The 288,358-nt window shown below is 38.4% G+C and overlaps 7 protein-coding genes across 10 annotated transcripts; 3 read left to right on the top strand and 4 right to left on the bottom strand.

Moving 5' to 3' along the window:
• Positions 1-11,920: 11,920 nt before the first annotated feature.
• On the bottom strand, positions 11,921-29,716 carry RTCA (RNA 3'-terminal phosphate cyclase). Its single transcript, XM_070939352.1, has 11 exons — positions 29,509-29,716; positions 28,515-28,615; positions 25,055-25,198; positions 23,815-23,938; positions 22,273-22,331; positions 21,490-21,631; positions 19,126-19,250; positions 18,923-18,981; positions 17,248-17,342; positions 13,544-13,648; positions 11,921-12,135 (listed from the first exon to the last, which is right to left on the bottom strand). The coding sequence occupies exons 1-11, from the start codon at positions 29,554-29,556 to the stop codon at positions 12,040-12,042; spliced, it is 1,098 nt and encodes a 365-aa protein (XP_070795453.1). The 5' UTR covers positions 29,557-29,716; the 3' UTR covers positions 11,921-12,039.
• Positions 29,717-30,790: 1,074 nt separating this feature from the next.
• Positions 30,791-54,235, top strand: DBT (dihydrolipoamide branched chain transacylase E2). Its single transcript, XM_070939353.1, has 11 exons — positions 30,791-30,841; positions 37,659-37,782; positions 40,689-40,764; positions 41,810-41,991; positions 43,213-43,340; positions 45,094-45,334; positions 47,125-47,291; positions 48,753-48,830; positions 50,290-50,481; positions 50,902-50,973; positions 53,039-54,235. The coding sequence occupies exons 1-11, from the start codon at positions 30,791-30,793 to the stop codon at positions 53,204-53,206; spliced, it is 1,479 nt and encodes a 492-aa protein (XP_070795454.1). The 3' UTR covers positions 53,207-54,235.
• A 1,441-nt stretch (positions 54,236-55,676) lies between these two features.
• Positions 55,677-66,288, top strand: LRRC39 (leucine rich repeat containing 39). Of its 3 annotated transcripts, XM_070941166.1 has the most exons (10): positions 55,677-55,824; positions 56,070-56,337; positions 56,780-56,885; positions 59,395-59,551; positions 61,453-61,589; positions 62,153-62,298; positions 63,174-63,326; positions 64,362-64,501; positions 65,329-65,404; positions 65,490-66,288. In XM_070941166.1, exons 2-9 carry the CDS (start codon positions 56,213-56,215, stop codon positions 65,373-65,375), a joined length of 1,011 nt encoding a protein of 336 aa, XP_070797267.1. In that variant the 5' UTR covers positions 55,677-55,824; positions 56,070-56,212; the 3' UTR covers positions 65,376-65,404; positions 65,490-66,288. The 3 variants fall into 3 exon arrangements, with proteins under 3 accessions (XP_070797267.1, XP_070797265.1, XP_070797266.1); XM_070941164.1 differs by having other exon boundaries at positions 65,329-66,288; XM_070941165.1 differs by having other exon boundaries at positions 56,165-56,337; positions 65,329-66,288.
• On the bottom strand, positions 59,872-75,108 carry TRMT13 (tRNA methyltransferase 13 homolog). Its single transcript, XM_070941163.1, has 13 exons — positions 74,968-75,108; positions 73,344-73,390; positions 73,188-73,254; positions 72,287-72,349; positions 69,431-69,503; positions 69,044-69,150; positions 68,338-68,505; positions 68,081-68,147; positions 67,127-67,201; positions 66,359-66,758; positions 65,580-65,787; positions 62,395-62,446; positions 59,872-60,302 (listed from the first exon to the last, which is right to left on the bottom strand). The coding sequence occupies exons 1-11, from the start codon at positions 75,106-75,108 to the stop codon at positions 65,592-65,594; spliced, it is 1,404 nt and encodes a 467-aa protein (XP_070797264.1). The 3' UTR covers positions 59,872-60,302; positions 62,395-62,446; positions 65,580-65,591.
• Positions 75,109-75,314: 206 nt separating this feature from the next.
• On the top strand, positions 75,315-93,819 carry SASS6 (SAS-6 centriolar assembly protein). The gene is made up of 17 exons (XM_070939355.1): positions 75,315-75,382; positions 79,925-79,985; positions 83,456-83,535; positions 84,249-84,353; positions 85,789-85,960; positions 86,631-86,708; positions 87,168-87,287; positions 87,376-87,567; positions 87,784-87,978; positions 88,779-88,868; positions 88,954-89,133; positions 89,712-89,793; positions 90,730-90,848; positions 91,312-91,437; positions 92,236-92,333; positions 93,483-93,577; positions 93,731-93,819. The coding sequence occupies exons 1-17, from the start codon at positions 75,315-75,317 to the stop codon at positions 93,817-93,819; spliced, it is 1,950 nt and encodes a 649-aa protein (XP_070795456.1).
• A 4,614-nt stretch (positions 93,820-98,433) lies between these two features.
• On the bottom strand, positions 98,434-123,774 carry MFSD14A (major facilitator superfamily domain containing 14A). The gene is made up of 12 exons (XM_070941162.1): positions 123,502-123,774; positions 114,547-114,642; positions 112,202-112,264; positions 110,843-110,970; positions 108,730-108,844; positions 107,610-107,828; positions 105,662-105,775; positions 105,212-105,283; positions 104,733-104,845; positions 103,982-104,079; positions 103,503-103,660; positions 98,434-99,891 (listed from the first exon to the last, which is right to left on the bottom strand). Exons 1-12 carry the CDS (start codon positions 123,586-123,588, stop codon positions 99,685-99,687), a joined length of 1,470 nt encoding a protein of 489 aa, XP_070797263.1. The 5' UTR covers positions 123,589-123,774; the 3' UTR covers positions 98,434-99,684.
• A 7,385-nt stretch (positions 123,775-131,159) lies between these two features.
• Positions 131,160-153,959, bottom strand: SLC35A3 (solute carrier family 35 member A3). 2 transcript variants are annotated; one of them, XM_070939357.1, is made up of 7 exons: positions 141,957-142,155; positions 140,903-141,057; positions 140,694-140,816; positions 139,336-139,507; positions 136,049-136,167; positions 133,815-133,948; positions 131,160-132,311 (listed from the first exon to the last, which is right to left on the bottom strand). In XM_070939357.1, exons 1-7 carry the CDS (start codon positions 142,141-142,143, stop codon positions 132,221-132,223), a joined length of 981 nt encoding a protein of 326 aa, XP_070795458.1. In that variant the 5' UTR covers positions 142,144-142,155; the 3' UTR covers positions 131,160-132,220. The 2 variants fall into 2 exon arrangements, with proteins under 2 accessions (XP_070795458.1, XP_070795457.1); XM_070939356.1 differs by lacking the exon at positions 133,815-133,948 and adding an exon at positions 153,753-153,959 and having other exon boundaries at positions 132,193-132,311; positions 141,957-142,161.
• Positions 153,960-288,358: the final 134,399 nt, after the last annotated feature.

The raw sequence follows: 288,358 nt of genomic DNA on the forward strand, positions 1-288,358 counted from the left end.
TTGAGTAGTTCAGAGAACCAGCAAATACCACCTCTGGCTGGCCCCAGAGTGGGGTGGGAATGGAGATTTTGCAGTATCCTTCCCCTGTCATGCCCACCAAACCATGCCCACCAAGCCACACCACATCCACCAAGCCACGCCCACTGAATCGGTAGTAAAAAAAAAATTGGATTTCACCATCGGATGAAACTCTCCTCAGATAATCAAGCAAGAATCTACCTCAGTCAATTCCATAGGACCTACCTAGCCAGAATCCAATTCTGAGTGAATCCAAGCATCATCCGGCACATGTTGAAAATAGTCCTCACAATGATCTTGTAGAGACTTTTCCAGAGACACTGAGTAACTTGAAATGGGGCTTCAGTCTACAGGTGCAATAAAAGTGAATAAGTGCATTTTATCATCACGGTAATCCCTAATAATATACTAAGAATCTCTAAAAATCTGTTAATAATCCCCAAGAATCTGTTAATAATCCCTTAGGATCTCTTAATAATCCCTAAGAACTACAAATAATCCCTAAGAATCTACTGGATATGTATGCAGTGACCTACCCCAAGGCTTAGGCTCAGTGCTCTTCAATATCTTCATCAATGATTTAGATGAGGGGCTAGATAGGGGAACTCATCAAATTTGCAGACGACACCAAGCTGACAGGAATAGCCAACATTCCAGAAGATAGGCTCAAGATTCAGAAGGATCTTGACAACTTGAACATTGGACCCTATTTAACAAGCCTCCATGGCTTGGGACCATGCTTAGCTTTCAAAACAGAAGATCCATCTTATTTGAAGATGGAACAGAAAGGTGGTCATGCAGAAGATGACCAAAAGTTTTTCTTTTTTCATTTCAGAGTGCAGGTCATGAAATAATGGATTTAAGTAATAGGAAGGCAGCTTCTGATGGAATATTAGGAAAAACCTATTAAGTGTAAGAGCAGATTGATAGTGAAATCAGAGACTAAGAAAAATTGTGGGTTCCCCTTAACTTTTCTTCAGGCCCTAAAACTCAGAGGCCTCTTGAGTGTTTCTCGAACTTCTGGGTGTTGAAGTCTCCCTGTTGGCTGGAGAATTCTGAGAGTTGAAATCCATACATCTTAAAATTAGCAAGGTTGAGAAACATGATGCTAGACAGATAAGAGACAGAGGGAAAGCCTTAACTGCTTTCATTCATGAGACAACAGCACCATGAAGTGGCCAGTTTGGCTTCTGCAACAGAGGTCGCAAAGCCCTCTGCTTTGGGTCAAGCCTTCTTGAGCATCTCCACTGGTGAATGCATTCTTCCATTCTTATGATCCCCTTCCACAACCTGACCACTAACCCCAGATCTATTGGGAAAGCAATTCCCAGAATCCTCTAGCCAGCCTGCTCCAGGAAAACCACATTCCACAATGGTTTAAGTGATAGTCCAAGACTATGGGCTATCAATATTCATGCTCCACCCTCATTATTTTAGAGACAGACACAACATAAAAGGTTCAGCCCCTAGGCTACGAATAGACCAGCACCATTCTTGGCAAACACATGGAGTCCTTCTTCTCAAAGGAAGCTAGCTTTATTTATTACTAACAATTTATAATGAACAACCATTAATTAATATCTGAAAGTCAACAGATGCGGCAAGCTCTTCTAATTCCTTAACAACTTTAACAATTAATAATTACTTGATAGCACTGAATTAACATTAACATCTGAGAGGCACAATAATACAAGACGAGGGATCTCCATGGACCTGGAGAGTTTTGCAGACTGATTAGGGCAGGGGTCCCCAACCTCTGGTCCATGAACCAGCACCGGTCCATGGCATTCAAGCAACCGATCTGTGCAAACAAACAAAACCTCATCCGCGGGATGCAGGCAGCATACAAAACCACGCCTCCTCTGGTCTGCAGAAAAATCTTTCTTCACAGAACCAGTCCCTGGTGCCCAAAAGATCCGGGGCCACTGGATTAGGGGATTGGGGTCTTTTTAAAGGGGCCTCCTCCAGGGGTGGGTTCTAAATTATTTTACTACCGGTTCTGTGGGCGTGGCTTATTTTGTGGGCGTGGCTTGGTGGGGGGGTAATGTGACTGGGTGGGCGTAGCCAACTTTTTTCTTTTTTCTACTTTTAAAAGCATTTTTTCTACAACCTTAAGAGGTTGCAGAAAAAAATGCTTTTAAAAGCCTCTGACGATCAGGCAACTCAGCTGGGATTGCCAGAGGCTTTTAAAGATGTTTTTTTTTCTACAACCTCTTTGGCTGGGGGAAAAAAAAGCCTCTGATGAGGTGGGTGGGGTAAGTGAGCAGTGACCAGGCCAGGGACCGGTTTAGGGGCGTGGCCAGCCAATGTTATTACCGGTTCTCCAAACTACTACAAATTTTTACTACCGGTACTTGCGAACCGGTACAAACCGGGAGCAACCCACCACTGGCCTCCTCCAAGCTGTGGAGGCCACAAGGCTGAACTCTTACAACTAACAGTTATTTCTCATTCCTGCCCTGAACCAAAGGAAATCTTCTCCCTCTCCATAGTCAGACTGCTGAAATGAGGTACCCTAAAACAACCAGGAACAGGCTTTTTGATTTTGGCTTTTATGAAACAGCTGCCTAGGATTATCATTTACAATATAGCAAAATTTAAATTATATTAATTAATAAATTAAAAATGTTTGGGGCACCCAAACAGTAACTACTGTATGCGGATATGAGAGCTCTTTTCTTCAGGCGAATTCTGCCCAGTTGGTTACACAGCAGCAAATGGGGGTTGATAGCAATAGCAACAGCACTTAGACTTATATACCGCTTCATAGTGTTTTTACAGCCCTCTCTAAGCGGTTTAGAGTCAGCATATTGCCCCCAACAATCTGGGTCCTCATTTTACTGACCTCGGAAGGATGGAAGGCTGAGTCAACCTTAAGCTGGTGAAATTCGATCTGCTGAACTGCAGCTAGCAGTCAGCTGAAGTATCCTGCAGTACTGCACTCTAACTACTGCTCTTGATGGCATGTCGGGAGATTTTTTGAATAAAAAAATGTTTTATTGACAACAGCAAAAGTAGTGACTTGATAGAACATGTGAAGATACAAATCCTCAAGACCAGACTGCAAGAACTGGGTTCCCACAGTGTACAAGGGCCCGATCAAAACACATTCAAGACAAAGATATTGTGTGAACTCATCCACTGGCATCCATAAACAGGATGTCTGACAGACAATGTGGACAGAAAGGTTTATTCTAGGTGGATCTGAGCAGACTGAATCAGGTTACACTTTACATTTGAAAGCCACAATCAATGTGAGTTAGTGGGGGTGGGAGTGTCAAACACTTATCTTTAAATCACCGTGGTTCAGTTCAGGCACCTAAACAAAACCAGACAAACCCAAGTATGTCTTAGTCCTCTCTGTGTGGCCATATTTGTACATCCTGCTTATCCTGGTTACTGAGTTAGCCCATATTCTGGAGTCCCATAATAATAGCCAAAGGGCCAAGAAGAAATAACCAGGTTCTACCTACCAAAATTAGCCTTTTGTGGGAAGGGAGAAACTTGACGGTCTGTAGACACTGGAAGGAACTTAACCAGAGTGAGCATCAATGGAGCAACATTTGTGTCTGGAACAGAAACGTTTATTTTTAGGGCGTACACGAGGTGGACGTGAAAGTCAAGTCCCAGGGTGACTTACAGGGTAACTGTCCAAGCCAGTCCTTCCTGTCTTGGTTCCCTCAGGATGCAAACAGTTGCAAAGGGCAAGAGAGGGATCATCAGAGCTTTCCCCTCCCCTCTTTCTCCTGACAACCCAGTCAATCGGGGTCAGTACTGAGCTGAACCTGGAGCACCTGTGAAAGTGAGGTGTCTGCTCTGATGCCAGACCAGTAGCCATGCACTGTCCCTCTGGCAGCCATGATGGTCCTGCTTTCCAGCAGGATGGTAGCATCTGCCCAACGGCTGTCCTATGATTGGGGCTTCTTGCAGCAAGGAGGTGTTCCCCTCTGACCCTCAGTTAACCTCCCTAAAGGGACATGGACCAAGATCATGGGCAGGAGCAGATGTTCAGTGCAAGGCACCTTGTCACAAAAGGACTGAGGAGTGAGAAAGAGACCGAGAGAAGGAGGGGACTTCTTACCTAGTGTGCCAGGCAAATCAGGCAAACACAACCCTTACCAGGAAAATCCCACCAGTGGTGAGACTGAACGTTGAGGAGGAAGCCTTATGTCCCTAGAGTCTCAAGGCCTCAGAGCTCTGAGAAATTGCAGAAAGAAGCTGAAGAGGTGATAAGCCACTTCCTTGCTGGAGCTTGCAAACTCCAACAAGGCTGACCTTGGCTAGGTTACTGGATGTGAAGGCAGCCAGGTGCTTTCAAAAAACCAGATGACCTCCCCTTGCTCGTATTTGGTTGCAAAGTCAGACTGGCCAATCTTTCTTTGCTCACTAGAGGTTGCAGACTCACAATGGTGAGACCTGGTCAAGGAAGGTTGCAAACTTAGGCTGGTCTCATCTCTCTCTGGTTCCTGGAGGTTGCAAACTCAAGCAGAGTTTATCTCTCTTTGCATGTTAGAGATTGCAAACTCTGGCCAGGTTCATCTCTCTCTGCTCTCTCTGCGATTGTAAACTCAGGCCAGTCTTACATCGCTCTCGCCAATGGAAATTGGAAACATAGGCTGGCTTCATCTCTCTTTGGTTGCTAAAGGTTGCAAATGCTGGCCAGCCTCCTCTCTCTTTGCTTGCTGGAGGTTGCAAACTGAGGCTGGTTTGATTCCCCTTGGTTGATAGAGGTTGCAAACTCAGGCCAGGTTCATATCTCTTTTCTCTCTAGAGGATGCAAACTCTGGCAGGATGTATCTCTCTCTCTACATCCTGGGTGGTTGCAAATTCAGGCCAGGCTTACCTCCCCTTTGTCAATAGAGATTGCAAACTCAGACTGGCCAATCTTTCTTTGCTCACTAGAGTTGCAAACTCAGAATGGTGAGACCTGGTCAAGGAAGGTTACAAACTTAGGCTGGCCTCATCTCTCTTTGGTTCCTGGAGGTTGCAAACTCAAGCAGGGTTTATCTCTCTTTGCGTGCTAGAGATTGCAAACTCTGGCCAGATCCATCTCTCTCTGCTCATTGCACGGTTGTAAACTCAGGCCAGTCTTACATCGCTCTCACCAATGGAAATTGGGAACTCAGGCTGGCTTCATCTCTCTTTGGTTGCTAAAGGTTGCAAATGTGGGCCAGCCTCCTCTCTCTTTACTCGCTGGAGGTTGCAAACTGAGGCCAGGTTCATATCTCTTTTCTCTCTAGAGGATGCAAACTCTGGCAGTACGTATCTCTCTCTCTCTACATCCTGGGTGATTACAAACTCAGGCCAGGTTCATCCCTCTTTTCTCTCTAGAGGATGCAAACTCTGGCAGTACGTATCTCTCTCTCTCTACATCCTGGGTGATTACAAACTCAGGCCAGGTTCATCCCTCTTTTCTCTCTAGAGGATGCAAACTCTGGCAGTACGTATCTCTCTCTCTCTCTACATCCTGGGTGATTACAAACTCAGGCCAGTCTTAAATCGCCCTCACTAATGGAAATTGGGAACTCAGGCTGGCTTCATCTCTCTTTGGTTGCTAAAGGTTGCAAATGCGGGCCAGCCTCCTCTCTCTTTGCTTGCTGGAGGTTGCAAATTGAGGCTGGTTTCAATACCCCAAGGTTGATAGAGGTTTCAAACTCAGGCCAGATTCATCCCTCTTTTCTCTCTAGAGGATGCAAACTCTGGCAGGACATATCTCTCTCTCTACTTCCTGGGCGGTTGCAAACTCAGGCCAGGCTTACCTCCCCTTTGTCAATAGAGATTGCAAACTCAGACTGGCCAATCTTTCTGGCCACATTCACATCCAATTAAGTCTTTCAAGAGGGCATTTACAGTCACAGACCTTATTTAACTTGGAGACCAACCAGGCCGATATCTTCAAAACTTGCCAAGGATTCTCTGAGAGTCACGAACCAATTAAACGAACTAATTGTCTCCTGCAAACTCCCCTCCCTATTCGCTCCTCTTTTATTACCTATGGGAGGGGCCATTCATCGTCCACCTGTGGTCTTACTCCCAAGTCAACTCTTATTCCTCAGCTGTTCCCTTCGTCTGGAAACTCTGTGCATGCACACACTGGGAATAGGCTCCAGCTGTTTGTCTGCTCACTGATGTCTGACTCCAAAGGCAACTGATAACTGTCAGACTGCCCTGGCCCAATCTCTGCCTCCGACGCAGAGTCTTCCCCAGACCGCAGGACTGACCCATGTTCCTCCCCAACCTCCTCACTGTCCGAATCTGCTGCCAGCTCTGCAGCTGCACGGTTGTAAACTCAGGCCAGTCTTACATCGCCCTCGCCAATGGAAATTGGAAACTCAGGCTGGCTTCATCTCTTTTTGGTTGCTAAAGGTTGCAAATGCGGGCCAGCCTCCTCTCTCTTTGCTCGCTGGAGATTGCAAACTGAGGCTGGTTTCAATACCCCATGGTTGATAGAGGTTGCAAACTCAGGCCAGGTTCATCCCTCTTTTCTCTCTAGAGGATGCAAACTCTGGCAGGACATACCTCTCTCTCTACTTCCTGGGCGGTTGGAAACTCAGGCCAGTCTTATCTCCCCTTTGTCATTAGAGATTGAAAACCAGACTGGCCAATCTTTCTTTGCTCACTGGAATTTGCAGACTCAGAATGGTGAGACTTGGTCAAGGAAGGTTGCAAACTCTGACCAGTCTAACCACTCCTAGGGAGGTTACAAACTTAGGCTGGCCTCATCTCTCTTTGGTTCTTGGAGGTTGCAAACTCAAGCAGGGTTTATCTCTCTTTGCATGCTAGAGATTGCAAACGCTGGCCAGGTTCATCTCTCTCTGCTCACTGCGTGGTTATAAACTCAGGCCAGTGTTAAATCACCCTTGCCAATGGAAATTGGAAACATAGGCTGGCTTCATCTCTCTTTGGTTTCTAAAGGTTGCAAACGCTGGCCAGCCTTCTCTCTCTTTACTCGCTGGAGGTTGCAAACTGAGGCTGGTTTGATTCCCCATGATTGATAGAGGTTGCAAACTCAGGCCAGGCTCATCCCTCTTTTCTCTCTAGTGGATGCAAACTCTGGCAGGACGTATCTCTCTCTCTCTCCACTTTCTAGGCAGTTGCAAATTCAGGCCAGTCTTACCTCCACTTTGTCAATAAGAGATTGCAAACTCAGACTGGCCAATCTTTCTTTGCTCACTGGAGATTGCGGACTCAGCCTGGTTACATCTCTTGGTCACTGGAGGTTAGAAAGTCAGGCTGGCCAGATCTTCCTTTCGTCGTTGGAAGTTGCAGACCATGGCTGCAATGATTGCTTGTTCTTCGTTGGAGGTTGTAAAGTGAGACCGGCGTCACCTCTCTTTGCTCACTGGAGGTTGAAATCTGAGGCCAGTCTCATTTTTCTGTCATCAATGGAGGCTGCAAACTCAGGCCGGTCTGATCTCCCCTTCTTCAATAAAAGTTGCAGATTCAGACCGGCCTGATCTCCACTTGGTTGCTGGTGATTATAATCTCAGGTCGGCTACTTCTCCTGGTCACTGGCAGTTGGGAAGTCAGGCCAGCCTGATCATCTCTTTTCATTTCAGGATGGAAAATCAGGGTGGCCTGAGGCCCTTTTCGTTGATGGAAATTGTGGACTCTGGCTGGCATGATCTCTCATTCTTCATTGAAGGTTGTAAAATGAGACCGGCCTCACCTCTTTTTGCTCATTGGAGGTTGGAATCTGAGGCCAGCCTCATTTTTCTTTCATCGGTGGAGGTTGCAAACTCAAGCCTGTCTGGTCTCCTTTTCTCCTGATCTCTCATTGGTCACTGCAGATTGGCAAATCAGACTGCCCTAATCTTCCTTTAGTAGGTGAAGGTAGCAGACTCAGGCCAACTTGATCTCCCATTCTTTGCTGGAGGTTGTAAAATGAGGCCAGCCTCACCTCTCTTTGCCCACTGGGGATTAAAATCTGAGGCTGGCCTCATTTCTCTTTCATGAGTGGAGATTGCAAACTCAGGCCAGTCTGGTCTCCTTTTATTCAGTAAGCATTGCAGACTCATGGCCTGATCTCCACTAGGTTGTTGAAAACTCAAGCCAGCCTGATCTCTCCTTGGTCGTTGGAAGTTGCAGACTCTGGCTGCAGTGATGTCTCATTCTTCCTTGGAGGTTGTAAAATGAGACCGGCCTCACCTCTTTTTGCTCAATGGAGGTTGGAATCTGAGGCCAACCTCATTTCTCTTTTTTTGGTGGAAGTAGCAGCCTCAGGCTGGCCTGATGTCCTATTCCTTGTTGGATGTTGTAAAATGAAGCTGGCCCCGTCTCTCTTTGCTCAGTGGAGGTTGGAATCTGAGGCCAGCCTCACCTCCCTTTCGTTGGTGGAGATTGTAAACTCTGGCTAGCCTGAGCTCCTGTTTTCACTGGAGGTTGCAGATTATAACTGGCCTGAACTCCATTTGGTCGCTGGAGGTCACAACTCTAGGGTAGACTGATCTCCCTCAGTCGGTGGAGATAGCAACTCAAGCTGGCCTGATCTCCCTTTTTTTTGGGGGGGGGGAGGCTGGCCTTGTCTCTCTTTGCATGCTGGAGGTTGCAATCTGAGGCCAGTCTCACCTCCTTTCAATGGTCAGGATTGAAACCTGATTTCCCGTTCTTCACAGGAGATTGAAGATTCCCAACAGGCTGATCTCCACTTGGTTGATGGTGGTTACATACTCAGGCTGGCCTGATCTCGTTGGTCACTCTAGGCTGGAAAGTCAGGCCCGCCTGATCTGCTCTTCTTCACTTCAGGTTGCAAAATCAGGCCAGCCTGATCTCCCTTTGTTTGATGGATGTTGCAGACTCAGGTCAGAGGGATGTCCCACTCATTGTTGGAGATTGTAAAATGAGGCTGGCCTCACCTCACTTTGCTCATTGGAGGTTGAAATCTGAGGCCGGCCTCATTTTTCTTTCTTGATGGAGGTTGCAAACTCAGGCCGGTCTGGTCTCCTTTTCTTCAGTAAACATTGCAGACAAGACAGGCCTGATTTCCATTTGTTTGCTGGTGGTTATAATCTCAGGTTCTTCACTGGAGGTTGTAAAATGAGGCTGGCCTCACCTCTCTTTGCTCATTGGAGGTTGAAATCTGAGGCCGGCCTCATTTTTCTTTCATCGGTGGAGGTTGCAAACTCAGGCCGGTCTGATCTCCCCTTCTTCAATAAAATGTTGCAGATTCAGACCGGCCTGATCTCCACTTGGTTGCTGGTGATTATAATCTCAGGTCGGCTACTTCTCCTGGTCACTGGCGGTTGGGAAGTTAGGCTGGCCTGATCATCTCTTTTCATTTCAGGATGGAAAATCAGGCCGGCCTGAGGCCCCTTTTGTCAATGGAAGTTGCGGAGTCCAGCTGGAGTGATCTCTCGTACTTCATTGGAGGTTGTAAAATGAGACCAGCCTCACCTCTCTTTGCTCATTGGAGGTTGAAATATGAGGCTGGCCTCATTGTTCTTTTGTCAGTGGAGGTTGCAAACTCAGGCCAGCCTAGTCTCCCTTTCTTAACTTGAGGCTGGAAACTCAGTGTGGGCTGGTCTCCTTTTCTTCAGTAAACATTGCAGACTCAAACCAGGCTGATCTCCATTTGGTTGCTAGTGGTTGCAAATTCAGGCTAGCCAGATCTTTCCACTTGAGGTTAGATAGTCATGCTGGCCACATCAACTATTTTCATTTCATGATAGAAAATTAAGCCGTTTTGGTGTTCAAAGCTTTGGTCAATGTAAGTTGCAGTCTCCGGCTGTGATGCAGAGGTCCGGCCAGATGTTGAACCCGAACGGCTTAGACCAGTATTTTTCAATCTTGACCAGTTTAAGGCACTTGTGGACTTCAACTCCCAGAATTCAGCGTGCTGGCTGAGGAAATCTGGGAATTGAAGTCCACACATGTCTTAAAGTGGTCAGGTTTGAGAAACACTGACATAATCCATCAATACTGATCTCTCTTCAAATTGTACTGATTTCCCATTTTATTCTGAATCCAGTTCAAGGCTTGTTAGCTATAAAATCCCTCCAAACTTTTTGGAGGTATGTATTAATTTTTCCATCTCCGGCATTTCTATAGAACTCCGGATAACAATAAAAAGTGCTTATCCAAAGTCATGACCAGCCCCTCAAAATATACTGACAGCCTGGTTCAGAAGTTCCGAAAATAAAGAGGAAGAAGGAATCTTAGGCATATTCACTGCCTTGAGTTATTTCTAAAAACAATAAAGGAAAGATTTAAAAAACTAATAAAAAGCTACTAAAATATTTCAGTCAATAGGCCAAGTGTTTTTGGGAAATAGCCACTGACTGATAGGACAGTAGAATTTCTAGGTTTGATCTATCTATGGCAGTCACTTTTGACAAAAATTGCCATCAAAATGAGCTGTCAGCAGCTTAAAAGCAGGACTTGACATGATTGGATAATAGTTTCAACAAACAGGCAATGGCATTGGAAGTGTAACTGGCCAATGGAGTCACTTTTTAGGTTAAATTCCACAAATCATTAAGCCGGGTTAATTTTCATCTTTGTCATCACAAAAGAGACATCCCAAAGCCCACATTTTGGCTCCTGAATCAAACAGAGTTGTTCTCCAGTTATTTTGAACACAATTTCCTAGCACTGCAGTCTAGAATAATGAGCTGTCGGAAGTGTTGACAATTGCCATGGCAACCATCAACCAATGAGTTTAGGAGCCAGCAATGTCAACAACAATGTAATGGCTTTGATGTGGCCCGGACCTGAGATTTGAAAAATAATAATAAATTGGTTGCTTTTAAATGAAGACCTGGTCTGTTAATTGATTAGCAATCTATTAAGGGACTTTTGCAAGTGAGCCATGAATTAGCTTCAACTCGAGCTGGTCCATCTAAATCACTTGGTCTATGCTTTTTCTTGATAGAGGCATTATTAAGATTAGCAATTCGTTAACATGACTTTGATACTTGTTGGAAGATGCTAAAGAGGCTGGCCATTGAAAAGTTGATGCCATTCGCTAAAGTTGGAAAACCAGCTCCTTTGGGTTTCTCATTTCCAAAGTCATAGAAGAACTGCAAAAAACTTTATGCTTTTAACTTGTTTCTAATATTGTCCTTCAGATCAGTGGAGTGTTGGGACTTTGAAATCAATAGCCTGTCTTCTTCTTTCTCCTTTCCTTTCTTTCTTTGTTTGCCACCTTTGTTTCTACAAATAACTCAAGACAGCAAACATATCCAACACAACTTCCTCCTTCTCTTTTCCTCACAATAATTACCCTGAATTGATAAATAGGCTGAGAGAGTTGGGCTGGCCCAAGATCATCCAGCTGGCTTTCATGGCTAAGGTGGGACTAGAACTTATAGTCTTCTACTTTTTAGCCTGGTGATTAACCACTAGACAAAATGGAGTGGAAAATAATAGAAATTTCCTTCCTTCCTTTTCTCCCCTCACAAAGCTAAGTTATATTGAATTTAATTTAAAGCAAAGAACGTTGCAATTAAGGTGTCAGAATTGTTTTCTGCCCTAATAATAAGATGGGAAATTGTTAAAACTGAGGGATCTGACATTTTGAAACCCAGATCTAATTAGCCTTATTTTTTCAGTTTAAACTACAATTTCATTTAGGGCCATGTGGTGAAAAAGGGATTTCCCTTAAATTCTAACTGACCTTATTTATATAGTTGAAGGGCCATTTTATCAAAGAGGATACAAATGGTGAAAAACCATCAGTGTCCTTGTGATGCAAATACTATCAGTTATCTGGACAGCTTCGGAAACAACATATTTTGTCCATTGTTGGGAGGGGAAGGGATGAAGTCCAAATTAAAATGTTGAGTTTTAGATGCCATTGTTTCAATCAACCCATTCCTATCACATAAGCCACTAATAGTCCTTGGGCTGAGGCAAGATATAAGCCCAATAAATAAGTAAATTTATTATTAATTCAATAATAAAGGGAATTTAAGGAAGCACTTTATTCAAACATTCCAGTGAACGAAGTGCAATACATTTATGCAGATATTTCAAGAAAAACAAACCAAAATAAACATAACACCATCCCACCCAGAGCAATAACTAGAGATTTGTATTTAGCAATCCGATTCCTTGGCACTCAATAATATGGGCATCCTTGGAAGAGTCGTCTTCTGATTTTGTCACTGTAAACTTAGCCTGCAAATAGTAAACAAAAAAAGCATGCTTTCTTAAAATTGTTGTTCGCATAAACTGGATTCTAGGCAAAGTACAACACACACAAAAATTCAAAAATTACAAATACAGGTAAGTCCTCAGTGCAATTAAGACCGGCAATGTCATTAAGCAAAAAGTCATGTGACTGCACCGGACTTCAGTTTTGCTACAGTCATTGAGCAAATCACCATCGGTCATTAAGGGCAATATCATGCAACCAAAACTTATGACTTCCTGCCAGCTTCCCCATTGATTCCTCTTGTGAGAAGCCAGCTTTGGAGGTCAGAAATGCTGATCATGCATCTATGGATGCGGTCATAAATGCACACTGGTTGTGAAGTGCCAAATCATAATCATATGATTGCAAGAACGCTGTGATGGCCATAGGTTCAAGGACTGATCTAAAAACTTTTCAGTATTACCATAAATTTAAACAGTTGCTGAATGAGGCAGTAAGGGAGGGTTACCTATAACTGTGATGGCTCCACCGCGCATACGCGCACACCTCCCACCGGCCAGCTGATTTTCGGGTCTCTCTCGCACATGTGAGAGACCTGCACGCATGCCCATACTGCCCCGCCCCGCCCAGGAGTCTCCATACGGCCTGTTTTGGATGCCAGGTAAGTACAGGGCTCACGCGGCAGCTCTGGGAGGACGAAAAATGGGCCTACCAGAAGTCCGGAAACAGGCCGTTTCTGGCCTGCAGAGGCTTCAGGGAGGCCTGCTAGGCCCAAAATGGGGTGCAGGGGGGTTGCACGTGCATGCTCAGGGGGCAGGGCGTGCCTGAGGGGCATTGCATTATGGGTGTGGGCACGCACGCATGCGCTATCACAAGCTTTTGGCACCTAAGGAAAAAAAGGTTAGCCATCACTGACTTATAAGGTCATATTTATAATTACTGAAATGTCAGCATCAGTTGAATTCCCCAAAGAGAACATTCTAAAGTCAAGTGCCATCCCCAAAAAGACTTTATATATCTGATATGTGCTACTCATTATGATAGTCAGGGAAATTTCAAGTTGGTGGCCTGCTGGCATGCACCCACTGATAAAATGTGGATGGTTAAAAGTATCTTCAGGCAGATTACTCCATAATCCAGTCAGTAGACAAGGCAAGGCAGCTACCTCACGAAGTAGGTGCTGGATAGCAGTAAGGATTTGGAGGATAAAAGCTACAATTGTTGTGCATCTTATCTTAGGCTCAATATATCAAAAGTAATTGCCATTGTTTCCTGTAGAGATTGAATTGTGGAGGGCAACACTATATCCTTTGCTTCCCAGTAAACCATCCTCTGCCAGCCCTTTTTTCACTAGAGATCATATGATACTAATGCTGGCCAGATTGACAGCTTTGGAAAATCAGCTGATCTGTAAAGAAAACTGGTACTTACTTTTGTCAGCAGTTCAGCAAAATGTATAGCCGTTTCTGTGTGCAGTGTAATTGGTCCAGTTTTTATTCTCGATTTCCCATTTGCTAAAGCCATGAAAACGATCAGCTGGAGGGAATCAAAAACAAACCAGCATTATGAATGCCTAAAAGGATGCAATACACCCTGTTATAAAAGAAGAAAGAAGACACATTATTTCACTATCTGACCAGAGCATCCTTTTATGGGATGCCTTTCTTTCTAGATGTTTTTGCTTGCACCATTCTGAATGATCTAAGTTGATTACAACTAGTCAATTCACTGAAAAATGTACAGATGCAATCCTGAACGCATAATTAGGGAGTAAGTGCCACTATACTTAAAGATATTTATAAAATAATCTTACTTTTTATTATTACTTAATAAAATGTATTCATCAGAAAAGGTTCTACCACAGTGGTTCCCAACCTATGTGGCTTGGCAGCCTGGCTGGGGGTCGATGGGATGGGGGAGAAGGGAACCAGGCCATGTAAGTGGCAGGTTGGCATGCATGCGGTCGCAGAGCGTGGCCCGGTTCCAAATAGGCCACAGCCCCAGTAGTGGCCTGGGGACTCCTTTTGATTTTTTTTTAACATGACTGTCCTCCTACAACGTATTTTTACCATCCCTGTTGTAAAATACACTAAATCTACCACCTTTTCCAGTTTCACACAAGGTTCCAGGGTGGATAAAAATCAATGATTTTTTTTAAAAAATTAAAAAAATCAGATTTTTTTTATTTAAATAGGATTTTTTTTTATTTTTATCGAATTTATTTTAATAAAAAACTTTTGGGGTAAAAATCTATCGTAAGATAGTTTTCTATTTAAGATACATAAATAATTTAGTTTATTCAGCATGAAATGGAGCTTAGTTATGTAGCATGAGGCTGTATATTCTGCAACACTGGGACTATCGGTGAGTCAACAGTGGGTCAAAGGAGTAGCAGAGATGACAGTTGCTCTTTAAAAATTATGATTTAAATTGAGTTGATTTAAATCAAGCCTTTTTACTAGTGATTTAAATCATGATTTAAATTGTGATTTAAATCAACTCGATTTAAATCAAATCCACCCTGCAAGGTTCTATTGCTCTGGCAAGATTCTGGATCTCCAGGCTATTTTTTTAGCTTGCTGATTTATTATTGTTGCTAGTTAAACAGAATTCATTCGAAGGCCAGTTTGGTGTTATGGCTCGAAGATGGGTATCACTTTATTAAATTTTTATCTCAAGCTATTTTGTAATAATGAAAGTATTTAGTGTCATGAAAACATCACTTTCTTTTCTTTTCTTTTTTCAAAAGGCAGGGTTACAGAAAAATAAGGCTATAGAAAAGTAAGCCCAATTTTTTGTAAATATCTGTCAAAATTTGCAAAGTTATAGAGGTGGCTTTTGAGAACTGCAGGTGGAATTGAAAGAGAACCTTTCATAGTGAATGATCTGTAAATGATCTGCTGAATTAAATGGTTTTCTTTTGTCAGATCTGCCTTTCCATTTTCACTAACAGCCACATTGACTGGGATTTCCAATGCCAGAAAATCCCAACTCCGGAGAGTTGGGGTTCCTCTTTTCCAATTGATGTATGCAAGAAGAGAAGAAACAAAGGAATCCATGTGGCTCAAAATTCTCCCCAGGACAACAGTCATATCATAATACAGTAACAGTGTTGGAAAGGACCTTGGAGGTCATGTAGTCCAACCCCCTGCTCACACAGGAGACCTGTACAAGAGATTTGAACCGCCAAACTGCCGACCTTTCTGATCGACAAGCTCAGCATCTTAGCCACTGAGCCACCTAGTCAGGCTCCCTAATATAGTAGAAAGTTAAACCTCTGAAGAGTTTAGCTAAGGTTTTTCTCCTTCATGGCATACAACGGAAATGGTGTTAAAAACAAAGAAAAAAGAGAGATAACGTTTCTATTTGTTTTCCAGTGAGGTGAGGTTGGTCTGAAATGCTGGAAATGTCAGACTATTTCCTTATTAGTATGCTCCTAATAAAGCTCAGGAGTTACCGTATTTTCCGGCATATAAGACGACTGGGCGTATAAGATGACCCCCGGCTTTTCCTGTTAAAATATAGGGTTTGGGCTATACTCGCCGTATAAGACTCCCTCTTCCAACGCACACCAAATAAAAATTAAAAAACATCAACAGGCTCACCCACAATGTAAAAGCAGCTGTGCTAGACCCAAAATGGCCCCTGCAACAAGCAGGAACCTCACAGCCACAAAAAGCCCAAAAAAACAACTTTCACACTTTACACACACACAACACAACTGGCTCACCCACAATGTAAAAGCAGCTGTGCTAGACCCAAAATGGCCCCTACAACAAGCAGGAACCTCACACAGCCACAAAAAGCCCAAAAAAACAACTTTCACACTTTACACACACAAAATTCCACATACAGCTTTGTGAGATTTTGTGTGTTTGTGTAGTTAAGAGTGAAACACTACAGAAACACACTAAATCTCACAAAGCTGCACAAATATTATTTTATTTTATTTTTATTTTTATATGAAAACTAAATTTAAAACTTCCTAAACTTTAAATGGCTAGGTCTAAAAAAATAAAACTAAAAAAAACCCCAATTAACTATTTTTTTAAAAGCTCCCAAAGGGGAAAAAAACTTACCCAATAGAACAGGGGTCTCCAACCTTGGCAACTTTAAGACTTGTAGACTTCAACTCCCAGAATTCCTCAGCCAGCTTTGTTTTGCTGGCTGAGGAATTCTGGGAGTTGAAATCCACAACTCCCTGGCTGCTTGATTGCAGGCAGGGAGTGGCTTGCTGATGGAATGGATTCAGGCAAGCGAAGCAAGGCAAGCATTGTGACTAGCAGCTAAGGTAAGCAAGCTGGAGGGAGAAAACTTTTTTCCTTTTACATGGCTCTGGCGATCCCAGCTGCGTTGCCTGATTAGCAGGCAACGCAGCTGGGTCGTCAGAGTTTGGATCGCCAGAGCCATGTAAAAGGAAAAAAGTTTTTTCCTTTTACATGGCTCTGGCGATCCCAGCTGCGTTGCCTGATTAGCAGGCAAAGCTGGGATCGTCAGAGCTTGGATCGCCAGAGCCTTTCGGGCTGGTCTGCCTGGTTACAGGAGAACGACACCCGGCATATAAGACGACCCCCGACTTTTGAGAAGATTTTCATGTGTTAAAAAGTCATCTTATACGCCGGAAAATACGGTATTAAAAACAACTTTCTTTCCACTTCACTTTCCAGCTGTGTTGGTTTACAACTCAAACCCACCAGCACAGTGGTGAAATGTAAATTTTGTTACTACTGGTTCTGTGGGCGTGGCTTGGGGGGGAGGTAATATTCGGCTGAAGAGGTTGTTAAAAAAATGCTTTAAAATCTGACGATCCCAGCTAACTTGCCTGATCGGCAGAGGCTTTTTCTTTTTTTTAAGCCTCTGACGATCCTAGTTGACTTGCCTGATCGGCAGAGGCTTTGTTTTTACTTTTAAAAGCATTTTTTCTATAACCTCTTTGGGAGCATCTCACCCCTGCACCAGCAATTGAAGATGATAGCACTTCACAGGCCACGGTAGCTTGTGGGTGACAGATTGAGAAAACCTGGATACTGAATCAGTTAACTTCTTGGAACCCTAATCCACATGTATGAGAAGGTGTAATTATGACATCTCAGTTTGTACTTTTTTGTGAGAGACTTCCCACATGCAGATCTTACTTGGTCCTGCAGATAATCATCCACAGCACCTCCATGCCGAAGGTTTCCCAGCAACATCTCTGCTGCTTCGATTCCAACTTTGTCTGCATTTTTACCTGCAAGAAAAATTAAATAGGGATGTGATGTAAATAAAATGCTTATCTAACAGGATTGCCTCTTCAAAAAAAATGAAAATATGTTCAGAATAGATTTCTATCTTTGGATGGTTTAATTATAAAAGGCATTCATTCACCTTCACGAGGTAGTCAGGGAGAGTTACAAAATTTTGCTCTGTGATGAAATTTGATGTCAGATATTCATAAAGTTATATTTGATTTAGAATAAATTGAAGTTATATTTGATTTAGTATGTCTATTATGGTTTCTCCCAAATATGTGCTATGGTAAGAGCTCAATTTAGTGAACCTTGATACAATGAATTTTGCATGCAATGGACCCAAAGCCACAGGCATTGAAACATGTTGACATAATGATGCAAATGAAGTATATGGATGCAAATGATGTCCCTGGTGTTATGAACGAATCACTAACTCAATGCAGATTTGGCTTTCACAGCTAAGGTAGTATACTGTTTCATTATGCCGCTAAGGTGTCTCTTATCTTCGGTTTTCCCTTTGCTTTTCCTTCCCTCTCCTTTTTTGTTAATCATCTCTCTCTCCTCCACTCATGTAAATTAGGGAGTGACCCTAACGGTTTCAAATCATGTATTTTCATAACAGGGATGTTATTATTCACGATTAATGTCAATATTATTTTTAATTTATTGTATGTCTATTGCTGGTCGATGACCATAATAAAGTATTTATTTAATCATCTCTCTCTCCTCTCTTTTTTCACTCCAAGTTCTCTTAGCCTTCTGCCCCAACTATCTTATAAGGAAGTTTCCAAATAATCCTTTACTTTATGTTAAACAACAATGCTCCCTGTCATCACAGTCTCTTTTTCCAGATGATTTAGAAGAAAGATATGGATTCAAAGGGCAGAGAAAGCAGATTCTATCTCATTCTCCTCTCATACATGTTACCCTGTGGTAAGATGGAAGGCCAATAAATTTATGTATATGAACATCAGAGGTGGGTTTCAGCAGGTTCTGACCAGTTCTGGAGAACCGGTAGTGGAAATTTTGAGTAGTTCGGAGAACTGGTAATAAAAATTCTGGCTGGCCCCGCCCCCATCTATTCCCTGCCTCCCAAGTCCCAGCTAATTGGGAGGAAATGGGGATTTTGCAGTAACCTTACCCTGGATTGAGGAGGGAATGGAGATTTTACAATATCCTTCCCATGCCATGCCCATCAGCCACACCCACCAAGCCACATCCACAGAACCAGTAGTAAAAATTTTTTGAAACCCACCACTGAAGTATATGTGGGTACACACATACATACTCTTTCTCTTCAGAACTGGCCTTACAGATTCAGCCAGGGCAAGCTCTCTATTTGTAATAAGAGATCTTTTGGACTTGAAGACCCATGTTACCTTATTGGAGGTATTATTTATTTATTAAATTTATATGCCACTCAGAGCTGTCATCAAATAAGAACATAGATTGGATTTAATCCTGAAAAGGGAGCTGGAGATATGATGCTAGGGAAAACACTGCCATGTTTTTGGTTTGAGCCTTTTACAAAATGGCTACCGAGAAGGCTAAGTCACATGAAGCAATGTAAAGCTCTCACCTCTTTTACCAAGGGATGATCCTGCCAACAAGCAGCCAGTGGATGTCTCTGCAACTATTCTAAATAAAGTAAAAACTTATAGAATTATATGAAACCATTGAAGCTCACCCCTCCTTTTCCCTCCCCAAAAACAGCTCACAAGAAGCCATTTGGCTTCCTATGGCAATAAACTGGACTCTCAAATGACAACCAAACTCACTCACATAATTCCAGATCCTGTTCCAAAGGCCTCATTATCCGACTCTCTAACAGTCTGAATATTGACATAAAGATCCCGGATCTCTTTCCTGATGCATTTCACTGCAGCAGAAGCCATCTCTTTGGCCACCTAAAGTAGCAAAATGAAAGGAATATATGGAATTCCCAATGCAAGAGCTTTCCTTCGTATATGTATTTTACATGGAAAGAGGGAGGGAAAGACTGCAATTTTGCAGAAATTTGCAAATGATGTCTCCTGAAAAGTTGATCTAGAGACTGTTTGCTTAAAGCCGTGATGGTGAACCTATGGCACGCGTGCCACCTGGACCCCTCTCTGCGGGCACGCGAGCCATTGCCCAGCTCAGCTGTACCCCTCATGCGTGTGTGCCTCCCGCCGGCCACCTGATTTTCGGGTCTCTGCTACGCATGCGTGGGGGGTGGCGGGGTGCATGTGGGAGACACGTACGCATACCTGGGGGATCGCATACGCATGCCTGGGGGCGGGGGGGAGCAGGGGGGTGCAGCCCATTTTTGGTCCCAGGAGGCTGCAGGGCGGCCTACTAGGCCCAAAACGGAGCAGGGAGATCGCATGCACATGCGCGGGGGGGGGGAGCGGGGGGGGACAGTTTCGGTATGCAACAACAAAAACGTTAGCCATCACTATCTTAGAGTATCTTGCCTGATGATCCCTGCCATTTGTATAGTACAACCTGAACCCATTTCAGGTTGAAGATTCTACTTGGTGTTTGAATGGCAAGTCAGGGGCTGAACTCAAGTATGTTGGAAAAAGAAATAAACATGAAAGTCTTTAAATTGAATCAAACCCAGGAATAGGTCTACTGCCCTCGGGTTTATTGAGGTTTTTTTGGTGATAAAAAAAACTACAAGATTATTAACTACACAAAAAAACCCTATAAAACAACTTCTGGAGAGGTTCTGGAGACCATGTCAGACTCTGAATGGTGTCAAGAAGTCTTAGGATCTCAGGTTAGATAACCCTGCTACAGAAAGGAGGTCTCATTGGAAAACCTTCTCTCAGAACAAATTTCAGCCATGATTTTATCTAAATCAGAGCAGCTTTATAAGGTGACCCGACTTATTTGACTCATTCAGCAGATGGGAGACTGATGTAAAAACAAAAAAGGGATTTTTCAAAGGCTATCAAATAACCTTCCGGACAAGGATAGAGTAGAACTCTCAGAAGTTATATTATACACCAGCTTTTTCACATAACATATTTGGCAAAGAGACTCAGGGGCAGAGGTGGTATTCAGGTGGTTCAGACCAGTTCGGCCGAATCAGTAGAAGAAATCGCAGGTGGGCTTGCCCACCTGCCCAGGCTCTATGCCATCCTATTTAGGCACATTTTTGAGGCCGGGCACATGCGCGGAAGGCACACACACAATCAAAACACATGCACAGAAGGCCGGGTGCATGCAGGGACGGGGCACATGCGAGCGGGCTCGTGCGCGCTCTCACATTTGCGAACCGGTAGGGAAAGTAAGTGAATACCACCCTTGCTCAGGGGGATTACTAATTAATCTTTTGTAATGGCCTATTCAGTGGTGCTTTTATAATCAAGTCCTGGGCACATTTAGGGAACATTCGTAATCACCATCTTTCAAAAATGAAGAAACTACATTGTAACAGGTTGGCTATTTGTTCATCTTGTTCACTATTGTCATCTCTGACCCAAACCAGCTTTGCCACATCTTAGAGACAAATGTCCTTCTTATTGGCTTTGGTATCCTGTTGTAACTGAAGATGTCAATTAAAGCAGTGGCCCCAACCTTTTGGACTCCAGGGACCAGTTCTGTGAAGAGAGGTTTTTCCATGAACCAGAGGGGACGTGGTTTCGTGTGCTGCCTGCATCCTGCGGATGGGGCTTCGCTTGGTTGCACGGCCTAATTTCTGGCATGCTGCGCACCAGTGCTGGTCCATGAACTTGGGGTTGGGGACCTCTGAATTAAAGGACTGGATCTGGGATCTTCTTCAGGAAAAGAATGTACTTTACAATGGCGCTATTTATTTTTAGCCCTATGATTGCATAACAATTTTCTTAATATGGCAACAAATGGAGGAATATAAAATGAACACTCTACTATGCTGTTATCATAACTAAATTGCCCATATTATTTTTCAAGGTAACATGGCATCTTTCTAAGAGCCATAGTTAGCGTAACAATTGCTTGCCAATAACCAGAGGACTGGTGCATTCCATCTAGGAAATCATAAACTACTATTTACAAATTCTAACATGTTAACTAAACCAAACTATAACTTAAAGCAGTGTGAATTCAATCCAACTTTGGATCCAAATCTTACAGGATAAGCTCTTTTCCTCACCTAAATCTATCAGACATACTTACTTTGATTGGCAAAGCTCCAGCTACAAAGGCTCTTCCATGTATCTTGGTCACTGTACCACGGTCAATTAAATTGATTGGGTTTAGCTGCTTAACCGGGGACATTCGGACAACCACTTCACCACCCCCTTTAGGATAGTAGCCCCTGTTAAAAAATAATGACACACAAGCAGAGATCAAAATAATGAGTTGGCATGTTTTTTTCTGCCATTAAAAATAAACCTTCTTAAACATAAATAGTAATCTTGCAAAAGACTCATTTAATCTAGTGTTCTATTTCCTACACCATCCCATTAGAGCATCTTTGATAAGCCCACAAACAGGTTATGAATATCAGGGGCCCAGCAAATAAGTGTTCATAGAGGAGGCAGCTCAAGAGCAGAAGGAGCTATCACCACACCCTTTAATCCCAAAGCATATCTAGTCCTCTTGGTCTAAAATCATCTGGCTTTGAGTGATGTGCAAGTTCCAAAAAGAAGATGGAACCAGGACAAAGAAACAAAGGAGAAAATCAAAAGATAATTGTCATAATTTAACAAATACAGTGTATATGTTCCATATTATTTAACAACTTGGACAAGTTATGAAAGAGTTCAAAGGAAGCTATATTCTAATTTTCAGAAACTGCACTTACTTTTAATGGACTCTGCTTTAGAAGGCCAATAAAGCTGGTCATTAGCTAAAGGAAGGGAATATCTTTTGTTGGCAAAATGCAAGAAAGTTATTGGAGATGGAAATTTGTAATCATAGAGACAAGACACAACTCAACATACATCTGGAACTCACCTCCTTTTTATGTCACAGTCTACAATCAAACCAAACTTCTCAGCTATTGGCTTGAAGATCTGGAGAGTAAATACATTTATGAAAAACGCAGGTACACCCTTTTAATGAACAAAGAACCCTTTAGTCATGTTGCCAGGTTGATGCAAAAATAGCAAATCTATCTGCCTGAAGGCCTCACTCCTATTTTATCTGAATATGGAAAACTGCAATTTCTATTGACAATTGTTTGCTGTCAAAAGCTGCAATTTCTTCATGTTTTAAGGACAAACTATGATTTGTGCAAATCACTTCTATGTGCCTGGGACATATTCTAATCTGCCACAAATTAGAAGTAGAATCTCATAGATAATTCTTTGGGCATAAAACAAAAGGAACAGAGCCAAGTGTTTTCAAGGCCCATGATGACTATCATTTTATGTGACATGAGGCAATGTAGGAGATATCCTAGAGCAGGGCTGTCAAACTCCCAGCCCGTGGGCCAGATGCATCACACGCTGGCCACACCGATGCCCGGTTTAACCAAGGGCGAAAAAGTCCCGACGTGAGTTTGACACCCCTGTCCTAGAGAAAGAATTAGAAGGAGGGATAATATGCCTTTTCCTTTCTTTTCAGGCAGACAAAATCATTCTCATTCTCTGTGTTTCCAATAGAAAAGAATATTTGTAGCTCAGGATTGAACTGTGTAATCCTTGAGGTTCTCTGGTTTTGGTTTGTTTGGTTGTTTTCCTGCAGACATTTCATCACCAAACTAGGTAGTATCATCAGTGCTGGTTACCAAGTTTGATAATAATGATGAGGTTATCTAGTTTGTTATTGAAATGTTTGCAAAAAAAACCCCACCAAATTCCGTGAGAACTAATTACCCCACAGTCTCTATTTTTCACTTGACACACAGCTTTGACTAAGAAATACCTAATCAATAAAAATAAAACAATGATTATATTATAATCACCCTCTTTGCAATGTGGGCAGATGTGCCATGTTATCCACAGAATCCCATTATTTTCAGTAATAAAAATATTTAGCATCCAACTGAGTAAATTACAAGCAGCAAACAAAGTTAGGAAACAACCATTCATTTGATTGTGACAAGTACAAATGAATAGATATGAAGGCACTTATTATAATCTGAATAAATTGATTAAAGCAGTTTTAACTTGTTTTAACATTGTTCTAAAAAGCTTGATCACTGGCTTCACCAGAGATGTTACACAAGCTTTAAAAACTTAACAAGGCAGCACATCAGAACACATAAAAAGGGGGCGAGTCTTGGCTCATGAGTATTTTGAACCTCCTGTGCTTGATTTAATTTAATTTATGACATCAGCTTTTAAAAGCTGATTTTTCTTTTCTTTTCTGCCATACTTTCAGGCAGACGCATGATTAAAAATGCTTGAGGACCAGCAAATATGGTGAACATATTCTCAGTATCTGCACTGATAAAACTAATTGGACAAGTCCACTATGAAACAACCCCAAATGAAGGCTAACTTGATCTGCAAGATCCAAGGGCCAACCTTAAGCACATGAACTTCTACTTACCATCAACGTATAGTCAATCTGAGGAGCCATCTCTGCATTGGTGCCACCTTTCAAACGAAGTTCAGAAGGAGAGGCCGCAAAAAGGACACAGGGCATGGCCACTTGCATTAGCAAGCAAACACTCCTATGATTAAAAAAAAAATGCACAGACAAAATAGGTTTATGCTCTCATTATGTTCCCAGCAAGGAGTGGGACTCAAGTGCTTAAATAGTCCATTCAACTCTATGATTTTTTAGCTGATTTTACACCCTCCCTTCTTGAGCTGTCTAGGGGAAATACATCTATGGTTTTCTTTCCTACCCACCTTCCATTTTACTCTCAGTAAGCTTTAGAGCGGTAGTTCTTAAACTTTTTTTTTTCAGGACCATTTTCACTTTTAAAAGTTATGGAGGAGCCCAAAGAACTTTTGTTTTTAAAGATTACATTTACCAATATTCAGTGCATTAAAAATTAAAATTGCTGCATTTGCTGCCACTACTGCTTCTCATTAACTGATGAGATTTTAATATTGTATTTCAACAAAGGCTGGCAAATAATTTTGATTTCATGGACTCCTGAGAGAGACTTGCAGGACTCCCAGAAGTCCTAAGTCCACACTTTAAGAAACACTAATTTAGAGAGAAAGCAATTGCCTCCAAGTCACTCAGTCAGCTTCATAGCTAAACAAGGATTGGAACTAAGCCGAAATTTCCACTATTAATTCAACAACTGGTCAATCTAAACATTGAAATTCTGAGCCACTCTGCACTTGTAATTTGCTGTTAGAATTTTGCAATTGCAGAAACTGGACTTCAATCAAAGGCTCCCGGATTCACAAAAGGGAAAAATCCATAGAAAAAAATGCTCTTTACAAAAGATTTTTTCTTAGAAAACAGCAGAAAAATCTACCCCAAAAAATCAGGACATAATAAAAAAATATCAGTGTATATGTATGTATATGTATATGTATTTATACCTTTTCTTTCATTTTGCAGCAATATCTTTCTTAGTCTGGTGTCTTTTAGGTGCATTGGACTATAATTCCTATATCATACTTAGGTGCATTGTTGACTAGGTGCATTGGACTACAATTTTAGGTGCATTGGACTACAATTCCCATATCATACTGAGCCATCCCTTTACTGACTGGGGATGGTAGAATTGTATGAAATACATTTGGAAAGACACAATTCTATAGCTTTAATGTATAGGTTATCTTCAAAACTGAGTGCTAGTTAATACAAATGCAGAAAATAATACCCTGCTGTTTTAGTGTCCGCTATGTGAGTTCCACCCTTGATCTTCCCAGGTGTGAAAGTGATCTCTGTTGACCCGATGTCTCCACCTTCCATCTGTCCATCACATAGAGCTCGAACCATTTCCAATCCAGACAGGTGCTGAGGCCTTCAAATCAAGTACACTGGATTAGAACATAAAGAGAGCCTGGGCATGCATACAGGATACAAAGGATTCTCACCTTAAGGCAGTGGTGAGTTGCTCCCAGTTTTGTCTGGTTCTTGAGAACTGGTAGTAAAAGCGGCGGGAGGCTCCGCCCACCCAACCTGATGTCATATTTGGCGACTGCGCATGCACAGAAGCACAAGTGTGTGTGCAAGCAAAGCGCACACGCTCCTGTTGCAAACCAGTAGTAAAGGTAAGTAGAACCCTCCCCTGCCTTAAGGTGATGTCTTCCTCCATCACAGGTTAACTAGTCACTTCTCTCTTACTTGTCCAGGAAAAATAGCAATAACCCTTGGACAAGCAAATGGCCATTATTCTCAATTACTGCTTCCCTTGTTTAGAAAGAACATTTCTTCAAGACTGGGAAATGGGTGCATTTTACCTAATTTTACATAGCCTTTGATTACAAAATCCTTCTCTAGGCAATCAATTCAGACTTCTGACAAATGTGATATGTATGTATGTATGTATGTATGTATGTATGTATGTATGTATGTATATTCATTTGATAGCAATAAGTTACACAGAAGGATGTCAAAATGAGAAAGGGAGGGGGATGATAGACAGATACATGGTTCTACTTATTTTTGGTTCTGGCTCCACCCACCATTTGTTTTAATCCCACCCACCACATGGGATGTACCTCCCAGTCAGTGTAGGAAATATGGTGCTATGTGAACTAAAATTAGTATGATTCATTATAGTATAGCTACTTATGTCCCTATAGCAACTTCCAGGAAAAAAATATTCCAGGAATTCTGTCTCCCAGGTCTTTGAGCTTGAAAGAGAAAGGGAGGCCGATGGCAGGCCCAAATTATTCCAAATTATACCAACAAGGATAGAACCATCAATTGCAGAGACATTTGTTTAAGTCATTTGATATATGTTATATAACAATACTGATATGATAGATTTATATTTTTGTTAGACATTATATTGTTTATTCATTATATATATATAATTTTCAGCCTGAATGTTTGTTAACAGTCCAGTTTTCTCTGGCTCCCTATTACCAACTGTCAACTGCAAAGAGGTAAGAATTCTAGTAGGCATCACAGCACCACTGGTTGCCTGTTGAGATCTTAGCATATCTTCTGGTTTGGTTCTCTCTCTCTCCCTATTGCTAGCTATTAACTGCAAAGAGGAAAGGTTCTTGTATGCATTACAACACCACTGGTTGTCTGTTGGGATCTCTGCCTATCCTCTGATGTTAAAATTCGAGTTTCCCTCAGTGCAGGTTTCCAAATACTTGATAACCTAGAGGCGTCATCTCGTCTATTCATATTGTGTGGCCTCTTTTCAATTTCGATAGCCTCCCTAATTATTCTCTTATTAAGATGTTCCTCTTTTACCACTGTTCTAGCCTTGTTGAAATCTATATTATGTCCTGTGGCCTTCATGTGTTGTACCAAAGAAGAAGTTTGCTCTTCCTTTTTCACTGCATTTTTATGTTCTTCTAAACGCACACTTATTCGCCTATTCGTCTGTCCAATATAAGATGACTGACAGGAGGTACATGCATCCGAAGATACAGTTCACAATGGAAATGGAGATTGAAAATCAACTCCCATTCTTAGATGTATTAATATATAAAAGAACTGATGGCACCCTAGGACATAGTGTCTACCAAAAGAAGAATATTGAATGAATATATATATATATATATTTGTAGATTTTCACGGGTACAGGTATGCAAGTCTTGGTGTATTCGGGTCTTCTCCCATCTAAGATTGAGAGCACTTTGGCAACGTTTCGACAGAATCTCATACACACACACACACACACACACACACATATATATATATATGTTTTCTGAGGTTTTCGCAGGTGTTTGTATGTAGGTCTTTGGTTATTCGGGTTTTCTCCCGCGTAAAATTGGAAGTGTCTTGGCAACGTTTCGACGAAGTCTCATTCGTCATCTTCAGGCTGGTGTTTTCGGCTTCGTGCTTCTAGGAGCAATGTGTGATCGCAGCTGTTTCTTCCTTTTAACTGCCAGTGGGGGTATCAACTGATTGGGTGGGAGCTGGATGTCACCACCACACGTCCACGCAAGGAGCAGACCCAGGCTCACACCGATAATGAGGCATGACCACAGACCAGAAGCCAGACCACAGCTGCATCATTAGCCACTTTAAACCCCTCCAATCCATACATGAAGCAAGCTGACACCCACCATGAAGATGTGGCACGGCCACGAACGCGAAGCCAAACGGCAGCAACGCAGCTCACCAGCTCAAATCCCCCTGCAACTCAGACTAACCCAAGCACAACCAAGCCCCCAAACAGAACACACCGCCATCCAATCAGAGCACAGCCAACCCCCCATCCAATCAGAGCACAGCCAAGCCCCCAACCAATCAGAACACACCTCCACCCAATCAGAACACAGCCAAGCTCCCACCCAATCAGTTCACACCCCCACTGGCAGTTAAAAGGAAGAAACAGCTGTGATCACACATTGCTCCTAGAAGCACGAAGCCGAAAACACCAGCCTGAAGATGACGAATGAGACCTTGTCGAAATGTCGCCAAGACACTTCCAATTTTACGTGGGAGAAAACCCGAATAACCAAAGACCTACATATATATATATATATATATATATGTATATATACATATACATATACATATACATATACATATATATATATATATATATATATATATATATATATATATATATATATATATATATATATATATATCATCCAATATGATGCTATTGGATTGCTACTTGGAGTCAGTTTTATGATGGAAACAGCATATAAACCTGAGAAATAAAAAATAATTTATGGTTGAAATGGCTTATAAGTTACTTTGATGGGATCTGTGACTTAAAAGGCAAGATACAAATAATAGTAAAAATAAAACATAAGAACAATATAATATACCATGCTGTAATTAAATGCCACATTGCCATCATAATAGGACGTAAGCAAGCTGCTACACTTTTATTTATCCACAGGTATATCTGTAAATAAATAAAGGGAATTCCAGGGCAGGATGCTAGACAAGAATGTCAAAGGCAATGCATAACCATCCACTTCCCTGATTTAAGGGAGTCTTTATCCTTGATAACAATTAGCAAATGGGTACATCTTTGTAGCCATCATTCAAATTAAAAGATTTTGCAGACTAGTAAATTTTCTGAAGTTCTCCACATACCTGGCATAAACATTAATCACAATGATCTGATAGCTTTTCCCCCCTAAGATTAGCAGGAGAGAAATTAGCTTTCCCAACAGTTCACCAGGATTTACCTTAGACCAGGCTGACTCCTGCCAGCTCGGATATTTTTCACCTGCAAAGGTTTATTGAGCAAGCAACTCAGAGCTGTAGAAACCCTCAAGATCTGGCCACCCTGCAAGGAAAGCAGATCGTCAAACTTCATAAAACCGGAGCTGTTGTGAAAGATTGGATAGCCTACCTACCCAAGGACTAGGCCAAGTTCACAGGTCTGTAAAGCCCATTTTCAAAAAAAGGACAGGGGTTGCGGGGCGGGGGGGAGGAGTGTTAAGGATGGTAAGCACAGATGTCCTAATACATTTAGACAGGCGAGCTACTAAGATTGGAATTCTAATGAACTCAATGGGAGGCGTGCATAAGCTATTTCTGTGGATACCCGCTGGGAAAGGAGGAATCCAAAGATTATTTATTATTGATTGATTGATTGATTAGATTTTATATGCCGCCTTTCTCCGGAGACTCAGGGCGGCTTACAGTGTGTTAAGCAATAGCCTTCATACTTTTGTATATACCTGCTTAGTAAGGCTTTGGGGGGGGGCCCTAAGCTGTGTTCTTTTTTATACAAAATCATCTTATTGCCCCCCAACAATCCGGGTCCTCATTTTACCAACCTCGAAAGGATGGAAGGCTGAGTCAACCTTGAGCCTGGTGAGATTTGAACTTGCAGTAATTGCAGGCAGCTGGTGCTATTTAACAGCACTTTAGTCTGCTGCGCCACCAAGGCTCAATATTGTATTCCTTTTTTTCAAATATAAAAAGATCCACGTTAGAATCGATCTTCGAAGGGGGGAGGGTTTAACCCCATTTCTGGTTCGGGGAAGAAAACGGGGTTCACTTCTTCCTGCCAGAAATTATGAGAATTGCAACCTTCTTGCTTTCTCTCCGACACCAATCGAACTGTTCGTTCGTTCATTCATTCTTCGCGAACGTTGGGTTGCACTTGCGCCCCCGTCCCGAGCCAGAGCCACGGGATCTGGCTATCCACGATTCTCTTTCCCGCTAACTCACCCCTTCCATAACGCTGCCATCTATCTCCACCCGGCCTTCGTCGCCCATGGTGGGCCGCCGCTGAGAAGCCGCGTCCCGCGCCCTGTCAGTGAAGAGGCCCTTCCGAGAGACCAACCCCCTCGCTCGCAGGAGCAGAAAAGCTGAGGGACCGGAACCCGACCCAAGACAAGCACGGAAAGCGAGCAATCCAGCCACTGCCGCAGCCACCTCCTCCGGCTTTCGGCCTCTACTGAGAAAGCGGGAGGGGAGCAGGCGCAGAACAGACCGGACTCTGCTACTGCTTCTGCATCACTCGGGAACTCGTTTACTCTAGCGACTTTAAAAAAATAGAGAGAACTCCGGCTGCGAAGTTATTTCCATATACAACTTTTGGAAACACTGTTATTTTTTTTTCCTTCCTTCCTTCCTAAATGCATTTAAGTTTCTCTTCAACCGCAGCTCGACTGAATCATTACGCACAGCGTTTGCTTGTCAATCCCTAATGAGGTCTGCTGGAATGACTGCACAAATCAGGAAAAGACATTGGGCGTGACAACACTGTAGCAGACCCCGATAGACAGACAGACATTGATAGACATTGATTGATAGACAGGTAGACAGATATACAGAGAGAGGGGGAGAGATGATAGGTAAGTAGATAAAGATAGGTAGGTAGAGAGAGAGATACTGCCTCTAAGGATATGGACTAAGAAACCTGTATAGCCTGAAGGCTTGGGTCCGTTTTATTACATTATGTATATATATATATAATATATACATACATACATACACACACATATATATACATATATATACATATATATATACATATATACATACATACATATATATATACACACACACACACACACACATAACACATGCGGAGAGAAAGACGGCGTATGTATGTACATACATAGAAATAGACATGAGGGTGATGTCCAGCCCTGTGAAACATTATCTCCCATCAGGTGAAGTTGAACCCATCCCTGTTAGTTTCTCTTAAGTCCCTCAAGACTTGGTTATATCATCAGGCTTGGGAGAATCAAGAGAATGATGAGATAATGAGATGACTCCGTTGACTGTAAACCCTGATGTTCCATGGTTGTATTATTTTTTTTAACAATATCTCGTTTTTGAGGGTTGATTTGTTTTATAAAGCAAAGCGCCACAGTCATTCATTTCACCGAAGAAAGCAGCTTTTCGCGTTCTAATTGGCCAGCGGGAGGAAAAGGCACGATTCGATTGGCCGATAAAGGGGAGGAGTGGGAAAGGCGTGGGGAAAGTATCTTTCCGGAATAAGATGGCGGCAACGATTGCATTGAGGAGCAGCTGCAGAACAGCCGGGCGTTTGGTAAGGAGCAGTGAGCGGTGGGAGAGCTGAAAAACGTGAGAAGGGGGTGCAGTAGATGCTTCGTAGGTCCTGCTTGTTTCCATTTTTCTCTAGAGAAAACAAAATAAAGTACAGTGTGTATTTGATCCTCTGCCTGTTTAGCAAGTGCATGAATCGTTAGCCCTGCTCTTTTCAATTTGAGATTAATTTATGGGTATTTATTAAGAATTAGCGACTCAGTCAGCACAATGAAAGGGCTGCAAACCATCCACGGTTTGTGGCCTCTCTACCGTATTCCAGAAATAAGCTTCGATGAATTGCATAAATATAAGCATCTTTGTGATTTGATATTCTATCTTGCTAATTTCTATGGTTTTAGTGCTACCAAACCTGTAAAAACATTTCTATATTCTATCTTATTCATGCAGTTTTGAAAGTTATACAGTTTTAATTCATGGCTGAAATGTTTCCCAACAGCTGTTTGCCTGGAATAATACAGACTTTCCTCCCATGTCACAGATTGTTAATTTAAGACACTTTCTCAGAGCTTTTGAAGCAGTTCAGAAGCAGTCCTGGGTCTGTGCATTTCCCATGTTAGCATTTTTGAGAGCAAAGAGTTCTTTTTTGATCTTTGAAACTAAAGCAAATCTGGTTTTCTTTTTGCAACATGCAGTTGTGCTGAGTTTTAAGAAAACTTGTTCTTGCGCAGGTGAAAAGCTCACTTTGGCCCCATTTTCTGATCATCGCAGGTTGTTAATGCACAGGTCTTTCAGGGATGAAACTGGCTTTGCAACTCCTTTATAAGCAATTGTTCAGGGTTTTTATTTGTGTTTTGAGCAATCAGCCTCACATCAGGAGAGAGTAACTTGGGAGAAGGCTGACATCTCCAGACTGACATCTATATGTATATTCTCAGCATGTTTAGATTCGTGGAAGAACAGACCACATAGATCATTTTTTACCTACTTTTGATGGGCTAAACCGGGGGTCTCCAACCTTGGCAAGTTTAAGACTTGTGAACTTCAACTCCCAGAATTTCAACTCCCAGCTTTGCTGGCTGAGGAATTCTGGAAGTTGAAGTCCACAAGTCTTAAATATGCCAAGGTTGGAGACCAGGGGTAAAATTCAAAATTTTTCCCTACCAGTTCTGGGGGCATGGCAGGGGAAGGATATTGCAAAATCTCCATTCCCACCCCACTCGACCAGCCAGAGGTGGTATTTGCCGGTTCTCCAAACTACTCAAAATTTCCGCTACCGGTTCTCCAGAACCTGTTAGAACCTGGATTTCACCTCTGTTGGAGACCCCTGGGCTAAACAGTAGAAAAAGAATGTTGGAAAGCTCTCCAGTTCCCCAAATTTCCAACCAACATAGTTGTGTTGTTCTAGATCAGGGGTTTCAGACCTTTTCAGGCTGCATAACCAATGTTGCCTATAAGCTTCCAGGTTTCTTTTTGCTGAAAGTGTATTCTGCTAGATGGTTTTCTGTGTTATCTAAAAAATGAGTGTTTCTTCTTCAAATGTAAGCATATAGAATTGCCTATTGTAGCTGTAGTTATGGCTCAGTTTCTCTGATTTCCAGTATCAGTTGAATACTTCTACCTTTCAGAAGTCTACTTATAAATAAAATTAGACAACCTGCTAGGTCATTCTTTCAGAGATATTTCCTTACCAAAAGAGAAAAACAGAATGATCATCGTTGGGCAAAAATAATGGGAGTGGGAGTGACTTCCAACTTCCTGCTGGCTTCCCCATTGATGTTGCTTGCGGAAAACTGGTAGGGAATGTTGGAAATCCCTTCTCAGATGAACTGCTTGCTATTTTGTAGACGGGAGGGAAAATAAAGGTAACAATGGATCATGAGCAAAACTTATGATCATCTAGTCCAACCCCCCTGCCATTTTCTGACAAATGACTTCTAGTAATGTAGTTCCCACAACTTCTGAAGGCAAGCTGTTTCATTGGTTGATTGTTCTCACTGTCAGAAAAATGCTGCTTATTTCTAGGTTGAATCTCTCCTTTATCAATTTCCATCCATTATTCCTTGTCTGGCCTTCAGGTGCTTTAGAAATTGTTGCTTATATCTTCCAATTTTGTCTAAATTATAGTTACAAACAGACACAAGAGTTTTAGTAGTATATAGATGAGGTTTAAGCATTATAATGGTGCTTTTACAGATCTGAAAAGGATCCAAGCTCTGGTAGTCCTTTCGTGTTAATGAACAGAAGTTATGGAGTTGTGAGTACTTGCTGTATTATGTCTTGAATTGCCAGATGCACAATCTTGAATTATTAGTTCTCTGCCTTTGATAAAACATTCTTGATATCAACTTCTATCCTTGAGTGACATCTTTACAAGGCTTCTTTTTATATATAATTGTGAGTTTCTTTATACCGATTTTGACTTTTATATTTGCTTTTCACTAGATGTAGATTGCCTGCCCAAGTGACATTGAAATTCTTCTAGTCACCTTGGCTGACTACAGTAATCTTTTTAGGTAGAAGGTAACCTTAAACTTCATATCAGAACATTAGTTGCATATCAGAATATTCAATAAACAGTTCAAAGAGACTTACAAAGCAGACATTAGAGGTCATATCTAACCAGAATCCTCATATAATTCTCCTCCTGATACTTTATCATCTGATTTGAGAAGATATCTCTATTTATTTTGAGCACTATATTTATCTGAAACTCTTATTTCATTAAGCATATATAACATGTTAGCACTTTAAATTTTGTTCTATTTTAAATCAAGCAGCAAGCAAATTTCTTTCTCCCTTCCTTGCTTACTTTTTCACAGATTCTGTGAAAATATGAACTCTCGTTAAGAATTAGTCAATTCGCAATTACTTATTCTGTGGCATTATCCATAAATTCAGGTTGCATATGGAACTTGGATCAATCCTATATTCAGCAAGCCATGTTCAAGGACAAAAACACCCCAATCTCCTCTTTTTTGCATGAATCAAAATGATGCTTAAAATATGTGAAATTGTGGCAGTATACATTTGATACTCTAAACATCTGCAGGAGTTTACATAAGTTTCAGAGCAGGGGTGGGTTCTAAAATTTTTTACTACAGGTTCTGTGGGCGTGGCTTGATGTTCATGTGAAAATTCTTTAGGATTTAGCAGAGGTACTGGTCTACCAGGCTTTTAACTGCTTGCAGAGCTGTACCGGTCTACCCATTTGTTTTTGGAGGCACCGGTTTACTCATTTGTTTTTGGAGGCACTGGTCTACCACCACACTGCCTTTTAACACTGATCAGCTGTAGGGTGGCCCTTTGAAGCCCCGGGGTAAGAGTTTAAACAGTTTTTTCCCCTCTAGCCGATCATCTGGGACTCAGGAGGCAGCAATAGATTGGGGGTGGGGCCAAATAAAAGGTAAGAATAACCGGGGGGGAGGGGCGGTGGGGCAGAACTGGTTCGGTGACGTGATATCGTCACCGCTATCGGCTAGGCGGAACCGGGAGGAACCCACCACTGTTTCAGAGCAACATCCTAGCTAAGCAATGTTCAGTACCAGGTTTTGAATCAAAGCTGCTCCTATACTAGGACCCTCCTGCTCTGCAGAATGGAAGATTGGAAAGAGGGATGAAAGCTGCCCAACACTGGTTCCACCAGCTCTCAAAAAGGTGATGATCCATCTTTTCCTTACCTCTTTGAGACCTGGTGGAACCATCTCCTCTGTCATTCATTCTTTCATCCAGCCATAATCATCTGGATCCAATTACATGTCTCCTGGAAGATCTAAACTGACAAGGAAGAACATGACTCTAATATATAGCTGGTCCAACTCAAGAACTCTATCTACTTCCTTGGGGCTAATAGGCTCAAATTCTTCTCAGATAAAAGGAATACTTCAGCATTTAAACCACTATTTTTTGGGTCCTTAAAAGGTCCTTAAAAGGACCGTGGGATTGTGTGTGAAGCCAGGAGAGCCTCGCGGATGTCTGGCTACCAGTCCATCTGTTACTCATTTAGCACCACCCAGGAGGCACGTGTGGCTTAAGGGTTGCCACGGACGCGAGTAACTTTGCCTCCCATTTAAACCGCTAAATGCACTAAACTGTCTGCAGTTACAAACTGCTTTTTCTTTTACTGATTCATATTTTTTTTAAAAAAAATAAAGACACAAAAGGTTTTCTCAGTTCCCAAGAACTTTGTGTAGTTCTTCTGGCAACCGTAAGGAAGTAACTTTCCATCCTTTTTGTAGGCTTTCTTTTCAAATCTCCCTATGAAATTTAATACCTTTTAAGTTTTCTTATGGTTTTTTAAGTAGTGACATTTTTCAAGTTTACCTAGCTATTCTACCTGTGTTTGATATTTTCTACATACATAAATGAAGTTTATTTGAAATATGGCTGACAACCAATGAATTTGGGAAGTCACTTTATAAACATCTGTAATAAATCCACTGAATTCCACTATGAAATAGGACTTATATAAAATGCTAGAGCAGCTAACCTCAACAAAAGGATTAGCAGTAAACATAATCTTGCTGTATAAATCCACATGTGTACAAAAATGCAGTATATATTTTGATTCAAAATATGTGAAGAACTTAAATCTTCACATGCTATAGTTTGGCCATGGATTGCATAAAATATTTATTGAGAAGTTATCTTCCCACAGATATAAATGTTATCCATAGTGCCCTGTTGTTATTTTTAAAATGGAAATACGTATATGGAATAGTGAGAAAAAATAAAAAGTTTCTTTTAAAATGGCGCATTTGTTTAATAAAACATTTTATGTTTAAAAATTGTCTTTTTCTATTCATACAGTTTTGTCTTATATTTTTGGCTGTGATATTGTGAGTAACCTAGAGTAATTCTGGAGTCAGGCAGCACCTAAATAAAATACATTGAATGAAATTAATCCCAAGACGTTTGCGTTATTCAAGAATACTTATTATTTTGAGAACATTTTGGGGAGAGTCCATCAAAGCTGATTGAATCTACTTACTTATAAAATGGCACATAGAACTAGTAGAGAACTGCATTCAGGAGAAGGTGTTCTCTAGTGAAGTTGTATCTTTGCCAGTCTGCCTAGCCCCCAGGGTGGATAAAAATCAATGATTTTTTTAAAAAAATAAAAAAATTGGATTTTTTTGATTTAAATTGGATTTTTTTATTTAAATTGGATTTTTTTGATTTTTATCGAATTTATTTTAATAAAAAACTTGGGGTAAAAATCTATCGTAATATAGTTTTCTATTTAAGATACAGAAATGATTTAGTTTATTCAGCATGAAATGGAGCTTAGTTATGTAGCATGAGGCTGTATATTCTGCAACACTGGGACTATTGGTGAGTCAACACTGGGTCAAAGGAGTAGCAGAGATGACAGTTGCTCTTTAAAAATTATGATTTAAATCGAGTTGATTTAAATCAAGCCTTTTTACTAGTGATTTAAATCATGATTTAAATTGTGATTTAAATCAACTCGATTTAAATCAAATCCACCCTGCTAGCCCCCCATCTCCCAAATGCTATTGTTATCCAAACTTAAGTCTACCTTTATCTGGAGAGTGATCATATTTCCAAACCAACTAATGGATTGCAACCCCTCCTTCCTTTTTTAATGAATAAGAATAATTGTGTGGTCTAGATCAGTGGTTCTCAACCTGTAATCCACAGAACCCTGGGGGGTAGGGGGCGTGATGTCATCATAGCCCCCTCCCCCGAAGGCTGGAAGAAATGTTATGATTTAAATCTTAAATCTTGATGGTCTGTGGCCATAGTCCGTGGCCACAAAAGATATTTAAATCTGTGATGAAGAAAAGTTGAGAACCACTGGTCTGGACATATTCAATAAAATAAAAATAAAATAGCTGTTGAAAGCTTTTGCTTTGTAGCTTGCAACTTTCCTTTTTTTAAAAAAAATAATAATTAAGAATTAAAGTTGGTTGGGGCAAGGAGCTTTTCAGGTGTCAAAAGAAGCATTTACTGCCATAAAGATACCTGCAGGTGTTGCATCGCCAATACACTAGATATGTATCCCCTTAAACACGTTAATTAAAGGTTCATAAAGATTAGCTGCCATGTTAAGTACATTGGGATTTCTTTAATAGAAAGAATGAAACAAAGGTTTTAAGTTGACCCTGGTGTCTGCAAATCTTGCTGTGTGAGATGTGGGTGACATTAATACTGTATCTCTGATGAACTTTGATTATAAGGTTGCTGTCCTTTCAGCACTGGAGCAGGGGTGGGTTCTACTTACCTTTACTACTGGTTCGCAGTGGGTACGCGTGCATGCGCTCTTCTGCGCATGCGCAGAAGCGTTTTGATGACATCGGGGTCGGTGGGCGGAGCCTCCCGCCGGTTTTACTATCCCAGTTCTATAGAACCGGTGCGAACCGGGGACAACCCACCACTGCACTGGAGCCTTATATATGAATACATCCTAAGGTGTACCAATTTTGAAGAACAGGAATTTACTTTTCTGTTTCTACAAGATGCTGGACTTTGTGTTAGAGCAGTGGAATAGGATAGTAGGCGCATAATTCTTGTGAAACAAATGTATGCCATTTGAAAACTTAAAAATAGTATACTTGTGGCTGCACTTTTTTCTTTTGATAATAAAATACAAAAAAAAATAAATAAGAAAAATAATTTCTTTTATAACTTCTCACAAGCCCTTGATACGGCAGTAACTCCCTTTCTCTCAAAGTGAATGGTCATTAATGGTGAGAGAGATAAAAAAAAAACATACTAATTTCGGTCTCAATTAAAAAAAAGCTTTTGTACTTCTTGCAAATTAAAAGGAGTATGTGGAGAATTAAAAAAATACTTCATGCTCTTACATTTTTATTTTTATTTTCCCCCTTGGCCAGCTCTGTGTTCATCAGATAAGACTACATAGTAACTTTTGTTTGCTAAAGCAAAAATACATTTCTAAGTTTGAGAAGACTTTATGGAGGTATCAACATCAGCATCGATTTTTTAGAACAACCGCTGGTAAGATTCCTGCATGTTCAAATTATTATTCTTTCTTACATGTCATTTGTTCTATCAATTCCACAGAAAGGCAGGGAAAGAATGAAAGATTCAGGCTTTTGAAATCTGCATTTTTTCCAAGTTCTCAAATACAGACAGTCCTCAATTTACGACAGTTCATTTAATGACCATTAAAAGTTATAACGGCAATGAAAAAAGTGACATGACCATTTTAGACAATTATGACCATTGTATCATCCCCATGGCCACATTATCAACATTCAGATGCTTGGCAAATGGTTCTTATTTATGACAGTTGCAGTGTCCCAGGGTCATGTGATCCGCTTTTGTGACCTTCTGACAAGTAAGGTCAATGGGGAATCCAAGATCACTTAACTACTGTTCTGCCCCAGCTACGGATCCCAAAGAACGCAGCACACACAAACTATACAAAGCTTATTTTACTCAAATAATTTAGTCTTTATCAACCAAAGGCTATTAATAAACTGTCTTAACAGCCTACCAGAATTCTAAGATAAGGTAATCATAGTCTTACTAGAGTTGGCAGAAAGCCCAGAAGCAATTTTGCAGAGGAGATTGAACTAAGTTGTTCTCTACAATTTGCTATAAGTGGTGTTCCTCCTTAAATAGGCTAAGAGAGTGGCCAATTAGCCGGAACCCTTACTCTCGAGGAGACCTCCTTCTGAGGAGCCACTCCTGCCTTTTGGCAGCTCTGCGCGCCCGTGCATTGAGAAAAGGCTCCTCCTCTTCGTCCTCTTCACTTAAAGGAGCTTTTGGAGGTTCTGAAGGCCCTGGCTAAATCCCTGCCTCTGGCACCACATCTTCTCCAGCCTCCTCACTGTCCGACTCGAGCGCCAGCTGCACAGGCTGCTGGCGCAGCACCACACCAGCCTCCTCATTGTCGGAATCAGCTACAATCTGCACAGGCCGCTGACGGGCCACAATAGCTACCATGCTATTAACCCAACAAATGCAATGATTCGTTTAACAACTGTGGCAAGAAGAGTCATAAAATGGGGCAAAACTCACTTAACAAATGTTTCACTTAGCAACATAAATTTTGCGCTCAATTGTGGTCGTAACTCGAAGACTACCTGTACAGCTGTACTATCTACTGATATAAGACCCTGTGAATGCATTCAGACAATTGTTTAAAAATTATCCTTTTAATCGATCATGCAGTTCATCATGTGCATGACATCCAAGCCATTGATAATAGTTTTCTATTCCCAAACTGTGTAGAAATTTGAGAGTTCAGAACTCATGAGCTATTATTCCCTGATTTGGAGTAAAATTAGAAACTACTGAATTGAGGACTCTGGCTTCTTTCATGTAAAAGGATATAAAAATCGCCCAAGCCCATGTTCATAAGCCCAGTTTATAAAGCTAATACTGTGTTTCCCCAAAAATAAGACCTGGTTTTATATTAATTTTTGCTCCAAAAGATGCATTAGGGCTTATTTTCTGGTTAGGTCTTATTTTGGGGAAAATATGGTACTAAATGCATCCATCTGGCTGACAATCTTAACGGGCTTATTTTGAGGGTAGGGCTTATATTACAAGCATCCTGAAAAATCATGCTAGGACTTATTTTCCAGTTGGGTCTTATTTTCGGGAAAACAGGGTATATGAATGAATATAGCCCTGCCTTCGTTGGGGTAAAGTCTTAGATAATTTGTCAAAGGAATGTCACATTTAACAAGAGAGAATTTAAACTTTATAGGTTTTGCTTTTTAGGTGCAGGGAAAGTAGTCTAGTATTTATTTATTTTATTTATTTATTTATTGGTTCGATTTATACGCCACCCTTGCATTTGCAGAGTTAGCTTCACTTATCATCTACACAATTCTTGCTTAAAATGCCAATTAATTGATTGATAATATACATCAAAGTGCATTCAACTCTTAGTGACCATATAGATAGATTTTCTTCATGTTATCTGTCCCTAACCTGGTCTCTTCCAATGGTGCGCCTATCACTACTATAACTGAGTTCATTCGTCTTGCTGCTGGTTATTCTCATCTTCTTTTTTCCTTCCACCCTTCCCAGCATTGGAGCCTTCTCCAGAGAGCTGGATCTTCCCATAATGTGTCAGAAGAAAGATTGCAAAGTCTATTTTTATGACTGCTGGGTCAACAAATCAAGATCATTTACCCATAAAACATGTTGCTTTTACCAATCCTTTGTCTACAGACAGCCTAAATATTAACATTTCCTGATTTTTGAAGTTGAGCCTGCATTATATTCACATCTGCTGACTAATTACCGTATTTTTTGGACTATAAGACAAGCCAAGATTTTGAAGAGGAAAACAAGGGGCAAGTTTTTAGCCTCCACACATCCAGTTTTTGCCCTCCTGGACCCCAGGAGCATTCTGCAGGCCTCCCAAACCCTCTGTGCATCCCGTTTTTGTGAAAAACGGGCCCATTTCTGGCCTCCTGAACTCCCACATGTCCTGTTTTTGCCCTCCCCAGCCCCCAGGAGCACTCTGCAGGCCTCCCAAACCCTCTGTGCATCCTGTTTTTGTGGAAAATGGGCCCATTTTTGGCGAAAACGGGACACGCAGGGTGGGGTTTTAGGAGGCCAAAAATGGCCGCATTCGGTCTATAAGATGCACAGACATTTGCACCCTCTTTTGGGAGGGGGGTGCATCTTATACTCTGAAAAGTACGGTAGCTTCAGCTGCAGGACTTCAAAGTCAAAAATTCATGCAGGCATTGAACTTCTGCATCTGTTGGCACATTGAAATTTTCCCAAGGCTCTTTTCCTCTGCCTTTTAGTTTTTAAGGATTTTGATTTGTCTGCCGATAGCTTGAACTACTTCATCTCTTCCAAATATTATTTAGTATTCCTTTTTTTTTTAGATATTTTCCTTTGTTTTAACATTTTCCTCCTTTCTCTTCAAGCTCCACGTGGCCAGATTGTTCAGTTCAAGCTCTCTGATATTGGAGAAGGGATCACAGAAGTAACAGTGAAAGAGTGGTGAGTTTAAACTGTGTCTCTCTTCGGACCAGTTTCCTAACTAAAATAAAAAGTTTGTTTTTTAAAAACAAACTTTTTATAAATGGCTCAATCAAGGCATTGAGAACTGGGCCTCATTTTTCTGACTTAAGGGCTGATGTGTGAAGAAACGTACTCTTATTTCTCAAAGAGTTTATTTCCATGCTTTAACATCTCTGTTGCAATTATTCAATTTATAAATTGCTTACTCTCTTGTTTATCATTAAAAGTAACCCTAAAATAGGATTGCTTAAGATTCTGGGCAACTGAATAAGAACACTTTCTCATACATTTGGGCTTAATATGTCTGAAATGCTTTAATTAACCCAATATCTGTGGAAGAAAGTGTTGATAGTTGATCACAGTTTGCTCAAACTATCCTAGAAGGATAGTGGATAGACACAACTTCCCCCTTGTTCAAAGCCTTTAATCACTCTAGGTTGTTAAAAAGTCCAACTTTCAAGAACCATTTTGCAGGTCTACAACCTGCAGGTAACAGCATTTTCCATGTTTCTCCTTGTTTTTGCACACACCACTCTTATTGAAGCTGCCCTCAAGTTGAGCTTGACTTCTGGATACTATGTTAATAGCAATAACACTTAGACTTATATACCGCTCCATACAGCACTCCCCAAACATTTTACAGTATTGGCATATTGCCCCCAACAATCAGGGTCCTCATTTTACCGACCTCAGAAGGATGGATGAAAGGCTGAGTCAACCTTGAGCCTGTCAGGATCGAACTCCAGACTGTGGGCAAAACTAGCCTGCAATGCTGCATTCTAACCACTGCACCACTAGGGTTCATGCAGTTTTCTTAACAGCCATAAGGAAATAAGGAAATTGACTTCTTAGATGCTACTCTAGGCTAGAGCCAGGCAGTTGCTTGTGGTCTCCCATTTAAGTACCAGATGAACCTGGTTACCTTCCAGAACATGTTGACTACCTGCTGAGATCTTATGGAAGCTATTTTTGGAGATCAGCTTTATCCTTGTGTATATTGTGCAACTTCTTTCCTTTTTTTCAGGTATGTAAAAGAAGGTGATGTTGTGTCACAGTTTGATAGCATCTGTGAAGTACAAAGTGATAAAGCCTCGGTCACAATCACCAGCCGTTATGATGGCATCATTAGAAAACTCCATTATGGGTTGGATGAAATTGCCCGTGTGGGGAAACCGCTGGTGGATATAGAAACCGCTCCTTTAAAAGGTAATATTTGTTTCTTTTCCTTGCTGAGTCAGGATCTCCCCATATAATCAACAGCGTTGAATATTGATTTGTAATTATTTGGTTCCTATATTTGCAATGTACTTTAAGCCAGGGGTCTTCAACCTTGGCAACTTTAAGACTTGTGGACTTCAACTCCCAGAATTCCTCAGCCAGCTTTGGTTGAATTCCTCAGCCAGCTTTGGCTGAATTCCTCAGCCAACCTTGGCAACTAAAAGTTGCCAAGGTTGGAGACCCCTGCTTTAAGCCATCTGTTTATGTGAAGATGGGAATGCATATGTATAAAAAATACGAGACCTTCAAGAAGGCTCTGGAGAGTTTCTTCTAGAAGATTTTAATTCATGTGACTTTTGGAAAAATAACAAAATGAAGCCTGTCACAACAACAGAGGGCTCTGAAGACATGAAATGGTTATCAGGTCAGAAGGCGGTTCTTTGTGAAGTAGATGAGTTGCTGCTACTCAAGTGGAAGAGTACTAGAAGGCATCAAAAGAGTTCCAAGCAGGGAGTAGCTTGTCAGAAATGTTGACAATCAATGGAACAATCAATGTAGTACTTTAGAGCCATCATATAGAATAAGAATAGCAAATCTTATACTACTATTTCGATCAAATGTAATAGGGGCTTCCTTTTTCTTCATACAGCCGAGTCCTTACTTTCTTTCCTTTCTTCTTTTTGGGAAGTGTGCCAAAGGCTAGAAGTTCCTGCTTTCTTATATTATTATAACAATTTAATGTCACCTGTTGAAACTACACGGTTGTTAAAGTTAGTAAGTGAATCTGGCGTCCCTATTGATTTTACTTGTCAGAACGTCGCAAAAGGTGATCACATGACCCCAGGACACTGCAACTGTCATAAATATGAACCAGTTGCCAAGCATTTTGATCATATGACCAAGGATGTTACAGCAGTCATAAGTGTGAAAGTCACTTTTTTCGGTGCTGTTGTAACTTCGAACGGCAACTAAATGAATAGTTATAAATTGAGGATTATTTGTACTTAATATTATTTACTCTTCCTATTTTCTCTAGAACAATCCTGTGAGGTGAGTTGGGCTGAGAGGGAGTGACTGGCCCAAAGTTATCCAACTAGCTTTCATGTCTAAGGTGGGACTAGAACTCCTGGCACCTGGCACCTTTATCACTATACAAAACTGGTTCCACTTCACTTAATCCACATTGTTTATTTTGGGTCCAATCTGTAGCTGTAACTCCTGAAGAAGATGTGGTTGAAACACCAGCCGTGTTCAGTGAAGAACAGATCCACCAGCAAATCAAAGGCCATAAGACTTTAGTAACTCCTGCTGTTCGCCGCCTTGCTATGGAAAACAATGTACGTTTTTTTTTAATTATTGAAGCAAGGGTTCTTACAGTTGATGTACCATTTGTATTGTAAATATGTAGCATGTATACATATGCCTACATGCCAAAATCATCACTGATCAGAGAAACTAATTATAAATTTTAAGATTTGGTAACTACTTTATAAATGAAAGAGAGATGTTATGCTCCATAAGTGATCCAATAATATGCTTGCCTCTTTAAAAGCCCTGGTCTACTGTATGTAAATAATATGTATTCCATCCCCTGATCTAGGGATAGAGTAGGAACTATTCACTACGCTGAATATGGTATCAAATATTGAGGAGAGGTTTTATTTATTTATTTTATTTATTTATTAGTCCAATTTATATGCCGCCCTTCTCCGTAGACACAGGGCGGCTTACAATGCATTATAGCAACAGCCTGCATACTTTTTTGTATATACTTGCTTATTAGGGTTTTCGTGCCCCCCCCAAGTGGTGTTGTTCTATACAAAGTTGGCTTATTGCCCCCACAATCCGGGTCCTCAATTTACCTACCTCGAAAGGATGGAAGGCTGAGTCAACCTTGAGCCTGGTGAGATTCGAACTCAGCAGGTTGCTGAGCATTAATGTGAATGCATAATTTCCAAGAAATCTACTCCCCAAAGGAAGTTTGGAATGAGCTCTTGGTAACTCTCTCCCTCTTTACCTGGCTTAAAGAGAGTTGAAAACTCTCTGAACTTCCTGTGAGAATATTTCAGCTTCAATGAAGTATTGACAGTATAGGATAATTTAAACATTGGAGTTAGGCTATGAATGGCTACGTGTTAAATATTTTGCGTTTATTTAAGAGCCTTGTTTGTCCAGGGAATAGAGCAAAAGTTTTCTGTCAAATAAAGGAAACGAAATGCATCCTTGCAGAAAACTTTGTGCATTTCCGCAGATGCACAAAGCATAATGGTGAAAGCAAAGAGAACAGAATAGTTAGTGAGATGGAAAGAGAATCTCTTTCATATACTAGGTGAGCTGTGTCTGAAGAAAGAAGAACTTGGAAAGCAACTTCCCTCCATTGTGGCATCTGCACTCGCCCTAGCAATGCCAGTTGCATCAAACAGTCTCTTGCAGATATAAAGAGCATTTCTAGGCAGCAGTTTCATAATGTAGTGTCCCCTTCATCTCTGGAATCTAAAAGGTCCTCATACTGTGATCTTCCACTTGAAAATTCTTCCTATATTTCCTTATTCATTTTCAGTCATATTACAGAAAATCTGCTAAGGAGGGAAAGGTGGACCAGCCTATCAAAAACTTCTCTTAGAAAGCATAGGAGCTCTTTTATCTGCTTGGTTTGTCAGCAAATCAGCTTCAAAATCTAACAAGAATTATACATGTGGGTTCTTTTATGTGGGCTTGAACAAATGATTAGGAACAAGTGATACAGGATTTTAATAACTTATTTAATTGCATATATATCTGAGAAAGGGCAGATGCATCTCACTGTTTTTTCAAGTGTCAAATGCTTCCAAAACTTGACCCACCATGGAAAAGTTAACTGAAATCAAACACATGGATTCTTCAGCTGAGTTACAGATCTGCCATTTGCTTTCCATTCTTCCTTCGTTTGCAAGAAGTATGTGTTTTCATGTTGTGCTCAATTTCTGGAATTCATATATAGGTTTTCATGGATCTGAGGAAACACATTGTAATCTGCAAATGTGTTGGTAACATTGCTTATTTAGTTCAACTGGGATGGCTGCATCACTATGGTTGTCCTGTGTCTTTCAGATAAAGCTGAGTGAAGTTGTTGGAACAGGGAAAGACAACCGTATTCTCAAAGAGGACATTCTTAACTACTTAGCCAAGCAGACTGGAGCAATTTTACCTCTGTCACCAAAGCCTGAGATCATTGCACCTTCCTCAAAACCAGATCTTGCTGAAGACAGGTCCAAAGAGAAAGCTGCAAGAATTGTAACACCACTTTCTAAACCTGTAATTTCAGCGAAAGATCAAACAATGGCCTTATCTGGTAAAGAGAAAAAAAAAAAGTGATTTTAATAGTGGGTGTGAAACACTTATAAATAACAACTACAAAATGCTGTTACTGCATTTGTGATCTTAGAAGAGTACTGTGGGACATTCCACACCTGTCTTTTTATATGTTGAGATGTTATTGTCATTTATATATTGTTATTATATATATAATATTTATATATTTATATTGTTATTGTGGTAGAACCACTAAAATAGATGTTTGTATCCTCTCTAGCTGTTGGTATTGATTGGGTGAGTTTTCCTGATAATCAGTATTATTTTCAGAAATGTAGTGAAACTTCACTGATATACACCAACAATTAGAGGGAATCCAAACAATGTTTATTAGTTCCAAAATTAGTAGATTACAATGAGCCATTGGTCTCTTGCACCCAAATGAGCCAAAAACAAGAAGTATAATCTTACATAGGTCTTATACAGAACGTTGATTGAAGGCAGTTTGAACATATGTTAATAAGCCACCTCAATTGAAAGTACTTCTTTACAACCAATAAGCAAACAAGGTAACTACCAAGGTAAACCTGGGCATTCTTCACTGTGCAGCAATATTACAGACACAAGACTTTGGAAGGTATCATAGTAGCTGTGATATATGGCTTGTTCCAAGATACTAATTATCATTCTAACTATAGAATCCATTGTACACTTATAGGCACAAAGTGGCACAGTAAAGTTTCCATTCTTAAAAAGTATTATATGAGAAATATAGAAATAGACATATAGATATCTATAGATACATAGTATCTATACTACAGTGCTAAAAGTAAGCATGTAATTATATAATTACATCAACATTAAGTTCATGTTCTCCCCACAATAAATATGGAAATGCTGATTTGGGAAGGAAGTTTTTACACATGCAGCCAATGCAGATTTAGATTAAAGAGCTCATCAAGGCTCCTATGAAAAGAAATTGATAGTTTTTGATGCATGTGAGTTTATGTATTTACTAGGTGCATGTGGTAGTTCAACCTAATAAATTGAATCTGGGTCCTGATTAATTTACAGATAGCAAAGCAGATCATTGTTTTAGGAAAATGAATGTAACCTGAAGATTGGTAGCTAGCCCCATGTTTTTTATCTCTTAGATTGTTTTTCTGAATTATTTATTTATCAAATTAGAAGCCTACATTTTTCTACCTAATTTTACAGAATTAGTTGGATTAATTTCCCGATTCTTAGAAAATTAATATGAGTAACTTCTGGGGAGTCCTGGATTGCAGTAATAATGTCTTAGTGTTCTACATTCTAATTTTGCTAGAGAACAACCTTCTGTTGCAACAAGACTGGGTGTTATATTATTCATTTTAACTGCTCCTCCTGCATAACTCACTGGTGGTTTTGTGGACTCTGAAGGACCCAACTATAATTTCAGGCCGTGAAAGCTATCATACAGTCATGAGAAGTATAAAATGCAGTGACACACAGAGCTCCTAAAAATATCCCATCCAAATCTTGATTACTTTCCATAGCTATTGACTGTCTCCGTTGAATGCAGTGGATAAAACCATCTTTAGCAAAGATGATTCTACAGCATTCCTTTTAGATAACTGACTTTTCCTTAATTATACAGTTTTTCCCCAGAGTTTCTCATACATCTGACTGGATAATTATAATATTGCACAACTTATTTTCTGTAATCAATGGTTTTGCTATTGAAAGGAAACTTTTGAAAAAATAAAATTAACTTATTTTTTTCCCCAAAAAGTTTCAATAGCAAAACAACAAGAGCATCACTAATGGTTTCCATTCTTTGTTTTTTAGGATTTCAGAAGGCAATGGTGAAAACTATGAATGCTGCTTTGAAAATTCCTCACTTTGGTTATTGTGATGAGGTTGACCTCACTCGGCTCATCCAGCTGAGGGAAGACTTGAAACCTTTAGCAAAAGAGCGAGGAATTAAACTCACTTTTATGCCCTTCTTTTTAAAGGTGAGTTAGAGGTTGCTTCTACTAGCCATATTTTGTGGCACAGGATTATCAAATTTGTCAGGAAACATTCTAGTCCCTTGATTTTTCATGAGGTTGACTAACATGAGTTGGATGAACATCTCAAGGTACAAAGGTTGTCTTAACTGTTTTACGGTGGAAACAGCCTTGGAAGAAAATTGCCAAATCCGCTTATATTCTGCGTCACTGGTTTGATGTCTGTTCTTCATAGGCATTTCAAACATATTCTTTCAAAATACTTTGCAGGATGGTACTAAAATATAATTGTAATGACCATATTCACACAATCCAATTAGCATTGATTGTAAGTACCATGATAAGATACTTTTCAAACCAACTCTATTATTCTAGACAGATTTTCATAGAAAGATCACTTGATTTCAGTGGAGCCTACTCCAGAAAACTAGAATGATCTAGATCAGTGGTCCCCAACCTTTCTGGCACCAGGGACCAGTTTTGTGGAAGATAATTTTTCCACAGACTGGGGGTGGGGGTGGGATGGCGTAGGTTGGGGGTAGAATGGTTTCACATGTAACTTAGATCCTGTGCATGCACAGATGAAGCTTCACTTGCTTGCCTGCCACTTGTGTGGCCCGGTTTCTAACAGGCCATGCACCAGTACCGGTCCGTGGCCCTGGGATTGGGGACCTTGATCTAGATAATACAACTTTTTGCAGATATCTGGAATTTTACTATGGAAGGACAGGAGTCTTGGAAGGTAAAAAGGGATGAATCACCCAAACTTCTTTGAAATGTTTGTTTTATGGGATGGGGCAGTAGATAGGGCACATAATGAAATCCATCAATCTTCATGAGCTTTCAGTTTTATAGACTAATTAGGAATCCCAGCCCAGAAAAATTAGAAGGTTATGGCCTTTGTGGCTGTTGGCTTCATGTGAACTAGTCTAATAACCACAACATTAAACATAAAACTAATCAAAATTTCTGAGAGCCAGTTTGGTATGGTGATTAAAAGTATTGGATTAGAAAATGGGTGATTGTGAGTTCTAGTTCTGCATTAGGCCTAAAGCTAGCTGAGAGTTCTGTGGTAGTCATTCTCTGTCAGCCTTAGGAAGGAGGCAATGTTATATCATTTCTAAAAAGATTGCCAAGAAAACTGCATGGACTTGTGTGTGTAATTACCAAGAGTCAAGAGTGATTCAAAGACACAATATCTCCTAAATTACTAACCCAGAAGGACAAAAGAAATCTTGTTTGCTGTAAACTAGAACATATGTTTAAGAGAACTTGTACCATCTGCAACATTTCCATGGACGGGTATTTCCTGGAAAATACCCTTCTCATACTAAAAGTTAGCAATCAAGGAGCTAATGTTGTATCTTTGCTTTTCTCTTATTTCTTTTTTTCCCCTCTCTCATATACATACGGACTTCAAAATTGTGTAAATTATAGTGTAATGTGTTCTTTTTATATGTTTAACAGGCTGCTTCTCTAGGCTTATTACATTATCCTGTTCTTAATGCTTCCGTGGATGAAACCTGCCAAAACATCACATACAAGGTTTGTATATGATTTAAAAAGTAGTTTCTTAATACATCCTCAATTGGTCCAGCTTTGCTTAATTTTCAGTAAAGGTACATTTAGATGTATCCTGCAGGTAGAAAATAAAACACTGAAAGATGTTAGGTCTTTTTCCTGCAGCCTAATTGCTAGCAGTATGTCTCTATTTTTTTTTTTTTTTTCATTTGATTTATATGCCGCCCTTCTCTGGAGACTCAGGGCGGCTTACAATGCGTTAAGCAATAGCCTTCATACTTTTGTATATTTTTACAAAGTCAGCTTATTGCCCCCACAAACTGGGTCCTCAATTTACCTACCTTAGAAAGGATGGAAGGCTGAGTCAACCTTGAGCCTGGCAAGATTCGAACTTACTAATTGCAGACAGCTGGAGTTAAATTACAATGCATTAGTCTGTTGAGCTATCCAGGCTCCTTAATTTTAATACTCACCGAAAGCTTATCCTACTTGTAGGATTCTCAGAAAGAGATGTGGCACTGCGTGGAACAGTTCTTTGCAGGAGTCTGCCACTTAATTGTTTTGGCCTTATTTCCTTTTAGGAATGTAGCCCCCCCGGGGAGGGGGGCATTTGAAAGCCCCATGGAGCCTCTTGTTCAGGAGGACATGGGGAAAAATTTGACTAAAATAATTCCTCTTACAAGGAATTACTCATAATGGAAATGTGACCTTTGTATTGTGCATGTTATATCTAGTAATAAGCTTCGGTGTAATTAGCAGGATGGTTGAGGGCTGAAGGGAAAAAGCTGATTTGGGAGCCCATGTGGGCATGTGTGTAATCCCTGGTGGCCCCTTTTTAAAATCAAACATATTTTTCCTTGGGGTCACATTGCAGATGTAGAAGGCAGCAGGTTAATCTTGAGGGAAAAAAATCACAGCTTCTTGATCGAGTTGCTGACAGGTGCTCTGTGAGCACTCCAATATTTTCCAAATCACTATTTTTCATTAAAATCTGGATTGTCTCACAGATAGTCCTTGATTTATGAAGGGTCACTTAGCAATCATTCAAAGTTATGTTGGATCTATCTTCGGGCTGCTTATGACCTGGATTCAAAGTTTGGATGGTTGCCCATCCCCCACCTCCATGGTCACATGCCAATTCCAGGCAGTCGTAATATAGTCGCATTTACAGTTGTTTGCAGGTTCCTATAATCTCGAGAGTGCATTTTACAACTACAGTTGCTATAATTTGGCATTTTCAGCAATACCACACCCATAACAAACAATTGGTTCATTTAACAACTGCAGCATTCGCTTAATGACCACTGCAAAAAAGGTTTTTTTCTGATGGCCTGTTTTACGACCATCACGACATATGTTAGGTACAGGTTTTATAACTTACAAAAGAATAATGGAAGAGTGATTAAATGAGAAATACTTTATTTTGCCAAGAAGAGAGCTCCTTTTATACAAACCAATGCAATACATTCCCATGCATTTCTAGGCTTCTCACAATATTGGAATTGCCATGGACACAGTGCAAGGCTTGCTTGTCCCTAATGTGAAAAATGTCCAGGCTTGTAGTGTGTTTGAAGTTGCTTCAGAATTAAATCGCCTTCAAAAATTGGGTTCAGCTAACCAGCTGGGAACAAATGACCTCACAGGAGGAACATTCACACTTTCCAACATTGGCACAGTAAGTTAAACAGCATGTAACATTAAACTGATAAACTGTTTGGAATATCATGGGGGCTTAAACTGTATCAAAGGGGGAATTGAAGTAATTTAGGAGAGTCAAAGGATAAAGTTATTGCTTCTAGGAGAAGGTATCTACCGGGCTTCCTTTAATGGTTGGGTGTCTATAGAATGGATTCAAGGACAAGAAGTGGGGTCAATTGTATCCCAAGTGTCTTGTCACTTATTTCCCCAATTATATTTAAACAAAATGCATTTCCACCTAGAATAAACATTAGCTATATTGGCTAGAACTTCTGGGAATTATAATTTGTCTGGAATGTTCCAGATTGAAAAAAGCTGCTTTAAAACCTGCCTAAGAGAGACATCACTAAAAGTGTACTGATTTTCAAAGGTGTTAACCTTCCTTTTTGCTTCCTAGATTGGTGGCACTTATGCAAAACCCGTGATCCTTCCCCCTGAAGTAGCTATTGGTGCTCTGGGAAAAATACAGGTATTTTCACTGTGAATTATGAAAGATCAGTTTGAAATACTCCCTAATAAATGTTTGTGTTGGTTTTCTAACTTTATCGTACTCTTATACAGTGTATATCTTAAATCATGTTTATTAATACTTCACATGTAGTTTAAAGTTCTTTGCTGTAGATAACCTAACAAGTGATTATTAACAACAATAGCCTTTTCTTTTGATGTCTTATATTTGAGTATTGTTCTAAGAAAAGGTCTAAATGTCTTCACAGAATACAGATTTGAGACTTAGGGACCTAATCAAATTAGATTTATAGCCTAATTTGAATATTGAATTTTTTTTAATGTGTATTCTTAATTTGTGGGGATGTCAAATCCCAGAAATATTGCTCATATTAATATAAAATCTATTTTTAATGCAATAGGGCCGTGATGGCGAATCTATGGCATGTGTGCCACAGGTGGCACGCGGAGCTATATCTGTGGGCACACGAGCATTGTCCTAGCTCAGTTCCAGCGTGCATGCCCATGCCGGCCAGCTGATTTTCGGGCCTTCTGGGCCCACTGGAAGTCAGGAAATGGGCCTCTGGAGCCTGGGGAGGGCGAATAACGGGCCTACCTGGCCCACCGTGCCATTGCATACCAAAAGCAGGGGGAGTGCAGGGGGGGGTCATGTGCGCATGCGCAATGGGTGGGGCACATAGAATTATGGGTATGGACACACGCACGTGACCACCACCCCCGCGCTCCCCGTTTTTGGCACTCAATGGCAAAAAGGTTAGCCATCACTGCAATAGGGGGTGATATCTTGGATCGTTATACTTTAAGAACCCACCATTACTAATTACTTTCAGTTGACCAAGGGCTGGACTCCTAAATTATTTTCACATATATTGTGTTGTAAGATCCATTATGCCTATTATGCTGTCAAAAGGACCTGTAAATGATGCCCTTGAAGTGATGTCCCGGTGCCTGGAGGCCGTGCGGATCTGGATGGGGAGAAACAGACTCAGGCTCAACCCATCCAAGACCGAGTGGCTGTGGTTTCCGACATTCCGATATAGTCAGTTGGTGCCATCACTGACTATTGGGGGCGAGTCATTGGCCCCCACGGAGAGGGTTCGCAACTTGGGTGTCCTCCTGGACTCACGGCTGTCTTTAAAAGAGCACATGACGGCCGTGGCCAGGGGGACTTTTTATCAGGTCCGCCTGATTCGCCAGTTGCGTCCCTTTCTGGATCGGACTCATTAAATATGGTCACTCATGCTCTCGTTACTTCCCGTCTGGACTACTGCAATGCTGTCTACATGGGACTCCCCTTGAGGAGCACCCGGAGGCTCTAGCTGGTCTAGAATGCGGCTGCGCGGGTGGTTATGGGAGCGACGTGGCGCTCCCATGTGACCCCCCTCCTGCGCGAGCTGCACTGGCTCCCAGTGGTCTTCCGGGTGTGCTTCAAGGTTTTGGTTACCACCTTTAGAGCGCTCCATGGCATCGGACCGGGGTATTTATGAGACCGCCTTCTGCTACCAATAGCCTCTCACCGACCAGTACGCTCCCATAGAGAGGGACTCCTCAGGGTGCCGTCGGCCAAACAGTGTCGACTGGCGGCCCCCAGGGGGAGAGCCTTCTCTGTGGGGGCACCTACCATCTGGAACGAGCTCCCCCCAGAGATACGGAGGATCCCGGACCTGCGCACGTTTCGTCGTGCTCTCAAAACTTTTTTGTTTCAGCAGGCTGGCCTGGCCTAACTCTCCTTTTTTAAATTTTTAATTTGTGATTTTATAAATTGGGTGTTTTGATCTGTGTTTCGGCCAAAATATTTAATAATTTTAAGGGATTTTTTAATATTTGTATTATTTGTATTTTATCTTGGCTGTTCACCGCCCTGAGTCCTTCGGGAGTAGGGCGGTATAGAAATTTGATTAATAAATAAATAAATAAACTGCTATTAATGCTTGTTCATATAGTTTGAAATCTTGAGTAAATATCTTGTAATTATCTTATCAGTAAGGTTGCTCGGTGTGGGAAATTCTCATGAATTAATCCACTGCTTTTCTTACAGCATTTTGTTTTGTTTTTTTAATTTCTAGGCCCTTCCTCGATTTAACAGTAAAGGTGAGGTATTTAAAGTACAAATAATGAATGTGAGCTGGTCAGCGGATCACAGAATCATTGATGGTGCAACCATGTCTCGTTTTTCTAACTTGTGGAAATCTTACTTGGAGAATCCTGCTTTCATGCTGATGGATCTTAAGTAAAGAAGACAAACATCTGGATGGCTTACTTTAATTCCAAAAGTGCAATCAGGCTACTTAAGCTAGCAAGTGCCATTAAAACTGACTTCATACTTCAGAACTGCATAGCATTTGCTAGATCTTTCAGATCCTGGCTCTGTGTCTTGATTATCTGTTACATTTTTGTCTAGTTGAATTGCTTAGTGGTAAATTATTTGCCTAGAAGTTGTGATAGGTCATGGTATGACTCCTTCACAAGGTGGCGGAAACCTATGGTGACAAAATAATGCTATATTCCACTTTTACGGTATTATCAGATGGAGGCCGTTAATAATACTTATGGGACTCTAAAACGTTGTGCGCCATGTACAACCTGCGACCTGATTAGAAATGAAAGTCCCTGGATGAAAACATTAACCGAATGTTAGCTATTTCTTATGCAATTAATTCACTACAGATGATATTCAAATAAAATGTTTTTAATGATTATTTTATTAAAGATGCAAAGGTTCCATTTTTTGTCATATAGTGACAATATATAACTGTTTTCTTTTTAAAATATTCTTTTCAAATATCCAAGTTTTGTAGCAGACATTCTTCATTACTGAAATGAATATGTACACTAGAAGAATGGCAAACCCTGGACCATGGATATTTCCCCCCCCCACCCCCCCCAATTTGGAGCTGGCTTTTACAGCATAGAAATAACACCAGGCACACATAAGATCCAAGGCTGCATTAAGCATTTCTGTAATGTATGAAGCTGCTAACAGTTAATGTGGAGATCTTTGAAATGTCTAATAGTAGTTTGTAAACTATTGTTTTTCAAACTTGGCAACTATAAGATGTGTGGATTTCAGTTCTTGAAGTTCACACATCTTAAAGTTGCCAAATTTGAATAACACTGTTGTAAACCCACCATTTTCATAGACAAAGTCTTGCTATGGAGCCATAGATGAATAGCTTGTTCAGGTGTAAAACATGCTGTAAAAACTGAAATAGGATTAAAATCTATATACTCCAAAAGTGGATATGATTATTAGGGGGCCTTTAAAAATGACCACATGCTTTTAGCAGAATATTAAAAATTTCAGAATGAAAGTTTGTGGTTAATGTCAATTTAAGGAAACTTATTGTAAATGTGTAAATATATACATATATATGTTTATTTAAGGATCCTTGTAATATATAATCTGTGAAAGGGGAACATATCTAGATCTGGGTGTTTCTCTATATTCATTATTTTGAGGAACAAGCAGAAGAAATGTAAAACTGATAAATCAGTAGATCTCTAAGGAATTTTATATAACACATAAACACATATACATTGAACATTTCTTTGTTGTTTTTGTTTAATAAAGCATATTTTAATAAATCCCACTTTTTACAATCTTTGTAGCTTTATCTGGGGTGCTATTATGTGACTCTGCATCCTCTAAACCGGGGTTTTCCAAAATGGTCAATATTTACCCCAAGAATCAATGGGATTATCCAAGGAGTTGATGTTATTATTCTAAAAGTATTATTTATTAAATTATTTTTATATAAATGTTTATATGAACTTCTTGATGGGGTCATTGAGCTGAAGAATTTGTGGACCCCTGTTCTAAGTGCGCACATCCATGTAAGAGCTACAGTTTCCCTCATTGTCCTCGTGAGAAAGCATCATTGGCAAAACTTCCTTAGCCCTCACGTTTCAATCTTCCTTTGTACTTCAGGCTCCTATTAAAAACTGAAGTCTTTGGAAGTTATTAAAAAAAATCATTCCTCCTTGAATCGGAGCTTAACTAAAATCTCAGGAAGGGATTCTTGGTATTTACTGTTTTACAGGGCTGTGGCCTGGATTATGATCATTTTAGTCATTGTTATCAACTGTAATTTTAAAATTTCCCCCAGCACAAATATTTGTGGTGGTAGTTGAAGCATTTCCAGCTGGTTGCTGGACCAATGCATCATTTTGCCAGGATTGTCAGTAACTGTTTCTTTGATTTGTAAGTCACGCTTATGCAATCAGTAATGGTACCTTGTGTTCTTGTGATTCCTTCACATGTCTTCTATCACTATCAGAGCCTTTTCCAGTGATTTATCCCTTCACACACGTCCAAAATATCTAAACTGTAGTTTCACAATGCTACCAATGACTAGCGTGCTTCACTTCATCTAGTTTTCAGTTATTTGTTCTTGTGGACCAAAACCAGCAGTTTTCTCCAGCATCTGAAAAAAACTGAGAATTCCATGATCTCCAAGAAAGCTTTAATTTTGCTTCATTCAGCCTTCCTGATGGTCCAGGGTTTACAAATCTCTGTTACAACAGAGGGACACCGTGGTCTTGTCTTTAATAATCTCTGTCATTAGTATAATGTATCTATTCTAGTTTGTCTAGAATCAAGATCTATTGTATTTTTTCCCTCAGGCAGAACTTTATTTTATGGCTGCGGTCACTGTCTTTGTGAAGGTTGTTACTACTTGAACTTGTTCCTGCCAATGTCATGGGTTAAAATTAGAATCTCACTGCCGTGACATTTTGCTCTGTCATAACTGACAGAAAGGGTTTAATGGCTTTAACAAAGCGATCAAGATTCATGACGGAATTCTTACTGTACAGAAATCTCTGGGTCATGGAAAACCATCTGTGGTTTCAAGTAAGTGGTTGATAAAATCCTTTAATTCACTCCTGGAGGGGGTAGTGAATTGGCAAGTTGTTGCTTCGCAGCTAAAATTGGGAGCGTGCTTTTCAAATGGCTGATAGTTCCCAATTGCCAATCTTTTGCACAGTTGTCAGACAGGCTTTGTCCCAAAGCTTCTGACAGACAACAGGGTCTGCATGTAAGACTCTAAGAATAGGCTCTGTTGTTAATGGTGAATTAATGGTTTGTCCTTCCTATAGATGTTTCTCCTGGATGTCAATTAAAAATCCAGAAATTGAAGGCATTTGTCAATCTAACGTGGGTTTCCTCTTTTGCTCACAACACTTCTGGATAGCATGCCAAAAAGTGAAAAGTGGGTGCTGAGTTTGAATGCGGAAGAGCTATGACTGAAAACACTGTGTGTGTTGGCTCATTTGTGGCTATTAAAGACCTGTGGGAAGTCAGAATCCAGAAAATTACCGAAGAGCTTCGGAAGCAAAAAGAATTCAGTCAGAAGGCTGCGGGGAGGTAGGTACTCAGAATTGGGGATCCTTTGGATGAGAAGTATGATCACATTTCAATTGGGATCTCCCTATGATTTTTTGGGAGTTCTCCAATAGTGTGAAAAACAGCGAATAGAGGTGGTAAAAAAATTTAAATGTTCCAAAATACTGCCACTCTGTTCTGCAAGTAGCAATAGTAGTATATTCCAGTATTCTGCTATTAAAGTCTCTTTATGTCAAGGCCAGCCAGTCCCAAGATGATAACTCAGTAGTAAATGCAGTGCAGTATGATGATTTCGGAGCTTTTGGTTTCTGAGAAACTGATGCTAACTTGCATCACTGTTTGGATAGCACAATTGTTGATTTTGCTGCCTGATCAGTTCCAGACTCCAAATGTTTTAAAGCCTGATGGAAGTTGCAGCAATAAGGAAAACACATCTTTAAAGCTTTACAATTTTTATTTCTAGACTGACAATTATTTGGGAAGAGAGGGCCAGTTTGGCCAAGCTGAAAGGCAAAGTAATCAACGAAGATGGAAGGGCTGTTTTAAGGATTGAGCAGGAAGAATGGCAGGTATTTGTTCAAAAACTACTAAGAGATGATTTTTCATTCTTTACTGCTTCAGTATTTTGATTCATCGGTTTAATGTTCAGCAGCTCCCCATTTCCCGGAGAACTACAAGAGCCATTTGTTTTGGATGAGAGCTCTTGAAAACGTGAAAAGAACATAATTTTTACTAAGTATAGTAAGGATGCGATTTATGCGAATTCAAACAATGCAATATTTGATTTAGTGTGAATTGTAAATTGATATCAGGTTGGGTTTAATGACACCCAAAAGTCAGTTCAGGAGAGACTAGATCCATGATGGCGAACCATGCCAGAGTTGGCACGCAGAGCCCTCTCTGTGAGCACACACAGTGACCAGCTGCTCTTTCAGGTTCCAGTGTGTGCATGCACACCTGCCAGCTGCTGTCTTCTGGGTTCTGGTGCGTGCAGGCCATGCGTGCACCGGAACCCAGAAGAGAACAGCTGTCCAGCGCGCATGCGCACAACAGAACTGGGAAGAGAAGCTGGCCGGGTTCCGGCGCACATGCACACGTGTGCTCTAGTTTTGGCACTTGGTGCCAAAAAGGTTAACAATCACCGGACTAGATTGTGAGCAGTTAAGGCTAGTACATGCAGAAATGTTCATCTTTGTATGTGTAAAATGGAAAAAAAGAATTATTCAGCCAGAGGAAAAAAGAACAAGTTCAAAAAAAAGAAGAGGCTTTTTAAAGCAAAAATTTGATGTCGTTGAATTACACAAATGTCATAGCAACACCAAAATAGGACAAGATATTGGAATGCCTAAATCTACAGTGTACATTATAATAAAACAGGCATGGGAAATTTTAAAAAGGGCCAAGTGGCATTACCTTTTTGTTGTTTGTAAACATCTACTAGGAGGTTGAGAGATAATGTTTTAATCACTATAAGATTACCTTTAGGAATAATAATCAAATTTTTTTGTTTTTAGATAGTTTCTAAAGCCACTATAACTTTGTTAATAAATTTAAATTGTAGCTATACGATAGTCATATATATATATATATATATATATATATATATATATATATATATATATATATATATTGTTCTTTTAATTTGTAGGTTCATATGTATAATACTTTTCTAGTCAGGGTTTTTTCCTACGTAGCTCAAGAGCCTTGGTAGTACAGGGGTTTAAGGCACCCTGTTATTAAGCTGGTTATTAAGACCAGCTGCCTGCAATTACTGCAGGGTTCGAATCTCACCAGGCTCAAGGTTGACTCAGCCTTCCATCCTTTCTAAGGTAGGTGAAATGAGGACCCAGTTTGTGGGGGCAATAAGCTGACTTTGTATAAATATACAAAAGGATGAAGGCTATTGCTGAGCACATTGTAAGCCGCCCTGAGTCTTCGGAGAAGGGCGGCATATAAATCAAATTTAAAAAAAAAAGAAAAAGATGTTTGTATAGCCATAGTGGGGTGATATCTCAAATCACCACTTTCAGGCTTTGTCAGACATTTTGTGTTGTCTGTTGTGAGACTTAAGGGAGACTGGGATAGTACTATTTCTGTCTTATGAGACTTATGAGAAAGTGGTGATTATATATATATAGTGTTTACCGAGACACCTGATCTACCCCAACATGTGGGAGGGGGCATTCTGCTCCCTTTTGCCTTTCCCTTAATATATATATATATATATATATATATATATATATATATATATATATATATATATATATATATATATATATATATATATATTTGAAATTATTCATTGCCTATTTCTGTCAAGCTAGAACCAATTGCCATATTTTCCATAGAAACACCAGTTCAATAGTGCAAATTCAAATAATGTGCCATTTCACTGTGCATAAATAGTGCAAATTCACTGTGCATAAATAGTGCAATATTCAAATAATGTGGGATTCATTGTGCATAAATCAAGATCTAGCTGTTTTGATTAAGGATTTGATCTAACTTGCACTTCCCTCATGTGAGCAATGGATGCTCATGCACGCACATGCATATGCCCCTCCCCTTCTTTTTTTTTTTTAATTTGATTTATATGCCGCCCTTCTCCGGAGACTCAGGGCGGCTTACAATGCGTTAAGCAATAGCCTTCATACTTTTGTATATTTATACAAAGTCAGCTTATTGCCCACACAAACTGGGTCCTCAATTTACCTACCTTAGAAAGGATAGAAGGCTGAGTCAACCTTGAGCCTGGCGGGATTCGATCTTACTTTAATTGCAGACAGCTGGTGTTAAATTACAGAGCTCTGTCTGTTGAGCTATCCAGGCTCCTCCTTTCCACCTCCCCCTTCCGAACTCTGGCCCAACAACCATATGCTTCACTTAACTGCTGTGATTCACTTAACAACCATGGCAAAATGGTTGTAAAATTGGTACAACTCATTTAATAATCACCTCACTTAGCAACAGGAATTCTGGTCCCCAATTGTGGTTATAAGTTGAGGACTGCCGGTAATATTATTGATTTGGGGTACTTAGAGACTCTACCACTTTTTGTTTTTTCTCATTCAAATTTAGACTCTACCTTCTTGCTTATTGAAACTGAATTACCTGCAGGAATGGCAACTTCACAGAACTAATTTGATCAAAATCCCTCACTACATTGGTCGCTTTCAAAACCTCATTGTCCTAGATCTATCTCGAAATTCCATTGCGGAAATTCCTAGGGAGATTGGTGAGTGTCATGTCAACATTCCTCCTTCAGAGGCAATTGCCTCTTCAGGTTGGGTTCTGAATTAGAGAGTTCCTTAAAATTATGGAAGTACTTAATTTTAAAAAATCATATTTTGGAAACAATTTGAAAAATTCCTTCGCTATTTTGTTGTTTAATTTTGCTTTTTGGGTTCCTTCAAAATGTATATTGTGCTTTATAGCATTAAGAGATGTTTTCACTCTATTCCAGAAGGTTCCCATGATTATCTTATAAAATTAATGCAACAGTAAAACAGTGAGTCTTGAAACATTATAAATATTATAAATTTATTTTGGCGTGCTTTTTGTAACAGTCCACTTTCATCAGATATTGACAAGATTATTTATTAGCAATAGCTGCATTATTTATTAGCAATTAGCAACCATTATTCTCTTGGTGGTACATATCAATGAGTCAAAAAAGGAGAACAAAAGACTACTCTGAATAAATGACACATAAAAGTATATAATAATATCATATACATGACTGCAACTATCATTAAACCTCAAAAGGAGGTTAAAACAGAATTGTCTGAGTCTTTTGCAACGTTAAGAAAATCAGAGTGAAAGTACCTCCATAGGAGCATGTTCTGGAGCATGAGGATTGCTAGCATAGGAGCTATTTTCTGGTCCATCTTTTATTGAGCAGAATTTCCTGTTTTGTTTTTTTTAACTTCCCTTGTCCTCAATTGACTTTCAGTTTTATCTTTCAAGAAGTGTGTTGTGTTCAGATGCTTTAAAGAAGAGACATTGGGGTGAATTGATGGGTTTGTTCAACATAGGATAAAGATTTCTGGCATTTGGCAATCTCAAAGAAGCAGTTGCTTCTGTAACAAAGGAGTATTTTTTCCCCTAAATTTTTATATTGTTCTAGACTCCTGATTTCTTCATAGTGTCCTAAATCAGGGCTCCCAACCCCTGGGCTGCGGCCCTCTACTGAACCATGGCCTATTCGTAACCAGGCTGTGTGAGCAGCAGGCTGGCACATGCGTGCATGCACAGCTCAACCTGTGCAAGCAGCAGGCCAGCATGCATGGACATGCAACTCAAGGTGCGTAAGACGAACTGTGTGGCATGTGCTTACACTCAAGCAAGTTGAGCTGTGCACATATACATGCACCAGCTTGCCATTTGCACGGCCCAGTTCCCTTTGTTCCCCCCTCCCCTCAGCCAGGCTGCCAAGCTTGGGGACCACTGTCCTAAGTAACCTTCCTTATGTGTAATGAGACTACAGCTTGCAGAATTTCTTATCTCATGGCCTGAGTTTGGAAATTCTGTGCTGTAACTCTGATGCATCTGAAGGACACCAATTGAGGACAGCTGAGTTACTTATTGTATGAAATTTATAGACCCACCCAACTTCATCAACTTAAGAGTGGCTTAGAGTAAAACCAATTTTTTTTTTAAAAAAGGATAAAAATAATGGAAACCAAAAGAACAAAACCTAATTATGCAAAACATCCAGTGAAGACAAGCCCCATCCAAGAATGGAGGAAGAACAGGTCTTTAAGACTTATTTAAGGGACACCAGAGTTGAGAAAATGAAAACTTCTGATGGGATGGGTATCTGAAGAAAATGTTGAGCTCCCAGTAAATTATACAGATTATTGAATATTTGTCGTGGGCTGGATCAATAATTATGTAACTAAGAAGTGAAATTGGTTTCTAATAGTGGTTCTTTGGCAATCTGACATTTCTATGAGTTGTAATGTTAGACTGCTAAGATGAGTCTTAAAAAAATCTGTAGCAGCTTTCTCTTAACACTAATATTCTTGATGTTTTTCCTTTCCCTCCAATTTTAACAGCTTGCTTTTTGTTTAAAGGGAAGCTTTTTGCAAGTGAATATTAAACCAAGGCTTTCTTTAATCTGTCTTACTCCTATAGGTCAATTGTCAAATCTTCAGGAGCTGATCCTCAGTTATAATAAAATTAAGTTGGTTCCTAAAGAATTAGGCAACTGCGCTGGCTTAGAAAGATTGGAACTGGCAGTAAATAGAGACATCTGTGATCTTCCCCATCAGGTTAGGAAATACCATAGTCTTCCTCTATGTTCATAATAACAAGATGTTGTTTAAATGTTTAAAATGACTTGTAATAAATTAATAAATGACCAGCTAATGAACATTCATGTTTTTGTTCCCCTATATGAACATACTAGTTTGCCTCATCAGTTGTGCAAAATATGCCACTGACATGGAGGCATCAAATGGTGATTTTTCTTCCCTGTAATTTATAGCAGCTGCATGTATAGCCACACAATGGGAGATGTCAGTGCTGATAAATGACATCACCTGTGTACTCAAATCAAGAGTCTCGCTGAAGTTTCATACAATAAATTAAATTTAATGGCTCCCACCCTGCTGGTGTTTTGAATCTTTTCATCCAGACCTTGGTTGAGCGTGATTAAAAGGCCTTTGTTATTTTTTTTCCTTGTTCGCTTCCCTCAATCCCTGAGCAAAGCATGATAGACATTTTGCCAGAAGACAGAACACAGAATTTCCCACTGTTCCAATATACCTATAATTTGATAAAATGTGGTTTATCAAAATGAATAATCGCTAAGATTCTTTATGTCTTTTTTTAGCTGAGCAACTTGAAGAAGCTTTCTCACCTAGACCTGAGCATGAATCGGTTCACTACTTTGCCACTAGTTATCCTAGATATGCCTAACTTGGAGTGGCTAGATATGGCGAGCAACCGGCTGAAAGAAATCCCTGGCAATATTGACAAGTAAATGCAATGATTCATGTCATTGTGATTTAATTATCAAAGATCTTGTAGTTTTAATTTCATAGACAAAAGCAAAAGGTTAGGGTTGTTACTTACCTAATGAAACAAATACAATAGAATTCAGGCAAGCAGTTGAATTATATGTATCCTGTAACAGTCATAAGATAAAAAGGCTTTTAAAAACATGATCTAAAAATCTAAGTAGATAAACTGAAATGTAGACCATTTGGATCCCATTGTTTTAACTGATTTCAAACATATACAAAAATTATCATGGAAATTGACTGATTTGAATAATTTCCATAGCATTTTAATTTATGTCATAGTTTTGAGCATTTTTTGTCAAAAAAAAAAATCAGGTAAATAGTTATTTGTTTTGCAGATAGGGAAAGTTAGATTGAAAAATATAATGGTTACCAAAATTTAGACAGTGCTCAATTTAAAATCAGCCATTCTAAGTTCAGATCTTTATTTGATAGTATTTACAATTTTAATAATATATGATTCATTGCTGTTGAAATTACAGAAAATGCATTTGGAGAAGGATAAACAGATAAACAATAATTGCTGAAGACTGCTGTTCATATTTTTTCCCATGGAAATCTGCAGTATATCAGATATATTAATATTTTTTATTGAGTTGGAATGGTTATGAAGTATTGTCAACTCCACCCAACATAAATAGCAAGCAGAAAAGTATGATTCTCTAGCAGGGAGTAGGACTTTTAAGACTCCAAATTGCTTAAGGTTATCACATTTTACTTTTTCACTCCAGGTTTACTGCCAAAATGAGAAATTTCCACAGTAAGACAAACTAATGTATATAATCTTCAGTTGTTTTTCTGACTAATTAATAGACCTGTTTGACTTTACAGAGCAGAAAACTTACATACTTTGTGGCTCCAAAGGAATGAAATAACCTGTTTGCCTGAATCCATTTCTAATCTTAAGAATATGACTACCCTTGTTCTCACGAGCAACAAACTGCAAGATATTCCTGTTTGTCTGAAGGACATGCTAAATCTAAGGTAAGGGGGAAAAAACCCCTCTTAGCTGCAGTTGGAAAATTAAGTGCTCTAGATAAATGTAACCAGCTTTATTGCCCATGGCTGATATTTTTAGTTGTCTTTTATTGTCCCCCATAATGGTAACTGCGCCATGCTGAATGCATCATTAATCTCAGCTCTATTCTCTCCACAATATCTGAGAACTGACATACTGTCCTGTCCTAGGGAGCAATAACAATATACAGATTCCTCAGCATCTATTAGAGAATAGCTGAGATGAAAGAAATAGCATATGACATTTTAAATTATCTTGTGCTTTTCTTGGCAAGGTTTTTCTGAAGTGATTTGCTACTGCCTCCTTTTCCTAGGGCTGAGAGAAAGTGACTGGCTCAAGGTTAACAAGTTGGCTTTGTGCTTAAGACAGGATAGGAACTCATGGTCTCCCAGTTTCTAGCCTGCTGCCTTAACCCCTATATCAAACTGGTATTTTGGCTAAAGATATAATTATTCGAATTTCATATGGTACGGAATTTTAGTTAACGTGAAAATAATGATCATGACTGAACCACATTTTCTCCTCATAGGTATAACCATGAGATCAGATGGTTTTGTTTATAGTGTATTCAGAGTTTACAATCTCACCTGAATTTGATATATTGTGGTCATCTTTGTTAAAACAAGCTGTGACAATCTGGAGTCTACACCTCTACCATACAATTTTTATCTAAATTTTAATTTAAAACGAATGCTTATTTAAAAAAATCCAATGAGGTTTAAAAGTCAACATGGCTAACATAAATCAGATTCTCATTTCTCTGTGGAGTGAGAAGGGGGGGATTAGTTGAATGCAGATCTAAATACTAAACCATTATTCAGTATTCCATGTGAAATGAGACTTAGATTCCAAAGAACACGACATATTAACACTGCCTTCACTGAGGATTCATAACGGTTGTATTACCAATATTTTTACCTAAAAATCAAATTATTAAGTTTGAAAGTGTTTCCAGTTTATGGAATACCAGGTCATTAACTCCATTATATCATATATAATAGATTTGTCAACTTCAGAGATAATCCATTAAAGCTGCAAGTTACACTTCCTCCTTGCCAGAATCCCGAAGAAGAGGAGGAACAAGAACTCTATGGAATTCAATTTATGCATTTATATATTCAGAAGTTGCTCTATGGTGAAGGTACCATTTGTTTATGATTAAAAATAAATATACTCAGTGAGGAGAGTGTCCTATTTTTCAAGAGCTGAGTTTGCACATAACATTAAACTAGTTTTAATGATGGTTTGTTAGACAAGCAATAGTGGCCTTGAGGATAGAAAGCATGAAGCCAAAATAGCTTCATAGTAAACAATAACAACGAACATTATCTCTTTTAAAAGGATTGAATCAGACAAATATGGCCTACAATGTATTTAAGCATCGTTAAAGGAAAAATTTGTGATACTAGAATTTCCTTGACATATTGTGGCATTTTATAGTGTTTAAAAGTTGAGATCCAAAATATTAAATGTACCCAATCCTACCTTGAACATTAAATAATTCTGATACATGAAGCAGAGCCCTAATACTGCTTGCTTTAGCACTAAAATGCATGATTTTAATGTTATATGAACCACGCTGCAATGGTCCAATGAACAGATCTTTGAAACATCCTGGTTTATATGAGATCACAGAACTCTCGAGGGATTAATCCTTTCCTGTTGTGCTATGGAACTAGAGAAAAACCTCTCTTCAAGAGAACTGCAGGGGCAGAGTGGACACTGCAAAAAGAGCACAGGAAATTCCACTTGCTGGTGCATAACCATTAAAGTACTGTGAAAAACAACATGCTGGCCCACAGTGGGTTCATAGGACAGTTTAGATAGATACCTTAATCTGTTGTAAAAATATAGATTAAAATACTTTTGAAAACCTCATATAGATATACTGGGGAAAAACACTTTTAAAAAATTGGTATATTTCTGAAAAATGTACATTTCTTGGCAAACATTACATTTTTCTTTCAGAAAATATGGAAAGTGATATTCCAGGTGCTGCTGACACCACTGACTGAAGACGAAAAATAACACTTAAGATGATATGGTATTATAATTTTTTGGAGCAACAGATCTGTTGTAACAAATATTTTGAGCTGTCTACTTATTAGTATTTTTTTTCTGATCTAAAGGATGCTGTAAACTATCCCTAGTTTGTTAAACACAATCTTGGATGTTACAAACTTGCAAAAATCACGGAAGCAGTGAAACTCCTGAAAGACCTCTTGAAACTTTTAAGTAGTTGTGGAAGATAATGAAGACTGAGATGGAACAGCTGTCAGAAGAACATTTTCTAATGACACACTTGAGTCTGTATAGCGCTGCAACACAGCTTCATATCCTCTCTGCTGTAAATACTCGATCCGACCATGATCAATCAACAGTTTGCAAAGATGCCCTATCTGTTTTCGTTCATCAGCGGTCAGCAGCCTAGAACAAAAAAAAAAAAGTGGGGGAGAAACCTTTAGAAACTAAAGTGACTAACTTTTGGATGCTCCATTTCAAGCAATTCATTGCAAATTTGTTTTTTCCCCCTCCAATTTAAATCAAGGACTCATTGATTAGTATCCTACTAATCTGTTGTGACATAAATGTTAACTGAATAGACACTACTTCAATTTTAGACTTTCTAGCTGCAGAAATGACAAAATACATTTTGGCAGTGAAAATATTTAAAACAACGTATTTTTTCTGAAAACTATTGTTGTTAGAGTATAAGGACGATCACCTTGCTGGAAGTATGCAAGAACAGTCACTTGGGCAAAAGAAGCAAAAACATTTTTATGTCCAGAACAATGAGATAATATCTGATAGTGACTCAGGCAGATGCTACCCTAATTCACTGGAATATCGGAAGGAGGAGGTATAGTACAATCAGCCTTGAAATATTGTATTATTACAGTAAATCTCAATAAAAATAGTTTTAGTCTTCCTGTGGAGTTAATTTCCTAGTCTGGTTTATGCAGTGGGGCTGATAATTGTACTCAAAGTGACCACATACCCTTGAAGACTATCCAAACGGCAGTCAGTATTGATATTATCCTGATCATGTTCATCTACGTTTCTTTGTCCTTTATTTTGTATGCCACTTCTGCTGGTCTCTGTTCTTCTTTCTCTCATGCCACAGGTAGCCCAGCTGGTCATTCTTTTGAAAAAATTAAATTCTATGGGGCCAAGTCCTACTCTTGTAAAGAAATCTTGGCCAACATAATGCCTCCACTCACATCTGTGATGACAACAAAGTGCAATAACAATTCCAGCTACAGGGCTCCAGTTTTCAGCTGCACACTTGCTATGTATTTGGCCAGGACAATCAGTCTTGAGGCGTTTAGTGACTGGGCCTTCCTTTTCTTCAGCACGTGAATTCACATAGGTGTCAACTAAGCACCTCAGAGCAAGATCTGTGAATAGATTATTTTTATATTTAATTGCTACATGCAGCATCAGCATACACGTACACACATTAATGTAACTGTGAAAATTCTATATAACTTATACTTGGACCATATTATCAAGCAGTTTAAATCACTTTTTTTACTTTTGCCACAAATGTATTATGAAGCATTCATTTTAAGCTAGCTCTTTAGTATTACTGTTTAAATAAGCATGTTTATTGACTTCAATAAGCCTTGAACAAGAGTCAACGGTAATCAATGTATGTTAGCAAGCATGTGTACATGAATAAAAGTTATTGACAAGCTTTCTTCAATATCTTTTAAATGACTCTATTACACTATTTTCAATACATGAGCAAGCTATACAATTTTACCTGTTGCAGCACCACACAGATGTTTTCCAATTCCTATTAGAGATAGGTTCTCTTCCACAAGAAGAGGAACTTTACCTGTCAAAAAAAAAATCCAAACAATTATGACATTCTACTATCATGTTTGTGAACAATACACTTCATCCTTCCTCAACTTAATTCTTGGCCAATAACGCTCATGATCCCTGAACATTATCTCTGTTAGTGCTGATGGGACATGTAAGTCAAAACATTTGGGGGATTTAAAGTAAGGCATGCTGCTACATTAATATGTAATAAACTAACAAAGGAAAACACAGATTTAATTTAAAGGTTAATTACAGGATATTAATACTAATGTGGATTTGTTTTGATCGACTTGTAATAACAGTCACAGAAGGGAAGCAGTATTAAATGTAATGTATATTAGTCTAATCTCATCTCATCTCATCTCATCTCTCTCTGTGTGTGTGTGTGTGTGTGTGTGTGTGTGTGTATCAGCATGGTGTTTCCACAAGTGCTTTTCTAGCAGAATACGGAAAGCCCATACAATAACAATAATACAGTTATCCTAAGTAGAAGGGGTTTAGAGAGGGGTAAATAGCAGAAAAAAACAAAACAGCAGTCACTAAGAAGAGGGCTGTTTTAAAAAAAACAGCCATTAGGAGATTGGAGGAGCTGGGGGCCATTCTAGGACATCACTAGTGACAGCTAGGAACAGAGGGAAGAAAAATGCAGGAAAAATTGGAGAGGGGGCGGGGCTATTGAGATACCATAATGCTTTTATTTTTAACGTAATCCAACAGACCTTATATTTGAGCAAGAATCTTGGCATCCAAAACCAACTCTGCAGCAACTGCATTTCTACCATAACTACAGTGAACACTACCTGCAGTATTATTTTTTTTAAAAAAACCCAACCATGATCATTTGCACTGTTTTTCAGAAAGTTCATAGAGAGACCTTTAAGCAACTTACTTAAACATAAATGCTGGATATCAACTTGAAGCCTCTCAAAGTAACGTTTTCTGTGTTTGCCATCCACCTGCAGGGTCAAAACTGCTAATTATTATGACATGTTGGGTGTATATACACTGGTTGTATTTTACAATCCAGACAAAAATGTTTAGCACTGGTAAGATTCCAAATCCAATAATTTTAAACCTTTGTTTAAACATTTTTTTTGGACATACATTATAAAATGTTAATATTAATTATAGCAATAATTGCCTTACCTTGAACCTAGTAGATGCCCTTTCAACAAGAAGAAAATGAACATCTTGGGCGTCCTGTAAAGCTATATCCAACCAGTGGGACAGTTTTCCCCGTCCGGCTCCAAATTCCACAAAACAGTTCCCTTGTCCAAGCAAATGCAATCTTTTCATGTTACCTAATATAGAAGCCTATAGACATCAAGTTTATTTATGAACCAGCAAAGATATTCATTGTACTATTTGAATTAAGGATTAATTAATCCTAAAATCGGCAACAGGTATTTGTAAGTCTATTGTATTATTAATTGTAATTCTTTCAATATGCATGGGCTTTGTGATTTAGTCCTATACTATCTTCCTTAAAGTTTGAATGACTTATTACTCTAAATCCAAATTATATTATTTTCAGTAGATTTAGAAAACTAATTATTTCATGCTGACATTTATTTTTAATATTTACTACAAAAATCAATTTCTTTATGCAAAGCCTAGAACAACAACAAAAACCTTGAATGACTTTACAGTGTACATAAAAAAATCAGATTCATCAATATTCTTATGAAATTTTAGGGAAATCTAAAGGGTTGTGGATTAAACCGAGATTAAAGATCATGTATAAAATTATCAATGTTTTAAAGGGAACAATAAGTTGTTCACCGACTAGGAAGCAATTTATTTAGTACAAGAACTTGTATTAAATATATTATGTTTTTTGCAAGACAGGTACCTGTTGCTTCAAATGTTTAAAAGCTGCATCTCCATTTTGAGGATCATTTAGGGCTTCTTGTAAGACTTGATGAGAAAGAATTTGGTCCTTAACTTCATAATTTATAGCTGAGAATAGAATGTAAAATTTTGTGTTTGAGTTTGAATTGAATTGACAATATAAATTTTCTCTCAAATGTCTAGTTGCTATTGTATGAGAAAACTAACATCCAACTCTGCAAAAAAATTAAATATAAACAACTTTACAATGTAATGTTTACAATATTTACATTGTAAAAAAACTTTACAATGTAATTCTCATACACATCAAAAACCGTAAAATTGCAAGTTATTTCAAATTATTTCATCATTTATATTGTGATTACCCACATAAAAATAAAACACTTACTGTTACTTGCTTTTTTAAGCTTCTTAATTAAATTCTCTAGTTCTTGTTTAGAAAGTGCAGAAATTGGTGCCTGCTGGAATGGACAAGAATATTTCTTACTTTGTTTATAGAAAACCATCAATACAAAGCAAAAATAAGGCCAAAAAAATGTACTTCATCTGTTCTGATCTAAACAATATCCAATTCACCTTGACTAGAAAATATATTTAGATGAAGGGCCAGAATAGTAATAAATAAATACTGTGTTTCCCCGAAAATAAGACCGCCTTATATTTTTTTGAACCCTGAAATAAGCGCTTGGCCTTATTGCCATGTGCTCAAAAGCCCGATTGGGCTTATTATCAGGGGATGTCTTATTTTGGAGAAAACACAGAATAGTACAATTTACAGGAATAGAAAAGCTTCTCTTTTTGTTTTGTTTTCAATCACTTGGTGCCAATAAGGGTAACCATATCAAATCTTCAGGTTATTGGGGGATGGATGTTTGTATCCTATATACTGCTCTCATTTTTTAGAACTCTTGATACCATTTTCGAATTTTGAGTATTTTAGCATGCTACACAACATTTGTATTCAAGAACTATTCAGTTTCAACTCTGTCATTGCAAAGTCGGCAGTTTGGATTGTCAGTGGATTTTTGTATCTTTGCTTTCATGGCATTAGTTTGTAGTGCTTGTTCTTGAGCAGCAATTATTATACCTTCCATTTCATGCCCATGTCAAGTTGTTATAACACTTTCCTTCAATGTTTTTCAAGTGCTGTCCATGTAGAGCTTTGGTTTTCCATTTATTCTGTCATTCAACTGTTTTTCCTTATATTCTGCCTTTGTTTCTGTTGTTTTTATAATGTTCTCCGTTTTCACAGCCTGCAGCAATCTTTCTGTGCTTTGGTTCACATAATCATTCAAACTTCGTTTTTCTTCTTCGTTTTTCAATAGTCCTGTGCCCCCTATTCTTCTTGGCAGGTACAACCTGTCGGTGTTACTTCATGGATGTAAAGCATGGTACATATTCGAAAGTTTACTCATTTTCCGGTCCAGGTTTTCCAGTTCAGCCACAGTCCAGTTGATGATTCCAGCTGGGTAGTGTATCCCTGGAACTGCCCATGTATTAATGGCTTTAATTATGTTTCCAGCATTCAGTTCTGATTTTATATTTTGTGGACCCTCCTGATTCCTTGTGTTGACTCTTTGACTTTTCTATTCAAGATGACTTTTCTATTCAAGAGCCTGGTGGCGCAGCACACTAATAGCCTGTTATTATCATTCAGCTGCCTGCAATTACTGCTAGTTCGAATCTCCCCAGGCTCAAGGTTGACTCAGCCTTCCATCCTTTCTAAGGTAGGTAAATTGAGGACCCAGTTTGTGGGGGCAATAAGCTGACTTTGTATAAATATACAAAAGTATGAAGGCTATTGCTTAACGCATTGTAAGCCGCCCTGAGTCTCCGGAGAAGAGCGGCATATAAATCAAATTTTTAAAAAAATGTTATCTGCTTCCAATATGCCCAGGTATTTGTAACCATCCTCTTTTGCTAATGCTTTCACGATGCTTCCATTTTCCAGTTCTATTCCTTCTATTTTTTCCATTTTTCCTTGCTGCATGGATAATATAGCACATTTTTCAAGTCCAAAGTTCATTCTGATGTCGCTGCTGAACAGTTGAACTACATTGAGTATTGATTCAAGTTCAGTGGGGCTTTTCGCATAGTTTTAAGTCATCCATGTATAGTAGATGGTTTATCTTGCCATGTTGGCTTGAGATTTGGTAGCCCAGTTTTGTGTTTTGTAGGAATATTGTCAGTAGAATTAATGCAATGTTGAACAGTAGTGGCAAAAGTGAGTCCCCTTGGAAAATTCCTCATTCGCCAATGTTCTCCCCATTTGCTGTTAGAACTGTTTTCCATTTTTGCATATTTGCTTTAAAAAAATGTTCAAATATTTTTGCTGATTCCAGCTGTGGGGTAATGTATTAGTATATAATAACAATAGTAACAATAAAATAACAATAATAATAATATATTTTAATTCCATCTGTCTCTCTGTCTACACATCTTTCTGGTCAGCAAATGTCTATGGAGATTCTCAGTCATCCAGGTCATGGTTGTCCCAAAGGTGCTTTTTCAAGAGGCAACTGAACAGATGTATTGGAACAGGTCACAGAATTTATAAAGAAGGCACAACTAACACAACACAACAAGAGCAAAGAACGGCAAAATTTTCTACCCTACAGCGTAGACAGGAAAAAAAACACATAAAACAGAAAAACCAACACAGATGGACAGTGACATGTCTCAGAAAACCGACCGATGGGATGGTGAGAAATCTGTCTGACAGAGAGCTTACTTAATCAGAAAATAATGTTTTGGCCAAAGGACTGAATTTTGCAGTAACACCAGAACAGCTACCAGTTGTAAATCTCCTCACAGCCACAGAGTCAGCCATCAGGAACAATAAAGTGGCAGAACCAGAAGCAGAACAATTAAGGATGAAAGTATCTGCAGCCCTCGCCAGTGTCAAAACACCCCCTTCCAACCTCAAAAGTCCAGTTGACTCTTGAGAAAGCACCTTTGGGCCAATGAAGCAAACATACCTAATATTCCTGCTTCAAATTTTCACACCATTCTGTGAGGTGGGTTGGGCTAAAAGAGAGTGGCCCAGCCAGTTTTCATGCCTAAGAGAGGACTAGAACTCACAGTCTCCCGGTTTCTAGGCCAACGCCTTAATCACAATATCAAGCAGGCTATAGAGATAGCATATAAATTTAATAAACAAATAAACATAATAAATATTTTGATTTCTAAAAAGCAGAGTTTCCCCCTTGTAGCAGTTCAAAATATATTTAAGACATTTATTCACCTGTTCTTCAGGCAGTTCTGTTTCATTTTTCAGCCCTGCATTAATATCTTTAGCAAAGTAGACCTTAAATGAAATATGAAAAAATGTTAAACTAATTATAGCTCTTTTCCAGTATTTACACATTTACATTAATATTTAAACAGTTTAAGAAAAAAACAAAATCACTCTGGAGTTTGATTGTATCTATAACACAAAACAATCAAAGTTATAATTTAGTAATATTTAGACAAGTGTAACAGATAGGTGAACCAAGGGCTATTTTTTTCTATTGGCACAGTAAGACATGTAATAAACCTATGAATGATATTTTTATTTTATATACGTTTTGAGTAAATAAAACAAAATTTTAGTCAAAAATATTTTCTACTTTATTTCTTGTTTCATTCTTCTTCAACCACATCCTTGTAAAATCTTAACAAATTACTTTTACTGCTACCTACTGAAAGGAATTGCCTTTTGAGATTCTTGGCTTTAAAGCAAGCCTCTGTAAACAATTTTTGTTCTGCTATAATATCCAAGACCCATTTACGTTGCACACAGATTCTGGGTGCTTCCAGATCATGTTTCCATTATGCAATTGTCTGGCTAAATCCACTGAATTCTATAAAGGAAGGATTCAGATAAACTGCCTTCTATTTGCAACCTTCTCATGTTTCTTCACAAACTTTCCAGTCTTTCTTATCTCTGAAAATCAGTTAAGTATGAGAAAGTGAATACTGATACAATAAAGCACAAACACTACAATATATTTATTGGTGGTTCTGTGATGCTTCCATTGGAAATATCCTTACTTTCATCAGGATATTAATGAAAAGAAGCATCACTGCACGAGGCAGTTCTGCTAGTATACCCCTAGAAAGTCCCCCTTAATTTTACTTCAAGCAGTTTCAGTGACACTTACAGGCTTTGGCTTCTCTCTTGAATTACACTTTTTCAAATGTTTTTGTAGCTGGTCTTCATACACAGTGCTAAAATTAAAAATGAACAAACTAGCAATGCTATTCATTGTTCTTTTTTAAGAAACACCACACACACACACTACTCTTGCTTTGCTTACTGTTTTGGATCCAAAGGACAAGGGATTCTTTTCCTTTTATGTTCTTCCTAGTTAAAAAAAATAAACAATTAAAACTTAAAATCATACTCCTTTTCAGCTCCACACAAAAATAAAAGTGAGTCCCAAATAACATAGATAATGGAATAGAACATAATGGAATAGGAAAAAACCCAAAATATAATGGAATTGATTTACATTGGAATTAACAATACATTGCCTCAAAGGTGCCTTATATCCAAGGGTGGTGTGAAAGAGAAACCTTCCTTGAAAAAATTATGAGGCGCTTGTTTTTTAAAAACTGTTTGTATTCTGCCACTGCCCATTTCCACTTGTATTTGTTTCCTAGGTTGATCACAACATTTTCCCTACGCACGATATGCTCTAGGGCAGAGATAGGGAAACTATGGCCCTTTTATGACATATGGACTACAACTCCCAGAATTCCTCAGCCAGCATAGCTGGTTTCAGGAATTCTGGGAGTTGAAGTCCATATGTCATGAAAGGGCCATAGTTTCCCATCCCTGCTCTAGGGAAATTAAGCCAGCCTCCCCCAACCCAACATAACTTGCCCTGATATGTACAGGTAGTCTTCGACTTATAACAGTTCATTTAGTGATTAAGTGACTGAAGTTACAAGGGCACTGAAAAAAGTGACTTATGACCATTTTTCACACTTATGTGCATTGCAGCATCCCCGTGGTCACATGATTTACATTCGGATGCTCGACAACTGGTTCATATTTTTATGACAGTCGCAGTGTCCAAGGGTCACCTGATCACCTTTTGCGACCTTCTGACCAGCAAAGCCAATGGGGAAGCCCGACTCACTTAACAACCCGTGTTACTAATTTAACGACTGCAGTGATTCACTCAACAGATGCAGCAAGAAAAGTTGTAAAATGGGGCAAGAGTCACTTAACGAATTTTCTCACTCGGCAACCTAAATTTGTGGGCTCAATTGTGGTCGTAAGTGGAGGACTACCTGTAATGACATTCACAATCCTGACAACTTTTACACCCGGATGGGAAGTATGAGATGAAACGGGATGAACCAGAAAATCTAATGAAGAGCCTTGGTGGCGCAGCAGACTAAAGCATTGTTAAGTAACACCAGCTGCCTGCAATTACTGCAAGTTCAAATCTCACCAGGCTCAAGGTTGACTCAGCCTTCCATCCTTCGAGGTAGGTAAAATGAGGACCCGGATTGTGGGGGCAATAAGCTGACTTTGTATAAAATAGAACACCGCTTAGGGGGGCCGAAAGCCCTACTAAGCAGGTATATACAAAAGTATGAAGGCTGTTGCTTAACACATTGTAAGCCACCCTGAGTCTCCGGAAAAGGGTGGCATATAAATCGAACCAATAAATAAATAATAAATAAATAATGACATCTTCTCCCGAAGTGTGTGCTTGTGCGTGTGCCCGCGTTTGTTTGTGTGTGCGTACACTCTACATATATGAAATGCCAACGACCTTATCAAGGTGCGCTTCCTTCCTCCCTCCCTCCGCCTGTGTCATAAAATATAAAACTGGAGGCTCCTTGAAACAAAACCCAGCGGAGCCTTATTTTACAAACGAAACGGCTCGTTCGGTCCAGCGGGCTTGCCTAGCTCTCCCCTACTACCTCTTCAGCGCTGTGCTCGCCACAGAAGCGCCTGCCTTGGGCCGGGACCATCTTGCAAAAGCGCTTCTTCCGCTCCACGAAATAGGCGCATCGCCCTGGCTGAGGAAGAGATGCCACCTCAGCGGCGGCAGCCCCCGCCATCTTGCCTACAGGTGTCGTGGCTCCTCCCCCTTTCTCCTCCGGTTCCTCCTCCTCCTCCCTCCCTCCCTTGCCCTGCCCCGCCCCGCCCCGCCCCGTCTCTCCCGGGCGGCGCGTGGCTCGTTCCCCGCCCATCTTGCCTCGCTCTATCCTGGCTCCCCCCCACCCCACCCCCCCGCGGGAGCAGGGCGCCAAACTCAAAGCGCAAGATGGCGTCGGAGAGCCTCTTCAGTCAGTTGGTGCCCGTGCAGGTGAAATGCCAGGGCTGCGAGGAGAGGTGAGGCGCCGGCGCGGCTTTTCTTCCCTCGGGTGAACTGGGGTCTGCGGTCTTCGTAGTCGGCTAAAGACTGAGGGGGGATGGCGAGGGGTGGGGGAAGAGTCCTTTCTCTTTTTTTCCTGCCTTGGAGTGCCCCCCCCCCCAACCCTCGTCCTTACTTCAGGACGGAACTCGGACCGTTGGCTTTTCCCCGACCAGCCCGGCGAAAGAAAGCGGGGCGGAACTTCAACATCGGGAGTGTTCTCCGTTTCTTTCATTTCACACCCCACACCCGGGCCCCACTTTTTTTTTTTTTTTTAATTTTTGCCCCAAATCTTTCAAAACAAAAGCGACAGAAAGCTGTAGGATTTTGGAACCAGGAGCGTTTGTATAAACCCCTCACAATTTTGAAAAGAAAGAAAGGGGAAAAAAAACAACAGCCAACAACAACGTTCATGAATGAAAAAAAAGCCTCGCAGATTTTTTTCCTCTCAGGCTGCGGCCGCTGGGAGGGATCGATGACCCTAGTCAGGCTTTTTAAACAACTGTTGCAAGCTTGAGGAGGGTGTGTATAGCGTGGTTTTTGCCGGATTCAATAGGCTTTGAGGAGGCGATTCTTGAAGTGTACACAATTGTTCTCTTCAACTGTGTTACGTTGATGGATACCGTGGCTGCTGCTTTTCTAACACAGGCTCCACTTGCCTAGGATTAATGCTAATGTTTTATAATGCACGGTATTATAGATGATAAACGGCTACCTATGTGTCTGTCTCTATGCAGCAGCAGCAGCTAGATAAGTTCAGGTATTTTAAACGTATCTTAGACTCCCCCCCCCCATTTTTCTTCCAAGCTTTTAACAGTTGAATGTGACAGCCAGATATTGAGCAGAGGGACTCTTAGAGTCAATTGTCATCGGTCAATATCTGTCCCTTGGTTGGTTGTTAAGCTTTTGGAAGGATGTCAGGAAGAAAAAAAAGGGGGGGGGAAGGAAACACTCTTTTAACATCTGCTCCGGATTTCGTAGTGTGGATTGTTTACCACTAGATCTGAATTGCAAAAATCCGGACAACCAGTAGTTTATATTGCTGTCATCTGCGGTTGTATGGTTATTTGCAGCCCAGATCTGGTAGCTTTAATTTAGCAAGTTTTCTTTATAATGTTTAAAGAATAATAAGTGGTACTTTCCCACATTTTAATGCGGTTATGAGAATAACTTTTGGAATCAGAGATATTAGCAATTAATAATAATTTATTAAACCTATATGCTGTCTAAGCCTAAAAGTGTGCAACTCTCAAAAATCAAAGAAAGAAATTATAGCAGTGGTGAAATCTAATTTTTTTTACTACCAGTTCTGTGGGCGTGGCTTGGTGGGCATGGCAGGGGAAGGATACTGCAAAATCTCCATTCCCACCCCACTCTGGGGCCAGCCAGAGGTGGCATTTGCCAGTTCTCTGAACTACTCAAAATTTCTGTTGCCGGTTCTCTGAACTGCTCAAAATTTCTGCTACCAGTTGTCTAGAACCTGTCAGAACCAGCTGGATTTCAACCCTGAATTATAGTAAAACATACAAAATTTTAAAAAGATAGCAGGCACAATGAAAAGAAGGGTCTCAATGTCTTTTGCTGAAAACTTGGATGAAGAACCAGAACCATCTGACTGTTGGGGAGGACAACAATCCTGCATGGTTGGTACACTCTGGGTTTCTTTGAACAATCTCATCTCTCAGGACCCCGTAAGTGATCCTGAGATATGACATTGTTCAATTAAAGTTACCTACTGAGCTCCGAACGGCTCCTGATCTCCGCTCCTTCCATCGGGACTTGAAGACTTGGCTTTTCAAACAAATAGGCTAAGACTGATTCCGGGCTTTATTATTTACTACTAATTAATTATTTGGATTAAATTATGATTTTATTGTACTTGTTTCTTAACTTGTGTTCGCCGCCCTGAGTCCTTTGGGAGAATGGCGGCATATAAATACATTTAATTAATAAATAAATAAATAAATAAATAAATAATAAATAAATAAATAAATAAATAAATAAATAAATAAATAAATAAATAAATAAATAAAACCAGAGAGTGCCAACCCTGAAGGATTGAGTTAGCTGGGCAAATGTTATGGGAGACAGGTGATCCCTGAGGTAATTAGGCATTATACTATGTAGGACTTTATAGGTAACAAGGGTAGCCCCTTGAATCACACCTAGAAGCAAACTGGCAACTAGTGCAGCTTGTCAAACAGGTTTTACATAGGCATACTGATATATTTTGGACTAGTTGAAGATTCTGGGTGGTCTTCAAGGGTAGCCCCATGTAGAGTATTTAGTAGTCAAGCTGCGAGGTAACTAAGGTATGAGTGACTGTCGGAAGTGTAGGCCCCGATATAGGAAAGAGTTTAACGGGTACCAGCTGGATGTAGCAGACACCTGCTCTTGAAGCAGGAGCTGCAAGTCCAGCAAAACCCCAGATTATTTATCACCCTTGAAGTGGGAAGGCTACCTTTTCAAGGTCAAGGGTGGAATATCCCTAGATCTGGACAAACAAATATCCACAACTACTCAATCTTCATATGATTAAGTCAGAAGCAGTTCCTCTCCATCCAGACCTATATTGCCTTCAGGCATTGGGACAGAACCTTGACAGTCTTACTAGGTTGCCCTGGAGTCAAAATATTATAATTGAGTATTATCAGCATACTGAGGATGCTGTATCCCAAACTGGCAGATGACCTCACTCAGTGGTTAAAAAGGAAAGAAGAGAGAGTAGAATCCTGCAACCATCTTAAAATGTCCAAAAATAGTTTGGAAAGTGTATTTCTCACCTGATGCTATGTGCTATATACTCATCTTTGAAGGGCTCTGATTATTTATCATGAATAAATTTTTCCTACCTTTTCATAAAATTAATGGCAATTAAAAATGGCAAATCCAGGCATCCCCATCTTGAATTTGGGAGGGATTTATTATTATAAATTGTAAACTCAGATTGTGTAGGACTGTGCAGTCTTCTTATATATTCTATTCAGAACTAACTACAACCCCACGGAAACCATGGTAAAAAGTACAAGATTGTTGCTTGGAATATTCTGACCCCAATTCTCCATTCTCAACTCTCTTTAGGCTTTTGATTTTTTTCTCTGAGGAAAAATTATTTCCCTACTTCTTGCAAACCTGTTGGTTCTTTGTCTTCTTGTACATGAATGGTACTATTTTCATGTCATAATATTTGTCTGAATATTGTTATTCATGCAAAGTAATATCTAGTTATTAAGCTGCATTAATAAAAATGACTGGTATGAGTGGTGATTAATATAGTGATATTTAGAATCATAACTGATTATTTAGTGAATTATGTAATTATCCATCTTATTGAACGTGATTCTAGGTGAATCTTTTTCCTATCTAGTAAAAATATACAAAATATGTTGAACCAACAGCAATTGAAATAATATAACAATAAAACTATGATAGAATAATAATAATTAAAAAAAATAGAAATAAACATAGAAAAGAAAACTTCAGGTGATTACAATCATCTAAACCAGGGGCCCCAACCTTTCGGACCTCAGGAACCACTAAATTCATAATTTTAAATCCCGTGGACCACTAATATGATCTGCCTAATGACCGGCTAGGTGAGCATGGCTAGGTGGTCATATGACTGGATGGGCGTGGCCAACTCGATGTTACTCACGTCGAGAAGCACCTCACCAGCCTCTACTCACCCCTCCCATCCCAGCAACTCCTTGCTTCTCTGCCTGGGCTCCTTAGGGCCCCAACAGGAAGCAGTTGTTGGAGCTAAGCAGCCACCATGAGAAAGAGTTGGCAAAACAGCTCAGTTCAAATTGGATCTGACCGAGAAGGAGGCTCGGTAGAAGTACCTCACTGAGGACCACAAGCATAGGCTTTCCAAGCAGAGGGAAGACCTGTGGGAGTGCAAAGCCATGTCCTGGTGCATGGAGGCTCAGCAGGCTGAGATGGTCAGCCAGTTCCAGGCCATGATGCAGTCCCACTGGAACAAGGTCCTCCGGCTCTTCAACACCAGCCGCACTTCCCTCCAGCCTTCGCCCAAAGCCCTGCACCAGAAGGCCGAAGCAGACCCCAAGTTGAAATTTCTGTCCCCCTCCAACCCACACAAAAAGACCCCGAAGGGGGAGACTCTGCAGCAACACAAACGTTCATTGCATGTATCTGTCCCAAGGGCTGCAGTTTGAGGACCCCTGATTTAGTGCAACACAACAAATGCAAATAATTTTTTTGCGGACCACCAAAATTTTCTCACAAACCACCAATGGTCCACGGACCACCAGTTGGTGACAACTGATCTAAACAATGCAGGCATCTTGTAGAGCCACATTTTAAGGGCTTTCCGGAAAGCTAGCAGGAAAGATTGACTTTATGACAATTATGGTATATTGACTTTTATGATAGATATAATTCTGTGCAGACTCTCTTAATGGATCACCTTTACTTGAATTAAAATACAACATTTATCAATTGAAGAATAAATTGCTGTTACTTACATCAATATATTGAATGCACTTTCATATATTTTGCAGACGAATAAAGGTCCGAGTGAGTGTTGAAATGCAATCAACAACAAATCCCATTCATAGAAAGGTTGTATTTCCTTCATTGTGCTTTTTGTTTTCAGTTGTTACAATAAATTATCCTGCTTAAAATTTTATTTGCTAACTGTAGCCAAGCATATGCCTTCGTGAACAATAGACTTTACTGATTATTTATCAGAATATTGTGAAGAATAATAATATTTCATCACTACAGAACAGAGCAAGGAACTTATAAACCTAGAAGTAATATTCCATGATAACTGTATATTGGCAAAGTTGAGACCAAAGTGAGGACAATCTAATCAAATAATATATTTTCAAATATCATTGTATTCATTCAGTCTCTTTTCTACCCTTCATTCAATACTCTTGTACAGATTTCCATGTTACTTTATCCTCCCATCCTTTCACTTAGCCTGTACATCATTATGACTAATTTTCATATATCTTCCCTTCCCATTTATTTAGTAGTTTTGTACTTTGTAATTGTCTGCTGAGAAAACTACCATGTTTCCCCGAAAATAAAACCCTGTCTCATATTTTTTTGAACCCTGAAATAAGCACTTGGCCTTATTGCTATGCGCTCAAAAGTTCGATTGGGCTTATTATCAGGGGATATCTTATTTTGGGGGAAATGTTATATTTCTTTTCTTATCTAATAAAAATATACAAAATATGTTGAACTGTGAACAGAACACTCCAGAAAACTCTGGAATATTATAACAGAATAATGGAGCTGGAAGGGAACTTGGAGGTCTTTTAGTCTAACTCCCTGATCAAACAGGAAACTGTATACCATTTCAAACAAATTGTTGAATCTCTTCTTAAAAACCTCCAGTATTGAAGTACCTACAACTTTTGAAGGCAAGTCATTCCACTGATTAATTGTTCTAACTGTTAGGAAATTTCTCCTCAGTTCTAGGTTAGTTCTCTCCTTGGTTAGTTTTCATTCATTGCTTCTTGTCCTGTCTTCAGGTGCTTTGGACAATAGGTTGACCCTTTTTCTTTGTGGCTGCCTACAGAGATATTAGAACACTGCTATCGTCATATCTAATCCTTCTTTTCATTAAACTAGACATACCCAATTCCTGCAACCACTCTTCGTATGTTTTAGCCTCCAGTCCCTATTATTGCTGAAATCTTCTGGATCATGCTATTCTAAGAAACAATTCAAGATGTTCAAGTTACGGTACCCTGGATGAACAAAGCCTGTTTTGGGGGTTACACCCTCCCCTTTGGAACACCTCAGATTGCTTTCGTGTAATTTGTTTCACAGACTGATAAAGTTTCAGTCTTTAAGCAGCCAGCTGCAGTTTCTCTATTATTAGGAAAAAAAAATAAATCTCACTGGCTCACAGAAAGATCATCAGAAAGAAACAGAGAAAGTCTCCACTATAAAGTAATGATGGAGTGAAGTGGTTCTAAAAGGAAAATAGTTCAATTGCTGAAATTCTTTAAACTCATTTTAATAACCCTTGTTAAAGGGGAAACTTGCTTGAAATAAATACTTTGAGGCAATTGCCAAAACCCTGACATTCTAATTTGTAGGATTTACTTTCAGAAATTGCTGAGCCTCCATGAGAATAACAGTCTGGAAAGAAGTCCCCTTGGTCCTGAGGGAAGCAATGTTCCAGACTTTTCCAGAATGTTCTGTTTCCAGTGACAGTTTTTACACTTCATTGTGATTTTTTGTGGATACATAACAAGCTGATAGCTAGCAGAATTTAGTAGCTAAGGCTTGGGCTTTTGTGAGAGATATAGGTTTAAGTTTCCACTCCACCAAGGATTTACTGGTTAATATAGGCCAGTTATTCAAATATAGGCCATTTATTCATCCATGAACTCTTAGAAAATAGGCGAGGCATAAATGGGGTAAATGTACAATAGAAAAAGTGATAAGCAGCATAATAAGAGAGGACTTCAAAGAATTTATGTTAACTACCACGTAAGTTTCCTCTATGGGTTCTTTAGCTAATTGGAATAAGTATTTATTGATAGCAGTCCCACAACCCTAGGTTGTTTTGAGGAATGGTGCAGATCACAAAGTAGAGGTGAATTTTATTTTCCTTTATTACAGAGGAGGATTTAGTACACAAAAATATTTGCTACTGGGGGTGTGTGTTGTACTTATTTTTATTGTTATGCTTAGATTTCTAGATACCTTATTCCTATGTTTCTGTATCTATGCTTTATTTCTTATAATTACATCTGTGTTTTATTTCTGTTTGAACACCTTATTTGTTCTGCTATATATCTCTTGTTTCCTGCAAACTACTTCTGAAATCTTGCCAAGAAAATTGCAGGGAGTTGTCTAGGCAGTTGCCAGGAGTGAACATTGATTCAAAGGCACACATAAAATATTGTCTTTCTCTGCCAACTCTCCCTCCTCCTTTTCAAACAGCAAATGTTTTAACCTAGACTCTGTGATGTCCTTAGAGCACTACTGTTTTTGACCCTTGCTGGATCTTGCACTGGAAAACTAGCTACACTGAACTTGGTTGTTTTCTTGCAGACGTTTCATTACCCAAACTAGGTAATATCATCAGATGCAACAAAACAATCAAGCTCAGAGAACACCAAGGATCCCTCATTTCAACCCTGAGCTACAAATATTCTTCTTTATTGAAACTAGCTACAGCTATGCTGCGGGAACTTCCAGTCTCAATAAGGTGAATATAGTTGTTGGACTGATGTTGCAGCTAGGCTTCTCCAGGCCCCCACTACTGGTGTGGCTCTCAAGGCTACTAACACCATTTAACCATCTCCCTCTAATGCTATTCCTCTTCAAGGATGCTGATGGCAAATTGTTTCTTGGCATTTATAGTTTCTTTACTGCTCTTTGCCAGGATCTTGTGGAGCCCTTCTCCTTCAAATAGCACCCTGAAGTTCATCAATGTTGTTGGTTGCCCTTCAGTCCTAGGCCATACCACTTTTCACTTGACTTTCACAATAACACACTAGTGTAGCTTCCATTCCCAAAGCATGATATCTCAAAAATGGCTTTTTTAAATACCGTAGTTGGTAAAAGAGTGGAATCTGGATCAAAAACTCCGAAACCTCATTCTACACCAGTATCCTACCATAAACTTTATTAAAACAATTCAATTAAAAGATCCATAAAATTGGAACTTGTAAACATAGCATGTTATTTGCTGACTAAGAATCAAAGTTATAGTATTGATAAGCCTGTTTTCAGTTGTAGAACGGAAAAGGCCAAGAAAAATGGGCTGGGCCTTGGGAAAAAAGTTGATGGATCAGGCTTCCATCACTTTACCTTCACTTTAAAGACAGATTTGGATAAATCCTGCAGTCAGACTTCTCTTTTGAAATATTTAGGAGTGACGATTTGCTCTTAGACTTCATACTTCTGCTATTGTTTTGTGATGCTCAAGATTTGTATGTTGAATAGAAGCTTTCAGCATTTTATGAATCATATGATTTAGTACAATTTGGTACAATTGAAATAATTATTCTAGAGAAATTCATTTAATTTTTGAAATTCACACTCTCTTCCTTCAGGATTTAGTTGTTCGGCTAACTGAGGATTCAGATCCCTTTTTCCTGTATAATCTTGTTATTTCTGAGGAAGATTTTCAGAGGTAGGTTTTCATGAATGTTCTGATTTTTATAGATTTACTTGTAAGTACACTATCCAGCATTAATAATAAAAGATATTGGTGTAATAGTCTTGCTACAAAAATAACCAAATTAATCTCTATATTGTTAGTATTATGTAAAGTATATAACTCAGTACTTATATGGAAACATTATCACTGATGTTTGATATATTTAGTTTTCTTCTTTTTTTTGCATGAATTCTGAATGCTAATCTTAGACCATGGGTCTATTTGGGCCAATATTTTTCAAACTCAGTAACTTTAAAATGTGTGGATTTCAATTCCCAGAATTTTCCCATCATAGTGACTGGGGAATTCTGGGAATTGAAGTCTATGCATTTTAAATATTGCCAAGTTTCACTGACAAACACTGATTTAGACTTTCAACATTTTGAGGAGAGAGGCACCCTTATTTCAGGATCATGTTCTACTAGTTACATGAAAACTACTGGGCTAAAAAATAAATATTTTTTTTAGAAAGGGAAATGAGGATTACTGCAGTAATAAGTGATTAATTGAAGTGACAGGTAAATTGTGGTAGCATTCCAAAAGGTTGTAAGAAAATTGTTTTGTATTTTTTTTTGAGGCGAACACTTTATAATTCTTAGCTTTTGAAAGAAATGTCTTGAAAATTATCTGCCCTTAGCACACATTACATTGATAAGTGTAATTTTTTTTTTTTTATTTATTTGTAGTTTAAAACTTCAGCAAAGTCTTCTGGTAGATTTTTCTGCTTTTCCTCAGAGATTTATAGATCTTCTTCAGCACTGTATCCAAGAACAAGATAAAGAAATCCCAAGGTTAGAAATACATAAACTGTACTTTATATCATTTTCAAATCAAAGAATATAAATAGCATTTGTAAATCAATCTATTATTTATTTAGAATATCAATTCAAGAAAATAAGACTAAAATTTAAAAAGGAGAGATAATAGGATCATTTTCATTTGTTTGCTTCTAAAACCTTTTGATGGCTCAGAGCTGCCCTTATTTGTTATTTCTTTAGGGGCTGGGTATTAGCGCTATGGGGTAGTTCAGGCAGAAAACACAAACAGAAGTAATATCTCTATTTTACAGGTAGTCCTCACTTAACAGTTTGTTCAGCAACTGTTCAAAGTTATGATGGCATATCATATCATACTTATGCCTGGTCCTCAAAGTTACAACTATTTGTAGCCTCCTGTAATCACATGGTCTGAATTCAGGCACTTGGCATTTACTATTACAGGGTGTGTTTCAACTTACCCCCACCTGCCTATCTCCCCCCACTCTGCCCTTTGGCTGTCCTGTGCTTTACTGCCCTGCACTCTTCCTGACGCTCCACTGCCCCGTCATCCACAGCTGACTTTCGACATCTTCCTCCCACTGTGGATAAGTTGCACCTGGCCTGGTTCTTCACAAGGCAGCTGCTGGCTGCATGTGGACTTCTTCCTGAAGCTGCATGCCTCCTTTCTGAGGTCTTGCGAGGCATCCCCAAGGCTGCAGCTGCCTCATAAAGGGCCAGGCTGGCACACCTTGTTGATAGGAAGAAGGCAGTGAAGGTCAGCTGGGTACAGCAGAGCACAGGGCAGAGGAGGTGGTTATCACTGGGGCTTCACACTGCAGAGCTGGGGCGGCTGTAGCTAGGTAGATGGAACTTTGTGGCAGTGGCTGAGGCTTTGCACCACAGTGTTGGGTTGGCTGGCCATAGTATGGAGATTGAGGCAGTATTCCTTGGTGGCAGGTGGCAGGAGCTTTGCCAATTGCTCTAGGACTGAAGTAGGGCAGCAGAGGCAGGGCAAGTCTGCTGAAGGTCCCAAGCCTCTACCTCAGCCCAGGTGTCACTGCTATTGACTCTGAGGAATGCCACTATTCAGGGCAGCCAAAAATGACAGCTGAGGGTTTGTGCCAAAGGGCAGCTTCAGCTTGTGATGTTGGGGCAACAGCAGCTGGGGGTTTGTGGTATGATGCTGGGACAGATGGTCATGGCATGGGGCTTGAGGTGACATTCATTGGTAATGGTGGAGCTGGTTGAAGTAGAGGCCTGGGGATAGCTGTTGTATTCTAAAAATCACAAAAAACCAGTGTTGAGTTTTAGCAGTGCACTGAAAGGGATTTTAGGCTACTAAAATGTTCATCAGCAAAGATTTCCCATTGTTACTTAGGGATTATAAGTAGCTTTGCCTTTTTTGAGAAGGCAGGGTTTTGAGAGGGTAACTTGTATTTTGTTATATGTGATATTTTCTTCTTTTTAGGTTTTTGCTACAGCTGGTTTCTTCAGGATCTAGTTTAGATCACACACCTTCATTTCTAAATGTGGTTGAGACAAATCCATTTAAACATCTTACCCATTTATCACTAAAATTCTTACCAGGAAATGATGCTGAAATCAAGAAATTTTTGGCATCCTGCCTCAAATCTACTAAGGTAAAATGATAGTTTCAGTTACATACATACATATGTACGTACATACATATTGTGTTTCCCCGAAAATAAGACCCTGTCTTATATTTTTTTGAACCCTGAAATAAGTGCTTGGCCTTATTGCCATGCACTCAAAAGCCCAATTGGGCTTATTATCAGGGGATGTCTTATTTTGGGGGAAACAGGGTACATACAGTTAAGTGTTGCCTTTTTTGGCAATTATTTTTGGTCATTAAGAGAAGTAAAAGATGAAGTTAAATGGTACATGGTATTAAATTTAAGACTCACTAATATCCTAGCTTTAACATTCTTTATATTTTTAGAATTGATTGATAGCAATACAATGAAATCTTAGTTTAATAGATCATTTGAGAGGCAAATGATCCATTGAATCCAAGGTCCTTTGTTACTGAAGTCTAAATTGAGATTTCACCCTTATCTAGTTTAGAATGAATATTCTAAAAATATTTAGAAAAACAGTCTGTGTAACTCCTGTAGTATAAATATGCTTGTAAATGATGTGCTAAATAAGGCAGTCTTATAGTATAAGCCTATGTACATTGACTGATGAAAAAGTCCTCCAATGTCCAGGAGAGTATATCTACTACTAATTGCAACTAATCATTTTGTAGACTGAAAATATATTGACTGAGAAACTTTCAATTGTTTATAGGAAGAAAAGTTATTTCTGGAACAAAAACTTAGCAGAACAGAGGAGGACCTTACAAGACGACTGAATTATACACAGCAGGTAAGAGAAAGCTTCAGTATGCCCCAATTTACAGAAAACCAAAATAAATATATGTAGCTATTTTAACTATGTTTTATCAAGAATATCTAACTATAAAGCTAATGGAACATGTATTACTGAAATATATAGAAATAAAGAAAATTTTATCAGAATAGCACATTTGTAGCAAAGTTAGCAAAGTGTTACTATACCTTGAAGAATAACAAATTAGCTGTATCATAAGCCTAAGTAGGTGAAAGCCTAATTCATTAGAGGAAACATATGTCTTAATGTGCTACAACCCTTTTTAAAAAAGAAAACAATTTAGATTAATATAGAATTGTGAAGGCATACCGAACAATGTTTATATTGCTATATTTTTAAAATAGACAAATTGAGACATTATGAGTGTCATCCTTTAATAAAACACTTAATTCTAGCATTATATGAAAGCCTAGTGATTATGCTTTTTTCTCTTAGACCTTGTCTGAAAAAAGCAGAGAACTAGATAATTTAAGAAGCGAATGGGCCTCCAAGATAGCATCACTGAATAGTAAACATACTCAGGAATTGTCAAACGAGAAAGAAAAAACTCTGCAGGTATGTAAATAATACAGTGTATAAAACAAATGATTCCTTTTAAAAATTTAAAATTAGGAAATATTAAAACATTTTCTATTTTTCATAGGCACAAGCACATTATCAGCAACAGAATGATCAACAGAAAAGAGAATTGGAAAACCTGCATCAGAAAACTGTCCAGCAACTACAGAACAGGCTGAAGGAGCTGGAACTTGCTAACAAAGACTTAATGGAAAGGAGATACAAAGGCGATTCAACAGTCAGGGAACTTAAAGCAAAATTATCAAGTGCAGAAGATGTATGTAACATTTGCCAGTTTGTGTCTATTTAAAGATCTGATTTTCATGACTTACAATTTCTAATTGTATAGTTTAGAAGCAACTGAAAATACAGCAAATATTCCACATTATAATAGGTGTGTGATCTAAACAATTGTTGCAGTGTATACCTACTTTTTAAATCAAGTTCAAATCTTTAAAATACTTTAGAATGCTTTATTTTTCCATTTGATAAGGAATGCCAAAGAATAAAGCAAGAAGTTCTATCCTTACGTCGGGAGAATACTACCTTAGATGCTGAATGCCATGAAAAGGAGAAGCAAGTTAATCAACTGCAAATGAGAGTTGCTGTTTTGGAACAAGAGATCAAAGATAAGGACCAGCTTGTTGCCAGAACAAAAGAAGTATTAGAAGCCACACAAGAGCAAAAGGTTCCTAGAATTTTTTCTATTGTACTATTATAACAAATGTAGTCATTAAAGTTCATTATGATCTAAAATGATACATTATGTGTTTGGCTAAGTGCATGTGACTAGGCATGTGCTGTCTGATCTGACAATAAAATGCTCCATTGGTGGAGACATGAACACGTAAATTATACCTGTCAGTACCTGTTTTAAAAAGCTAGATAGCTTCATGATTCCAGGAGGAGGAAACTGAGTAGTCATAGCCATTTTAAAGCAGTTTATCATACTCTGCCTCCTCAACTCAAACTTATTTTCCTGAGGTTGTATGGCTACCTTGCAAGCCAAGGGAAAAACATAGCTTTAAGGAGGCATCTTTTTGATTTCAGCTTTGGAATATAGAGCATGTCTGTGTATTACCTATAAGGTTTACATTATATGAAAAGTAGAACCTTTGTGGCATCGTAGTTTGTTATTTATTTATTTTTTTAATTGAAAGTAGCTTATTTTAGTGTTAACATAGAACATAATTTTTGACAATCTGAAACTGCTTTGCCAACCTAGTAATATTCTTCACTAGAACTTGGCAGTGTTTAGAAGTTCAAACACATTGCATACACCATCTTCCTCCCCCACCCCCAAATTATAGATTGTAGAACATATTGCTGTTTAATAACACATTAAACTTTCAAAGTGCTGCTGGTTTTACAGACCACAGTATAGGATTTGCAGAACTACCTTCCTTGTATATTTGGAAACCAATCCATGCAGATTTTCACTTTTTTATTTGTTACATAATCTTCCTAACATTATATATTCTTTAAAAGGCAAACCTGGAAGAAAATGCAGAAAAGAAACAACTTCAGATAGGAAAACTGGAAACCTCACTGAAAGCTCTGTCAACTGAGTTCCTTAAGGTTTGCTTAAGCATAGTATTCTTGTTTATGTTTATGGTTTGATTTCAACTGATCATCATTTAGTATATTGTAATATTGTTTCCAGGCCAATGAGATAATAAAGAAACTGCAAGGAGATGTAAAAACGTTAATGAATAAGTTGAAATTGAAAAACACAGTAACAGTTCAGCAAGAAAAGCTCTTGGCTGAAAAGGAAGAAAAACTACAGAAAGAACAAAAGGAATTACAGGAAGTGGAAAGTTCTCTTCGAGAGAAAGAACAAGAGGTAACTGAAGAGTCTTGCTTCTATATAATAAATGCTTAAACAAGGTTTCCTTTCATCAGAACTGTTTTCTTTTTTCCTATAAATCCACTCTTCTCTGGAATGAAGTAAATATTTCCTCAGTTTTAACTCATTTCTTGGTCACATTATGTCCTTGTAAGTTTCTTTGAGAAAAATGATTCTTAGCAAAATGATTTACTATTATTAAGGAATTCTTTTTTCCTATTTTCCAACCTTATTTACTGTCCTGGATTTTTCTAGTGATATCCCATCCAAGAATAAACAAGACTTGAACCTTGTTTTCCTTTTTTAAGGATCAGATAATGTTAATTAGATGCTTCTAGCTGCTTTGAAATACTCTGAGGTATTTTTGTTTTATGGCCTTTAAAACAAACATGCCTATATATTTACCTATTTATTTATTTATTTATTTATTTATTTATTTATTTAAATTTCAAGAACGACTTATACAATGATGTTTATTATTTAGGAAAAGTTTCTTCTGACATTAATTTTGAAATATTGTTTTGTTGATATCGATAAAAATATTGCAGATAACTAATAATATGAAAACATTTCAGATATGCAAATTGCAGGAACAATTAGAAGCTACAGTACAAAAGCTGGAAGAAAGCAAACATCTTCTCAAAACAAATGAAAATGGTATGTGATTTTCTTGCATTAACTACTATCTAATTCTTTCAACAGTGTATATTTTAATATATTTTAATATATAGAATTTATTAGGAGATATTATCTTAGGTTTGGGCTAGGCCAGTGATGGCTAACCTTTTCGCCATCACGTGCCAAAAGCGGGTGAGTGTGGGATGGTCACGTGCTTGCATGCCCATACCGATAATTCTATGCCCGCGACCCCCCATGCTCCCCCCGCTTTTGGCATGTGATGGCATGGTGGACCCAGCAGGCCTGTTTTTCGCCCTCCCCGGCTCCAGAGGTTTCTAGGAGCTTGGGGAGGGTAAAAACAGACTTCCCCACCCCCTGGAGGCCCGAAACAGCCCATTTGCTGACTTCCGGTGGGCCCAGAAGGCCTGAAAATGAGCTGGCCAGCGCATGCATGTGTGCTGGAGCTGAGCTAGGGCAACGCTCGCATGCCCACCAATATGGCTCCGCGTGCCATAGGTTCACCATCACGGGGCTAGGCAATAATTGTGAATGTTGGATTTAAAGGTGATTTAAAGGTGACATTCTTTTTTAAATATTTGGAGGGTTTTTGAGGGTAGTGATGAATGATTCTGAGGAATGCCATTTTATTTTCCCTCCTGGCACTTAATATTCATTTTCTTTTTCTGTATTAATGCAACCCATGCATTTATTTTGTTTTCCTTGCAATGAATAACTTACAATGATACATAGAAGTTCCATCTGGTCACATAGGATTTATCTGTTCCTAATCATATTAAAACTAAGACTGCAATTCTGTAAATCTTTGCTTGGAAGAGAACTCCTTTAACTCTATTCTGAATATAAATTTAACTTTGAAATCGTAGTTTATCCAGACACATTCATAATTTAATTATGATTTTGTTTTAAAATTAAAAATAATTGGAATGAAAAGTGAAATGTGTTGTTTCTTTGTAGTCATCACATGGCTGAATAAACAATTAAATGAAATTCAGCTGACAAGGAAGCAAGAAATGCTAGGAACATCTACTTCTAGCAACACTGTTTCAAGAACTGGCAGCTCTCCTCATAGTATGGTAATAGTAAAAATCTTGTGTATTCATCTTTGATACCACATTGCTATCTTTCATAGTTTAATTTTTAAAAAGACAAAATTTAGTGGGAGTGCATACTTCGCATAAATTCTTCAAAAATGGATGGCTCATGGGGCCTAGTTGGAATTGAGCAATTTCCCTTCCTCCTGATAAAAATATGAGACTTGAGATTAGCATATTTCCCTCCATTTGCTTCTTTTGCTATCCTATCAATGGTAGGATGGTAAACTTCTATGTAGCGTCAGAGAGGAGAGCAAATGTTTCAGCCTGGGATTCAAACCAAGTCTTGGCAGAAGCAGAGATCTTAGCTTCAAGCAAATTAAGTTTAGACCTAGGCAAAATACGAAGTGGGATATAAATAGTAGTATGTATGAACTTTGACTATGTTTGCTTTAAACAAAGACAAGTATGAATCAATTTGTTTTTGTTTTTTGTTTTTTAACAGGCTGATAATAGGATTATGTCCTTAAACTCAGGACTGAACTATCCCATCTCCCCCTTGCTAGCTTTCCAAAGCTTCCCAGAAGCAACTGCTGTAAAAAATACCAACCAACAAATATCAGGAACAAAGGCAAGGAATTTAAGATGTATATTTTTAATAAAGTTCTATTACGTTGTATCAAGTCATGTCATTTCCATTTTATTGATATATGCCCAAAACAAAATCCTTCTCTTCTGGTACTCTGGGTGACTACCATCTGTGGGGAAAAGCATAAAGGATGAGAGATGAAAAGAAATCCTAAATACTCCATATGTTTGTCATCCAGTTCCTTATGTATAGACCTGAATGGCCAGAATAATCCCCCAGTCGATATGCATATAGCCAACCTCTCAAAATAATTCAGGCCAGCATACAGAAAAAAGGAACCTACAAAAGTCAACAATAAAATAGATAAAACAAATTCTACCAAGTGCCTGAAGAAAAAGCCAAGAGTTTAAAACTTTAGAAAAAGTAGGAAGAATGGGGCCATCTGTATTTAATGTAGAATATTATTCCAACTCCTTAAAACATTATTGACAAAGTGATTGTGCAAGTACATAGATGCTAAAACAAAGCCATCCATTTTTGTAACAGCTAATATTGTCATGCAAAAGACAGGCAAGTTCCATGAGTGAACCATACGGATAGTATTATGGCTGTGATTTATTGTAAATTAGATGTCAGTGATAATGGCAGACAATTTATTACTACTCTTTGAGAAAGCTAATTTAATTCTGCTTTAAATAAATATATTGACAATCTATACTGTTCAATCATTAAACATTTCTGTAACAACATGTATAATTTTTCTTACATGCAATATTGTATGACTAAGGCTTTGATACATAAAATGACAAAAATATAATACTGAAAAAATTATTTTTCCAGCAGGTTCACTTCAATGTGCAGCTCTCAGAAACGAACAGATGTTTAGATGCCCAGCCAGAGATTCCTGGGCTGATAGGTCATTCAGCAAATAAAGAAAAGTAAGTGGTTGAGCAGGAGACGAGTGGATCTGAGGAGAAAATGGGGAACATTGGACTTGAATAGGAAGGCAAACTTGGGAATTGGGAGGAAGCAGAACCATCTAGGGTAGAGGCCAAAGGGTTGAAGGAATGTGCAAAGTGAAAGCAACCCGTGTCACTTCTAGAAGTAATCAGTATTCTAAATGCAAGAAAACGGTTACTTCCTCCTATAACTTGTGCAAAAATAGGTTTTCTCATTACCTTTTGGAAGGAGCATTGCTTTAACATATGTTCTTTCCACCATCCCCCTGCAGACATAATTTTTAAGTATTTAGTTACTCCTCTAATAAGGAGTGAACTATGAAGTTATATCCTGTATATCTGAAAGAAAATTAACTTTAAATTAAGAAGATATTCCCCCCTCCCATAGTATAGAAAAAAAAAACTAGTCTTTTTTTTTTCTTTTATAGCTGGGGTGGGGTGGGGTGGCTATTAGGATGCCTTCAGGCAAACAGAATATATCTTGGTGAATTTTAACAGTGATTCAGGTTATATAGTACCCACAGTAATAAATTTTAGAGGAAAATAGATCAATGGAGAAGCATCTAAAAGCAAAAAACTGAATTTTTCCAGGGACTAGATCCGTTTTCATTTCCCCAGAGTCTAAGCAGAATGTCATCACTTCAAGGAACATAGCTCCTAATAACAAAAATGCCATAGGAACAATTATAAGGTATACCTAAGACTTTTCATCTACCTGACTGGCTCTCTTAAATTTTGTCAGTGCACTGTATATCAGTGCTGTGATCAATCTGACAAGTCATGTCCCACTCTCTATCTACTTTGTATGATGCTTGAAAAAGATATTGCTTAGGTATGATATAGGCTTTACGAAGGTGAGATAGTCTGTTAGCAGAAAAAGCAGGTTTCCAGAGACAAACACTTTTGAGGAATTAATATAACCATTTTAAACTTAAAGAATTAAGCCTTGAATGTAGGAATTTCTGTCCTCAGGATATGATTTTGAGATCAGCATTCATGGGCTTGCTGTCTTTTAAACACAGTAATTCATAGGAGATCTGGAATTGTATTTGAAATTCTTACAGATTTTCCTTAGGAAACTCCTAAATAGATGAGTGCTTACAGCAGTTCTATTTTCTTTTGACTTAGTGGTGAAAACTTGGGATTGGAAACAAAGTATTTAAAGAAAAGGGATGATAGCATACCTTTAAGAGGACTCAATCAAAACACAACTCAAAACACAGGTAAACATGTATATATATATATATATATATATATATATATATATATATATATATATATATATATATATATATACATATATTTAATTAAAATAAAAATTTGTTCGTAATCTCTGAAAATGTAAGATATTTCAAGATCGATTTTTATCATTGCAGGATATATGAAGGCCTCTGCACCAAAAAAAGTGCAGATTCCATGCAAGCCTGCAGCACCTTCTAAAACCTCTGCCTACTTTCCTGGATAGCATGTTGTAATGAAAGGTTTACAACAATTTTGATTTTTTAAATGATTTATCAGTTACATGCATTTGTTTCCTTTTTGAAGTATCAACATTACATTTTTACTAAATAGATTTCTGGGTACTAAAGTGAACCAGTTCTAGGATGCTTAAACTTATGTTTTTCTACAAAATAAAATGGGTATTTCTTTATCTAATGGATAGATGTCTAGATTATATTTGGTTGTTCCCTAATAGTTCATTTGTATTTTTGCATATACGAGGTATTTGCTTTGTTTCAGGTATCAAAAATGCACTACCTGATAAGAATGACTTGTTGTTTCTATGCCAGAAGTTTATGGAACGTGGGGCTCAAAAATGAAGAAATTGTGGAAGGCTTAAGGAGGAATTTACCTGACACAAATAGAATTGTCTGCAGAATTTTGGAGCTTAATTTTTCAGTCTATGATTCTGCAGGGAGTTCTGCTTAAATTCAATGTAATGCAAATAAATCTTCCTTATTGTTCTAACTATATAATACTGCAATCTCAGGGAGGGTTATGGCAGATGGGATAAGGTGCGAGACTCCTGAATCTACTATGTATGTCAGCCTGAATAAGCATAAACTTTCATGCTAACTTTCATTTAGCAGTTTTTGATTATTATATCAAAAAGAATGTACAGATTTGTTAAAATTGTGTCTAAGTGGAATTTTTTCCAATTATTTATAGATGTAAAGATTATGTAATGATGCTTCTACATGGCCAAACTACACATTTCCAGCTTGAATAGCAAATCATTGGGGTGTCTTGGCCATAAATAAAAATTATTATATGACCATGTCTGAAGTAATGAAACCATTTTTAAACACAATATTTTCTGGTTTCTAACCATGCTGGTAGAAAAATATAAACTGGCTCAGTCAAGTTCTTTATATTACCTTTGGAATGCATTTGAACCCAGCTTTGCAAATTGATTTTAGTAATTTTAATGGATCTACCAGTATTAACAATGTAAATTAGGAACGCAGTACTAGTGCCCACAAATCTATAATAAACATTTGGTTTTGGGTTTACAGAATTTTCGAATTCCTGTGCTGTTAGTTAACAATATTGGCACATTTTCTCCAGGGTTTAGAAAACAGTACTTAAAACCATTGCTGAATGTTGGTATATTTTTGGCAATTTTTCCCTCCACTGTAACATACTTTTGTCACTGAGTGTAGTTTGCTGTCTGAACATAATGCCTTTTTAAAAGCATTTGATTTTGCAACGTATATTTAAATTGAAATGTTATGTCTGGAACTGGTCTGTTGCATCATATTCACATACTGGCACCTAATACATTAAGCTGTGATCTAATATCAGAAAAATTAACAGGATGTTATTTTTGCTGCTGTTCAATAGAAACGTGCAAACCATTTTGCTTTAAAACAGTTACTTGAGAACTGTTTTGAATGTAAAATGTTTTGAACTTATTCTATTCAAATGTTTTCAATTCTAGATGGTCTGCTCACAATTGTAAAATATTTGGTTTTCCATTTGCCTGGAAATTATGTTTCAATGTTACATAATATCAGTCTATTGAATGTGGGGAACAATGTCTGTACAGTGTCTTATATATAGACCTCTGCTGCCCAGTTTTATTTACTGTAAAGAGTGATAAGTTTCACATCTTCTTGCTATTTTTGACCATAGGGGTCCCCGTGAAAAAGATGTAATATACTAGTGCTGCATGGAAAGATAAAAATCACAAATCTTTCTAGCCAGAGGAGCCATTTCATTTCACAATAGGACAACAGGGCCTCTAACTGAATCAAATCAGCAAAAATTGTCATAGTCCAGCCAATTTTAAGTTTTATGAAATGCAGGGGAAAAGTTTTAGCATTCTTTAAGAACCTCATCATAATTGTAGCTGGAAAATATCTAAAGATAGTCCCATATAATCTCCTTTAATGGGATTTTATTACATACTTTTTTTCAAACAGAACTGCTCTGCGTATCTTGTAATTTTTGTCAAATATACATTTAGATAAATCTAACACGTAAACTTGGTAACTTAAAGTGTGAACTGAAATCCCTTCTATTGCTTGGGTTTAAAAGATTCAAGATATTTTAAGGATTGTGGTTTGGATTTAGTGGCTTTTTGGTATATACATATATTTGTAATTCTGTATATTGAGTGAAAAATAAATCATTTAAATGTGTTATTGCACAATCGTTCTCTGCAGTGTAAAATGTGTATATTTGTCTATAATCAATGTAGCGTTCATATATATGTATATCTGTTCATTTTAATAAAACTTTTACACAAAGGTTTAGTTTCTGTCCAGAGTATAAACATCTGTTATGGTACAATTAAGGTTTTAGAAAGTGAAGACGAGGACAGTCTTTATTTCACTCCCTTAAGTTCTTTTGTTTCATGTAAAAGTTTGAGAGGAATCACCATGATAGCTATTAGAACTAATTTCTAGATTAAAGCTCTTACTTTTTTTGTTGTTTATTACAGAAAAATGGACAGGTCTTGCATGCTTACGACTTTCATATTAGGAAGTAATGTTCCTTTCTTGGTTCCCATTTGTGTTGGAGGCACCACTTAAAGCACTTGTTTTTGGATGTGAAATAGCATATAAAAGGGGATATATAAATATTCATGTAGTTAGAATTGAAGGACCTGTTTTTCTAAAAAGTGCCTCCAGTGACAGTCATATGCAGGCAAATTAGAATTTTTATGTTCATCAATCAGAATTATAGAATCATTTTCCTTCCCCTATCATAAAGTGATGTTCCAAAAACCTAGTAACAACAAAGTATACTTATTTATAGTACTTTGTTGTTACTAGGTTTTTGGAACATCACTTTACCAGGTAGCTTGCTGGGTCATTTACATTTAAGTGGTACTAAAGCTTATCCACCATCCAGATACCTATTTTTGTTCTTTATAATAGGTATCTGGCTGGTGGATAAGCTTTAGTACCACTTACAATGTAAATGACCCAGCAAGCTACCTTTGGCATTTTTGAGAGCTATTTAACATGTTTTCCTCAAATTGCCAGTAATGATGGCAAGCACAAAATAATTCAAAATTTTAGTTCAGGTGTCGTGTTAGAATAGTGTTTCAAACATCTAGTACCAAGCCACATAGGGCTAATTTATAACCAGCACTTTATTGGCATAGGCAAAAATTAAGTCAGTGGATTGGTTTAAACAAGTACTGCACCTGATTCATATCAGTAATTTTCTATAGACAATATTTTTCAATTTAAGAACGTCAGTTTCATAAAAAGCACACCACCACCAGTTAAGTGGAATGTGACTAAGCAATATATAATTGTTACCAGATCCAACTTAAGCAGAAATAGGCTTGTAATTTGTGGTAGACGTCATGATTTAATAAACCTAAATACCCAGCTGCTCAAATTATAGATCTGACCTTAAAATGTCGTTTCCTACTACTGTCTTGTTTCCAGAGGCTATCAAGCATTTAAAGCATGACCAAGAGAATAGTCTAGCATCAAATGAGTTGTGTTCAACACATACCAAGTTTTTTTATTCATTTCTGATTGACCAGAAAAATCCCGTTGTGTGCACCCACACACGCAGAGAAAACTGTCCTCAATAAATGGTGAGGTTAACTTTGCCCACATAAAATCCTAATTTAAAAGCCTTGTCCAAACACTTCTAGAAGACTGGGTACTCACTAAATGAATGAATGCTCCAATTTAATGATTAGTTTTCTATCAAAGAACACTCTTAAAATTTAATAGATCCAAGTAGGGTACATGTTAACGTTTTTGTTGGTAAAGAAATAGTAGTGCTTTTCTACAAAGCTGCAAACTGGCAAGATATTTTAACCAGATTTCTCAAGTGTAAGTGAAGATTAAAATAAAAGTCCAGAGCAGACCATATAATAAGTACTACCTTACCCAGTATTACCTGAATTATAGTGACTAAGAATTAACATCAAGACCTTAATATGCTAATACTAGCTCATGCAAATCTTTTTCCACCTATGCCCCATATTTCTATTAACAATAATTCAGTTTATACATTTGCTATGAGTTCATTTGTCATATATATCAATCCAGCCTTTTTTAAAGCTCTCAGGAGAGTAGAAAGAAAACAAAATTAAGACAATCCACCGTCCCCTTATGTTTCTACATCAATACAAAAATGAAGTTTAATAAATTTGGATCTAATATAAGCAGCCATAGTATCTTTGTTAATGCAATAAAATCACAGTGAAATGGGATTAATGAGAATCATCTAAAGAATCAGTTATTTAACACTGGAGAAAGATGCCTCCCTACAGAGTAAACTACAGTACTTTGTTTTCTTATTACTCAAAAGTGAGATATCTTTGCTGTAACGTTACCCAGAGAAACTATGCTAGCACTATGCAATTGGAATAAATATATGTATTGTCTAAAAAAAAATCCTTCAGTAATCACACAATTACTACTTTCCACCTTTCATCTGGCACTTTTTGCTCCTTTACAAGTGCTAAATTTCAGAAACATTTTTCTAGGTACATAAATTCTTATGATAGAAAATATATGTATATCTAGAACAGATATAAAATATGTGATATGAAAGATGTACAATCAACTATATTGACAGTATATTATACCAAGTATATCAATTTTTAAAAAATCACTAAAATATTCAACTTTTATTAACAGTATTTACAATTTTTCAGCTTCTATTCAACCGTGGTGAAAGTTTTAAAAAAACTTAAGCAATAACCACAGCACAAGATGAAAACATTTTGAACTATACAATACTTTATACACATTTTATACAAAGGAACACTTAAATAATACAACTGGACACAAAAATATACACTTTTAGAGAAATTCACATCAGTAATTGTATAAAGCTCTCTCCTTGTACTGTGGTCCTGAAAATGCAGGACTAACCCCTTGGCTCTGAAGTGTTATTTGTGACAATCCTAAAAGGCCACTATAGAGCAAGAATTGCCACTTGAATTACTAGACAAGAGCATTCACTAGCCTGCCATGCCCCCTACATATGTAATTTACAAATAAAATAGTAGGAAAAGCTGATTAACTCATCTGTCCTTGGTTCGAAACTGAACAGCTATTCATCCTGTCAAGTAATAGAAGTGACAATCATGTATAGAGCACATTGACATCATCAAGGCTATCAGCTTAAGAGTTGAGTTTGTACGTTCAAGTGTTGAGGTCCTTATGCAAAACATCCAAAGCATAGTGGTATCAAATTGTATTTATGAAGGTAGAGTGTTGGAGCCAATAGTAAAATCTAGGCTCACACTACACAGAATTAGAATAATGCACTTAAAGTGTACTGTTCAGGATGTGTATTCAACACATGATTTGTGTTAGTAAAAAAAGGGGAAAAAAACCTGTCAGACACTGATTTGAAAGTCCAATATCAACCAAATTCACCTTCCTGGCCAAGTGCATCTATGTTAAGGCTTTGAATCCATCTGACCAACGATTTTACAGAGAAAAGATACCCAAATCCTGCTTGTATGTCTCACTGAGACCAGCATGAAGAGAACGAAGCTTAACACCTTCAAGAAACTGATGCAGGAACACATGCTGATACCTTGTGTATATATATATATATACACAAGGTATATATATAATTTTTGTTCAAAATTAAAGAGATTTAATATATTTAGGACTTTGATAAAAATCCTAACTTCTTTTTAAAAACCAAAGTAATTTAAGTTGTAACTTCTTTGGATGATTTTCCACTTCCTGTTTGTGGTTCTTAACAGTTTTCATGCAAGAGATCCATTTCTTAAGAACACCTTAAGAAATGACAATTTCAATGGAAATGGAATGTGTATCCAGAACTGCAGGTGAAAAAATAAAACTTGCTCTATAGTCCTTGGGTTTTGTCATCATACATTTGTGTCCTGTAATAAAGGTTCTTTGGCCTCTCCAGGGGCCTGTGGACTGTGTGGATGTCCATGTCCACCACAGTGTTTTTTCCAGCTGCTAGAGCGAACATTTAAATTGGTATGTTCAGGAATAAACAAGGCAACAAGTAGAGCCAGCAGCACTGAACATGCACCAAATAAGAACGGGGGCCCAGGAATGATGGAATTCTGAAAGAAAAACAAAACAGAGCAAGAGTTAAAAGTCAGCACTTTAGTTTATTTAGTGAAATTATGATTAGATTATCATACGCAAGAGTGGAGTTTGAACAATCTGATTTTGCGCCTCAGTATCATGAACTAGCTGTTTCTCTCTCACTGCTCCCCTCATTACTTCAGAGATTTCAAAGCACTGAATTGTGATCTGGTAAAATTAGATAATAATCCTGCTCAACTCTCCTTTGGCTGTATGGCTTAAGTTTTTTACATCTCCTAAACACTTTATGTTTAGAGAGCACCATCTAAATCCAAAGCTGCATATATTTTGCAAAGATGAGTTGTATCGCTGTTCATTTCATGCATAGAGTTTGTACAATTATATAATGATCCTCTATTATTTCTTTTCTATAGGTAAGCCGCTTGTCTTCAGGTTGCATGGTTAATTTGGTATGCCACCTAAATTCCATTAGATGGCACTATTTCAAGGAAGTGTTTTCACCCAATGTCTAGAATACAGGAATACCATTAGGGAAAGGCAGGCCCTCAAATAACCTGTATTTTTTATACATGTTAAAATACCAACAATTAAACAATTATAAGAATTTGTAAGCCACCTAGAATTTTTGAAGTGTCCGAAGCCTCAAATTTGAATAAATAAATACCCTAGTCCCAGGATGGCGAACCTATGGTACGCGTGCCACAGGTGGCACATGGAGCCATATCTGTGGGCGCACAAGCATTTCCCTAGCTCAGCTTGGCCTTCCGGCCCCACCAGAAGTCAGGAAACGGGTCGTTTCCTGCCTCCGAAGGGCCTTGGCGGGGAGGGGAGGCTCTTTTCGCCCTTCTCAGGCTCCTAGAAAACCTCTGGAGCCTGGGGAGGGCAGAAAACTGGCTTTCCGCTCCCACAGGAAATGGGCTGTTTCTGGCCTCCGGAAGGCCTCCAGGGGGGTGGGGAAAGCCGTTTTTACCCTCCCCAGGCTCCAAGAATGCCTCTGGAGCCTGGGGAGGGTGAAAAACATGCCTATCGGGCCCACCGGGCCATTGTGTGCCAAAAGCAGGGGTCGTGGGGGGGGGGTGTCACGCATGCATGCGTGCAGGGGGGCACGTTGAATTATGGGTGTGGGCACATGCATTCATGACCCCCCCGCACTCCCCCGGCCTTTGGCACGCGACGGCAAAAAGGTTACCCATCTCTGCCCTAGTCCTATGCACACTGGGCTTTAGGCAATAAACAACATGTTGAATTGAAAACCAAAGCTGTTACTCTATTCTGGCCTGAATTTAGGTTGAATTAGGTATATCTAATTTAATGAAAATAGGACTGGGATGACATGATAGCAGTGTTCCAATATCTAAGGGGGTTGTCACAAAGAAGAGGGGGACAACATATTCTCCAAAGTACCTGAAGGCAGGACAAGAAGCAATGGATGGAAACTAATCAAGGAGAGAAGCAACCTAGAATTAAGGAGAAATTTCTTGACAGAACAATTAATCAGTGGAATGACTTGCCTCCAGAAGTTGTGCATGCTCCAACACCGGAAGTTTTTAAGAAGAGATTGGATAACCATTTGTCTGAAATGGTATAGGGCTTCCTGCCTGAGCAGGAGGTTGGACTAGAAGACCTCCAAGGTCCCTTCTAACTCTTGTTTTTCTTTTGTTTTATTGTGTCATGTGCATAAAGTCAGGAACCAAGATAAAATTCAAAAGTACAAGTTTCTTTCACATTATCTATACACAAGAATCTGAACTACCAATAATCAAGATTTAGGCACCAGATAAAGAGTCAACAGACTTCAAGGGGGATGGACTTAGTATTTGACCCCACCCTGGGCTCAGCCTGGTTATCTCCTACACATAAATTACAACAAAAGGGCAGCTGTACTCCCAACTTTACATGGCAGGCAAGCTGTAAAAGATTCCTACAGGAATTCAGTTGCTTTTATTTGTTTGCTCAATAACTCTTAGCTTATAAAATCTGTACCCACAATTGTATCTAGATAGAGAAATAGACCCCATTTCCAGATACTACCTTTTGTGAACCAGGCCAATACATGTATCAACCAGCCTAGCGCATGAATGAGAGTAATTTAAGGCTAAGCAAAATAAAATGTTCTTGTGTCAACAAAGAATGTTTCCTATTCCAAAAGAGTGATATTCAGAAGCAATCTGTTGCTTTAAAAAAAAATAATAATCCAAATAATAATTATATGTTAGTCACTTTTTTTCTTTTTGCAAGCAACAAATCTCTGTGATTTGATCAGGAACAAATTACCACTCTGGGAGTGAGGGAAGATTAATCATTCTCCCAATCCCTTTTTTGTTCTGATAAAGTAAACTACTGGTAGCTCTTGACTTAAAATTGGTTGCTTAACAACCACTTGAAGTTACAACAAACTCTCCAAAAGCTACTTACAACCCATTTCCAAAGTTACAATCACCGCACACAGTCACATGATCACATTTTGTGCGCTTGGCAGCTAGGTCACCTCTACTGCTATTTATAGCATTTCACGGTTACAGGACCACAATTTACTACTTTTTTTTTTTTTTTGGCTGATTTTTGACATTTATTTACGATTTCTGGCAAAAAATACCCATTGGGGAGAATTGATTTGCTTAACAGGCCATTTGCTTAACCACAGTGGAATTTGTTTAATGCCCATCACAAAAAAGTAAGAAAAAAATGGGTCCAGTGATCACTTGAGTTAAAACAACCTATGACCATAATTCCAGGCTCAATTCCGGTGATAAGTTGAGGACTACAAGTGAAGGGAAGTAAAAAGTAAAATACCAAAAATAACCCTGTCAAACTCCCCAATGGGAGTGGAAAAGAAAAGAGCAAAGCTGCTGCACGTTGTAGCTTCACTTCACAACTGCTCCTGCTTTTTTAACTATGAATAATCATTAATCAAAGACTAGACAATCACTGAACAGTGATTAAAGCAAGTTGAACTACACGGCAATGTTACCAATTGTAGTTTGGATCTCTTTAGACTTGGACCTCAACCAGTCAGTTCCAGCTGAGGTACCTCGGGCAGGGCCTTGTGTGGTTTATCTGGAGCAGGTTGGAGTCTGTGATTTCTGAGCATTCTCCAGTATGCTACTTTGGTTAGCTGTCTGTTAAATCCAAGTTGCTCTTAGACAGTGAAAGGTGGGTGACAGTTGGGTCCAAGCTGTGGTGCCAGGTCTTTGAGTGAAAAGGCTGTGGTGCACCCTCTCCTCAAGAAGACATCACTGGATCCAACAGTCTTAGATAATTACTGTCCCAGAAGATAGTAATGGAGAAAGGTATAGTGAGGCTTCAGGTCCATAGGACCCTGGAGGAAGCAGATGCATTTCAGTCAGGCCTCAGGCCAGGGTTTAGTAGAGGGATGGCAGTGAATTGTGCCCCTTGAACTCTCGGTGGCTTTTGATATTGTCATCCACAGTATCTAGTGGAATTAGTTTCAGGAATTGGGGGATAGGAAGCTCTGTTTTACAGTGGTTCCCCTCTTTTCTTTGGGGCTGGTGGCTGATGAAGATATTGGAGTTACAGTGATACATTTAAAACTATGATTCCTTTTTTTCTTATCACAACTTATACATTAAAAAAAAAATACTTGCTGTGCCTTAAACATACTCACTTGCTGTGAATGGTGTTGGGGGGCCACATTGACTTCATTTTCAGTCATTGGATTTTCATTCAATTCTACATGGAAGATGTAGAATATAAAACCATAAAGTGCTGGTCCCAAACCATTACAGAGTCCTCTAATTCCTGTAATCATTCCTTGGACAACTCCTATAAAATAATGCATATTCAAATAAACATCTATAAGCAATTGATAAAAATATATTAATTACTATTAGTTATTATTAGATAAAAATATGCATGTTCAACAATATTTATATGCTTTGCACAGAAATACAATTTGCAGTATCAGCAAATGTTCTGATTGTTTTTTACAAGTAGTTAGGATATGTGCACAATACCATTTGTGACTATTAATCAAAATAATATGGTGGCATTGTTTGAAAAGGAGGATTTGTCCGTTTTCAGTAAGGCAATATTTCCATTATTAAGGAGTTTCTATCTCATGTGTTAATCTTAAGAAGCACTTACCCTGTTGATCAGCATCGGCAGTTCGTGAAACAAGGGCACTCACTGCTGGAAATGTGATGCTTGACATGGCTGCAACAGCCCCTGCTGCCCACATCATCCTAGAAAGAGGGTATAGAGACTGATAAATGAATCAGGCTTCACAATGATTTCAACAAATTTTAAAATCAATCAAATTTTAAAGTCAGATACTAAGAAAAACATACAACTCCAAAACAAAGTTAATGCAGGTAGTCCTTGACTTACAACCACAATTGAGCCCAAACTTTCTGTTGCTAAGGGAGAAAAGTTTAAAGTGAATTTTGCCCCATTTTATAACCTTTCTTGCCACATTTGTCAAGTGAATCACTGCAGTTGTTAAATTAGTAACCCGGTTGTTAACTGAATCTGGCTTCCCCATTGACGTTGCTTGTGAGAAGGATGCAAAAGGGGATCACGTGACCCCAGGACACTGCAATCGTCATAAATGTGAACCAGCTGTCAAGCATCCAAATGTAAATCACGTGACCATGGGGGTGTTGCAATGGTCATAAGTGTGAAAAATGGTCATAAGGCACTTTTTTCTGTGCCATTGTAACTTTCAACGGTCACTAAATGAACTGTTGTAAGTCAAGAACTACCTGTAGCTTGCATTAAAACATTAATGAGAGGCCTACTATCGATAGATGTTTTTAAAAACCTCTGCTAAATTAACAAAAGACTGTACCATAGGTGTAGCAATAATAAAACAGCAACATAATGAAAAATTGCTTACCAAGGTTCGGAGCCAAAACCATACCATGCAAGCTGCAATATTTGAAATCCAAGACCAAGTAAGATGGTGTTTTTGTTGCCAATCGATCTCATAAGTAAACTCAGAACTATCGTCTGATGAAAGAAAAAGGCCACAAAGAAAAAATTCAAGACTTTTCAGAGATTTGATCACTACATCAATGCAAAGCTTGACCTTCACGTCCCTCGGTTCCTTCAGGTGGAACCGGCTGGTCTTGCATGCTTGTCCACATCAGGGAAGCTAAGGGCTGCCCATGTATGTGAGGTTGGGGCAGAGGCATTTGGTGACAATGTTTCTTTATTTCCCCCTTCCATGTTTCCAAGACCTGGCAATCTCCTAGGTGCCGTATCATTCCAGAAAGTTATCAGAATGAATCCATTCCACAAGCCTGGGCTATCAACCGATTTGAACAAACAGTACTGGCAGAAACTCAGCAAGTGTATTTTTTCAGTTATAATTACCTGTGCCACAATGGAGAGAATCCCAAGGACGGCGATAAATGCTGCGACACTTTCTGATGAAAATCTCATTATCTAATTTTTTAAAAAAGAGAAATTCCATGGTAGAGGATTATGAATTATGAATAACTCACACGCAAATGCAGATTAAAAAAAATTGTTTCATAAAATGTTTAAGAAATCAAGATAACCCATTCCCCTATTTAAGAACAACAATGTTACAGTATAGAGCTTATTCTATAGAAATAAGAGGCTGAACAGTAGTCCCTTTCTAATGAAAGAAATCTGCTCTTAAGGATAGCAATTCCAAATTGCATTAAAATGGAAACATTTTATTCTATTGAAACACATACCAAAAATTAAGACTTAAATCTATTAGTAAGCCATGGCTATATTCACTTTCATTTTTGCAAATCAAATGTGTGCAATTAAAAGAATTAGGCAAATGCTTACCTGTCTGAGGTACAAGAAGAAGCTGGAATACTGGCCTGCCTCAGGGAGATAGGAGAGAAAGACCGTGATGCAGATTAGCAGCACTATAGAATCCTGACCAACTTTCTTCAATGACTAGAAATGAAGAGAAACGTAAACCAATTAACTTTATTAGTAAGACTGTCAAGGATCTGGGTTTCCTAATTTTTTTTTATTAATCATGGGTAGAGAACAGCTGGAGAAAGAAACAAAGAAAGCTGCCAATTGGTGAATTCTCCACAGATAGAAAATAAATCAATACATTGTAAAAACAAAAATAGTCCAAAGATACATTAACTACTATCTGATTTCCAGAATCTATGGAATACATGTAAGTTCCATTGAATATGGTTTAGAAATAGTCATGGAAAGAGAGCTGGCCTGCTGGAACTCTTTACAGCCTATGAGATGCAATTACTTTTTCTCAACTGGGACACGGTAAGCTTTTGGAAATCAGTCGAACTACAGACAGTACTTTTTTAAGAAAAATGGGGTGAGATAATGATAGCATCTTCCCAGCACACTGTAAGGCCCCAATGACCAATTTTCTCCCAAACCTAGGGCAATCAGCACTATAAGACTTTTACATACAATACTGCGAGGCCCTTAGTGCTCTCTGACCTTGGTTGTTTTCTTGTAGACATTTCATTACCCAACTAGTAATCATCAACTAGTCATCAGTAATAGCAAGAAAACAACCAAGCTCAGAGAGCACCAAGGACCCCACAGGGTATTCTCTTCTACTGGTACATACACTGCTGGACTACTCTAGCCAGATATGGAAACTACCCATCTAATCCTAGAGCTCAACTCAGCAGTCACACATTTACTTTGGAAGAGGGGAAACACATGGATAACGGAAATATTTTTTTACTTTTAATACTGTAGAAAACCAAAGTACAGTAGAACCTCTGGTCACGAATGCTTCTGACCATGACCAAATTAGGTTCCGACCAAAAAATTCACAATTTTTTTTGCGGCCGATTTCCCTTTTTTTTTGTAAGCGCCAAATTTCCAAAATTAGGTTTGGGTCACGACCAAATCAGGTTGCGACCAACGTTATGGAATGAATTGTGGTCGTCACCAGAGGTCCTACTGTGTGAATAAAATTATACATACAAAACTACCTTAACATGTTTATAGGAGCTTGCTATTTTATTCTATTTTACTTAATTCAATGTTAAAAAAGAAACATTTCAAACCTTATATAGCTCAAATTTAGCCTTTTTTAATATAACCCTTATTTCCTACTTTTTTTTGAAGGAGGAAAACTAAGACTATGTCCTTTGATGCCTATTTAAAAATGAACTAAAAATCAACTGCTAAGCTCTTTTCCTTTCAGATCATTATATCTGTGAAAATTAAAATTAAATACAAAAAACAGACTAATAATCCAATACTACTAACTCTCCAAGAAATATCAACAGAAACTGAAATGGGCAATATAGTAATGATAATAGCAGACTGATTCTTTTCTTAAGTAAACTCCCCTTGACTAGTCCTCTCTCCAACAGCCTGTTTATCACAATATAAAATGCTAACTATCACAAGGGTCATCTTGCTCTAGGTTGGAATTTATTGTCGTGTGAGCACTTGAATGACAGAATAGAATGTAAGTGATTTAACCTCCATTTTGGAATTTAAGAATAAAGAAACCCAGAACTAGACATTCTATCCTTATTCCACAGGCCTTCCCAGTCTATATAGGCAAAATCTAGATGCCTATCTTCTTTTGCCTTGGATTCCCCTCAACTCTCTCTTGTAGATTTCTCTGCAGATTTGAAACCCAACCAGATGTATGTAAGAGATCTCCCATACATACCCACAGGATGGATATATGTTCAATTTTTTAAAAAAAAATCTGAATAATGCAAATGCCATTTTAAGCGACCCCTTAGTATCCCCCATCTGAAAGGGTTAAATATATTACCGCAAAAGGGTCAGCTTGTTCCCAAGAAATAGGTGCTCCCCATGATGCAGGTCTCATTTTTTCGGGAAGTGATTCAGGGACAGCAACAAGAATAAAACAAATGTCCAACAATGCAATCGCTGTAGCTAAGACGACCACCAGACTATCCCCGTACACTCGACCAAGATAGGCACCAATGGCAGGACTGGTAACTAAACTGGCAGCAAATGTTGCTGAAACCTGTGAATGATAATAATTAGTGAGATGGAGTTTAGTAGGTAACCACACCACTTACTGAGAATCCTAAATATTTTCATTCTTAATTTCTTGACAAGAAGAGGCATGCATCAAAAATACATTTACATTATCTTTCAGCTTTCAACACATCTCAGGGGATAAGACATGTAAGATAACCATAATAGTGGTAATAATAGCTGGCTACAGAGTTCCTAAAAATATATGTGGCAATTCAGCAAAGGTAAAAATGGATTTGTTCTAACAAATGGAAAAGTTGTATTTCAAAATGCTAGTGGAAGAGAACTAAAATAAGCTGCATATCCTCTGACGATTACTTTAATCATATTACCATTATTTATAGCAAGATGAGATTTCTCTCTCTTCTCCCCTTCCCCCATACCTGTGAATTGAGGGGGTTATAAATGGCATTTGTGGATAAAATTAGATGCTGATGAAAACAAACGAACAGAAAGTACAAATTACAGCAGAATTTCATGATGACTGCTTGAAGATTAGCTTGTTCCTAGCTGTATGTATGCATGTTTGCACAATTTAATTCTTTTACCTAAGTAGACCTTCTTTCCTCTTCCTTTTGTTCCCTTGGCTGCTGATTGGTCACCCTTCCAGTTTATCCAGTTATTCTCCCTTTCCCTTTCCCTTCCCATCCCAGAGAAGCAACTATAGACAGTAAGTATATGGACAGAATTCTAAGATCAGTAGCAAATCTAGGTTGTGTGAATAGGGAAGCAGGGTGAAGCACAGGTGCTTTGTCTGCTTTTATAACTGTTTTTTCTCTTATTCCTTCTTGGTGGGGTGGGGATGGTCTTCCAATTGCATAAATATGGAAAAGAGATCTGAGGATCAACATGCACAATATCTGAATATATAGAAATACTGCATATACCAAGCCATAGGCCATGCTTCTTTCGTGTTCTTGGGTTATATCAGCTACGTAAGCAAATACCACTGAAAAAGTCACTGCAAAGACTCCAGAGACAGAAATAACTGCAAAGTACCACCTAAAATAAAGGATACCATAAGATTAGAAATAAGAAGAAACTGTTAAAAACATCTTAATAAATAACTCTGTAAGTCTGCTTGTCCAACAGGCATGCACAATATTGTCACTATTATTATAATACATTAACATAGATTTCTAAATATGGTAGATAGCATCCACAGAAGTTGAATAGGAAACGCTTTCCCTTTAAATAAATAAGAACTTTATAATTGTTATTCAAATCTAAGATTCTGAGCAGCTACCACAAATCTAACCACTGGTAATACATTTATCTTCGATAATGTTCACAAAGTTTCAGCATGCTTTACTCCTTAGAATTTTTAAAAGAAAATTTCTTTTAGCAAAGAAACAAATAAATAACACCAAGCTAGCTATCTGAAAGGGAAAATGACAGAAGGCGTAGTTACTTCCTATCCAAAGCTGCCTTTGATAAACCTATATTGAGATCAATCTTGTCCCCCCCCCAAAAAAAGGCAGAAATTATCTTCAAGACTAGCGATTATAAGAATGTCTGAAGGATGCCAAAAATAGCCATGTCATTCTGTGACCATTTACTATTGTCCAAGAGCAAAAGAAATAGAAAAACCAAATTTTTGCACCATAGAAAATGCATTCATTGGTAAGTGATCTGGCACTCTGCCAAAAGATTCAATCAAGAGTCGCACAAAGAAATCTCAAATTAGTTTGAATGAGGTTAAATATGGGTAATCCTTGTTTAACAACCACTAATTCAGTGACTGTTCAAATTATGGCAGTGCTAAATGAATGGTAGGTTAGGACCAGTTCTCGAAGTTCCAGCCCTTGTAGTGCCCCCATGATCAAATGATCAAAATTTGGGTGCTGAGCAGCTGACCCATACCTGACCTTAGGGGCACTTTAGCTATCCCCTATTCATCTATCTTCTCCCATTTCTTCTCTTTTGGCCATCTGCACTCCACTGCAAAGCCCTGCTTTCCCTTTTCCACCCCCACTTCCAGCTGACCTTCGCTGTCTTCTTCTTCCTGCTGTTGGCCTGGGATCCAGGCACTGGATGAGAGTGCAGCCCTGGGATGCATATGGTGAATGTGGCAGGGCTGCAGTGTCTCATCTGCTAAAGGGTGCTTGCCAGGCCTAGCTAGGGAGGAGAAAGCGGGTGGCAAGGTGTGGTGCTCTCTGTTGCTAAGGAGGTAGGAGAGGCAGGGGTTGGTTGCCCAGGGGAAGGTGGAGACTGTGCTGGAGGGCACCTGTTCAAAGTGGCAGCAAAGGCTGAGGGACAAGGGCTTCCTGGAGGTGCAGCATGTGCTCTGTAACTCACTGTGGAAGCACTACAGGAGACCAGGCTTGCAGGCTTCAGCAAGACCTGGAGGCAAGCCCAGTGTTGACAGAGCCTACCCGCATGTCCTCTGTTTGCCTAGCTTTCCTCCTACAAATTCAACAGACTAGTTCTCCAGGGCCACACTTTGCAGGGAGGAAGGCTTGATCAAGATCAAGCAGAAGGGAGAGGAGAGGAAGCTGGGGAGGGGAGGAGATGAAGTGGAAGTGAGTATGACAGGGTAGAAGCATGAGGACCTAATCTAATGACAAAACACTCTTAGAAACTGCAACTATTGGAGCTGCCATTGCTAAATGATGTGGTCATGTGATGTTTTGCTTAATGACCGCTTTGCTTAGTGATGGAAATTTCAGTCTCAATTAGGATTATTAAATGCGGAGTGTCTGTACTAATCTCTCCATTTAATACACTAATGGGAGAAATGGTGCCCACTAAAACAGAATATCTGTTAAATACAAATGAAATTTTGTGTACGTATTTAATGTATGCACAAAATGAAGAATGGGATTTTGCTTGTGCAAAAACAGTCAAAATATTGACAAGATTTTTGTCCACTAAATTCAAAGTCTGCTAGACTGTTGTATATATGTATACAGGATTTACTGTATATTAAAAGACAAATGATGAAGCTCATTCTACGGGATTTACTTGACCAACGTATAAAAGAAAACTTTAGACACTAACCATGGACTGATCTTCATTAATGGAATCGGAGCACAGGTAAAAAATACTGTTAGCAGCAGGAATGATTTTCGGCCCCAAACATCAGACAGAGCTCCAATCAGAGGAGCACTCAGAAAAGACAATAAACCCTGTGAATTAAACACAAATTTGTCACACACAAAGAAATGGCACAAGAGGAGTGAAATGGACATTGAGTTTCCCATTAAAAAAACAAATTCTACCAAACTGCTTCCAGCTTTTCAGTCCAGTGTTGTGACAGCCTTCCCCAGTACTATAAAGCAGGCTAATAAGCAGTTCTTTCACTAAGATATATATGCATTATCATAAGCATGAATACCCACCAAATGACCAGGAAAGAAATTTTATTTTAGTCTAGAGTACAAATTGTATATAATACATGGGCTAATGGCTTTATGGAGCTCTACAGTGCACTTTCCTTTATCTACTGCATAGTACATTTCAATATATTTAGGCAGAACAAGGGGAAAGTGAGACCTATTTCCAGTTTAATGTAGTGGCTATCGCTTGAAACCAGGAGACTGTGAGCTCTGGTCTTTCCTTAAGCACAGTCTCTCCCTTTCAAACCAACCCACCTCATAAGGTTGCTGCTGTGGAGAAAAGAGGACGCAGGAGCATTAGGAATGTAAGATGCCTTGAGTTGGCCAAAAAAAAAAATGCAGGAAAAAAAATCAATCGATCAATTTATTGGGAGTTAGAAGTGGAAGGTGGTATATTGCCAAACACTCCAGGGCTGCCATATGTAATCTACAGTGTATATATGAGATTCCTTTGAAATCCTGAAAGGTACTTGTAATTGAACCACATGGTCATTACTTTACAAGGTTATTGCAGTAAGAACATAAACATTAATTCAATTTAATGTATGTGCACGCCTTCATATTATTTCCTTTAAATATACCACACAGCATCAAAGACATGTTTTTGGAGCAGAAAGTAGAATGTGACTGCTGGGGGTGGGGGGGGGACTTTTCCACAAAAAAGGATTATGAAAGAAGAATTATCAAGCAGACAAATCTGGCAAGAAAGCTTTTTTGGCTTGTACCAGACATTAGGAGCATAAACAATGATAGATGAAAAGCATTCTTACTAGGGTGGGAAAGCTTAGGTGTGGCTGAAGATAGCTTGTTCCTGGATATGTATGGAAGAGTAGCACAGCAGGAATGGGAAAAGACAGGTATTTTTAGGCACCAATCACTAGTCCTACCACATGATCTTCTTGAACATGCTTTTATTTTTTTTATGAGCTAAGTTTAGAGACTTGATTGTCTTAAAGCATCTTTAAAATGTATGATTCTAACCATACCAACATGAGGTATTCAGTAGTCAATCAGATCTTACCTTTACTCCTTGGATCAAGCCATTCATTAAAAACGTATGCTTTGGGAAGGTTTCATGCAAAACCTGTAAAATAATTATGCACATGACAAGAATGAAGAGACTGATGCAAGGACATTGTTAAAATGTCCAAATAAAGATCAAAGGAAATAAATCTCCCTTATGCATAAACTTTGCCTAATTACATGAAACTTCAGATTATTTATTATAAAAGTTGTGATTGTGTGGTCGTTAAGATTTCAAGAAATAAATGCAAAGGACTGACTCTTCCTCCTCCTCAGGGGAGAGTTGAATAAGAAAAGAAAATGTAAGCATAAATGTCTTTTTTATCTTGTGTTCTGAGGCAGGGTGGATAAAAATCAATGATTTTTTAAAAAAAATCAAAAAAATCAGATTTTTTAAATTTAAATCGGATTTTTTTATTTTTATCGAATTTATTTTAATAAAAAACTTTTGGGGTAAAAATCTATTGTAAGATAGTTTTCTATTTAAGATACATAAATAATTTAGTTTATTCAGCATGAAATGGAGCTTAGTTATGTAGCATGAGGCTGTATATTCTGCAACACTGGGACTATCAGTGAGTCAACAGTGGGTCAAAGGAGTAGCAGAGATGACAGTTGCTCTTTAAAAATTATGATTTAAATCGAGTTGATTTAAATCTAGCCTTTTTACTAGTGATTTAAATCATGATTTAAATTGTGATTTAAATCAACTCGATTTAAATCAAATCCACCCTGTTCTGAGGGATTAGAAATCACTTTGGACTCTTTTGTGTATTTACGATACTGAAATACCAAAACATTAGCATGTTTCTATACATTTTATTGCCTGAGATTTACATCTCAATGCATAAATGCTTGAGATTTACACAATTCTTTTATATTGATTTGAAAGCTATTTTAAAAATCAAGTTAACTCTCTTTGACCTGAGGTTAACTGCTAAAGATCTAATGGGTAGATCCATATACTTTTTAAAATAACAATACAGAAGTGGTTTGCCATGCCTTCTTCAGTAATGTATTTATTTTCTTCTGATTTCCCAGGCTAATAGACAGTTCTGATATTTTCTAGTGGTCTCCCATCCTAGCATTACCAGGACCAACCTTGCTTAATATTTTCCAAGATGCTGCCATCCACTTGGGCTCTACTCAAAAGTGATAAACATTATTCAATTGTGAAACAGGCATGCAGGAAAAACAGCAGGCAGAGCTGTTATTTTATCTACAATAACTGTATTCAAATGTAATTGTATTTATTATACATTCTGCAACTCCTTCAGCAGCAATTCACCCAATTAATAAAAACTAGTTTCTAATGGATTTTTTTTGAAATGTCTCCCATCCTCTATAAACAATTCAACTATAATCAGGAAAGTATTGTTCCCTCACTCATTATCAATACCAGTCAAACCAGCTTTCGATATTAATTTTTAATTTGGAACAGAATGTTTATTTGAGAACAAATAATCTATAACTCTTTGCAAATACTTCAGCCCACTTTAATCTGTTACACACTGGCTTTAATAAAACATTTTGCTATTTACAGGGAGTGCACTACACCACAAGAATTCGAAAAACAAATGAATAGATGTTCATATATTGTTCTTTTTATTCTGTACAATTTTATGTAAAAAAAAATCACAACTCTTTCAGTTGCACTCCTCTCCTAAATCATGTCTAGATTTAACTGAATAAATAATTTCAACAAAATTTGTTGCCCAAAGCAGTGTTTCTTAAAGTGTGATCATAGGAACTCTGGGATCCCCCCAAAGCCACCGCAGAGGCCCACAAAATCAAAATTATGTGCTACCATATGTTGAAAAATAATACAATATTACGTGAGATGATGTAATGGCAGAAAAAGCATCCATTTCAATACAGTAAATACAGTAAATATCAATAAATATAACCTATACAAAGAAAAGCATTTTGGGGTCTCCATAATTTTTAAAAGTGAAAAAGAGTCCTGAAGGAACAAAGTTTAAGAAACATTGCTTTAAAACAAAAAGGAATTGGTAAATGAAGCATCCTTTCAAATTATTTTACAGCAAAACTGCAAAAACTCTAATTTGGACATGTAACTGTAGCATAGTAACTAGGAATATGGAAATCCAATTTCATCTTTCTTGAACAGAATTTACATTCTGATTTAACTGTATTTTGCTGCCAAAATAGCAAATTATACTTGACATTTATCAACCTAAATCTTAAAATTAAAATTAAGAAGAAAAATTATTTTCAAAAGATAGAAACAGTAGATCTGAACAACTCTAATTCAACTTTTAATTAAATCAGAAAACCATATCTAAACTTGAATACTGGATTTTAAAAAATGTTATCACTTACCACTAATGTAGGTGCTGTTAGAAGTCCCCAAGCAAAAAATTCCAAAAATATAACAATGACAGCATGGTAGACACTAGGAGAACCTATCCCTTGAGGCTAAGAGGAAAAAAATAGGATTGTTACTTGACTTATAATAATAAAAACAGTAGCTATGGAAAAAATATCAGAAAATGAATGACACAGCCAAAGGTACATGTAAAACTATAATTTAATGTTTATGTCTATATGAGCAAAAAATAGATTCCATTTGTTCTTTCTTCCCCTTGAGACATTCCAACAATGCATTGTTTTTCTCTGCAGATAAATGTGACGAATTATTTCTTGGGTACCTATACTTGTTATCTTGTACATGTTTGACAAACAAATAATTTTTCAGCCACTGAAAATGCTATAATTTAAATAAGGTGTGGAGGACAAAAGCCAAAAGGGGATGGTTGTCTCTCCAACAGGGTGGATAAAAAACAATGGTTTAAAAAAAAAAAAAGGATTTTTAAAATTTAGATCAGATTTTTTTTTTATTTTTATCAAATTTATTTTAATAAAATGCTTTTGGAGTAAAAATATTCAGCATGTAGTTCTACTATAAAAATTAACTGCAATGGGACTCCAATTTCTTATACAATAGAAAAAGAATTATGAACACATAACTTTATTACATATTTCATACAATCTTTTATATTTTGTGTGCCCTAGCAAAAGAAATATTTTGGTGGAACACATCTCCCTCCCCATGGGAAATCAGATTAAATAATCAAGGCCATAGTTTGAACTGTACTAATAAGTAACTAACAACCGTGTTTTCCCGAAAATAAGACCCTGTCTTATATTTTTTTGAACCCTGAAATAAGCGCTTGGCCTTATTGCCATGCGCTCAAAAGCCCAATTGGGCTTATTATCAGGGGATGTCTGATTTTGGGGGAAACAGGGAAGTACTGGAGCACATAATACCAGGCATGTCACTGGAAGGTAAAATCACAAAAGTACGTCTCACTTATTTTGGCCATGTCATGCGGGAGAATTCAATGGAGAAAGCAATTATGTTTGGAAGAGTTAGCGGTAAAAGGAAACCAGGCCACCAAAGAATGCGGTGGCTGGATGCCATCAAAGCTGACATCAGCCAGAGCATAGAACAACTCAAAGAAGTTGTGCAAGGTTGGAAGATGTGGAGAGACTTCCCATAGAATCACCAAGTCGTAAACAATTGAATGGATATCATCATCATCATCATCATCAGTCTCAACTGTATTCTGCATCAGGGTTCCAAAAAGCAGTAAAGAACAGCTCCTTCACTGTTCCATAAACTCTTTTTTCCCATAGTGGGAAATATAAAGATCCAGCTGTCAGCATTGAAAAGTTTTGCTGAAGGAATCTTAGCACTACTTTTATCTGTAATTGCAAAACGATTTTTGTCTGACAATAAATACCAACAGTGTTTAACAATAGTGTGGTGGTGGGAGACCTAGTTTTTAAAATGAATGGAGTCTTTGCCTTCCCTACAACATTGGAACAACAGAGGAAAGGGAATAATCTTGCCCAATCCCTTGTTTTGGTTCGTAACAAACAACTAGAGCTTCAACCGTCCAATAGATGGTCCAATAGCTCAGATTCTTTTGCTGCCTTTTGCTAGGCAGAAAGGAATAGTGAGAGACTTGCATTTATTCCCGAGATCCTGATTTAAATTTTAAAGCTGCAGCATAAGATTAGAGACAACAACCTGCCTCATGGGAGGCCTTAGAAAATGTATTTATGGGCTTGTTACTATGGCCACTGAGAATTTGTTGAAACCTATGTACTGTACGCATATTAGATCTGGCAAAGAAAGCACGCTGCAGGTAACCATCAACTAGAGATCTACATTTGGTGGCTCTCAGGAGACGTGCCTCCTTTGCTGTGGTATCCACCTGGCGGAACATTTTTCTCACCAGAATTAAATTAGCTACATCCCTTTTGACATTCCAAAAGGCCCTCAAGACCTGGTTATGTTATTAGGCCTGGGACTCCCAGGGAAATAGAGATATGTTTAGATGGCACCATTGTTGAGGTGGTTATTTCTAATCTTTCTTCACCTATTTGTTAATGTAGACTTTATTTTTTTATATATATCTCTGGTTTTTATCTGATTGTTGTGTGTTGCCCAGAGTTGCTTTTGGTGAGATGGGTGGCTGTACAAAACTCCCCATAATTTGTTTGAGTATACATAACATCTAATCAAAATATTTTATGTGCAGTTTGATAGATTAATAAATAAGTATGCAACAATGACTGTTTCATCCCACTTCCTCTTTTCTCATATATAAATAAAGCAGCTCCTGTACACAACACCAGTATATGATTAGTACTGTAGCCTTGTGTACCAATACCCTTCTTTTGCTAAGCAAATACAGTGAATCACTACAGTTGCTGCTTCCCTCAGTACTTACTTCCTTCTCTTACAATGCTGAAAAGAGTGGGGGAGGGGGAAAGAGAATTAGTAGCTAATTCAAGGCAGTTGTAAGGGATTCTATACAAGGACACTAGTAGTAAACACTATGCAAACACTAAAACAGAAACAATTTTGTCTAATGGTTTTCTTCCACTACTCTGACTTCTAGAGCACTAGAATACAATCTAAAGCCACATTGCATCCTGTCACACCAAATAGCATAGTTCCTTAAATAACATTGCGAACGAAGAACTTAGGGATTCATGCAATATGTTGAACACTATAAATCCGTGATGACGAACCTATGGCATGTGTGCCGGAAGTAGCACGCAGAGCCATCTCTCCAGGCATGCGAGCCGTCATCTGTTGCTCTTCCGGGTTCTGGCGCGCCAGCCAGCTGGTCTTTGCACACGTATGCGTGCCAGAAGCCAGAAGAGCAGCTGCCTGGTGCGTGCATGTGCACCAGGCAGCTGCTCTTCTGGTTTCTGGTGCACACGCACGCGCATGCAGTCCCATTGCAGCACTCAGTGCCAAAAAGGCTCATGAGCACCGGCGGCTGCTCTTCCGGTTTCTGGTGTGCATGCATGCGCAAAGACCAGCTGGCTGGTGCGCATGCATGTGCTGGAAACCAAAAGAGCAGCTGCCCAGTGTGCATGCACATTTTGGCACCAAGTGCTGAAATGGGAGTGCATGCGTGCACCAGAAACCAGAAGAGCAGCCGCCCAGGGCGCACATGTGCTCCGGGCATCTGCTCTTCCGGTTTCCGGCACGCACGCACGCACGCACGCTCTCATTTCAGCACTTGGTAATGAAAAGGTTCGCCAACACTGCTATAAATGATAAATGGCCATTTCCTCTTTCTTTAGCAGGATTCTTTCAGAATGCTAACATATAACCTTTAGTTAAAGAAATGAAACCAATCTTTCATGGTTTCAAAGAAATGAGATCAAAATAAAGATGGCATACTGCAACACAAAATGCCAATCTCAACCTTATTTCTCAAAATGCCCATGGATTTCATACTGACTCCAAAGGCATTATTAGAAAAGAAAATGTAAGTGGTTGAGGCTCCATACTATTTAATAAATATGTCCATGTCGTACAGTACAATAAAAGCACATGTATAAAAAGATTAAAATTAACAAGAATTAGACAAAACTAGGACCCAAGTACAGGTAGTCCTTGACTTACAATAGCTCATTTAGCAATGTGAAAAAGGTGACATGACCATTTTTTATACTTACAACCTTTGCACCATCCCCATGGTCACGTGACTTACAAAGAAATGCTTGACAACTGGTTCATATTTATGACGGTTGCCAGTGTCCCAGGGTCATGTGATCAGCTTTTGTGACCTTCTGACAAGCAAAGTCAACAGGAAAGCGAGATTTGCTTAACAACCCTGATACTAATTTAACAACTGCAGTGATTCACTTAACAAATGTGAAAAGAAAAGTCGTAAAATGGGGCAAAAGTCACTTAATGAATTTCTCACTTAGCAACAAATTCTGACTCAACTGTGGTTGTAAGTTGAGGGCTACCTGTACATTAGCGGAATGAAAATGAGATCTTCTCTCTTATTCCACCAACTACCTCTAGCATCAAGTGCCCCCATCAGGACCTTAACCAATCAGCAGAGCCAGGTTTTGGGGTTGCCCCAAGAAAGTGGGGGAGGATCTCACTCCCGCAGCAAGATGTTTCAAAGAGCGGGGCTATAGCAGAAAAGGTTCTTCTCCTAGGCCCCATCACCTGAAATTCCTTGACTGGGTCTGTAGCAGTAGTGGGTTTCAAATTCCGTCGCTACTGGTTTGCTCGTGGATGCGCACGCGCTCACGCGCATGACACTTCTGTGCATGCACAGCTTTTGCGTATGCGCAGAGATGTCCAGCTGGGCGGAGCCTCCCACCGCCGCCGGTTCGCCCGATCTGGAGCAAACCGGTAGCAACCCACCACTGGTTTGTAGCATACCCCTTATGTTGGAGAAAAATAGCTGCTTGGCCACATGAGACCATCTTTCCCAGCTCTCACAAGGAAATCACCATGGGCGACCTTGGGAAGAAAGTGTTATGCAACCAATAGTTGCTTTGCATATGGGCTGGCCAGATATGTTTGGTCAGCAGTGGGGGCAAGAAAATAAGAATAAGCTAGAATGGCTTTGGCAGCAGAGTCCAGGGGCCCAACGGGCATAGATGAAGTGAGAATGGCAGGCAGGAAAGCTGAAACACTCCTGCAATCATAAAGGCAATCTGTCACACTCTGAAATTTTGATCATGTGACTATGGGTTGCTACATAGCCATAACTTAGAGACCAGTGCTAAGTCCCTTTGTTCAGCATAGGTATAACTTCGAACAGTTGCTGAATGAATGGTTAAGTCAAGGACCAACTGTATCACTGAATCATTGCATGAGCAGCTATAATAGCCTTGTCTTGTACAGTACCATACAGTTAAGAAGCATAAGAGATTATGAAATGTAAGAGGGAGTACTGCAACTCTCTATTTTCTTCAAGGATGGGAGAGGTAGCTTAATTATCAACAATATATTCATTCTCCATTTATCCAGCTGCACAACAGTACTAGGCCACAATTGACACTGGCAGTAATAGAATAAAAGTTCAAAGATATTTTTAAAGCAGCGCCTACAAGTCATCAAGAATCAGGATATGTGACCGTTAAAATTTCAAAAATTCAATAATTAATTATTGAAAAAAAATCAAGGAATTCTAGTAGTTTTGATGTTCTACATTTGACGTCTCGCTTAATTCCTACAAATAAGACTTTGGATCCCAAAAGTTGAATGTGATGTCTCTAAAATCTAAAATATGACTTTTCAGAAGCTACAATATGAATGAATAACACTGAAAATGGAATAAGAGTTTCTTTAAAAAAATAAGATCACTTTCACCAATTCAAAAAAGAATAAATGGGAAGTATGGAAATACAAAAGATGACCTTAAAATTGATTCTTAAATCTACAGTATATTCGTTCTCTACACTATTTTATACAATAACAAGATGTGAAATGTTTTTGAAAATGCAGGACCCTTCAAAGTGCCAGTTTTATTGTTCTGAATTCATGTACTTGAATTTATCAAGTCAGCTTCGTTCTTTAGCAAATAATAGGTGGCAGGAGAACAGAATATTTCCGTACAGTATGAATATTAAGTATAAAATGCTTGTCTGTAGCTCTTTTCTCGATATTATATTCATCAGAAATGAAAAGAGCATTTTGTACTACTTTAAAGAACAGCATACAGTTCTGAAGAATCTGTGCATTAGAAGTATCATTAAGTACTGTTTCACATGAACTAAAAAAGAGGCACCTTAAAAGATGAAGCATACTCTAAAACATAGCAAAAATAAGCTTTCAAAGTATTACTAGTATTGGGTAATAAATAGGAGTGCTCATAAAATGGAAAATGTATTGTTCATGTATGAAACAAACACACTGTTTCTCAGGAATCTAGTCAAACTGTTCTGGGAAGGTTGCGATTTGTCTTAAACTAACACACAGAGCCTCCTAGTTGTTTTAGGTAATGACCAAAATAAAATTCAGAGGGGTGTTACAGGGCAACCCTACATTGTCTGTATGTCAGTTCACATGCCAATCTTCCCAGAGCCTTCCTTCCAGGAGTTTCTCTCAAGAGACTAATTGTTCCATGCACCAAATTTTTTGTGTAACATTTCACATATCCCTAGATGGTAGCATACAACCCAACTTAACAGAAGTAACCGAACATCGTTTCAAATACCACAAGGTTGTTTCTTTAATACCAAAATAATATACTTTGGAGAGGATTCTTTTAACAGAAATATATTCAAGAGTTTACAAGTTAATGGGATCACAACAACGATCCTACATGTTTCAAAGCTGCTTTTTCCAAGAGGCAGCTGGACTTTCTGGTACCAGAAAGTCCAGCTGCCTCTTGAAAAAGCACTTTTGGAACAACCATGACCTGGATGACTGAGAATCTCCATAGACAAAGGTCCTACATATTTTAAAGAACTATTATCAACAAAGCTTTCCCCAATTAACAGTATTAAAATTACCATTATAACACAGCAAACTTTACAGCTCATTCAAAGTCATGGCATTATACAGATTTGTCACATTTTCTCAGCAAGCTTATGTTTTGTGTGGCTATTATTTCCCTTTTAAAGAATAATAATATAGTAGAGGCCTTATTAATGTTACATCATTTGTTACTGCATAGAGAAACATTCACATCCTTAAATAACAAGGATCATACTGCATGGCATAATTTGGTATCACCTGGCTTTGACTGTTAAACTTAAAAATTCAGAACTTTGATATGTTACTAATTTGCACACAGGATTTTCAAGGGCATAATTATTATTATTTTTTGCTGAAATGGAGATACACCTGCAAAAGGCAACAGCAGAATCAGCTGAGGATCAGACTGCAAACATAATAGCTGCTCAGAGTTCAGATAGCAAAGTGTAAATAGGTGATCCGTCCCTAAAGACTCAGGGACACACACCTTAGGGCACTTTAATTGACTGCAGTTGCCTGTTTACAGTACCCCTAAGCATACAGTTGATATATATTGTTCATGTCTGGCATGTTAACCATGAACTGGTACCATCACAGCATACGTTAAAAATGTAAAGCACTTTTTATACAACCATGTCTCAAATTAAACCCAATAGATCTTATGTCACAGACATCAACTTTATTCAAATATTTAAACACATAACAATCAGGTACAACTGGTTTCAGATCACTACAAAAGCAGAACTACTTTTACCATTCAACAGAATAAAGCAGTGCTATATGGCAACTAAGCCAAACTTCCCTTACTGCTCTTCTGATAGTTGCCCAGAGCATTCACTTCAATGTCTCTTAGGCATGTGGCTCTCTAGATTAGCTTGCCACTACAGCAACTTTCCTATGCATACTCTACTAAAGGTGTCTTTAGGATGATCTGTAAGATAGGTTCGCTATCTGTGCTACTACCATGACCGAAAAATACTCGCCAGGAAAAAACCCACATCTTCTTCCTATTTCAAAAGGGGAAACTATAGTATATGGTCTGGTTTGAAACACAAAAGTATGAAGTTCCTAGCACTACATTGGCGAGACACACCTTACAATACATAGGAATACCTACAGATTTGATAATTAGTGTTTCTACACATCACTAAAAATCACATCAAATGTTTTATTCTTCAGTTCAATTATGTCTACATGTGACCACAACATGATTATTACAAAACAGATAAAACAAAGAAATAATGGGCAAGTTCCCCAACTAAAGACCTTTTCCATAAGATATCCTCAGGTAAAGTATACATAACTGAAACTTGTATACAGGTAGTCCTCAATTTACAAGAGTTCATTTAGTAACTGTAACCGTAAAGTAACAATGGCACTGAAAAAACTGACTTATGATGTTTTTCACAGTTACATCCTTTGCAGCATCTCCATAATTATATGATCAAAATTCAGATGCTTGGCAACTGGTTCATACTTATGACCATTATAGATCCCCTTTTCCGACCTTCTGATAAGCAAAATCAATAGAGGAAGCCAGATTCATTTAACAACCAGGTTACTAACTTATCAATTGTGGCAAGAAATGTCGTAAAATGGGACAAAACTCACTTAACAAATTCTCACTCAACAACATAAATTTTGGGCTCAATTGTGGTCATAAGTCGAGGACTACCTACCTGTACTTCACATTATTTTGTAACAAATGATCCCATCTGAACAGTTTACTTCAACAAAATTACCCAATGAAGTGCTTAAGAAAAAACAGTTAGAGGTTAAACATTTTGATGCTGCTATTCCAATCAGTTTTTAAAAGCAGGAGACCAAGTGACTGACCATTTATAAAAATATCAAATTAATGAAAACCAGCGATTCTCAACCACTGAAGGATTCCATAGATTAACATACTGCTCAAAAGTTAGGACCCAGTATGTGTGTGTGTGTATGTATATATATGTATATATATGTGTACACACACATATACAGAGTAAAAGCTGAGAGAGAGGAAGAGGGCAAAGAGAAAGCATGCCCTATTCTCATTTTCGTAGTTTCGAAACCTCTGAATCTCCCCTCAATAAAGCCAAATAAGAATATCGATAAAACGGGGATAGAAAACAAAGTCCAAAAAAACAAAAAAAAGAAAGTTGGACGATTCGCCTTTTTAAAGGACACATGTTCCTCATGCCCGAGTTTAAAGCGCTCTCAATCTCACCAAGTATATTGGGGTGGGGGAGACTCTCTCTCTTCCCTCCTCCCTCTGGCGTGAACCCGTTACCATCAGGATATACGATACGAGTGGTCGACGCGGGGGAAACCGAGGCGGCACCGGGATGGTCCACGGAGACAGGTCCGCTGCCACTCACCCGCCCGCCCGCCCCGTAACGCAGGCCTCACAAAGCAAGCCCGGCGGCCCCGTCCGCTCGGCCCGCCAGCAGCCTCCCTTTCTCCACACGGGCTTCGAGCTCGCCAACCTCTCTTCCCCCTCCCCCCCACCACCGCCACACGAGCCGTTTCCTCACCGTGCCGCCGTCCTTAATGATGATCTTTTTAGCCAGCAAGATGCTGCGGTTGGCGGCCCTTTTCTTTTTCTTCCCCACTTGTGTCATTTTACCATCCTCCTAGAGGGCCGAAGGGGAAGAGGGCGAAGCGGCAAGAGAGAGGGGAGGGGGAAAAAAAACAAACAACCGAGGCGGGAACGTCGTCTTTTTCTTTCCCGGCGGCAGCCAGAATTGTCTTTTCCAGCTTTCGGCCAACAGCTCCCCTCAGTCGCCCGCCGGTGCCGCCATCTTGGGGAGAAGAGGGAGGGAGGGAGGGAGGAAGGAAGGGAGGGGGGTGGGAAAGAACAACAACCCCGCTTGCTCTGGCGGCGGCGCCAGCAGCGGCGGCGGCGGCCGGGGTTCGTATCACGCGATCGGCCGATTGGTTCAGGAGTGTTGCACGTGACACGAGAGGCCCCGCCCACGTGTGGCTCTCAGGGAGAACCAATCGCTTTCGTCGACGGTTTTGCCTCCATAGGGCATTTGGGAGGGGCGCGTGAGGGAAGTAGACGTTGGAGCGGCTCCGGCGGCCGACTCTTGAGTAGTGGGCCTTGACAGGAAGGCGGGAAAGCGCGTGTGAGGCGTGGGTATTTTGTTACCTCTGTGTGGTTCTTAAAGGAGCAACGAACGGACTGCGCGGCAAAAGCCGTACTGCGATAGGTTTCTTTTAGAAGAGAGGATAAGGCGATCTAGTGTGTCGAGGGTGATATTTACAGGTAGTTTTCGACTTGCAACAGTTAGCTTAGTGGCCGTTCAAAGTTAACAGCACTGAGAATTAAGTGATCTACGACCGTTTTTCACGCTTAACGACTTTTGCATCATTGCCCATGGTCATGTGATCAAATTCAGAGGCTTAGCAACTGACTCATATTTATGACCGTTGCTGTGTCCTGGGATTATGTCAGCCCTGCAATGGCTTGGAAGCCAGATTGACTTAACAAGGATGGTTGCTAATTTAACAACCGCAGTGATTCACTTAACAACTGGCAAGAAAGTTCGTAAAATGGGACAAAACTCATTTAACAACTTTCGCTTAGCAACAGAAAGTTTGGACTCTTTGTTGTAAGTTGAAGACTGCTTGTATAAATATGGTAATTAAGCTAAATTTGTTACGTGTCGTTATAGGTCACTTTAGATGTCTCTATTTAAAAAACATGGGCACTTATGAGTCGCTCATGCCTTGACAATTGTAATGCCACAAATATGTAAATCTCTATTCTGTTAATTGTCAAGGCATGAGCGACTCATAGGTGCCCATGTTTTTTAAATAGAGACATCTAAGATGACCTATAACGACACGTAACAAATTTCAATTTAGTTTTTATTCCTGGCTATAAAGTGTGTTTTCCTAATCCCTTATGCCTAAAATAAATAGAAAATAGCTATTGTTCCACAAAACTTTGATTCTGTGGTCAAGATGATAATATTTTGAAATTTATCTGTTTTCAAGGACATCCTTTATTAACATTCAATGCTGAGCAGACTTCCAGAATATTCTGGAACTCTGAGAACTCTCCGGAAGTTTCTAGAATTGGTCAGAATTTTCTGGAATCTTAGAACTTTCTAGCACTTTCTGGACTCCAATAATATCCATAGAAGTATAAAAGTACAAGTGCCTTAAACCAGGGGTCCGCAATCCCCAGTCCATGGACCAGCCCCGGCCGCAGAATGCCAGAAACGGCCACACAAAGAACTGAAGCCCCATCCGTGGGATGCAGGTAGGAGATGAAACCACACCCCCTCTGGTTCACAGAAAAGTGTCTTTCCATTGAACATGTCCCTGGGGCCCAAAAGGTTGGAGGCCACTGCCTTAAGCCAACATTTTAGTTTGTCTAATTGCTGAGTAAGAGAATAATGAATAGCAATATTTGATTGAGATGGCATCAGGAAGTTGCTTGCATCCAGCAGGTGTATTTTGCTATGTGTGTCGACAATTATCAAGACAAAGAACGAAAAGTACTCTGAAAGCATCAATTAAGATGTCTAAAAAACATACTTTGGCATGCCTGTCAGTGATCAAGACAAGCCCTGGGCACTTCATTTCACATTCGAACACTGCAAGAAAACTCTTGAAGGTAAGGTGAACAATTGCTGCTCTCTAGATGAAATTTTAGTGATTTATTACAATTTAAAAGAATTGCAATTAAGAAAATTTTCACTATTTTCAAAGTTTTGGACAGCATGGCCCACCCCCTGCACATGTGTGCACAATCCCCCCGCGCTGCCATGCCCCCCTGCGCAGATGCATGTGACCCCCCATGCTCCCCTACCACCACACATGCGCACACGACCCCCACCCCACCCACCCACCCGTGCCCCGTTTTGGGCCTAGTAGACCTCCCTGAAGCCTCCGGAGTCCAGAAACGGCCTGTTTCCGGATGCCCTCCACAGACTCCGGAGGTTTTTCTGGAGTCTCCAGGAGGCAAAAATGGCCTCCCCAGGCCCTCCGGAGTCTGGAAACAGCCCATTTCCGGACTTCCAGTAGGCCCGTTTTTTGCCGTCCCAGAGCGTTCCATGCGAGCCCTCTACTTACCTGGCATCCAAAACAGGCCGCGTGGAGACTCCTGGGAGGGGAGGGGTGGCATGGGCATGCGCATGCGTCTCCCGCATGCACGGCAGAGACCCGAAAATCAGCTGGCCGGTGGGAGGCGCGCACATGCACAGTGGAGCTAACCTAGGGCAACGGCTTGCATGCCCACAGAAATAGCTCCACGTGCCACCTGTGGCACACATGCCATAGGTTCGCCATCACAGTTCTAGGAAAATACAGACTACAATATATATTTTATGCCCTGTGATAATATCTTGCATAATATTAGGTAATGTATGAAATGTCATTTTTTTAAAAAATTACATAATTCTGCTATGTTTACAGAGTGGTACAGGGGAGAAAAAAGCCATGAAGCTTGCTATCCCAAGAATTTGTTGGATGGAAGTGTGCAAGTCACAGATCAGAGAAAGCATATAATTTAATAATGGATCACACAAGGATCATGTGTATGTTGTTCATTCTTTTCTTGTTATCACATCCATAGCATGACATCAATCTTCTAAGATTTTTACAGTGCTCCTCTTAAGATAAAATCTAATACAGCAGTAGGCAACCTTATGCCAGCCCTCCAGGTGCTTAGAGTTCGGTTTCCATTTCCTCCAACCAGTCATTTCTCTGATTAATGAAATAACCAATGCATCACAAAAATGTAAATTGAACTATGATTCCAAATGTTCACATGCACCACCAATTCCTTTCCTTTTTTTGTTTGACAAAAGATGACCAAAATTAATTAAAGATAAATTAATAATTTGGATAATGAAGTACAGTAGGACCCATTAGCAAATAAGAATAAAGAGATTATTTTTTCAAAAAAGTTTAAAATATCTCTAAAATATACAGCTACTTTCCACATTACTTGAACTATTAAATTATCAAATACTGGAATATTTAATTTTTAATTAAATGGAAGTGTAATAAATATATTACATAAATGAATAAATATAATACAAATATCAATTATTGTAACTTAATCTTGTTAGATGACAGCTGTTTTCAAATTCTCTCCTGAAATTCTGTAGATAAAACAAAACTACTCTTGACAAATAGCACTGGTGATTGAACAGAATTTGGCCACTTCCTCAAAGTCATTACTGAAGTGTCTCAAAGATGGATAGTGGAAGATAAGATTGGCAGCTGCTCTGCTATGATTGGTTATTAAGTTTTTATGCAAATTTGAATAAAGGGAGCAATTAAGAAAGTTGTGTGTTCTTTCCTGCAAAGGATATGGAGTTACTGTAGGTGATGTGCCATTGAATTTTCCTCATCAAAGAATTGAAAGTAAGATCCTGAATCTCACTGTAAAGATTCATTTGTGTGCTGGTTGTAAAACAATAAGGCATTTAATCACAGAAAACAGTCTCCCTAGTATGTCTGAGTTACAGGATATTTTTAATAAAGCCTACATCCTTTTGCAAGTCTGGATCAAAAATTGTTTTTTTTTAATCTGAATTTTTTTCATAGCCAACTGAAACCAGATATTTCATGAAAAGTCTGCAGTTTTAAATTAAACTTAGCCAAGGGGAAACCAAGTTACTTTGCTGGGTCATAGCAGCAGCAAGACATTCATAGCAGCAACAAATGAATTTGAACCATTATTTCAGACAACATAGTTATAATTGCACCCTAATAAGGTTTGGCTTAATTCAACCCTTCATAAAACTGTGGGCACCAAAGTATAGGCCATCGAAAGTTGACTGAATCCACACTGAGATAATTGCTGGTGTATGCATCATAGAGCAAATAGCTTAAGTCAGAAGATTTTGGTAGTGGCCATTATTGCAGATAGAAAATCAAAGTAAGGCATTTTTCACAAATTGACTTGCATGGGTGCAGCTTTAATGTGTTTGGCCAAGGATGTTGAGACTTGAACGGGCAGTGTTTGATTCAATCTTGAGAGAAATTGGGACAACTGGCTGTCTCATCTATTGATTGTTATTCCAATCTCTGGCCTTCTTAATACAAATGAGTAAGGAAGACGGTTACAGTATTTTCATACAACTGGCAGTATAAAAGTATGCTGAAGGAAAAATTTGAAAAGTTCCCCATGAACTATTCGCAAGTATAGTTGGAGAACCTGCTCCTTATTTGTTGAGTGAAGTCCATAAGCATATTTTGGTTTCTTTATGGGAACCAAACTATGTTTATGGCACTTTGCAGAATCTTGTGGTCACATGATTGTGTTTTACAACAGTTTTGCTGAAAACTGACATTTACTTCCAGTTTTCAGCAAAACCAGTCCATAGCAAACCTTTGGTTGATTTAGCAACTGCAACATTTTCTTAATGACAGCTGCAAAAAAGATAAGATCAGGTTGGTCATGTGGGTAACCAATTTAGTGTAGTGGATGCTAGCCTTGCTTGCAACTTGTGGAATTTTGAATTTGTAGTCGGCTGTGCCCCCATTATGATAACAAGGCATTATAATGACTGATACCTTCAAAAATGAATCCAACAACTTGTTCAGTAACAATAATTAAATTGTTTAATTATTTAATTAAATTTATTTAATTATTAGCCTAAAACTATACATCTCAAGATTTGATATTGATACACATGACAGAATAATGAAATAATTGGCTATAATTTAGTCTTGTTCTCCATTCATATTGACATAATGGCCTCATGTTAATTAGAAACCATGCCTATATTCATATTGTTATAAAACTGAACTGCGCTTTTGATTAATCAGTTGTATGTTACATTTCCAAGACTGATTTCAGATACAATAATGAATTTTATAAATTATGAGTTTTATAAATTTATAGCACATAATTATGTGAACCCAGGCAAGGCAATGTCATTTGTTACTAGCAGCTTGTTTTGATCATTTTTTTAAATAGTGGCTTGACTATGTTGTAGATTTATTGTAGAATTTATAGGATAGTTTGAGATTGATCTAATAAGGCTGTGATTGTATACTGAGGACATCTGGAATTGGCTGCTATGGGACAGCATCAGACTTTTACATATGAAGGGCATGTACTTAATTATCGGTTATACTCCATACTACCAATATGATGAGTCTGATATGTCTTGGTACCAGGTATCTATACACAAACAAGGTGGTGATCATACCCAATACTCCTCCCTCTTCCTCCCATTTTCCCCACAACAATCACCCCCCAAGAAGAGTTGGACTGAAAGTGACTGGCCCAAAGTCACCCAGGCTTTCATGCCTATGGTGGGAGCAGAACTCACGGTCTCCAGATTTCTAGTCTGGTTTCTTAGCCAGTTATAATTATTGTGGAAACAGAACACAAACAATTTAAACAGCTTACTTATACAAAGTCTGCATTATTCTTTAAGGCCATTGTCCTCTCACAGCTCATTAAGCATTAATATTTGGAATTTGTACTTAACTAAGGTATTCTTTCTTGCAGTTTGGGAAACTTATTTTTTCAGTTTTCAGATAACATTAAAAAAAAACCCACTAACCATAGATTTGGTTAATCCATAAAACTGATTTACACATCCCTCAAAATTGCATAGCATTTTTCTAGTTTATTATATATAATTGGAATTTTATCTGCCATTGGAATACATTTTACAATTCTTTGCCATTCTAAATATTTTATTTCTTTTTTAACAGCACTGTTTGAATAATAAATTACTTCTACCACTAACCATTACTAGTGGAGCTATTATAACAGTATCTCGTTTGTAAATTTGTTCATCATTTGCTTTAGATAGTAATTGTGCTGCACTTTTCCTTTTCTACATTGAATAAAAAAACCTTAAATATACTAGCAGAATGGTACTTTTTACTCTCACTCTTTTAGTTGACCTCTGACTTTTGTCTGACCTCAAAATCCACTTTGGAACTTAGAACTTTTTAAGTTCCAAAGGCTTTTAAAAATGCAGCTGGACTTATGGATAAGGAAAGTGAATCCACCTTCTTCCATTCCATTAGCAGAAATTGCTTCTATTGACAGAAGTATAGTGTAGAGTTGTTGTCTACCCATACACACACACACACTCACTCTTATCAATTAAACTCTCAGGGACCGCATGTAGTTCTTTTGAGTATCTATACATATACAAACATGTATCTTACTACATACCAGGATCCTTGCCTCTTTTATTTTTTTTAATTTAAAATACTAGAATCATTTCGTGAAGGAGTAAGCCTCTCTCCCATGATAGTCTTTCTTCCATTATTGTTACATAAAACAATAATGACATGTTATGAATGGATAATCCCAATGTAACTAATGCAAAAGGGTTATGAACCTCTAGTTTAATTCATTGTCATTCTTAAACTAGTGTAACTAAGTTCCAGGAAAAATGTAAAATTCCTAGTCTTATATCACACAACTATGTTTTCTATGAGTTTCAGAGGAACTATAAATTTCAGAAGAACCATAATTATTAAAAGATGCATATGGGTCAGAGGGAGATGCAGGGTAGACGTTATTTTATTGTGATATATTTTATAAACATTTAGGACAGACTGGCCTACAATGTGTTAAAAATAAAGAGTTCCACCTACAATGCAGCTCAGCTGTTCCAGACGTCTACATGGAGGATCACAAAGTGCCAGTATGACTTCCACGATTACAATCATAATTTCTCAGCAGCAATTTCTATGAGGATTTCAATGATGTACTACCATTAATCAAGCAAATGTACACAAACTGCTTTCACTGAGCCTATCGCTGTATTATGTTCTCTGAACATATTTAAATATTTCAACGTTCCAAAATAGTCTGGGTATGATCTCTACTGGTGTGACTACAGCCCTTTGAGTTCATAAAGATTTGCTACACTGCCAACGAAGCTCTTCTGCATCAAAAGCAATTACCTGGACCCAAGTTTGGAAGTAATTTCAAGTTTTATATTCAATGAAGAGCAGAGAGGGTTCCATTGGGCTTTATGGCCATTTCCGCTTACACACCTGAACAATTCATGCCTAATATTTATTGCACAGTAACATTCTTCATTTCTTGGTTAATACAATTAGCATGTATTCTAACTGGAATTTCAAGACTGGACAGAGCCACTTTAGTTAAATAAGTTTTCCAGATTTTTTTAAAGCTCTATATTATAGTACATTATATACACATGAATATACTACTGTGGCTCCAAAAGGAACTATAATACTTTATAGAGTTATATGGCTACTTTTAAAAATACATTTTAAAAATATTTTCAAATTAAGATAGTAAGCAATGAAATGTACTGTCCATAAATTGTAAGAATGTTCTTATCAAGTAAAGAAATTGTTCTCTGAACAAATACACATATTATCAGTTATGGCAATGTACAATGACATTCATCTAATGTAGCACAAGTACCAGATACTGTAGTTATGCTGCTTCTAATTGGTGCTCTCATTTTAAAAACTGAGAATGGTGCAGCAATATAGTTTGTGGCATTCATACACACAAAGCTTCCAAATGAAAATATTAAATTCTTCCTCTTGGAGAATTCACCATGAATTATAAGACATTTACATCAGTACATTTTACAACATCAATTTCAGTGAATTATTTTCTATATAAAATATTATAAATCTACAAACAATGATTCAGTGATACTTCATTGGTTTTGAACAAGAATACTTATCAGAAACGTCACCATCAAACCTTCTTCCCAAAACAAAACATATCTTCCCACCAGATATTATACTTTGATTCCATAACTTTCCAGCCAGCCTGGTGAATTTATTGTTTGGTAGGTTATAGAATCCAAACCCCAACACACCCAGAGGACATCAGTATGGAAAAGACTACTCTAGGACAAAATTTTATATCTCTGACTTGAAACGTGTGTGTGTGTGTGTGTATATACAGATCTGCATTCATATAAAATTAGAAAAGATGAAATAACTTTCAAAAACAGGTATGCCATGTGCTGTTGCAAGAAGAATGCATAGGACATTTCTGCAGCTGTTGAAAACAGTAAATCATTCTGATTTAACCATAGAGTTCAAGTTGGAAGCACTTCTAGTTCCAGGTTCTAGAAGCAACCCATTCAAGTTTTGCTCTGGGCTTCCCTTCTTTTACAGAAGTTGTTTTGCAAATTTAACTATTTAAACGTCATTCTTCTGACACAGTATAAACTCTTTCAGTGCCTGATAATCCTCCAGCAGTATTTAGAAGTCCCTTTTCCACAATATTGGCAAAATATTGTGACATGGAAAAGTTTGTTATGCTTTAATAGGATTTCCTGTTGGCTTTGGATCATAACTATATAAGAAAGTAGCAACTATTACCAGAACAGCTCCAAGAAAAAACACACTAAAGATAAAAGAAAAAGAATAAACATTTAGAATACATGTTTTGTACATTCATAAAATGGGTATTTTATATAATGACACTTACACAATGACTGGATGACACACAATAAAAATGCATAAACAGATAAAATCAATTAAAAATACAACTGGAATGAATTAAAAAGATAACAATACTCAACCATCATGTACCCATCTAGCACACTTGGCTCGGAATGGGACATTTAGGCACCGAACCTTGGCCGTGCCTCCTTCGCCCCCAGCCACCTGCCTCAGCCCATTTATAGCCAGCTTTCCTCCCCTGCTGACACTCCCACAGCCATCTCCACAGCCAATGGATGCCTGGCCCTCTGCCCCAACCCTTTGTCCCTGCCCATTCACCCAGCCAGAGTTTGACCTTGGCCTCTGGCTGCACAGGGCAAATAGCTCCCAGCCAATCTGGTGGCAGATAGAAGCAATGGTGCTGCGGGGCAGCATACAATTGGCAATGGGCAGAGGTTATGGAGTGGGGGCAGTGTGCAATGCAAGATTTAAAAAAGAAACAGGCAAGAGTGTGTTGGGACTAGGAAGGGTGGGAGGGTGTCTCTATGGGGCTTCACAAAGATGGCTTGTCTCAGAACTCAGCTTCAACAAAAGGGGGGAGGGCAAGGTCGACACAGCTTCTGGCATTGTGGGGGTCATGGGGGGGTGTGCGGCAGGCAAATGGAGATGGCATGCAGCTTCTGGCGTAGGGTGTGTGTGTAGGGGGTGCAGCACGCAAATGCAAGTGCCACATGGTAGAGGGGAAACAGAACTGCCTGCTAGGCGTCACACCGGAGTGGCAAAGGTGGGGTATGCAGTAACTTTGAACAGTCATTAAGTGATTAGTCATAAGTTGAAAACTATAGTCTTATAGCTATAATTGGAGGAAAACATTTTATTTTTCCGTTTGAATGCAAATGCACCTAGATCATTTATTTATTCATTCATTCCATTCATTCATTCATTGTTTTCAGGCAATGAAAGAAATATATTAATCATAACACTAATAGAATTGAAATATCCAAATTAATTTATATTCAACCACACTTACTTAAAAAAGCGGCCTTATTCTGAAACAACTGATGTAGGCCAATAATTTGTAGACAAAAATGGGCAACCCATACACTGCATTTTTCTTTCAAGACATTTTGCAGATAACCATCTTACCCCCATGTTATACCATCAAAATCTAGCCGCAGAATGTAGCTACTAAAATTTATGGATGAAAGTAGAAAGAAAAACATGCGTATTAAACCTCCTTTCTTATATACCGTTATTTGAGTAAATCCACCCCATGGAGCTGAACTGATTTATGTTTGAGTTGACATGTGCAATATTACTCCACAAAAGATAGTTCCTCTATTATAGTGCAAAATATTTAGTTTGCATACTCACCAAAGCATTTAAATTCAGTTTAAATTATACTTTATTTATACTTGTAAAAGGCATTTGTGTTTTTAAAGACAAAGTTAAAAATACAACTTACCTTGTAGGGACAAAATCTTGAAGCCAGAAATATGAAATTAATGTTGACAATATAATAGATAATGACGTTGCAAATCCTTTTAAAATATTGTCTGCATATTTTATAACAGCTGCTATAACAAGGCCACCAAGTGCCTGACAAAACATTGAAAATATAGTCACTTTATCAATCTTAATGGTTAATCGGATAAAGCTTGCTATACATATTTAGCAAAGAAATCCTGAAGGAAAAGTTATTACTTTATTTTTGTTACATTATTCTATGAATAATGTATTATTCAACTGTCTGCCTTAACCATGGCAGACCATGGTTTTTATAAGTACTTTATTGCAGCTAGTCCTCACTTAATGACGCTAATTGAGATTGGGATCTCCATCACTCAGTAAAGCAGTTACTAATTAGGGAAATTATGTCACTGCAACTGTGTTCTCCAGTTGGGACAAGATTAGCTTTTGTTTGACTGGTAACACTGCCTCATCCTTTGTGAATGCCTTATTACTGTCTTGTACACACTGACATTAATACAACCATGGCGTATGTTGGAACTGGGAGCCATGGGTATGCTATGCAAACAACTTGAAATCCTTTTATCTCCAATCTCTCTCCTCTGAGGGTGGGGGAAGGCAAAGGACAGATTGCCTACAGAAATTGCTTGCTTTTTTTTTTTGTCTTCCACACCCCCAGAGCAGAGAGATTTCAAAAGAGTAAACTGTGTGCTCTTTTACACATCAGAAGCAATGCAATTGTGCTGGCAGTCTGAAAATACAGTCTTAAATGAGTCTTAAATACAATCATAAATGGGCCACAAGTTTTTTTAGCACCGTCATAACTTTGAATGGTTGCTGAAGAAATAGTAAGTGCAGGCTACCTAAAATGTTTAATCTGAAAAAGAATTTTCCAATTTATTTATTTATTTATTTATTTATTTATTTATTTATTTATTTATTTATTTATTTATTTATTTATTTATTTATTTATTTATTTATTTATTTATTTATTTATTTATTTATTCAATCATATTTGTATATCGCCCTACTCCCGGAGGACTCAGGGCGATGAATAATTTCAGTATTTTAAGTATTTAATTTATTCAGTATTTTAAGTTAATTTAAATATATAATTGGTTCTGGATGATTTATGCTAAGAACATTTTACTAAAATAATATATAATATTAAAATGTATAATATTGTATCATAAAATAAAATTCAATTTTGCAAGTTTTAAAGTCTCATCAGATCCAGTTCTTATACTCTCTTTTGCTTTTTGTTCAAAGTTGTTTCCATACTGTGCATTTTATTATTTTTTAATTAACATCAAAAGTGTTAAACTGTTCTTATTCTTAAATCCTACTGTCTAATTAAATGAGGCAAAGTTAACTATTTCCTATCAATTCTACTTCAGTTTATCAAGAAACAGAAGTTCATTTTTCAAATAACTGGTATTCATAATTAGTGGTGAGGGACAGGAGACTTATCTTGGAAGCATTTATAATAAAACAATTCAATAAAATTCAATGTGCCTGATTAACAGGGACATTTTTTTAAATTCTTTCCACGCCAGTGGAATATTGGAACTCTGTCCTTTAAGATAAACTTCCAAAAACTGAACAGAACAAGTTCAATTTTGGTATGGTGGGAGAAACTAGCAAAAAAAAAGACAAGAAAAAAAAAAAAAGACTGGGTTTGAAAATGGAGGAAAACATTTCAGGAAAAAAAATGTCTCAGGTATTTTAGGAGAGGCAGTTGACAATTACTCAGAATGCTGTTGACAGCTCTATTCTAAGCCCTGCCTCTGGTCACATGACTTAGAATGGAACATATCGTGCAGCCTGCTTTATGCTTTCCAATGTATATATACATACATATTAACACATGGAGACAATCACGAGGGTAAGACAATACAGAGTCACACAACAGATTTCTTCATTATACTAAGTAGACAGACAGATCCTATGACCAGTGCTGGTGAAGGGGCTGTAGAGTATTTCAGAAGCTAGACTCTGCATGCTCCCTTATTTAAGACTTACTGTACCTCATCATGTGACCTAGGAATTATGGTTAAAGGGTTGAAAAAAATCCCAAAGCCATGTCAGCATGCTCTCCCTTGCCTTGTTAAATAGAATGATTTTTTTTAAAGTATTAATTGAACAAATCAATGCATAACTCAACAAAGGTAATTTCAATATTGGCATAACACAAGCTCAATTGATAAAATGTAATATTGGATGTATTACCTGCAGAACTACAACTATCCAAGTAAGCTTGTTATAACCTTGAAAAAATCCATTCTTTGATACAAGTTCTCCATCATAAATGTATACGCCCATCAATCCAAATACACTACCAAAAAATCCTGAAAGTCAAGACAAATATTGAGCCATGGTAAATTGGACAGAAAAGAAATTCCAATTGCTCTTTTATGCTACCCAGTAACAATTTGGATTATGTACTTTAATAATTCAGATGCAAGTAGAAACCTCTCCTAGTATCTCTAAATATTAATTATCACCATATTTTGTGCTGTATATAAGAAAATATCAAAGAATGGTGATGACACCCTAATTTTTGATCCTAAAAGCTGATTTCAGTGCAGCACCTCATAAATGCTATTTGATTTCTACAGTGAGTCCTTTGAAGGTCTCTGTTACACACGTAAAGGACCTAAACAGCTTCTATCAAGCATGTGTGAGAAAGAGATATACTTAGGTTTTGAATACTTACTTATTCAGACATGCCAATGATTATCTGCTGGATTTAGAACCTGTTTCTTTAAAAAGTGTTACAGTTTTAAAACTACGTTTTTTATCTTACTGCAATAGTTTACATTTTTAAATGGTTATCTTAATTACTTTGGAAGCAGTTTTACCTACAGCTTATCACAGCAAAATGTGTATAAACCACTATTAATTGCAGTTGCATCTGTTTACCACTGTAGGGCAGAAAAGGGCTGCTTATAATTTTTAAATAAATTCTGTAGAGTAGTAATATTAATCTCGTCATTTGTAAAGTCTACTGGAGAACTCTTTGATTTCGCATCTACATGAAATGAAATTTTATAGAAACCAAGTTAACCCATCCCAACTGCATTAGGCTTTCTTTCTGGAAGTTCTATCAGCCCATCTTATTATTACAGGTAGTCCTCAGTTAATGACCACTTGTCCTGCAACCACTGAAGTTATAATCAGTCCTTGAAAACCAGCTGATCCAGGACCGCTGCAGTCATGTGATCACAATATAGGCACTTGGCAACTGACTTGCACTTCCCCTGGTTGCAGTGTCCTGCAGTCACTTTGATTGTGATTTGCAACCTTCCCTGCCACACCTCCTCAAGCAAAATCAAGCAAAACCCAGCGAGGAAGGTCAGATTGTTCAGGTAATCTCTCCCACCCTTGCACCTTCCTCCAGCCCCTTTAACAATTGTGCTTTACCTTTTCTACCACTCACACACCTTTATGCACTCTCCCAAAACCTTGCTGAACTTGCATTAGACTTCCCTGTCACTAGTGCACCTTGCACACTCTCCTTCAAATGGCAGCAGCCGAGCCACTTCAAGCTGAGCTGCACTTGAGCCATGACTTCCTCACCATCACGCACCCTTCCTCAGCCTTGCTGTGCTGGCACTACACCTCCACCACCACCCATGGAGCATCCCTGAGCCTAAATGAATTCATGCCATGCCTCATTAGTGCATCCTCTTGTTCCCTTTTCTATCCAGCAGTAGCAGCCTGTTTGTGAACCACCTGAAACTTGCAACTTCCTGTCGATTTCCCCATTGACTTTGGTTGCTGGAAGCCAACAGGAAGTTGTGAGACGGGGCTTACTTAATGACAAGTAAGGATCAAAAGGATTGCATCACTAAGCAATGTGGTCACATTTTAGGACCGCATCGCTTAGCAATGTGAATCCTGATCCCAACTGCTGTAGTAACTTATGGACTACCTGTATAATATATCAAAAACAGGAGGACTGCCTATGTATTACAAAGAGGTAGCCCTCAACTTATGACCGTTTAATGATAGTTTAAAGCTACAATGGCTTCAGAAAAAGTGACATATGATTGAGGATACATTTGGGAAATTGGCAACTGGCTCACATTTATAATGGTTGCAGTACCTTGTAAGTCACTTCTGAGCAGGCTTCTGACAAGCAAAGTTAATTGGGGAACCTGGATTTGCTTAATAAATGTGTGTGTGATTCACCTAATGATCACATGATTCATTTAACTATCACAGTAAAATTGGTAGTATAATTAGGTTTGGTCACGTGATGACTTACTTAATGACATCACTTAGCAACCAAAATTCTGGTCCCAATTGTGTTCGTCAGTCAAGGACTACCTGTATTACTTTTCTGTATTTTTTAAATTGCATCTGTTACTACATTTTATTGTTGCTGTTTGTAGTGTGATCCATATTAGAACTTTGAATTTGAACTTTGAACTACATTGTATATTTTAAAAGACAGGCAATTAGCAAATTTAATAAAAATGAATAGAGTTAATTTAAGACTTTCAACCATAATTTAAAGACATTCAACTGCAATTTTAAATTCACTTTACAACTTATGAGGAGCTATGAGAGGTACTTTTTTTAATAGGCAATTTTTGGATCATAGTACTTTTTATATAAGCATACAGTATGTAAAATACAGGTGCAGTAATAGTACTTATTTATGCTTTTTCTTTTTAAAAAACAGCAGTCTATATTCCTAAATCCAACTATTGGGAGAAAATATTCATTTGTTTTCATCTTTAGTTAAAAACTGCTGTGTTGTTTTTTTTTCATCCTAGACTTCTATTCAAACAGAAAAATGTCTTTAAATTAAAGCACTCTTAAATAAACATTTGTAGATACACATATTTCAATTTTTTGGGTTCTTAAAAAGAAGGGTGCCACTGGGGTGGGCAGGTGACAAAACATGCATCATGACACAAAAACTTACATACTTGCATCAGATGACAGGACACAAGTACGTAAGGGTGGATTATGCATCATGACATCACCACATGCATGTCATTTTGATGTGATCTTGGTTTGTTCAGATGCCTGTGATAATGGCTATAGAAAGATGGCAACGTTTAGTTTAATTTAATTGGTTCTCATATAACACATAAGCTACAACTGTTTGAAGTGAGACATACAATACTTTTTCTCTGATAGCAAAACCCCCACCATACCAAAATCATAAAAATATAATAGAAGTTTTAAAAGGGAGTTGTCATATAGCAAGAATGAGACAACTTTTTAAAAAACAAATTACATTCTTTGTATCACGGTAATAATTGCACTATAATTTGAATGCTAGTCATTGCCTTTATCATCCATTAAATATTAGCAGAAATCAAACAGAAGCTGACTCCTATATTTCGTAACAGGATATAAGTAAGAGTTCCTTTTAGAAAAGTTAATATCAAACAGAGCATAGCCTTTATAACCATTTCTCTAAACTTAACAGAATGAAGTACTCTTAATTATAGTCGGATGCATATCTGAATCTCTTTTAGATTTTTTTTAAGACTTACCAAGCTGAATATTTCTAATCCATACTGATTGTTTTGTTTCTTTCAAAATTTTTTCAAAATATACTCCAGCAAATCCACTAGAAAAGCAGGCTATAAGTACTGCTACCAAGCCAACAAGCTGTGATCCTGCTGAAAGTTCTTTAGTTGTTGTTGTCTGCAAATCTGATGGCCACTAAAAGAAATAAAGTAATATATTAAAATATATTTAAATTACAGAATAAAATTAACAAGAAAGAAGTGGGGAAAAATGCAATAGCACACCAGTAACATTTCATATAATGGTCTCCTTTACAACCAGTTCACATACAAATTTCACAGATTCAATCAAGTCAGATCCATCAGTTGATGGCTATTCATTCAAGCATGTGATTAATCTATGCAACCAACTGGTCACCACATACTGAAAGAAACTGTACTGACAAAACAAATCCATTGAAGTAATTACTCTTCTTAGGTCAATTCTAAATAATATGCAATAGAATTTTAAGAACTACCAATCTTAGCTAGTCTTTCTAATCTTAGCTAGTGGTTACAATAAAACTATTCAGGGGTTTACTAACATAAGATTGAGTCTAGATCATTGAAAATAACTATCTCATTCTACATTTACAATACTATGTTCAGTTCTGTACATAGCAGGCTAAAAAGAACAATGACAAACTAGAGTGACTTCAGAAGAAGGCTACCCTATACAGATAGCCGACTTATGACCACAATTGAGCTCACAATTTATGTAGCTAAGTGAGACATTCATTAAGTGAATTTCACCCCATTTTACGACCTTTCTTGCCACATTTCTTAAGTGAATCACTGCAGCTGTTAAGTTTGTAGCATGGTTGTTAAATGAATCTGTCTACCCCACTGACTTTGCTTATCAGAAGGTTGCAAAAGGGGTTCCCATGACTCCGGGACACTGCATATATGAGTCAGTTGTCGAGTGTCAGAATTTTGACCATATGACCATGTGGATGCTACAATGGTTGTAAGTATGAAAAATGATCATGAGTCACTTTTTTCAGTGCCATTGTAACTGCAAATGGTCACTAAGCAAATTGTTGTAAGTTGAGGACTACCTGTAATCCAGAGATCAGAAACCTACTATCTGTAAGTTAGGCCTGCACAAGAAATACAGCTGAAAGAAGATGGGATAGTAGTCTTCAGATAAACTAACTTTGTGAAAGTACCTCTTTTTCATTATATATTATTATTATATTATATTATATTATTATGCTAGAGGGGAGCCAAATCCTATTTAAACGCAGTATAAGAGTTATGAGGCATCAACCAAGTTTCTATTACCAAAATAAATTAAGATTTTCCCTGCCAGCATTAAGACATATATTCATAGCAGTATTTACCTGTACAAATGCAACACCAGCCATCAGAATCACTAATGAAAGCCATTGATATACGCCTAATTTCTTACTGAGCATTGACACGGAAAATAATGCAGTTGTGAGGATTTTCAGTTGATATGTGACCTAAAAAGGTAAAAGAAAAAATAAAATAAAATAGCCCTGATTTGATTTCTGAGTTTTAACAATAAGACACTATCAAAATAAAGTACCTGGTAAGTGGCTGCATCTAGATTTGATAAAGCAACATAGAGCAGGTTATTTTGTAGAGTGTAAATCCCGGAAGGAATAGCAAGTTTAAGTGTCTCCATTGGTTTATTAAGAATTTCATCATGTAACACTCTGTTTAGAGTTCGCAAGCTGCACTCTATGCAAAGAGAAAATGCAATACATATTGTTGGTTAGAAGGAAGCCTATCCGTTGTAATCACTTTGTAGCTAAACATTTTAATGTTTTTGTGTGGAACATGCGATTTCTAAGGGACTAGCATATTTTAAACTTGTGAAGGACCTAGCTTCCCCTCCTTCTTCTCACTATTTTTATTTCCTTAAATAATGAACATGGGTAGACACAGCTAGACCAAAATCTAGTAAGTGGACTTGTCTGCCTATGCTAAGTTGTACCTTCATAGTATAACTTACAGAGTATACAGGTAGTCCTCAACTTACGACTACAACTGGAACCGGAATTTTGGTCATAACTCATTACGGTCCTAAGTCAAGTCACTACGTCACCGGATCTGATTTTACAACCATTTTTACTGCAGTCATATGTTGAGTCATTGTAATTATGAGTTGAGTGATGCATTTTAAGTGCAAATCCACTTTCCACAATGGAGGGTTTTTTTACCAGAAACCGTCAGAAATTGTGATTATGTGACTGCGGGGCTATTGTTAATGCACACTTTTCAAAGCTGTTATTAATTCAAACTGTCATTAAGCAAATGGTTGTAAATCAGGGACTATCTGTAGTATGAATTCCCAGAAAACAGCTCATTATTATATATCATTCAAGGCACTGATGAATCAAATTTGAATTTTCCTTCCTGGCAATTGCTCTCCATAACCCCATGTACCCCTTCTGTAAATATTTTCAAGTTTAGGTAACTTAAGTTTATGTTAGCTATCTACTGTAAACCTTATTTCCAAGTCTTCTTTGTATGCTTCTTTAATAAATATACTTATTTGGCCAATGCATTTGATTTACTCCTGGGAAGGTGTCTCATTAACTCCTTATATAATCTAAAGATAATACTGAAATACTTACTGCTGTCTTTGTAAACCAACAAAATGCAAGCTGTAATTTTCAAAAGTTCAGCAATGACCACGGCAGTTGAAGACAAATAGCGAGGTCCTTCTTCTTTCAGTGTCCGAGAATATCGCATAGTCAACACCAAACTAGTTGTCTGAAAGACTAATATGCTCAAAGAAAGATATTTTAAGTTGGTAGACATAGCTTGACAATCACCTTCCTGAAAAAGAAAGACAGAAGAGGGAAAGAATTAGTTGTAGAGATTACTTTATCACATGATATATTCCTTGTTGAGAGCAGGGCCAGCATATAAAATGGGAAGGGCCACATTAGGAAGGACAATAAGGCAATGTGGCATTCTTACTATTTTATTAATTAATTAATTTGATTTACATTAATTTATTTGAATTACATTATTCTTTATATTTAATAAGAATCAGGTCTTGAATGCTTAGTAGGTTTTCTTTAATATCAGCCAGTTGGAGATTTCTTGGTAGATCTATAGAATCAAGTGCTTTAAGAAACCAACTTCTAAAGGGAAGTTCCTTGTCTAACAAGACTGATAGCCAATCTAGACTTATTTATTTATTTATTTATTTATTTATTTATTTATTTATTTATTTATTGAATTTCTATACCGCCCTTCTCCCGAAGGACTCAGGGCGGTGAACAGATTAAGATTTTATATACATATAATAATATTTTTATTTATTTTTTTATAAACAGTAAATAATAAATTGAGTCAACTTGGTGTATCTGCTAAGACTTTGGCATAGAATTTAGATGTTTATGCTAGCCCTACTTGTTGAAACAGAAAGGTCTTCAGGGCACGTTCGAAAGTTAAGTTAAAATTAATGCTCTGCTCTTGGATATAATACATATAATTCTCAATATAACTTTTAGCTGAACCCACTATTTGTATCATTTCTCAAAGGTAAAAAGAAGCTTTGCCTTTTTTGAGAATTTAGTCAAAATATGAATATTGCTCTCTCCTATGTTGCTCATAAAAAAAAAATACTGTGTCAATAGAGTAGACCGACATTTTGTACAAGAAAGAAAAACCTTGAGAACAAAATCTGTCACAAGTTGAGACCCCATGGCTACATCAAATATCAGACTGCTTTTCCTCGTTTGCAGTCCCAGTTTTATAGTATGCATTCACTATCTTGTTAAAAAATTCCAGAGCATTCAAAGTCTTCACGTTTTTGTGATGTTTCTGTTGGCCGTAATAAAAGAATTACCTGTCTGTGGGTTTTTGCATGACTTGGGATTAAGTCACAGAAGAGTACTGAAACATGTCCCATGTTGAAGTTAGGACTGAATTATATTAAATATAATTAAATTTATTTATTTGCTTATTGGTGAGGATAACTTACTAAAACATGACCAATTGCTGCAGTGGGAAAAGGCCTCTGTTACTAATTTCCTTGTGGAATTACTCTTTCTGCAATTTAGCCCTAAAAACATTGACAATACAGCCAACTTTACAGTATTACAAACTTTAATGGTTGTTGTTGTTGTTGTAATGAAATGATCAAAATACCATTCTGCTCCTAAGACCATCTCACAAATTAGGAGAGCCACACAGTAAAATGGTTTTCTAAAAATTGCTATTAAAATACTTCATTCGGAACAATTGACAGACACTTAAATAAATAACAAGTCCTAAATTCTTAACTGTTTTCCATCATTCTGTCAAAACTTCCTCCTCAGAAACCTTTTCGCCTCACAATATTTGGATTCATGTGCCATGCTAAATGGTTTAACTATGGTGTATGGAACCCTAACCTAAACCAAATAAGTACCCTTTTACTAAATATGCTGAACATTTGTTTTCTGAGTATTAATTATTGGTTATCTTTCTGGATAGATCTATGCAATGCCTGAACAAATGCGTATTGCTGATTTATGATCTTTAAAGAAAAGTGAAGGGGATAATTCACACCTTTGGGGAGATTATCCATAAACTAATCTCCTCTATTCATAAAGATTCTTCTATACAGTGTAGAAGGCAGCTCTTGCATATAGTTTTAAGAATTATAAGCTTATTGCGGCTTTTTCCAACATGTGCTTCATTTCTAATATAATTAAAGAGGTGTTGCTTATGTCACAGGGGTAGAAATAGTAGCAACTGTTTGAAGAGAATGCCAACTCTACCCATATTGTTTGCTCCTAAACTTCAAGGCTTTAAATATACTACCATATATTTAGCAAAGTCCTTCCACTCCTAAAGGAAAATGAAAACAGCTTGCTCTGAAGGAGTTAGGGTATTACTAGTCCTCTCAGTACTATTTGCTCAGGAAAAGAAATTAAAACCTATAATGTTTACCTAAGATATCTCTCCCTCTGACCTGTTAAGGTGGAAAAACAAGCAAGAAAAAAAGTCTGGTAACAATGTGTAGGTTTAAAAAAAAAACAGGAAAAAGAAAAAAATCACCCTTTGAAGAAATTATCAGCAAAATCATCTGCATTCTCTGGACATTTGTTTACTCTTGCGAAATAGCACAAAATCTAAACTAACCAGTTTCACTTCAGGAAAGGAGGAACAAATTTTTGAAGGTGGCTCTGGTGCTGAGGGAAACAATTGAATGTTAAGATTTTATTTATTTATGCATGTATTAAACAAATTTGTATAACCACCCATCTGTCAAGAGGATATATATGTTTGTTTCGTCCATCCCTTGTAGCCACCAGAATAAGTATTTCAGTTTCCAGTTCAGATCAGGATCCAAGAACTAAAATCCAAATGGAAACTCCATATATATAAAGCCAAAGGCAGTTAGTCACACAGGCTCAGAAAAATATACATTTGAATAAATAGGAGCAAAAACATGGTAAAATCAAGTCACATCCTTTCCTGTATGCCTCCCTTATTCAAACAGACATTTTGCTGAGCCACTGTGTGAGCCCTGTAAAAGCTGTGGCTTCTTTGAATATCAGCCAACAGAGAGATGCCAATGCAGATCTTAAAACACGATGCCCATGTTAGTTCTATATACTGCATATCTCCGATGCTGGTAGATTACTTTTCAAGTCTAAGCCAGTGACATCCCACACCCTTTCATCTTGTCCCAAATTGCTGAACGACACTGGAAGAAATCTTGAGTCTATTGCATTTCAATGTAAGCAGATTCAGCAGGACTGCTGTCTATATTCAATAATAACTAAACCAAAAGTGTTGTGATCAGTCCGAAGATCTGGGTGTTATGGATGGGGACTACATTTCCCCTGAAAGAGAAAGTTCACAGTGCTTCTTGATCTCTATCTCTTTATGGATTTCCAGGTTAGTGACAGAGGCAAGGAGGGCACTTGCTCCATCATGTTATGCGTCCATTGCAACTCTTCTCGAATCAGCAACAGTTGCATGGTTACAGGGCAACAGCTACAATGAGCTCCATAAAAGGCAAATTTTAAAATTCTGTATTCAGGCTGCTAATGGATGCATGCTATTAGGACCAAACTGTGCCCATATTGGTAGACCTGAAGGCAGCCAAGCTTTCTGAAGCACAATTTAAGGTGGTGGTGTTCTAATTTTTAAAATCCAAAATCGTGGGGCCTAAAAAAAAAAAAACCACCCAAAAAGGGCAGCAGGAGACATTCTCTTAAAGATATAAGCACTTTCCAAACACCATTTATTAGACATACCAGAAAAGGCCCTTCCTTTTGCTCGCCCCAAGTTATGCAATAATTTCCTTAGGAATTTTAATAAGGTTTTTTTCTTTTTCTGTTTTCAGAAAAAGAAAACAAAACTTTCTTCTTTAGCGAAGGTGTTTCAGTCTCAGAGGGACTAAAGACATTAAGAGTGATTCTGTTTTTATCAGATGTTAATTGTTTGTTCTATTTTTATTGTTGCTTTAAACTATTTTACTGGGGCAGAAAGGTAATAAATAAGCCTAAACAAAAGCCAAGTTCTTTTAAAACAATTCACAAAGGATAGTTTGACTCCATAAAAGACACTTACTTGTCTTGAATCAAGAGTCAAACAATTCAATTTTAAATGTGTTTGGCAAAGGAAACATTGAAGAGATAGATATCTCCATGTCATTTCAAAAAATAGGTCTCATTGTAGTTATAACATTCTGAAAATCAGAATTTGGATTGGGCAGATGGAGAGCTATATTATAAATTATTATCACTTGAGGGAAGGAAACAACTATATAGCTTTCCATTGTATTTGGGACTAAAGTGATATAATTTTTGTACCCAGGAATAATTAGAATCTACTATCATCTTACACTTTGAGGGAAGAATAAATGAGAGGATTTCCATTTCTTTATTTTCTTTACTATTTTTTTAGAGGACAATTTCAGACTGTGTGAAAACTTGCATAGACTCAGCATGTCATCTGAAAAAATATGGGTTGGTAGAATTATGAGGTAAGGTGTTCATCTGAATAAAACTAAACAAAAGGAATGGGCACCATTCTACTGGATATTTGTTTGGATGTGCATATTTTAAATTAACAAAGTACTAAAAAGAATACCAAGCTTATTTTTAGGATTAAGAACATTGTAAAACACAGGAATTATAAAAATTATCTTCTAAGGCATTGTAAATTTGGGGCATAAGGCAAGCCAAACATGTTTTGGCAACTTTGCCATTATCTTCATTGAGGGTACCCCCCCCCCATGTGTATTCAGGTAAAGTATAAATACATACACGCTACTATATATCTATATTGTTAGAATCCTTCTGTATAATGTTCATATGTCCAGAACATTTTAGTTTAATTCGGAGAGTAGTAAAAATACTAACATATAAGCCAGTAAGAATTAAATATTTAAGTTAATTATTCAAGTGTTATGTAGTATTGACTTTAACGTAGTCAACCGATTTATTTTAACAAGATGAATAGTTATTTACCCTGGACACAAGTTTTACCACTTGTGTCCAGAGATATCAAATAACTATTTTCTGTTCATTAAAATAAACTTTAAGAAGTTTAGCCACAATTTCTAAACCAAACACTTTTACATAGGTTTAAGTTCTGAATCAGAATCTATCTACTAGTAATTACTGTATATTCAAAGCAACACAACTGATCCTACAGAAAGTAGACATACAATGAACAAATTCAATATAATGGCAATTTACAACAATCAAAATATTCAGTTTCATGCTGTTTTTTGAACATGTGCTTCATTTCTAATATAATTAAAGAGGTGTTGCTTATGTCACAGGGCACAAGACACAATTTGTAAAATTTACTGAATATCCAGTGCTAAGATTTCTAACACATCTACTTCCTCTTCAAATGCAGTTTTTAAAACTGATATTTCTAAAAGTAACATATAGCACCGCACTGAGATCTACTAATCAACGAAAAAGGCAAGAAAATGCCTGACAAATTTGAAACTCTTTTGGCATACTAAACAGCACATCTCTGGATCCTAACCATTTTACATTTTACCAATATTCAGTGTAACTCAAAATTTTCTTAATATTATTTTCCTAATAAATAATTCAGACTACTAGAAAATGTTATTAAAATGCATATAGATATACCAACTTCAAGAACAAACTTCTCTTTCTGAGTTTCCATGATTCCCAAGCAGAAATGAGAACAGTATTCATTCAGTCTTCTGGTTATTCATTCAGTATATCTGGTTGATATACATAAAGTATATCAACCGGTATCTGCTGCTGTACAAGTTCAAAACCTCAAAATTTGGGTCTTCCCAACTTGCCAAATCCATTTTTTCATGCTCATATTCTTCAGTAAACATCAAACTTGAAGTTTAGGGGAAAAGTTCATTTTTCAGTAGTAGTAGTTCCATAGCTAAATAACTCCAAATCCAGTTTTCACACAGCTCGTCTGGACAGAAAGTAATGTACAAAGAAAAAATTCTTTCAGTGCAGTGTAGACTCTAGCACTGTACTAAAGCCAAATGACCTGTCAGCACTTACGCAACAATAATCTACATTTTCTACAGGAGCAATAAATCACCCAGTATGCTACTGTTTCCTCTAGCTTAGCAACCTAGGGTTGATGATCTTCAGCATAAGATCTCATTTCACAAAGCACTTAATATTAAATATTAAATACAGAACCAGTGTCATTTCAGTAGCCTCCAGTAGTTATTAGAGTCTTGGTTTCTAGCATAAATGACTGTTGCTCTAGCTCTCCTCTCCTTCCCTGTGCTTTAATGTCTCTAAGGACTTTCAAATATAAATACTTTGCAACAAATATAATATTTGACATTGTTTCAGAAACATATTAAACATATTTTGCTCCGAATTCCCTATGTGTCAGGCTCCAAAAAACATGCAGAGAAACTGCTAAGCAGTTTTATTATTTCTCACCTACAGACAGAATCTTGCCAGACTAAAGCAGACTACTTACATCATTAAAGATATATATTGAGAACTTCTAGGGAGGAGATCTCTTGACCCTTTTTGTCCCAACTAAACTATCTAAACTGTGCTCTCTCTTGCTCCATTAGAATGCAGCCCCTCTGTCCTGGGAATCGAAATTATATTCCACTAAACTTTGGGAGGAAGAGCAGTATAGGAATAAAAACAATCCTGTTGTGAAAAAATTAAAGTTAACCTTAATTACAAATGTATGCGATTGTGCTATAAATATTTTGAAGGATTCACCAGCAGAGTTAATATAAATTATAAATAATCCCCCAAATTTCACTTTGTTGGGATGATGATTATATGCTGCTGCTTCCTTGATTATTGTGCTTGTCCCAAAGATGCCACATCAGTTATAGCATAGTACCTCTATGAGCATGAGAAGATAAATTGTCATAGCACATACAGGTAGTCTTCAACTTATAACAGTTCATTTAGTGACCATTCAAAGTTATAATGGCACTGAAAAAAGTGACTTATAAGGATTTTTCACAGTTACAACCTTTCCAGCCTCCCCATGAACATGTGGTCATAATTCAGATGCTTGGCAACTGGTTCATACTTATGACTGTTCCTATGTCCCAAGATCATGTGATCCCCTTTTGCGACCTTTTGACAAGCAAAGTCAATGGGGAAGCCAGATTCACTTAACAACCGAGTTACTAATTTATCAACTGCAGTGATTCACTTAACAACTGGGGCAAGAAAGATTGTAAAATGGGGCAAAACTCACTTAACAAATGTCTCACTTAACAACAAAAGTATTGGGCTTAATTATGGTCATAGGTCAAGGACTACCTGTAAAGCCCAGAATCATAATTTATTTCATAGAGATAGTCACATCCCAAAATGGTATACAGTGTCACAGTGGGATTGTGTTTCAATGTTCCTTTAGTTCTATTTATTCAAATTCCTCTGTTGCAATACTTTGAATGATATTTTCTACTTCAAGGACTTCCTACCTAGAGAAATATATTGCAAACATTACTAAAATGTAGGAAATCAGGCTATGAAATATAAATATAATTACTGGATTCTTCTAGCTCTTTCGCAGATTGACAGATTATAACTGACAAATTAAATTTGAGGTTCTTCTTAAAATACTCCCATAAGAGGTTCAATTTGCTTGCCACAATTTACCTGTAGATTTTATTAAAGCAGTATTTGGTAAACAGGAATAATCCTACTGTCCTTTGAGGCCAGTGGAGATTTCCTTCTTTCTATTTGGCAAGAACAAAAAAACCTCTATAACAATCATGTTAAAAAATTGTTGCTCTGGGAATTCTCCTTTGGTATATTTCTTTGCTACTTCCTGATCTTGAATAAGTTCAGAAGCAAAACAGAATTAGATCTAGTGAATACTATCAGGGATTACCAGACCTACACACCAGAGAAGGTCCTCAACCTACTACCACAATTGGGACCAGAATTTTTCATTGCTAAGCAATGCGGTTGTAAAATGTGACATAATGTGACTGCACTGTTTAGCATCAGCCATCCAGCATTCCCTAGTGCCATTGTTAATTGAATTCCACTGGTTGTTAGCTGAGGACTCACCCCAATCCAAGCTATTCTGGGTTTGGTCCCCCTTAACTCTGAGTTTCAGTAAGATAAGTCATTGCCTCCAACTACCCCCGTTGACTATTTCCCACCATTTCTGCCTTTTTGGTCAGCTTGCACCCTCTCTTGCGAAGCAGCAAGTAAATGGACAGCTCTGGGGCTACTTGCTATACAGATAGTCCTCAATTTATGACCACAATTGAGCCCAAAATTTATGTGGCTGAGAAATTTGTTAAGTGAGTTTTGCCCCATTTTACGACCTTTCTCACCACATTTGTTAAATGAATCAGAGATTCTTAAGTTAGTCACACGGTTGTTAAGTGAATTTGGTTCCCCATTGGCTTTGCTTGTCAGAAGGTGTTCTGACTCAGCTCCCCAAACACGACACACCCTCTGTAGTTGAAGCAATGATTCTTTTATTAGGAGTGCCAGCAGCCCCGGCAAAAAGTTTCTTACAGACAGACAAGTCTGTTCTTTGGGCATGAAGATGAATAGTTGTCTACCACATCTATTCATCTCCGCCCCCTGCCTTTTATCCGCAGAACTAGGATGGGGCTTCGCTAGCAGCGGTGGCTCTTCTGTCCCAAGGATCAGCCCACAGATTTCCACTGCTCTCCTCTCCTCTGCCTTCTGCGCATCCGCGCATCAGGCACTGGACCCAGCTATTCCTCCTCTTCCTCATCAGCCACCTCTGGACCTGGGGGCTGTTGACTCTCCATCTGAGGGCTGACAGACGCCCAGGCTCCGCCTCTGTCTCTCTCTCTGACCACTCCCTCTTCCCCCTCAGAGTTCTCAGGTTGCCTTGATGTTGACCCTGACTCCCACGCCTCCTCCTCATCTGATTGGGCTGCTGGAGGGGCCGGCGGCCAACAGGCCACAACAGAAGGTCAAAAAAGGGGATCACATGACCCCAGGACACTGCAATCTTCATAAATATGAGTCAGTTGCCAAGCATCTCAATTTTGATTATATGGCCATGGGGATGCCACAATAGTCATGTGAAAAATGGCCACAAGTCACTTTTTTCAGTGCCGTTATAACTTCGAATGGTCACTAAATGAACTGTTGTAAGTCGAGAACTACCTGTACTGTGTCTCAGGGGCTTCTTGGTGAACCACAGCTCTGGGGCTTCAAGAAACCTTCATGCCTCATCACAACATGAAGCCATAACCACCACAGTCGCCACAGCCCAGTCTATCAGGGTGGATCACTGTGACTTCTTGGCACCCTGGGGCTCTGGGGCTCCCAAGAACCCGGGTTGCTGCATAGTGCAAGGCCCAGGCCAGCTGGGCCCAGCCCAAACCCACAGCTGCCCAGGGAAATCCCGGCCACCCCAGTTTGATGAAGCATGTCCAGCCTGGCATGAGGCCATCTTCCCTAGGTTTCACAAGGAAACCTCCATTTGCAACCTGGGGGAGAATTCCTCATACAGCATGCAGCTGCCTCGGAAGCGCCAACTGGGGACACAACTCACTTAACTGTCTTCCTTAGCAAGATAAATGTCGGGTTCAGTTGTGATCATAAGTTGAGGACTACCTGTATTGTCAGTTGCCTTGGGCAATTTACAAACACAGATGAATGAAGAAATAAGCTCACCTTTCCTGTACTGCTTGTTTCCAATGCACTTTAGCTTACTCCATTACATTTATATTATCTAAACTTGCCTTTTCCACTTGATTTTTCTAAGATGCCACGCTTAATAGTCTGAGATTAGTAATGTCTAAAGAAACTATTTGAATAGGAACATATAGAAATCTACAATGCAGAGCTAGAACATAATTCCAGAGAAATAGAATCTAGCTTTTCAGAAGCTCTTGTGCAGTTCTTTTGTCCTTATATCCTTCAACTACCTTTTGTGGTAAAGAAGATAGAAAAGTGGCAAAATATTAGATATTTGCAAATGGAAGATGACAGCCTCTGGAACTTACTTATCTAAATCAGATGTGGTGCAACTTGATTCATACTTGTTATTTTAAAGATACAGGAAAAGTACATATGGTTTTCAAATACAGAAAACAGCAGACATTGTCACTTCTATGCAGTTCCTAGTTTAACTTTTGATAAAGCATCTAAATTCCAGGATATTAACCTACTGAATCACCTTCTGTTTATTCTGTCTATCTGCTAACATTGCCCTTTGTTATTCTTTTACTTTTTTTAAAAAATATTCTTTGCATTAAAAAAATAAGCTAAGAACAAGTTCTACTATTGAAAGACTTTCTTTCAATGGTTCAACAAAGAACAGTAATATCTGAGTAGTGTTTTATCTTTTAAAATATTTGTACAAAAGACTGAAGCATTCCAATGAGGGCAACTTTGCCAGTTAATCCGGTTCACCATAAAGAGTACTAATATTGTTCAAAGATTTCCCAGCTGAGGCATGTAGATTGTGATTAAGTTACTTTCATAGTCTTGCCTTATTGAAAGGATAGTGAAAAGGACAATATTAATATTTTGTACTGCTGATTCCAGATGCTTTAAATACAGTATATAAAATATGCAGTTTTCTATTAGTTTCCTATAAAAGTGAGTTCCTATTTTACTTGTGTAATTATGCCACGACAAGTTTCTTATTTGACAAATTCACACTTTTCTGTCATATTTTTTTTAGTCAGAGGTAGGGAAAATTCCAATTTAAAAATGTAGTTTTCCTGAATAATTTTTTAACAATGAATGAACCGTAAAATCTTTTAAATGAAAAAATAATAATGTTGTAAGGCTAGTATGTCAAAATTATAGTAAAAGTAATATCAGAATACTTTTTAAAATAGTTGTCTATTTACTAGCACTATTAATCAAAGAGAACTATTCCATCTTTTTCACTGAAATGGTTGTTTTTCTAATAAGAGAAAAATGCAGATGATGTGGAGACAAGTGACAGAATTACAAATGCAATGCTATGTCGTATAAACTCCAAAGCTTTTAGAAGAACAATTATACAATGAATGACATGTCTATTAGCGTCCATCATAAGATGACTACCATAACAGGATGACATATAATGGAAGGATAAAGGGATGAGAATCCAGAAATGATGGAAATTCTGGGATGCACAGAGTTTTGTATTACTAATTCTTAGATGGTTAATAGTTATCAAGTATACACAGGATGTAGCATTTGATTTAGACCTTACTTGTTCTCTATTACAACGATATAAAAACTGTTAGTGATATTTAAACAAACACAGCTGGGTATGTAGCACTTATTAATACATCAATATTGCACGTATGCTATTCTCCCTGTCAGCAGAAAGTTTCCTAGCAGGTTACTGAGATAGGTGGCATATGAATTTAAAAAACAAATAATCAAATAAAAATAAACCTATAAACTTGGTTCAAAATAGGAATTAATTCAAAGTACATACAGGATCTGTCAGCAGCCATATATTTTAAAATATAAATATGTCTCTATACAATATATTTGAATAAAAATAGTGTAACTTTTAAAGAATGTTTGCCCTTTGTGTATATGTTTGATGCAATTTTCTGTACTAGTAGAACAATCTTTCTTTGCATTATTCTATGCCTCTTGCTTCAAACTGATTATTAATAACCTCTTACTTCGTGCTTTGAATGTGCCATAATGAATGATCAACATTCATTTATACAGGAAAATCACAGGACTTTTTATTTAATAACAAGGTTAACCTACCTTTTCATTTTTCTGTTCCTTTGCCCATACATTGAAAATCTTACCACTGTATTCCCATTTTATTCCAAAATCCATACTATAAAAACTTGCTTACATGCAAATGACTTAATCTGTATAGCGGGAGTGGACACATGCATACATTTGGTCAGATAGTCCTTGTTTCGGGTATCATTGATCTATACTGCCTCATATACATTTATCTACATTGATTTTTACCATGCCCACTGCACTGTAACTCACCTTTCGGAATAGTCGTGCATCCTGCTTCTTGTCCCCAAAACTATTGTTCCTTAATCCCTTCGCTCCTGCCTAAGGCACTTCCTGCCATTAATATATGTTGCTCCTCTAGTTCTGCAAGCTTTCGCGTTTAATTTCTATAGTTAGAGTTAGGATTACTATTTTTTTAAAAAAAATTCCTCATCTCCAAGCATTGTGAAGCTTCACGCCTCAAGGATTACGCACCACCCGCTCCTTTTAGCAAACCGAGGTAATAAGCACTCTGTGCATGCTCCGGGAACAGACGCTTTCATTCATTCATTCATTCCTCGACAGCAACCCTTGGCTACCAAAAGCGAGTTCGAGAGGGAGCAGAGCTCTCCTCGAATCAGCGAACCCCATCCCAGTCCCAAAGGGAAAGGCGATCCAGCTGCCTTAACTTTGAAGGAATGGCACTCCGCATATCCTCAGGGACGCGTTCTCCAAAGAAGGTTTCCGCTGCAGAGGTTATCAGCCTCGATATGAAGCAGCAGCTTTAAGGCTTGCTGAGGAGGCGAGGGCGAGCGCTAGTGCAATCCTACCCTGCCATCTCTCCACTTTTGCCCGCCATGGGGAAGGTTACCCTGCATCCCATCCCTCGCTATCCGCCTTCAGGCTCTGCCTTGCTTCAACCTAAGCGGCATCTATCCCACCAGATCCTCCCAGTCCGCTCGCGCCTAGTAGTTCCCAGCTTGCGGACCTGCCCTCCCTGTTTAGCAATCCCCCCGTTTCCGCTTTAGCCCTCCCGGGTCTCTTCTCCCGACTCTCACCTGCCGCGCTGGGAGCCTGGCACGCTTCCCTTCCGGGTGCTTCTTTTTCCCCGGTGCCGCCCCGTCACTACTCCGGCTGCAGCCGCGGCTCCGCGCGCTCGGTTCCCAGGCCCGCGGCTTTTTCCCCCCCGCGTTGCCAGCCTCCTAAGAGGCGCTGGGAAAGACGCTCCGTAGCGGGAGAGGCAGCAGAGGGAGCGTCCTGGAAGAGTAGAGGCCGACGGGGCTGGCAGAAAAGGGAACGGCAACATCCGAAAAGATTGCCTCTACGTTTGATGCAATTTCTCTCTCTCCCCCCTTCTCTTCTCTCTCTCTCTCTGTCTCCATTTGCCAATTGTTAAAATACATTCCTGTCTGTGGGAGCCTGTAGTGTATTTCAGACAGACAGACAGATAGACACACACACACACACACACACACACACACACACACACACACACACACACACACACCACCTCTTAAGATGCCCACTAACTGTTTCTTAAACCTGTTCCTGCAGGGCCATTGTCAACTTCATATGTGCATTTTGCAGCTTTTCACAGAAGGGCAAATGAATTCATATAAAGAAGTCTTTTGTTTTTGCTGCCTTAGAGAAAACTTGGGAGAGCCGGCAGATTTAGAGTGAGAATTTGTGAATGGTAAATCTCTTTTATCTAAAACTATCTGTTCTCACTTAGAAACATTAGTAGGTTGTCAGCTTAACATGTTGCTTTTTCTTACTGAACATGTTCAGTTGGATGGCACATGTGGCACAATCCTTTTTTTTTTAAATCAAGTTTTATTGGGTTTTTTTCCCTCCCACATTCACCCACATCTTTTTTGAACAGAGTATTGGCCATATCTTACCTTATACAATTTATCAAATTCAAATACATTTTACTCAATTACAATTTTTGCCACAATTTTCTTTTTTCCCTTTTTTAAATCATATCTCAATATTTCTTTGCTTATTTATATAAAGAACATCTTCATTCGCCCTCAAATTCTAATTTTCCTGCTTATTCATATTTATTCTCTTTTATTTTTTAACCATTCATTCTTTATCTTAGTATATTTATATATGTTCGGGATTGCCTTTCTTCCATTTCATCTTTTTTGTTGTACAATCTTTCTTCTCAGTCCTGCCATCTCCCTCTCTTCTTTCCTTCTTACTTTTGTAGGAAGAAATATCCTTTCTCGGTTCAGCTTTAAGTGGGGAAAAAGACACTGGAAACATAGAGACTGCTTGGAAAGATGGTTTAATGGTGGACAGGATCACATGGTTTGAATTCCTGAACAGAAAAAAAGGGGCGAGATGCAGCGAGTCCCCAGGTTTTATGCCCCCTCTGGCTTTGAACTTCCTGGGGCCCAGAAAGAGTATCCTGATTGGTTGTCAGACTCCCAGGGGGTGGGGGTCTTCGCTAGCCTTGCTGGTTGATGTAATCTTCCCAGGTGTCATGTGGTGAGTTTCTGTTGCTAGATGGGTCCTATTTTCTTGCAGATGATGGTCCATTGACAAAGATTGAGTTTCTGCCTTTGGCCCATTGACAAAGGGTGGGGGCAGGAAGATGGGAGCTGCTTCGTCTTTAAAACATGCTTCTCCATTTCTCATCCAGGGAAACATAATATTTCATATTTGAAATATTTCATTCCTCTAGGAAAGGGGTGGGTGCTAACTTCTTACACTTTCTTTTTCTCTCCTCTCCTGCTCCTCTCTACTTCCTCTTCCTTTCTCCTTCTCCTTCTTTCTTCCTCCCTGTCTAACCCTCTCTCCTACTCTGATTTCCCCTCTCTTCCTTCCTCCCCTCTCTTCCATCCCTCTCTCTTCTCCCCTTCTCTTCCATCTCTCTACTCTCTACTCCTCTTTCATCTCTCTCTATTGCTGTATTCATTTTCAATTTAATATTTTCCACTATGTTGTCCAGGCAACCCCGATCTTTCTCATTTATTAAAAATATTACTCAAAATTCCCCTCTTTTTAATTATTAACAAATATTTCAATTTATTGCATTTTTTTCCTTGAAACCTTTGTTAAAATAATCTTCCAACCCTTGCTTTTTTCCCCTTAACAATGTATTTCTTCCGTTTTACTTCTTACAAGTCTGTCATTTACATCATTTACTAACATTTCATTTTCATTCAATTTTACATTTCAATTTCAATTCCCATCTTAATTTCAATTAATTCTTTTGTTGCTTTTATTTCTCTCCACTTAGTGCTTCCTCAACATCAAAAACAGTTCATTTTTTTTCACATTTCATCTACTGATCTATTTTACATTAAACAATATTTTCACATATAATTTCTACAACTAACATCCTTCTCTTTATTAACATATTAATATTTTCACTGACTCTTAACCATTTTCTTTTAAACTCTCCACAATCCCATTTCTTGATGTTTTCCTTCCTTTCTCCCATTCCCTTACCTTCTTCCAGTTCCTTTTCTTATATCTCCCTTTCTGCCTCTTTTCTTTAATTTTCACTCTGTTAATTTTCCCTCTCAATATTTCCCCATTTATTTCTCTTCTTTTCAGTTTTGAAATGTATTCTCTCTTATCCATTTTTATTCTATCACTGTTAATCCCAGTGTAACCATCCTTATCTTTATTTTCATTTATTTCCTTTTCAATATTTTCTCCTTGTTTCTCTTGCTTCTCATTCATCTTTTCTTTCTTTTTTCTTGCATTCTAACCAATCCTCTGCTTCCTTATTTCCCTTAAATGCTTCTCTTATTTTTTCAGACATCTTCCTTAATATCTCTCATTCATCCTCCCAATTCTCCATATTGTCACTTTAGAAGGCTAGAATGTTCCAATTTATTATTTTCATTTACTTATACTTCTAGTTTCAAAGTCCATGTGATATCTCCTTTTTCTTTCCAGATAGTGTCCAGTTCAAATGCTCACTTGAGCCATCACAATCTCAGTCCTCATCCTCTCTGCTTCTCTTAATCTTTTCAGCTGTATACTCCTACAGCTCTTTCCCACAATCTCTCCTCCAGCAGATGTCTCTCTTCAATTCGCAACTCTTTCGGCAACAAAATACATTTTATAACTCCATGGGAACGCCCATTTCCTCTCTTCCGAATTAAATCTTTTTATTGTTTAAAAAATGTTCCTTTGTCTCCTTTTCCCTTGTCTTGTTTTTATTTCTTTCAAAATCCAATTTTAAATCCAGGTGGAAGATTCCTTTTAGGGCTTTTGTTTTAACTTTAAAGTTCATCTTTTTTTTTTCTTCCTCTGCTTAAATTCCCAAGTGCAAATTAGCTGCTAATTGCTCGTTGGGACTTCTTTCAAGCTTTTAAAAGTTTTTTCTTCTTACCTGTGAGTTGGCCAATCACTCATCTGGTAACAATACTCTGCTCAATCATCACTCCTGCACTTCCTTTTTCTGATTGTGGCCGCTCTGGCTTTTGACAGCTCCATGGCTGCCTTTCTTCGCCGATGGGTCGAAGACTAATGCTGGCACTTCAGGGAACTTGCTTTTTCCCTATCCATGCCAGCCTGCGTCTTCTTTCTTCATTGTCCCTACAAGACAGCTATGATCCCTAGGGATCCCCAAAATCAGCTGGGATATCGGTTTTTGGGGGTTTTTTATGTTTTTATTAAATTTATATACCGCCCTACTCCCGAAGGACTCAGGGTGGTGAACAGGCACAAAATAAAATACATAGATACAAAAGTTAGAAACATAATTAAAACCAGATTAAACAATTTAGCCCGAGACAATTAAAAATCCCAATAATTTAAAACAGATTAAAATTTCAATTTAAAAGAATTTTAAAACAGGGGAGAAAATTAGGCCAGGCCGGCTTGCTGGAGTAGGAGGGTCTTAAGAGTACGGCGGAAAGTGCGCAGATCCGGGATCCTCTATATCTGTGGGGGGAGCTCGTTCCAGATAGTGGGTGCCTCCACAGAGAAGGCCCTCCCTCTGGGGGCCGCCAGTCGACATTGTTTGGCTGACGGCACCCGGAGGAGCCCCTCTCTATGAGAGCGTACCGGCCAGTGGGAGGCTGTTTGCGGTAGTAGGCGGTCCCGTAAATAACCAGGTCCTAAGCCATGGAGCGCTCTAAAGGTGGTGACCAAAACCTTGAAGCGCACCCGGAAGACCACCAGGAGCCAGTGCAGCTCGCGCAGGAGAGGTGTCACACGGGGGCACCATGTTGCTCCCTTAACCACCTGCACGGCCGCACTCTGCGCCAGTTGGAGCCTCCGGGTGCTCCTCAAGGGGAGCCCCATGTAGAGAGCGTTACAGTAGTCCAGGCGGGAAGTGACGAGGGCATGAGTGACTGTGTGTAGGGAGTCCCAATCCAGAAAGGGACGCAACTGGCGAATCAGGCGAACCTGATGAAAAATCCTCCCGGTCACGGCTGTCAAGTGCTCTTCTAAAGACAGCCGTGAATCCAGGAGGACACCCAAGTTGCGAGCCCTCTCCGTGGGGGCCAGCGATTCACCCCCAATAGTCAGCGATGGCGTCAACTGACTATATCGGACGTCGGAAACCACAGCCACTCGGTCTTGGATGTGTTGAGCCTGAGCCTGTTCCTCCCCATTCAGATCTGCATGGCCTCCAGACACCGGGACATCACTTCAAGGGCATCATTGGGGTGGTCCGGGGTGGAGATGTACATCTGGGTGTCATCAGCATACTGGTGGTACTTCACCCCGAAACCACGGATCTCACCCAGCGGCTTTACATAAATGTTGAACAAATATCCAAACTCTATCAATTCCTCTTAATGGACTGGATTGGAGAGGAGGTCATCAAGGACTCAATGATTGCCTGGGGGAGAAATTTGGGATACTCGATTGAACTTGAAAAATGGGAAGAAATCTGGGGGAAAACCTTAAAATTAACAATGTCAATTTCCTATAAGGAAAATATATACAAAATGCTATATAGATGGCACCTGCCCCCGGCTAGATTATCGAAGATGTTCCCGGGGACCTCTCCGGTTTGCTGGAAATGCAACGCCGCTATGGGAACTTACTTTCATAGTTGGTGGACCTGTCCCCGAGCAAAAGAATATTGGGCTAGAATTCAAAAATGGATTTTAGAAATCATAGGATGTAGAATAGATTTGAACCTGGAAACGTTTTTACTAGGCATGAAACCAGAGAACTTAAACAAATCTAATTGGTATCTCACTCTCCACATCATCATTGCAGCCAGGATCTCGTTCGCGCAAGAATGGAAATCCAAAAATATCCCATCGGAGGCTACGTTAATTGCAAAGATCATGGACTGTGCAGAAGCAGACAAGCTTACTGGACTTTTGCGAGATAGACAAGAATCGGGGTTATATAGGAGCTGGGACAGATGGTATGCTTGGCTGCAAAAAAAGAAATCTTAAGAAGAACGAAAATATTAACCTTAATGTGAACGTGGGTAAATACTTCCAGGAGTACTGCATGACGATTGAGAATTTTTTTTCTGGTTAAACCTTCCTTTCTTTTGATGAGTTAGCTTAATGGAAGTTTGTACTTTCTCCAGGCGAAAATTGATACTTTAAAACTCTATATGTATTATATTACTCTCTGCAATTCTATCCATATTATTATATTTTTTTCTGTATTTTTTAATAATTTTCAATAAAAAAATTAAAAAAAAAAAGAGGCGAGAGGACCGACCCTTGTGGCACCCCACATATGAGGGGCCTCGGGGTTGACCTCTGCCCCCCTGCCAACACAGACTGCAACCGGTTGGAGAGAAAGTAGAACCACCGTAATACAGTGCCCCCCACCCCTAACTCTTCCAACCGGTGCAGCATGATACCATGGTCGATGGTATCAAAAGCCACTGAGAGGTCTAATAGGACCAAGACAGAGGAGCAACCCCTGTCCCGAGCCCTCCAGAGATCAGCAACCAACGTGACCAGTGCCATTTCTGTGCTGTATTCAGGCCTGAAGCCCGACTGGAATGGATCCAGATACGTTGTTTCATCCAGGTACTGGGGGAGCTGTCGCACAACCACACTCTTAACAACCTTCACAACAAAATGAAGGTTGGAGACCAGACGATAATTAGCCAACACTGCCGGGTCCAGGGAAGGCTTCTTGAGGAGAGGCCTCACCACCGCCTCTTTCAAGGCGGCGGGGAAGTCACCCTCACCCAACGAAGCATTTATAATCCCCTGGAGCCAGCCTCGCGTCACCTCCCAGGAAGTCAGCACTAACCAGGACTGGCACGGGTCCAATAAACATGTCGCGTTCAGTCCACCCAGAATCCTGTCCACGTCAGGGGTCACAGGATCAAACTCATCCCAGGTAACATTCTCAAGACCTGCCTCAGTCATCCCCCCTGGAACTACCCAGTTGGAGTCCAGATCTTCCCGAATCTGAGTGATTTTGTCATGCAGATATTGAACAAAATCCTCGGCTCTACCCTCCAAGGGATCCTCCCGCGCTTCCTGGTGGAGCAGGGAGCGGGTCACCCTAAGCAGAGCGGCCAGGCGATTATCTGATGATGCAATAAGAGCAGCAAAATATGTACATTTTGCTGCTTTTATTGCCACTAGGTAATTCTTAATATGAGATCTTACCAGTGTCCGGTCGGATTCAGAAAGACTGACCCTCCAACTACTCTCTAGGCGTCTTTTCCGGCGCTTCATCTCCCTCAGCTCTTCAGTGAACCAAGGAGCTAGGTGAGATCGGCGCCGGGTCAGAGGCCACAAAGGCACGACCTGATCCAGAGCTCCAGCGGCCGCCCTATCCCAGGCGGCCACTAGGTCCCTAGTCGAGGCGTGTGCCAGAGCCTCGGGAAATGGCCCAAGCTCCATCTGGAACCTATCAGGTTCCATCAGGTGCCTGGGGCGGAATCATCTTACTGGCTCCGCCTCCCTGTGATGGGGTATAGTGGTTCGAAGGTCAAGGCGAAGGAGAGAGTGATCCAACCATGACAAGGGCTCAGTGACTATGTCTTCTATCTCAAGATCACTCAACCACTGTCCAGAGACAAAAACCAGTCCAGCATGTTTCCCCCTGTGTGGGTAGGGCCATGAATTAACTGGGTCAGGTCCATAGCTGTCATGGAAGCCATGAACTCCCGAGCCACCTCTGACATCTCACCCACAGATGGCAGGTTGAAATCCCCCATGACTGTAAGTCTGGGGGTATCAACCGCCACCGCGGCGATAACGTCGAGGAGCTCGGGCAGGGCTACTGCCACGTGGCAGGGAGCCAGGTACATGATCAGCAAACCCATCTGAACCCCATAACCCCACTTCACAAGGAGGGACTCACAGCCGGCCATCTGAGGAACAGTGGCCTCCGTCGGTCTCAGACATTCTTTAATAATAACCGCTACTCCCCCGCCCCTGCCTGTGACCTCAACCGATGGAATGCAAGGAAACCTGGCGGGCACATTTCAACAAGGGGAACCCCCCCCTCCTGACCCAACCAGGTCTCCATAATACCTGCCAGGTCTGCTCCCCCCTCACCAATAAGATCACAGATGAGGGGGGCTTTATTTACTACGGACCTGGCATTGCACAGCATCAGCCAGAGGGCCGGGCCTTGAGGGTCTGTGCAACCTGGGGAACAGGTGGAGCCTTGGGGGCCGGAGCGCGCCACCAGTCGTAAACAGTGGGTGTGCACTCCCCTAATTCGATATGGCCCCCTGCTCCCACCATATCTACCCCTCCCACTCACAGTAGTGATGTTCAAAGCACTATCCGGACAAACTCTGACTCCCCCCTCGACCCCGGGATCCCCACCTCCCACGCCGTGCTTCCTTGCCAGGCCCGCCAGGCCCCTTAGTGGGCTATCCCCCATGCCCACAGCCTGCATTCCAATCAAATCCTCCCCCTCCCTAGAACTCCTTAAAAATTTAACTTAAAATTTGAATAAAAAATCCCTCAACCCCCTAGTTTTCACATGCCACCTCTCCGAGTCCCAAAACCCGTCATTGAGGTAGGCCCTCGATAGGGAGGAGGGCCACATCTGCGAGAGGGGGGAATCTCGCAGCGCAAGAAGGTCCAATGTCATATACATCTCCAAGTGTAACGATGGAGGCACGGAGCATAAACAGGGGTCTCACAAAAGATGTAACATACAGGTATTGTTCAATGAGGCGCACTGGTACTTCCACTGTCTTCTCATGACAGCGGGAAGGGTCCTGACAGATACAATCCAATGGGAGTGACATCCAACTCGCCCTCACACTACGAGCGGCCGTGTAAATGACCACTCGTCATGATCATTACAAAATGATTTGTAAATGACCTTAGATCGAAATGGAGTATTCCTCCCAGTGGTACAGTGCTCTTCTGGAGCTCCAGAATCCACACCGTATCACCCGATGCCGGCCACGCCCTCCCCCTAGTGACACAATCCTATAGGGATTAATCCGGAAATAATTTTCTAAAGCTGCAATTGTTGGTAACCTGAATTAGTCATTGGTGTCATCTTTCAGGTCATTCAACCTTTCCTTGACCTAGAAAGGAAGCTTTGCCTGTCTTTTCTTACTCCACTTCATATTGCCAGTTTTTCAGTTTTCTGTAAGGAAAAGTTCCATCAAATAGTATATCTGCTGTAAATCATACTGAGATACATTGAGGTGCAGGGTTTTTGCTGTTGCTGTTGCTGAGGATGCTGTAAGCATGCCCTTCGTTTAGCCCTGTCCTCTGATAATCAGGGCTATTTGCTTTTTAACAGTAGAAGTGTCAAGTCTCTGCGATTGTGCCAAATGCCATTTCTCTTGTCATCCCCTGGATGGCAGGAGAAGTAGGAAGAGAAAAGGTGTTTTTTTCTTGCCAGTTCTTATGGCATCAAAGAGATCTATTTCTTATCACAGAGTGGTTGATGACTTCATTCTCTTTTCAATTCCCAGAGAGGGGGGAGGGAATAGTTATCTGGTTTATGGATGACACAAAATTGGGGAAATAGCTAATGTCCTAGAAAACAAATGCATTTCAAAACAATCTTGATAGGTTGTAGAACATGGTGCTGAAAGTAATGGAATGAGATTTATTTAACAGAGAAGTACAAAGTTCTACACATCAGATCTAAAGTTTTTGGAATGTGGGATACTTGAAGTGCCCATGAAATGTGAAAAATATATTGGAATAAGAGACATCATTTGATCTGACTGTAGAAAATGGAATGCCGTTTAAACTGCATCAACAAAAGTATAATTTCCAAGTCATGGCAATTGATCTTTCTACCAAACAACAATCACTTCCCATGCTCCCAACCCCAAGGAATGAATCAATTTCTGCGTACCACATCTTTAAAAGGATTTCAAGAAATATGTTTCATAATTCCTTCTTTCTCTAAGAAATTCAATTTCTTAGTTTCATAGATTTAAGACCTATAAAAAAATATTGAAGGAGCTGGGTATATTTAGCTTTGAGAGTAGATGGATGAGGGGAATATGACCTCTTCAAATACCGGAAAGAAGATCATGTAAAGAAGATCAACTCCTGTTCTCATTCTGAAGAAATATTAACAGAAGTTACAGGAAGACAAATGGTACTTCAAAGTTAGGGAAAAAGCCAGGGGTGAAATCCAGCAGGTTCTGACAAGTTCTGGAGAATCAGTAGCGGAAATTTTTAGATCGGAGAACCGGCAGCAGAAATTTTGAGTAGTTCAGAGAACCGGCAAATAACACCTCTGACTGGCCCCAGAGTGGGGTGGGAATGGAGATTTTGCAATATCCTTCCCCTGCCATGCCCACCAAGCCACGCCCACCAAGCCAAACCACGCTCACCAAGCCACGCCCACAGAACCGGTAGTAAAAAAAAATTGAATTTCACCACTGGAAAAAGCCCTTCTGACAAGTGTTTGCCAGGGAAATCAATTACCCAGACACACAATGAATTCTCTGCTGGATTGGGCTAAATAGCCATTTGTCTGGGATGCTTTCATTTGCACTGATTCAGAAGCTGGATTCAGTAGTCTGAATGGTCCTTTCCAATTCTAAGACTTATGTGATTTCCTGGGCATTATATTTTACATGAGTATCATGTTACTCATGTCATGTTACTCTGATACTTGTGAAGGTATGGGACTATACTGCACAATAAATAATTAACCCCAAAACACATTTTGAAACATTTACATCTAATTAGCTAAGGGAAATTTCAGAACTGCTATTGATATGAAATTTTGTATGATGTGTAAATTCTGTGGTTTTATTGTGGGTCTCCCTTGGTAGCATATCAGTTTAAGTGTTTTCTACAAGAAAATAGTTTAAGATGCCACCTTCGTTGCAGAAAGAGAAAATAGATTGCATTTAAAAACACTGCAATCCAGGAAAAAGAGAAAAATGACCCACCCTTTGTCTCATGCAATTATTTGAAGTGGTGAACAAGAAAAACTAGTTTGACATTATGAGACTGTTGAGCAAACCTCTTTTCAAACTTCTTGTTTTTTAAGTAAAACATTAGACAATAATCCACACAAGTACTATTGATATTATGCTTTATTATTTCAAATGCCCAGAATATATTCACAAGCATACAATGACAGTTTTTATATATGTAAACTTGCTTTGCACAACCTTTGACCCTTTGATGTACATATATAAAAAGGAGGCAGAAGCATTAGCATGTTATAAAGGTGGGATGAAGAAGAGGAGGAGGAGGAGGAGAACATTCCTGCATGCCAATTGTTTCTAAATACAGTTAGGATTTGAATGCTAAACATCCACTGAGCTTTCATGTCATTTTGTAGACTGAACCTTCGAAATTATACTTTTAAAATGCCCTGACAATTCCTGTTTATACATTAAGAATTTTAGGAGTCGTTTAGCAATTTACTGTTTCAACTCAGGGTCTTTGTGGTGTGAGTAACAATGACACTATAAAATACTCTGTTATGGTTCTATAGTCTAACAGTCAATGCTTAAAGTGGGGGGGGGAGTTTTAAGATGGTTAGCTGAAGTTTAATTATGGCTATCTGAACAGAAATAGCATGACAAATCTGCTTGAAAACAAGAGGGATTGCAGCCCATCCCATCCCTTCTCATCTAACCACACTTAGATCATTCACAAATTATCATCCTTATAAAATATGTTTCATGGTTCATCCCTATAAAATAGCCTTATGCAAATACAAGCATACTGAGCTATTGCAGAAAACTATATTATTGGGTTTATGTAAAAGGCAACACAAGTTATTTGATTTAGATTATCATCATTGCATTTGGCATCTGTACATTATTTCTCTTTGGAAATATACTCTTACAAAGCCTATGCAAGTAGGCTCTATATTGTTCTTAAACTGCTGTTAATATGTATTGTTATTCTTACGTCTTCCAGCTCAATAATTCTGATAACAAAAAGTACAGGATAGTGGAAAGAATGGTATTACTGTTCTAAAAAATATTTTTTAAAAAAGAATTGCGTTTTTTAGAATTGACTTCCCGTTTCCTTCTTTGAAGGCCTCTTAAAGAATGTATCTTGGGTTCATTTATTTATTTATTAAACTCTATATGGTAGTCAACAAGATCTCTTGGCAGCGTACAAAAGAATGCAAACATCAAAGGCTGAGATATTTAAAATGATTAAAAATAATTAATTTTACCTAAAAATCATGCTTGTAGGGCCTTTGAAAATGCCAGCAAAAACCGTAGACCTGCCAGTTTAGCAGGGAGGGGATCCCACGGAACTGGAGTTACCTACAAAGAAGTTTGACTCTGAGCCATCAGAAGGTGAGCCCATGGCAAATTTAGCAAATGTTCTCAGATGACCCCAAGGAGCATGTGAGCGGGGGAATAATAGATTAAAAGCATTTTTTTTTCAAATTATCTGAACCCAAGATCTTTAGAATATGAGATCCCAAACAGCCTCTTGAAGTAGGGTGAATATTACATGAAGAACTCACTTTTACATTACTCAAAGAGTTCTATGATGTTGCAACAAAACAGATGTGACTTTATTAGTTTTGTTTGCTTTCAAAGGGTTGATTGGGCAAGAAATATCCAAATAAACAGTGAGGGGGGGGACCAAGATGATGGCTATGACTCACAAAATTGAAACCATAATCCATTTTAACAACCATCACAATTGTATGGTTGCACCAGTCATCTTGATTATTTTTGACACACCTCTCTGTGGACCATATTCTAACTAATCAGCCTGTGACCCATTGAGTTATCGTTTCAGAGATATTTCTTCACCAAATTCCTCATTGCCTTCAATAATGGCATTACTTCTAATGTACTGCCTTCACTAGAAAAGTTTTTTAAAAATTCAGGGAGCTATTCAGAGTTGTATCTGCATAGCACAGTCAACCATCAGGAGCTCACCACGGGAAATATGACAATTTGTATTGTATCATAAAATGTATGATAATTTTATGTCATAAAATGTTTTATAACTTTTGCCAAATTTCATTTCCACAGGAGTCGTGGGTTCTAGATTTTGGATGCATTTGGCAAGTTAGTCTATTTGGAGTACTAGTTGAGGTTCAAAATGTTTTGCCCTAAAATGGTGCAGCATTTTGTCCAGTTAAAGGTTACAAACCTGAGAGTTTTAATAGTATATAGATGTTATTGTTGCCTTGAATTTATATTGATTAACATGATTAAGCAAAGAAAACAGTTGCAGAAGATTCCTGCTATCTAGGTTCACATATTTATTAAGAGTAGAAAATAGTTGATTTTTATAGTATTCCTTCAAATTTTTTTATATATTTTCTATTTATTTTTAAAAATTAATAATGAAAGTTAAAAGAAAAGATGAATGAAAAATGATAGAAATGACTGTACATGTAAATGTGTTTATGAAAAATAAAAATTCAAAAAATTTAAAAATTTTTTTATAGATTTTCCCATAATTCTTTCCTTTTATGATGAAGAAACTTTTAGATAATGCTGCAAGAGTGTACCTTTCAAAATCTTAGAATTCAGCTGTAATCTAGTTATTCATGAATGTACTCAGAATAATTATTTCTGATACCTTAATCAATGATACAATAATTAAAATGTACAGTATTGCCAAAATTTGGGTCAGTACTATATTATGCAATGGTAGGGACTAATGAACTGTCTCAATCTATATAATTTTCAGTGTAGTTATTTCCAAATATATCAACAGTCTTAAGTAAACTGCAGCCGTTGATCAAAGTCAATTGATCCATTAATTAATTTCATAACCAAAATGTCATTTTTGCAATGAAATACAACATAGTACCTTTAAAAAAAACAAAGATGAAAAGCATAATATACAGGTAATCCTCGTTTAGCAACTGCCTCATTTAGCAACCATTCACAGTTATGGCAGTTTTGTAAAGCAAAGGAAAGGAAGTAAGTTCATAGGAGAATTGTGGTTTCACTTAGGAACTGCTTCGTTTAATGACTAAGTTGCCAGTCCTAATTATGGTCACTAAATGAGGAGTGCCTATCTATATAAAAAGGAGATAAAGCAGTAATTTGCAGTGAGGCATATTGTTAACAGTACTTGTGTATGTAGAGGTCAGGGACTACAGGAATATACTGTATGACTTATCCATCTAAAAAAACCTGACCCCAATGTGTTACCTCCTTGATAAAATTTCAAAAGTTCATATAATCCATTTAGATGCACTTGAAGAAAGGACAGCAAAGGCACTCAGAATGCTGAAAAGCACCAGACCCAAGACGGGCTGCTTTCCAACAGCACTCTATAGAAGGGGAAAAAAAGTGAAATCACATTCTAGGACTGAAACAAAGTACAACACTTTGCTATTTTTTATAAAACTTGTTATTTCTTATATTCCTCTCCATAGCCTGAACCCAGTGCTCAAAGAAAAATCTCTACACTAGACACTTTTCTTTTGGGACTAACAGATAAATCTCTGGGGGGGAAAGTCATGGAACTTTGTTTTTGTCTATGACAATTGCAGCAAATTGGAATGATTTGGCATTACCCACAATAGAGGAAAACTTGGTGAAGATGATGGAACTTGCACAGCTAGCTAAATTGACATGTTTGATTAGCAAAAAGACAACATCTATATTTATTGCTTGTAGATTTTTCGCATAAAACAGAAAATGAACTTTTGAATTATGAATTTGAGGATTAGAAAATATTAGACAATAGAAAAAGAGAGCTTTTTTTGTAACCGTAGAGTAAGACATAATTGCGTAATCATACTTGTATTTGCCGCAAAGGAAATTAGAAGCTTCTTTTTTCTATTTCTTTTTATCTTTTATCTTTTCTTTTTACACCTTTGCCCACAGCCTAAACCCAGTCATCATCATTTTGTGGAGCAAATCCACAAAAGGATTTGCTCTATCCATAAATACAGAATTTGGAATAATTCATAGATATTGGCATACAGAGAATATTACAGCTGTCCCTATTTCAAAAATTATATAGATATATCTTGTAAAATGTGGAAGCCAAGTAGAACACCCCTTTCCATACATACATCTTATTTCAGGCTTCTGTGTGAACCTGAAAAACTGATATGGCTGCTTTAGAAACTGCCTAAAAAATGTGGCTACTTTAATGAGTTGACTGCAATATAGGAATGTAGCAATGGAGAAACAATGGTGAGGGATTGAGGAGACTGGACAACCCTTGTCTTTAATTACACTTCCTCCATTCTGATATTATACATGAAGGCTCACTGGATTCATCACAAAAAAAATATTCATTCACTGACTTCATCTTCAAGCACATTAATTCAAAGTGCAGTTAGATATGGGAGAATGCCTTTACACCAAATACATGTACATTCTAATCTGCATGACCACGCTACAGATAGTCATTGACTTAAAACCACTTTTGAGACAGGAATTTCCATTGTTAGAAGTGAGTCACCCAATTTTATGACTTTTTTTGGTAGTCATAATTATGAATCAAATCTGCTTTCTGCCATTGATTTTGCATGTTGGAAGTGCCTTAAGAAGGTTGCAAATGGTGATTATGTAACCCTGGGATGCTGTGGCTGTTGTCAATAAATACCATTTGCCCAACACCTGAAGTTTGATCCTGTGACTATGGGATTCTGCCACAATCCTAAATGCAAAGACCAGTTTTTTTCAGGGCCATCGTAACTTTGAATGGCTGTTAAATGAATGGTCATAAGTCAAGGTTTACCTGTAATCCAAACTCAGGTACAACATTTTAATAGAATTTAAAGTGTGACATAGAGAAATAGTTTTAGTCATTCAGGCCTCATTCATATAAACTCCATACTCTGTCTCTGAAATGGCTCACAAATGATGAAGACATGTATCCACAATACGGCTTCCATCTCAGCACCATTCCTGATCCTAAAGTTGGATCAAGCTGATCCACATAGGATAGTGGTGCTTTCTTTGGAAAAACAGAAGAAAGCCTCTTAGGCAAGCATTCTGTGTCAAATGAGGAGGAAGCTTGAGAAGGGAAGCAACCTGCTGGGTTCCACTTTGCCCACTGCAACATTCCCCTTTTATTCCAGTCACAGGGCTCTGTGCCTCCATGGCTATTCCTTCTTTGGCTCCTGAAGGGAGCCAAAAACTTATCTGGCAATTATTGATGGGGATTGATTGATGCCATCAGGGATTATTGGCCTCCCAGAAGACTTTACATGAGATCAAAACAAAAACTTATCTTACAATTATTGATGGGGATTGATTGATGCCATCAGGGATTATTGACCTCCCAGAAGACTTTATATGATTTTACATGAGATCAATATCCCCACTAGAGAGCTGCTGAGAGCAGATGGAAGCAGAGTCTACAAGAGGCCAATGAAAGAGAGTTGATTTAGCGACTCATTCCCTGCTGTAATTGGAAGCAATATCTAATTAGTGTTCAATTAGAAAGGTCACACGGGCTGTGGCAAAGCAGGGAAAGGAAGCAGCAGCAGCAGCAGCAGCAGTAGTAGTAGTGATTCAGGTTTTAAGGGTATGAACTCTTCAGGACTCCCATGTCTGGTCTCTGTGCCTCCCCCCAGTGCCTTCCTCCCTCCTTTTGAAGAGCACTGCTGGTGTTCTTCAATGCAGCAGCAGCTGTGGCAGATCATTCCTTCACTGAAGACATGAAGAAAGGATATTAACAGGGCTACATGGACAGGCCCTTAGTAAATGAAAGTAGGAAACATTTTCGGAGTACAATACTTACAGAGTTATGAGATTGATGGCTCTGAAAACCCTGTGGATAAAACAGATACTAATTGATTACGTCAGCAGCTCAGTGTTGGTGCACTCATGGCAAGGCCTTATATAACTTTGAAGACCTTGCTGTAGGGAGACCTTGCATTAGCAAATAAAGACCAGAATTCCTGGTGTTCAGTATTGCTATATTTTTTCTCAGAATTCTAAAATGTGACTTAGTTTCTTTGGAGAAAGAATGTGCCAACATTTCTATATTAATGACAGGACATCTAGTTAGGTTATACCAAACTGTAACAGTGTCATTTATTTAATGTTGTTGAAGTAAGACATAAGGAATGAAGATTTGTACTGCTATCTATTGGGCAGTAGACCCCCCAGTCCAATAAAACCAGCTTCTATAATCAGCAATCCTAAGTATACTTAACTGGGAAAGAAATCCTACTGAATTCAGTAGAACTTGTAATTGGTAAACCTAAGATTATACACTGGCTGTGCAACAAATAATTCAATGCAAGAGCTCTATGGTTGGTAATAATACATACCAATATTTAGAAGTTAAGATACTTTCAGTTTGAATTGGGTCTGGTGGCTCATATACATTTTTATATACTCTTTTTATATTATTAACGTCTAAGCCAATACAAAAATTAAACATTGAGAAAGCTGAGTTATCATTTGCCTTCTGAATAAAAGAAACCCTATAGAAATAAGCAATCCAATCTTTATATTCCAAAACACTTGGGGGAAAGATACTGCATAGTCATTTTGAATGTATGTAATCAAAACACATTATTACAGTACAAAACTATATTGGATTTCTCAAAAGTTCAATTGAACTTAATAAAACCAGGATTGTAAGTTTGAATATACTCAAGATCAGTGTCCACATTGTCCCTAAGGTATAACAAATACATTAATATCAGAACAACCTATTTTCTTTCTTAACTGTAAGGACATTACAGGCTATACTGATTTCTAAATAGAAGAAATAATCAATTAACTAGTGCAGCCCAAAAACATTTATTTGAGAAGTCCTTACTTGTCCACTCTGTTGCTTGCCTCTTCCATTACCAGCAAACTGAGTACTTCCATGCTGGGAACCCTGTGCAGGCAAAAAAGGCAATTAGAAAAAGAAAATAATTTCAACATAAGTTCCAACAGTTCTATAAATATGTGCTAATGCTTGAGAGAAAAATTACCTGCCTACCTTTATGTTGAGTACTTCCATATGACTTATAACCTGACTGGAAAAGATTGTGATCTACTTCTATGTAAAGGGAAATTGAGACCCAGCTAGACATGTCATTGAAGACAAGCTGTTGCTGTTGTTTACTTTTTTCTAAAAATGATTGATTTCTCCTTCTTGTTTTGAACTGAGACTAGAACACTGGAGAAGGGTGTTAATTTTATGAGCCCACATCTATTCTTCACTGTAGGTTTTCTCTCTCCTTGCAGCCATAATATACAATAGTATTCCCTGATCTATACCAATGAAAAAAATGTCAGTATGTATAGATCAGGGGTGTCAAACTCAAGGCCTGGGGGTCAGATCCGGCCTGTGGGATGCTTAGATCTGGCCCGCAGAGCTGCCCTGGAAACAGTGAAGGACCAGAGACCCACAATGCCTCTGCTGGTGAAAATGCAACTCGGGAGCCCTCCTGAGCTCCATTTTCACTGGCAGAGGGTTGCAGGAGGCTGTCGCAGCCAAAAATGAAGCTCGCGAGCCCGTTTTCTCTGGCAGAGCGCTTAGGCCACCAGAGGCACTGACACAAGTGACATCGAGCTGGCCATGGCCACCCTGGCCACGCCCACCCCACCCAAAGTCAATGTCAAACACAAGCCTGATGGGGCCCTCAATAAAATCGAGTTTGACACCCCTGCTATAGATAATCCTCAATTTATGACCTGTCATTTAAAATTCTGATGGCTCAGAAAGGGAGGTTTATACAGTCTATAAAGCACTTCTGATCATCATAACACATCATGCCAGGCGATTCCCAGAAAGTAGTCTTTCTTATTTAATGCACATTTGTATATAATGAATACTGCTTCTTCCCAAATAATCATTTAAAATAAGACTTCACTGTTTTGGCAGTGATACCCTCTAAGTAGGAAATGCATTATTAAAACAATGGCCAGTACACGAAATAAGAATCATTGTCATTATTTATTTATCAGATTCATATTGCACCTTTAAATCACCTTAAACCTGTCCATATCGCACTTCCATTATTTTCCACAGCAACAAATTTCAGAGGTTTTCCTAAAAGTGTATAATTCGCAGAAAGTCACCCAATGTATTTCCATAACTAAGGATAGACTTGAATTTGGGTCTTCCTGGCTCTAGTTCTTAGTGATTATACCATACTGACTTATTTGTTGGCCCCATACTTAGTGAATCTCTTATGTTGTGTTGCCTAAACACATTCAGTGAAGAACAATCCACCACACCTTTCTGGAACGCCCTGAATTAATGTATTCTATGACTGTATTCCTCTTACTGTTAGGAGCTCTATTTAATCAAATCTTGGTTCTGTAACTGAAATCCATTATTCTGCACTCAGAACAATGAAACTAAGTACACAGCTTTGTCAAGTATTTGAAGTGTCCTCTCATATCCTTCCTCAGCCTTCTTATCTCAAATCCAAGCATTCTCAATTCAGTCTCTCTTTGCAGGATTTACTTATTTTTTTTTCTTAATTTTATTCTGTGATCAAAGGCTGACATTGCCGTAAAATATAAAATCCTCCTAAAAATATTCTCCTTACTTGTCCACTATATTTGCTTCCTCGTCCACTACCATATTGATGCTTGCCAGGGGTGGGTTCTACTTACCTTTACTACTGGCTCACAATGGGACTGCGCGCAGGCACTTCTGCGCATGCGCAGATCACCCATGATGACATTGTGGTGGGTGGGTGGAGCCTCCCGCCGGTTTTACTACCAGTTCTATAGAACCAGACCGAACCGGGAGCAACCCACCACTGATGCTCTCACCATATTGACTGCCTTGTCCACTACCATATTGGCTTCCTTGTCCATCATATTGGCTGATGCTGCTATATGAGATTCCTTGTCCACCACCATATTGGCTTCCTTGTTGTTTACTGCCACCATATGAGCTTTCTTGTCCACTACCATATTGACTTCCTTCTCCACCACCATATAGACTTACTTGTCCACCATCATACTGGCTTCCTTGTCCATCATATTGGCTGATGCTGCTATATGAGACACCTTGTCCAGCTCCAGCCTGGCTTCCTTGTTCACCATATTGGCTACTGCCACCATATGAGCTTCCTTGTCCATCACCATATTGGCTTCCTTGTCTGCCACCATATTGACTGTTGCTGCTATATGAGCTTCCTTGTCCACCACTATATTGGCTATGGCCACGCTGCTGGCTTCCTTGTCCATCATATTGGCTACTGCCACCATGTTCAACATATTGGCTGGTGTCCCCATTCAAGCTTCCTTCTCCATGACCATATTGGCCACTAGCTGATTGGGAATCCTGTAACAGTAGAAATCAGGGTTTTTTTCATGCTCATTCTTATTGGAAAGTCAATTCATGTCAAATTATCATTTCTATAGAAAAATATTCTTTACTTGTCCATCACCATATTGGCTGCTTTGTCCACGATTAGAGGAATCCTATTAAAGAAAAATTCATCTGTATTTTTAAATCTGATCAGAAAGAAAAATCCCTAGGAAAGTTGCATTTATTAATATATCTGGATGAACACCTTATATATTTGAATAGAAACATTTCTAGTGTATAAATTACTGTGCCAAAGGAAAGCAAAGATAGTTCCAAAAGTAATAGGAATTACTTTTTGCACACAAGATGCACACATCTTGTGTGCAATCCCAAAACATCTGGAGCACTACTTGAACACTACCAGAATTGACAAAATCATCAGTCAATTGCAAAAATCAACTTTACTTGAAACAGCTTGCATCCTGCAATGTTACTGTAACACAATCAAATAACATGTGCCTCATCCAGATCCTAGGGAAGAACTTGATAAGTGGATTAAAATGCCAAATCCAATCTAAACTTCTGATTGATGATGCAACAAGTCATAATAATAGAAACAATTCTAGACTTCTCTTGTTGATGGCTCTATCCAACTCTGAGTAACTACTAGTTACTTCATCTTCAGAATTAGAGATTTGCATGGAGCTCCACAGACCCCAAAATATTAATTGATCCTAACTGACCTTCCATCATTTATCAACAATCTATGGACCCCCAGACATTTATTGGTCCCTTGGATTGTCTAATCGACTCCTGATATTGATTGCTTCGGGCAACCTTGCATTAAAACAAAATTCTGCTTTAAGACCTGTAATGGATGCTAAACTATGATGCTAAACTAAACTCAAAGAATCCCATTTCTGCTTCAGTGCAATCAAAACACAAATTAGGGAAAAATGAGCACTTACCAAAAGCCCACCTGTACAATAACATCCAATCTGCTAAGAAAACAGAACAGAAATTCAGTAATTCTTTAATAAAAGATATTCTGACTATTTGTAAAATATCACTTTTAGTCAATAATTTGTTTGGCTGAAAATGAATCAATGCTTCTTTACGGAGAATGATGAAATATACTCCTGGCACAATACCTAAAAACATAGTTCTTATTTTTTCCAGAGATTATTTTGTTAACTTTGCTAAGGTTTTAGGGTCACATTTTTGAAATTCAATGTTTAATTCTTTTTTATGTTTATATGCAATTGCAATATGCTCAACTGGATATAGTCCAGATATGATCTGTCTAGTACCAAATTATTATTGATAATTATCAACTTATTATCAATTAGTGTTATCAATGTTGAGGAAAAAATAGCTTGAGCCTGAATATATAGAATTAAGTACTGGATAGTTACACTATTTATAAAAATTGATAAATCAAATAAAGTATCATAAGGAGCTTAGGGAAACTGCTACTCTGTCATCATCTTGGCTCTGTCTTAAAGAAAAAAAATAGATTAATAGGTTTGTGTTACAGGGGTCCATTTTTAATCAGGTTCAAAAGACATACTGTCTTAACTTGCAAATCTCAGAAAAACTAGCATATATATATATATACACACAGCCTACATTATCATACTTATTATACAATATATTTAATTGAGAAGAAAACTATTCTACTTCTACTATATCTACTTCTAAAACTAAAGAGCCAAGGTGGCGCAGTGGTTAGAGTGCAGTACTGCAGGCTACTTGAGCTGACTGCTAGCTGCAGTTCAGCAGTTCAAATCTCACCAGGCTCAAGGTTGACTTAACCTTCCATCTTTCCGAGGTGGGTAAAATGAGGACACAGATTGTTGGGGGCAATATGCTGACTCTGTAAATTGCTTAGAGAGGGCTGTAAAAGCACTATGAAGCGGTATATAAGTCTTATTGCTATTGCTATTGATTGAGTCTGCTGCAGTACAATGTAGCACTCACCAAAAATTAACTCTAAGCTGCTCATCTATCTTCCAAATCACTGGGCCATTCCCTCAGTCACTGAGTTACTGCCCGTGATATATGTGAATTCAATTCCCAGATTCCAAAGCCTGGGAATTTGGGGAATCATTAGCTGCATCTTTAGAGTTTAAATATTAAGACAGGCAAGAAGGTTGTCATGGGAGCCCAATCGAAGCTGTGTCCATATGTATATGTGTTCAATGCTGACACAGATGCAAAAAGGACAGGGCATGGATCATGTTCCTAAAACCACCATCTTGTCTGTCTTGACTTCCCCTTGCAGATACCACTGGGTATTATTGTCCCAACCCATCTGGAGGGCACCTGATTGGACAAGATTGCTTCATTCCGTTGCCTTATTTTGCCCTAACAATACCAGGCATACTCAGGCATTATCCTTGATAATTACAGAATATTGGGAGAGTTGGAGAATACAGCTGTGATAATTATATGATTACCACTGTAGGCTATTCTTTGGTCTCTTTCACAGGCAAGAGGTGTGGGATTTAAATGTGCAAAGCCCAGTATGTCCTCTGTGCTGTGGACCTTATATAGATCTTGAGATCGGGGGGGGGGGATCATTGCAAATGGTTTTGCAGCAATTTTTGCAGCAGGAACATGACACCCTCTCTCCTGAAACCAAGAAAACATGGTACCTTGTCACCGCTGTTATTTGTTGGACAACAATTTCACCATTCTCTCCCAATGGTTAGCGGTGGGGTTGCCCCCACCCACTGTGAAAGCAAACAGAATGATGGGGATGAAGGCAGGGTCAAGGGACTGCCTACACATTATTTTCTTACTTGTCCACCAGTTTGGATGCCTCCCGAAGAAGTTGAGTTCTACAAAGGAAAAGACATTATTTCTGCTGCAGTTGCTTTTTTATCAAGCAATTTTATATGTTATGATTTTGCTTTTAAAAATAACAAGAAAGTTACACCTCAATCTAACAAAGAGAGAATCTCTTACCTGACCTCCTGGCTGATTAGCTCCAGAAGAGAAGGAATTCTGTAAAATATGAGGAATCCAATATCTTTCTGATACTTTATTATATGACTCTTAGTGGGAGATAAGAAAATCCTAATCCTAACCCTAACCGTATCCTGACCTGGCTATGGGACATGTGGAGGAGTGACTTCTTCTCTTGTTTTTCTAGACCAGGGTTCCCCAACCTTGGAAACTTTAAGATGTGTGGACTTCAATTCCCAGAATTCTTCAGACATTTGGGAGTTGAAGTCCACAGATCTTAACATTCCAGAGTTTGAGAAACGTTGTTTTAGATAGAAGGGGATGTTTTCAATAGTCCTGACGGGATAAATTCATATCTTCAAAGTCTTAGCAATAGGCTGTGTCCTGCTCTGGAAATTGAAATTGAGAAGTAGTAAAATGAGGCATGGAAGAAAAGATGCCAAGAAAATCCACAAGAACCAAATATTCCTCAGCATTTCACAATTGTCTCTTATTTTTAGTGTTGTTTAATATGCAGGTTACCCTGACCAGATTTCAGGAAACGGTATCTAATTTTAATCATATCCAAATTGTTGTTAATTTGTGTGATCAACAGTGTTTAGTAAATGTTTATTTGTCTCTAGATATAATATTAACATTAATTACATTTTTCCATGGATTTTTGGAATGTAATGCCTTTATACTTTAGATCAGTAATGTTGCTATTTTATTACTTGAAATAATAATAAATAATTGCCTTATTCAAATTGGATAATGCCCTATTATATTATTTTTTGTGCCCCAAATCCTTAAATGAATATTTTTGCTCTCTTGCTGTGTAGCTGGTTTTATTATAGTTAATTTATGTGCTGTAAAGACTGCATTGATTTTCAGCAAGTAAAATGTGACTCTTTTTTTCCAAAGATCTATTTTGCTGGTCAGTGACGGAAATAAAATGACCGACTGACTGTTACGTAATCAGAATTGAATAATCAAAGGAAGTACAGATTTTCAAGATCAGTAGCAGACTTCTGTACTCCAGTTTGAACTTTATTGTTCAATAAATTTCAAGGACTAAGGAAGAAAAGCGAAAGGAAAGGGTGACATCTGAGTTTTTTGACTGCAAGTATGCTGTTGATAGAGAGTCCAACATTCCAAATGATGCTTCCCTTTAAAGGTAAAACTATTCCAGGAATTTTACCTTTCCATTTTGGCTGCTGCTGTTGTAAGATTCACCCTGTGAAAAAAAACGTTATTACAAAAACAGTTATTACAAATTATAGTTCATTGAGGAAATCTCATATTGGTTCTCATATTGGACTATGTTTGCCAGGATGAGGGGAAGGCAAACAAAGTAACCGTTCTTTATTAAGAAAGGTTTTGCTCAGAGGTGGGTTTCAGCAGGTTTTGACCAGTTCTGGAGAACTGGTAGCGGAAATTTTGAGTAGTTCAGAGAACCGGTAGTAAAAATTCTGACTGGCCCCGCCCCCATCTATTCTCTGCCTCCCAAGTCTCAGCTGATCGGGAGGAAATGGGGATTTTGCAGTAACCTTCCCCTGGAGTGGGGTGGGAATGGAGATTTTACAGTATTCTTCCCCTGCCACACCCACCAAGCCACACCCACCAAGCCATGCCATGTCCACCAAGCCACACCCACAGAACCGGTAGTAAAAAATTTTGAAACCCATCACTGGTTTTGCTGACAGCTAGGGTGTTCTAAGGGGGTGTTAAATAGTAAAAAATGATGGGCACAACAGCATGGATGAAGAAGCCCTGTTCTTTTTAGCTAGTTGTGCCTTCCTTCCTCACTTTTAATAAGTATATTCTGAATAAGAAAGGTCATATAGTGGTGACAGCAGTTACAAACGCAGCCAATTTACCCCTACTGGGGGGTAATGCATGCATGTGTGTGCATACACCAATCTCCGGCTGGGAGAGAGGTCAGATCATGTGACCATGTGCTTCATCCCCCTAAAGGCCTGGGGCCGTTGATCTCGCTCTTATGATCTGGCGAGATCCGGCCACGAATGGTGTGAATGAGTTTTTAATGTTTTTAATGTTTTTAATTTTTAAATGTTTTTTTATAATGATTTTTTTAAATGTATTGTGAGCCGTCCTGAGTCTTCGGAGAGGGGCGGTATATAAATTAAATTAAATTAAATTAAATTAAATTAAATTAAATTAAATTAAATTAAATTAAATTAAATTAAATTAAATTAAATTAAATTAAATTAAATTAAATTAAATTAAATTATTAAATTAAATTAAATTAAATTATTAAAGAAAGATCTACAAGAATGTGAGTTGAAAGTAACCCCCCCTCTTGTGTCTATTAAAAGTGGCAAACATAAGAAGCAAAACTGTGGATTTTAGATATCAGGCTAGATGAGGCTTTTACCAGTGTGAATTGCCATAGTTAATCTCCTTTCCATTTTCTTTCACATAATTATAGAATTAAAAGGGCCATTTTGTCATTCAAATATCCCAGAGAAATGGTTGTCTAGCCCCCACTGGAACACATCCCGGGAAGGAAAACGCAGGGGTGTCAACTAGGGGTGAAATTCAGCAGATTCCGGTAGCGGAAATTTTGAGTAGTTCAGAGAACTGGCAAATACCACTTCTGGCTGGCCCCAGAGTGGGGTGGGAATGGAGATTTTACAATACCCTTCCCCCAGGAGTGGGGAGGGAATGGGGATTTTGCAGTATCCCTCCCCTGCCATGCCCACCAGCCATGCCCACAGAACCAGTAGGGAAAAATTTTGAATTTCACCCCTGGTGTCAACAAGAAAGCAATTCATCAAGTTTAACCCTCCAAAAAGAGAAATATCAAAGTGGATAATAATTGCGACATACCAATATGCCTTAAAAAAGCAGTTCTACTTCAACAATGAATCAACAAGGCCAATAAGACAAGGCTAAATATCAAATGGGATAGCCATTTCTCATATACTTTGATATCACAAATTTAGAATCTATTTTAATTAATGAACTTTTACTGTTTATCTTTCCCCAATTAAGATTTCAGTGTAATCTGCATTTTGTATCTAGGAGCAAAACTAAGTAGAACACTTTTTAACATTTTCTTCCCTATGTATATATGCGTGTAATATGTCTATTAAATGTTACATATGTACTATAAATAATGATAAATTACCTGGCCTCCATATTGGTTGCTGTTGCCATCATATGATGCTCCCTGTATAGAACATACTGATTGATTATAAAATATTTAATAATAAAACTTAATAAAACATAAAGATACTTTCTTTACTCAGGAATAGACATAAGATGAACTTTGTAATGTTATTTTATTTTCGATGCCCTAAATTCTAATACCAGAGAGCCATTGGCAAATATTACATATACAAGTAGACAAGGGTGCAGATAGACACACAGCAAAAAAAAGTTTTTGTCTAGCTGTTGTATAGGTAACTTATGAGCACAATTGAGCCCAAAATTTTCTATTGTTAAGTGAGACATTTGTTAAGTACGTTTTACCCAGGGGTGAAATGCTCCCGGTTCGGACTGGATTGCCCGATCCGGTAGCGATGGCGGTGGGTGGTTCGGAGAACTGGTAGCAAAAATCCCTGCCCCACTCCATGCCCAGCTGAGCCGTGCGATCATCAGAGGCTTTTTTTTAACTTTTAAAAGCATTTTTTCTATAACCTCTTCAGCCGAAAAAATACTTTTAAAAGTAAAAAAAAAAGGCCTCTGATGATCGTGCAGCTCAGCTGGGTTTGTCAGAGACTTTTAAAAGCATTTTTTCTACAACCTCTTAGGCCAAAGAGGTTGTAGAAAAAAAAAATGTCTTTAAAAGCCGCTGACAATCCCAGCTGAGTTGCCTGTTTGTCAGAGGCTTTTAAAAGCATTTTTTCCTACAACCTCTTAAGGTTGTAGAAAAAATGCTTTTAAAAGTAAAAAAAAAAAAAAGTTGGCCATGCCCACCCAGTCACATTACCCCCCACCACCAACCCATGCCCACAGAACCGGTAGTAACAAGGTTTACATTTCACCACTGGTTTTACCCCATTTTATGGCCTTTCTTCCCACAGTTGTTAAGTGAATCACTGTAGTTGATAAGTAGTAACCCGGTTGTTAAGTATATCTGTCTTTCCCATTGACTTTGCTTGTGAGAAGGTCGAAGAAGGGGATCACATGACCATGGGACACAGCAATGGCCATATATATGAACTACTTTTCAAGCATCTGAATTTTGATCACATGACCATGGCGATGCTGCAATGGTTGTAAGTGTGAAAAACGGTCATAAGTCACTTTTTTCAGTGCCGTTGTAACTTTGAACAGTCACTAAACGAACTGTTGTAAGTCGGCGACTACCTGTATTGGCTGTTGCCATTATTATTTCTTAATTATAAAATAATTACCTGAATAAAGCGCAAAGCTGCTTACTATACTGTATTCAGGAACAGAAATAATGTCCATGGCAATCATTTTAGATACCTATGTTTTGTCTGTATCTTTATTTAAAAAAGATACAAAAATAGATAATAGTATATATATCTACATATGTAAATGTAGATCTATATTTAAATCAACAACAACAATTTATTACAGTCTTAGACCAGAGGCCAGAACAAATAAAAGCACTCAGTATATATACAATTAAAAATTCTAGTATAAAATAATAAATAACAACTAAAATCTATAATAAAATCCAATCTGTCAATTTATACATGGTCTGACTATACGATAGTTGCAATCCATAAACTGTGTGGCCCGTTGTAGGTTCAACGCTAAAAGGGAAATGACTAAGCAGTGCAAAGGGTTTGCCACAATTGTTATATAACATCCCTATAGTGGAGAAGACACGCATTTGCGACAAATCCCCAGTGCTGCTGCGCAGAATCTGGCCCCCTGCGCTGTAGTTAGTTTAGATCATTATAAACACACAATGTTATAAAGTAATTTTTACCTGATTGTCATAATGACTGCTGCCGCTACTGCTGCTACTGCTGCTATATGATCCTCCCTGTAAGAAAATGCTTATTAGTTATAAAGTTATCATTTTAATAAAACACAACACTCCTTTTTTACATTCAGCAGTAGAAGTAAAGTAAGCAAAATATATTTTATTTTATTTACCCTAAGTGTGTTAAGATTACAATGGTCCTATTTTCTTGGAAAAAAATAAAGGGCAAACCTGAAAAAGGGGCAAATAAAATAAATTTCCTCCCTGCAAGGAAATCCTTATTAATTATAAAATAATTGTCTTAATAAAGCACAAAACTCTTTACTATATTCAGAAGCAGAAGTAAGACAAATTTGTTTTCATAGGTATATATATATATATATATATATATATATATATATATATATATATGTAGGTCTTTGGTTATTCGGGTTTTCTCCCGCGTAAAATTGGAGGTGTCTCGGCAACGTTTCGACGAAGTCTCATTCGTCATCTTCAGGCTGGTGTTCTCGGCTTCATGCTTCTAGGACGAAGCCGAGACCACCAGCCTGAAGATGACGAATGAGACTTCGTCGAAACGTTGCCGAGACACCTCCAATTTTACGTGGGAGAAAACCCGAATAACCAAAGACCTACATACAAACACCTGCGAAAACCTCAGAATATAGTAGATATCCTTGGCAAATATTTTATATGCTCATCTCTATGTATAGATCAATAAAAAATATCACAAATATCCTATACCTCTCTATCTGTATCACTATTAAAACACTACAGTATAAAGTATTTTTTTACCTGGCTGCCATAATGGCTGCTGCTGCTACTGCTGTTGCTATATGATCCTCCCTGTAAGAAGATGCTTATTATAAAATAATTCAATTAATGAAGCCCAAAACTACTGTATATATTCAGGAGCCAAAAAAACTTCATTTACATTCCAAAATGTATTTGGATACACATTATATTTGGAATACAAATATATGCTAAAATACATAGGACATGCAATATAAATAACCATGGCTAATATTTAAAAATGTCCAAACTATAATATAATTTTTACCTGGCTGTTATATTGGTTAACACCATATGGTCTGCCCTGTAAGGAAATACTTATTAATTACAAAATAAGTACTGTAACAAAATGCAAAGCTACCTTCTATCTTTAGGAGGAAAGATAGGGTGAACTAAAACACATCTGATTTTATGTTATTACAGATTACCATGACAAATATTATATACATAAACTGCATCAAATAATATTTTTACATGGTTGTTCTGTTTTTTTTGAAAAAAGTTTTTTATTTTATTTCTTATAAACATATTGTAAATGTACATTCTCTTATTCATAATTACTCACACATATACATATATTTTCTAAAGAAATAAAAGATTTTTCAATTATATTCGGGGTTGCTCTTCTACCCTTTTACAACAATCCTTCTTTTCTCTTTTCCTTCCCTGCCTTTTTCTATCCTATTCTACTTTCTTCTTTCTTCCTCTCCTTCCTCTTCTCTACTTCCCCTTCCTTTCCCCACATGGTTGTTCTCTTGACTGATGCCACCATCAAATGATTCTTTCTCTTTAGAAAATAGTTATAATTTATTTTTATTTATTTATTTGTATCCCACATTTATTATAACATATTCATCTTAATAAAGTACAATGTTCCTTGCTATATTCAGAAACAGAAAGAAACTCCCCCCAAACTTTATTTCCTATAAGCTAAATATACATTCATATCAGTGATGGGTTGTCCCCGGTTCGCACCGATTTTATAGAACCGGTAGTAAAACCGGCAGGAGGCTCCCCCCACCGACCCCGACATTATCAGTATGCTTCTGCGCATGTACAGAAGCTTCTGCGCATGCGCAGAAGAGCACGCACGAGCAAAACAAGTGTGCGCGCATGGCCTCATTGCGAACCAGTAGTAAAGATAAGTAGAACCCACCTCTGATTCATATAATATATTTAATAGTATATTTTCTATGTAATTATTATTATTATTATTATTATTATTATTATTATTATTATTATTATTATTATTATTATTATTATTGTTATTATTATTATTATTTTATTTCTATACCGCCCTTCTCCTGAAGGACTCAGGGCGGTGTACAGCCTATTTAAAAACACAAGACAAAACAGCGATTAAAATTTAAAATAATTAAGTATACAAAATATAACATGCTTATTGTAAATATACTACATATGAAATATACATATACATACACACACATACCTGTAGTCTTCGCTTACCAACAGCCTTGTTTAGTGACAGTTCAAAGTTATGAAAGTTGGAAAATACAGCTTTGTGACCAATCCTCGCCTTTACAGCCCTCAGAGTGTCAATGGAATTGCCATTCAGGCACTTTGCAACCTGTGCACATTTACAACTGTTGCAGAGTCCTGTGGTCATGTGATCACCATTTCCAAGCTTCATAACTAAGTTCCAACAAGCAGAAGTAATGGAGAACGTAGAAGTGAAATTGCAAGTCACAAACATGTGATGTCTCACTTAGCCATCTTGTGATTCATGTAATAACGGAAGCAGGTAATTAGTCTATCGTGATATTTCGCAATATATCACCACATCAGTGGTGGGTTTCAAAAATTTTTACTACCGGTTCTGTGGGTGTGGCTTGGTAGGTGTGGCATAGCTTGGTGGGCGTAGCAGAGGAAGGATACTGTAAAATCTCCATTCCCTCCCCACTCCAAGGGAAGGTTACTGCAAAATCCCCATTTCCTCCCGATCAGCTGGGACTCGAGAGGCAGAGAATAGATGGGGGCAGGGCCATTCAGAGGTGGTATTTACTGGTTCTCCGAACTACTCAAAATTTCCGCTACCGGTTCTCCAGAACTGGTCAGAACCTGCTGAAACCCACCTCTGCACCACATGATATTTCGCTTAGCATCTCTGGTGCTTTGCAACAGGGTTGCCAATATCAATTGTGATCAGTAACTGAGGACTAGCTACATATGTGCGTGTGTGTGTGTGTGTGTATAAACACATTGTAGGATGTATCTATAGCTTTATTTATCATTATAAATGTATAAAGTTATAAAGTTGTTTTTACCTGGCTCCCATAAGAGCTGCTGCTGCTGCTGCTGCTGCTGCTGCCGCCGCCGCCGCCACCACCACTGCTATGCGACCCTCCCTTTAAGAAAATGTTTATTAATTATAATATTATCACCTTAACAAAGCACAAAACAGCTGCCTATATTCAGGAGCAAAAATGAGCCACGTCTTTCCATTTTATTTTATATATGGTAAACATATCATAAATGTTATAGTATACATACACTAGCAGAGTTTTTATATAGATGCTACATTGACAGCCGCTGTCACGACCGCCATATGATTCTCCTTGTAAATAAATGACAAAAGACAAGTAGTCCTTGAGGTACAAATGGCTGTTTAATGACTGTTTGGAGTTATGAATGCACCCCAAAAGTGTACTTACAGCAGGGGTTCAAAATTGTGACCAACAAGAGGCCTCTCTATGTGATCTGGAAATCACTCCTGAAGCAGTGGCCACGACTAAGGGGCCATGACTGGCCTTTGTCCCCAGTACCAATAATTTCCAAGGTCCATATGGTTGGTGCGTTTCTTTCCCCCTGGTCACTTGATCAACCAAGATTGAGGACTTTGCTTCCCCCCCTCCTCATTGCTGCCAAATGAGGAGTGAATCTCTCGCTGCTCTGTTGTTGTTGTTGTTGTTGTTGTTTCTTCCTGTTGTCTTGAGGCCTGGAGTATTGCAGTTGCCTTTGTAAGTACTTTACCATTTTCTTTTTCATTATAATACTGTACTTGTTTGTAAGTACCGTGTTTCCCCGAAAATAAGACCCTGTTTTATATTTTTTTTAACCCTGAAAGAAGTGCTTGGCCTTATTTTCAGGGAGGTCTTATTATTTTGGAGCGCAGGGAGCAAGATGGGGCTCCTCTTGCCGTCTTACCTGATTTCCAGTTCTGTATTTAATTATTTTCAGGAAGGGCTTATTTTCTGGGGGGGCTTATTTTAGCGCATGTGCTCAAAAGCCCGATTGGACTTATTATAAGGGGATGTCTTATTTTTGAGGAAACAGGGTACTTTGCAGACTATTGTACTTGTCTGTAAATAAGTACTATACAAAGAATCTTTTAGTATTTAGAAGGGGTTTTTTTAGCATTGCCTTGGAATTGCTTGCAGATTTAGTACTGTAAAATTCCTTCGCATCCTACTGTACAGGTAGTCTTCGACTTACGACCCCAATTGAGCCCAACATTTCTGTTGTTAAGTAAGACATTTGTTTAGTGAACTTTGCTCCATTTTACAAACTTTCTTCCCCCAATTGCTAAGTGGATCACTGCAGTTATTAAGTTAGCGACACGTTTGTGAAGAGAATCTGGCTTCCCCATTGACTTTGCTTGTCACAAGGTGGCAAAAGGGAATCACGTGACCCCGGGACACTGCAATGGTCGTAAGTGTGAGTCAGTTGCCAAGCATCTGAAATTTTGATCACATGACCATGGGGATACTGTAACGGTGGTAAGTGTGAAAAATGGTCATAGGTCACTTTTTTCAGTGATGTTGTAACTTAAAATGGTCACGAAGCAAATTTTTGTAAGTCGAGGTCTACCTGTACTGTTTGTTTGCAGGTATTTTGATATTGCTTGTAGAAAGGTCCTTTGTAGTCTGCTGTATTGTGTTTGTTGCTTTTGCATAAGAGGATTAGTGAATACTGCTGTAGATTCCTTGCCGAATGGGTGATGAGTGGGTGGCAGCGGTTCCCTCCAGAGGTTCCACACCGAGTCCTGCAAATTCACCCTCCCACCTCATCTTCAGTTCAGGCGCTTGCCCGGAGTCACTGCACTTCTCACCTTGCCAGAACAGCTGATGTTCCCTCAGAGGCCCCAGCTGGGTGTCCTGCAGATACTATTATCAGGTAATATTATTTACCTATACTGTATTATACAATAGTTTGTAGCTGTCATATTGGTTGTCCCTAGCACCTTCTGATCCTCGTTGTAAAAATATTGTTGATTACAAAATAATTATCGTAATTAAACATATAACTCATTGCTATATTCTGTAGTAGAACTAAACTGAAAATGTTTATTTTCTTTTCCATATGATAGTTATCTATTAGTTAATTAATTAAATATTATGTAATTGCTATGATTATTATCATACATTTGTAAAAATGAAATAAAATGTATAAATAGCTTAGTTTTGCTCCTGAATATACTACACAATATTTGTTACAATTAGCTACAGAAAATATTATGTAGAATGTTCAGGAGCAGAACTAAGCCATTTATTCATTTTATTTCATTTCTACAAGTCTATGATAAATAAGCATAGCAAATATTATGCACATGCACTACATTATACAGCCATTTTTACCTGGCTGCTACTGCTACCATATGATCCTCCCTGTAAGAAAATGAGAATTAATTAGAAATAATAATCTTGATAACTTAAAACAGTATTTGCTGCATTCAAAAGCAGAAATAATATTTCATTTAATTTTGTCTACATCTCAAATACAGGTTGTCCATGACTTATGAGTTTAATTGAGCCCATTGTTAAATGAATGAAGTGGTCATTAAACGATTATACAAATTGGGTGTGTTTTGCTGGAAACCAGAAGTAAATGACAGAAACTGGCAAAAAACACAGAATATCATGGTTATGCGACCACGGGACACTGCAAACAGTCATAAATGCAAGCTGGTTGCCAAATAACTGTGGGGCATGGGAGGTTGCAGCTGTTGGAAATTGGGTCATAGGTGCCTTTTTGGGGGTCCGTCATAATTTTGAATGGTCACTAAGCAACCAGTAATTAAGTGAGGATTACCTATATACTTTTTAACCATGGTAATTTTTACAGCTACAGTTATTGCATTGCTCCAATTGGCTATTGTTATTTTTAAACACTCCATTCTTTACAGAAAAGTTTTCTATTAATTAGGACAGAAAACAGCAGAAAACTGGCTGTGAAGCACTATGAAGCGGTATATATGTCTAAGCAATATTGCTATTTATATGTATGTCAAGATTTCTTAATATATTTTAGTTATACAATAGATAGACATATACTTGTGTCTATTTTTTTTGAAGAAGATACAATGTATTTCGGAGCGGAAATAAGCAGAATGAGTTTTACCTGTCCAAACTGGTTGCTGCCTCCATATTGTCCACTCTGAACAGAAAACAGTAATAAATCATTATGGTTAAAATTCATTACTTCCTTACTATATCTGCATTAAGACATTTTTTTATGTTTAAAATCAGAAATAAGGATTGAGCTTATTTTTTTATTATATATTATGTTTGATATGTTTAAGCAGTTTTAAAAGAGTTTTTAGCATAAGTTTTTAAATGTTCCTTTGACCTGCCCGTATAGTTTCCAACTATGCATATCTACTCTACTTGTGATGATGATGATGATGATGAAGATGATGATGTCCGTACAGTTGCACCTGATCCGTGGCAATTCTATTTCTCCACATTTTCCATTGTTGTAGATTTTCTTTCACTGGTTTCATGCTCTGGTTGGTCTACGCTTTGACGGCTTCTGGCCACATGTAGTCCATTTTGAACGTGATTTTTGAAGTCCCATTTCCTTTTGTCATCTACTCCTAATTACTTTTATCATTTACCACTCCAAGCATAATTGCCTTTTCCAGTAGGTTTCATTGCATGACGTGGCCGAAATAAGTAAGGTGGAATTTTATGATTTTGACTTCCAGTGATATGTTTGGTTTTCTATACTCCAGTATTCATTCTCTCCTTTGTTTATGTATATCCTACCCTTTTAAAAAAGTATTTTTATCAATAACTTAAGGCAGTGAATATACCTAATACTCCTTCCTCCTATTTTCCACACAACAACAGTCCTATGAGGTGAGTTGAACTGAGAGAGAGAGAGAGATCAATTTTCCTCCAGTCTAGTTTTTTTTCACAATCCAACTTTTGCAACTGTACATAGCTTTGGGAAACATAATAGTGTGGACTTATTTGTATTTATTTGCCAGGTTGGCGTCCTTTCTTTTCCATATCCTATTCATGCTCATCCTTGCTTTGAGACCCAATGCAATTCAACACTTTATTTCTGGACAGCACTGATCAATCCGTGATTCTAGGAAAGTAGATTCTTATGCACATTTGTTCTTTTTACTATCAAATGTTATTTTGACATTTCCATTCCTCTCAGTGGTTATGACCTCAGCCTTTTTGATGTTCAGAAGAAGCCAAATTTCTCGCTCTCTATTTTAATCCTTTTGATCAGATGTTTCAAGCCTCCTGTGGTTTCTGAAAGAACAGTTGTAACAAACCTCTATTGATTTCCAAAAGGGGTAAAGCTTGCAGCACAATACTGCAAAGTAGTAGAATCCTGTGGTTGTGACTGAACAAACATATTATGACTTTTAAAGTAAAGTGGTTAAAGGAGTTTTTTATTTTACTTATTTACTAATTTATTTTACTGTGTTTCCCCAAAAATAAGACATCCCCTGATAATAAGCCCAATTGGGCTTTTGAGCGCATATGCTAAAATAAGCTCTCCCCCAAAAATAAGCCCTCCCCAAAAATATTTAACTGCATGCGCAGCTGATCCCCACCATTTCCTCTGGTTAGGGTTAGGGAGACAGAGCTGGAAATCAGGTAAGATGGCAAGAGGAGCTCCATCTTGCTCCATGTGCCCCAAAAATAATAAGACCTCCCGAAAATAAGGCCAAACGCTTATTTCGGGGTTCAAAAAAATATAAGACAGGGTCTTATTTTCAGGGAAACACAGTAAATATTTTTGTATTTATTCATTCAATTGTTATTCATCTGGAAAAGACATACAACAGACAAAATAAAAACTTTGAAGCAAATATTTTATTTATTTATTTATTAAATAAATGTATGTGGCTGAATTAAAGCAATTGGCTAAGCCTAACACTTATCTTATTTTTACTATCTATAACCATAGAAGATACAAGTTATATTTTACCTGTCCATATTGGTTGCCATCATATGATCCACCATATCCACCCTGTGGAAGAAAACCCAGTTATTATTTTAAAATATCTCATTGATGAAATATGTATATTCACCTAACAAACTTTTATAGATTTCTCATGTCAGCTTTCCTAGACCAGAAAGAAGCTTAGAGTGGAGTTTTGTATTTTTATTTAAATTATCAATAAAAATAATATCTGTAGGATGTATTGAGAGATAGAAAAATTTTGGTTTTTAAGGACATCTTATTGTTTATTGAAAATGAAAGAAATTAGACCTGCAGGTTATAAACTTTGCCTTTATTAGGCTACTCTACCTTGGCTAAATAAATCCATAGGTCCACTAGATCAGTGGTTCTCAACCTTCCTAATGCCGCGACCCTTTAATACAGTTTCTCATGTTGTGGTGACCCCCAACCAGGGGTGGGTTCTAATTATTTTTACTACCGGTTCTGTGGGCGTGGCTTATTTTGTGGGCGTGGCTTGGAGGTCATGTGACTGGGTGGGCATGGCTAGCTGGTCATGTGACCAGGTGGCCATGGCTATGTGTATAGGGACTACTCAGAGGGCTGAAAAAAGTCATTTCTGACAGGTCCTCGCACTTTTGACTGGTCCTCACACTTATGACCATCCTCACATTTATGCCTGTGCAGCATTCTTAACAACCATGTCACTCATTTCACAACTGCTTCTCTTCAACATGGTATAAGATAGGGCAAAAAACGTAAAATATGAGGACAGTCGTAAATTCGAGGACTGGTCAAAAGTGCGAGGACCAGTCAAAAATAACTTTTTCAGCCCTCTGAGTAGTCCCTGTGCACAAAAGGACTACCCAGAGGGCTGAAAAATGTGATTTCTGACAGGTCCTTGCACTTTTGACCGGTCTTCGCAGTTATGACTGGTCATCATTTATGCCCATTGTACCATTCTTAACAACCGTGTCACTCATTTCACAACTGCTTCTCTTCACCATGGTGACAAGATAGGGCAAAAACATAAATTGTGAGGACAGTCGTAAGTTCGAGGACTGGTCAAAAGTGCAAGGACCAGTCAAAAATAACTTTTTCAGCCCTCTGAGTAGTCCATATGCATAAAAGGATACAGCAATAGAGAGGGATGAAGGAAGGGAAGGGAAATTAGAGTAGGAGTGAGGGTAAGAGAGGAAGAAAGAGAGGAGGGGAAGGAGAAAGGAAGAGGAAGTAGGGAGAAGAAGAAGGGGGGGAAGAGAAAGTAAGAAGGAAAGAAAAGACAGAGGTGGTAGGTTTGAGGAGAAAGATTGCTGTACAATAAAAAAGATGAAAGGGAAGAAAGCCAACCCCAAACAAATATAAAGATATTAAGATAAAGAATGAATTGTTAAACTTTAAAGAATAAAAGAGAACAAATAGGAATAAATAGCAATAATTAGAAACACACATACAAACATACAACGTATTTTCTTTGAGCAGAGTATTTGGCCGTTCCACAAATTTAAACAGTTGTAGGAGGTTAGCACCCACCCCTTTCCTAGAAGAATGAAATATTTTGGGAAATATTAAAAAGGCAGAATATTATATTTCCCTGGATGAGAAATGGAGAAGCATATTTTACAGACAAAGCAGCTCCCACCTTCCTGCCCCCCACCCTTTGTTAATGGGCCAGAGGCAGAAAGTCAATCCTTTGTCAAAGGACATTTGCAACACAATAGCAACAGAAACTAACACAATGGGCCCCATCAAGCCATGTGATCCTGTCCACCATTAAAACATCTTTCCAAACAGTCTCCATGTTTCCAGTGTCTTTTTCCCCACTTGGAGCAGAACCCAGAAGGATATTTCTTCCAACACAGTATTTAGTCATTTCAATTAAATTTACAATTTCTATATTTCCTTTTTACCATATTTATTCCTCATTTATTTTTTTAAAAAAACCAATATTACCCTTCATCCTCATCTCTAATCTTAATCAAATTCAATTTTTCCCTTCTATTCTATATTATACCCCTTCGCATTGTCATCTATTTTCATATCCATCCTCACATTGGTTAATTATGTAATACAGTTGTTTAATACAAATTCAACATTTTAATATAAATCAATTAGTTATATAACTATCTTTTTTTGTATATTAATCAATATGAACATGGATATTCCAATTATTTCCATGCAATCCAATTTTTTACAAATCAATTAATTATATTTACCAATAATAATAAACCAAATAATTTCCCCCATATATTCCTCCAAACCACAACTTAACCGTTTCTGCTTTCAACACAATATACAATTAATAGTATCTCAATTATTACAATTCCCTAGTTAAATAGAGCTTTTTTTCTTTTGTGTTTTAAAATCTTGAACCTCCTCTTGCCCTAAATTTCCCATTGTTTGCAGTTTTGTACCTACCTTTTTTGGTGAGGAAAAAGAAAAAGAAATCTCTGCCTCATTTTGTCACGTTGCAGCTAAGACCCTGCTTTCGCTTTCTCTTTTCAGCATAGCTAGGGGGAAAAAAACTTGCTCCAGGAATTTACCTCTTTGCAGCTAGCTCTTTGAAGCCCTGCGGCAAGAATTTAAAGTTTTTTTTCCCTCTAGCCATCAGCGGGGACTCTGGAGGCAGCAATAGATTGGGAGTGGGCGGGGTAAGCGAATGGCAAGTTTAAAACTGGCAAGTATCTTGAGCCAGGGGTGCTATTCTGCAGGTTCTGACAGGTTCTGGAGAATCGGTAGCGGAAATTTTGAGTAGTTTGGACAACCAGCAAATACCATCTCTGGCTGGCCCCAGAGTGGGGTGGGAATGGAGATTTTGCAATATCCTTCCCCCAGGAGTGGGGTGGAAATGGAGAGTTTGCAGTATCCTTCCTCTACCACGCCCACCAAACCACGCCCACCAAGCCATGCCCACAGAACCGGTAGTAAAAAAAAACTTGAATTCCACCACTGCCTTGAGCCCTTTTGTAATAGACTACAGAAAGAAAAATTCTGGAGGCTACAAAAGAAAGAGAAAATTTCTGGAGGTTAGAAAAGAAGTGATATTATTTTAGTCTTATTTTGACATCTCTATATCATCATGGTATATATCACATATTGTCAGGCTCAGGCCCAAAGATAAGAGATCAAAATCCAGTTGAGTCCAATTCTTTATTTGCTTACAGCTAATGGACAGAATCTTGCCAAATTAAAGCTATAACTCTTTACCTTAATAGATACCTATATCTGGAGGGATTCTAGGGTGTGGCTACCCTGAGCCTCTTCTAACTTGGGACATGGCAATTTTTTAATTAGTTTCTTTTCCTCTTTTCTCCTCCACTACCAATACATCCAGACAGTAGGGATCCAAATTGGGGAAACCAGCATTATGAAATATTTTATAGCTATCCATATTAATTGCTGCTGCCATAGAAACAATCATGGAGAGAAAATGATCTTTACTTGCTGTAATGTATCAACAGCAAACTAATCTACTCTACTTTCTCTTTTGAATAAAGAAAGAGTAAGCACAACCAGGGACATTCACAGGGACTTAAAAAAAGGAAAGATGGTGGAAGTTATGCTTGGAAGGGTCAGTGGTAAAAGGAAATCAGGCCTCCAAAAAACCCACAAGCCAACACCAGCCAGAGCATAAATCAAGCAAAAGAAGCTGTACAAGATCAGAAAATGTGGAGAGAGATGATTCATAGAATTGTCAAAAATTGGGCATGGTTGAACAGATAGCATTCATCATCATTGTCACTTGCATTAAACATATACTGCTATGATACATATTGGGAATGCACTTCAGGTAATCCTCAATTTAGAACCAGTCTCACTTAATGACCATTTGAAATTATCGGGTCCAGTCACTTAACAACTGCAATGACTTACTACCATAATTCTGAGATCAATTATGGTCATAAGTCGAGGAGTACCTATATGTAATGTTTTACCTGTTCAGATTGGCTGCTGCCTCCATCTGATCCAACTTGTTCATTCTGAAGAAAATAATAATTCCTTCAAAAAGTTGTTAAAATAATATGCCGCCTTAAAACATTTTAGATATCTTTAACAATTGTTCCATAAGAATCTCTATTTTAAACTATTTTCACTATGGGTTTTTTTTTAAACCTAGGAACAGAGGTGATTATGGAGTTCTTACTATACAATCTATAGAACATTAACATATAATATATGCTTACTCGCTTAGTAGTGTTTATTTGTTTCTCCAAGTCTCAAAACATTCTATGTACATATAACTCATATATACTAGTCCTGTTTGCACACAAACTTGAATTCTCTTGCTGCATAGATTTTAAAGCAATAGTAGGAAATGGTTTCAAACAAACAAAGATTTCCCACAGCACTGAATAAAAGCACCAACCCATAACTACTGCCTTCTGTGGGGTGTCATTAATACTGGTAGTTTCTATTTAGCAAAGAAAAGTCTAGTTTCATTACTTCCTGTTCAGTAGAGCTAGAGAGTTCAGTGATTAATTGCTCCTTAATTCATCATTTGTCTCCTTTCCTTTCTTTTATTGCCAAAAGAGTGCTACTTTGGTGTAAAAGAAAAAAAGAGGGGGAAAGTAGGAATTATCTAGTACATTAACCTCTGTCCATCTGGAAGATATACTTGGCTAATTCAGATATATTCAGAAGAAAAAGTCACCCTAACATTACTACAAACGTGTATAAAAATTTTAAGCAATCTCCTAGTTAGTTATTGGATATGTAGATAGGTTCTACAAAGAATCAGAATTCGGGTATCATTTTTTTATTTTTAATGAATGGCATTTTAAATTTAAAATCTGTATTGTTTTATAATGTATTTTAATCAACGTCTCTAAGCCACCTAGATTTCGCTTTGGGTGAGATGGGAAGCATATCAGTTTAATAAATAAATAAATACTTTGTAAAAACTGCTGTACAGCATTATTATCAGATTAGTTTTATCCAAGTCTAGTGAGTGATATGTCTGCATGGCTGTGTTAGCAAGCAGAATTAAGACCTCTAGTGTTATGTATTGATACTTTTAAGCGGGAGTTTCAAACTTGCTTGCGTTTCTGATTGGCTGACAGTCCCTCCAGGATTGTATATAAGGAGGGCTGCAGCCTCTGAGTTTTTTGCTGAAGTCTCACTGTAAATTAAAGAGCTGTTGTCACTTGCTTGGTTGTGCCTCTCGTTATTCCCGAACCACTTCATTGGCGACGAAGGTGGGATTGAGGTCACAAGAAGCGAACCAGTGAGACCACGAGCTTCAGCTAGGCGACGAGGCGAACTACAGGAGGCATACCGAACATGTCTGCCTACGTTCCGCCCAAGCCTTTTGATCCGACCCGCGAAAAATGGGTCTCGTACCTAACGAGGTTCGAATGCTCGCTCGAAGCCAGCGACATGCAGGGGCTCTCCGCTAATCGGAAGAGGGCCCTCTTCCTAAGCCACTGCAGACCGGACGTGTTTGAGATGGCAGAGTCACTGTGTGAGCCAACACCGGTCCAGACCGTCTCCTGGGACACCCTGATGGCCACGCTCCGGGCTCACTACGCTCCCGTGCCCTCCAAGTTCGTGCAACGATACCAACTCAGACAGCGTGTTCAGCGAGAGGGAGAACCGGTCAGCGCATACATGGCCAGCCTGAGAAAAGCCGCAACCCATTGCGACTATAGAGACTTAGACGATGCGTTGCTTGAGCAACTGATCTGTGGTGTTCGGGACATTAGGCTGCAACGGCGCCTGCTCGCCAAGCCTGATTTAACACTTGCTGGAGCCCTAGACGAGGCCAGGGCTCATGAAGCCTCCACAAAAGCCGCAGAAACGCTGCAGCGTCCGCTGACCAGCAAAGACAACCCTAAGTCTGCCCCGGTGCACAGAGAAGACGCCGGATCCAGCTCGGAGTCCGAGTCGGATGAGGACGTTTTCCGAACGGAGCACCAGAGAAAAGACACAGGCAGCCCGCGGCGAAGTTGCCCCAGCTGTGGAGGGCACCATGACAGACTGTCCTGCAAATACAGGGAGGCTATCTGCAGGCGTTGCGAGAAAAAAGGGCACTTGGCACGAGTCTGTAGAGCCATTCTGCCTAGAAAACACCAACCACGTGAGCGTCGCAGCCAACCAGAATCAACGCGCCAGAAACAGCCAACGAGAGAAGGCGGCGCGAAAAAACGGCGCGAATTTGAACCTCGAGATGGCCACAGCATTCACATAGACCAGGCCAGCGCGGAAATCGAGGACAAAGTCAGCACGGTGGTCGAAATCAACGGCAAGCCATGCTCGATGGAGATCGACACCGGATCGGCTCTCTCTATAATGTCTTGGGTGACCCTAAAGACCCTCCTGCCATCGTTCCGGAAGGACCAGCTCTCCAAACAGAGACTGCGCATCCTAGACTACCAGGGGAACCGAGTCCCCCTCGAAGGCGTGGGCACGTTCCGAGTCACCTACGGAGACTACGAAAGAGACCTGCCGCTGACCATCGTCACGAAGCAGCTTCCCAGCCTTCTCGGCATGGGGTGGTTCCGAGCCCTCGGCATGGGTTTCACCGGCGTCCACCAGATGCTCAAGTCATCGTTAAAAGACAGTCTCCTGACCGAGTTCCAGGACGTTTTCGGGGACACGTTGGGCAAGTATGTGGGGACCCCTATCTCCCTTAATTTAGACCCCAACGTAGCCCAAATAAGACTCAAGGCCAGACGGGTGCCTTTCGCATTGAAACCAAAGATCGATGCGGAACTGGACAAACTAATTAAACAAGGGGTGTTGGTTCCCGTTGACCATGCAAAGTGGGAAACCCCTATAGTGACCCCAGTAAAGTCTGACGGCTCAATTAGGATCTGCGCCGATTACAAGTGCACGATCAACAAGGCTTTGCAGCCGAGCGCCTATCCGGTGCCGATCGTGCATCATCTACTACTCTCCCTGGGGCCCGGAAAATTTTTTGCCAAATTAGACCTGGCTCAAGCCTATCAACAATTACCAGTTGATGATGCCACGGCAGAGGCGCAAACGATTGTAACTCATAGGGGTGCTTTCAAATGCACCAGGCTCCAGTTTGGGGTGAGCGTTGCACCCGGCCTGTTTCAAAGCACCATGGAGCGCCTCCTGCAAGGGCTCCCCGGAGTGGTGCCCTATTTTGATGACGTTCTAGTCAGCGCTCTGGACGAACGTCAGTTAGGGGACAGAGTAAGGAACGTCCTTTCTCGATTTAGGGAAGCGGGACTAAAATTAAAGAAAAATAAATGTATGATCGCTGTCCCCTCCGTTGAATTTTTGGGGTATAGGGTGGACGGCACAGGCATCCACCCTACCGAAAGCAAGGTGAGAGCAATTAAGAACGCACCTGCCCCCAAGACCAAAGCAGAGCTCCAAGCCTTCCTTGGACTGCTCAATTTTTACTCAATGTTCCTGAAAGACAAAGCTACCATCGCAGATCCCCTTCACAAACTCTTGGGGAAGAATGTTCCATGGGTCTGGGGGAAACCACAAGCAGCCGCTTTTGAGGCAGTAAAGAGACTTCTATCAGAAGACAGTTTCCTAATCCAATACAACGCAGCGCTACCGCTTGTATTGGTGTGTGACGCCTCCCCCGTAGGAGTTGGTGTCGTCCTGGGCCATAGACTGCCGAACGGCCTAGAGGCGCCCATTGCGTTTTACTCTCGCACTCTGTCAAGCGCAGAGCGAAACTATAGCCAATTGGACAGAGAGGCTCTGGCTGCAATTGCGGGGGTTAAAAAGTTCCACGAATACCTTTTTGGCCGGCAATTCGAACTTGTGACTGATCACCGGCCCTTGCTAGGACTTTTGGCAGGCGACAGGCCCACCCCCGCTGCTCTTTCCCCACGTTTGACTAGATGGGCTATTTTTCTTTCGGCCTATTCATATCAGCTGGTACATCGACCCGGACGGACCCTGGGTCACGCGGATGCCCTCAGCCGCTGTCCCCTACCTGACTTACTGACCAATCCAACACCAGAGGCCTCCGTCCTTCTACTGGACACATTAACTTTGGGACCTATTTCCTCTGCCGAAGTGGCAAAAGCCTCAGCCAGGGACCCAATCATTCGTACGGTGATGGGGTGGGTGCTGAAAGGGTGGCCGGTCAAGGTGGACGGGGGGGACTACCAAGGTTTTGTAAACAAACGAAACGAACTGTTTACGCAAGGTGGTTGTTTGTTGTGGGGTGACAAGGTGGTAGTGCCAACAAAATTACGAACAAGGGTCTTAGAATTGCTGCACGAAGGGCATCCGGGCATTGTCAGAATGAAAAGTTTAGCCCGCAGTTATGTATGGTGGCCCAACATGGACCAAGTTATCTCCGAGTGGGTGGGAAAGTGCAGACCCTGCCAGGAGTCTCGCCCCGATCCTCCGGTAGCACCCATCCGAGAGTGGGAGAAACCAAAAGGGCCATGGGGGAGGATCCATATTGATTTTGCTGGCCCCTTCCATGGGCAAACATTTTTAATTGTAGTAGATGCCTTTTTGAAATGGCTTGAAATCATTCTAATGCCCTCTACCACAGCCGAGGCTGTTATTAAAGCCCTTCGCAAGCTGTTTGCCACACATGGCCTACCGGATACTCTAGTATCTGACAACGGCCCTCAATTCACAGCAACCCTGTTCGAGGGATACTTGGCTGGACTGGGCATCCGCCATGCCCTATCGGCCCCGTTCCACCCGGCTTCTAACGGATTGGCCGAACGCTTTGTAAGAACGGCCAAAGAGGCCCTATCCAGACTAGATAACGGAGACTGGCAGGCCAGGATAGACCAATTCTTAGCTGTCCAGCATGCTACACCATGCACAGCTACAGGGAGAAGCCCTGCAGAGCTCCTCATGGGCAGGAAACTTCGGTGCGTGTTAGATAGGCTTCACCCCAACTATTCGCATGAAAACTTCAAGGGAGAGACCTCTGGACTAAGACAGTTTCAGGTTGGGTCCCCGGTGTTCGCTCGGAACTATGCCAGCGGACCGCTATGGGTTGCAGGAACCATAGTGGGCATAACAGGCCCAAAATCTTATACGGTAGACGTTGGGGTAGACAGACTCTGGAAGCGCCACATAGACCAACTGAGAAAAAGGGTAGTCGGCGAAGCAAACATAAATTTAGACATCTCTGAGCCTAACTCTAACAACTTTCCCAAAACAGCTAACTCAAGCCCGGGTTCGCGAGAATACTTAGCTGACAAGCCCTGGTTCCAGCGCTGCCCCAGCGAGTCGCCACTCCCAACCGGGGATAACCACGCCCCGGACAATATCCAGGAGGTTCCATTGGCAGAGCCGGGAGAGACAGAAAGTCCCTCTGACCAGCTCGACGCCCCACCAAACACTGAACTGCGCAGGTCAACTAGGACGAGAACTCGGCCTGGGCACCTGCGAGATTTTGTGTATACTTATGTAAATTTTTGAATGTTAGTGCCTTCTGGGAAAGGAGGGGTGTTATGTATTGATACTTTTAAGCGGGAGTTTCAAACTTGCTTGCGTTTCTGATTGGCTGACAGTCCCTCCAGGATTGTATATAAGGAGGGCTGCAGCCTCTGAGTTTTTTGCTGAAGTCTCACTGTAAATTAAAGAGCTGTTGTCGCTTGGTTGTGCCTCTCGTTATTCCCGAACCACTTCATCTAGGATTTAATCAGGATGAGACTGAACTGAAACATGTTGTTTACAAAATGTTGCTCATGCAACAGCCATTATTTGCCAATTATTCCCCCACCTAAGGGGGAATTTTTTTTAAAAAAAAAATCTTATGCTAGCAGTTCAATCTCCTTAATTCAGAAGGAACATTTTCTTTCTTTTGCACAAGGCTCCCTCAACCTAGGTAAAAGTAAAATCTCTCTCAATATGGACTACATGTGGATAGTTTTTCCTTAACAACCATCCAAAAGTGCTTCATTTAAAAAAAAAAATCTTCCTAGTTCTTGTTCTCATCCTTGGGAACTGCTTTCTCCCAGCCTAGTAGTGACAAAGTCCAATCCTGTTTAGCTTTTTCAAGATTATTGAGGTGCTACTAACCTACGGTGACTACTATCTGCCAGCAATTAGATGCAGATTCTCTCCACTGTAAGGGTTATTTGATTTCTTAATATTCTGCCTCACGAAAATTGCAAGCAAATCCAAAGGAGTGAGTGAGTATGTATGTATATATGTATGTATGTATGTATGTATGTATGTATGTATGTATGTATTTATTTATTTATTTATTTATTTATTTATTTATTTATTTATTTATTTATTTATTTATAACAGTGTGTTGGCCTAGTGGTGAAGACACTTGCCTCCCATTTGGAAGGTTGAGAGTTCAATCCTAGGTAGCAGCAGATGTTTCTCTAGGGCACAAAGAAAAAAAATATCTGCTGTGAACTCTGCATAGGTATCAGGAAGGGCGTTAGGCCGGTAAACGCTCAGCTCCCTCCAGTCACCCTGACTCTACCCCAAATAGGGACTACAGGATCATAAAAATTGATTTATTTGTTAAATTTATATGCTACCCATCTTGCAATCTCTATAATTTGAAAAGTTTCTATACAGTATGATATTTGGCTTGCTTTACTCTTTTGTAATCTTTCTTAGAAAATTTTATGCTTTAAAGACTGTTTTCCTTTTAATTTGTTTTATAAAAGCTGCTTTAAAAACAAAAAATATATAGCCATCACTTTTTTTTCTCATGATAAACTATGAGAAAATGCAACTTTACTTTTGTAAATATCACTTTGGATGTAAAAATGCCACATCAAGTTGGACTATTCTTTTTTTTTTTTTTTAATTTGATTTATATGCCGCCCTTCTCCGGAGACTCAGGGCGGCTTACAATGCTTTAAGCAATAGCCTTCATTCTTTTGTATATTTTATACAAAGTCAGCTTATTGCCCCCACAAACTGGGTCCTCATTTCACCTACCTTAGAAAGGATGGAAGGCTGAGTCAACCTTGAGCCTTGGAGAGATTCGAACCAGCAGAAATTGCAGGCAGCTGTGTTAATAACAGGGTGCACTAAACCCTTGTACTATCAAGGCTCTTAAAGTAAGTTGAGTGGGACAGGGTCATTTCCAAGATTTGAGATCACCTCTCACAATGGATTTGGATGATTGTTTAGTTTCTGCTAGTGCTAGCTGCCTCTTGTCAGGCATTGTTCAGATGAGAGATTATTAAAGGATTCAGGTCTCCCTTCTCGGATTTACAATTGGGCAACAAAAAACTTTGAGAATAGTAAGAACAAAAATATATATATTAATTGAGTGTCTCTTGCAAACAAAATTAATATAAAATTGTAGCTTGTGAAAGGTTCTGTGATCACTCCCAAGTTAAAGAGCATAGTTGATTTTTATAGGTCTGTTATATAGTAGATTAGGTATCCATTCAAAATTTATTGTTTGCTTGCTTGCATGTACATTGGCTTGCAAAGGGATCTCGTTAAAAAACAATAAAGCAAACACTTGACATCTGGTAGGCAAAAATCAGCACATGGCACAAGACATTTTGTTATCAATTGCGACAAGGAGCAGCATGAAAAATAAATAGGATTACCTGTGTATTAGGACATATACATTGTCTCTGTAAAAATGCAAACAATTAGTTTCACCTTTGCTGTAAGAAATCAAACACTGTAATGTTTTATTATAAAATGTCTGTTCTTAAATGTTATTTTATGTTAATTTAACCTAGTGCCCATTTAGGGACTGAAATTAAACCAGGTTGAACAAGTTATTTCATCCTGCAGGGATTTAATAAGAAGTAGAAGATAATAGTAGGATTACTATTAGAGATAGATAGATAGATAGATAGATAGATAGATAGATAGATAGATAGATAGGAGAGAGGGAGAGAGAGAGAAGCAAAGAGTCAGGTAACTAGAACCTGGTTATTACACAACAATAATCCATCAACTGTTTTTCTCGAGTGCAAGCTTGATTGAATGAGAAACTATGAAAAACACAAGAAACTACCCCTTCTATCGGAGGAAATCTCTAATTATAACTACAACAGACCTAAAATTGTGCTTTGAAGTCTGCAATTGGCAGACTTTGTTTCAGCAATTAAGTTTTATACAAAGGATCTGCAATCTAATTTTTATGGCCTTTTTTATTTATTTATTTATTTTATTTATTTGTCAAGCATATGTAAGATAACAGATAAAAGTATAAACATGATTTTGAATATATGAAATGGATACGAATAAAAAGGTCTCTGGAATTGTTACTCCAAAGCCTTGCAAAATCTAGATGCTAATATGAAAAAAAATGCAGCCCCCATAAATAAAAATGTTTTTCTTCCTTTATTTATTGATAAAAGTATTGTTTATTGATAAAATTTTCTCAAAAAGTTAGACGGCCCATGAGGAAAAAATAATAAAATTCAAGAGCTGGCAAAAATATTATTTCAAAGGTGAGGAACTAAATAATGACAACTGCAGAAAAAACTGCTTTCAAAATATTTCACTTTTTCACTATTTTCAAATATTTTTACTTCATATTTCACTAAAAAAAAGAGAGAGAAAGAAATTGATGGGACTAATCAGAACTTTAGTGAGGAATTAGCACTCCACAGCTGTAAAAGGTTTTTACAGAAAGCTTGAAGCTCGATTCTTTTGTCAATACATTCAAATAAAACGCTTGAATCTCCACATACAATGAAATCTTCTCTCAGGGACTAATTGCAGAGAGTGGGTGTCCATTATTTCTGATTGTCTATTAAATTGGAAAGAATGTCATTTGCAATAACATTATTATGTACCCAATCCAAATGATATTACTTGTACCAATCTTATCATTTGGGTAATGACATCATTATATAAATGACATACTGTAAAACAATGTAAATACAATGGTAACCAAAATCTGTTGCACCCAGTTTCCATAAATTGAAGGGTAGCATCAAAATCAACTGTAGCCTCATGATTAAAACCTCTTCCAATGCCAAATATACATTATCAAGTGTTTGAGACAGAAATTCTCTGCATTAAATGCTTCGTGGTTTTTAAGTAGGAAAAAACCATCACACTGTTGCATAAAAAAATAAAGAATATCTCCAGAATGTCTTTTATTTGATATCACTGTCTCAAATACTTGATAATGTATATTCTTTTTATTGTGATTTTTCCTATCTCATTCATAAAATTTTATTAGGATTCTGGACAATTCTGTCTTTCCTGTGTAATTCTGCCATGCTTTCACAGTCTTAGTGATATCAAATAAAAGACATTCTGGAGATATTCTTTATTTTTTTATGCAACAGTGTGATGGTTTTTTCCTACTTAAAAACCACGAAGAAACGTTGAGAAAGCATGGCAGAATTACACAGGAAAGACAGAATTGTCCAGAATCCTAATAAAATTTTATGAATGAGATAGGAAAAATCACAATAAAGGATTGCCCTGAAGGACCCAGAGTGAGCTCAAGACAATTGAATAGATAGACTGATCTTTTGAAAGAAGGAATAGAAACTGAAGGGCAAAAATTCCCGTTCATTCTCAAGTTATACAGAGTGTAGGATTATATAAGATTGTGAAGGACTTCTTAAAAATGAAGCTGCAACTTTTAAAATCTAAAATATTCCTTTTCTGAATTCAGGCGTGGCGAAGCATATATTTATGTGCATTAAATACAGTCAGCAAGGGCACTTCCCGATCACTTTTTACTGCTTTTTGGATGCTACATTTATATCCATGGATTCCAGAATATTTTAAGCCCAAATTGTGGTTTTTTTCCCCAAAATCTCATTTTAAAAATATATGTATTTAATCTATAATGCCTAAACTAACAATATACAGTATGTGTGAATCCTGGATGTATCTGTTAAAATGTATTGTTACCAAATTGAAAAGGACAAGCCTTGAGTTACAACTTCAAAAAAAATATTGCAACCTGGTTTTATCTAACCGTAAAAGACTTTTATCAAATGGTTGGGAATGACCACTGATACAGAATTTGTAAAGGATCATCATCTTGTCAAAAGTAATGAAAAGGAAATCCTTACCTGTGGATGATTGTTTCTATCATCCGAAAGGGTACTATCCTGTAAAAGGTCAATATAAATTACTTCAGTACAAATAAGGACATCTGAAAGGAAATAATCATACTCTCTACCTCACAGAAAGAGGACACCTTCCATTTTAAAAAAGAGTATATGATATACATTTATATATGAGTCTGATCCTTTCCCTTTCTTTGACCTGATGGGAAGTGTGTTGATGTCAGATAATACCATAATATCAGAATTGTAGGGAAGAGGGAACAACCAATCTCTGTTGGTTCATGCAAAACTCCTTTTTTTGGCTTCCTGGTATGTCTGTTCTATTTCAGTTTTTGGGGGGACCCGAAAGTGTGGTTGTTGTTGCTTTTATTAAATCTTTACTTTCTCTCCCACAACATTTCTCTGTCCAAGGACAAAGAAGGAACAGCAAGGTATGTTCAGCAGCTGGACTTGGTAAACAAGAGTCGTTGGAGCTTCTTCTGCTTCATTGGTAGTCCTTCTTCCTTTCCTTCCTTCCCTTCCTTCCTTGTTTTCTTCTTTTCCAAGGACTTTTTACACTCCAGGACAATCTGTTCTGTTAAGCAGTTTTAGCCACAGATAAATAGGTACCATCTTAAGACGGAAAGAGGAAGGTTCTCAAATGGAATAAATAATGTTCTAGTTTCCTATCCCACAGTTCAGAAGATTTTGATTACAACAGCAGATTAGAGACCCAGAGGACTCATCCTCCATCCTCTCTAACCACTGTATAAACATGCCCCATATTTTTTAATTATTCCACATCCTTACACCTTTATCTTCATCTTAACCCAGCAGACAGCAGAGGCAGGTAAACATCATCTTTAGCTGTATCAGTTTTGAAATAAAATTTACCTCTTCTCCCAAAAGAGTTTTGGCCATGGGCACAATCTAGCATGATTCACTGAGGGAGTAAGTTGCTGATACAGTTGAGGGACCACTATGTTGGCCACTCTAAAGTGTTGGGAACCACTTTATTGCCATTTTGGCCAAAAATGGTAGGAAAGCCCAGATGTCTGGCAGAAGCAAAGGCTCAAACGCTGACCAGTGCTTTCTGAACGGCTTCTCAGATCTAATGTGGGCTCTTTATAAACATGGGTTTAATGCTCTTTTGTAAGAGTGCTAGACTTTTTATTTATTTATTTATTTATTTATTTATTTATTTATTTATTTATTTATTGGTTTGATTTATATGCCGCCCTTCTCCAGAGACTCAGGACAGCTTACAATGCGTTAAGCAATAGTCTTCATACTTTTGTATATACCTGCTTAGTAGGGCTTTTGGCCCCCCCTAAGCAGTGTTCTTTTTTATACAAAGTCAGTTTATTGCCCCCACAATCCGGGTCCTCATTTTACCTACCTCAAAAGGATGGAAGGCTGAGTCAACCTTGAGCCTGGTGAGATTTGAACTTGCAGTAATTGTAGGCAGCTAGTGCTACTTAACAGCACTTTAGTCTGCTGCGCCACCAGGGCTCTTGGTTTCAATCATTGGCTTAGTGCTCTTTTGAAAGACCTCTATTTAAAAGTCTTAACTCCACCTTCTACTCCATAGAAGATAGATTTAAGTTAGGAAACAGAACTAGGTTTTTCCAACAGTTTTTTTTGCTGGTTTGCCAGCACAGGGCACAATATAGTTTTCCACAGCTTTTCCAACAAGCGGTTTCACATAACCATACTTTCCACTGTTTATTTTGGTTGGATAGCACCATTTCCCCTTCACTGCTAGATTCCTCTTTAATGGCCATTCACAGGCTATTTCTGGATGCTCCTCTCTACAAAGAGTTGCTGTCTTGCTGCCTGCTTCCATTCCCTTGCATCCCTAAGCAAGATCAAAGCTCTGCCAGAGCTTCACCATAATCCAGAAATAAATCTCCTGAGAACTCAAACCTGTACTCGGGAGAATAATAACAAATAATCAAGGACAAGTGTGAATAGATAAATTGCTTTTATTGAAAGACACCAGAATAGCTTTGACAACAAAGATCAATTACAGCAGGTCTAAAAATCAAATTACATTTGTAACAAAGCTAGTGCTTAAATATCACGTCCCTTTTTTACATACTTATGTGGCAATAGATTTCCTGCTATTCATTTCTCAGTCTTAGAGGTGTAAAACACCTGCACATTGCTTCTGGCCCTGTCAACTTCAGTCCTCACACTATTACTCTGTTTTCCTTTTTCTTTTCTCCCTGGGATCTGGATATTGCTAGCTATTTCTCTCTTCCTCTTGTGCTGGATGGACTAACTTTTCCTCTCTCTGTTTCCATCTATTTATCATGTGGAGCAGACAAAATTTCCCCACCTTAAGGGGCATCTATTATTATTATTATTATTTATTTATTTATTTATTTATTAAATTTATATGCCCTTCCTTCCTCTTGCCTGGGGTACTTCCTGACAAACATTGGAAAAGTTCTCAATATCTTTGTCATCATTCCTCCTGCATCCAGAACTGCCCCCCTCCCCCCCCCCGCTAAATCTTTGGGTTGATAATTTCTGTGTTCCTCTTGTTACTGATACAATAGCTTCCCTCCTTTTCCCAGGTCAGTTTCCTTTACAGAGAAAGAATGGAACTGAAGTGCACAAAGAGCAAAAGGGGCATTTTTGACCCAGAAAAGAATGCCAAAAGTCCAGGTATATTTTTAGTGTAGATGGAAGCTGCACACAAAAGGTAATGGGACTGAGCTACGTAAGTATTGCAAACAGCCCGATAAACTTGGCATACAGCTTCTTAGACAGTTGCATTGAAGACTAGAACCTAGTAGAAAGCCAGGTGTCGTATCCTACAGCAATAGAATGGTCTTCCTTTTGGTGATGGGTAGCAGGGTATTTGCAGGAAGTTGATCCTTGAAGTGTCACAGCATATTTTGCAGTTTATGGTAAAAATGGAATGAGTGGAAGTCATCAAGCAGCAGGTGCAAGCAGTATCATAAAGAGCCTGAAATTGAGACATTTGAGTAGAGGCATGAATTAATTGAACCACAGCTAAATCTCAGGCCAGGTTTTGAGTTGGTCATTTATGTGGCAAAGAAAGTGTTGTTCTGTGTGATATTTGTTCTTTCCATTCCTCTGTCAGATTATGGATGATGAACAGAAGACAGGTGGAACATTAATTCAGTTGTTGATATAGTGCCGATAAAAATGTTCTGTGAATTGAGTGGCCTCTGTCCAAAATAAAATGATCAGTCAATCTGTGGTTCTGGAAAAAAAAACCCACAGTGAATAAACAAATAGGCATTCTCCAGAATGTATGGAAGGCTAAAAAAAAAGAGATGAAAAGAGCCATTTTAGAGAAAAGGTCCAGTAGTACTAGAATGGCATCCAAACAAACAACATGTGGTAGGGAGTAATAAAGTCCAGGCAAACGGTGTTTGTTAATCCTTGCAGCAATGCGCAGAGTGCAGTAATTGAACAGGCTAGGTAGTATGAAGCTTTGTACCATGACAAAAATGTCACTTTCACCATCTGTTGTAAATTGAGACCACCAGAAACCAGGGAAGAAGATGTGAAATCCAATTTGGCAAAAAAAAAAAGTGTTCTTCAGCTGTTGTAAAAGCTTAGAGATGAGAGGAATTAGGTTATGATTTCTAATAGTTAACAGAGTTCAGGATGTTGTTGATGTTTTGGAAGGGAGGGTTGAGGATCTGAGATGGATATTTCCATGTAAAGTGGTCAGATTCCCCACAGTATAAACACAGACTTTATATGCATGAATGCTTCTTTTCTCATGCAATGTGAGCATTGTACAACCCAACTCCAGGGGTTCAACATCCAAAGTGTCCAATTAGTTGACAGAGAAGGATAGAACAAAAGATAATAGTGGTGATCCATCCATTCTCTGCCACAGTTCCTCAGGCCTCCCATCGACCCCCGAAGCATAGTTGAATTAATATAGACAAAGTCTTTGTAATCCTCTCTTTTACCTGATAGTACTGCTTCCAATTAGCCATTTAAGTCTCTTTTATTCCAACTGGCAACCTGAACTGCTAACTGGGGATCAACAACATACTTTCACATGGAATGGTTTCCTTGCTGGAGAAGAGGGCTCACCCATTTTGATTCACCTTCCAATTATAAATCCAAAAAAGGCAGAATATTTGCCAAGATTCCTGTTGTCGTCGTCAGGTTTTTTTACTTGTTTCTACAATTGCTGGATCTTGGGTAGAGGCACACGAGAGCCCAATAGCAATAGTTCTGCTTGTTCAATCTGAGTCAACCCATAATTCTGATATTGGAATAAAAGGCTCAGCAACCAATGTAACCATCAGTCGATTTGCAAGAAGGTTGATAGCCATGGTTTTAATCTTGGAGTCTTAAAAGAATTCTCTTCTTCCATGGGACTGGGAATAGGGATAGCTTGTTTTGCTGTCAGAGCTTCACCTTGTGCACAGAAATAAATCTCTTTCTAGGAACTCAAATCTGCTCTCTGGAGCTAGCAGCAGGGAATCAAGGACAAGGTCAGATAGATAAGTTGCTTTAATTGTAGATTCAAAGGAGGTCAGACAACAAAGAAGTTCAGCTACTGCAGGACCTAGGAAGCAAGCCATATTTATATCAAACCATTATATTTAAACACTACCTCTTTCTCCCACCCTTATGTGATAACAGACTTCTGCATTTCGCAGCCTTGAGTGTGATGCATTCCCTAAATAGGGTTTTGATAAGGGACCTATCTGGTCTCAGGTTCCTTTCTTCTAATTTTCCCAGGCTCAGCCCACCCAGACAAGGAGCAGCATAACACCTAAACATGGCATTTCAAGCACTTGCCTGTCCTCACTCAACCTTGTCCATGTTAGTGGAAGGGTTTCTGATCCTTCTCCTAAACAAACATAAGGCTAGGCTTTGCGGATAGAGGAAAGAAATTGGGAAAAATCCATCAGTTATTTCCTTAGCAGTTGCTGGTGTTGTTATTAAGGCAATCGAAGTCACATTTTTCTGTTGGCTCAGGAACTGATGAATAGTACTTTAATATGGCAATCTGATTAGGCTCTTAAATACCCCAATTCTAACAACTATTTACCAACATGGACTTTAAACAGAATGAAGCTGAAATTCTTACCTGGTCATTGGTATACCTTTGTTCTGAATTAAAGGGTTCATTCTGAAATAAAGATAGCAGTTAAAGATGTTTCGTTATGCTATTACAAATTATGTGAGAAATATGGGCCACCACTCCATATTCCGTGCTTCTTGACTTCCCACCACCGCCATTCAAGTGTTGTTGGCCTCTTTTGGATCTTGCTGGGTTCCTTAGATACTCACTACTTTGGAGGACTTGTATAAGATGGAACTCACTTATTCTAATTGTTATCTGCGTCCTCCTGCTCTTTCAGTGACAGGTCATATATGTAGTGGAGGGATTGCATTGATCAGAAGCTTTAGGTTAGTTCCCTCCCACTTCGCTCTGTATCCCACTTCCATAACTGCAATCTGGCAGCTGGGCTATTTTTTTTTTTTTTATTCAGGTTTATCTTTTTTTCTGAAGCATATTAGAGTCATGCTTAGAAATAGCTGTGAGGACAATGCTGGTCTTTTGCTGCAGTAGAACAGGGATCAATGGTAAGGGTGATACATTTTATGTTGGCACATACTTTCTTGCCAGCTGAATAATTGGTAGACAACGTGTACAGGGCTGCCGGAAGAGCCTTTTGATGCCATTTATAGCACTAGCACTGAGACGCGGTGGCTCAGTGGCTAAGACTCTGAGCTTGTCAATCGAAAGGTCGGCAGTTCAGCAGTTTGAATCCCTAGTGCCACGTAACGGGGTGAGCTCCCGTTACTTGTCTCAGCTTCTGCCAACCTAGCAGTTTGAAAGCACGTAAAAAATGCAAGTAAAAAAAATAGGGACACCTTCAGTGGGAAGGTAACAGCGTTCCGTGTGCCTTTGGCATTTAGTCATGTCGGCCACATGACCATGGAGATGTCTTCGGACAGCGCTGGCTCTTTGGCTTTGAAACGGAGATGAGCACTGCCCCCTAGAGTCAGGAACGACTAGCACATATGTGCGAGGGAAACCTTTACCTTTACCTTATAGCACTAGTATTTAGACATATATCGCTTCACAGTGCTTTACAACCCTCTCTAAGCGGTTTACAGAGTCAGCATAGTGCTCCCAATGGATCATTTTACCAAACTCAGAAGGATGGAAGGCTGAGTTAACCTTGAGCCAATGAGGATTGAACCCCTGGCAGTCAGCAGAATTAGCCTACAAGTACTGCATTCTAACCACTGCGCCACCACAGCTCCTTTATAGTGTATTCATAATCTATTTATTACTTCATGCTCTGTAAAATGTCATTGTATATATCCCTTAAAACACACTATGTGAGATTTATAATGCCCACTCTTATCTTTAATATCATATTTCATAAACCTGAAAGTTCATGTTATAAACAAGGCATACAAAACACACAAAGAAAAATAAAGATAGTGGATAAATAAGGAGGGAAAAGGGGAACAGAAAAAAGTGCAAAAAGAAGGGAAAAAGAAAAAAAAGGCATTGATTTCTGAATTCTTTTGGTACAGTAGAATATGGGAGTAACTTAAGGCTCAACTTTTTACTTTTATATAATAATATATACTATAGTAGAAAACTTCTATTTCAAGCAGTCCCAAGTTTAAGTGACGGACATAATCGAGTTTTTTGAGGTTAGAACATTTTGAGACTGTAACATTTTGTAAATCCTGAATATATAGGAGTGGTTGTTTTGGTTGGAAAAGTCATAATTTGATTATTTTTTTTGACATAAAGTCAAAAAGAATTTCTTTCATTCTGTTATTACCATGGGGCATGCATAGTTTCCCCATATAGAAAACAGTTGTAGTGTATACTGAATTTTGGGCAGTTCTGTGATGATGGAAAGGAATTTGAAGTTCAAATCAAAAGTAAGAAAATAATTTGGTCAGTGCTGTTTCACTTCTTGTTTCTCCGGTAAAAGTGTGAACTTGTTGAAAAGCAAAAGTACACTTTAGTGTTCCTTTCATTTAATGCCTTGGGAAACTATAAATATCTAATCAGTAAGTAATGACTATTAAACCAAGAGATAATCATTGGGAGCTTAAGCACCAGTTATTGAGATACAGCAACAGATTGTGAAAATACAAAGCAGAGTAAATCAGAATTTATAGTGATGAGAAAAAGCACATACCCTTTTCCCCCGAATCTTATTGATCAATGTCTTAAGTATATTCTGTGGGAGAGAAAACACAAGTCATAAACCAGATTAGGTTGATGCACAAATCCTTCCCACTTTTATCTGATTTGAAGAAAATCTCCATTTGGTTAGTCAGTGTACTTACTGAAGCTGATGCAGCCCTTTTGCGTCTACAATTTCTTGGGTTCTGTTAAAGTAAAAATATTATAAAAAAGAAATGAAATGAAAACAACAATCTTCAGTGTTCTAAATTATGCATATACAAAGTCAGTCAGATCATCAAAACATCTGAACTAACTTTTCCTACTTGGGCAATTTTATCTGAAAGGTTACAGAATAATGTTGGTAGAAGGTACTTTTAAACAATGCTCAATCAAAATAGGCAGAACTACAGCATGGTGAGTTCACAATATCTTGTATTACAGTTCCTGGAATTTCAAAAAGCAAACCAATAATCCACTCAGAATATTGTAAACTAAATAAGAATACTGTATACTAGGAAATCCATACAGCCACTAGATGGCAGCAAAGAGGTGCAGGAAACACTACATTGTATACAAAGTTTTTGCAGCCCTAATTTGAAAGGTTTATAATTGATTCCATCTAAAAATGTTGCTACTCATTCCTCAGAAAAGGCTGAACAGTAGTGCCATTCATCGGTTAAAGAAAAGCATGGGCTCAAAATAAGCGTAAAAGCTGTTGCAGAAAAAAATCCAAGACAGCCAATGTCTTCTTTTCAAGTTTGAAAAAAAAAATCCTTCTTCAAAGAAAATTGAAAACTCACAGAAAGGACACTAATTGAAAACAACAACAAAAAGAAAGATAAATATTTTGCTCCATTGTAATTGTTTCTTTTTCTTCCCCAAATGCATAGAAATGAAGACAAACTCATAATGAAACATAGAAATCTTTTTTTCTCTACTTCAGGGCTTTCTTATGTTAGCTGAGTTTTGAACTGTTGGAGGAATAAATGAAAGCTTCAGAGATCAAATGTAAGAAATAATGGACTGCTCTGCAACCACAGTAAGTGGATTGATATTGGGTGTAACTTCTGTGATTAGGATTATCCTTGAATTTATATAGAACATAAGAGGAAGAAAAGAGCTTTTCTCAGAATAGATGGTGAGCTTGTCGATCAGGTCAGCAGTTCAGCGGTTCGAATACCTAGCGCCACGTAACGGAGTGACCTCCCGTTACTTGTCCCAGCTTCTGCCAACCTAGCAGTTCGAAAGCACGTAAAAAAAGCAAGTAGAAAAATAGAGACCACTTTGGTGGGAAGGTAACAGCGCTCCATATGCCTTTGCCATTTAGTCATGCCGGCCATATGACCATGGAGACGTCTTCGGATAGCGCTGGCTCTTTGGCTTAGAAACAGAGATGAGCACTGCCCCTAGAGCCGGAAACGACTAGCACGCATGTGCAGGGAAACCTTTACCTTTACTTTTAGAGACTGTTAAGAGATTTGAAATACCATCATAATCAACTACTAAGGTAATAAAAGGGGTGTGTGTGTATGTGTGTGTGTGTGTATTCATTAATAGTTCTAATTGAGGAATATTGCCTTCAAAGAGTCCTAGAAACTACAGGAGTGAAAGAGAAATCTTTAACAAAGCGTTCTAATTTAATCAATTACTAATTTTGAAACTGCTTTCAATGGGAAAAAATGCTCAGACTGATATACAAGTCATATAGCATAAATAGGCTGTACTGACATTTTTACATGGCATTTGGTGTTTTGAAATGTGTGAGAAAGGAAGCAGAAAACAGTTATTTTTAATATCAATTATAATTCTACCCACTCAACGTACTGTAAGTGTAAACAATATGAAAAATGCAAATATTTCTGAAAAAGAACTTTCTTTAATCTTAAAGATCCCTGCTTTTTATGTACAGTAAACTACAGCAAGGGAAAAGACAATAAATTGTTCATATTTTGAATGATATTTTTGATGGAACTTAATCATCTCTTAGTTACTGCACAATTTAAGGTTCAGACAAGCAAAGTTAAACTGTAATTAAACTAGAAGGGTGTGCCAGGGGAAGAAAACAGCAGGGCTACACTCATTTTCACTACTATAAATAGTGGTTTTTCACAGAATAGGCAATTCCATTATGGCCAATTTAATTTATTAATTAAATTGCAATTAATAACATCATGATACTTATTTTTTTTCTTTTTAGGACCCCTAATCCCCTTTATTGAGATGGAATCTAGGTGACTGAATAGAGCTCAGTGTTTACTAGCCATTTACTCCTATGTGGAGTTCACAGCTGATATTTTCTCTTTGCGCCCTGATAGAGAAACATCTGTCACTGCCTAGGATTGAACTCTCAGCCTCCTGAGTGGGAAGCGAGTGTCTTCACCTCCAGACCATTGTGTCACTTATTGTGGTACTTAAATATAATAAGCATTTCTAAGGGATATGGTTGGTGTTACAACTTTATATTATTTGAGAAATAAGTGAAAAGTTTTATTTTATTTCAAAATAAAATACTACTTATTTTATATGAACTATTCTGTACTTACTTCACCACAGCCCTTAATGTTGGAGCCTCCACTTGTTTGGGAGCCCTGCCAAGGAAATAAGAAATGGATCAAATTATTTCTTATTGTGAGAGAGTCACTTAGAGAGAGCCAATATCATAGTCTGTGGAATATGGAATTAAAAAATATGCAAGTGCGTCTTATCCAAGATCACACATGTAGACATGAATAAAAGAAAACAGTTACTCTGGGACTGTTTTAGAAAAGTTTTTAAGTTGTCCAGGCAGATGATAGAGCAGGGGTGTCAAACTGGCGGCTCGTGGGCCGGATGCATCATGCGTAGGCCACGCCCATCCTAGCTCCCCGAATGGGAAAAACATCACGAAATGTCATGTGGCAGCAATGTGACGGAACAAGTTTGACACTTGTGTGATAGATAGATAGATGATAGATAGATAGATAGATAGATAGATAGATAGATAGACAGACAGACAGACAGACAGATCTTTTTTACATTCAAAGCAGAAATAAACATTAATGTTGAGTTTTTAAAAATAGTTAACATCTGTCCATGAAATACATTATCTATACATTACTTAATATTTACCTTTCCATACTGAGAGCTGCTCCACCCAGTACAGAAAATGCATATTTGTTTTTTTGTTTTTTTTGTTTTTATTGAATTTGTATACCGCCCTACTCCCGAAGGACTCAGGGCGGTGAACAGCCATAAAAATAAAACATATAAATACAAAATTTAAAATAGAGATAAAACAAATTAAATAAATTTGGCTGAACCATATTTAAAACCCCAATAATTTAAAACCGAATTTAAAATTCCCATTTAAAAACGGAGAAGTTTAAGTCAGGCCGGCTTGCTGGAATAGAAAAATATTAATATATTTGCACTAAACAACTAAAAATAAATGGAAATGCTCATGTTTCTTTGTATTATCTATTGCTATAGCACAGTTTTATACACACATCATACAGTAACACAGTTTTACCTGTCCATATTGACTGCTGCTCCCATAGGATCCGCTCTGCCCAGCCTGAACAAAAAATACATGATAAATTATTCATTCATTCATTCAATTTATATGACTCCCATCTCACTGTCCAGAGAGACTTTGGGCGGCTTACAACGCAATACAAATATAAAAACATTAAAATTAACAAGACTTAGATAAAACTAGGAATCCAGTACACTTGCAATATAGAGGTGGGATCTTCTCTCTTACTCTACCAGCCACCTCCAGTGTAAAACGTCTCTCCCCCATTAATATAACTGCAGAAAGCTGCTTTTTATATTCTGAAATTACAATAAACAGAAACACCCATTTTATTATATTTAGAAGCAGCAATCAACCGAAACGTTCATTTTGATCTATTATTATAGCACATTTTCTACACATATCATACAATAAAACAGTTTTACCTGTCCATATTGGCTGCTGCTCCCATAGGATCCACTCTGTCAAAAAAATACAGGGGAAGAAAATCATAAAACAATACATTTAAGCAAGGCTGCTTTTTTAGAAGCTGAAAGACATAGAAATTCAAATGTCTTTTTTTTTTGTGATTATCTATTACTGTAGCATATTTTCTACACACATGATATGGTAACACCTTCTTCTTTATTTATTGATTAGCCCTTGGGCCATATCAAAGTACAGCGCTCCAGATATATGGTAACACAATTTTACCTGTCCATAATGGCTGCTGCTCCCATAGGATCCACTCTGTCCAGTCTGCATAGCAAATATATTATAAAAACAATTAATATACCTGCAAAAGAGTGCTGTTTACATTCAGAAGCTGCAAAATGCTCATTTTTATCTATTATTATTGGCCTTTTTCTACACACATTATATGGTGGAGTTAGTTTGGATTCCCAGAAGGGAGGGGCGGTGTTCCAGAAGAGCAAGAGAGAGCACAGTTGAGGTAATTTGCTTGGGAGGAAAAGGGTCAAGAGAGCTCCTCCCTAGAGGTTCTCAGTGTCTATTTTTAATGATGCAAGTAGTCTGCTTTAGTCTGGCAAGATTCTGTCTGTAGGTGAGGAACAATAAAGGAAACTGCTTGGAGGTTTCTCTGCATATCTTTCTTTGGTTTTTGGAGCCTGACATTACATGGTAGCACAGTTTTACCTGTCCATACTGGCTGCTGCTCCCATAGGATCCGCTCTGTCCAGCCTGTACAGAAAATACATTATAAAAATGTATGTATGTATGTATGTATGTATGTATGTAATTAATTAATTAATTTATTTATTTCTAGAACTCCCATCTCACTGTCCAGAGAGATTTTGGGCAGCTTACAATGCAAAAAACACACAAATATGAAAACATTAAAATTAACAAGATTTAGATAAAGCTAGGAACCCAGTTCACTTGCAGTATAGAGGTGGGACAGGGGTGTCAAACTGGCGGCCCGCATCACACACCATGCCCACCCTGGATGCGATCAAGTTTGATACCTGTGAGGTGGGATCTTCTCTTTTACTTTACCAGCCACCTCCAGTATAAAATGTCCCCCATTAATATAACTGCACAAAGCTGCTTTTTATATTCTGAAATTACAATACACAGAAATGCCCATATATTTTTTCATATTTAGAAGCAGCAACAAACCAAAATGCTCATTTTGATCTATTACTGGACCACATATTCTACACGTATCATACAATAAAACAGTTTTACCTGTCCATATTGATTGCTGCTCCCATAGGATCCACTCTGCGCAGAAATATACATTAAAAATTAACATTAATATATTTTACTTCAAAATGCATCTTTTTATATGTTATAAGAAACAAAGCACTTAACATACGACAATGTAAACCCCAAGCCATTTTAACATTTTGAATATAAAATATAAATATATATATATATAGTAAGGGATTACAGGATTGTATAAAGGGATATATATATAGACACACACACACACACATGCACACACACCATAACATAAATTTTAAATAAATCCCCTTCTTCCTGCTAGAGATCTAATTTGTGTCTTCTGTTTCCCAGAGGCAACTTCTGAAGGTAGCCTCTGCCAATATGTATGTCTTTGGCTTTCCTTCTGGCAAGGTCTGGTCCCTCACTTTGGAATCCTGCCAAGGAATCTTTTCCCCTCTAGTCTGGATTTCTGGCATTTCTGCCCAGACAGATATGTTGGGGCTGCATCTTGTATAGATGGTATTCCTGAAACAAGTTTTGAGAGGATGGTCAAAGACCCCTCCTAGAACAGTTATATGAGGATTGGCCTCATGACAAGATTAAGATTTATTGAATCTGTGGGGCTGATATTTATGGTGTTGTCTTCTGCGGCAGTACAGAAATGTGGGCTTCAGCATGTCCTCATTTGTCTCTGGGAGTGTGTTGACCGTCTTAATGTAAGGGCACTACAAAGATCTAGAATCTGTGATGCCCAGGGGAGGGCGTGTCAAAAAAGTCAAATGGTGGTCATCATTGCAGTTGAAGGCTTCCTACCTTTGATTATAAAAAGGAGCTTGTCTTCAAACTCTCATCTTGATCTTTTTTCATTGCTCTAGTGCAGGGGTGTCAAACTCTGGCCCATGGGGTGCTTAGATCCAGCCCGCGGGACTGCCCTGGAAACAGCAAAAGACTGGCCCGCGGTGCCTCTGCCAGTGAAAACAGAGCTCTGTTTTGGCTGGCAGAGGGTTGCAGGAGGCCATTGCAGCTGAAAATGGAGCTTGTGAGGGCTGCGTGCGGCCATCCTGAGCTCTGTTTTGACTGGCAGAGGGTTGCAGGAGGCCATCCCAGCTGAAAACAGAGCTCTGGAGGCCATTTTCACTGGCAGAGCTCTCGGGCCACCACAGGCGCCTCCGGCACAAGTGACATTGAGCTGGCCATGCCCACCCTAGCCAGACTCACTCCGGCCTCCCGAAGTCAAACACAACCCTGATGTGGCCCTCAATGAAATCGAGTTTGACACCCCAGCTCTAGTGGAAACTCCTGTCCCTTATTAGTCACATTGGACTGTCCTTGTTGTCCTTATTGGACTGTTTAAGCATTGGATTCAATATCTGGCCTCCATCCACAACATTTACATAACCTCCCTGCTTTGACTTGATCTACGTATAGGATTTCTCTGCTCATCTCTGGCTATTGTCACATATTGCCATAATTAGATATATACTGTATTTAAACAATAGTTTTACCTGTCCATACTGGCTGCCGCCGCCATATGATCCACTCTGTACAGAAAATATTTTAAAATTACAACTTTTATTTTATGATAGTCAATATTCAAAAGAGAATTTACAACAAAATTACTTGAAAAAATTTGTGCGCACACATATATATCTGCTATTCATTAAATCAGGCCCTTTTTTTTCTGTGCAACCCTGAAAGAAACTCTGCTTGCATTGTCACCCTAATTTTAATGAATCCCTTGAAGAAAGAGCAAAACACTTCTGAAGCATTTTAGAACCATGTACAGTGCTAATATCCTTATCTATTGTCAGCGCTTCAGCGCTGGCATAGAGAGGAGAGATAAGCTCTGAACTTTTGCCTGCTAAATCCCTTTGAAGCCCGATCGTCGTGGAAATGAGGAGGGGGGAGACATTCCTGTGATATGACGAGACAAGAAGTCTGGGGAGTGACTTGGAAGATAGCCAATGAGAAGCAGAGAATTGGGGATCGGAAAGGGAGGGATTGGGGGGCAAAAGGTCAGTCTTGTCCGCATCGAGTCATGATCCGGTTGCTGTGCTTGAATAAAAAAAAGATTTCCTTAAAGATTGGCAGTTTGGAAATTCATTTATTTTGAGATAGCATCGAAGTCTGACATCTATTATATCACTGAGGCCTACACTGTACTGAATGCATTAGTAATAGTCAAAAGTTTTAAAGCTGTCTGAATTAGCTGCTGGTGCAATATGATCCACTCTTTAAAGAAATTATTGATTTGTTTGCTTGTTAGTTACATACGGTATATTTATAGACTACCTACCTAATTCCCAAGAAACTGAGTGATTTAAACAGTAGGAAAGAATTATCTCCAATATAAATAGATATATTTCTATGTATATATTTTCTATTATGCAGAAGAAGTGAGTGGCTGAGAGTGGGGGTATGTGTGTGTGTGTGTGTGAGTACCAAGACCTGAAGGAGGGACTTGAGAAGATGTGGAAAATAATAATGTCCTATACGTAGAATCCTCAAACACCCAGGCGTCTGGTAGAGGACCCAAGATTAAGGAAGACACAGACCATCCAGAGGGGTGAGAAAGGAATGTATTATTTCTGAAATGAAATTATAGTCACCCTAAATTATGACTCTATGAAACTACTCTGTAATATCTTGGGGATACGACTCTGGGGGTGGGGGGGGAGAGATTTAGGATAGACAGATAACTATGTTCAGATCCATATAAGAAAGACTGTTAAAGAATGATTTTCCATAATCCAAGAAATTATGGCTCATGATGGTTATAAGCCACAGGTATCTTGATTTCATTTAACTACAAAGGAATTCTTACAGTAGATAGTAGTATCTATAATACAGTTGTTTGGTGTGCCTAGAAGAGATTGTGAGTTTTCTAGAGATTTTTGAGACTCCTACTTCTCAGTTTTCCTGCACCTTGCAAAGGATAGGATTTAGATTGTTCTAGATTCCAACTCCACAATTCTAGCTTTCTTTTGTGTTATTAAGGCATATAACAGAATAAAAGAGTTGGAAGGGACTTTGGAGGTCTTCTAGTCCAACCTCCTGCTCAAGCAGGAAACTTTACGCCATTTCAGACAAATGGCTGTCCAATCTCTTCTTAAAAACCTCCAGTGTTAGACCCATAACTTCTGGAGGCAACTCATTCCACTGATTAATTATTTTAATATATGCACATATTGTTCTAATATGTTACATATATTTTTTATTTCCAAAGAATGCTTACCTGTCCATATTGACTGCTGCTGCTGCCATAGGATCCACTCTGTGCAGAAAATAATCAAAAATTATCCAAGGAGGAACTTAAATATAATTGTACAAAGCTGCTATACCCTCTTTTTATCTTCCTTCTATAGTATTTTATAGCTACTTCTCTTTCTTAATTTCTATATCATTCTCCTTTAGTAAGTCGTACAACTGGTAAAAAAGTATTCGCTCCTTACGCATATCCGCAAGATCCATACAAAGTTCTAATATTGTTCAGATCATCAAAAAGTGCATACTTTTTCCCCCTTAGAAATGTACAATTATATATAATATCTACACCAAACAAGATTTTTACCTGTCCGTATTGGCTGCCGCTGCTGCCGCTGCTGCCACCATAGGATCCACTTGATACCCACTGTACAGAAAATGTATGAAGTTAATATGTGCATTTAATTTTTTTCTTGAATAAATGCATCAATACCTACAGTACATATGTCACCTGTGCTGTGTAAAGAGCCCTATCATTTGTGTATAGAACCAGTTAACAGTAGAGGGCAATATTGGCTATGATTTGAGGTTCCTCAAAGGAAAATGATTAAAAGTAGAATTGCCCATAGAATAGAATAGAATAGAATAGAATAGAATAGAATAGAATAGAATAGAATAGAATAGAATAGAATAGAATAGAATAGAATAGAATAGAATAGAATAGAATTCTTTATTGGCCAAGTGTGATTGGACACACAAGGAATTTAGCCCACCTATACATCTATTTTCACACAGAAATTATTTAACTATGAGCTGTCTAGAACATCCCAGCTATGGATAGAATGCGTACGATTCCCATTGGTATCTTTTTCCTATCAAATTGTACAATTACAGGGAGAAAAAGCATATTTACCTTTGGACAGTTGCTACTGCTGATTATTTTACCAATAGTGCTCTGTAAGGGAAAACACATGTTCAAATGTAACGAAAATGCACTCTGTTTTGGTTTTAGTTATTTTTCAATAAGAACTAGAAGTCTTTTCTTTCCAAGACAGACAAAAATCAGACAACGTAGATTAATGGACACAACTATTCCATAAACAACATAATGGGAGTAATTTGCCATATTTTTCCGTGATGCTTTTCAGTTTAGTTTCCACTAGTGGTGAAAGTGACCCTGGTAGTTTCCCATTGATGTATGAGTCAGCTTCATCCTGCTCAGGTTGCATATTTAACTTTTATCTTTCTTCCTTGTTAAAATGGAGACTTTTCAATCATTGCAAAGTAAACTACACCTTTGTAATCTGATTCAGTGTACTTTCTAGATCAACCCTTCCACCTACAATATACAGTGAAAGCTTTCAATAAATACAATAAATAAAAATATTTTAACATATTGCAAATAATACATTTCCTAGGTGACTTAGAGTTTCCACTATCTAGGTGACTTAGAGTTTCCACTAAAAGTTACTCTAAGGTGGCTGAGAATTAGTTTAAAATAGCATAACATAACTGAGAACGCACAGAAGGAAAATAACAGAAGGTCTCCTTTGACTGAAGCTGTTGTATTTTATTTAAAGCAAACAGTGAATTATTATGCTATTACTTAACATTCCACATAAGTTGCAATGTTATGACATTTGCCACTTCAAACCGCCATTGGGAAAGATTGTCAGGTTAATCTAAGGGCCATTTAAATCAAGATCAGAAAAAGTGGTTTAGAAAAAGGGACCTACCCCATCACAAGGATTTCTGTTCCCCTGAGAATACGAACCACCCTGGAGTAAGGCAAAAAGAAACAAGGTCCTATAGCTATTTCTTTTTAAGAGAATATAGTATCTCAATCATTGCTATACAGTATACTGATCGCATAGTCCCATTGTGAGTTAGCATCCCAACCTTCAAGTGGCATGAAGAAGCTGGAGATGGCTACAAATTGCTAGAAAAATAATGGGCCTCTGTGCTCTGTAGGTGAAGTGGCATCCATCCCCTCTTGATGCCTTCACCCCTCTTAGAGTAAAGAAATGCAACTGAAGACAAAGTTCATTTTGTTGTTCTGCCAGTTATCCTGGTTTAAGCTGGATAGTCCGGGTTGTGGAATGTGGGAGAGTATGTAAAAGTGTTCTGTAGGATTAATTGCTCTCATTAAGTGATGCTGCTAAACTGCTCCAAATGCCAAATCTTGGAACTCCACACATATCTCTTGCAGAACAGTAAATTAATCTCTTGCCAAAGGATTTTGAAATCAGGCTGAGAACCCATGGTATATAGAGCTTGCTCCCAATGGAGGTAACAACAAAAAAGAATTAAAAAAAGCAATTCAAGGAGATGAAGTTTCACTGCTTTTTAAGCAGTGGAAGACTCCTATGAATAAGCAGGTGGTTGCTCAAGCACTGTGGAATAGAAAGCATTGAAAAAAAAAATCTCAAATTGGTGTGGATGTAAGGAGAAAATTCTCTTAGCAGGCACTGATGATATCCCAACCAGCATTCATTCATTACCTGCCAATCACCGGTGACCAGTGGGTCACACCAAATTTAGAATGTGTGTGTGTGTGTGTGTGTGTGTGTGTGTGTGTTTGCGCATGTGCATGCAGTCTATAACAGAAGAAGTTATTTTTCTTGTTGAAAAGATATTCTATTTATAGCTCTTTCGAACCGTTCACTAAACGGTGGCTTTTCAATGAACTATGATCAAGCCAACAACAGCTTACTTGTGACTTCAGATTATATCACTTAATCACTACCCTTTATTTTTCTGATCTGGGTCTACTGTTTTATTGAAATGCTTTTTCAAAGCATCTACTTGAATAATAACCACAATATTTAAAATGTACACCCCTCAGTGCTGTGGTTCCGAATCTGTGACTGTGATACCTTGGAGAACCATAACAGGATATGTAAAAAGAGTTTATGTATATAAATGTATGTTTTGTATTGTTTTAATGTGTTATAACAAAATAATAATAATAAAAAAGATGTTCTATATTCTGAGTACAAAATAGGCAGAAACTGCACAGGTACATGAAACTTAATTGTCTGAAAACAAATAATGGTTTATAAAGGAAAGCTTACTTCATCTGATGCTATTAACAAAAAGACTTTGATTACAAGGCAATTGGTCATGAGAGCATGTGCTAGATTTCCAAGGGGAAAGTGTGGGATGCCCTAATTTGCTCCCATGCTCATAGAGATCGAGAGTGGTGGCTGTGAAGATCTGGAGCTGCCAAAGCTCTTAATTTAAGTCAGGTTGTTGGGAAAAAGAAATAAGAAAACAGAATACTTATTTGCTCATTTATTTGTTTACTTTCTATCTGTTGACAAGAGCAATAGAAAGTAAACCCACCCTTCCTATAAAGAAATAACATTCATTCATTCATTCATTCATTCATTCATTCATTCATTCATTCATTCATTCATTCATTCATTCATTCAAGGACGGGTTTTGGAACCCCGAGAGGTGGTATGCTAAGAACCGGAAGCTTTGGGGGTTTTTAGATAGTTTTTCAAATTCTATTTTAAGGGGATCTGGGAGGAGGGTGGTTTCCAATGTAAATAATGAGGCTGGGGGGCCTCCCGTGAGGGGGGTGGGTTGTATGGTTTCAGGGATTAACCCGCGAGGGACGGGGTCTAGTCCATCTGAAGAGCACGGCGGAGAAGATGCAGAATCTGGGGCCAAGGAGAGGGTTAGAGCTTGTGCTGTTGATAGACATTACATCAGTACTGTAGGTGGGAGGGGCAGATATGGCGGGAGTAGGGGGCCACATCAAGTTGCGGGAGTGCGCGCTCGCTGTCTTCAAGCGGTGGCACGCTCCGGCCCCCAATGCTCTTCTCGTTCCCCAGGTGGCACAGACCCTCAGGCCCTGGGCCTTCGGCTGATGCTATGCAATGCCAGGTCCGTGGTAAATAAAGCCCCCCTCATTTGTGATCTTGTTCAGGAGGGGGGAGCGGACCTGGTGGGTATTACGGAAACCTGGTTGGGCCAGGAGGGGGGAGTCCCTCTCATAGAGATGTGCCCACCCGGTTTCCGGGCATTTCATCAGCCAAGGTCACAGGGAAGGGGCAGGGGGGTGGCAGTTATCATTAAAGAGGGTCTTAGTCCGAGGGAGGCCACTGTTCCTCAGACGGCCGGATGTGAGTCCCTCCTTGTGAAGTGGGGTCATGGGGTGCAGATGGGCCTGCTGGTTACGTACCTGGCTCCCTGCCACGTGGCAGCAGCCTTGCCTGAACTACTCAACATTATAGCCGCGGTGGCGATTGATACCCCTAGACTTATGGTCATGGGGGACTTCAACCTGCCATCCGTCGGTGAGGCGTCTGAGGTGGCTCAGGAGTTCATGGCTTCCATGACGGCCATGGACCTGACCCAATTAGTTCATGGCCCTACTCACACGGGGGGAAACACGCTGGACCTGGTTTTTGTCTCTGGTCAGTGGCTGAGTGGTCTCGAGATAAGGGATATAGCAATCGAGCCCTTGTCATGGTCAGATCACTCCCTCCTTCGCTTTGACCTTCGAACCGCCACACCCCGCCGCAGGGAGGCGGAACCGATGAGGTGGTTCCGCCCCAGGCGCCTGATGGACCCGGATAGGTTCCAGACGGAGCTTGGGCCATTTCCTGAGGCTCTGGCACACGGCTCGACTGAAGACCTAGTGGCTGTCTGGGATAGGGCGGCTGCTGGAGCTTTGGACCGGGTCGTGCCTTTGCGGCCTCTCACCCGGCGTCGATCTCACCTGGCTCCCTGGTTCACCGAGGAGCTGAGGGAGATGAAACGCCGGAAAAGACGCCTGGAGAGCAGTTGGAGGGCCAGCCGTTCTGAATCTGACCGAACACTGGTAAGGTCTCATATTAAGACCTACCTGGTGGCAATAAAAGCGGCAAAGTGTAACTATTTTTCCGCTCTTATTGCGTCATCAGATAATCGCCCGGCCGCCCTGTTTAGGGTGACCTGCTCCCTGCTCCACCAGGAAGCGTGGGAGGACCCCTTGGAGGGTAGAGCCGAGGACTTTGTAAAATATCTGTATGACAAAATTGCTCAGATTCGGGAAAATTTGGACTCTGACTGGGTAGATTCGGGAGGGAGGATGGAGGCAAGTCTTGAGAATATTACCTGGGAAGAGTTTGATTCTGTGACTCCGGAAAACATGGACAAGATACTGGGCAGACTAAGCGCGGCCACATGTTTATTGGACCCATGTCCCTCCTGGCTGGTGCTGGCCTCTCGGGAGGTTACACGAGGTTGGCTCCAGGGGATTATAAATGCTTCCTTGAGAGAGGGTGTCTTCCCTGCTGCCTTGAAGGAGGCGGTGGTGAGGCCTCTCCTCAAGAAGCCTTCCCTGGACCCAGCAGTGTTGGCTAATTACCGTCCAGTCTCCAACCTTCGCTTCGTTGCGAAGGTTGTTGAGAGTGTGGTAGCGCGACAGCTTCCTCAGTACTTGGATGAATCGGCTTATCTAGATCCGTTCCAGTCGGGCTTCAGGCCTGGATACAGCACGGAAACGGCATTGGTCGCATTGGTAGATGATCTCTGGAGGGCCCGGGACAGGGGTTGCTCCTCTATCCTGGTCCTATTAGACCTCTCAGCAGCTTTTGATACCATCGACCATGGTATCATGCTGCACCGGTTGGAAGAGTTAGGGGTGGGGGGCACCGTGTTGCGGTGGTTCTCCTCCTTTCTCTCTGATCGGTCGCAGTCTGTGTTGACAGGGGGGCAGAGGTCGATCCCGAGGCCCCTTGTATGTGGGGTGCCACAGGGGTCGGTTCTCTCACCCCTTCTGTTCAACATTTATGTGAAGCCGCTGGGTGAGATCATCCGTGGTTTTGGGGTGAAGTATCATCAGTATGCTGATGATACTCAGCTATACATCTCCACCCCGGACCACCCCAATGATGCCCTTAAAGTGATGTCCCGGTGCCTGGAGGCTGTACGGATCTGGATGGGGAGGAACAGACTCAGGCTCAACCCATCCAAGACCGAGTGGCTGTGGTTTCCGACGTCCCGATATAGTCAATTGGTGCCATCACTGACTATTGGGGATGAGTCATTCCCCCCCACGGAGAGGGTTCGCAACTTAGGCGTCCTCTTGGACTCACGGCTGTCTTTAGAAGAACACTTGACGGCTGTGGCCGGGAGGTCTTTTTATCAGGTTCGCCTGATTCGCCAGTTGCGTCCCTTTCTGGATCGGGACTCGTTAAAAACGGTCACTCATGCCCTCGTCACTTCATGCCTGGACTACTGTAATGCTCTCTACATGGGGCTCCCCTTGAGGAGCACCCGGAGGCTCCAGCTGGTCCAGAATGCGGCCGCGCGGGTAGTTATGGGAGGAGCATGGCGCTCCCATGTGGCTCCCCTCCTGCGCGAGCTGCACTGGCTCCCTGTGGTCTTCCGGGTGCGCTTCAAGGTCTTAGTTACCACCTTTAGAGCGCTCCATGGCTTAGGACCGGGGTACTTATGAGACTGCCTTCTGCTACCAATAGCCTCTCACCGCCCAGTACGCTCCCATAGAGAGGGGCTTCTCAGGGTGCCGTCAGCCAAACAATGTCGACTGGTGGCCCCCAGGGGGAGAGCCTTTTCTGTGAGGGCACCTACCATCTGGAACGAGCTCCCCCCAGAGATACAGAAGATTCCAGATCTGCGCACTTTCCGCCGTGCTCTCAAAACATTCCTGTTTCAGCAGGCCGGCCTGGCCTAACTTTCCCTTTATATTACTTTTTGATTTTATTTTAAACTGGGATGTCTTGAATTATCTAGGACCAGAATGTTTAGTATATTTTAATTGGTTTTTTTTATTATTAACGTTTGTATTACATGTATTTTTATCGTTCGCTGTTCACCGCCCTGAGTCCCTTAGGAATAGGGCGGTATATAAATTTAATAAATAAATAAATAAATAAATAAATTCAGTGCAAACTGAACCTTTGTAAAATGGCCCATCTTTTTAAGCAAGAGTGGAACAGGCTAAAATGATGGAATATTAAAAATAGGTCAACCTGATTATTTCCAAAGAGTGTTGTGATAAGCCATCCAAAAAGATGAATAGTTTTTAATATTATATTATGGTTGGTCACACAGTCAGCCAAATATTTAGACTGGATTTGGGGGTTTTATCCACCTACTGAGTTCTTCCCAAGGACCTAGGATTAGCAGATGTAGATGTTTGATGGTGTTAAAGGTAATGGTGATGTTAAAATCATTGCAGGCTGTAAGCCAGGGGTGTCAAACTCGCATCATCACAGCATTGTCACGTGACGTATTGGGACTTTTCCCCCCTTCACTAGACCGGATGTGGGCATGGCCAGCGCGTGACGCATCTGGTCCGCAGGCCGTGAGTTTAACAGTCCTGCTGTAAGCTGTTCCAAGTAAGGTTGCCTTTTGCAATTGACTGATAGTGATTTTGTCAATGCTGATGGCATTCAAACAGTGCTCCAGATGTTTTGAGATTGACCCAAGGTGTCTATTATTATCTTTTGCTTTTGTTTGTCACAGTTGTTCTAATTATTATTATTCAAAAAGTATAGCGAACCAAGCAGCAGCTTTTGCATTTTTTGAAACAGATTCACTGAAAGTTGATTTTACCTGGGAACCATAACCTTGCTGGGATGAACCACTCTGCAAAGAAACAAGAATTTTTTTTGTAAATTGGCCCTTCAAAAATACACAAAATTCTTAGTAGATATAAAACAAGACAATATGTTCTGTCCTTACCTGGCTACTTCCAAAACCTTGCTGAGATGATGATCCAGCCTATGGGAGAAACGACGAGTGAAAACATTATAAATATGGATCTTATATGAGTGCCAAGGATTATACAATATGTCTTTTTAATGAAGATGTGACTATGGTTTTGCCAGGAGGTCTTAAAACAGAATTAACTTCAGCCAACTTTGGATGGGCTGCTTTTTTGGTAACACCATAAGAAAAGGATGAGTAATTTTGGATTCTTTGTCCAAAATATTCAAAATAGCAGAGCAAACCCTAAATTAATTTAATTTCTTCCACTCGAACAAGACAGTTATGTTATAATATTCAAGCAGAGCATGAGTGTTATCTAATTTGATGAGTTATCCCGCCAAATAATTTTTACACTCTTAATTTCTTATGTTCTTGTTTTATGTTTTGTTTTATTTTTATGTATAATGTACATCTTATGAAGATGGCATTTAATTTCGTTGTATTAGGTGCAATGACAATAAAGTAAACTATTCACTATTAACTATTTTAAAGAACTTACTTCTTCATAGTGCAAAAACATGCTTTCTCATTTAAGTGACCTGCATTAAATAAATGTCTCTTCCTCTTTCCTGACTGCCATTTTGAAAAACTAGACAGATGATTTAGCTGCTAATGTATGACCAATGATTTCCAAGCTCTCTTTGTAAGCATTGCCTGCCATATTGTCTGAACATGAAGCTGTGGCTTCTCCCAGTCCAAAGTGAGGCACATTTAAACAAAGCAAACATTGTTTCAAATTTGCTGGAATTGTCCTACAGACAGGATATTTCCAATGGATGTTTTTGTGTAAATGATAAACCAAGATTGCCATTTTGTACAGATTTGTCCTATGCAAAAATGACTATGCAACATTACAACCTAAAATGTTAGCTTGGGGAAAAATAATCTTTGGAGCATATAGAAACTTTATTCCAAAATTGATATTATATCAATCTTTTATTAGGATTTTGTGATTTTTCTTATGGTCCCAAAGGATATATTTGCTTTTTCTAGTCTTACGTTATTGATTGAACATATATTAACTATCTAGGTAGCTGTCCACATATGGCTGACTGGGACACTATTACAATGAAAATGCATCCATGTAGATCAGGGGTGTTAAACTCAAGGGCCGCGGGCTGAATCCAGCCTGCCGGGTGTTTAGTTATGGCCCACGGGATCACCCTGGAAACAGCGAAGGACCGGCCCGTGGTGCCTCTGCCAGCAACAACGGAGGTCAGGAGGGCCACGTGCGCCCCTCCCGAATTCCGTTTTCAGTTGCGACGGCTTCCTGCAGCCCTCCTGAGCTCCATTTTTGCTGGCAGAGTGCTCAGGCCACCACAGGCGCCCCAACCACAAGTGATGTCGAGCTGGCCACGCCCACCCTAGCCATACACACATCCTGGGATCAAACACATCCCTGATGCGGTCCTCAATGACACCCCGATGTAGATGATTTATATCTTCTTCAGAGCATCCAAAGGTTTTGAAATTTATTTACTGTGGAACAGGTTCAAAGAGTGTTTCTGCTGAAGTTCTTTTTTTAATTATGCAATCATTCTTGTTTTATTCATAAAGCTTTATATATCAGATGTTGCTGTTTTCTGCTGGAATTTTCCCATGTTTTTCTACTGAGTTTTTCTTTGCAAGTTTTTTTCTTTGTAAGTTTTTTTTCTTACATTTCTACATTTCTATTCAGTAGCAACAGTACACCTTTTGACTATATTAAAAGCCAATGCTCTGAAAGCAACTGAAGTGTTTTCAATGTAAGAGACCCTTTACAAGTTTTCTAATCCATTTAACGGTCCATGACATTACATAGGAAAGAACAATTTTAGGGGAAAATCCTGTCAGACAAGAAATAGTTTTGGAGGGAGTAAAGACAAATAAGGGAACACAGTGGCAATCTCCAGCCAGAGCCCTTTTCTTTTTACTTAATATATTTTGTTGCATAATTTCACATAATAATAAAAAAAATCCAATCAACACAGTTCTCAAATGTTAGAGTATAGAATTTTACATAAGCCTGTAATGTGGCCAATGCAGATTTATTTAAGTTCAAAGGAAAATAGTGCCCTTATTTGTGTTTAGCATTTTTCCATGTCAAAAAAAAAAGGAATGGCACAGCCTTTTTAATCAGTTAAAAGGTTGGGAAGATTTCGTCTAAAGCAATTTCTCAAGCACACATTAGCAATGCCACCTCCTGTTCAGTAATGGACTGGCATTGCTTTTTGGATGTTTAAGCACTAGATGTCACAATGATAATTATAGGAAAGAAAATCCAGTAGTTCAAAAATCAACAGCTGCTAAATCCATGTTCAGCTTGTCACTGGTTTCTCAAGGCAACAGAATTTGGCAATTAAGGAAATTAGAAGCACGTCTTCAATGAATATGGGGCAGGAATGGGCACTAGGTACCTTTCTGACATCAAAATATAACCACAAGTATTTGAAGGACCACAATTTCCCCTCAATAATAAATAAATCTTACCGGTTTACAAGGATTCTTGCCAGGGATATTTCCCTGCAGGGAAAAAAAATAAATAAGCAGTTTGTTAATTGACAGTATCAATTAATTAAAATATGAGTATTTGCACATTACAGCTTAAGTTGAGAAAAAAAATGCCTCAACTGAAGAAAAGACATTGCAATCATAATCAGAAATAAGAGTCCTTCAGCCAACAGATGGATTCATGACTCAAAATTGATTATAAAACTTTCTGTTTAAATATGATGAATTTCCACACATTACAATAATCAGAATGGATACAAGCAGGCATTTATCAGATTATAGAAATAAACAGCTGGCTTATATGTAACTCTAGAGAATAGTTTAATATAATGAAAACAAGCCACAGCAAGTTTTCATATTCTCTTTTCTTCTTCTAATGTGGCTGGGGGTGAGGGGAAATGAAAACCTTGCTTCTGTTTTTTAATTAATTGTTGCTTGTGGTATAATTCAAACCTAACAATACTGTTAGCTAATTATACATTAAAACAAGCTATTTTTAACTAGTCAAACATAATTCAAAGAAAACATGTATACTTTAGCTGACCTCCTTGCAGCCATGTTGGATGAGTAGGACAACAGAGTAGATTTACTCTCTTTTCCAGCTTATACAAACAACCATGGCCTAAGATTATATGCAAGCTTTCCCAATGTCAAATTGAACTGCAGCGATTACATTAAAATTGTATTTTGCGTAAAGTAGGGTAAAGTGGAAAGTCCTCTCTTCACAAGGAGAACATAATAAACACTTTAGCAGGTTGTATTTGTGAGGAAAGATACTAACCTGACCACAAGGATTACTGCCAGATGATACAATAGATCCACTGCTGCCAAAGGTAGATGATGAACCAGTAGAGGGCCTCCCGCCACCAACTATAATCGAGGTTCCACTACTGCCAACCGAAGAAGGTCTACCTTCACTAACTATAATTGAAGTTCCACTGCCGCCAACTGAAGTAGAAGGTCTACCACCACCAACTATAATCGTTTCACCCTGATGAAAAAAAGAATAATAGCATTACTACAGATATCGGTTTTGTATGAAATGGAACATATTTCTTAAAATAACCCTAATATCGTCAAATCCTGGTGTGAAAAAGGCATCGTCACAAACTATACAAAGGAGGAGAAAATTAGCGTTCCAATTGCTAAAACTAAAAAAAAATAATAATTAAGCAAATAGGAAATATTGTAAAATTGTTGAGTTCAAGAAGGACGTTATATGTAGATGTTTTGGAGATGGATGGATGGGTGGGAGGGTGGGTAGGTGGATGAGAGATAGAATGATAGATGATGATAGATAGATAGGTAGGTAGATAGATAGATAGATAGATAGATAGATAGATAGATAGATAGACAGACAGACAGACAGACAGACAGACAGACAGACAGACAGACAGACAGACAGTATCCAAAATATAGTTTCTTTTGAACAAAAATCTAAGTTGAGATGGACACTGCAAGACTCCAGATATCATTATTGTCTGTATTGCAATGGAATCAATACTGGTAAAGAATATAATTACTGTCGAAAAACTTCCCAGGGTGAATGTTTTCTATAACTTCGGGGATAATTTAGACAACTAACCTCTGAAGGCTTATCTGCAGTAGCTAAATAAGGGATCACGAACAAAATTAGTGCCATATCCATGAAACTGCTTGTCGATCCTACTGCTGGTTTACATTTGACAAGTTCTCTCAGGAAAGCAATTTTGCTTAGTTTTTGGAATAAGTAAAGGATTTAAAATATCCTTCTCTGCACTTATTCTTCCAAGTGAGAATTTGATAGCATAAATCAAGATTTTTAAATACATCTGGGAGTGGAATCCCAGCAGCCTTATCTACATATATGGATAGAAATCTCTGTTGGAGAAGATTGCTTCTATGAAGAAATAATGCATGGGATGGTTTCATAAAGAATTCCTTTCCACATTTATCTTCGCCCTCCCAGAAAAGGGAGTGAATTTTTATCAGAAGGAACTGTACCACAGGTTCCTCCCACCAGACTTTAAAAGTTTCAGAGATTTTCAGAAGTATATAATGAGGAATAATACTCAAACTGTAGATCACATCGTAACTGGCTTTAAGCTGAGGGCATATACTGGTCCAGTATCTCATTTTATCAATATAAACAATGTTGTGCTTCAATGGCTACATGGCCTAGACCTGTGATGGCGAACCTATGGCACGCGTGCTGGAAGTGGCACACAGAACCATCTCTCTGGGCACACCAGCTGTCGCCCATTGCTCTTTTGGGTTCCGGCACGCATGTGTGCGCCAACCAGCTGATCTTCGTGCGTGCATGCATGCTAGAAAGCAGAAGACCAGGTGACCGGCGTGCATGCGTGTGCCGGAAACCAGAAGCTCAGCTTCCCAGCATGCACATGTGCATCGGGGAACTACTCTTCTGGTTTCCGGTGCTCCCCTGTGCACACGCAGGCACTCTCATTTCGGCACTCGGTGCCGAAGAGGTTCACCAACACTGGTCTAGACCTTGGTATTTGAACATAGATCTTTTTAACATTTATATTTTATTGTGTTTTACTAATGTAGGTGAAATGTTAATATATTTTGATACTCTTTTTGATATGCCATACGCCAGGGATCCCTAACCCCTGGTCCATGGACCGTACCAGTCCAAGGCATGCCAGCAACCGGTTGGTGCAAACAAGCAAAGCCCCATCTGTAGGATGCAAGTAGCATGCAAAACCGTGCCCCTGCGGTCCACGGAAAAATCTTTCTCCATAGAACCAGTGCCCAAAAGGTTGGGGGCTGCTGCCATATGCTACATAAATAAATCCTCCAGATTTCTCACATTGATACGTACCATCAGAAACAACCCTCCCCCAAAATCCTAGTGAAGCCAACAGGACTCATGTATATCAAAAGAAAGTGTACCTGAGAGACAGAAGAGCCACCACTCTGAGATGAAGAAGACTGTATAGTCTGTTAAGAAAGCGGAAATATATTTTGGAATTATAGAGCCAAAGCTTGGAACATTGATATGAAAATTATTATGGGTATACTGAATATGGTCAGGAACAAAAACGATAATTCCTCACTACTAGAAAAATTTTCAATCTTGAGATCCTTATGTGCATTGCTTTCTGTTTACGAGCTGGCTCTAAATCAGCATAATGGAAAGACTGATTTTCCATGGTCAACGTTTTGTGATATGTTAAAAAATAAGGCTGAATTTGCTGTTTCTCCTTTTGCGTTTTTCTCTTTCCATACCTTTTTGTACATTAAAAGAACACTTTTTTAAAAAACAGTTCCAGTTTTGAGAATATATTTACCAATTTGCAGGCTTGGCTGTTGTAGGAAGAAGAGGTCTGTTTATAAAAAAGAAAGAAAGAAACAGTTATTTGGAAATGTATGTAATGATGGAATGATTAGAAGCCAGACAGTGCTTCTAAAGCATACATAAAATACATGTAAAGTTTTCCCTGACCGGTCGTGTCTGATTCTAAGGTGCGGTGCTCATCTCCGATTCTTGGCCAAGGGAGCCAGCATTGTCTTAAGACATTTCCTTGGTCACGTGGCCAGCATGGCTATATGCCAGAGGTGCACAGAATGCTATTACCTTTGTACCAAAGTGATACCTATTAATCTACTCGCATTTGAATGCTTTCGAACTGCTAGGTGGAAAGGAGCTGGGGCAGGGATGGGAGCTCACCTTATTGGGCGGCACTCATGTCTTGAACCTAGGCTGTCCACTTTCCAGCTGACAAGCTCTGTGTCTTTAACCCCTGAGCCATCGTGCCCCCACAGTATACGTATGTCTTAATATTTCATATTTTTGCGGAATTCTCTCGGTAGTATTTTACATCTGCAGAAGTCCAACATTTCTGTTTTGTTGCACAGATGTTCTGTTGACAAATTAATTTTTGAATACCCTATCCAATAGTTGCTGTTAAACACATCTTCCCTTCTTTCCTACTAGCCTGGCTTTTAATGAAGAGACCAGTCATCCTTGATTTAGTATCCTTTGGCAGATTGCAGGATGCTAGTATTCAGTAGCCTCCATATGCCTTGCTGGTGTTACCATCTTCACTGCAAGCTATGATTCGGCAAGGAACAGTAGACAGTTTTGCCTCTAATCATGCTTTCTTTATCTTCTAGAACAGGGATATCAAACTCGCGTCATCATAGCAGCATCATGTGACGTATTGGGACTTCCCCCCCTTTGCTAAACCAGGCAGGGGTGGAGCCAGCACGAGATGCATCCGGCCCGCGGGCCGCTAGCTTGACTTCCCTGTTCTAGAACGAGGAAAAACAGCTGCTTGTCTTCCACACCTGCATGTTAACGATAGCCAATAGAGAATACTTCCTGCTTGTGGATCTAACCACAGTCTCTAAAGAAAAAGTTCTTCTCTCCTTATTCAAAGCTGAGCTTAGCTGCATGTTGCCATTCGTTGCCACATCAGCCGCATCTAAGTCCAGATAAACCATCTAGCTAAACCTAACAGCAAGAATTAGGGTGCAAGTTTGGAAAATTCAGCCTGGCTCAAAGTTTTGGTGAGAGTAGACTTGGACCTTGTTTCGGCCAACGCTTTAACTATTACATTGTACTGGTTCTCTAGGAACACCTTTGACCCTAGACCTAGCTGGCCAGCCTAGCAGCAAAGGACAGATTTATCCTCCTCTATTTGTCAACTCATCCTTCAAAATTAGAGGGATACCTATAAACTACTTTGATTCAGTGATGTTGATAGTGAAAGAATGCTTACCTTATCACAAACTTTCATAGGTTGTCCACTCTAGGGAAACATAACAGAAGCCATTTTAAAAACAAGAAGCATTTCATGTACAGGTAATCCTCGATTCACACCAGTTCATTTAGTGACCGTTCAAAGTTACAACGCCACTGAAAAAGCGACTTAGAGTCGTTTTTCACTCTTATGACCATTGCAGCATCCCCATGGCCGCATGATCGGAATTCAGATGCTTGGCAACTGGTTCATATTTATGACCTGTGCAGTGTCCTGGGGTCATGTGATCTGCTTTTGTGATCTTCTGACTAGCAAAGTCAATGGGGAAGCCAGATTCACTTAGCAACCATGTTACTAACTTAACAAATGCAATGATTCGCTTAAGAAGAAATGGCAAGAAAATTTGTAAAATGGGGCAAAACTCACTTAACAAATGTTTAGCAACATAACTTTTGGGCTCAATTGTGATTGTAACTCAAGGATTATCTGTAGTTATGTTACAAATAATACATTAGAAGAATATGTTGGAAGAACATCCAATACAATATATAACTATGATTGCTTTTCCTGTTAAACAAACCTAGTCTCTTGAATGTAAACATTAATTGGGTCTATTATGTTAAGTATAATTAAAAAGCTGAATAGAGAAGCAAGATCTTTATAGTTTTTATTTTTTTCTTAACAGTTTTCTCACAAGTGCAGGGTCAAAAAAAAAAAAAGATAAAGTGAGTGTTGATAACGTAGGTTGTAACCAACTGACTGGCTCGTTGCCCAAATCTGATGTTGTGGGCTGAGAAAGAATGACTGATCCAAGCTACCCAGCCGGCTTTCATGACTAAGATGGGACTAGAACTAGATCTCACAGTCTCCTGGTTTCTAACCTGGTGCCTTAACCACTGGACCAAACTGGCTCTCTAATCAGGTCTTTATAAAAGGTAAAGGTTCCCCTCATACATATGTGCTAGACGTTCCAGACTCTAGGGGGCAGTGCTCATTTGTGTTTCAAAGCCGAAGAGCCAGTGCTGTCCGAAGACGTCTCCATGGTCATGTGGCCGGCATGATTAAACGCCAAAACGCACAGAACACTGTTACCTTCCCACCAAAGGTGGTCCCTATTTTTCTACTTGCACTTTTTATGTGCTTTCAAACTGCTAGGTTGGCAGAAGCTGGGACAAGTAACAGGAGCTCACCCCCATTATGTGGCACTATAATTCAGGTAATACAGATAGGATACTAAAAATATTTTCTGAGGGAAATTAATGGGTATCAAGAAGAGTAATGCTTTTTTTTAGATATTAAAATCTGGGCTAAATGCAGAACTAAACGAAGTACAGATGCTCTAGGCCAACTCTCCTAACCTGGCATGAGCCTGATGTGTTAGGATTATAACCAATACAATTTCCATTGATCAGGTTGGCCAAGAATTCTAGGTATTGTAATTTATCTTCTGTTTAATTAAGAAAATTAAGCACTTAACAGAATCTAATTTTCATTTCTTATTTGTGTTTAACATCCGGGAACTGGCAGCTAAATCAGATCTACATATGGAGGAAGCCAAGATTAAATTCTTAGGATTTTCCAGCAATTATTTTAGGATTGTCTGTCGTCCTACTCTCAACATTTTTAATTAAAATGCTCCTCCAGGTCAATTAACTGCAGCAGCTCTTTTTTAAAATAGTCAACACAGCTTTACACACTAGGCAGATCCAAATCTGGATTAAAGTTTCCATGAAGTTAGAACGGCCTATAGATTGTAAAGTAATCACAAAGATTGCCCATCATTTGTTCAGCATCATGTTTAGGATTCTGAACACTGTGATTGAATTAATGCATTGCACTAAACTATGATTTGTTTTAATGATTTATTTAGCAAGTTCTGCTGGCCTGAACCACATATTCTGGAAGCCCAAGCCAGGTGATATTATGATTTAGAATGAGAATGTACTTGATGTATAACATTTGTGGGAAAAAGAAGGTCATGATATATTTTTGAAAATATTATTTGCAGGTTAGTGATCCAAGGCACATTAGCAGTGGACATAATTTTTATGATTTTATCAACTGAAGAGTTGAATGCAAATAAATAATAGTTACCTGAATTGTAATACGGATGTCACTTTCAGGATTTGAACCCTGTAGAAGAAAGCAACAATTTTACATAACATTAGTTGTAGAACTGCAACTATTTTATAGTGTTTAATCAATTCTTCCCAGCCCTCAATTTCTGTAACTACCACTTAGGATAACTAAGGGTTATAGGATTCTAGGGCACTGACAAACCTCTGAATTCTTTACTATTTATCCACAAAATTTGCCATTGCTAAATGTAAACAAATAAGTAGATTTTCCCTAAAAGCAGATATTAATTTTAGAACAGTGTTTCTATTCTCATACATCCAGAAGATGAGTAGCAATTTTTAACTCTAACCTGCCCGATTTATGACTCAATCAATCAAATACATCTACCAAATAGAGTGTTAAATATCACTCAAAAAAAGAGAAGGTTTTCCAAATGTTCCAATCTGAAAAAGTGGCATTTATCCCTATTCCAGCAGTTCATTTTTACAGTCTTATTGAAAATTCCAGTAGCTTGGATAGACAATTGTTAGTCTCTATTTGTTTGGAGAATCATAGACTGCAAAGACCTACATTTGCAGGTGCCCAAAATTAAAATCAGGACGACCGAAACTGATTTAAATTTAGAGTCCCCCAATTGTCTGGACTTGCAATCAATATCTTGATTGCAAGTCCAGATGTGAAAACACCAGCCAATCAGGACTTTTCCCCACTTACAAATAGGAACTTATCAGGGGCTGAGTTTATTCTAAGAGTCACTGCCACTTGTTATAACAAGTAGGTCCTAACTCATCCTTCACAAACAGAAAATCAAAAATGTTCTTTGCTGTACCAGGTGCTGTTGGGCTATTGTCCATGTAAAATATATTTTCTGAGAGTAGAGCAAGCCAGCAGACATAAACCTTACAGCTTACCCAGTATTTGTGTGAATAAAACAGTGTTGGAAAAGCAGGAGGTAGGGAAGTGGGGAATTAGAGCAGGCAATCTCTCTGTGAAAAGAACTATAAACAAAAGATGATCCTAAATTTCATAAAACCTTCAAAGAGTGATTTAGAACTGGAGTTTTTAGGTCATGGAGAGCATGTATATAACAGCAGCCTCAAAGAACATCATTCTGGATAAAGCTCAGAGAAAACTTACATGGCAAAAATAATTCATACAGTAACTATTTCTCCACTCAAAAAGAAAGAACCATTTCCTTTATCGGTTGAAAATACCATTTATATTGTCATATGCTGAAATAATCGGTGAGGCAAAAAACTATTCATTGCCTGCCATTTTTGGATGATGTATCAAAGGGGCTTTGTTTTCAGTCATTTAACCATAAATCATTAATTACCGATACAAAAAATGAAAACAGCCTTCCTTTCATTTGAAGTCTTGTGAACGAGATGAGTGGGAGTGGCAAAGCCTAATTAGGTTTCTCAGCAGATGGCACTATTTCTAGGAGAATGAAACAATTCCCCCTTTTTTCTGGGTCTCCAACACCCCTTCAAAATCTCTTCCATAAGATTCCCCCAGGCTCTGTTGCAGATTCTGAAAAGTTAACAGGAGGTCACAAAGGTGAGGGTGAAGAAGAGAAGTCACCTCTCTCAGATTTCATTCAAAGTTATGCACTAGTACATTGTTTCCATGCTGAAATTTCTAATTTAATGTACAGTACTTCCTCTCCTTCAAAGCCATGCAAAACGAAAAACACACAACCACTGCCAATGGAAACTTGCAAGATTATCAGCTAGCTGCATCCGCAAGTAAGGTTGTAATCCAGATAGCTTACTCCATGCTCTTATAGTAACATCATCTCAACTCCATGTAGTAATTTGCCATGTGATTAAAGAATGGAATTTAGCTATCCGTTTTTATCTGTAATTCATGATTAATGTATGGTTAAATAACTTAAAAAGTTGAAAGCAATAAATGAGAAAAGAAATCATACCTGGCTCTGGATCTTTTCACCGTAATTAGTGCTCTGCAAAAGGACAGATATTAACAGTTAATTATGGTATTTTTTTGCAGATTAATCTCTGTGTTGTAGAAATATATATTGTATGCATTTTACCCCAATTATTTTGAGTCTACAATAATTTCTTTTCTACAAATGAGTACTCTTTTCATCCTTGGAGATAGATAAATAGAAGATAAGTAGGTAGGTAGGTAGGTAGGTAGGTACGTAGGTAGGTACGTAGGTAGATAGATAGCTAGATATTTGTGTGTGTGTATATGTGTGTGTATATGTGTATATACATGTACATGTACATATACAGACACAGACACACACAAATATACATACACAGACATATACAACATATTTCCATAGCTGTTCATCTTATACATCTGTAATCTCAGATGGTTTACAAACAAGAATAAAAACAGTTAAGAGAATAAAAACCAGTACAAAAGGTTCTGGCAACATCTCCACAAACAACCTAACTGGGCTCCAGTCTTAAAGTATCCCAGGTCTTCAAGGCTTTTCAAAAGGCTAAGAGGAGAGGGCCTCCCACTCCCAGCTCTCAGGGGGTTATATGTTGTAAAGGAAAGGAGTTAATACCATGAAGGTGCCCCCCACCCCAGCACCAGCTGATATTATCTCCACCTTCCTCTTGAATATTTCATTAATACACTGAACTTGGTATAATACACCCATTTGGTGTACTGGTTAAGGCACCAGGCTAGAAACTGGGAGACTGTGAGTTCTAGTCCCACCTTAGACATAAAGCGTATTGGGTGACTTTGGTTCAATTATTTTTTTCAGCCCTAGGAAGCAGGCAATGGCAAACCACTTCTGAAATCTTGCTGAGAAAACAACAAGGATTTGTCCAGGTGAAGAACCATTTTGGTCTAGTGGTTAAGACATAACGTTAGAAATCAGGAGACCAAGAGCTCTAGTTCTAATTCTGCCTTAGGCATGAAAGCCGGCTGGATGACTTTGGGCCAGTCATTCTCTCTCAGCCCACAATGTTTGACTCAGGCAACAAGACTGTTGATCAATTCTTGTTGCAGCCAATGGATCATCATTCTTGCACTGGTAGAATGCAGCACTTGTAGAAAACACTAAAAAATAAATAAAAATAAGCAAGTGCTCTGAGCAAGTGTTGACAAGCTAATCATTCAAAATATGAAACCCTGATTTAGTCCTCCTTTTCAAATCTGCCAGTGAGCATTCTGCATAAACAACTGATATTATGTTTTAAATAAAGCAAAGGAAAAAATGTTTACCTGAATATGCTTGTAGTGGGAGTTGGCAAGTTGCTATAAAAATTGAGAAAAAAAATATATCATTTGAATTCTCTACATCACTCTAATAATGTTTCCATGTGTGTTGGCAGCATGGATGGTTGACAAAGAGTTAGTGGTGTGAACCCTTTTATTTCCCTTTCCAGATACAAGAAATACTTGTGCAGAAAGGTTTATTTAGCTAGCTGCAGCAATTTATATATTGCAAATTTGTCCACACATTTGCTTAGAAGAAATTGCTTGTGAGTGGATTGCATCGTTGTTATTGTTAATTACTCATCTTGCTTCTTATTTGTAGTGTTATTTGTAACCATTAAGATAAAGAGGATGATTCACCATTCCACTAATTAGCATTTTTGAAGGGAGGGGAACAGCAGTTGCCTAAAAGCAATGTTTTCATAAGCAAGGGGACACTTCCAAAGGTATTGACGAAATATGCCATCAGACGATCCCTGGGCACTGTCTACTATAGACTCTACCTTTCTTAAAAATATTTTTGGCAAAGGATCCACTATCTAAAATTATGATTAAGTCCCCAATAAGCTGTGCTACCAAGCCATTCCCAGGTATCTTGTTTATACTTACCATCTCTTAAGTAAAATATAAAACACTTTTGTACTTTTCTTCCCCAGATAGTTTGAACCTTGGTGTAGATCCAAAATCTCAAAAGGTTGCTGTATAACAGAAGTTATACAGAAGACTTCAGAGGGTTTATCTGATGCTATCCTTGGGGTTTCTGGCATGCCAAAAGGATTTGGACTGGTATATTTTTCTCTGTTAACTCTCTTAATATTTATTTAATAAACTCCTCTTTGGCATTTTACTCTGGATCAAGTCTATTGCTTTTGAACTGTAAGAAACCTGCTGACTCTCATCTGGCCACCATGTGCCAACACACATTGTAAGAAAGAGGTTTTGGAAGAATATTTTCATAGCGATTAGATGATAACTTTGGAATGAATGAAAGAAAATGGAATTTCTTTTCTTTAAAAACGTGACTTATTTGTAACTTATTGCATCTGTTACTAATGTACTTGAGTGTTTAGATTCAAAATACAATGTATTATGCAATGTGGGAGTTACAGAAAAATCTACATTCCCTATCCTTGAACACCCTGTCAATCCATATACTTTCTTAAATGCAGCAATTAATTTGTATTTTGCATGCTGGCTTCCTGCACATAGAGAATGCAATGTCTTTGTGTTTTATATTCATGTAGCATAAATCAACTACATAAATTCATTCTCATTTACAGGAAAGTGCATTCTTTGCGGGAGATTGTGAACCAGTTTCTAGCAAAGTTTGAATAATAACTGTTTTTTTCAGTTCTAGGTTCAGTCTGGAAATATTGTATGTGAAAATTTGACATACAAGTGCTATAAAAATGTAATGTATGTAAAGAATGTAGAGAAAAAAAAATGTATGTTACCATTTTAGAAGTCCCCAAGCAGGCAGTTCATTTACAGAAATAATTTTACAGGACCAGAAAATTGAATGCATGAATTAAAAACAAATATTTCCAGAAGAAACTCTTACGGCACACTCACTTTACCTAATTTAGTGTATTTTATTGTAAAGGAATGTTTGTGTCTCAAGATGGCACAATTTCCCATTCATAACCTTCACATGGTTCCCTACTATTTCGTCTCCTTTTTTTTTCTGGAGCCCAGAAAAATTACAGAAGGAAAGATGGAAAGACCTTTTAAATGGAAGTATTAGAAACACATTGACTTGAGCCCAATTGGGGAAACAAGCATTCTTACCGATGTATATGTTTCACGCTGTGAAGACAGAAAGGATAAAAAAGAATAATTAAAAACAATAGTTACAAAAAAGCCTCTCTATTTGACTAGTAGCAAAAAGTTCTTTGCATGATCAATGAGTTGCAATTAGACATTCACTTTGCATTCTTTTACAGTAATAAAATTAAAGAATTAAATTAGTAGGGCTTACTTCAGGTGGGAAAGGCTTCGTAGGAGGATATACTACGACCTGTCAAAAATCACCACAGAGAAAAGTTTTGTTTAGATTTTGTTTAATAGAAAGGGCCGGAGTCCTTTAGAATTTATTTCTCTCTGTTATACATTTGTTGTAAAAATTGAATGAATGGAAAAATTTCATTTGGAAAACCCCTCTTGTAAAAGCTTTTAATTTTTTAAACCAGGAAAAAAAAAACTATGAAATGGGAGAGTGATTCAAAACTATTCTTCCCAAGTAACTGATATCTGGAAAATAAGAAGGAAAACCATATAATCATTTCCATTTTTCTGCCCAGTTGAACAGACTATTGTTAGTGTCATTTTACACAGAAATGATGGCAGGCTGCCTCATGAAAATCAGTGGGTGCCTAGTCACTGATTTAAATGAGAAAGTAGAATTGTAACTACAGTTATAGCTATGTGTATCAGATACTAGTGTCAATACTGCCTGAACAAACATAAAATGTGCTTCTGTATCCATAAAAGGGCAGCAAGTTAATGGCCATGGTATCTATTTAATGGGGGGGGGGGTTTCTCCTTTATTTGTCTGGCCTTAGAGTCTATGCAATTTGGTGTGGATGGGTGGGGGATTTACTGCTCCATCATAGGCAACCAAATACCTTAGCCCATCTTTTCATGAGCCTAATGTTAATCAATCTACTTCTAGTTTTAGCTTTAAATACAGAGGCAGGATAATGACTTAGATTAAAAACCAGAAGACAAGTTTGTTGCAAGGAATGGTTGCACTTTAAAAGAAGGTCCTACATAAGGATATTTCAGAGGTTTAGTTCAGAAAATAACCTACCTTCCCTTTATCTGAAATAGTTGAAACAGACTGCAAGAAAAACAAAAAGCTAGTATTATATTTTATCGATTATAACATCACCAGGGGGCATCATGGAGCAGTTTATTCCACCCCTTGGACAACAGTTCTATACAGAGGGATTTCCAGAAGCAAGGGGCATCATATAGTCAATGCCCCTCCTCTTTATAACTCCCTCCTTGTGGAAATCCCTGGTTTCATACAGGAAAGAATGAGAAAGAATATCAATACAGCGCTGCCTTGATCCTATTTTATTGTAACAGAGAGGGAGGGAAACAGTAACATTGTCAGCCTTTCCATATTCTCTTATTGCAATTTAGCCTATATCAATAAGGTAGACTTATATTTCTTGTGGTATCTGTTTCCTGACATGGTCTACTCTGAAAGGCTAGCAGTATACCGGTTTAGGAAACTTCTTTCCTCGGCTGCCTACATATTTTGGAAACCTTTAACATACCAATTGATTTCTTACCTGCCCATAACTGCTGCCGCCACTAGTGTCTATGCCTCCCTGCAAATAAAATAAAACCAACTGTAAATAGAACTGGTAGAATTTAAGAGATTCACATTTATAACAGGGTGTTCTTGTTCATTAATGTTTAACTTAAATCTCTATCTAAGTTAGGATCCTAGAGGTTTTTAGATGTTTCTGGACTACAATTCCCACAATACTAATCTTTGGCTATGCTTGCTTATTGAGACCAAAGAGAGTGGGAGTCCATCTACAACAGTGGTAGGATTCAAAATTTTTTACTACCAGTTCTGTTGGCGTGGCTTGGTGGGTGTGGCATGGCTTGGTGGGTGTGACAGGGGAAGGATACTGTAAAATCTCCATTCCCTCCCCAATCCAGGGGAAGGTTACTGCAAAATCCCCATTTCCTTCCAATCAATGGGACTCGGGAGGCAGAGAATAGATGGGGGCAGGGCCAGTCAGAGGTGGTATTTACCGGTTCTCCAAACTACTCAAAATTTCTGCTACCGGTTCTCCAGAACTGGTCAGAACCTGCTGAATATCACCTCTGATCTACAATCAAGGAGCCCACAGCATTCCAATGTCTAAATCTTGAGAAAGAACTTTGGAAAATTCTTGGGAGAACTTAAATGGAATATGCTTGAAATGCAGCATCAAGGTTATGGCAGGATACTTCCCATCCAATATTTTGCACTCTTCAGGACTGGATCTGGACCTGACTGAACTTATGATGACATTTTGGGTAGCGGCAGTTGATTCATTTCTTACTGTGCTCTTATTCATTAGAAATCGCAGCATGTTTTTTAAAAATTGTTTCAGTTCTGCACACCTTCTGGGTGGCCCATTGGCCCATTTCCCAACTCTTATTTTACTTTCTGGCTTCTGGACCCAGGTTTGCAGTACTTTTCTCAAGTCCGCAGATATTACAAGCACAGGAAAGTGGGTGCCAACTTGGGCTACTAGTAACTTCTTTTGTTTTCTTTTGGAGAATGTAGGTGAGGTGATTTCTGTTACTCCAGGACCAGCCTCCAGTTGGAGAGGAGAAAGCAGGATACTGGATGCTATTGGTCAACTGGAAAAGGAGAGTGAGCATTAATTGGCTCCTGGCATTCTCTGTATTTCAAGATTTGCAGAAATAAAGATTATTATAGATTTTGCTTCAGATTTCTTTATGAAAGTTTCAGGAAAAGAAATATTGGTGTGGATGTGCTCATAATTTCTATGTGTGTATGTTTAGTTTTATGGCTTTTATATGTATCAATTGCAACACAAATCGTTAAGCATAGGTGAAACTTTAAAAATTAATTTCTCCAACAGCATCATTCAAACAACAGGAGACTTACATCACCACAACCATATTTGTTGTAGACACTTGCAGTTCCACCCTGTATGAAAAATAGAGAATTAAATGAAGACATTTTACAAAATGTAAATATTTTGCATCCAGGATGAGGCTTTCATTGTTTTCATATAATGCTTTTGCTATAAAAATACCTGCTTCATTCTCAAAATATAGGCAACATCTAGGAATGTTGCCTATATTTTCTAACTGTCTTCTGTTTGCCACAATTTCTGTGGTCCATTCTGAAGGGTTTATTTTTTTTTTAAGGAGCAAACAAAAAAAGTGTCATTATGTCTTGATTGTTAAGACTTGAAGCCATCTTTCAGAAAGCATCATTTGTGGAAATCTTTTGAAAGAGGGAATTTCTGGAAACACACTTTCCAAAATCGTTACTATTCTTGGAAGACTAGACAAGGCACATTCCAAATTCTATCACATCTGTTAGTCAAAAACAGTATCCTCCGTTACACTAAGAAGGTAGAAAACTGAAAGCCTATGGAATACAATGGCCTTGCTGAAGTTATAACAATAACAATAGCACTTAGACTTATATATTGCCCCACAGTGCTTCACATCACTCTTTGAATGGTTTACAATGTCAGCTTCTTGCCCTCAACATTCTGGGTCCTCATTTTACTGACCTCGGAAGGATGGACGCTTGAGTCAACCTTTACTCCGTCAGGATTGAACTCTAGACTGTGGGCAAAGTTAGCCTGAAGTACTACATTCTAACCACTGCACCACTAGGTCTCTTTGTTATGCTTTCCAAAGACTCATGCCAGTTTTTATAAGACAGCATATATTCAATATTATCTGGTTTTAATTTGCCTTATTTGAAGGCAAAGATTAAATCATGGACAGGCAGATTTTGTTGTTCCTGTTACTGTTTTGAAGTCATGCGGTATCCTTATTTAGTTCATGTATTTCTTATATTTCTATCCTAGCTTTTTTCCCAGGGTCTCAGGGGAAATCCCATTGCCTATTTTTTTTTTCAAAACAACAACAAGCTACATTGGGCTGAGAGCCCAAGTGATTGGCTCAAAGTCATCCGTTGAGCTTTCTTGACTGATGGTGGATTAAAATCTTGGCCTTCCTGTTCCTAATCTAGTAATTTAACCACTATTCCACAGTGGAAATGATGTCACCAAAACAAGTAAAGCTAGAAAATATTCGTCTTTTTCTTTCTTTTTGGGGAATTGGGAGATTGAATAAGACAACTATTTTAGGACTTATGTGGGGTGGGAGGGGAAATCACCTTAAAATGTGTGACTTGGCAATATAATCTAATTCAGGAGTGTTAAAAAAGGTGGTCAAACATGAAGCTTATGAGCTGTGGGTGGTCCATCTTTGGCCTAAATAAAAATGGGGAAAGTATATACTTACACCAAGGCATCCAACCTTTTTGATGCTTCCCCCTTGGTAGATTAAGCCTCCCTAGAAAAAAGCAGTAACAGGTTATTCCTTTGCCAGTGGTTTCATTTACTATGTCAAAAGAAACTACAAGGTAATAGCAGAGTTTTACTATTGTTCATTTACTCTAAAGAAAAAGGCTTCCTTGAGAATAATTGTTGGTGACCTTGGCAACAAGGTGTATAATCTGGAAAGAAACCAAAGTTACTGATGTTGGTGCAGAAAGGGAATTAAATTAAATTATTGCTTGGGTTGATTTATTTGCTTTGCAGGTAAGGAAAAACCAGGAAGAAGATACAGTTTCCCTTAATCTATTTTCCAATATCTAAAATTAGGGATTCACAAATGGGGAATTCTAGTGATCCATAGGAGCCATGTAGCTCAAATGCCAAAGGGATGGCACTGCCTGTTGGAAATATGATAGTAGAAGAGTTTCATGGTAAACATGGTTTCCATATCAGTGAGGGTCTGACAAACAGATCATGGAGTGATCTATCAATCTGTTGATAGATCATTTTACTAACTGAACCATGTGCAGGGACAACCTAACCATATGCAAAAACCACCTTTTTCAGTTGAGTTTATTGAACACGACTTAATATTCTTCCTTGTAAACAGTTATGCCGATTTACCACTGTGTCCCTATAATTTTCCTTCCATTAGTTATCCAAGCCAATTTTCTTCAGGTTTGGATCCAAGCAGTTAAAATCCAGTTCTCTATAGAGAATTCTGCTTGGTATCTTTTGCTAATGTTATATTGAGCATTAATTGTATACTCTCAGCCCATCTATAGATATTATATATTTTTTGAAAATACATCTTTGTCTTAAATTAAACTTAACTTATTTATCTTTGAAAAGATATCATTGGTAATTTTACAGATGTTCTTTTTCAGATAACTCCAGAAGGAAACATTTAAGAGAGAAAGAGAGAGAAAAAAGAACTATTCTACACTGATCTATGTTAGATTTAGTCTGTTCCATCCAGGATTGTAGTACAGAAAGAAATAAACATTATGGCTTAAGAAACACTTTTTCAAGCTCTTAATATTATTTTTTGAGTACAATGTAGAAAAATAAAAGTAACTAATGTAAAACAATGTAGTTATAATCTCTCCTTAACAATCCTGAATGGCGCCACATAAATTTGTACGATTTATACAATTAAGGGATCATCGAGAAGTGTGATGCAAGTTATGGCAATTATTCTTCTGTAAAGTATTCTTCTCAACAATGTCTCTAATATTACGCCTTTGCCTAAACATAACTTAACATTGGGGAGGAGGGGGGAGGTAATTCTTACCTGTGATTGACTGCTACTACTCTGTGAGGAAGATATGGAACCCTGCAAAGAATCAGATCAGCAATTTATTCATAGAAAACTTATATACTGATAATAGCATAGTCAATATTTCCATGTCCTATCTTTTCTTGTGAAAGTCAAACAATATTCAAGATGAGTAAGCTCCCGTATAGGCTCTTTTTCATTTTCATATAGCTTACTCATCTTGAATATTGTTTCATTTGAAAAGCAGAAATTTATTTTTAATGCTAATTTAGATATAGCCATTTTGGGTTTTTTAAAGGACAGTATAATGAGGTCATAGTGAGGCCCGAAGACAGGCCCTCACTAATTTTTTTCATGTTATCTAGTAGCTTACAATCCCCTCAAAAAAAATTGTGTATGTCAAATGATGCAGAGAATTATATAACTTAGCTTTTCTGACTTGACATCTACTAATTGTTCTGAACTACAGCTTTGGGAATTGCCTGCCAATCTAAGCAATCCCAGTCTAACTGGGAACCATAAACTTTCCAAATATGCCTGGTGGGCAACTGGAAAAACATGGTGGCCTAGTTGGGTTCTCCACCAAAGGTCCTTCTTACGTTCTTGAGAAATTGAATAAGTTACCCTGTGAAAATACACCAAGGCTTGGTGTGAGATATATTGAAGGAATAATAATGCTTACCTGGGCACATTCACTGCCCCTTCCATAAGAACCACCCTAAAGTAATAAAATATTATTAAAATTCTAGAGATTTCATCAACACAATGCAACTTCAGGTTCAATAAAGTATCAAGAGAGCATAAATGAGCAATTGCTCCAAAAATATAGCCTGGTTTTTCATTAAAGCAGCTCAAAGCATTTGAAAATGCAAATCAAATTTAAATACAGTAATATTTTTTTTTCCTATCGACCATCTTTTTTTTGATGTTCTTTTGTGAATTAGAGGATTGCACACTTTACCAGAGAATTATAGGTATTTTATAATTCAGATTGCAAAGAAGCACAGAAACAGGAAATGGGATTCATCTGTATTTTGCCCCACCCCTTATGTCTGTTTAGGAATCTTGCTTCTCTTCTTGTGCCATGCTGAAAAAATGCAGTATAGTAATATATTTAGCAGAGGAAAGGTAAGCTGTTACATAAATAGATTAGGAGTACCTTGTCATGCAATATATGCACTGCTTCTGGGAATTGACCCTGCACCTATGGGATCTACTGCCACTGCCAGTTTGGCAACTAAACCATTCATTTTTGCCTGGACTGAGATTCACTAGGAATCATAATGAAGACAATTTCCAGTGGAAACATTGGAGCTCTACCGAGATTTAAAATGGACTATTTCTCCTGGCAATAATTTATGTCAACTCGTCTTACAGTGGGTTCCCAATTCCCTCTCTTTCTGTAGAGATTAGGTGCTGAAAATAATTTCCAGATGAAGCAGAGGGATGGGCTGCTGGCGATGTGGCAGTCCATCTCTTTGCAAATGTACAGAATTTTTGCAAACACAGAATGAACTAAATCTGACAACAGGAAGCAGAAAAGACATTAATTTGATGCTGCTTTTTGCAAAATTCCACTGGTCAGCTGGAGAATGCACCCTTCATCTCTTATAACATGTTCTGGATGCTGATGCTGATGGGAAGAGGATAAACACAAATCTCCTTGAGCCTGTTTCTGATTGAAAACGATGATGTTGAAGAGACTGGTGTGGTGCAATGTAATCTGGTTTCCCAGGAGAGAGGGACTGCATTCTGGAGGACAAAGAGGCTGCAAAGCTTGGAAAGTTTGGTTGGCAGGAAGAGGTTTAAAATGGCTCCTCTCTTGTAATTGCCAGAATTTATCTACTACTATTATGCATATAATTGCTTTAGTCAGGCAAGATTCTGTCTGAAGGCGAAGAACAATAAAGGAAATTACTCAGAAGTAACTCTACATGTTGTTCTCGGTTCTTGAGGCCTGACACCTATGGGCTCAGATTTAAATATATTTACCATACAAATCAAGGCTTCAATGAATAAGGGCAATTGTATGAAGAGAATTTAATCTGGAAATTGTTCAAGAATTCTTACCTGGCCACAGTTTACTCTTACAATAATGTTAGAAGACTGTAAAGACAAAATTAAAAAAAATGTTTTAATTAAAAAGCTTATGCCAAAATTTTCTATAGAGTCTGATTATTTCTTGGTTTTTAGTACACTTTCTTGATTTTTAGCATTTGACTATGTATCTGATGAAAAAAATATGTACAGAATATTGGCCAGAATGAGTATGCCTGGAAATATTATAATCATATCATTCTGCAAATAATGCTACAGCCATAGTCATCTTTCACCAAATTACTTTGTATAAGTGATTTGGAATATATATACAGTATAGTTTATTTTTGTACCTCAATGCAAGGGGATTCTGAGCATAGACTCCGAGTGTTGTATTTGAATATTAAGCAATAATTCAGTCAAAACTGAATATGATTAATTTCAACTAAATAAATGTTTAAATTATGGGAGATTTAAGTATAGTTAAGCCTCTATGTCAGGGGTGTCAATCTCACAGCATCACGGCGTTGTCACGTGACATATTGGGACTTCCCCCCCCTTCACTAAACTGGGTGTGGGCGTGGCCAGCGCTTGACACATCCAGCCTGTGGGTCGGGAATTTGACAGCCCTGCTCTACGCTGTAATTGGAATTAAGAATGCTTAACCACAGTAGTTATACATAGCATGTTAAGTCTGAGTTATTTCTACAAACCTTCTTCCTACTTCTTGGTGATCCACTGGCTTCTTTGGCCACATCAGCTGCTTTGTTATCATTTCCTGTTACATTGGAATCTCTAGGGAAGAGGATTTTGTCGGATATAACAACCCAGTATCTTTCCGGATCTTGAAAAACAGTTGCTCTGCAAAGACAATATAATTTAATTAGATCATATTTGGATTATGAGGAATTTCTGAATTATGTTTTGTTCAACATTTTTTTAGAATCAACACACCATACAATATCAAGTATGCTATATAATAATTGAGAGCCAGTTTGGTCTATTGCAAGGGTGTCAAACTCACATTGTCACGGCGTCGTCACATAATATATTGGGACTTTCCCCCCCTTCGCTAAACTGGGTAGGGGTGTGGCCAGCGCATAACGCATCAGGCCCATGGGCCGGGAGTTTGATAGCCCTGGTCTAGTGGTTAAATCACCATACTAGAAACTGGGAACTGTGAGTTCTAATCCTGATTTAGGCATGAAAACTGGCTGGGTAGCTTTGGACCAGTTACTCTTTCTCAGCACAATTCATCTCACAGAGTGTTGTGAGGAAAATGGGAGGAAGAAGGTGTTTAGATATGTTTGTTGCCTTGAGTTTTTAATAAAAACAATAAAGGCAGAAATAAATAAATAAATAAATAAATAAATAAATAAATAAATAAATAAATAAATAAATAAATGCATGCCACAACATTTTAAATTCTATTATTCTAAAGTTATTTCTTTTATTTGGTTATTTATTTCCTTATCTTAAAATTATTTCAGAATACTAACATTATTTTATAACAATTTATTCTCGAAAACACTTCTTTATTTGATCATTTTTGCAGGCTGTTATTTCTGACTATCAAGATTTCCTCATATGATGTCTGTGGTGGTAGACTTTAAATCTATTGTTTTCTTTTAAATGGCCAGAGAGCCTTTATATATTTATATTCTCCACAAAATACATTCTTCATGTAACGTTTAGTTTCATCATGTAGCAATACAAGGGATTTGGCACAGATTAATTGTAATGAAAGATGACATCTATGTATTTTTGCTCTGTTTACCTTTTTAACAATACCACATTAAATAGGTAAATAGGTGGCAAGCAATTTGTGAACAGACAAGGCTCAGTTGGCAGCTCCTTTTTTTTTTTTTTTTACTAAACCGAATTCCAAATTCCAAATATGCTCCAGTTAAAAATGACTGACTACCTCTGACATATGTAATAAATAATTTCACCAGGGACATCTGCAAAGGAAAATCAAAAACGGCAAGATGGCAGCCAAAATTGCATGATTGTGGCTGCCATTTTGGTTTATTTGATATACACAGACACCCAAATACACACACACAAACAATGCCCCTGCATCTCTGTCTCAGACACAAATGCTGTATGCTATTAAGACAATGTAAATGCTTGACTATAATTATAAACATAATTAGAGGATGTTTATGTTTGTGTCTATGTCTGTGCCTGTGTAGATGTGTGTATGCATGTGCACATATGTCTCTACACACCAACACACATACAAAGTATATCAATGCTGACACAGACTCCTTACAGAATAGAAATCCTACATTGACATCAAGTTTCCTAATACTGTATGTACTTACACAAACTGAACCTTCTTAGCCTCTGGTGAAATCCAGACAGATGTAACATTATATTTCTCGTCAGAGCTCTTGTGGATTAAAGTTGAATTCTAAAAAATAGAGATATATATTAGAAATGATGTATTGTATTATTTAGATTAGTGCTTCAGAAATGGGTACAATATGTATCCTAATTCTACATTCGCTGGGGATAAGAGACCTTTAATCCAACATGCATATAGAGTTATTGCAACTTGGTTTGCTCTTCTAAAGCCAAGAAATGCCGGAGACAGATGCTCTGAAGATGATGTAGGAAAAAATGGCCTTTAAGACCACTGCAAACTGTTTACATCCTAGCATTGTGTCTTTTGTGAAAAAAAATCATGTTCTGTTTTCTGTATATTCTTCTGTCTTTTAACAAAATAGGCTTATTTTCTCAGTCAAAAGTGCTTAGGCTATCTTAAAGTACAAATCTTCATGCAGAACCTATAAATTACATTGCAGATAATTCTAGGGTACATTCCAGATTCATAGGAGTTGTTGGCCTTCTCTTGTCCTAAGGAGCCAGCGGCTTGACTTCTTGAGATATGGCAACTGGTAACTTTTGAATGCTCCATTTGTGTAATTCAACAACACTTCTACCTCATAGAGAATTCTGGAAGCCTTCCCCACACATTAACTCTGACAGAAACTCTGTGCTTGGAGACTAATGACTGGAGTCTGAGATGGTAAAATAGGCAATCAATTGTCTCATTATAATTTTTTTTAACACACACGATCAATACACATTCTAATTTGCTGTTAATGCAGCAACGGTGAGTCTATCACATACAGAATTCCTTAGAATTCTACAAAATTCTCTCCATGACTGAAGTTAGCATGTAGCATCAGAGAAAAATGAAGAAGAGGAAAAGAAAGCCCTTTCTGAATTTCCCTGTCAAGAAGATACCATTAATCTTTAAACAACTCGACTAATGTGCAGAGATTGTGTCCCATCATTCAGTGCTAATGGATCACACCCTTTTATTACAGAAGGAACCAATTCTTTTAATCATATCACACAGACAAACAGAAGGAATAAAGACATACCAGCAAATTGTAACAGTCATAGTTCTGTGTATTGGGGTCTATGGTTAGAAACGAGCCAATAGGGACATTTTTTTCAATGTCTCGAGCTTGTAGCATGAACCATTTGAATCCAGCATTTGACATTCCTTCCAGATCCACTAAATGAGAAAAAGACCCCCAAACATTCATAAATATTATACATTATATGTTCTGTTCCAGTAGTATTAAAAAGATAATACATTCCCTGAAAATTTGGATAACTTTATCTGTAGCTGCTATATTTTCAATAATGAGTTTATTATTTACTTGTGGCTGTTAAATGATACTTCTTTTAAATATTAAATATAGGAATCTGATGTTTGTTTTATGACTTGGAAATTAATATTATATTAATATTATTTAATTTAATTAATTTAATTAATTTAATTAATTTAATTAATTTAATTAATTTAATTAATTTAATTAATTTAATTTAATTAATTTAATTAATTTAATTAATTTAATTTATATGCCGCCCCTCTCCGAAGTCTCAGGGTAGCTATATTATGAGTAATATTATATAATATTTATGACTTGGAAATTACTATTATATTAATGTTTAATATAATATTAAATATAGGAATCTGATGTTTGTTTTATGACTTGGAAATTAGGAGGACCATGCACACCCTGATTTATCTGTTTGAGCTTCATTCAGGAATAAAGGTTCATAATTGTGATTATACAGTAAGTACTGTGATGTAAGGAAGAGCCATTTAAATCTTAGGGGAGTCATTTTGTATTCTCCAATTACAACAGTTTAGTATGGTGGTTAAGGCACCAGACTAGAAACTGGAAGACCATGAATTCTAGTCCTGCCTTAGGCATGAAGCCAGTCAGTTTATCTTAGCCCTAGGAAGCAGGCAATGGCAAACCACTTTTGAAACATTACCAAAAAAACTGCAGGGATTAGTCCAGGCAGTTGCCAGGAGCCATGAAGTCACCCGCACTCCCACCCCAATTACAACAAAGCCCTCTAATAAATGAGTGGAGGGGTTGAAGCCAGATTAGCTTTTTGTTTTCAGAAAACACTGGGGTCCAGGAAAGGATGGAGGAAGTGAGTAAGAAGGCAATTTTTGATATCTACCATTCTTCTGGAAACATGGTAATGCAAAGGGATTCCCCAAACCCCCTAGAGCTGTTTTTGTAAGGCCTAGCAGGTTGCAGGGTAGGACAATGCTTGTAAATGCTCTTCTCTACTCAAGTATTGTTAAATGCTGGGTGTTTTGTATTTCTTTTATCAGATTGATCTAATCAAATGTCACATTAACATGTTCTATATTTCCCCCCCCCCCAAAAAAAAAGGCTGGGGGGAAAAAAGGATGAAAAGATGCAGAAATCAAGATACAAAATATATGGAAAGTACCTTCAACTTCACTTCCTGGGTTATATTCCTCAGATGATACCAAAAGGTGATAGGGTGATGCAGATTCCTCTGGTTTAGTTAGGTTTGTTGACATAGTTTCACAGTCTATTGAAAAATTTGTGGATTGAAAGCTGAGGACTCCAGAGATTAAGACTCCGCTCAACAGAAGCGCAAAGAAATGGAATCTCCCCATCTTAAAAAAAGAAGCAGAGGACATCACAATAGATGAACAATACTGAGAGATAAAACCATTGATATCATAACAAATAACAGTGATGGCTGGCCCAGAGAATGAGATTATGCTAATATAATTGTGGGTGTGTGGATGAGGATGTGTCTCACCAGTGACAGCACATCATTACATATTTGGTTGAAAAACTATGCAGGATAACTTTTAGAATTTGTTTTTATTTTATTTGTATCCCGCCTTTATTGTTTTTACAAATAACTCAAGGCTACAAATATATCCAACACATCTTCCTCCTACTATTTTCCCCACATTAACAGCCCTGTGAGGTGGGTTGGGCTGAGAGAGAATGACTTGCCCAAAGTCACCCAGCTGACTTTCATGCCTAACGAAGGACTTGAACTCACAGTCTTCTGCTTCCTAGCCTGATGCCTTAACCACTAGTCCAAACTGGCTCTCAAAACTACAGGGCTATACCAGGGTGATAGGCTATTCTATGAGGCAAACAATATATTCTGGGAAATGTCAGTAGCAAATCATTTCTGCACTGTTGCCAAGAAAATTATATTGATAGGTTCGAACAGTCACCAGGAATCAAACTTCACTTGGAAATTTTCACACATACAAATTCACAGAGGCTGTAATAATATGTTCAAGAGTCAAGTGAAAGATTATTAATAGACTTAAAACTAGCTAACAGAGGTGAGGTTTAAATCAATATATATTTAAAATATTCCAAATATTGATATCAAACAGTTCTTCAGATTACAGTACAAGAATTTTCACCACTGCCTGACTAACCAGCCCTTCTGCTCCTTCTGAAGAGTGTCTCAAACTTTCTCTGCATGCATCAGGTATACACTAGCACCTGCACTACAGGTTGGGACCCACCTAATGGTGTCAACAAAAAATATACTTCTGCATCTTTTTCAGTTAGCTCATCAATAGGTAGCAACCTCTGTCATTTGCCCATCTGAACTGGCTTGATTTAAGAAGGCGTCTTTAAATTTGTTTTTCTTAAAATCTGCCTAGAATGTGAATGATAGTAAATGGGATTGACAGCTGATCTCTCATCTATTTTCTAACCTGTGTTCAAAATATCATTGAGTGGCATAAAGCCTTAGTAAGACCACACCTGAAATACCGCATCCACTTTTGGTCACCACATTACAAAAAAGATGTTGAGACTTTGGAAAAAGTGCATTTTGTTATTGTCAATGCTTTAAATACTGCTTCAGTACTAGATATTTTTTGCAAAAGTTCCTATGAAAATATCAATACCATTTTAGAGCATTGGCTTAACATATTGTTGCACTCAATAGATACTCATCTTTCGCCATAAGATTTCTACATTTCTCTTTAGTAAGGTCTGTCAATACATCATACTATCTGCATGGCAGACAGTCATAAAAAAAGACACAGACCTAAACTTGAAGTATTGTATTGTCTGCTAAAGCCCAGATTCTATTCTACTAGTACACTTTCAATAGTGAGACATTTTGTGAAGTGGAATGAGAGAAATGCATATACAGTTGGCTTCTATGAAATTAGAATGCCTAATTTTTGTTCCCTTAATTTTAGCAATCCTGTGAAACTCTCTTCACATGTGAAATTTAATGGGTAATTTACTGTGACTTTCTTAGCCACCTCCCTTTGAATCATTTATGTGGCCACATTTTTCTAAGACTCACAGAACTGCTTCAGAAACTGCTTCCCTGCTATCTCTTCAAGTATGCATAAAGTCAGGAGCAATTTGTAGAGAGTTGGAAAAAAGACACAGTGCTTTATTAATTTGAAGAAAGATATTCCATATGTGTTCACCCATGTTGCAAATCTCCTTTTTATAATGCTTCACATAGCCCTGATAATTTCTGAAGTGTACAAATATAAGTTACTTCTGGCACTTATAAATAATTTCTGAAATGGGTCCTTTTCTATCTAGTGGAGTTATCTGGTTATTCTAGTTAGATTTATTAGAATTCTAACATACAGTCCATCCAACAAGGAACAATAATGGTCACACACATTTCAAAAGCATCCAAGATACATGCAAAAGTAATGTATCCTGATAAAGTCTAAGAGCCATTACCAAAACAATAAACTGATGCAAACTATCCCAACTTCACAAAAAACACAAGCAAAACACCAAATCAAAGAAGTGTAAGAACAGTAAGAAGAGTTTTGCCATCTTAGATTGCCTATATAGAGGGTTTTTTTGTTTGAAAGTGGAATAATCACTAGAATGCTTGGGCTGTAACCTTAACTTTTTTTGCTATTAAATATTGCTAATCAGAGCCTGATAATATAGTTGCATCTTAAAATCTTAAAGATCAACCAACAGATTGCATCATGAATACACAAAATCTTTTCCATGAGATGTGCATTCCATGGAGTGGTCTTATTAGTTGGGTGATTGAAAAAACTGTTTTCTGGAGTAAATTTACACTAAAAAAAAAAATCTTGTGATTTTGTGAGCCAATCAATAGAAACCAAAGAGATCTGCATAGGAGGCAACAAACCAACCAATCAATGTGAGATCAGACTCCATTTTTTACCTAATGTATCTGTGAGGGACTGTGAGAAACGTATCATTTTCTTCAACCCCCCACAGCATCACCACAACTAAGTAGAAGCACATGGCTTACATGTATAAGTTATCAGAGCCAATCTCTGGCTACTCCAATAAAATCTGGAAAACTGTCCAATCAGGGTTGAAAATAATGACTGAACAGATCAATGGATTTATTTAGTTTCAGCTCAAATTCTCAACTTTCTATTTCAGATGCAAAGCCCTTAGCAAACAATAATCAATGGGTTACTAAACATGTCCAGAAGAGATTCCAATACTGCATTTGAGGTGTGTGAACAGAAACCAAGGACACAATAAACCACTGTCAGTAATTAGATGCAGAGATTGTGAAAATTCTTGAGTAAGGAATTAAATTACACCATGGGGTAGAGCCCAGAAAGAGTTGCTTAGGCTTTGCAGGTAGTACAGTCAATACAAGGGAATGAACAATCAGATGGTTGTTGTAGAAACAATTGTTCCTATCAGGAGTGGGAAGGACAGAGATTGTTTCACCTGAGGTTGCCAGGAGAAATGGCACTCACGTGGGAGTTTTTGCTTGTGTTTATTCAAGTATCAGTGCAGTAGGTGTGGTTGCTCACTTTCCTGCAGAGATATTGACCTGGCCTGCCTCTAATTAAAATGTAAGTATAGCACGTGGGTGCTGATCTATTACAGGCTGTGATAAACAACGATTTAATATGAGCTTGTCTCTTGTTATTCAGATCTTTCTTTTTGACTCATAATAGAGGTACTGTAATATATTCCTCTCTTCTTTTCCAAAATGTAGCATGATAGCAAAGTGAATTGAGAAATAAGAAGTTAAACATTATTCCACCCTGAAAATGTTATTTTCTAGACAGAAAATGGATAAAATAAAAACAACCCCGACTCCATCCCCAAAACAATCCTCATTATCTTCATCATAATCTTTCTAAGATGCTTTGTATGTGCAAATAAAATATTTGTACTTTATTAACACAATATGAAAGGAAGGATATGGGCAGCTCTTATGTGGAATCATTTATTTGGAAATTATAATTAGCTCCCTGTTGAATATTCACATGGGAACCCATCTGACTGCCTAGGCACTGTGTGTGAAAGGAGCCTGTGGTACATCAGATTAGTTAACATTACAATTCTACATTGAATGGAAGAAAACAAGAACGTATTGTTCTACTTGACCTCCTCTTTTTAATGGATCTGAGAAGTCTATACACTGCTTCTTAAATGTATCAAACCCAGCAAGATGGCATGCCCAATTTTCTAAATAAAATCAGTACCACAACTTCAGGCTCTGGGTGTTGAATTCTATGCAAGAAGTGGCATTTGCAAATTTCTGCATAGATCTGTGGGGATAACAACCATAGGAGCGATAGGGCATTAAGCAGGGAGAGGTTCAGTGCAATTGTTCTTGCACATGTCATGATGGATTGGTTTAAGGAAGAAGTAATTGTCTGATCTGGCTAGATGACCCAGAACAATGGAAGAAAAAGTCAATTAAGGAGAATGTCCATTGAATAACTGTATGGAATCCTATATGGCAACAACATAATGTTGTTATAGTTTAAATCACAAACAGAATAATTCTCTCTACAACATGTAGTTGTAGATATTCAAGATCTGAATATTGCACAAACCTGTACATTTATCAAAAGGCCATCTGAACAGAGCTAATGAAGATGTTTGCATCAGGCCTTCAAAAGATTTTACAGTAAAAGGTTATTGTGCCACCTTCGAGACTCATACTGATAAATCCTCAAAATCTTACCTTTTCGAGAACTCCAGAGGAGAGCTTCTTCTTGTCCTTTTGTCCTTACAGCCAGTCTGTAAAAAAAATGCCTAAAGTTAAAATTTTGCCATGTCTTTAATTGATTTGAATTTTTTACCTCAGGTTTATATCATTTCACACATATACTGTAGTTGCCCCAAATTGTAGCTCTATATTTAATTTACATGGTCATTCCCCTCTCTTTTTCATTTGTTTAGTCGTAGACAAGCACATACATACATAATTACAAACTCAAAAACACCCTTTTTGCCTTTTTTTAAAGCTATTTTTCCAGTGGCCACTCTTGCTCTGTTTCCCACATCTCCATACACTTAGATCAAACCACCTCACTGATGTCAGTAAATATATTGTAACTTATTATAAATATGGTGTTGGAAAATTTTGGAGAAGCATGTCCCACATATCTGGAAGCCACTAGATTGAGGATGGCTAAAAGCAAAGAAGAACTTTGCCTTATTTAGATAACTGTAAGCAAAGGAAATTCAACAATCTGATAATTTTTTTTAAAAAAATCTCTTTTGCACATGAAGGAGATCTGAATGGAACATTAACAGTAATAAAAAAATTATTGAAACATCTAGCTATCCTCCTCTCAGAATTACATGACAGTGAGATTGGTGGCATATAAATGTAATAAATAAATATTCTCTCACCTTATATTTCTCAAAATCTGCCTCTAGTACTAAGACTGCTAAACTAGCCAAGTTTGCTAAAGTTAGCTGAAATGGCTGCTCCAAGTGGGAACTCTGAATTCTCATTTATTTGCTCATACAAAAGAGATTGTGAAAAAATTCTCTCTTATAGCAAAAGCTTCACATACTTGAAATTTAAAGATGAAATTTAAAGACTGCAAAGTGAAGAATCTTAAGACATTACAATTCCTATGAAAATAAGAATTCATATAAAGTAGAATTTTTGCATAGAATTACACATGATGCTTGCATGCTACAGTATTTTTGAATTCTTGATTTAGGCCTGAAAAGAAGAATTGACAAATCAAAAATACGAGATGTTCATACTTTTTCTCATAAACTCTTAAAATGGATGAGGCTGGGAACAGAATACAGGCACTGATTTTTGAACACTTGAGAGACAACAAATATGACTAGGAAACATGCCATGCATTTACCTTTCATTTTAGAACTACATACATATCTTCTTGCCCTTACCTTTTCTGTTATCAAACATCTATTCTAAACATGCATCCACTTATAATTTAGCCTGACCTTGTACAATGCAAAGTAATTAATATGTTAGTTCTTCCAGTGTAGGAAGCTCAGCTATGAATATTTTCATCTCTATGAAAAACGCCAAAAAAAATCAGAAAAGAGTCCATTCAAATATCACCATGATTTAACCAAAGTTTCTTCAGATTTTTACATTGATCCAAATGCAGTGTTTAGGCTTCCAAAAACTATCCAATTCTCTGTTCAGTTTAAAATTTTCTGACCCCTTTGCAAATCTTCTGGAATAAAATCATTGCAGATATCCAACAAGCAACATGCAATTTTGGGAAACTAAAGCCAACCAACAAAATTGGGTCTCTTGCCACTCTCATCCCAATGATTCCACCCAACTCACCTTGTTTCTGGAATCCTGATCAGCAGGTAGCAAGCCTTGTGGTCAGTGTGCAGCCCTGGAGTGCCTGAGCTTCAGGAAAGGATGGCAAAGAAAGCATCAAAGAAGTGACTGGATCTACCAATCACAACCAGGGTGGAGAAAGGCAGCCAGCCAATCAGTGTTAGCAACTCCTGGAAAATTAGGGTGGAACATCCTTCATCCCTGTGTGGCAAGAGCCATTCCAATTATTTATGAGTCATGCTTTTTTCTGAAGTTAAACCTCTTGAATTGAAACTCATTAGATTAAAACGAATGAAACAAGGGATTTGTATTGCTTGTGGAAAGCAATAAAAAACAAAGTCTCAGATAGTTAACTATTGCATTGGGACATCACACAGACAAATTCTTTCAGATCTGCATCCATTTTACACATGGATTATTTTTTATTTTATTTTTTCAATTTATATGGCTACCCATCTCAACCTCATGATTCTGGGCAGTGAACACAAGTTAAAAACATAACAGTAGCATACAGTAGACCAGTGGCTCCTGACCTTTTGGGCACAAGGGACCAGTTCTGTGGAGAAAGGTTTTTCTGAAGACTGGAGGAGGCGTGGTTTTGCATATTGCGGATGGGGCTTCACTTGTTGTGTGGACCAGTTGCTGGCAAGCCGCAGAATGGTGGCAGCCCACGAACCGGAGGTTGGGGACCCCTGCAGTAGATAGCCAAGATAAAAATTACTACAAAATCATCAGAATAATCTCATGGACTGTCCCATATGTTTCAATCCTGATACTTGGTGACATGGAGCCCTCCACAAAAGACCAATAGGATTGGGACTATCCTAATCCCTGGCAGAAAGGTGGATGAGGTACAAAAGAATAGATACACTTTCTTCTTGGGTCCTGCCAGCCTTTAAGAGAAGGGACTCGTAGCATGCCCCTCCTACCAGAAATGATGGTGTTTTTGCTGCCAGAATAAAGAATAGGGTTAATTCCTCACATTTTTTTACCTCTTAATTTGGAGATAAGACTTGTAAACCATTTCATGGATCAGAATGCAAAGAGAGGAGAGGAGAAAGGAGGAGAAGGTCCAGAGCAGCTAAAAAGTTACATTTAATGCAACATATAAATCTGGAAATGAGCTAGCAAGGGTTTTAGACAATATACCCCAAAGAGGAATGTTTAAATACTGTATTGTATTTTCCATTACCCCGAAACTCTGTAGTTTACAACTGTTATTTTAGCAATTGTTATTTACCTTTTTACAATTTATTTTAAGTTTACATGAAAACGAAACTGGAGTACCCCTCAGCAGTTAGGTTAAAAAGGAAGATTTATGTTCAATGTAATATCAGATAATAAAGTAATCCTAAAACAGTGTTTCAGTTCTAAAAAACTAAAATTATTTTTAAAATGCTGTCCCCCCAAGAAAGACCTTTATCTGTTGCCAAGACTAGAATATAATCCTGTTACAATTGCATGTTACTGATCCCAAAGAAAAGTTAGCTCGTAATCCACATTGATTTTATGCCATCAGATATGTGCTCAACTCTGAGTGACTACCTAAATTCCAATCCACATAGGGATAGTTAAATACAGGGACTCCATGGGGAATCAGATAGGCTAATGGAAGCTACATACATAATTCTCTAGTCTTTCCCAACATCCTTGGGAACAGCAGTGCTCAGATTTAATGAGCTATGAAGGCCTTCATAAAAAGAGGGAAAGCCAATCTATTCCACATAAATTAGCAGAGATGGTGTGATACAGGAGTAAAATTCAATATTTTTCCCTACCGGTTCTGTCGGCATGGCTTGGTGGGCGTGGCAAGGGAAGGATATTGCAAAAACTCCATTCCCACCCTACTCAAGGGCCAGCCAGAGGTGGTATTTGCCGGTTCTCCGAACTACTCAAAATTTCCGCTACTGGTTCTCCAGAACCTGTCAGAACCTGCTGGATTTCACCCCTGATGTGATACGATATCTTAGTCTACCCATAAACTTATTTGGGAGATGTTACAGCTCAAGCAAGTGTGGTCACTTCTTAAGCACCTGAGCTGGTATATCAAGAATGAGAGCTGGATTCCTTGTTAATTTATTGTTTGGTGGGGTTTTGCTGCAAAAAGAAATGGGAAGAAGCATTTTTGTGTGCGTGTTTAATTTTAGGTACTATGGACATAATTATTTCATTTTAATCAAAGTTATATAGATACTCATCTCAGTAGAGGCTTCTAGGCAGCTTACATACAGAATATGTTTTTTAAAAAATTAGCAAAACTATGCAACAATTTAACAGAAGAAAAACAACATAAAACCATGTAAAAAGATCTATAAGAACAAAATTCACATGAGGGATGGAAGTGTCAAGTATGTCAAGCATGCAAATGTCTTGAATCTGCCCTGTATATTGTTAATACATAAAGGAATCAACTTCATACTGTCAGCACAAGAGGTTTGGTTGGATTCTGTATAATACTCAATATTTTTGAAATATATAACAGGTTAGAAGGGATCTTGGAGATTTCTGGTCCAAACCCCTGCTCAGGCTGGAAATACCATTTCAGACAAATGGTTGTCCAATCTCTTCTTAAAAACCTCCATTGTTGGAGCACCCACAACTTCTGGAGGTAAGTCGTTCCACCGATTAATTGTTCTTACTGTCAGGAAATTTCTCTTTCTATAATCCTTTGATATATCTATCAAGATATGTGTCAAGATATCATCTTTTGACACACTTCTGCAAGTTGTGTCCCAGACCTTGTGAACTCTGACTGGTCAAATAGATGCTGCAGAAACACCCATATTCAGAAACAAACAAGGGGTGAAAATAGAACATTAATGCATTTATCAAAGCAATTCTCCCAAAAAAACAACCTGTGTTGCGAACTTTTCACTTCTTCTTCTTCTTCTTTTTTTGTGAAAGATTAAAGCTAAAATACATTGCATTCAGGACTGGCACGAGAAAATTTGAAGTACCTTCCATTTCAGCACAAAAAGAATTTGATTGGACTATCATATTTATCTCGATTGTAGGAGAACAATTTAGGTGTCTAAGAAGGATTTTAGAATAGCTTGGTACAGCTGCCACTACTGCCCAAATATCCATCAAATGAGGCAGTTGTCTCATAGGTGGGCCAGTCCTGATGAAGTTTAAAAAAATTGACATCACTGCCTGCACTAGATCGTGTGTATCATTGAGAGTATCATCATGTTATGAAGTGATCTATAATTGCGCTGTGACATTATGAACAAGCTGGGTGAGGTTTAGGGCAGATACCTCTTCTGGCTGTATCAGCAAATTTTAAATATTTGAGCCTCTTCTCTATCTCAGAGGAACTTATTATTAATTTTCATTATGCAGTTTATGGCAACGGCATCTTTTTTAGCACCACTAGCTACTGTGTATATTGAGAATAATCAGATTATGGCTTTCTTGCTAGGACTTCCATTATGCCATCTCATGTCTCTGAGAGTTTGAAGTGCTTTACTATCATCAATAGGATGATACAGTCTTTCTGAGTGAGTGTGGATTAATATGCTTTGTTAATCCCAAATTTACATTTCAACACACGACTCAGCCCTGAAGCCAGGGCTAACCTGTGATTAATAAGTCTATCATATTCCTTCCTGTGTGAGGAAAAAAAAGAGTTCCTCCCTAAAATGATCCTTCTGCTGATCATTCAAAGGATCAAAGATGTTTCCCTCTTTTCTTTTTTTTTTTTTTTTTACAAATGGCTACCTATGCAGAGATACATTCCCACTTTGAGCAGTTATCAAGGGAACTGGTGTGAAGAAGGAACTCTGGGACTTCTATGAATTGGTTAATTTGGGATCAATGAAACTGGGAGGTTTTCTAGTGGTTACTCAGTAATCTGGACAAGTAAAAGAGATGTAGCTCTTAACAGTTATACCAATGGATAGTCCTTTTAGCATTTATAGGACTGTTATATTCGGGGTTGTACAGTACTTGAAGACATTCATGCAAAAAGAGCCTATTCTAGCCAATAAATTGTGATTAAATATATAAATAGGTTAATTCTATTGTTTGTTTTCTTCCCTTCCCTATTCTTCCAGATGTAACGATTCTTTTTTTTTTTTATTCAAGGAATATATTTTAATGGTACTCTATTTCCTTGCAGTTTGTTTGAATAAAATATCATAAGCCTTACCCAAGATGTTCCTGAGCCACAACATTGATCTAAATCTATTCCTTTTGAAATCGCTAAAGAATTGTGGCATTTTGTAGTATTTGTGTATTTGCACACATAGAAGCACAACAAATTATTGCATATCAGATAATCCAAGAAACACCATCCTTCTTTAAATCCTGTGAGCTTGTGAAGCTCACATCTACTAGCTACCCATGTAAATCTCTTAGCCCCATTAAAAATGAGGCATCTCTAACCTCAATGGAAGTTCTGTTATTTCTCGTCATATAGAGACACTTAGATCTCTATTAGACATAGTTTTATGTAGATGATGAACAATAACTGCCCATCACAACAGGAAACAAGTAAGACTTTATGTAATGGGAAATGCTTGGTGATGCTGGGTGTTTGATTGCATTCTTGAACAACAGACATTTCAGTCTGGAGGGGCAATAATAGTGCAGCTGAATCTGTCTGAATTGGGCATTGTGACTTTAAGTTGCACTGGTCTGAAGATAGATTGAAAGCTACTGAGTAAGTAAGTAAGTAAGTAAGTAAGTAAGTAAGTAAGTAAGTACAAAGTAAATCTAAAATAGATATATTTCACTTGTACTTAACATAAGCAATAATGTCCTGCAGGAGAGAGTTACCCCCAGTATAGTAGTAAGTTTATTGGCTCTCAGAAATGTTAAATTGCAGTTTAGAAAGTCTTGCCTCGGACTAAGAAAAATCATATTTACTTTTGTGGGCAGCCCTGTTTAAAGACAATGACATCAGCAATAAACTGTCCTTCAGACCATCACTCATACACCAGTCACCACATTCTACATGAGGCTGCCCTTGAAATCCACCCAACTTCAGTTGGTCCAGAATGCCGTATGCAGGTAGTGATGGGCACACCTTAGTATGCTCATATATTCTACAAAGAGTGCAGAGAAGAGCAACAAAGATGATTAGGGGACTGGTGGCCAAAATATAAAAAGAACAGTTGCTGGAATTGGGTATATCTAGTTTAATGAAAAGAAGAGCTAGGGATGACATGATAACAGTGTTTGAATATCTCAAGGGTTGCCACAAAGAAGAGGGAATCAAACTATTCTCCAAAGCATCTGAGGGCAGGACAAGAAGCTACGGTTGGAAACCAATCAAGGAAAGAAGCAACCTAGAACGAAGAAGAAATTTCCTGACAGTTAGAACAATTAGTCAGTGGAACAACTTGCCTTCAGAAGTTGTGAATGGAAGTTTTTAAGAAGAGATTGGACAACCATTTGTCTGAAGTGGTGTAGGGGTTCCTGCCCGAGCAGGGGTTTGGACTAGAAAACTTCCAAGATTCCTTTCAACTCTGTTATTCTATTCTATTCTATTCTATTCTATTCTATTCTATTCTATTCTATTCTATTCTATTCTATTCTATTCTATTCTATTCTATTCTATTCCTCTGCTTCAGAAGCTGCATCAGTTACCAGTTTGCTTCCAGGTGCAATTCAAGGTGCTGGTTGTTTCCTATAAAGCCTATCCGGCATAGGGCCTAGTTACTTCTGGGGCCACCTGTCTGCCATAGAATCTGCCTGGATAACTTGATCCAGCAGGTTTGATATGCTTTGGACTCCTTTGATTAAGCCATATCATCTATTGAGACCCTAGACGCATGCCTTCGCCGCAGCATGGTATAATGATCTGTGAGAACGTCCTACCTTGAGAGACAGGAAGAGGAAGAGGAGGAGGAAGAGCCACAAGTTAGGCAACAGCGAGATAAGAGGCAGCTCAGCCCACAGAAGGAATGGGGAAGTGGTAGACTTATCAGAAAGAACTCTCCCTAGTGTCTTGGACTGTAAAGGCGAAGGGACAAGAGATATTTCAAGATTCTGTTACTACCATATAACCTTACAATAAAGGTAGTATTAGTACACATGATTGGTGCTTCTTAGATGGATGGGGGCTGACACGTAGTCTGATCTCTGGGTGAGGTTGCCCTGAGATCCAGGTGCCCCCCTCCTCTGCTGTTGTTTAGAAAGGCCCAAGCTTTGGTGATTGCAAGTGAACCCCTCCCCCCCTCCCCCACACAGCTTTTGGACTATGTGGGTTTGTTTCTTTTTGTTCCCATCTGTTTTCGTCACCATCTGCACTCTTCATTATTCTCTATTGTTGTATTTTCCCCCCTGTTTTTAACATTTTTATTTCCAAATGTCCACAGTCATTGGAAGTCGATCAGCATATAAATTTAATTCATCATCATCATCAAAAACAATAACAACATCTAACTGGAAAAAGGATTCCACGTCCATAGTATTTATCACATTACATAGAGGGTATCAGAGTAACAGAATAACAGAACAAAATAACAGAGTTGGAAGGGACCTTGGAGGTCTTGTAGTCCAGGGGTTCCCAACCCCTGGGCCGTGGCTCACTCCCGGACCTTGAGCTGTTTGGAACCAAGTTATAGAAGTGGCCGGTGAGCACACACATGCACACATCTCCACTTGCACATGCACATGGGCATTTGCCCGCTACTCACATGGAACCATCCGCTCTCCTCCTCCCTGCCATTCTGCAAAGTTGGAAAACTCAGTTCTGGTCCAACCTGTTGCTCAAGCAGGATACGCTATATCAGTGGTGGCAAACCTTTTGCTCACCGAGTGCCAAACAGATCCATGCTTTGCACGCTTTGCACGCATGTGTGCCATCCATACTAACACGCAGCTCCTCCCCATGCACTGCATGTGCAACTGCACTATCTGTGCATGTGCACAGCTTTCGCGCACCCCCACCGTCTGCTGCACATGCAAACACACCATCTGCGCATGCGCATAGCTTTCACGTGTGCGTCCCACCGTGCGTGCAATCGCACCATCTGCACATGTGCGTGGTTTTCACACATGCAATGCACGCATATGAATGCCATCTGCGCATATGTGCACTGTGCACTAGTACTCTTGTGCACATGCACAAATGCGCGCACATGCGCAGGAGAGCTCCAAAGACCAGCTGGGTCCCCTGAACTGCGTGCATGCGCACCAGAGGCGCGAACACCAGTTGGGGCGCACACACATGCGCAGCTGCAGGTGAGTTGGGCGACAGCTCGCATGCCTGGAAAAATGGCTCTGTGTGCCACTTCTGGCACGCGTGCCATAGGTTCGCCATCACGGCCCTATATCTTTTCAGACAAATGGTTGTCAAGAAACTGCCTAGTATTCTTTGTTATTTGAACAGTGGCTTTCATAAAACATCTGCTCTCCTTTATTAGGGATGCATAAATATATTCTTCATTGTAGAGATCACAAGAGTGATTCCTGCTTCTCTGTTATTTCATGAATTTTAAAACGTGATACAGCATTACATGCTATTGTCTCTGTGTACCTCTCAGATACGGGTGTAACGAGAATACATACTTGAAGATATATCATAGCACTTAATTATTTATTAGGAATTACTGATTTATTCATACAAAACCATTTACAACCTGCCTAGTTTCAATCCTGAAGAGAGCCTCCAGGCAATTTATCACCATAGCAATAACAAAAACAATAGCAATAATAAAAACACTGTAAAGGAAATAAAGAGATGCTCAAGGCAGAGCTATAATTACATACTAAACAGAAGGAACCTAAATTAATTCAGACCAGGAAAAAAAACTGCATTCCATATTTTCAAAGATCAAAAGGGTTTAAAACACATTGGAATGAAGCTGCAACCAAGAAGACCATACCCTGAGTCATCTCTGTATTTGAAAATGGGAGGCAGAACATGGCTGCAGATCTAAAGTACCACAGTAGGCAAGTGTGCATGAGAGAAAGAGGTTCTGAAGCAGGGGTGAAATACTACTGGTTCGGACCAGTTCTCCCGAACCGGTAGTAAAGTTCAGGCAAACCGGTATTTCCGACGATCAACTGGGTGACAATCAGCTGTGACGTGTGATTTATATTAGCTAGAATTGTCGGATTTCCTGCTTTCTAACTAATCTAAATCGCTTGGCATAACAGATTCCACACACACACACACACTGTTCTACTTACCTTTGCAGACTCGGAAGGCTTCAAAATGTTCCTTTTTTAGCGCTGTGGGGGTGCGCTTCAGATGTGCATGCGCGCGCTCAGCGCACACTTGGTAGCAGACTCATAGAACCGGTAGCAGACTTCAGAGGATCTCACCACTGTTCTGAAGGTACCATCATCACAGATTGGATCTGTGGGAAGTTTTATATCAAATATATATTTTATTCTTTATACTGTTTCCATCTTCCCTTAAAACATTACAGAATCCACAATGTCTCCATTAGATAACTGACAATCAGGCTGAAAATAAATTAATCAACTAAAATTACCCTGTTTCCCTCAAAATAAGACATCCCCTGATAATAAGCCCAATCGGGCTTTTGAGCGCATGGCAATAAGGCCAAGCGCTTATTTCAGGGTTCAAAAAAATATAAGACAGGGTCTTATTTTCGGGAAAACACGGTAGGAAACTTCATCAAACTCGAAATAACTTACCCAAACCTAATCTACATATCAAAGGATAAGTCTGCAAACACAAATAGAGTTAATTAAATGAGGTCTCCCAGCAGAGCTGCATGTTCACAATACACACACACACATATACGCACACACACAACTCAAGTGTCACCCTAGAATCAGCACGTAGACACTTCCATACCCATATAAAAATCTGCTGCTGTAACCCCATTTCTCTGCAGCTGCCCTTAAAGGCAAATTGTTTGATTTTAGGAATAAATATTTCTTCTTTCCTCACAGCTGTCTGGATCTTGTTTTTATTTATTGTTGTGCAGCCCCGACTCGAGTTGGAACCCCAAATTATTCTTCTGACAGGTCTCTATAAGCTTTCATGAGCATTATGGTCAATAGAGACTTTATAAATGTGTTTAAAGGTACCATTTTCAGTATGTAAAGATCTGGCACTGTCAGTATGCCTGGGGACCCAATGGGGAGAGTTCTGCTCTGAAGGTGACTGCTGGATTGACAGCAGGCTCCACCCCCCCCCACTTGTTCTCTGCTTCTCACACACCTATTATTTTTTTTACAAATCATAACTAGATGTTTTCTTTGTTTTCATTTTCCTTGTTTATTTTATTGTTCTATTATTTTACTTTTGCTTTGTTTAAACTTCCTTTTTATTTCTTCATTTTTATGGATGTGAGCTGCCTAGTGAATCCCCATGGTGAGAAGGCAGTAAATAAATTTAATAACAACAACAACAACAACCACCACCACAACAACAACAACATCAGACTGGCAGGCACTTGGTCCACAACACACCTGACATAACAATAGTTGAAAAGAAAAAAGGATGGTTCATTGACATTGCAATACCTGGTGATGCACGGATTGAAGATAAGCAGCAAGAAAAAATCACAAAGTACCGGGACTTGCAAATTGAAGTTGAGCGACTGTGGAAAAAGAAATCCTGTGTTGTCCCAATTGTAATTGGAGCCCTTGGAGCAATACCCAAAGGGCTACCCCGCTATTTAGAAATTCTAAATTTGCCGGACTTGAACATTTTGACTCTACAAAAAACCACCTTACTCGGAACAGCTTACATCCTCCGACGATACCTTAACAGTTCCTAGGCCCTTGGTTAGGACTCGAGCTGCTGAGCTATTAACCAGCCTCAAAGGCTGTGAATCTCACTAAAGATTAAATAATAATAATAATAATAATAATAATAATAATAATAATAATAATATAGAAATGTGCCTGCTATTTTTAAATAAGGACTATTTTAAAGGATCCATCTCTCCTGAGAACCCAATATTATCCAAATATGTTTGAGCACTTTCAATAAAAGAAATCCACTGAGTTCCTATTATTGGTTTATCTGCTGTACCCAGTTGACTGTGGTCAGAATGGACTGACAACTGTTTGTGAAGGATAGAAATGGATGACACTATTAATCTATTAATCTCACATTCACTAGCAACCTTTCCGGTCCACTTCTAAAATGCACTTCAAGTAATGTTCCCTTGAACACTTGTATCTGCCTTGGATAACATGTGGTTGCAGACTAGGCCCAGTAATTCATTGGCCTATAATGGTGTATAATCAATAGTTTCCCTTCCACTACATTACAGAAGATAACAAAAATGCCTGAAAATTAGGAACATTGAAATCCCAATTTTCATAAGAAAGTTGCAACTCTGAGAGAGTTTGGAGGAGTTTGATCCTTTCATAAAAACTTGTCTATTAGTTTGTATCAGTTTGTTTAAGATATACAGGTAGACCTCAACTTACAACCATTTGTTTAGTGACCATTCAAAGTTACAATGGTGCAGAAAAAAGGTGATTTAGGATTGGTCCTTGCACTTATAACTGTTGCCATGTCCCCATGGTAATTTAATCACAATTTGGGTGCTTGGCAACCAACATGTATTTACAATGGTTGCAGCAACCAGGGGTTAGGCAATCGCCATTTGCAATCTTCCTGGCCAGCTTCCAATAAACAAAATCAATGAGAGAAGTTAGATTCACTTAACGGTTGTGATTCGCTTAACGACTATAGCAAAAAAAAAGTCATAATAGTGATAGATGTTCTGATATCAGTTGTGGCCATATGTTGAGGATACTTGTATGAGAATACCTTCTTATCACTCTTAAGGTGATATGTATTATTCTACATTTAATTTTTTTCTCACAGTCATATGTTTTTTTCAATCATATAATAATGTCATATAATAATAATGGGTTATACAATTTGATAGTCAGATCTACCAGAAAAGACATTTTCTTAGGAATAATCAATGAATTAATATAATTTGAACAAATGACAAAATCCCATTTTATATAATTCCACAAAAGTTTGGTAGCCAGTGGGCGAATATTAGATTTTTCCAATTTATTAAACACATTGAATATTTACCAAATTGCTGTACAGTCCCCACAGTTTTAGGGATAGAACTTTGATATCTATTAAAAGACCAAATATAGTAACATACATTTGTTCTTTTAATAGATGCTTGTATACCTTGAACATCATGTAATTATCTGGTAAATCAAAGATTCCAACATCATAGTCAATGTAGGAGGAGATAAGGGACATCCTTGACTACAAATGATAGTCTTTATACTTTGCAATTTATTCAAGTTATGTATGTTTGTGTAAATAGATTTTAAAAACATCTGATTCCAGATTTTTATCCTTGGTCAGACCTGCTTTGCCTAGGAGAAAAGATAGTACAGTAGATGAAGGACTACGTATGCATGCCTGCCACCACCTGAATTACTGTTTGCATGTCAATTTAGCTCAGTAATTCTCTTTGCATGATGTAAGAGACATCTTAAGTTGCAAATAGATATTTAAAGTGTGCCATCTCATATGTCTGTCAGCCCAATCTGTCAATTCTATTTTGCCTTTCAACTCAAATAACTTAACGACAGTGGAGAAGGCTGTACAACCGTCTACCACAGGAAAAGGACTGTTAAGCAGATGTGATCTGGCTTTATGAACTGATTTGAAACATATGGAATTAAATTCACGTTGCAAAGGCAGAAGAAATAAGTAGTGTTCATTGATGTGGAATCATCATTTAATAAGCCAAACCCTTAAAGGTAATAATTGAGCCAGAAAGGATATGCTGGTTTTATAAACTTTGAAGAGCATTTATATCATTACTAGGTGATATTAGGAAAGCTTTGACGTGACTAGTGAGGTGTTCCTTTTCTTAGCCATTGGCGTTCTAAGATATCCAAATCACTTACAGACGTTGGTGTATTAATCTCCATTTCTGAAAACACCTTGCTGAAACTGGAAAATCACTACTAGCTAAAAGGAAAAGGAGAGGAAGGAAGGGTAGGGGACAGGAGTAGGAGAGAAGGTGAGAAGGGGAAAAAGAAGAGATGAGTGGGGGAAAGGAAGGGGAAGTAGGATGAGGTAGGAGAGGAGGAAGGAAAAAGTAGGAGAGAAGAGGAGGGAAAGAGGAGAAGAAGAAGGGTTGTTGCGAAATGAGAGAAGAAAGGGTAGAAGAGCAACTCCGAATGTAATTAAAATGCCTTATTTTAATGCTTTCTTTAAGGAAAACATGTATATGTAGGATCAATTATGTATAAGAAAATGTACATTTTATGTTATGTGTATAAGAAATAAAGCTGAAAAACTTTTCAAAAAAAGAAAGAAAATCACTACTAGCTCCATGTTATCAATGTGGCACAGAGGAACACAAACATCTGAAGCAGCATGATTCAAACATCCGGGTACTCATTTCCTAGTCCAGTATCTTAATAGGAACCTTGCTCTCACATAAATTACAAAAAGATTAGAAGCTATTTTTGGATCTAACCATAAGCGGAGAAAACCAGAAAGATGAACTAGGCTTCCTATTCTTTTCATTTGACTATGACCCATAAAGAACTTCCTCATCTCACATTACTGAGAGACAGAAAATCATCTCTCTCGCCGGCCCCCCCTCCTGCCCCCCCCCAACCATGCCAGGGGCTTGCAGATCTTTCTTTTGAGATGTTATGGAGAATCATCCAACAGAGGAAACGCAAATCAATTACACTTGCAATTTACTTTGCTTCTCATACTATGCAATGCTTTTAGCATGCCTTTCCTGCCATGTACCCCTCCATTTGTCATATAACAAGCCACAATTAAAGCATTGTAAATATTAAACACAAACCAGACAAACAAAAGCCTCCTGTTCTTCACTATCCTTGGAAAACTAGCTCTTCATTCTCCACCCTCCCCAGCTTCAGAATTGATCAGCATCTACTCCTATGCTTTTTGTTTAAATTAGAAACTAGGTGTCGTGACCTCTATTCCCCAGCTCACGCATTGTTCACTCATCCCATCTTAGGAAAAACACCCAGGTGGAATGTAGTTTGCTTGCAAGATTACTAATAAAGGAGAGCTATTTGTAGCTCAGGGTTGAAATGAGGGATCCTTGATGGTCTCTGAGCTTGGTTGTTTTCTTGCAGATGTTTCATTACCCAAACTAGGTAACATCATCACCAGTGCTGATGCTAGTGCTAGCATTGATGAATACCCGGATGTTTGAATCATGCTACTTCAGATGTTTGTGTTCCTCTGTGCCACATTTCAACTCACTTGCAAGATTGCCACATAGTGTCCCCAGCTGATTTCTAGCTATGTGGTTTGCTTTCATACTCATTCTTCATCTCCTAACAGAAATATACACAAAAAATTGAACTCTTTTTTATGTGTAGCATTTCTAGATTTCAGGTACACCTTGGATTCCTTATCCAGAGGAATTTTATGGAGAAAAAGACACCAAAATACATCTACTGAAAACAGCTTGTTCCTCTGTTTCAGAATCTACTCTATTTTTTGCAAGTAAGATGCCTTCCATGTGGCTCCTCTCAGATAGAATAGCCATGCAGAGTAGCAGAATAATAGAGTTGGAAAAGATATTGAAGATCTCTCCCTGCTCAAGCATATATACCATTTCAAGCATATCCAATCTCTTCTTAAAAACCTCCGGTGATGGAGCACCCACAGCCTCTGAAGGGAAGCTGTGCCACTTATTAATTGTATCCTGGCATCTTCCTTGTTCAATTTTTATCTTAGTTCTGTGGACTTGACTACATAGCTCAGAGTTTTCATTAGTACACATTAACAGGGCTTGCCATGGTGAAAGGAAGTCACTTGTACGTTTCATAATCCCTCCAAATCTCAATTTTCCTTTGACATAGCCCAGACTGAGTACTTCAATATGAAGAAGTTTGAAATAGCCCTCCAAACTGAAGGGACAATTACATTTCAAAAACTGAATCAGAGGTGCTATGCCATTTTGATCTGAACTTTAAAGGGGGGTTCTATGTATACATAAAGAGCCAGTTTGATGTAGTGGTTGAGGTGTTGGCCTAGAAATCAATAATCGTGAGTTATAATTCTGCTTTAGATATTAAAGCCAGTACAATGACCTTTGACCTTAGATCAGTCTCACTCTGTCAGCCACCCCACCTCACAAATTAGTTATTGTGGGGAAAAGAGGAGGAAGGAATATTTGGTATGTTTATCAACTTCAGTTACTTATAAAGTAATAAAGGGAAAGAAAGAGAGAGAGAAGGAAGGAAGGAAGGAAGGAAGGAAGGAAGGAAGGAAGGAAGGAAGAAAGAAAGAAAGAAAGAAAGAAAGAAAGGAAGGAAGGAAGGAAGGAAGGAAGGAAGGAAGGAAGGAAGGAAGATTTTTTTCATAGAATGAAGTCTCAACATCAAATCAGGCTGCTCCACTATCTTGATGAGCCGTAACTCCATGATTTAGTTTCTATCAATTTATTTAACATATACAGGTGTCCTGATTTTTTGAGATGCAATTTTTTTGAGACAAGGCACTTCCTTCAATCAGAATCATTGCAATGATTCTGGTCAAGGTGTTATTGTCGTGCTGAAGCAAAGGCCTTCTGCACAGGCTTAATGATCACTAGCTCAAGGCTTCAATCTGCTAAGACAAAATGAGGGAAAGGTGGATTGGCTTTGTGGCAGAGCTTATTATATTAAAATATCTCTCAGGGCTGAATCATCAATCGGTTGTTTTGAAGCTGGTGAGGCAAGGATTCAGAATTACAGATTGCAATAAATGAATGGTGTCAGAATTTCTTCAATGGCAGGAACTATGACTGCCCAGGCTATTTATCAGGTCAGTTTGGTGCCCGGTCACATTCCCAAACTATTCAAAACCTCTCATCATCCTCACATACCTGGTTTATCCAGACATGAGATATTTGCTATTGCCTTCCATCATGCACTTATAATGGTGGCATTGTTGTCTTTGTTATAGAAAACAGAAATCTCCTAAAATAATAAGTTCATTATACATTATAAGAAAATATACACCCAATGAACCCTTCTTCAGTACAATTGAAGCACAATTGCTACTCATTCAAAGAGCTGCTCTTTAGGTAACCTAAATGCTCATAATAAATCCATTCATACTATTGATATCAGATGGAAATTGTCCCTTCCATAAACTCTGCATATGTTGGATAAAAACTACTGGAAGAATTCTATAAAGATGAGCCCTGTTCCCAAGTTGGGCTGTTCGTTCCTTATTCATCTTGTCATCTTAGCAAGTAACCATTATCATGGAGATTTCCCAGGTGATTTAGGACCTGATTATATTGTCCAATTAAAGAGAGGAATTTCCAGGCTATAGGAGGCTTCAGGTGTGGCACCAGAAATGACAATAGCAACAAGCAATGACAGCAAGAGCAGCACAACTTTGTGGGTGGGATTAAGATGGAAGCTCTTCCCCATTCAACCGGCTTAGTCTTTTCAGATGAGTAATTGTGAATAAGTAATTGAAGATTGCTGTTGCTGACACATTCAAGACAAAACAGGTTTAATTGCTTTTTAAAACGAATGAATGAACCAAAAGGAAAATCACCATCAAGGCTTGGATAGGTACCGGTATATATTGATACACGCACACGCACAAACACACAGAGGCATATACCCAACAAATCAACATGCATAGTAGCATCCATGTGCAATCTTCTTATTTAGCCAAAATTTTAATTCTTGTGACCTTTTGATAGATTTGGAGGAGACTAGATTAGAAAAGAAGGGGTAAAATAATAAAATCTCTTGCTGATATTTTATTTCTTTCAGTAGAGGAATGCTTCTTAATATATTTAAGCCATTCTCTGGGTATATGTAGTCCTCAACTTATGACCACAAGTGAGCCCAAAGTTTCTGTTCTTAAGTGAAACATTTGCTAAGTGAGTTTTGCCCCATTTTATGACCTTTCTTGTCACAGTTGTTAAGTGAATCACTTCAGCTGATAAGTTAGTAACCCGGTTGTTAAGTGAATCCGGCTTCCCCATTGACTTTGCTTGTCAGAAGGTCACAAAAGGTGGTCACATGACCTTGGGACACAACAGTCATAAATATGAACCAGCTGCCAAGCTTCTGAATTTTGATCACATGATCACAGGAATGCTGCAAAGGTCATAACTGTGAAAAATGGTCACGCGGGGGATTATGGGAGCGATGGGGCGTTCACATATGACACCTCTCCTGCGCGAGCTGTACTGGCTTCCTGTGGTCTTCCGGGTGCGCTTCAAGGTGTTGGTAACCACCTTTAAAACACTCCATGGCTTAGGGCCAGGGTATCTGTGAGACCGCCTTCTGCCGCCAATAGCCTCCCACCGACCGGTTCACTCGCACAGAGAGGGCCTCCTTAGGGTGCCGTCGGCCAGACAGTGTCGGCTGGCGACCCCCAGGGGGAGAGCCTTCTCTGTTGCAGCACCCACCCTCTGGAATGACCTACCCCCTGAGATACGCATGATATCAGACCTCCGGACTTTTCATCGGCCCTGAAAACACACCTATTCCATCTAGCCGGGCTGGCTTGATCCCATCCTCTCAGTTTTAATTGAATTCGGTTTTAATTGGGTGGTTTTTAATATCTTGGGCCGAAATTATTTAATTGTTTTTAAATTGTTTTTAAATTTTAAATGCAATGTTTTATCTTGGCTGTACACCGCCCTGAGTCCCGCAGGAGAAGGGCGGTATAGAAATAAAATAAAATAAAATAAATAAATAAATAAATAAATAAATCACATTTTTTCGGTGCTGTGTAAATTTGAACGGTCACTAAATGAACTGTTGTAAGTTGAGAACTGCCTGTACTTATTGTGACTACAAATGGTGCTTCATGACACTTCAAAATCTGTTGCCAGCTTAATATCTTATTGAATGACCATTTTAGATGTGCAATCATCATTGAATATTTTCTGATACATAGCCCTGTCTCCAGCTCCTAGTTCCAGTCAAAATTACCCCTTCTGGATATTCTGTCCACCTGGACACTTGTGCAACTGAAAAGGGAATTAATGAGATCATAATATTTTAAACAACTATTATTTCTTCAAACTATATTAAGGCAGATATTTCAGCGTAAACAGGGGAAAAAGACAGGTGTCCAGTCTCTCTTGGAGCATATATTTGTTCTCCTTATCTGGTCTACCTTCAAGAATTGGTGGAGTTTTTAGCTGTCTTTCGCAAGAAATGTTGGATTGGCCTGATCCAGGGTTGATGTAAAGGCTGAAATGGATTAGACAGGACAGTCTCTGATCTTTCTTCCCAGCTCAGTTCCAAAGTTCCAATAATTTAAAGATGAGTGGAGAAAGGGAAATGATGTATACCAACGGAATAACTGTTTTGTAAGGAGAAAGAACTGGGTGCTTGTGAAGGATAAAATCTTCGGAACTGGTGAATGTTTACAACTGTCTCAGCATCCTGTGGTCATGGCTTCCAACAAGCAGAGTCAATGGAGAAACTGGCAGTAAAATTGAAATTTGGGGGTCCCTTCATGACTGCATGTAATTTGCTTAATGACAAAAGTGGAAGTGAGGTCTTAAATACACTATGGTCACATGATTCTCACTTAATAGACTTGCAAATTTCAACTATAGACAATAAGAGAGGTTTACCTGCATGGAGATATGGCTTGAGAAAGGCCTTGCAAGCCAGTGCAGATACTCACTGGATAAATTAGAATTTTTACCTCATTTTCATAGACATGGTACTAGTCCACCAATATGTCATATTTTTCCAGACTCTGTTGCTATGGGTGATGTGATTTTTTTTTTTTTTGTAATTGGAGTTATCAATTTAATCTTGGGCACTCTGGGTCATACGTTGTAATTACTCTTTTAATCCTTGTACACCAACAGGCAGTCATATTCATTGAAATAAATATTGATTATATTGGCCTGCTGGCAATTATAGCTTATTGGCTACCCAAGTATTTAAATGTTGAAATAAATTAGCAGTTACTTTGCATTTTGTGGCAAAGTATTATACATGTGTTAGTATATTTGTTCTATATGTATTTTTAAAATTATAAGGTTTGGATAATTAAGAAATTAATATGGAGGCGCTAATTTATCCAAACACTATAGAAATAGGAAAGATGCGGAAATATCAAGAATTGTTGAGTAGTGGGGGAGACCTACTTACGAGACAAGAACTGGAAAGACGAGGCATTATGATTGATTGGTGGCCATATCTTCAAATTGAGTCAAAATATATAGCAGACCGGAGACATTATGATTTTCAAAGCCAGCCAAGTGAACTAGATAAAATTTTAAAAGGCACAGATGAGAAAATAATATCTAAAATTTATGGATATTTAATAAGGTATAAATTAGAGGAGGAAACAGTGAAAGAAAACATGGTAAGCTGGGCAAGAAATATAGGTCACAATATAGAGTTGGATAGATGGGACAAGCTATGGGCAGAAAATTATAAGATGACACTGTCGATTCCATACAAAGAAAATTTATACAAGATATTTTATAGATGGCACCTTCCTCCGGCACGTTTGGCTAAAATGTTTCCAAACACATCACCAATGTGTTGGAAGTGTAAGACACAAATGGGGACATACTACCATCTCTGGTGGTCTTGCAGGAAGGCACAACGCTACTGGCAAGAGATTAAGAGAATAATCGAAGAAACAACGAGGCAAAGTGTAGAAATGAAACCAGAATTCTTTCTATTTGGAATGACTACACCACAGTGTACCAAGGAGATAAAATATCTTACCATCCACATATTGACAGCGGCACGTATAGTGTACGCTCAGAATTGGAAATCCGAGATAATACCAACAGAAGAAAAAATAATAACAAAAATAAATGAATGCGCAGAGATGGATAGGCTCACAAAAGAGCTCCAAGATAAAGAGAACACTGACTTTTATTTAGTTTGGCAAAAATGGTACACATGGTTAGAAAGAAGGATAGGGCCAACAACATAGGACATTAGGAGAACATAACTCAAGAATTGTAGAAATAGATACATGAGATGAGCCGTAGGATTGTATAAATAAATGGTTAATATGTTTGTAGAAAGATATTGCTGAACTTCAATGAATATATTAAGGTATAAGCAAGTGAATTTGTAAATAGTATGATTAAGGAAAATTGGTTAAATGGACATTAATCACCGATGCGAAGGTTTTCTAGAAGTTAGTCGATTGACTCTTTGTTAATGTATAAGTGTTTACATGTATTTATGTTTTATGTTTGTTTATGTTAATAAAACTTAATTAAAAAAAAAAGAGAAATTAATAAATGTTGATGGAGATTCTCAATCATCCAGGCCATAGTTATGCTAAAGGTGCTTTTTCAAAAGGCAATGGACTTTCTTTGGGTATTTTTTTTAAATTATTTTATTTTTAAAAAATTCCTTGACGTTTTGCTTCTCATCCAAGAAGGAAAAACAAAGAAAGTCCAGCTGCCTTTTGAAAAAGCACCTTTGGGAGAAACTAATAAACAGAGGGAAAAGAATCTGCAAACCTAAGGTACATATGTCCCAACATATGACTGATGTAACTGTAAAACACTGTGGAATATAATTTTAGCTTTCAGGAGAAAGCAGATACTTGGATATGATACAAATAGGACTGAGTTGGTATGTGAATGAGAAATGATACATCCCAGGTCTAACTTTAATGGAGAATTGATGACAGAAGGCACATGACAAACCCTTCCTTTCTTTGTAACTCTTCCATGTGCAGATGGAATCATGACAGCAATCACGGAGGAATCAGATGTGGGTGGAGAAAATACTTTGATAGCTCTCATACAGAAACCTGGCTGGAGTGCAGAAGGCAGGGAGGGACAGGTGATCAAATCAGGTCATCTATGTAGGTAGTGTGAGCAGTATAGTGATACCTAAAAGCATGGAATATCTGTTATTGCATCTGGCAGTTTCATCTTTTGACTTCTAGTTATACTTTTCTTTATACTTATTTAATTTATTATAATAAAATTCTTTATACCTACTTATACTATTCTTCTTCCTCGCGTATACAAAATCAGTATGCTAGCTTGTTTTGGGTTAGCTTGTTTTCTTTTGCATCGTAAAACTTTTCCAAAACTGGGCCCTTTATATGTGCTGATTTTTTCTTCCCAGAAGCTTCCAGACAGAGTAACAATAATTGAGCTATTGATTGGCTGGGAGAGGATGCATTCAATACAGGTTGGAAAGCATGGTAACTACAGGTGTGCTTGTTTTACAGTTTTAATAGATTTTTTTAAAAAAAGGAAAATAGAGCAACTTGACATGTTTTTGATGTCTGTGGCTAAACGTTTCCAGCAAAGAAGAATTTGTAAGTGTGGCTGAAGTTTTAAAAGAAAAATACAGCTAGTCCTTGTTAGCCACTGCCTCATACAACAAACACTCGAAGTTATGACAGTGATGAAAAAGTACCTTTGTGACTAATCTTCGCATTTGATAATCTTCACAAGTCTGTACAGCAAAAGAAAGCTGCAGTAAGATCATAAGGAAAGCCTCAGTTTCAATTAACTTTATTTAACAACTGAAAATTGCAGATGCTAATTCTAGTTGCTAAACAAGGACTACCTGACTTTCATTAAAGTGCACAGGGATGCATCATTTGCTTCGCTTTAGAAAATGGGAAATGCTACAGTGTAATTTGAAGATGGAGGTGGACACTTTGGCCAGGGACTCTACATAGGTTTGGATCACCTGCCTGTTGCAGGCTTATCTGGAACGGGCGGCTCTTTGCAACAATAACCCTTATCACGCACCCCACCTCCAAGAATGGATTACTGCAGTGTACTTTTCTTGGGGTTGCCGTTGAAAATCAAACTGTGTGGTATACACCTCTTAGTAGAGGGGCAGAGCAGAGTCCAAGAGATGTGTGAAGAACATTTTAGTTCCATTATTACAATAATCCCACCTTTCCCAAAGTTTCATTGCATTGTTTTCATTGTTCATTTGTGTTCTGTTTGGATTTTTAGAGGATGTGTGTATATTAAAATTGTACTAAAGGGAAATGTGGTAGCAAAAAGTTTAGGAACCCCTGACTTAAAATCTGCAGATAGCTTAGAAGCCTCTATAGCCTTACTACAGGTAATCCTCGATTTACAACCATTTGTTCAGTGACCATATGAAGTTACAACAGCACTGAAAAAAGTGATTTAGGCCCATTTTTCACACTTACGACCATTGCAACATCCTGAGGGTCGTGTGATTGAAATTCAGATGCAACTGGTTCATATTTATGGTACTTGTAGTGCAGGGGTGGGTTCCACTTACCTTTACTACCGGTTTGCAATAGGAGTGCGCGCGCACACTTATGTACATGCGCAGATCATCAGTGATGACATCAGGGCAGGTGGGCAGAGCCTCCCGCCGCCATTACTACCGGTTCACAAGAACCGGACCGAACCAGGAACAACCCACCACTGTTGTAGTGTCCCCTAGACATGTGATCATATTTTGCAACCTTCTTACAAGCAAAGTCAATGGGGAAGCCAGATTCACTTAACAACCGTGTCACAAATTTAACAACTGCAGTGATTCACTTAACAACCGTGGCAGGAAAGGTGCAAAATGGGGCAAAATTGACACAGCAATAGGGTTTCTTGATCCAATCCAAAGTGATGGCCATAGCTATTAAAGCTCTTCATTTCATTTGTTCTGGTGGAACCAGCCCATCTGGTAAACTTGACCAAATAGAGGGGCTCGGAATGCTTTTCAATGGAAAATTTTCACTGAGCATTTTAAACTGTGGTTTTTATCAATTATTAAGATGGGCGTTGTGGTTTTTTACAGTTCAATATATTATTTTCATTCATTCATTCATTCATTCATTATATTTATATAGTTGCCTGTCTCTCAATCAAGTGACTCTGGCTTTGCTGTTTATTCTGATCTTATTTTGTTCTGTTATTGTAAACTGCAGGGAGTCAATGCTAATTTAACATATGTAATAATCTAAAACACATATTCCATGTTTGATTCATACATCTGCTTCCTTCTCCAAATGTCACCGTCTGGTATTGCTATTGCTATTTATACAGATGTTGTTGTTCCTAGAAACCATGGATATTCAGGTATCATAAGCCCTTTGCCTATGTGCAATTAAGGTGGTTTTTTTGCCCTATTATACTTCTTTTATATTTACCTTAATTTCATCATATTTGCATTATGGTTGCCAAACATTTAAAGAGATCCTTCTTGTGATGCTGTTCATAGTAGCTTTTATTTTTAAATCTTTATTTTAAAAATATTAATTAAAACATACATAAAAAAGTAAAATATGTATTTGTGTGCATGCAAATGTTTAAAGTTTTATAGAAGTTTCAGGAAAACATCATATTTTACGGTAATCATTCATACCAGTCTTCAATACATTTAGTAACTAGGGCCATACCAAAGTTGAAAGAATATCTTAGCAATAAAAATGGTGTGAAAAACTAGTGCCATTGTCTGTCAGTTTAAATTTATAAATGTATAAATTTACAGCTCCAAATGTTTGTCTGAAAATTAAACCCTCTCTCAAATTCAAATTAATGTGTAATTACTTCTTCCCAGAAAATGATCTTAAAACATGTGATTTAATGAAGCATTATTGCATATTAAGCACCACAATCATTTACTTCTTTTATTTTTATCAATGCAATGGGGTCCAATAAATCAAAAATATTTTTGTGGCATAAATTATAATCTGAGATCTATTCATTTTTTTATAGTACAGTTAAAACAGTTCACCCTGGCTTAGAGAAAGTGGGTTTCCAATCCCTTGTTCTATTCAGTTTTTAATCTTTGCATATTAAATTAACGTATTCATCACATGTTATCTATAAAAAGCTAATTCTGGGCTTTTTTTGTCTTGCAAGATTTAATTATCATGTATTAATTATTATTCAGGAGTGCCATTGATCCAAAACAAGTTGTCAGTAAATGTTGTAGTTGTAAATACTGCCAGTTGGTGGCAACAGACAAATGATATTCATCCTTTAACACAGAAAATGAAGACAATTGATGCTTACCATCTAATATTTGAACTAAAGTAAAAACCCCAGCATTCATACAAACATTCCATACAACAGTTTTGCTGATAGTTTTTAATCTGTTTTAAAATCTATAGCATCAAACTGGTGTGAGGGAGGGGAAAAAGACCAAAATGCAATTTTTGAGAAATAATATATTGCAATTTTTAATCAACATAATATTGACAGAAGGAAATTTATTTATGTAATATATTGTTCATATTTAAAGTATTTATTTGAGAAACATCACATGGGATAAGAATATCTAAGTCCATAAATTCAACAGATACTGTATATGAGGATTAGAAAATTAATAAATTTTTGCCCAATGAAATCAATTCCAATTTACACCAATTAACAGAGTATTTTGCAATTAATCCAAATACACTAATCTAGTACATTAGAGCCGGAATCAATGAATTTACTGCGTTCACAAATATACAACAGAAAGCAGATGTATATTCTAATCAATTATGCAATACAACCCAAATATATTTTTATCTTGTTTAATAGTACAAGCTAAGAGCTTTAAACAAATAGCAAAAATCAAAGAACAAAATAAACATCCTTGACATTACACAATAAAAGGTTACGTGAAGCTCTCACTTTAAATTTGGCACTCCGTACAGAATCTAGACCCATTTTATAAATTCTTCTGGAATCCAAATTAAGGTAATACACATTTACCATCGATAAATTTTATCAAAATCTTTTTCCATTTCAATTTATCAATCAACCAAATCTTTATTATGGTCATAGACCAGCATAAGGAGATGGGATAGAAATAAGTAATTTTTAAAAAAATCTAAAAAAATATTAAGATGAAAATTATAGAATTATAATTGCAGCTTTGAGCTTTCTGTCTTGGTTCAGTTCAATTAAATCCATTGTCAGCAAAATATTAATTGTACCATATTTAGTTTTGACAAACCAGTTGGATCATTCTTGTCTGAAGAAGAAAACACTTGAAAGCTATTGACTCTAATAGCAGTTAAAATTTTGAATATCTACAATAATCAAGGAAATAGGACAATAACTCACAACTTCTAGAAAAAAATGTGATATATGCTTCATAAATGAAGATAAAATACTATTCTCAAAAATGTTATATAGCTGACATAGCAGAGGAGCAAGTTTTATACCATTCCATAGGAAACCCATCTAATTACCATTATTTGTTTTCAAAATTGTTTTTTTAATCTTCTTTGTAGTCAAAGGAATGACTAGTAATTGTTCTTTTAAGGAGTCTAATTGTAGAAGATCAATTTGGTCTAAAAATGTCTCTATATGTCTAAAAATGTTTCTATCAGCTAGATTCTTAGGTTTATGACATAAGACCAAATAAAATTTGAAACATTGAAAATGTTTATTATTTTTAGTTTAGACCAACCTGTACTGTTTGAGCTCATCTTTGACTTTAGTAGTCTTTGAATTATGACTGGTTGCTTAACCACCATTTGAAGTTACAATGGACTTTTAAAAAGCTCCTTATGACTCGTCGTCTCATTTACAACTGGTTGCAGCATTGTATTCACCAATACAATTCGTGATGTGCTTTTTTTTTTTCAGTTTCCAGCCAAAAAACACCCATTGGTTATGCTGAATTCATGTAACAACCATATGATTTGTTTAACAACTATGCAATTCACTTAGTGACCACAATGATTTGCTTTTCAAATGCTGTAAAAGCAGTCATAAAATCAAACTTGGTGATGTGGTGCCTTACTACCAAAATTCTGGGTCCATTATGGCCATAAATTGAGGACTACCTCTATACAAGTGATCAGCTACTGCTTCTTCTATATCAAGAATATTTATAAACAAGTTATAAAGCATCTGCACTTCATTTTTCAGTGTAACTGAAATTATGACCACGGTTGTATCTAGTTTAGCTCTCAAATTAGGAGGAAGTATGTTATGCTCAGTGGATTGCAACATTAACATTTTTATTCAATAGCACAATATGCCAGGAAAACAATATAAAAGATAGATAATTTTTCAAAGTAGTTGTTTGGCAAGATATTTCAATCTTTCCGCTACGCAGAAATTGTTCTTATGGCTTGACTTGCATAATTTCTTCAGCTTCAGATACGTTTCAAATTTTCATCTATAACACAGAAATATAACCATATCATCCAGCAGTTTATTGTCAAAATAATTGAAATTCTTTTCTCAATGACATTTTTGTTAATGATTCAGGTCAAATAACTTGACCTGGACATTATTTTCACATTCTTCTCACTTTGCTTCTTAGATAGGAACACTACATTTTTTTGCTTATAAAAATACTATTTTGCTTTACTTCTGCCCAACATTGAATGTATAATTCTAACAGGTCAAATCATTTTCCTCAATGTGATGCTTTCCTGATAAAAATAGTCAGACTTTCATGTATCTTGCCCTAAGAGTGAAATCATACAGTCACCTGTAAACTGAAATCAGAATAAGCTATTTTGCACATAGAACGTATAAACATAGCAGTTCTACATTACTACTGATATTTGTTACAATTCTAATTCAATTACCATTGTAAAAAGTTGATCTGAGATAAGGACATTAATCCTTACCTGGCCATATGATGGTTGATCACTACTGCCAGCTTCACTCTGGATAAAAAAAGCAACAAAATTCTATTAATCTCAATGAAAAATAGGCCATTGTATTTCATTAGTTTGTACATCCCCACCCTTATGATCAAATGAGTGGTGAAAGTTAGGCCACACATATATTTGCTGTCCCTAACAATCTTCGTGAATTTATTTCTTAGAATACATTTTAAAATATCAGAACCTGGTTATACAAGAATCCCAAATTGATGGGAAGTGGCTAAATTCAGACTGAAGTCATTTACCACCAAGCTATGGATCAGAGTACTCAAGGGAAGCTCTACCAAAGTGTTTGGGGCTTTTACTTTCACACCTTACTCCCACAATTAAAGCTAAATGACATTTTACTGTTTGGAAAATTATTCAGGAAAGCTGAGAACCTCATGCATTAAGACAGTGAGATACCTTGGTGAAATAGAGGGGAAAGGAAAGGGATTTTTTTAGTGAATTCTCAGCTAAAATGAAAAAAAAAAGTCCTGTGTGTTGATTGCAAAGGTAAATGTTAGAAATATATTAGATACAGGAAAATGCTGAGCAGTTCCATCATTTTTCTTAAAAATTAAGCTGTGCCTTGGATGCGGTGCAGTGCACTTTATAAAACACCATTTTGATTAAAGATTGACTTTCAGGATAGGTAGATCAACTCTTAACTCTAAGTCAAGTGACTCTTTTCTGTTGAGAAGTAAGTGTTAACTGCTGATACCACAACAGAATTTTTATAATCTAATGGTAGGTTGGATACATTTTGTCTGGCTATAAAAGGTTAGTCTACTAAGTTTTAATTGAGGAAATAACACTGCTATCTGGTGATTAATGCATTCAATATTTTGATTCAAGTATGTGGCTGCAACAAGATACAAAAATTAAATGGAGGTTGGTAAATAAAATCTTAATGAAGGATATCTCACAAAAATATTTACATCAAGGAATTAATGACACACAATCCATCTAACCTTTAGGTGGGCGAAAAGGTGCACCATAGAGCAATAGTTTTTAAACCAGATGTTCAGATACCTCTCTGAACTTATCCAAACTATTCCAGTGAAGGCAGAACATTACAAGTTATTCAATGCGTTATAAATGAAATAATGTATTATTCAATGTGCTGTTGGTCATCAGTGGAAGAGCATATGATCAACACCTTTTAAAAAATCATATAGTCAAATTTCTCATATGATTGCAAAACCATAGTGGCTGGAAAATTTACCAAGCATGTTAAGTCAAAGAAACCCATAAATGAACATGCTGTGAATTAAGCTTCTATGTAATTTTGAGCAGAAAAAAAAAGATAAAAGCAATAGCACTTACATCTCTGCAACCATATTTATTGTATACATTTGCACCTCCATCCTAAGAACAAAAAAAAAAAAAAGTTGACAGATCTTAGAAAAAATCTGAGGGAAAGACTTGGGAACTGAGAAGTCTCAGATCTTCTTTGAGGCCCAGTATTAATCACTGCATGGTGACATTTCCATTTCATTAGTGGTCTGTCTTGGAACCATGCCCTTTGTCATGCCCAGTGCATATTGTACTGCATGGTAAAAATAGATTTCCCAAAGTAGAGGTTTTTTTTTAAAAAAAGTATGGAACCACCTCAGATCACATCTTTCAATGGGCAAATCAGACCTGGCTGAGATTTCTGTCAATGTGTAGAACTCAACACATAGAAAAAAGGAGCAGGATCACACCATTTAGGACAGTATGCAGGTGTGTGTATGGATGGGGAAAAAATCATGTTTCTTTTCCAGATCGAGGAACCACCTCTCCCTAATTTAATCTGTCCATCCTACAGATTCAGCAGTGAGGGCATGTTACAGGGGCTGTCACCAAGGAAATACATTTGGCAGGTAGTTCAAATGTAGTGGGCCTTTCCAAAGTTAGCGGGCCTTTTCTGCTGTTATACTCAAACTGTGGAATCTTCTCCTCATGAGATGAGATTGACCTTGTCATTGCTGAACTTCCGAAGGTCCCTCAAGACCTGGTTATGCCAGCAGGTCTGGGGATCCCAGGGGACAGGTGAATTAGTGAGATGGCTCCCCTATTTTTCACATCTCTTCACCTATTATTCTTTGTTTTAGCTTGATTTTTATACTTTTAAATGTATTTATTAACGGTTTCTTAGTTCTTTGGTACTTCACTCAGAAGCATTGTTTGTGAGAGGGGTGGTCACATAAATTGGATTAATAAATAACAAATACATAAATAATCAGTGGTTCAGTTCAGGGGTGGGTTCTACTTACCTTTACTACCGGTTCGCAATGGGGCCGCGTGCGCACGCTCACTTTGCTCGCACATGCACAGAAGCATTCTGATGACGTTGGGGTCGGTGGGCAGAGCCTCCCACCGGTTTTATTACCAGTTCTATAGAACTGGTGTGAACCGGGGGCAACCCACCACTGATTCAGTTTCATAATTGCTACCTTCATCTTGATGTTTTTGTACTCTGTTAAAGATAATCCAATATCATTCCCCACCCCCGCCCCGGTCTTGGCTATTTAGATTGCAGGGTGATGAAAAGGTTCATCTTTATCCATTTAAAATATTTGTATACAGGTAGTCCTTGACTTACGACCACAATTGAGCCAAAATTTCTCTTGCAAAGCGACATAGTTGTTAAGTGAATTTTGCTCCATTTTACGACTTTTCATGCCACAGTTGTTAAATGAATCACGGCAGTTGTTAAGTTAGCAACATGGTTGTTAAGTGAATCTGGCTTCCCCATTGACTTTGCTTGCCAGAAGTTTGCAAAAAGGAATCACTTGACCTCAGGACATTGCAGTGTCATAAATATGAATCAGTTGCCAAGCATCTAAATTTTGATCATGTGGCCCTGGGGATGCTGTAATGGGTTTGTGGAAAACAGTCATAAGTCACTTTTTTTCAGTGCCGTTGTAACTTTGAAGAGTCACTAAATGAACTGTTGTAAGTCAAGAATTATCTGTATCACTTGCTATTTAAAAAAAAAAAAATCGAGAGTAGGGAACTAGTGTGATAGAAAGCCTCC

Source organism: Pituophis catenifer, unplaced genomic scaffold, assembly GCF_029215685.1.
Source record: "Pituophis catenifer annectens isolate HBS135680 unplaced genomic scaffold, rPitCat1.0.hap2 SCAF_3, whole genome shotgun sequence".
In the NCBI taxonomy this organism is placed as follows: Eukaryota; Metazoa; Chordata; class Lepidosauria; order Squamata; family Colubridae; genus Pituophis; species Pituophis catenifer.

Excerpts from the sequence above, each read along its gene's own strand:
- RTCA (XM_070939352.1), bottom strand. The coding sequence starts at position 29,556 with ATGGGCGACGAAGGCCGGGTGGAGATAGATGGCAGCGTTATGGAAGGG. Across the intron at positions 22,332-23,814 it reads AGATTGACTATACGTTGATG|ATCTTCAAGCCAATAGCTGA; the intron begins GTAAGTAGAAGT and ends TTTACTCTCCAG. Across the intron at positions 13,649-17,247 it reads ATGATTATCTGCAGGACCAA|CTGATCGTTTTCATGGCTTT; the intron begins GTAAGATCTGCA and ends GATTCCCTCCAG.
- DBT (XM_070939353.1), top strand. The coding sequence starts at position 30,791 with ATGGCGGCAACGATTGCATTGAGGAGCAGCTGCAGAACAGCCGGGCGT. Across the intron at positions 40,765-41,809 it reads GAAGTAACAGTGAAAGAGTG|GTATGTAAAAGAAGGTGATG; the intron begins GTGAGTTTAAAC and ends CCTTTTTTTCAG. Across the intron at positions 41,992-43,212 it reads AGAAACCGCTCCTTTAAAAG|CTGTAACTCCTGAAGAAGAT; the intron begins GTAATATTTGTT and ends TCCAATCTGTAG.
- LRRC39 (XM_070941164.1), top strand. The coding sequence starts at position 56,213 with ATGACTGAAAACACTGTGTGTGTTGGCTCATTTGTGGCTATTAAAGAC. Across the intron at positions 56,338-56,779 it reads AGTCAGAAGGCTGCGGGGAG|ACTGACAATTATTTGGGAAG; the intron begins GTAGGTACTCAG and ends TTTTATTTCTAG. Across the intron at positions 61,590-62,152 it reads TCTGTGATCTTCCCCATCAG|CTGAGCAACTTGAAGAAGCT; the intron begins GTTAGGAAATAC and ends GTCTTTTTTTAG.
- TRMT13 (XM_070941163.1), bottom strand. The coding sequence starts at position 75,108 with ATGGCGGGGGCTGCCGCCGCTGAGGTGGCATCTCTTCCTCAGCCAGGG. Across the intron at positions 73,255-73,343 it reads TGTCCTTTGGATCCAAAACA|CACTGTGTATGAAGACCAGC; the intron begins GTAAGCAAAGCA and ends TTTTAATTTTAG. Across the intron at positions 68,506-69,043 it reads TTAAACATTTGAAGCAACAG|GCTTCTATATTAGGTAACAT; the intron begins GTACCTGTCTTG and ends TGATGTCTATAG.
- SASS6 (XM_070939355.1), top strand. The coding sequence starts at position 75,315 with ATGGCGTCGGAGAGCCTCTTCAGTCAGTTGGTGCCCGTGCAGGTGAAA. Across the intron at positions 86,709-87,167 it reads GACTGAATTATACACAGCAG|ACCTTGTCTGAAAAAAGCAG; the intron begins GTAAGAGAAAGC and ends TTTTTCTCTTAG. Across the intron at positions 87,979-88,778 it reads AAGCCACACAAGAGCAAAAG|GCAAACCTGGAAGAAAATGC; the intron begins GTTCCTAGAATT and ends ATTCTTTAAAAG.
- MFSD14A (XM_070941162.1), bottom strand. The coding sequence starts at position 123,588 with ATGACACAAGTGGGGAAGAAAAAGAAAAGGGCCGCCAACCGCAGCATC. Across the intron at positions 104,080-104,732 it reads GGTTTTGGCTCCGAACCTTG|GATGATGTGGGCAGCAGGGG; the intron begins GTAAGCAATTTT and ends CCCTCTTTCTAG. Across the intron at positions 99,892-103,502 it reads CCCAACACCATTCACAGCAA|AATTCCATCATTCCTGGGCC; the intron begins GTGAGTATGTTT and ends TTTTTCTTTCAG.
- SLC35A3 (XM_070939357.1), bottom strand. The coding sequence starts at position 142,143 with ATGTCTACCAACTTAAAATATCTTTCTTTGAGCATATTAGTCTTTCAG. Across the intron at positions 133,949-136,048 it reads GGATAGTTGTAGTTCTGCAG|GCACTTGGTGGCCTTGTTAT; the intron begins GTAATACATCCA and ends ATGTTTTGTCAG. Across the intron at positions 132,312-133,814 it reads CAAGATTTTGTCCCTACAAG|TGTGTTTTTTCTTGGAGCTG; the intron begins GTAAGTTGTATT and ends TTTTATCTTTAG.